The sequence below is a fragment of the Epinephelus lanceolatus genome, chromosome 17 (genome assembly GCF_041903045.1).
Source record: "Epinephelus lanceolatus isolate andai-2023 chromosome 17, ASM4190304v1, whole genome shotgun sequence".
Lineage (NCBI taxonomy): Eukaryota > Metazoa > Chordata > Actinopteri > Perciformes > Serranidae > Epinephelus > Epinephelus lanceolatus.
This window is the reverse complement of record NC_135750.1, coordinates 29,159,054-29,369,631: the sequence shown is the minus strand read 5'-3', so window position 1 is coordinate 29,369,631 and position 210,578 is coordinate 29,159,054. Positions and strand designations below refer to the sequence as shown.

Below are 210,578 nucleotides of genomic sequence, written 5' to 3'. Positions count from 1 at the left end.
GAAGTCAGCTTGCAGAGACTCGTTTAGAGTGGGTGATCTAGCTGAGTGAACATTTCATCACCTTTATTATTTTTTACTAAACTCTATTTGGTGCAGTAATGCAGCTGCAAGTAGGAGCTGTCATGAAAACTCTTAAGCTGGCTTACAAGTAGCAACATTTTGAATGAAAGAGACTAACATTACAATTAGTTAACCATTACTTATCAGGCTACCACAGTGCACTTGGCTTGTTATTATGTTGTATTCCTGTTTTAGCTGCTGCACTATTTTATGTCCTAGACTTTAATTAGACTTCTTCACTGTAACTGTTGTGTAGATGACAATAAAAGAGCAGATTCCCATGATCCTTTTCACAGCTTTTTGGTGAAAGAATGACTGTGTTTCAGCACCTGAATACCTAATGTAGAGTTTCTTGTATACATTAAAGGGATAGAGCACCCAAAAATGAAAATTCAGCCATTATCTACTCACCCATATGCCGATGGAGGCTCAGGTGAAGTTTTAGAGTCCTCACATCCCTTGCGGAGATCCCAGGGGAGAGGAGGTAGCAGCACAACTCCACCTAATGCAGGCTGACAGCGCCCCAGATTCAAACATCCAAAAACACATAATTGAAACCACAAGGACACTTGGATCACTACGGACGAGCAGTATGGAGATATTTTGTGGTTTCAACTATGTGTTTTTTGACGTTTTAATATGGGGCGCCGTAAGTCTCCATTAGGTGGAGCTGTGCTGCTACCCACTCTCCCCTTGGATCTCCACAAGTGTTGTGAGGACTCTAAAACTTCACCTGAGCCTCCCTCGGCATATGGGTGAGTAGATAATGGCTGAATTTTCATTTTTGGGTGCACTATCCCTTTAACAAGGAAAAGTTGGAAGAATGGTCCCTGCATGCAACTGCATTGACACAGAAAACTGGACTAAAAAGCATGTAAAATGTAATTTATCTAAGGTACAGTATGCAGGATTGTTGGTTACTGTTTGCAAACACGCTCACCAGCCAAAGTGAAAGTAAGCCGCTAACATTTTATGAAGTCCCGCCCTCAACTCACCAGGCAGAAAATCCAGGCAGAGTCTCTGCAGATACATACAGCACCACACAACTCTAGTTGGTCATAGGTAATGATTGAGAGGGATTACTTCTGTATGAGTCTTTACATTTTTGTTTTTTTGGGGGGAAAATCCTTAGTATCTCTTTAACCAACTCAACAAAGTTTAAATTATGGAGGAAAAACCGATGTAGTTCTCAAAGCTGTGTTGCTATCTACAGTATTATTATTAATCACAACACATTGGGTAAAAACACTGTGAACCTTTATTGACAGCAGCATGTATACTTTTGTATATATCTGTGATTACTGTGAACATTTGCTGAAGCAGATTAAAAAAAGAGGTCTAGGTGTGAGTGCCTAGCATTCATAAAAACAAAACATTACACTAAAAACAACGTATAAAAACAAGTTCATAAACAAAGGCCATTGCATTTGATTAGATAATGTAAAAAAAGAGGGAAACAGTTAAGATAATCCTTCATTTACCAGGCACTTAAATGAGTACTGGTGACCAGCAGTCACTCTTTTGACCTCCTTTGTACTTTGTGTTAGCGTATCCAGCTGCTTACCAGACTGAACGCACGTTGAGATGGACCGTGAGAATGAATACATCGCATCAGAGAAGTACCTTTCTATTATAAACATAGTTAAAAAAAGACAGGACCTTCATCATAAATAAACAGGCACCTGCATGTCCTACTACACAACATGATAGAGATAAAGAGGGATATTCTTTTAAGTGAAGTTAGTGCATGGCTTCTACATTATGTACACATTGCCTGGTGTGATGGTCCACTCTGCAGCATTGCACAAAACATCTGGACCCGAAGGGAAACTGTGATTGGACCTCTGAAGAAATGATGTCGCGGGTTGAACACAGTGATAGGCTGCATGCCTGCAACATGATAATGTGGTACAATGGGTGTTGTCACCCATAGCTCGTGACAAATAAGCACCTCAAAGTTAATACAAGAACAGAACACACTCATAAAAACGTACAAAGCCCACACTGGCACAATCTCATCTATTCAATATAATCCTTGGCGATAAACATGATCTTCTTTTTTTTTTTTTATGTTCCTGAAGTGTTATCATAACACGGATTACTTTTTCCACAAGTTTCCTCATGTTGCAAATCACAAGCGTAACAGAGGACGAACCTTCATGCAAACCCCATTCCACTTCTTCTTCGAAACGTAAGCTGTAGCGTGGGAACAGTTCAGTGGCACACACACTCTTTGGAGGATGGTGGTGTGTACCTGGTGGACAGAGTAGTGTCTCCTCTTAGATTAGGGTGGTGGCCTCAGGATGCAGCTGACTGGATTTTAAGTTCAAGCAGACCAGTTGAAACGATATCACTCAACACACTCCGAAGTGGCTGAAGCTTCAGTGCTCCGCTGACATTATATCCCACATTCCCTTCCCTTCAATATTCTTTCTGACTTGACGGAGCAGTGAACCTAAAATTCCGGGGGGGGGGTTTCTTCCTAAGCTTCAGACCAATCATCTCTATTGATCTGAGCCAGTGAGAGCACCGTAACGTACTACAGGGCAGTCAAAGGTCTGGGTGAGTGTGGGTGTGGAGGGGTAGAGGCACTGAGGTTGTGAGGCTCCGTGAAGCAAAGTGTCTCTGGGACAGAGCGGCCGCAGACGGGCAGGCAGGGTCACAGTGGAACCACAGACAGGAAGTTGACGGGAGGGTCATCCATGCTGCGGTTAAGGCAAACATAAACTCCTGGCACTGCTCACAAGAAGCCATTCACACAAACGTGAGTGCGTTTCCATTGATATAGCAAAGAAGTCTGATCCACACACACCCGCTGTTTGAAATGCATATACAAAAGTGTTTTTCTCCTCAACCCTCTTCCCTGAAATGTGTGAGACTAATAATCCAGCATTCCTGTCTTTATTTTTGGGGGAAGGGGGGTTGGTCAAAGTTCCCCTCTGATGTGGGGTTACGGTCGTCTCAGACTTTGCTGTCAGAGGGCAGCTCTCCCAGGGTGTGGACGATTTCAGTGAAAGAGGGGCGCTCTTTGAGGCTCAGTGCCCAGCAGCGGGTCATGAGCTTGTAGATTTTGGAGGGGCATCCGTCTGGAACGGGCAGCTTCAGCTTCCCTGTCTGCAGACCTGGAGGGGCGGAGGAGCAGCAGAGAGAGGGAGGTTAAACCAAATCGAAAACATGGACACAGGTTGCTGTTTTATTCAATCATTTAAAGGATGATTACATACCACCTGTCTAATCCACATTTACCTGACCGTTCAACCAAAAGTAATGTTGAACAGGGGCCTCTTTCTTCTTAAAAAGCTTGTCATCTTTTTTTGTGAGCTGAATCAGAACTTGGACTAAAAACAAGTAGCTAAAGCATCATACTGACCTTCCAGCACCTCATCATCACTGAGTTTGGTATATGGCATTTCCCCGTGACTGAACACTTCCCACATCAACACTCCAAAGGCCCACACGTCAGACTTGGTTGAGAAGTCGTCCTCAAACACAGACTCAGCTGGGAGCCAGCGCAGCGGGATCCATGCCTGCCTGTAGTGGTAGTACTCACTACAAACGTTTACATAAGGGGAATGAAAAGGAGAGGAAAACAGCTAAAATTAGCCGGGTGAATGGAGATGTCTAGGAATTTTAATCACGCCGTTTATTGCAGTTGATGATTTAAGTGGGTGATTATGGTTAAATCAAGCTCTGTTTCTAGCAGACCTGTTGTAGACGTCCTTGCTGAGGCTGAGCGCTGACACTTTCACACGCCTCTGACTGTTGATCAGGCAGTTTCGGGCAGCGAGGTCTTTGTGAACGAAGCGGTGATTGGAAAGATGCTCCATCCCATGAGCCACCTGGGTGCAGATGGAAACCTGAAAACACAGAACAAAAAACTGTCAAGGTAAAGTGACTGAGAATACATCAGAATGACAGCAGCAATTACCAAGGTTTTCCTTGGTTGTACCAGGAAAGAAAGCCTCCAGTCCGGCACAGAACTATGACATAAAACCATGACTTCCAATCTCTACACTTCAGCTTTTGTACAGATTAAACAAAGACATAATGTGTTAGTTAATGAGCTTCAGAGGTGTCGGTTGGACTTTCCAGGCCCAATACCCTCAAATTCAAGGACCCAACACAGCGTAGTTTGAGACATGAATCAAGGTTCAATACTGTTACAACACTGAGAATTTTTATAATGACAACTAGCAAGCTTTACAGAAGCTCACAGAAAACAATAAAAAGAGAGAGGCTCAAATATGTGAACTAGGGAGGCACACTTTAAGTATTTTCCATATTTACTTAAATTATATTATTAGAGTATGCGCAAAAAAAAATCTAATGTAAAAATCGGGTCTCAAATGAACATCCAACTGAAAATGCGACATGAGTTAGGGTTAGTCTACCTTTCAATGCTTCCCCCAGGTTGTAGAAATTAGCCTACATAACATGGAGCTGATGTAAAATGAATGTTATCTGCAGCCGCGCTGTTCTATTTTTGCTATATGGATCTGTGCAGATATTTATAGACAGCAGTTACATCACTGAGTCCCAGCCCAAAATGTAAACTTTAAATGTGTGTTTTTTTACAATGCACAAAAAGTGATCACTCTACACAATGAACAAATACTGACGTCCAAATCAAGCACTGATTTGTGAATACTTCTCAATTGTGCTGTGTTACAGTGATGGCAGACCATGAGGTCTCTTACCTTCTCCAAAACAGCACAGCATAACAATATATTGTGCAAGGTGAGTGATTGAGACCGGGAATTTCTACTATTGTACAAAATACATGAAATCAAGCACTTTCAGTTAGACCTATGTCTATTTATATGTTTTCTGTTTTTTTCTCTCAAATTCACAATCTTTCAAGGATTTTAAGGACCCTGGGGAACCTGCATGGTAGACAGTGTGCAGGATGCAACACTTACTTTGGTCTTGGTGCTGATAGGCTGAGATTTGACCTTGTCATCTTTGCTTTTGGAAATTCTCAGGAACTGCTTCAGGTCTCCCTGGTATCAAAAAAGCAAAAAAGATTATAGTATTATATCTGGTCAAATCATTTAAAATCATATGTGTTTGTCAGTGTGAGCTTCTTTCCCTGTGTGCTTACCAGGTCATAGTACTCTAGGATCGTGTAGTGGGGCTCTGCCTCCCTACACAGGCCCAACAAGCGGACAACATTGGGGTGGCTGAGCTTGGCGAACATTTCAGCCTCGCGGCGGAAGTCGAGCTGGAGCTGTTCGTCTCTGGTCTGCAGGCTTTTCACCAACACCACCGTCTCCTCCTCGCTCTCCTCGATACCCTTAGCTTTGCATAGCAGCACCTCACCAAACTCCCCTTTGCCTGAGTAAACATTCACACCACAGAGCAAATATCAGAGCACATGTTTGAAAATCAATGTCGCACATCTACAGCGTGGTACAGCTAAAGGATCAGGTGACCTTCTGTTAAATTAGAGTACAAGGAGAGTCATTCTCTGTCAGTACATGCAAAAGACAACTGTATAAATCAGCCTACCTAAAGTAGTGATGGTTTGTAGGTTTGCTCGAGGAAAGTGGAGCTTATCGTTGTTGACATGGCTGTGGCGTTTTTCTGTTGTTGCCATGGTACCCATGTTGGTGAGTGCCACCTCTTCCTGGATCTCAGTGGTAGTGTGGCCATTTTGTTGAACAGCCCCTCCTGTTGAAGACAACACACATCCAACAGGCTCAAAGGTCGCAGACATAATGTAAATCTCAATAGACATTAAAAAGCACTGCAAATGTGATGTGTGTCCACATAGAGTGAAATGTATTCAACATTGTCTTGTGAAAACAAAATGAGTTGCTCTGCTCAGCCAAATGCGGATGGTTAACAAAGACCACGTCGATAAACATCGATAGGTTTTTTTTTTCAGCTTTGAGCAGCTCCTCCATTTTCCTCTGTACAACAACGCACTCAGAAATTGAAGTTTCTTTGTGTGCGTATTCACAGTTTTGAGAATATTTAATCATGCCTCTTTTCCAGTGTTAACACGCTTACAGTCTGCCCAGAGCTAGTGTTTACTGTGGAACTAATGTCTCATCAAACAGTCTGATGATAAATGCAATACACAGGATGAACACAAGATGGCAGCAAATATCTTAAACCTTTCAACACCACTTTAAGGACCACAAGGTTGAGGGAATGTCAACCGCTCACATATCCTCCTGGCTGATTTTGCAACCACCAAACCACAACTTTATAGACATTCTCCTCCACCAAACATTCATACCGTTGAGACACTCCATCTCCGGCTCCTCTCCGTCCTGGCCTTTCTGCAGTCTTTTGGCGTTGCGTCTCTTTTTGCAGTAGAACATGAGTCCCAGCACGACGATGATGTAAGCCACGGCTGCTCCCACTGACAGACCGATGGTTTGGATCATCTTGTAGGGAGCCTTGTCCCCGTCTTCGTCGAAGGAATGCACTGGTTTGTCTGTTGGGCACAGGCGGAAATTATGGTCAACTAAAAATGCTCTGAAAAAGTCTTTAAACAACATCATCTGCTGTGTTACATTGTTCAGCAAATTTTGTTTTAGCATCATAAAGGGTATGCAAAGTTACATTTAACTGATAACAGATCGAATACAGTTATGATTTGCAAAGTTAATTCCATACAACAACTGTTAAAAAAGCTGTCACACAACTTACACAACTTGCCCTACACAAGGAAGCCCTTATCCGTTTCATAGATTAAGGGTACTTGCATTGAATTCTAACACACAGTCACTTCATTCAACAAGTATTTTTATGAGTTGTCCTGCTAACTCAGTTACCAGTCTGGCTTCCTAGGGCAGTGCTGTCACGCTGACCCTGACAAGCTACAGCAAACATCTAAAACCATGTCTCCTACTTTGAACTAATCCAGAATACCATCCTGTTGATTTGGGAGAAAATGAGTTGATATGGGACACTAATGCAAGTGTGTGACTGTAATTTTCAGCTTCAGTCAGCACACAAGGAGCCCCAGAGTGTGAGGCATTATTAGATCTACTGTCTGCCCAATCCCATCACCTCAGTGACAGGCATGGCGTCAGAGATGTGGCTGTGGTTATTAACCTGTCGAGATGGATGACAGGCAGCGGGTGAAGGTTTAATTAATGCCTTCATCCTTCACTTGTGATGGTGGCGCACGCCCCCATGTGTGCACCTTTATTCCTGGTAAAGGTAGCCGGTGTGTATGTATGTTTGTGTGTCCGTGTGTGTGTCCGTGTGTGTGTGTGTGTGTGTGTGTGTGTGTGAAACTCACCTACTACATACAGCTGAGCCACACGGTCTTTGATGCTGCAGCTGTTTCCTGCCACACATGTGTATCTGCCTGTGTCATCTGTAGTAACATCTGTAATCACCAAGGAGCCATTGGGCATCTTCTGGAACCTGAAGGAAAGAAAGGACAAAGAGATGAAGGGGAGGTCTAGAGGTCCACTACACCTACACAACAGCCTCAAGAATGTTGCCCTTATCTTATCCTAAATCCCTTTTAGTTTCGTCTGAGGTTCACTTGTACAAGTGTCTCAAGTTGAAGGCAGCATGCCCTCTTAACTGCACACACTTGTCATACAATGCCTGTTTGAATCTGTTCATGAGCAGGTGGCTGTGTGTTAGATTTGATCATTAGCATAATTAACACCCCTAAAAGTGCTGCAAAAAGGCCGCCTGTTCCACTCTGTGTGTAAGCTTCATTCACAAACTAGATTTACCACCTTGCGGTTGTAGGCCTCCACCAAGCAGTGAAGCTGCAGCTACACTTTGCATCAATGTCTGTCCAGACTCACATGTGCCCTGAGAGTTGACTATTTTAAATAAGGATGTTGGAGCAAAGAAGCAGCAAACTGTAAAACATGGATGCTTCATGCATATCTTCAAGCCGGCAGCACAGAAGACCTATACATTCAGCACAGTTTCAAGGTGGGCACGCAAGATTAGAGTCATCAATTCAGTATCCAACCATGTGTCTCCACTTCTGTTCCTGAGTTTAATAATAGCCAGAGATGATGATTATGATGTCACAGTGGAGTTGACCTTGGCTCTTTGGATATAAAATGACATCACTTCATCATTTTATTCTTTTCTATTTATTCCATTGTATTTGTGTGAAGGTTTTGTCATAATTAGCGTATGAATTCCAGAATTATGGCTAAATACATGTTTTGTGAGGTCACAGTGACCTTGACCACCAAATTCTCATCAGTTCATTGAGTCCAAGAATATAAGTGAATGTGGCATACTCCTTTAATCACTCTGATGTGCCACTCAGAACAAATCTGTTTGTGAGAGACTATCTTGAATGAGGGCCATTATATTCAGGTGTGTAACACTATATTAGCACATGCTAAATCTATATTGGACACACAGAAATTAAACTGCAGTCAGTCCAGTTTGGAAGCAGTAGAACTGTCTAAAGACTGATTAAAAGTCACACAGGTGTCTCATTTACCTTCTGTTCTTACTGATGTCCAGCGTCTTGTCTTTGACCATCCAGTGGATGTGAGGCTCAGGGTCGCCGGTGGCCTGACAGTGCAGGGTAGCCGTGTGACCTTGGTACACCGTTGTATTCTCTGGTTCCACCTTAAAGCGAATGTACACTACATGTGCACAAACAGGCATGGACAAACACACATGCTCATTAATACAACACTTAAACCACAACTGGGCCATAACATTTCCTTTGCAGACTGTGGTGACTGTGGTTAACATCTCAGTTACACACCAAGACTCAAATGCAATTCATTAGTGGGCAATAAAGAGGCCACCAAGTGCACAGTAAATGCTGCTGTGTTTGGCACTTGATGGGAATGATCAATGACTGAGACCACAAGTCCTTTGGATGTGGGACTGGTGACTAATATGGCAGCGTGGCCCTTTCTTTGGCAATTCACTGCTCTCAGAATGATGAGTGAGGTGGTTTACCAGCCACAATGAGGGTCACCAGGGCTCTGATCTCCCCCTGGAGGCTGTTGGAGGCGATGCAGGTGTAGTTGCCGGCATCGCTGCGGGTGACTTTGGTGAAGTGGAGCTGGCCGTTCCTCCGCTCCACCCGAGGCGGCAGCTCTCCTCCGTCTGCAGGGGGAGACAGAGAGACACACAGAGACCAGGGGGATTAGGAGGGCTGAGTCTGGGGCTGCGTGTGGAGCTCCAGTGGTTAAATTGACTCCATCGTGGCAAACGCAGATGAATGGGGGAAATGATCCGTGATGATGGACCTTCCTCACACTCTGTTTATTGCAGATTCTGCACGTTTCCACACATTCTTGTGGAGATGGCATTTGTCATCATCAGCATAAAAGGAATGAAGCGTACTGCCGCGTTTTTGATGAGATATTTCCTTTAAAAAAGTGTTGAACAGTCATTCCTCATCTGAACTAAAGGCACAATTCACCCCAAAATCAAAAGTACATTTCTTTTCTCTTAAAGTGCTATTTATCTATCTAGATTGTTTTGGTGTGAGCTGCTGAGTGTTGGAGATATCGGCTGTTGAAGTGTCTGCCTTTTCTCCAATATAATGGAACTAGATGGCACTAGGCTGTGGTGCTCAAAGCGCCAAAAATGTACATCTGAAAAGCTCAACAGCAATGTCTCTTTCCAGAAATCATGACACTGTTACTCAAGATAATCCACAAACCTTGTTGTGAGTAGTTTCATGTAATAACTATTTATCTTCTGACCCAAATACACCTCCTAACTGTATCACAGTTCATACAGAAGTGGGCATCCACTGCTAGCTCACCTAGCACCACTGAGCTAGCTGACTCTACAGGTCAGCCGAATGTCATACTTTCAAGAGCACAAGCCTTTTTGTCCATTAGTAGATGCACGCCTCCTTCTGCAGGGTGATAAAGTGTAATTTGGTAGAGAGAAAATAGTTCCTTCTTCAGCACTCTGCAACTCACACCTTAACAATATAGACTGATTAATAGCACTACTTGTAAGAACAAAAATGTATGATTGAGTTTGGGGTACACTGTCCCTTTATGCTATTGCAAGCTAAGGTTAAGCTAGCGCTGTGCACACCTGCTTTGGTCCAGCGGATGGTGGGGCTCTCTCTGCCTTTAGCTGAGCACTGGATGGTGATCTCGTTATCCAGCTCCAGACACTGCGATGGCTGGGGGGTCGGAGTAAACTTCAGCTTCTCTGAAACACAAGTCAAAACACCACACACACATTACACGTGCTGTAAACACGTCAAAGCCTCTCCTGTGCAACTCCCACTGCAGATGAAATGACACTAAGCTGACGCAAATCATGTTCAGACACATTCAGGGCGATGTGGCTACATGTGCACGCAGATCTGGGAAGTATAAAACCTGAGGTCTATCAGAGGATGAGATCATATAAACAGAGAGAATGGATAGACAAAACAGCATCATGTCAGGCCATCTATCATGGTAATCCTATAGCGGCAGAGCTACGCTGATAGGAATTCATCATGGAGATAATGTGTTAAAATGGAGGCTAGAATAAAGCTGCCATGTATGAGTCATATTTTACACCTCTGTGGGTGTCCTGCAGGACGCCCAGAGACACAACATAGACATGCTTATCCTATTTTAAGAAACACACACTTTCACACTCACACGCCCACAGGCATGACCATATTTGTTTCATATTTTCTCTCAACGCTGTATTACTCATTACACCCTGGATATGATTTCACTCATTACTCATTATCTTTCAGTCAGTCTGGGAAATAACTTTAAACACACACTGAGTATACACTCAAAGTATAATCTACTGTATATATTGAACCGTTCAGTATTGAACTGAGTGATTCTCTTGCAGCTTACCAAGCACAGTAACTCTAGCTTGCCCAGACAGCCGGCCGCCTACAGTCTTGGTTTCACAGCCGTACATCTGTCCGTCGTACACCTCCACATTGTTGATTCTGAGGGTGCCATTAGGGAACAGCTTAAAACGAGAGTCCTGTAGAAAAAAGGGAGGAAGATTTTTTAAGTTTTAATTTTCTTCTGCTGGGTGTAGACAGAATGCTTGTCAAAAAATGTGAGTGTGTGTGTTATTGTGTCTGATAACTGACCTCTGGTGTGATCATGATGTTGTTGCGGAGCCAGGTGACCTCAGGTTCAGGGTTGGCCTGAGCATGACAGTGAAGGTAACCTGGTTTACCCTCCTCTAGGAGGCTGTCCTGAGGCCTCATCACCCACACTGGGGCAGCTGTGGACGGACACACACACACACACACACACACACACACACACACACACAGAAAATGTTAGTATAAGCACAGACATTTTAGTACCTTAAAGGAATACACAAGGTGTAAATGAGCTTGGCCCATTGCTCAGTCTAACACCATTATTAATCCCTATGTATCTGGTGGATGGTCCCAGTGTTCCCAGCATGCGTCCGACGTTTAAGAACATGACTTACTGTCTGCACCCTACCCACTCTAACGCAGGCTTTCTGTTAAGTATTTTCTTAAATCAAGCCCAAGTCAGGGGTTATTTTTTTCTTTTTTAAAACTGTCTTGACATTATAAGACAGTTTTCACAACACAGAGGTTTTACTTTTTGTGACGGGTAAACTGAACTTTAAAATTAAATTAAAAAATCCTTTAAATTCCTCTTTAGATCACACCTCTGGTCATATTTTGCACATATATAAAGGTAGACTGTGCAGGGTAATTCCTCTCAGTCATCACTTATGACCCACTAGAAGTGTATGGCTGTGTATTTATCTACAGAGACTCTGCCCTCTGCCTGTATTTTCTTATCATCTTCTTATTTTCTGTGTTGGGGACATATTTGAGTGTGAACCCCCACAGTGCTCAGGTGAGGTCATGGTTTTGTAAAAAGGTAGTAACCAGGTGCCAGACTGTAAGCAGTAGGTATCCAAGAGACAAAGTGCCGGAAAAGTGCAAACATAGCAAGGCGAAACGCTGAATGTGAATGAATCTCGTGTTGGCTATTACTTTCATTTTTTTTGCGAGCATGTTTACAAACGGTAACCAACTATCCTGCATAGTATACCTTTAACAATAAATTCCGAAAGATAGATACATATTTTTTCATATTCTTCTATCAAAATCCAATTGTGTTTTCTTTCTGTAAAACAAAATATGACATGTGCTTACGTAAGCTCGAACCAACCAATTTCAATTTCAAATTCTACCTATCAGTCAACCTGCAACTTTTACTAGCACAGAGCATGGATTAAGGTAGCTAGCTAGCAAAATTTTGTTTCCCCAAAATATTGTGGTTACAGGTCCACTGGCTAGAATGTATTCACCTTGAGGAAAGTGGTATGAGTGACAGCTCTAGATTATGCACAAGGCATTTTACATTAGATTGCTTCAGCAGCTAACGTTACATGGAGCATGCGGTGGGCTTCGCCTCTCCCTCCCTCTTATAGATACCACTTAACAGTCGGTGTGCACTGTCGGGGCCTGTCCATGTCTACTACGACAGGCCCACTTTTCAACAACCAAATTAAATTCCTCCCAACGTTACATCCCACCTGCCTATCTTGTTTCATTCGAAAAACACCAACATAGTGAAGCTAGATACTCCCAAACTGCTGTTTCATCATCTTTCATATGTGAAGGTGGTGGTGAAGTGTCCCTTTAAAGCTGTCTGTATGACTCACTGGCCACGGTGAAGGTGACCTCCTGTGTCTTGCGTCCTGCCCTGTTCTGGGCCACACAGGTGTAGATGCCTGAGTCTCCCTCCTCTGTGGGACTGAAGACCAAATCCAGGCCGTCCTGGTACACTCTGCCCTCTGTGGGCACCCGCTGACCTTCTCTCTCCCACCACACCTCGGGCTCAGGTCTGCCGCGCGGTGGGCGACAGGCCACCCGCTGCAGGGTGTCCGCCGTGAAAACCTTCGACATCTTGGGCACCATGTCTTCTATCTCTGTGGTGAAAAGCAGAAGAGTGTGAGAGAATTTTCAGCATGAAGCAGCGATTAGAATGATGAAATTGATTTCCGTTTACTCAAGGCCCTTGATAATCATCAAGCTGTCTTCAAAGCCAGTGAAGCATTACTGATTTTGAATTTCATGAGCAGCCCTAAGCGCACTTAATTCCAATGCACAGCCCTGTTAGCAGATTTCCTGTCTTGTTAGGGAAAAGTCCTCTGATTTGTAGCGCAGGTCACAGTAATTAGAGAACAAAGCGCACAGTAGGTGAATTGAGTATATAGGTTGTATGGGAATTAGCCAGGGCCTGTGTGAGGTGGGTCATATCAAAACTGGCAGCTCCTATACAGAAAGTGGAATGTGATCTGTGCTACAAAGACTCACAAGACCTCCCACTACTGTGTGGTTTATTACTGTGTGTGTGTCCCAAATGGAAGTCATTAATACTTTATTGGCCGACAACAGTCTAAAAGCTGGTCAGTGGCTGCGACCTTCTACGAGTCTAAGATCTAAATCAATTAATGAGAACAGAAAACACACATTTCTCAGCAGATGAAAGGAAAGTGGAGCTGGGAGAAGGAAGGGAGGGCAGTGAAGTGAATAAGGTGGAGCTACGATGGAGTGACTGTTTAAACTTGTCCCTAAATACTGAATTCTACTGTGACACAATCCCTTATAATGCCTGCGAGGATTACAATCAGATTAAGTGAATTAAGGTATTTAAATGGAGCGTTGGTTCACTGGGTTAAAACTGCAGATACAGTCGTACCTCGCTAATCCAAAACCCTTGGGGAAAAGGGGGCTGCTTGAGAGGAATAAAGTGTTCAGGACTCTGAAACGCATAGAAATTCCAGCCCTAAGCTTATACAAAATATTTGACTTGCATGCACTTGCATTTCAAAATGCTGGCTGATTAGCAGAATGAGATGATACAACAGATTGTTCCTGCTTTAAGCTCAAGCAGCCATTTAAAACATTTTAAGGAGTTCTCCTTGGAGTCGTGGTTAGAAGGGAAAAGAGCAGGCGCTCTTATAAGCAATAAAACAGCTTTGATGTGTCTGGACTTGTGTATTACATTGTTTTTCCTGCATGTATGAGAACCCACCCTTTATGCTCAAAGTTTTATTTGTTACAGTTCTGATGTTTTTCTTTCATTTTAAAGTGGTTTAACACACCATTTGGAAGTCGTTTCTTCCCAGTAAATCTCTACTGATGTTGGATGAAAATCACAGGGGACTGTCTAATGACATTTCACAAGCTCATAATTACACTGCTTGTTAACCAGTTTGAGTCATACTGGTGTGTTATCTAATGTTACTTATGCTGCTCGCTCAGCCAGGTGCTGTTACACTTTGGAGAACACTTCTTGAGATAAACAAGCTTGGCAAACAGCTGGACTGTTGGAGGAAATAATATGGAGGGGAAGCAGGAAAATGCTCAATTGCTGCGCATGTAGTGGATACAGCTGGGCCGGATGTCAATAAGGGAATGTGATTATCATTGGAGAGATCTGGCTCTAAGTGAAAGAGCCAGAAGAAGAAGGAGGGAGGGGAGAGCAGAATGAGATAGAGGGAGGGATAAATATGTAACCCAAATGCTCCTCTCACTCTCAGATTACAGATCACAGGTGTTTATCCCTCATCACTCCAACAACTGCAAATTAATGTGTGCGTGTGTGTACCAGCTATGAGGAGAGACGCCTCCAGTGTGACATGGGACCCTCTGAGGCCACGGCCAACACACTTATAGGTCCCCGTGCTCCTGGGCTTGACCTGGGTGATCAGCAGAGTGCCGTTGGATAACAGGATCAGTCTGTAAAGAAACACATCAAACAGTTTACACTTCCAGCTTTTCTCATTCATACCATCTCACCATCACCGACCATTAGCGAAGTGTCACACATTATTTGCACATGAAAGCACATTAACAGCACCACATGTCACAGAAACGCTCTCTGCACATGTGCAACTCCCAACCCCAGATTTTGCTCAGATGGCCTCTGAAAATAATTTCTTAGCGTTTGTTTTGGCCTGCTGGGAGCACCAGATGGAAATGATCTGCCACACAGGACAATGTGAGTGCCAGAGTGCCACAGAAAAGGACTATTTTAGCACAGGCCTACTTTTTCTGTGCTTGGCGTGTCACCTGACGCTTTCTGAACTGCCCTGAATTACTAAACCTGAGCTATCTGCTGCCCAGAAAAGTAATGAGAGTTGTTCCGATACCGATTCCAGTATCAGAAATGCCTCCAATACTTCCTAAAATGCTGGATCGGGAATCGGCACATACACAGTTTATGCACCGATCTGATGCCACGAAATGTATTAATAAACTTTAAGGTAGTTTCACACCCAAATAAAACCTCAGTCAATTCAATACTGGTCGAAGTTCAGATATCAGAATCAGTGTCGGGAAGGAGAAAATGGTAACAGAACATCTGCTGCGTAGACTTTGTCCACACAGCACAAAGTCGAGTGTCCTACATAGAGGTAATTTTAAAAAAATCTCTTGTGCTTTTTAAAGAACAGAACTGATGGCTGCCCCAAGCCTCTGGCAGGATGAAGGGAGTCTCAGTGCCAGTGATGGACAGGATGAGAAGTAATTAAAGGCTGACCTTAAACCAGCTTCAGGGCTGACAGATAAGGAGCTGTACATCCCACACAGCACAGAAAAAAAACCTCAACAGACTGGACAACTCAACAGCTCATCACCGCTTTATGACAGAGACGTTATAAAGCTTGTGGAGAAAGTGAACATGTAAAGCACAGAGGAATAAGTAAACGTGCTGGTGGATACATTTAGGGTGCTGTGTAATTCCAGACAAGAGTTTTCCGAGATTCATCCAGGATCTGGCTCTGTGCTGGATTCCCTCAGGAGGAGGGGCGATATTTCTGTGTCATCTCTTCTCTTCTTCTCTGTTCAATAGCAGGAGGGAAAATGAGCTTTGGGAGCTTGTGTGTGTTTCTACCCGAGAGATGGGGAACAAGTCTGTGGAACATTACTTCACTCTCAGGAAACTCTAAAATAACCACAAAACTAAATGAACAAAGGCAGAGTTTTTTCAAGGCAATCATCTTTATAGTTACATGCGCAGAAAGAATTGGTTTCATATTTTTCCCTCCGGAGTTGGTTTGACCCATGGGGCAGAATTCTTTCTGTCTGCAAAAAAAACAGCCTTGAGCCTTATGCTGGTTTATTTTTTTTGGTTTCACACATATGAAAAGCAATCTACATCAAATATTCACACATAATCTGAAGGGGGGGGGGGTGTCTAAACAGCGCAGGTGCTAAACAGATCATATCTCCTGTAGAGAGCTGCATTCCTCTGGCGTTATATCAGCCCAGATCAATAAACACAAACACACAGAACACCAGGCAGCCTTGGAATACCTTCACCACAAAGAGGCCCGCTTTTTAATGAAACAGTCTCTGTGTGTGTTTTTACCCATCCGTCTGTGAGTCTGGTGCTGAGTCATCACTGCCTAGGTGACCAAACCCGCCTCTGACAAGCTCATTACACAAGCGACTAACTATTGATGTTGGAGTCCTTCTCTTCCCACGCTCACTGAACACAATAATCACTTGAAAATCGAAAAACCCGGTGCTTGCTCCCCGTGTGGAACAGCCTGCCTACAGTATGTCTATGTATGAGCATGAGGTGCTATGAACCCCGAGGGTAAACTCTGCACTTGGTATAGAAATTGGTTATTATCTAGTGCTTATGTGTTTACAGGGTACGTGCTGGTAAGCTGACTGTAACTTGAGGGGGTTTTCCGCTCAGTGCGTGAATGCCGGAGAGCTGCAGAGTCTTTAGTGGTGGGCTGGAGAGAAAGGCTGTGTTCAAGTGATGTATAGTAGACTGCAGACAAACTTTACAGAGCTCTGTTCCAGTAATAATATTCCTTAATGTGCAATTTATCTTGAGCGTGAGTTGAAACAGCACACAGAGAGCCCGACGCAAGGGTTCCACCTCATTGGGTTCAAAGGAATACCCGATTGCAGCTGAAGCTTATATAATGGTAAGTAAGGAGAATGAAGTGAGGGCAGGATGTGGAGGGAGCGGGTTGGGAGAGGGGGAGTATGAGATGTATGATGAGAAAGAAAATAGTGTTGCAGAGGGGAGGATTTAGCCCTCGACGCACCGAGACTTGTTTGCCAGCAGCTCGTTTTCATGGTACCACTCCAGCGTGGGGGCCGGCACGGCGGTGAACTGGCAGTGGAACGCCGCCTCCTCGTTCCTCAACACCACCTGGTCCTCAGGAGTGACCACCGGCCGGGGAAAACTCTTATCTGTTAGAGAGGAGGGAGACAAACATCTGCATGATTACATCTGCAGGCATCAGACCATCAAGTTTCATCTGCGTGGATGCTTGCGCATAGCACGGATCTATACTGGGCTTTATTAAAAGCTGCCAACAGCAGCGTGGGGCTGGTGAGCAAGCGGCCTTCAGGTGGCGGTGTGTGTGTGTCAACACCTCAGGGGCCCCCAGAGAGACTTAATGAGGTCAGCAAACAGACCCTGGAGCTTATCTGGACCATCATCTCCTCCTCCTTTTTACCTCCTGGATTGTAGAGTGACACACAGCAAATCATTTCTCTGTGAGATTATCTAAAGTCAGGCTGTTGCAAGAAATTGGGGTTAGAGGGGCTCAAGTGGGGTCGACTATGGAAATAAGATCGGTACCTGAATGAATACATTTGATGTATAATTTAAGGGTAAAATAATGAATGAGGCTGGTCATTTTGTATTTTAAACATTGGAGGTAGCAGGATTTTGCCCTCAATTTCAAATCACCCAAAAATGCTCCAGCATCTCCCTCCTATTCACATTCTTTTCACACTTTTTACTCTCCCAGCCGCCCTCTAACACTGCACTAGGCTGCTCTGACCTGCCAAAACCAGAGATTTGGTCCAGCACAATCTAGAGGAGGAGTAATTACCACACAGACTTTAGGACATTGTTATACTGCAAATACAAAGCTGAAGGGTGTTGAGCTCAATAAAGAAATGGGAACATAAAAATACCCTTAATCCAGGTTTACGTGTGTGAGCGTTTCAAATCTGAACAGATAATGGAGCTGTGGTGCCAGAAACAGTATTAGGATATGGCTACTGGTTGGTGTGAAGAAAAAGAAAAGCATTCACACCTGGCCCACCCAGGAAGTTAGTGGGAAGGCCTCATCTTAAAGAGCTGTGACCGTGCATTGAAAACCTGTCTAAATCTGTCAGCTTTTCCTTCAGGTGAAGCCCTATAGAAGAGCAGAGGGTGGCTACATGGTAACTGGAAACTCAACAATTATCCATTCTTCCTCCACACAGGTGCTAAGCTAGCGTGTCTGTGTGTGTTGCAGGTGGCTAATTAGAGTGGTGCGGGGCATCAGGTTTCTCGCACAGATGTGCTGCTGTATGTACTGTACTAACTCTGTGGTGTGCTAGGGGGATGAAACACAGGAGGGGCGCACACACAAACAGAGTAAACAACATACACTAAGTCATGTTGAGAGCAGAGAAACAAATCGTCTTCCTATACAACACCGTACACTAAAGTGTGTGTGAAAGCTACGAGTCAGATCAACAGAAAGACGCTGCTGCTGAGGGAGCTGATGTTATTATTCGCTCGGTGGATGTTTATGATGTTGTTTCTGTCTGCGTGGGTGGCGGAGGAGGAAGGTGCTAACACACTCTATGGTAATCACATTAGGAACTCCATCACTTTCTCTTCCTGCTCTCTCTCGATACTAATGGTCTGTATACCCCTCCTCCTCCTCCTCACCACCACACTTCCTGGCAGGTGTGGCAATATGGAAAAACTCACTCAAGTCATTTTTCAAAGCAAATATACTAATTACTGTTTTTAACATCTATAATGTGAAGGGATCTACTGCTTTTCTCTGATTTATATTTTTGCAAAATGCATATATTTCAGTTTAGGAGTGTTTGTTGGACGGAATAAAGACACTGAAGACATTACGCTGGGCTACTGGAAATTATAAGGGGCATTTTTCTCTATTAATTGCTAAATGAATCAATAATGAAAATAAAAATTATCTTAAAATGACTTGCAGCTCTACAAGCAATTCTACAGCCAAGTTTAATTTCTTATTTTTCTTCCCACCCCTCATTTTTAAGAGCCACTTTGCTCCTGGAAACACAGTTATAAGGGGTAGTGGTTAAAATCTTTCCCTATGAAATGGGACAATCCTTCAAGACCCTGATACATCATCAGTAGTCCTCCAGACCGTTAATGTAGGCAGACATAACTATGGCACTAATGGTATTATCACATTGATGTTTGGGAAACCCTACCCCTAGATGTGACAGCACAAAGGGCTAAAGGCTAAGTGGTAGATGAACTGGAATTGAGCCTACACGGGACAGAAAAGTGTTAAAAAGAGATCATTAATATGTTGCAGCAGCACAACACACTGTCATGTAACGGCGCACACACACACACACACCTATAATGTTCAGAGTAAAGTTGCTGTTGCTGCAAACGTGCCCGGCTGCATTCTTGGCACAGCAGTAGTACAGGCCATTGTCGTCCGGGCTGGCACTTGTGAAGGTGAGCGTCCTCTCCTTGTTGTTGATCTGGTGGCTCTTCTCTGTCAGCTTCACCCCGTCCTTGAACCACTGGCATGTCGGCCTGAGAGCGAGAGGAGGATTTAAGGAGAATTGGCGTGAGAGTGGTTTAAGAGAAGAAAAGACAACATTGAGGAAAAGATGTGGGATTGATGATGCCAAAAAAAAAAAGAAAAAAAAGAGAGACACAAAGGTGAGGAGGGAGAAAGAAGAAGAATAGGAAAAGAAGAACATAAGGGCATGAAAGAGGCCAGCGAGGACAGAAGAATATTTTTTCAGTACAGTCCTCAACATGATCCTTAACCCTGTGAGCTCTGAACTTGAGGTGACTCACCGTGGGTGTCCATCAATATGACAGCGCAACGTGACCGGCGCAGAGCTCTCAATCTCCCCTTCTGAGGCGGGCTCCTTCAAAGTCACACCACCACTTTCTAACCCTGCAGAAGAAGAAAAAAACAGAGGAGACAGTAAGCGGGAGGAGGGAGGGAGCACCAGAGGACAGGAGTAATAATGGAGGAGAAGGACAGGAGAAAAAATTGAGTTAAGTGGTCATCCTGTCATCTGTCCTCCTGGGACACACTGCAACTCTAATGGGAGCAGCAGGGACGAGGGCAGAGTCGTGCACATCTCTGTGACAGCGCAGTGACTCATTCATGGAGACAGTGAGGGAAGCTACCACATCACTGGGTCGGCTTACATCCGCATACCGTCGTCCTGCACTCACAAGAGCGAGCCGGGTCTTAACGGTGCTTTTTATGGACATTTAATGGACAGTTCATTGGCTCACTCTGTTAAAAGGGCTACAGAGCGGCCCATAAAAATCAGGCAGAAGGGAAATGAGCAACAAAGCAACAGTGAACATGCTTTCACTTTTTAGCACCCTGCCAACAGAATTTTGAAAATGCTCGACCAGTGCATCCAAATGCCACATCACAGTGACAATAGGGATCACTCACACAAGTAACATGACACCTGATCAATGGCGTGTTGAGTGACAGATGAAAAACAGAATAAATGAAGAAAACAGATGGCAAGGAAACCGATCCACAGTCGTCCCCTGAATGCATCATGGTGAAGGGAAAAATGACGGGAACATTGTGGTTTTACCATTAAGGGTTAGACTCAGTACACTGGGAAATATATATCAACTACATGCAGTACGTCCAGAAATCATCACAGCAACAAATCACTCCTAAGAGAAGGGCAACAATAATCATTTTTCAGTGTCCAAGGGAGACTAGTAAATATCTAATGATGTACTGAGGCACTTCAGCCCTCTTTCAATAAAAGTATATTGGTGGCTTGTCTAAGCCAAGCCTCTTTGGTGTAACCAGAAAAATACATGTTGTATTTCAGCGGATGGAGACAATTGCTTACTGAAAAAATGATGCTGAGCTAGATGCACACTGAAGTCTACTGGATGAATAAAGAAATATTTTGAGACATATTTCACTCCAGAAAGAGGATCTTTTCGCAAGACTGGGCTGTATATGCAGCAGAAAGACACAAATACTTTTGAAATTGGTGCCACATAACCAGGAAAACAGAGAAAAAGGGCTGTAGCATTTGCTCTTGCTCAATAGCTAGAAAACCTGCAACTACCACAATGCACTGCACTGCACTGGACAAATAAAGGCTCTTTGGCACAGGAAACAATATGGTAAATGGACTGTACTTGTATAGCTTGTTTCTAGTCTTCTGACCACTCAATGTGTCAAAGTGTCTTTATTCCTTCTTTATATACAGTGGTGGAAAAAAGTTTTCGGACACCCTTAAAATTTTACACAATCTCAAATATTATCATGAAATATTTGTGGAAAAATCTTTTTTGTGTTTCAAAAGGTGTGGCTGCATTGGACAGATACAAACAAATACAAATTATATTTTTTTGTTTATTGTTTACAAGAAAAACTAACAAAACTAAATTCTTGACAGTTTCAATATGTCAGTTCTCAACATTGTCGGTATCAAAGTCAACAAATAACAGAGAATGTGTTCAAAACTGAACAAAAAATAAATAAACCATCACATCATCAAATTAATATTTAGTAGTCCTGCCATTGGCACGCAGTAGAGCTCTAATCCTGGCTGGCATGTTCCCCACGAGCCTTTCACACTGTTGAGGGGTAATCTTGTCCCATTCTTCTTGAATTACTGCTTTTAATTCTTCTAAATTCTTTGGTTTATGCTTTGAAACAGACCTTTTGATAATCCACCACAGATTTTCAATGGGGCTCATGTCCGGGGATTGAGCTGGCCACTCTAAGACCTGGATACTGTGCTCCTGCAGCCAAGTTCTACTGGCCTTGGATGTGTGGCAAGGGGCATTATCTTGTTGAAACATCCAGTTTTTACCTCGACGGAACAGTGCACGCGCAGAAGGGAGCATGTGGGTTTCGAGAATGGTACAATACTTGGTAGAGTTCAATGTGCCATCACAGACAGTGAGATGACCAACACCAGCAGCACTCTTGCATCCCCAAACCATGATACTGCCTCCACCATGCTTGACAGTAGGTACTGTACATGCTGGAGATAATGCTTCGCCTGGCCTTCTGCGTACCCTCACATTAGTAGGAGGAAGATAAAGCTGGAAACTGGACTCATCTGACCACAAAATCTTCTTCCAATTCCTGGCTGTCCAGTTCTTGTGTGCCTGGGCTCAACGACGCCGGGCTAACCTCTGTCTCTCATTGATCAGGGGCTTCTTGATAGCCTTGTAGGACCTTAAGCCATGATCTAAAAGTCGGCCACGTACAGTGCGGGTGGAACACTGGACACCAGTTTGGTTTGACTACTGCTGTTGAAGCTCCTGTGATGTCATTCGGCGGTTTTGCCTGCACATGCGGATCAGGATGCGGTCATTTCTTGCTGAAGAAACCCTTGGACGCCCAGATCTTGGTTTGTCTTCCAAGCTGTTGGTTCATCTGTATTTCTGCAGAGTGTATCCAACTGCTGAAGGACTGCATCTGCACTTCCTGGCTATCTGGCGGCAGCTGTACCCTTCCTGGCTGAGAATCTTTATCTTCAGGCATGTTTCCTGCATTAGGTTCCTTGTTTTAGCCATTTTTGTGTCTGAAGAACTTTCAAATGTGCTGGCTTTATGTAGACACGAAGCTTGGCAACAAAAATTGTGTCTTTTAATAAAAAGAACGACCTTCATCACTGGTACCAAAATGACCCAATACTCAAAATTTCTTATGTATTTTTATGGAACCAATCAATTTTAAGTTTTAATGGCTTTTTTAGGATTTATTTAGTATTTTGGCTGTGACTGTACTAAAAGAAATTGCACTTGAAGACCTAAGAGTGATTCTTAATGCAATATTTCACAAATGCATGGGGTGTCCGAAAACTTTTTTCGACCACTGTATTATACATATTTTACACTACTGAGCCACATTCACACACTGATGGCTAAGGCTACCATACATGGTGCCACCTGCTACTCTGTAACTATTCACACACTCTCACACAGCGAAGGAACAGCCATCAGGAGCAATTTGGGGTTCAGTATCTTGCCTAAGTAAGAATAGTTCAACATTTGGACTGGAGGAGCTAAGGATCGAGTCCCCGTTCTTCCTGTTAGCGGATGACCTGCTCTACCTTCTGCCGCCAAAAAATATGGCGGCCGGCTTGTGACCAACGATCTCGGGATTACAGTGAAACAGTAGAATAAAACGTGTCTGAAAACATTTTAGGTGAGAAATGGGCAACGCAGTGACAGATTCTTGGTTCATATTTGATCAGCACTGCTTAGTTTAAGTTTGAGTTCAGTTTGGTCCGAATCATAGATCCATCTTCTTCTATACTCTTTGTGTCTGTAGTGGCAGGCACACAAAAATATGGAAATACAACCTATGGTTCGAGCAACAGCCTTAAAGCCAGCGAAAATGTGCTGGTTGATGCAAAATGCCTCATCTGGCAAATTTGAGCTGAGAGATGATGCAGGGAGGTCTGGGCGTTGGTCAGATAGAGGTAAGTTTAACATAATTCATTTACACATGCCCACACTATTATGATACAAAGCTGGTTAAAAATCAGCAAAGTATCCCTTTAAGTTATTTATAGAGTCTCCTTTGATTTGTCTGTCAGGCAGCGTCAGTGTACCCTGCTGGAATTCCCCTTCTCCTGCCGAGTGTGTTGACTATACAAATACTCAATGTTCACAGTGACTGAGAACCAGGGCTAATAGTTATTTATGTGATGATATATAAGCTGCGGTTGCATGACACGGAGCAACTGTACACCGAGCGTGGTTGCTGAGTGCGTACACAACATTCACTGAGAGAGCATGTTTGTTTGGGGTTGGCCCTGGTTTATGCATGAGTCCGTGAGGGGGGTTTGTGTGTATGTATGTTGTGTGTGTGTGTGTGTGTGTGTGTGTGTGTGTTAGTGTGAGACATTCCATCACGCTGAGCTCCATTCCTATGGCCCGTGGCTGAATACTGCGGCTGCATCTCTACTGCTGTTCGGATCATCTATGAAATATGCATGGCATGAGCCTCCACCTGAGACAGGGGCGGAGAGTGGGGGAAAGCACCGCTGTGAGGTCAGAGGGGGCGCTAGAGGAAAACCTGTCACCACGAATTAGACAGAACTTGGCTTTACTCTGCACCCCGGGGGATCATGGTAAACTGTCTCTACAGTAACACGGTCTGCTCATTAGCTTCTTTACACAGAGTGTGTGTTCACATCACACTACACTGGATCAAATGTGTGTGTTTATGTGTGTGTTAGAGAGGTGTTTGTATATGATGGTGAGAAGTAAAACACAGTTGATGATGCTGCGCCCCTGAGCATGAATTCACGCATGAAAATGTCTTTGTGCGTTCTGCAGAGGATGCTAATCAGTTGGGTGTCTCAGTCACGGCCGTTCCAGTCAAACGCTCCAGTAGCTTAGTGAGGACGAGGAGGAGGTGATGAAGGCCGTCCCAGCTCTGGGGACCTGGGGCCAGACGCTGAGGCAGACCTATTATTAATTCACTGGCAACATAACGGAGCCGACAAAACCAGAAGGGGAAAAACAGTGAGTCACCGAGGAGCAGGAAAATTATGACGGAACAAGTATCATCTGCAGCATGACTGACATCTGCAAATGAATCAAAGAATTTGTCTAAACCTGCCTGGAGTAACAGGTGGGTGTTTCCACTATCAGGCGGTGTCAAACTGTCAACCCCAGGAGACACAGCTGAATTTTAAAGTCATATTCTGTGCTATATTCACGAGAGCCCATGTGTGTTTTTCTGCCGTCTATTGCCAGTTGAAATAGAAAAATTCAACCTATAAATTTAACCTCGTGTCTGGTCTGTTTTTCTTGGGAAAACCAAGACACCTTTTTACATTTGTAAGAAACCTTTCACATTCCAGCAGTGTGAGCGTAAAATACAAGCGAGCAGAGCTGGGAAGGTAGCGTGAGCACGGGGAAAAACCATGGTGAAAAACTAATCACACAAGAGGACACACTGCCTGACCTTTCGACCTGACAACTATTGGAACAATGAGTGCTTATCAACACACACAGCCTTGTGACTGTCTTAAGTTTCTGCCACTTCGAGCCTATTTGGTTCTCCGGCTGGTTAAAACCAATTCTTGGTATTATTTCATTTCCAATTTGACCTGGATTTTGCGTCAGTCACACACTCTAACCCTTTACTCCGCTCACAGATCCATTCACGGTTCAGGTTTCTCCAGCTGTCCACTCGACAAACAGAAGGCGCTCTTTCATAACCTATTAGTGGCAAATACTTGCCTGTAATCCCTCTCAGAATGCATGACTAAGTGTTGGAGCAGGCCTGGCAGCTAACGGCATAATTAGGGGTGTATAATTATTATGTCGGAGGCAGAACAGGAAGTCCTATCAACGCTGGGACGATAACAGATGAATTGTGTGGATATTGTCAAGGCAGATGCTTGCACCATTCATTCCTCACTGTGCTGAAGGGCTGCCTGTTTGTCTGTCTCACTCAATGAGCTGATTTGTTGCCATGGAGAAGGGTTTCTGCAACAGAGAGCTAGGGTGGATTGTGTTATCCAGGGGAGTGTTGGGGGTATGATTTGACTGACAGCACCGTATGGGTATGGAAATCACTAAAACATGTGGCAGAGTGGCTTCATATTGTAAACTTTGTGCCCTGGCAGAGTCCTGGGAAAAGCGTGACAGACTCTGCTCGCTGTTTTAGACGAGGTGTCAGATTTTATCAGCTGTGGCTGACAGGGGTCAGCGGGCCAGCCTGCAACTACAACAACTCAGAGAGATGCTGCTGTGATAAGACAGGAAGAGGAGTAAGAAAGAAGGGAAAGAGACACTTGGACACTGGAGCAAAGTCGCTCTGCAGCAGGGATGCACCAATCAAACTTTTTCAGTCCCAGTACCGATACCTGAGCTTTTGAATCAGCCGATATCAAGTACTGATCTGATACCAGTGTTTAATTACGGCTCAACAGTGACGGCTGCTAGGTTCTCATCAGTAGCAACCATTTTTTAACATGCTGTATGCAAATAGGGACAGCAAACAGCAAAGCCTTCAGCCCGAAATAAAAAACAATTTGTTACTTAAACGATATCTAAATACTGCTGTTACAGTCAGAACCGGACAACACCACATGTGCATTTGTGTGTTTACTCTCATGCGCTAAGGCTAGTGTTTTAAGGACAATTGAGTGTGTGGTGAAATGTCTGATTAAGCTGTTAATATCACAAACAAATGTGTAAATTACTTCAACTGACAAAGAACCAGAAGAACCTGAACAAACTGATCCGAGCAGATATATAATATAAAGCTCAAACTACAAGAATGCTGTTGAGTTACTATAATAAAGCTTTTAAACATTCTTTTGTGTCACATTTTCATTATCAAGCTGACGTTTAACTTCATAGTATCTTAATTACTCAAAATATAAGGTGACTAAAAATGGCACCCATATTTTCAGTTTCGACAGACGACAACCAAAAGCTGATGCGTATGAATGATTATTTGTAAAATAAATTGTACACCAGCAACTACGTAAAAAAATCTTTAAATTAATAGGAATTACAATTCAAGGTTAAAGCTTTAATATGTAGCAACAAATTGGTAAAAAAAATGGTACATGAATTAAAATTCCCATATAAAACAATACACGCGCATGTGTAATCAGACGTAAACATACAACTGAATTGTACAGATGGGCCCCTTTGACACCAATACCCGATCCAGCTATCTGAGTCAGTATTGAGCCGATATCTGATATCAGTATGGGATCGGTGCATCCCTGCTCTGCGGAGGAGAAGCTGGCAGATGGACCCTAAGTCATTAAGAATGAGGAGCTGCATTTTGTCAGCCCAAAAAAAAGAACAGAAAATGTAATAATGACAGGATGTGAAAGAGTGGAGCTGCTCAGCGATCAGTTAAGGATGCTCTAAAATGCATCCGCTGAAGAAATGTAGGTTAAGGACACACGCTGTGTGATTAAATCGAGCTGGCGTGTGTGTGCATGTGTGTGCGTGTGTGTATTTGTGTGAAAGTGGCTCTGTGATTGGAGAGATTAAACAGGCAGTGTGTTTCCACTGTATGTTTCCCTTCATCCTACAACCTATGTCAGTGGTTTCCAAAATGCTGTCAGAGTGCATCTTGTTACCGAGAGTCAAGTGAAGCGTCGCCTCCAGGACCAACAGACATGCTGACAACAGCGATGACTGAGCCTGACGCCTCTGCTGGACGCGGTCTCGCCATGGAGACCCAGTGACCGGGCGGGACAAAAGGATGAAGGGGGGCTAAAACCTCTATTAGTGAAAACAGAGGGGGGATAATTACTCTGAGTAACTCTCAACTGGCAGGATTTGCCCACCCACCATTGAGAGCAAGATAAATTAACTCTCTCTGCAGAGGGCGGGAGGGGGGAGGGGAAAAAATCTACTCCGGTACAGTCTATGTACAGTACACATGGAATACCCCCCCCCCAACAACCCACATTTACTAGTACGCACGCAAACTAGCATACACATGAGTGAGCGCACATGCAGGGTTAATGCCAGAGGGGGTCTTTACTTTTAAGCTGTGTGCGGCTTTATCGCCCGTTAAATGTATGTTGGGGAAATATGAGAACATCTGTCATAACATGGTCTGATCCACACAAAGTGATCCAGAGATGGCCAGCCAACCTGTGCATTATGACAGAGAGACAAATGTGTTGATACACACCGCATACAAAAGTGATTAAGCTTGATTTATTACTGTATGCTGCCTTACCTTGTGTCTTTGATTCAAGCCTGTTCTGTGCTATAAATTACCTTGTTTCTCCTTTAACAGAGGACAGGAGTTCTTCTGTAGGTGGTTTCCTATCTTAAGTCATGCCTGAGGAGTCCACTCCTGTTGCTGTTTTCTTATCAAACTGATACAAAGCTATCGATCATACAACAAGCATAGCATATACTGCACTACAACCATTTATATCTGCCTCTGAGCTATGTGCTTCTTATATCTGCTTTATGTGCTGCGTGTCTGTGGTGCTGTCATATCTGAAAAGGGAGTAATGTGTTGCTGCAGTGTACCCAGCAGCATACCTCAGTAGTGGACTTGCTGAAAGCCTCTTCAGGCGTGAAATTTCAAAGGCTGTCTTGAAAGGCTACTTGATATGATGCCCTATAAACACTCTCAGAGGCAGATGGAGAATCCATGCAGGCAAACATGTACACTGATTAACACCGGCATAGAAGGAAATATCATGTGCAAACACATTTGTTAATATGCGTTTGATACACTGGTCAACTTACTGAAGAGCTTCAGAGGGCCAAATTTAAAACTTTCTAAGTCTGTTTTGAAGATTTATTTAGTTTAACCTGCTGCTATACTGATGTATTGTCACTTTATAAAGTTGGTATAGCAAACGTCTTATCAAAGAGTCGCTGATTTACACATCAAGCAGGTTTGGAGCAACATTAGCATTCACTCTTTAGCTGCTAATTAGTTAGTAGTCAGCTAGTACAGCTACAATCAGTTATAGTAGTTGTTATCTATTAAGTTAATCAGTGACAAACTTGATAATCGAATAATCCATTTGAGCATTTTTTTAAAGAAAACCTAGAATTACCGCCTCGTGGTTATATTCCTCCAAGAGCCAAATTAAAGGTAACATTCATGTCTGACAGACTCACATGCAACCATGACAGTTGACAAGGCTTCATAATGGATGTTCCTCTAAAACATTGATGCTTCACACTCAACTTGGCAGCACAGAAGATCTATACAATCATTTAGTGTATAAATTCTCAAGTTATGGCTAAAAAGTGTTATTAGGTCACAGTGATCTTTGACCACCAAATTCTAATTAGTTAATTGTTGAATCCAAGTGGATGTTTGTGCCACATGTGAGGAAATTCCCTCATGGTATTATTATTGTATTCACGGCTCAGACAGACAAACGATAAACATGCCAATCTCTCATTCTAGCTTCTTAAAGTAAATATTTTCTGGTTTCTTTTTTCTCCTTTATGACATTAAGATGAATGTCTTTGGGTTGTGGACAAAACGAGACATTTGAGGACGTCATCTTGAGCTTTGGGAAGTGTCGATGAACATTTTTCACCAATTTCTGAAGTTTTATAAACAGCTCATCAATTAACTGAGAAAATAACTGATAATTTATTAATCAGCAATGAAAATAATCATTAGTTTCAGCCACAGCAGCTAGTCACTTATTTTGTTTAACTGTTGCCGTTGGCTGGGCAGCAGGAGTTCACTGGGTTATTGGAGCTTTTTGCTGAAAACAGCTGACTGCTGCATTTGGAAATGCTGCCAATATGAGCGGGGAGAGTGAACCAAAAGAGTAAAGTTACTAGATGGAAAAACAAAAAAACAAAACCTATAAAGCTCTATACAGCTGAGGGGAACTGCAGAGTTGATGATCATCTATGGGTTCATCATCGGGATTCATCTTTCACATTTATCTCATCTTCAGACCACACTTATTTTCTTTTAAGGTCTATTTGTGTGAGAGCAATGCACATCTACACTCACATAAACGAGTGCATACATATCCAAGATTAAATGAGTTCAGCAAGAAGAAATTGGATTTTTTTAAAAATAAATACACTACCTTCCTTCCAATAAAACTATGCCTCTCTTTTCCAATGCGTGGGAATATAAATGATCTGGCAGATAGTACAGTTTATTCTGGTTCACGATGGCAGCTCTTAAGAACTGGTGCTTCATGTCTAACTTGTTTTTTTTCCCTTTTAATCTGTGGGAGTGTGTGAGCCGAGCTTTATTGACACACTACATCATGTTTAATTGCAACACATAAAAGCAGATCCCTTCAGATCAGACAAGGTTTGGAAAAGTGATGTGCTGCTTCGGTCTTTCTGGCTAAAACTTTAATCGCTCAAAGTCGGGGCTCAGTGTCGCCGCCCACAAATATCCACTGGTGGAGACACATCACAGAGCAGGGGTTAAACCTCTGCTCCCTCCCTCCGTCTGTCCCTCTAAGTCTGCCTCTCGGTTTGCTACTAGGAGGTCTGGACACTCATCTGTTCTTGTAATCAGCCTTTGAACGGGTAACATCACCGCAAAGAAAAAACCTCCTGGCTGAATGTAGCAAGAGAGGACAACATATTCCAGATGGAGCCATTTTTCACCCTGCTTTGCTTTTTGTTTTCTACTGCCATCACTACAAACTCTCTCTGTGTTTGTAAGACACAAAGGCTTTTCAGTAACAACTGGTACCTGAGGGCCTTAAACAATACACGAACAAGGTTGTTATTTATCCCAAACAGGCCTGTGCACAGTTCCCATGGCTTCCTCTGAAACCTAAGAGGGTCATTGAGGTTGGGTTATGGGGCTTAACAACTAAATTAAGATACCAGTAAGACTCCCGTTAATGGGACAAAACGTTTGGAGAGTAACTGAGGAGTGAAAAGCCTGACATGAGTAAAAAGCTGGTGCAAGACGGGCAGTGTTAATGTAAACCTAAATAATTATATAGCAAGAAAGTAAATTACACCTCTTGGTAATTTCCAGACAAAAGCCTTTTGAAAAAAGAGAGTGTTACACAACGGGGAAGAAAAAAAAAAGATACAAGCAACAAGAAACACATGCTTGGTGGCACACATATCCAGTTTCCTTTGGAGAGAGGGAGAGAGGAAGCCACAAAGAACAAGGCAACAAGGTGGAAACATTCCTTAAGCTCATACTACCTGTCATCTTACACTGTGACTTTTGTTTTGCTTTTTTGATCCAGAAACTGGATGCGCGCCCTCGTTGCCATTATGAAACCCTGTCAGCTGGCAATTTTCAATCAGGAGGGGTTTTTTTTTTAGAATGAGGGTGAGAACGGCTTGAAATGAAACACTCACACTTGATATTGAAGGAGGCATTGGTGGAGTGGAGCGCCTCTCCTGTGACCGTGTTCTCTGCGACGCACTCAAAGTTCCCTGCGTCCAACCGCCGATCCACAGCGGTGAACTTCAGGTTGCTGCCCTCCTGGAAGCGCCTGTCGCTGTTTACCAGGGGCTGGCCGTTGTGAAACCAGCGGTAAGTGATGTCGGCCGGATCGCTGACCTCGCAGCGTAGCATGGCGCTGCGGCCGTGCAAGGCATCCTGGGACTTGGGCTCCTTGGTGAACTGGATGGCAGCAGCCTGGATGGACAGGACTGGGAGAGAGGGAAAGTAAAAGACAGAGGATTAGAATGGGGCTGCTGTTAACGTTTTACTGCTTTTTCCGTTCATTAAGTGTGTGCCATGGCGACCACTTAGCCTTGCGGAGGAATGTGATGTTTAGACAATACTGCCTAGCTGTGAATTATTTTGTCGTAAAATTATCAGACCCAACGAGGAGAAAATACCTTTTCCCGTTAGTGAGGCTGTGACGTGAGTGGCTGATCTAATAGTCAAACACACACACACATTCACACACAAGTGCCTCGCAGTCATGTGCCATCAGCTCAAGGAGACACATCTCTCAAACAAGACACAATGTGTTGCAGACACATCCTCACGCACACTTAAATCTTTTCTTTCCCCTCGTGATGCTGTGTACAAGCTTTGTGTGAGAGGCGTGTTTTCTGCTCTATTTACCCACATGTCCGTGGAGAGAAATGACAAGAGTGTGACTCGGACGAAGGCTGGAAGAGGACTAGACATAGTCATTTTGATACACTAAAGCTGTAAGACATGAGATCACTGAGACACTGAGAAAGGAAAATGAAAACAGAAGAAAGCACAGTATGATTACAGAGATGCATCTCTGACTAATCTCAGTGTGTACTTCTGTCTCAGTTTGATCTCGGTTCCTCATAACATGATATTTACTCATTTCCCATTTTTCTTTTTCCCATTTTTCAATGTCAGTCATGGAGCAGCTGGAACTTGAACGAGCTTGTCTGACAACACTGCAGTAGTATCTGCTAACAGTTGTTATCAACGGCATCAGCTAACTGATTCATCTTCACATTCTACGATTTTAAATAGACTCTTGAAACAAGAAAGACACATGTTTTCTTTGCAAAGTTGCCAGTTTTAACACTTGCACTTCTACCTGAGGATCCTGGTGTCTACCTCCTGTTGAAGGACCAAAACAGGAAAACAACTTGTAGTTGTTGTTTTTTTTCAGTTTACTTTTGATTCTTTGGCAGCAAGCTGTGCTCATGATTGCTGCTAATTAGATAAAATCTTGGAAACAAGGAAGCAGTTGGATTGGCAGCTTCCAATTCAAACTCAACAGCTGCTTCACTCTGCCTTCTTGTTTGAACAGCTACCACAATGAACTACTCATCATCTGCAGCCGTCCACAGTGTGTCAAGGCAGGCCCTCATGTGCCCTGCTTTACACAATGTTATCATACCTGATGTCAGGGTTTGTTATCATAAGAAACGGTCCACCGCTAGAGTCGATTAAGTATACCTACACCTGTGCAACGGTGTGTGGGGCGGGGGAAGGGGGTTTCTTCGTACGTTCTCGCAGGCCTGAAGCCAAGTAAAAAGGGGATCTTTCAATAATGTTAAATCAAGGAGCCTGTTGAAGATGAGCCAAGGTAATTCCACCATCTTTGACCCTCCTCATCCCACCGCTCCCATCCTCCTCCTGCCTGTCCATCTCTTCATCAGGCTCACCTTTGTCTTTGTCTCAGCTGCAGGTGGCTGGAGCTGACAGACAGGTGGGCAAAAAGAGACTCAGAGAGGCAGAAAGGTTGGTGAAACACGTCAGACAGCTACAAAGGCTGTGGATGGGCCCAGTGAGACAAGGGCCAGTGATTTTGCCTTAAATGCCTTAAATTAAGGCAGTGGTCTGTTTGTCATTCAAAAAGGGAAACTGGAAAACCAACAAATGGATTCAAGATGCTAATTAGCACATTAACAACGCGACCAAACATTAAAAGAACAAATGACATTTACCGTGCACTAGCAAACAATAACACTATTACCAACTGTTTCTGGTAAACAGCTCAATGGCTTGAAAAATAAGTTTAAGTTAAGTTTTAAGTTTAAGTTTATTCACTTTATTAATCCCCCTGAGGGGAAATTCAATGTTACAAATTTATATCACATTTGTTTCTATCTCACTTCCTCCCGACTTTCTTTGCCATCCTCACTTGTACTTCTCTTCTTGTGCACTGAGCTGAACTGCCAATCAGAGTGGTCTCATTCACCGATGGGCTCTGCTGTCCTGTGACACTGATTCAACATGCCGAATTGACCAAAATACACCACAAAACCTGGGGCAATAGATGCTCATCGATGGCCCAACACTGACTGTCAGTAGACAGGTCCCTAAGTTTTACAGAGAGAAGAAAATAAAATGACTAAAGGATATCAAAGCTGGAGAACAAGTATCAAAAATGTACATACTATAAACTAAATACGACTCGTGTTACATGCCAAGTAAGTCAGTGGATCAAACTGAGCTATATGCATTACGGATTCACTCACTGTGCCAAAATAAAGAGAAATGTCTGGTGTGTTGTTGAGTGTTTTTGCACATGAAATTCTATAACTACATTTAAGAGACATCTGTTAACTAAACACCTCCCACACAGATAACACCATCACTATTTTTGTGTTCCAGCCAAAGAACACAGCTGAATGCCTCCTTACACGGCACAGCAGCAACTGCATGAAAGAGCAATCCTCAGGGAAGGACACGACGACGAGATGCACTGAAGACAACAATCATCGTTAACTGTTTTCCCACATTGGGACAAATCTGCAGACTTCTCCCTTCAAGGTCCAAACACAAACATGCTCAGTATGACAAGTCACTGCCTTTGTAAGGAGGCTAGTGTGAGCGGAGAAAAGGTTAGTGTACAAATCTGACTGCTGCCTTGCTGGCCATCATTTCACCTTTTCTTGAGAATGTCCTCTTGGACCTGCACTTTATAAACCTCTTTTCTGTGGATGCTCTTTTCACTTTGGGGTCTATTCATCTATGTGAGTACATTTTATTTGAAAAACAGTTTTGGTCACACTTTTTTCAACTTGGTAAAAAAAAGGGGTGGTGGTGAGAAAATGGCACTATACTGCAGTGTTATTATTTCTAGTCTATCTTACTTTTGTTTTTAATTTCACCAGGTCTGCCAGCTCGGTGGATCGATGGCTTCTTAGGGGAACTGAGTTGAGACAGTGTATTAGAGGCCACAGCCCAGTGGCTTTTCTTTCAGCCGCAAATACAATGAGGGAGAGAAATTTACAGGCTCCAGGAGAGCCACCTGCTGCCACATGATTGGCTTTTGCTTGACCGTATCAGGAAAAATGTCTCACTTGGGATGAAACCTCACCTCTTCACCTCAATTTGAGCCACCGTAAGCGAAATGCCAGCCATCTCATTTAATTTCCATACACAGATACGTAGATTTTATATCTCTATCTCTGTCTCAACATATGGTGATGGTCTTGAAAACTGGCGTTTGTACAGAACTGGTCAAAATGATTGATAATCTTCAACTTATTTATTGAGCAAAAATACCAAACATTCACTTGTTACAGCTTCTCAAATATAAGAATCTTCTGCTCTTCTGTTTTATATCATTGTAAAATAAATACATATTTGAGTTTTGACAGGTTGGTCAAACTAAATAAGCAACATAAATAGGTCACATTGGCCTCTTGAGGACTTCTGATTTAGTGATATGGACGTAATAGTTAGCCCTAGTTCATAAATCATTCTTCCATCATCTCAACTGAGCTCCTTTATGATTGCCTCACGTGATTTATTGCTCACAAAGGATTGTTAGATCTTCTCTTCTGTACAAGCAAGTGGTTTCTCACAATTCCCCCAAGAGCCTGAGAATTTCCTCCATCTGCATAAAACTGGGATAAAAAGGCAGCAGATGGGTTGGAAACACCAGCAGAGTCATCCCCAACATCCACCTCAAACAATCTATCAAGTAATGTTCACAGACAGCACGCCGCCTCCTTGCCAAGCTTACAGCTGGGGTGTGAGGTAGTGTGCCAACTTCCATCGCGCTGAGCCTCCTCTGTGTGCCTGAATGTTACAAGCTTTGGCGGAGCTGTGGCACGCAGTTGATGGTTTTATTTGAGATGCACATTGACATACAGCGCGAGTTTGTGTGTGTGTGTTTAGAGAGTGAACAACTTCCGGGAAAAGTCCCAGCAGAGACAGCACATACAGATAAAGTGTTATCACACCACAAGGTGACAGACAGGGTAGAGAGTGAGGCATACTCTATCACATCTGCGGAAGTCTGCCAAGTTTATCGTGCTGTTCAAACAGGGAAGGCACTGTCACCTACATCTCTCAAACACTCTGCCGCCCTTCCTCTCTAACACTGATATAAGTCAAGTATACAGACACGAAGGGCATACACACATAAAGCAGACATTCATAAACACAAAGCCACAGCTGCCACCTCTGATCACCTCCGCCACCATGACACAGGCACGCAGCAACACAAATAAAGTTGTGTCTGAATGACCAAATCAATACAGTTTATTTAGGTCATGCTTTTCACAAAGTCACACAAGGGCTGAAGGAGATGGAATATTTGGCTCTGCACAGAGTGACATTTCAAAGAGATAAGCCGGGCAGATGCTATCCAAACTCCCACTGAGGGCCCTTCAAAGTGAGAGTGGTTGAAAGGGAGAGTTACAAATGAAGAGGAAACAAACGGTGAGAGGAGGGACACAGGATGGGAATGTTCTCATGACAAAAGCTCTCCAAAGCTGAGGTATTAAAGGAGTGAATGTTAAAGGTATACTATGCAGAAACTGTCAGTTACTTTTTGTAAACACAACACTCAAACTTGGCCCCCCTCCTTACGCTGCTTGTACGTACACTGCAGACTACTGCAGAAACTTTTCATTTGTTGTAATGGAAAAGCCGCCACTTTGCCGCCACTGTCCAACAGAAAACAGGACAACTTGGTGTTTTATCCTCGTCCTCTCCTTGATTTAGCCTCACTATATATGAGGGCGAATTTATACCAGGATAGTCCAGGGGACTCATTCAATTGGGCGGGGAATGCCGAAAAATTTCACACCTTCATTTGGTTCGGTTCACTTTCACACTGGACTTTTTAGAGCGGACCAAAACACCTGGACAACGTCACACAGTTACAACAGCTGCACGTTTGGGGGCGGTATTGCCCAAAATGACCACTGACCAGGAAGAAAAAAAAGTATGAGGAAGAAAAAAAAACGGCTCATCGATTGGCCAGGACCGAAAATAGAAATCCATCCCCTTCAGCCAGCTTGGTCACCACAAAAACAATGGAGCAACACCAAATGTATGCAGTCTGGGGGTTTCTGTTTTTACTTTGGTGTTCAAACCTAATTGTTTTTTCACAAAAAGTTTGGTTTGGTCCGCACCGCAGTTCAAATGAGCATTCACACTACTCCAAACAAACCGAACTATTCCTGGGAGCGGACCAGGGTTCGTTTAAACCAGACCAAAAAGCGCCAGTGTGAATGCGTCCTGAATTTCCTTGCCCCGATGTCTCCAATTTTCAGACCTGGTTGCTACCTTTTTATAAAGTCCCAACCTCACATGCATGCTGTTATTGGCTGGGGGCTACACACCCAGTGCCCAAAGAATGCAGCTCAGGAACGTCCCAAACATAGCAAAAGAAGAAGGAAATATTGGCAGAGGGCAGAGTCTCTGCAGATAAATACATCGCCATACACTTCTAGTGGATCATGAGTGATGATAGAGAGGGATTGCTTCTGTATATACATCGTTTTTTTTTTAGGAAAATCCTGCACAGCATATCTTTAAACAGACAAATCCTGTCTACAACTGAACAAACAGCACAAATAAACACAGTGACATAGAATAAATCATTAAAGGTGCCCGGTGGAGACTTTGACTACTAGTAGTGCCATGGAGCAACGTTTTCATGAGTGGTTCCATTTTGTTTTGTTTGCACTTGGGCAAAAACACATTCCCACATCAGTTTCACCCTATTTTGTTGACCGATGGCTGGTGGCAGTAACATGCAAAGAAACACGGCAATGTACCATCAAAGTGAGCAAGCAAAGGTGGATGTGAAAAATGCAGGATTTTTTTTTTTTTATCATCAGCTTTGCAAATGTTTTATGAGGAAGGAAATACATTCAACGTGTATGTTAGACCTCAAGGATACACTTTGAGTTTAGGTGAGAAACACTCAATGTAAACATAACTTATGTTCATTCTCAACTTTAGCATTTAATATTAGAGCTTCAACCAGTTTATATTTCTATTACTGGTCCACTGGTAGATTATGTTTTGATAAATAGCTTCTGTAAGCCTATGAAATGTCAGACAGTATTTCAACTTTACTTTTTTTAGAGCTTAGGGAACGTCTTCTAATTGCTTGAGTTTATCAACACAATCCAAATCCAAAGATATTTAATCTACAATGAACTAAAACAGAGAAAAGCTGCATACCCTCACGTTTGAGAAGCTGGAATAAGTGTATAGCATTTTTGCATGAACAAAGACTTAATTGAGAATCTTGCAGAAAGCTTCAAAACAGGAAGGGAATATAAAGTCTTAATAAATCAAAACTTTGGGAGGCGCAAAGCACTCATTCTCCAGGGAGCCTCCATCTCTCCACAGATTCAGAAAAACAGAAAACAAAAAAGACTCTTGGCTTTGATACCAATCAATATGCACTTGCTGGGAAAATCTTGCAACGGATACGCTAATGCACCCGGATGAGCGCAGTCGCCATGAAATATTAATAGTCCTTCATTTTGAAAATAGTTAGAGTTTCCCTGGATTTCGATCAAGGTATCCAGAAAGAAGTTGGAAGAGAGAGAAAGTAGGTTAGAGACAGAGAAGGAAACTGCTGAAAGGGGTAAAATATCCGCACACGGGGATTCTCCTCTTCAGCTCGCTGCACTGCCGACCCCATTAAGCCTGGCTCGGCTGTCAGGGCTGTCAGGTGGAAGTCACCTTTAAGTCTGCTTGACAGACAGAGCCAACCATAATGGGCTCATCAGCAGACAACGCCTCCCCTCTCTCTTTCACAACTTCGTCAGCTGGCACAGGCAGTGGAGTGGAATCATGTTTCAAGAAAAAATATCAGCATATCAGCATATAGGGCAGAATGCAAGACGCACAATTGAGGTCAAAGAAAGAGTGTATGTGGGTTGAGTTAGATAGGGAGAGTGTGTGTGCATTATCTATGGACATTAACAATGGAATCAATATCCAGATAAGACAAGCTCTTTTGTGTTAACACAGACTACACACAGGCTTTAATTGTGTCGGTTATACCTGTCTATTAAAACTGAAAAGATACTTCTGAAAAATAGGTACTGAATTCTAAAAAATGTTCAAGATAAGAACTTTAACTCCTTCAGACAAACAGCTGCATCAAAGGGGATGTTATCTTATCAGTGAAGATCCTGTAATCAGGATCGTGCGTCTCCAGCAGGCCAGCCAGGGTGACGACATGCAGGAATGACACACAGGCCTGAGGCTGCGAGAGGTTAAAGGGGAAGACGCCCGCACACGCACAGACGCAAACAGCAGCACCCGCAAATACTTGGCACCAGGCACACCCATATCTCCCTCTGTGGGAGCTCAACAGACCCCTATGCGTGTGATATCACAGCCTCTCAGTGGACTGTGTTGGAGCGAGGCAGCTGCTCTGAAATGTTTTAGAGTGACAGGACAGCAGAACGAGGAGTCGAGGAGTCGCAGGGATGAGCGTCGCTGATGGAGCGTGAGACAGTGATTAGATGTTTATCTAGATGACGCCTCGGCCTCAGTGACAGACACTTCCCAGAATTACACTGCTGCAGACACCCATTAAAAATTGTCAAACAAACTAAAAAAAAAAAAAAAAACAGCACTATCCAATCTCCCACTCCTCTGCCATCGTTAATGAAGACACTTCAACCATCCCTGATCACTCTATTTTTTCATTACTCCCTCCTCTCCCCAGCCACAAAATCTACATAACCCAATTAAGGATAAGAGCAGCGAGACTCCTGATAACATCAGCCCTCTTTGCTCAAACTGCACACACTCAAACAAACAGAGCAACTTCAAAAGAGCACCAAAAAAGGGGAGATGGCACAGACACGATTAGAGCGCCTCTGATCGGATCAATTATTAACAACACCGAGACTTTACATGGGATCTGAAAGGGAGCTTCACATGATTTGGAAGCAGAGTGAAATATCTTATTTTGTTAATGGTAATCAGGAGGTCAGACACGGGCCAACAGAATGAGTACAGACTGGAAAAACATGTCATCAATTTTTCAACATGCAGTGGATGGGTAGAGGGGGACACTAATGCAAACTACTCTCTCTTTAAAAGCAGCTATTTTAGCAGCTGCCGCGCCGTCTGCCATGTTCAACCCTCCCAACACTGTAGGTAAGTCTACTGCCATCTGGTAAACAAAGTTTAGATTCAAAATCAGAGTGGATCCTCCTCTTCATGCTGTGGCTCTGCTAATGGGGTCATCTTTTATGTGTCTGTCAGCAGTGAGGAGAAATAAAACATACTGTAAATCACATTTTTATTTCCAGCAATTCCTTAAGATTCCTGCTGGCTAACTGGGATGCCAAGCTAACAAGATTAGCATTCCTACCAGGGTGAAGGAGTGAGCACGAGAGAGAGTCCTCACTGTCAGGAGAAGACAGTAAGACTCACAGTATGGAAAAATTGTATTAGTTTCTAATTAGTTTTAACCTGCTTAGATGTAGCCCTGGGTATAAAATCCAAATACCCTTTATATACCAATTGAAATCTGTTACCAGCATCAGTAATGAAAAATTATCAAGTAACAAAAGTTGGTATTAAATGTCTGGTCAGATCTTTGTCTTGTTTACTTATTCTGTGATCACATTATTCGTGATCTACAATCAAGAAACCTTTCCAACTACAGACAACATTTCATTGAGGAAAAGTCTTTATTTAAGACTGACGGCACATTTTTAACATATTCACTAATGCCTAGTTCGCATTACACGATTTTCACCCTGATTTTGACATCGCAGAGGATCTTGAGAGCCACCTTGGGTGGGAGGTGAGTTGGCAGATAGTCTGCTACAACGAGTCCTCATGTGTGAACAAGCCTACGAGCAAGTCGCCCCCTCGTCTACGACTGGGACTGGATAACTGGCATGCTAGAAAACTGGAGAAGTCTGACACTTCTGACAAAGAGCATCAGCCAATGAGAGGCGGGATACGTCCGACGTCAGCGCGCAGGAGGACGGAAGAAATGTGAGGAGGACAAGCCACAGGGTTGCCAGGTTCACTTATTAGCCGCAGCTTTGGGCTTGTTTTTTTTGTAAAGTCACTTACAAATATTGGTAGTTGGGCTGCGTTTTTTTGGGCTTGTTTCTAAAGTGGAGTTGCTTATTTGGGCTTGCTCTCTAAACACCACCTTTCTTTCTATATATCCGTTGCTTCTTTTGGGCTTGTTTCCATAGCCCTGGTTGCTTGTTTCTCTCCCAAGATCTGGCAACACTGACAGGCTGGCATGCAACAACAACAATGGCGGTGTCCACAGGATCACGGGGAGCGCGTAGTGTTTGGACCCAGGCCCTGGAGGCAGATCTGATTCAACACTGGGAAGAATATCCACGCCTTTACGATGTGTCGTCTCCAAGTTTGGTGACATCACCGATTCATCTGGGGCTCCGTCGGCGAGTGCTCAGTGGAGAAATCTTGTGGTGTGCACACACAGGTCGTTATGCAGTTGGCGAGACAGAAACACACATCCCCAGGTATGAACACTCAAAAGATTACTATAGTCTCCGCGATGCAAAATCAGGGTGAAAATCTGGTAATGTGAACTAGCCTTAAGAAGCACTGGTTTAATATCGGTACCTAAGCTTGTGCCCTATTGTTGAAAAAATAAAAAATAAAAAAAATTCTAAACAATACCAATCCCTACTTAGCAGTAACAGACATGTGGAAAGGTACCACATATAACAATACAATCACTGATTTGTAATAATGATAAAATCTTATAACTGAATTAGGGTTGGGTGATATAAAGAAAACCAAATATTAATTTTTTTTGGACCAAATAACTTGAAATCAATATTGCAGAGTTGACTGTTGGTGCTTTCACAGAATACTTTTTTGGTAAAAAAATAAATAAATAAATAAATCATTAGTAATGTGGACATAATGACTTAGTAGGAAAAGGCAAATAAAAGAACAGCTAGAACAGCATTTAAAACCAGGAAAGGAAACCAACGATATAACGATATTCAAAGTCTAAGACGACAGTCTCATATCACAATATCGATATAACATCATTATATTGCCAAGCTCCAAACTGATTATAAAAAATAGTCCTGATGAAAAGATTATACTAAAATTCTAGATACTGTTTAGAGACTCTCTGTGACCCATATTAGTTGTGAACAGCAGTAAAAAATTATTTCTATGTCTAGCGTATGGTATATTTCTTTTCCATGTATTCTAAGTCATTATTATTAACCAGTAGTAACTACATGGCAGCCAAACACATTTAAAGTCATAGAACAATCCATCACATCCTGATGAAGTCTGCAGTCTGCATGTCGAAGTGTCCTTGGGCAAGACACTGAACCCCAAAATGCTCTCCTGTGAGTGTGCGTGTGAATGTTTATCTAGTGAGCAGGTGGCAGCTTGCATGTTAGCCTCGGCCACCAGTGTATGAATGTGTGTGAATGGGTGAATGGTGCCTGTGTTGTAAAGTGCTTTGAGCGGTGGCTAAGACTAGAAAGGCACCATATAAATGCAGGTGGACGAGTGTCATGTTGGCATTTCCAAAGAGAGGCCGATAACCATCTGTCACAGCGTGCGCAAGTGTGTTTTAAAAAGCTGAAATAATACCGTGAAAGCTCTGTCCACAGTTGTGTTTGTGGATCAAGATGTCAGAGAGATAAATTGGAGTGGGAATGAGGGGCAAAAGGGAAGCACCGAAACCGACTAACAGAGATTTCAGGGCCTGTCAGCAAATTACCAGATGTGTATGTGTATGTGTGTGTGTGTGTGTGTGTGCCTTTTAAAAAGTGGCGTATTTTTTAAGACTGTGATATTATGTCAAATAAAAATTGAGTGTTTCAGAGAATATTGATGCAATACAGTGTTGAAGACATGTACCATGATCAAATATTTTGATTTTTTGGTATTAAAAGTGAAAAAACAAAGGTATATAAATAAACCTTTGGTGTATAAACAAAAGGGTGTTAACAGAAAAGTAGCAGCTAATCTCAGATTCTGATGTCAAACTGAATTGTTTCAGCTACAAGTGCATTTCATGCTTCAGTGACTTCGTGGTCAGTATTTTTAACAATGCTGTGTGTCAGAAATAGTTTGGCATCTCCGACAGGAATTACACAGGGAAATCACCGGTGCATGAAGCTGAAATGCTGCCCACACAAAGAGGTCAGGCTGCTTTATTTGACTTGACAGCACAGACGGTTAACAGGACAGAGTCAAACCAGGTACAATGTTTCTGTCAAACCATTAAAACATGAGTGACAGTTTGGTTCACCACAGACTGATCTCATTATTGACCTCTCTTAGCTTGTGTAGACTTGCATTTAACTAGTGACTTTGTCCTGGATTTACTTCATGCAGGGAAATAAAGGTGTTAGAGTGGAGACAGTTATTTAATGCCAAACTAGTAAAGGGCTGCAAACTGTTTTTATTTTTAATTAATCATTTACTGAGAGGTGATGCCTTTAAATTGCTTGTTTTGTTCAACCAACAGCCCCAACCCTCAAAATATTTAATTCACATTGATGCAAAAACACATCCTTACATTTGAAAGTTAGCTGACAAGCTTGATACCACTCTCATGTCTGTACAGTAAATAGGAAACTACAACCACTTAGCTTAGCATCTAAACTTAGGTTTATGCTTGCCGTAGTATCCTCAGCCCAAGGTTGACATGCCAAAAAATGACATCATTTTATCTTAAGTGTCAAATGCAACGGCTCCAAAAGTTGTCACAGTTGCTTGGTTGTGCACCTTTGACTTTTTGTAACTAGGTGCCTTCAGTTCAACAGTTCAACATGGACGTCTTCAACGGAAGATGGGCTGAGCTGGTTCATCTATGACTCATTAAAAGACCACAGGGCAAGGGCATAGGTCTCATATCAACATTTGTGGGAGATACATATATAACAGGGAGTTTGGGGGTCCTCTGCCAGAAAAAAATTGAGCATCCAACACTTAATTTCCTGCATTCTGGCGAATTGCTTTTGCACCAGTATGTCCCTTTTCTGCGTCAAAACAAAAGTCTACTTTCATGTTTTTATCAGGGATGGAAAAATGCAGGTTCTAAATATTGAGGGGAATGTGTCCCCTGCGTCCTGCCCTAAATCTACACCTATGCCACAGGGACATTCAAATGGCGTTGAACTCTTAGAAACAAGTTGCCCACCACACTGTGGAAAGGAGAGGCTTTTTGCCGCAGGGTGTGGGGGAACATGAGGGATCGCTGTAAAAGCTAAAAAAACCATCATGGTTGAGTGGCAACCAGGCGGGAGACAAAGCAGTATAGAATAATTTCACCTTGAATGTAAGCAAAAGCAATAATTACAGTACACAAATGCAATGTTTGGCCGCACATCGATGTTTACTCATGTTGCCAGGCAGCCTTCTTTTTCGGTTACATTGCTCCTGTAACACTTGTTGATGTCTTGCTTATCCACAGAATGTTTGGTTTGTTCACCCCCTTGCATTTTGGAGTATATTGCAACTAACAACACATCAAGAATAAACACCTCCGTGCTCGCTCGTAGCTCGTGCTCAATTTATAGTGTCTTGTGTGAGTAAAACCAAATGGTAACTTGGGGCAACAAAGTTAACTGGCATATTTACCAAAATGTTTTTCACCACACTTTTCCTTTGTACCATTTAATTACCTTAGATGTTGATGGTTAATTCATTTTGTGTTTAATAACTACTACTTTAAGAGCTAATCCAGTCTGTGAAATTTTACAACGTACAACGCAGGGTCTCTTCTCAGGGTTTCATGAATGAAATCAGAGCCTCATACAAGGCAACATTCAGGTGTAAACAAATAAGACAACCAGCACCAATGTGCTGTTACAGAGGCACCCCTACTCCATCAAGTTGAAATGGATCAAAGTAATACAAAAGAGTCCCTGCTGTCTCTTTTCATTACATCCACAACCCTGACCCCAGGTAGTATTTTCTTCTCTGTGTGGCATACATCAGCGGAGCACATCTTTCTGTTCATTCCACTGCTTCTAATTGAAAACCACGTTCAAAGCAGCAGAGGTAGACTGCCTTTTTTTACTTCTAACACTGGTATGCACACCCGCTACCTAATTCAATCGCTGCTATTATTGTACCAGGTAATTGCACTGTGGAGGGGTCTCGCTCTGCAAAGCATGTGCAACGCGAGGGCTGGGCTCATTATAACAAACCTCACTGAGATCACTATCAGTTTATGCCTGTTACTCTCCATCTTGCCCTTGACAGCAGGGAGCGAGCTCTGCACCCATTAGACAAAGACCCCCTCTCCTCGGCCTATTATCAGGCAGCACTGGCATGGCAACCAGCATGCAACCTCTCCAGGTGGACCATCTTTTTGCTTCGCTCACCCCTCAAACAGCATCAGCAGTCATCCACGACGTCTCAGTGGAATTTCTAGCACGATCCCCATTTTGACAGCTTTAAGAATTAGCCCCTTCATCAGAAACATGACACTGATTGCATCACGGCTGTGAGTTTCGAATCACGTAAATTCATTTTCCCTAGAAAACTGTTTGACATGGCATTTTGACAGAAGTATGTCACCTCTCCTACGCTGAAATAAAATGCCCCTTCATCCCTCCTAACGAGCCGCTGCTTGCCAGCGCACCTCTGCCTTTGACAAGAAAAAGTGCTCCATATGGTCTCCATGACAGGAAAAATAACAAAAACACTCATGTAACGTTGCAAGCAGGAGGAGGGGAACAGGCGTCAACCATAAATCTCTTAATAAGCGCACCAGGAGGCGGTCAACAGCATCAAAGTGTTGGCTAGGCCCCACCCAAACGCTCCTTCAAGTGTTCTTTAATAGGCCACCCATCCTAGGCCATTACCGCCTCATTACTAGTCATGCTCGGAGGACTGCAGTGGGCCTCAGGCCAGGAGTGAGGACTGGGACTAGTTTGGGCCCTGAAGAACACCCATAGGGATCTTCATTATATATCAGCAGGAAAAGATACATGATCATTGCTCATAGTTTAAGCAGGAAGAATAGGCTGAACCAAATAATTTGCATAGGGCAACTGATTTCATAAGGTTTAGATTGATTTTCTTAAGAGCTCTGCTAGTTCCATTTACAAGAATCGACTTCATGACAGATTTTGTACAATTATTAGGGCTACTACTGATAATTTTTACTGCAGATTAATCTGTTGAGTATTATCTCAATTAATTGATGAGTTGTTTGGTCTGTAATGTGTCACAAAATGGTGAAAAATGTCGATCAGTGTTTCCAAGATGACGTTCTAAATGTTTTGTTTTGTCCACAACCCAAAGATAATCAGTTTACTGTCATAGAGGAGTAAAGAAACCAGAAAATATTCACATTTAAGAAGCTAAAATCAAGAGAATTTTTACTTATTTTCCTTAAAAAAATTACTCAAACTGGCAATTTAAAAGTTGATAGCTAATCTATTATTCCTTGCAGCTCTAGCATTTAAAACAATTTTAGTTTTACTTCCATTACACCAGTTTGTAGAAGCCTTTGAATCAAAGGGTTGACTCTCTTCTTTTATCTCACTGCTGAGGTTATTTAACTTAAATGCTATGCATCAGCATAGCATCACAATGTCATGCTATCACATATTATCATATGATGTATCAATGGCAGTTTACGGAGCGTGATCTGGCTGCTTTACGATGGGCGAAGCTTCACTACGTGAAGAAACCTTTCAAAGAAGATGTGAGCCACATCTCTCATCACCCCTGCTGCTCTGTCCCTCCACACCAGGCTTCATAACTGTCATGCTGTATCTAAAATAGAGACATCTGAGCACGGCCAGCCCTCACCAATTTTCAACACCCACTCATAAAAGGCTGACTGTTGAAACACAGGCAGCCTAATGCATCTGTGTGTAATCCACGTACGTTGAGGATAGAACATGAGCCGACAAGGAGGGAGGAGAAGAAGGAGAGGAATAGAGGAAAGAAAGAGGTGCTGAGGGGACGTTACACATTTTGTCTGGAACGCCCAAACAATGACAATAAAAAAACCTTTGCCGTGTCCACAGATCTGATCTTGGCCATGAAAGGGACTATGGGTATTATAACCCATAGTGCACAGCAATCTGGAGCCACAACCGTCCCCTGCAGCTGTGCTCTTACGAGACAGAGAGAATATGGGAGCAATTATTAGATTAAGGCGGATTAGGCTTCACTCAGGTAAGGCAGGTTGGGTCGTTCCTGTCTCTTAGGCCCTGAAAAACTGGGCACTAATCCAGTAATGACACCACTTTTAGAGGGAAAACTGAACAGTGCAGCAGTGGAGCATCAAGGCCGTCATTTCTTATACGTTTTTTCTTTTTCCATATATACAACAAAGGCTCTACACACAGCCGACATGAAAGCCTAATGCAAACTGTTTACATAAGTAAGTGCTACAACTATCCTACAAAGGGCATGAGCAAAAATTAACAGAGGATTTAGTATCAAACTAAATATAAAGGAACAGTAATGTCAAACATCTGGGGTCACACGCCTTGATTTTTTTCCAGCATTATGAGCCAAAGATGGAAGATTAAGTCACAGTGGAACAGAGGAGCTCAGCAGTTTGCAGCCAGGCTAAACACATGAGTCTGATAGATGTTTCAGACTAAAGGGGCCGCTTTTAAAGAGGGAGTTCGAGAAATGGAGCTTCATGGTTAAATCTCACTCTGCAGGCCTGCAGACGCCGCCTCAACAGAGTAATATGACAGATATGAGATAAAGCAGAGGCAAGAAATGGGATGCTGTTTCCAAGTGTCTTGCCTTCTGAAATACGATCTGTGAGGACGAACGAGTTGGATGGATTAAACAGAAAGAGGGGGGAAATAGCTCCACTGCACCACCCAAAGCCAAAACATGCAGACTTAGGACGAAAGTGCAGCAATCATAGGACAATATGTCTCCAGAGTGACAAGAGCTGCTTTTCGCATCAGTGGAAGTAATAAATGATGGTTCCCTCACTGGCTCTGGCAGCAGATGGGCGCTGAGTCCTTGGCTGCCAGTGCTGGTCTCCTCTCTGCAGGCGGCTCTGGCTAATGCCTGCACCTCTGCTATGTCCAGACATGAGTGCCAACCAGGAATGTGGTGGCACTCTGCAATCCCCCCTGGCAAACTATCGAGCATGGAGGAGAGAGAGCCAAGATAAGAGGGAAGGAAGCAGAGAAGACTTTCAGAATAAAGGGTAGGAAAAAAATGAGAAGATGAGGGCCTGAGCGCTTGTTTCAGTTATACTGATGACAACTTATATTATACCCAAAGTCATTCAGACTTTTGGCTCCATAAAGGCTGTAAAAGAGAGACTACTGTGGTCATTATTTTACTGCTGTCTCACACCGAGGAGGACAATAGATTGTGTGGGAGATAAACCAATCCCCTTGAGCATTACAATTTCATTCCAGGGCGATCCAATGCCACGTTTCTGCTGCAACATTCAACTGCTAATATATCTAAGCAGGATAATTAAAAAAGAGGTTTAAATTAGATTCCTCTGCCAGGGCAGTATCGGTTTCATCATCTAATGAGACAGATTACGAAGACGAGAAGATGGAATATTTAATGACGGATGGATGGATGAACATACCCATTCGTAAGAGTCAGATTCTTTCAGTCACTCAATGGGGCTCCAGAGTACAATAAGAACTCCATTAAACCTCAGTTTCTCTCTGTTGTGCTGTCTCTCTCCATCACACCTTAACAGTCCATCTACCACCGGCGGAAAGTGTGTCTTTAAAAGCTTACTGAATCCCTCTGGCAGTGTTGTGCACATTCACACTTCTCAAGAGCTATCAAAATTAAGTAGTTTGTATTCATAGCTCACAATTTGAATTTTAAGCTTAGTTCACAGTCCCCAAAAAGAATTAGATTACGTTTATGTCATATGTTTTTTAAAATAAAATCCTGTGATCATCATTCACAAATAGATATTTCTGAGGACTGCCATAAAACTGTAGCGTTAATTGTAGTGAGAGTGAAGGATGGAAACTGATCCAATCAGTTCACTGTTCATCAAAAATATGGGCACATTCAATAAACGCGTGTTCTAAGCAACTGTGTAAAAGTATGTACTCCAACCAGAGGCCATTTGCCTGAGTGAAGTGGACAAAAGATACCAAAAATAAAAAAAACACACTCTTGACATCAAAGTTCATGAAAACAAAGCAAAAATGCAGTGTGCATCTACCTCCCTCATTTCATTCAGAAAAATTACTTTAAGACATGGGTGGCCTCCTGTCCTTGCTATATCTACCTCTCCCTCCCCTCCTCCCACACACAAACACACACACACACACACAGATGTTGATCCTGGCAGGAGGGAATCAAACAAGGCTGGCAACCAGGTTGTTTCCAGGACCAAGTCAGCTCTGTGGTGTAGGTTTCCTAGCAGAGCTTGGCTGGCTCTGCAGTGAGCTCAGTGTAGTCACCACAGTTTAATTAGCCGCAACCTTTCTGGACAGACGTCTACTGTAAGTGCAGCCAGTGGAGACTCTCCTGCTGTGAGAAAGGTCCCTGTGATTGAGGACCACAGAGGTGTGAGTGTATGTTTTTATCAATCTATTGACTCTGTAAACACCAGAGCAGAAAGTTTCAGCACACATGTAGCCTGGAAGTGAGAAAAGATGCTTTGTTTTCAACAGTGATCATTGAATATGTGATCATATGTGTGTGTGAACTTAACAAATTTGGTATGTCCAAAAGTAAAAGGAAACATGGAGATTTATCTTCCTTTTATATTTTTACCATATACAGTATTTTAAACAGGACTGAGCTACAATAGCAGTTTATCATGAGAGAGGCAATGCTAGTGCCGCAACAAACACACAGAAACCTACCCAAACCTCCCTAATTCAAAACACACAACCAGGTCATCACACCGGTGACAAAGAAAAGATCTAGCTAAGAGCAGACATGACACACAAGGAAGTAATTGTACACTTAATGAGAATGTGTGTCATCTAAATAAAATCTGACATCAAAAGCATCCCATTATGAGAGTCAGAGAGCTGGTGAGAGCATTGTTCTAACACGGTTCCTGATGTTTTTCATGCATGTGCACCCCAAATGATTAGAATTAGGTTGTATTATCTTTTAATTAAGGAAAGCACTCTGTGCCGTCATGTTTGCAAGCCAGCAGGTGGTCCGTTTGCACAGCCGTGAAGCGCAAGGAAAGGGGAGGGGGAGGTGGGGTAACCTACTTCTGTACTTAACTGTATTTTAGTTAACTACACCCTGTTAGAATCCGGTATGCTCTGTACACACAGTGAGTCCAGTTAAAGTCAAGATCCAGAGTGGACAGATTGCAGTTCACACCTGGCATCAGATCGGTTTAAAATGTGTCATGGACGACCATCTATTTGAGTTTATTTATTTTATTAGGTGATGTACTGACTTACAGAACCCACTTCAGGTGTGGAGTGCAAAACATTCTGCAAGTTTTTTGGCATTATATAATGTACTAAAGAGGTTTGTCATCCTATGCACACAGTTACATGTTACTTTTAGCACTTCAAATGTCCTTCAGGTGATCCGATTACAATATCCTGAATGTGTTTTGGGTGTATGACGGTTGGAACTAGACCTATCCATTTGTTACTGTATCATTTGAGATGTATTTTAGAGTTAACTTCACCTATAAAACTGCCCAGTATCTATGACAAAGTTCTTTAAGGGATTCTTTGCCTATTTTCAACCAGCTCTGTATCAAAACAATATCTGTAAATGAAATGTGGTAAACTTTCCTTCAATCTTACCAGCACCCAGATCTCGGTGTTCACTTCCCAGCTCAAAACATGTCACCAGGCAGATTTTCAAACTACAGATCCTACTCATTTTGCTATGCCCACCACCACGGACACAAAGAGTATAGAAGCGGATCAAGAGAGACTCACCCAACTCTGGTCAAGCAGTAAAACTAAGCAGTGCTTATCAAAAATAACCAAGATTCTTCTACTGTGTTGCCCATGTCTTGCCTAAAATGTTTTCAGAAACATATTTTGGCTTCCTGTTCAACTGTAACTCAAGACCGTTTGTCACGAGCTGGCCGCCATATTGTTTCCTGTGTCAAAATGGAAGCTTGCATCACGTCACCCATCAGCTAGAGAGTTTATTCGTCTGGTGCGGCACAGTGCATTCTGATAGGGTTTCGAACTCTTGAACAAAAACGAATGCCACAGCTCGTTTTTCTCTGTTTTCTCATCATATAGCACCAGTTTCAAAAGTATTTGCATCTTTGTCCTGCATAGACAGTCCAGTTTTATGAAAAAACATCTTTCCAGCAGTGAAATACTTCTTTAAGGACAAACACATGTGATTATGTATGAAAGCATACCTGCAAAGATATCCATCTTGGGAAGTCAATTTTCCTAGTTTTAAGTCGTAAAAGAATTTTCGAAAACGGGAAAAGATTATCCAATCAAAAATGTAAAACATAACATTTTATATGTTGTATAATATATATATGTATACATTCACTACATGAACTTATTTATACTGTAAGTGTTTGAGAAAAACATTAGGAGACATTTCTCTTTAGAACTGAAATGTACCACTTGTCTGTTTTTTATTTACATTTGCCATATCGTGTAGACATTGAAGCATAAGTGCCACTTTCAAATCTCATGGGATGACTTTGAGTGCCTTAGGGGGTGCATGACATTTGCAGTGCCTCTCATAATTTGAATAACAGAGAAATGGGCAGGATGTGGCAGACCCCCAGTGAGGCTCAGCATTTAGCTTTGAAAGCAGTGTTTGTATTAGCATAGAGAGAGAGCTGCATCTAGTTTACACCTCAGTGCTGGAGAAAGAAGGAGTGGGAGGGAAAAGAAGCAATTAGGAGGGAGGAAAAAAAAAATCACTCAAAAATGTCTCCTTTTTACTGCGAGAGATGTTGACTGAATATTTGATTTAGTTGTATAATCTTTTTTCCATTCAGTTGTAAATCATTAACCCTTGAGACCATCAGGTGCTGGCTGTAGCGCAGGGATACAAACTGATGAAGGATAAGTAGCTGATTCAAGTACTGAGCAGAGCACAGATGAATCACATTAAAGGATAACAATGAAGAATAATCTCTCAAACATCATCAAGCCATCAAGATAATAGCCTACCAGCCAAAAATAAAATGACTCTAACTGTCAAAATCAAAGTGATTTCTGGATTTGCTGAATGCCTTTGTTGTAAATCTTAATGTTACACAAGCTTTTTTTCAAGCACTGCCACGTACAGCCACCATTATTATGGATGATCATACAACTACTTACTGGCTGTGTTACTTGGCAACACGCGCCACTTGTCGTGTTTCCACCCACTCAGGTGGAGCTGAACACGGTCAAGGTGATTATGTTGTTTCTATGAACAATTCAACAGCTCAGCGCTCACCCTTCACACCTCCACGTTGAGAAAAGCGCTTTGTGTTCACACTGTGAGCACGAACAGAAATGAGGCAGCGCTGGCTGTATCAACTAAAGCCAGATGACTGGAGGCTCACCATCTCGAATGCACTGTAGATTAAGGGTCTCCGGACAGGAAATGAAATGTTTGGTCTCTCCTCGTAGTTGCTGTGTGGAGTGTTTGTCCAGGTACGGCACCTGTTGATAGGCATCTAGACACTAACATGGTGAGAGCAAGGATCTGAGATAGGACAGGACGACAGACTTCCGTAAGGATAAGTGTGACCGATAAACGTCAACACAAAGGGGTTTAAGACGGTGGGTACATGTGGGCACCGCACGACCTTCCTGCTCAAACAAGTTAAAGGCTCCAAGCTATCAGCAGCTTTCACCTTCATAGACCTAAAGAATTTTAAGTCTTACTTAAACAATAGGCAGGTCTCTGTCTGTCTGCTGCACTGGCAAAGGAATCCTTTAAAGGGATAGTTTGGATTTTCTTAAGGTACTTATCCATAGTCAGTGTGTTACCTACAGTAAATGGTGGTGGGCATGCTCCCAGTTTGGAGAAGCAGACAGGAGTACCACCATGGAAGATAAGCAATGTAATGCAGTGGATGGGGGCAACAGCAAAGTACATTGTACACCTGACAAAAATCAATATCAGTTTAAGTGTACACTGTATTTAAAATAAGTTCACTATTTAACCTAAGGGCTGGGCAGTATATCATTACTACATCAATATTGTGATGAGACTAAATGTTGTCTTAGATCTTGGATATTGTAATATAATAAGTGTTGTGTTTCTTGATTTTAAAGGCCGCATTATAATAAATGTGATGTAATTTTCTGAATTTACCAGACTGTTCTAACTGTTCTTTTATACCATTTCCCACCATATTTAGTGCTTGTATGCAGGTTTCTTAAGCGCAGTAGAACCCGTTAAGAAGACAATAACCTCTTTCCATATTGCCAGCAGACCAGAGCCTTGTACACAGTTCTGCAGCAGATGAGTGTTTTTTTGTTGTTTTTTTTCCTCGTGTGTGACCTGTGATGTCATGGACGAGCCATAAAACAGGTTAGTAAACAGTAGAAAGCAAAATCTATTTATTCAGCCTCTCTCTCTCTCTGTCTCTCAAACTCAGCGCAAACTAGATTTTTTACAATGTTCAATGCTTGGGCAGAGATGGACAGTATATTGTGGTGGCTCCTCACTGCAACACACTGACAGAAGGAGCTAAAATTGGTGCATCCACCAAGGTGTCATATTTCCATCACCTCTGATTGGAGCCGATCAGAGCTGGAGCCAATAAATACCCGTGACTACCGCAGAGTCATTTGTCTCGATTTGGACTTATCCAATTAAATACAAAAGCCAGGTGTTAGCAGGTTTAGTACATTTTTTTGTCAGTGGTAAAGGGGCATTATTTGCCCTGACCCACCTCGTGATTATAACGGCACATTACTGATGGTTATTTGTCAAAAATCTATTGTGTAAATATTTTGTGAAAGCACCAATAGCGACCCTTACAAAATTGTTGCAATATTGATATCGGCCATATCGGTTAGTTTGTTTGTGTTATTGTGTGACTTTGGCTTTTCAAAGGGTTAGTTTGGATTTAGCAAAATCACACATTAACATAAACTAATCGACGGAAGCAGCGGTAGACCAGCAGCTCCCATGCGCTGCAGGGTAAAATTACTGTTTTCGTCAACGGTGGCTTTGAAGAGAGTGTAGCTAACGGCTTCAGCTCCCTGTCGGAAAGGGCTGTAAGGCAGTGAAAATATTCTAAATATAGCTTACACTTGAACCAATATTGATTTTCTATCCCTTTAAGAACAATCATAATCATCTATGGAAAACCATCTTGATTCCTAATCCCATAACATTCTTTCCATTGCGCCTTCCCAGAAACTTAACCTTGATGGAGTGGGTCGATGTCTTTCTACTCATCAACCTCCAAGCAGGGAATTCACTTCAGAGCAAAACAGCAGCTGTTATCAATCTCTACATCTGTTCTACAAATGTCCATGTTGAATGTGTGTGTTGACATTGGATGAAATAATGGGACTGAGAAGAGAGAGAGAGAGAGAGAGAGAGAGAGAGAGAGAGAGAGAGAGAGAGAGAAAATGGAAATTGTGTCTGATGCATGTCAATATTTCTGTTTATTTGGCCTTAAGTATCCTGAGGATCAAATGGACAGTGTGTTCTCATGTGTCTGTTTCTGCTCGGGGCTCTGGTCTAATGAGGATGCCAGTGTATGGAGTTACAGACTGCGGCAAGACCAGCGGTGATCGTGACCAGCCAACTCAAACTCCCCCCCTCTACGCTCCAGGCTCAGTGGAGATTCACATTCACAGTGCCTTTTCAGAACAGTTACTGAGGAAAAGAAGCTTGGGTTTCTTCTTTAAGATGTTTGTATTTGCTGACTACTTGTAGTGTAGAAGGACGTTCAGAGGTGGTAATAACTGGGAGAAGTCCAAGCACAGAGTGATCAGTCCATTCACCCAAAACAATGGTTATAATTACGGGGAGTTTGTGCCCAACATGAAAACAACAACCTGAAAACATATCTTCAAAGCTAGACATGCCTTTAGATCAAACAAAACACTTCACTTCAACAGCATGTTTCTCTAAAATGAAATGAGAAATTTTAACACCAGCTAGAATTCAATACAAGACCAATTTTGCCTGTGACATGAACATGTAATTGAAAATATGGATGTAGAGAGCTTCCATTTTTACAGAGCAATCTGAGTGATGGGAAAAAAAACAGCTTACATTTGTGCACATGTAACCCTGTAATCATACACACAGTTATTTATAAAAGAAAAACATGGAAAAGTGTACCCATTCAAATATCAATCATGACTGATGTTTTCCTCTTAATATTGGAGTAAACAGTCCATGGTTAATGGACTGTAATGGTTTTTAATGCATTTACAGAGAGCAAAAGCAGCGTTAGACACAAAATAAAAGCTTTGAAATGGCTATCTTTAGTTTGTTTCCCACAATACTATTATAATCAGAGTTAGGCTGCGATAATAAATTAATATAACTTCACATAAGTATTACAGACTGCTTTTAAAGCCACTACAGAAGGATTTGTACTAGCCTTAATGTAGATATCTAATGGGCTTTTTTTAGAAGGTGTGGTCGCTTTGTTAAAGCAAGAATATACCATGATGCCTTGGATGCCCTTTAGTCTGTATGTATGACAGGACATTTAATGCACAGCTCACTCTCTCCCCTCTCATAATGGACAGATGCTTTCTCCTCACGAGTACAGGAAGTACTCCTCTTTATAGCACTTCCTGAGTTGTAGGGTGAGAGAGTTTGCTCTGGCAATCAGTCTCAAGAAATAGGAAACAGTAAATATTCATCCCAGATATATCATGTTGGAAGACTGTAGGTTTACTGGGACATTTTTGCATTTTCCCATATGGCAATAAACCAGGTTCTGATTCTGATTGCATGCATGTGTTTCTCCCAATTTTACATTTAACTCTTGAAAGTCTAAGTTTAGTCTGTCATGCGACGAGGGAATGAAAATTTGACATTTTGATGGTATATAAAACTCTTCGCAGTAAATAATTTAAGCATGCTATTTAAGATCTGTCCTTGAAGTAACAGATCCATAAACTTGACCAAACTATTGAAAAGAATTGAAACTCTAGACTTAACATTCAAAAAAATAAAAAACAAATCCATCATTTATGGAATGGGGGTTGTAAGTTGTTGAGTCTCCAGAAAACTCACACACTCACAGACGACATCATACTGGTTTCCTTTCCCCTTAAATGTAAACAGCATTGGGAACCAGTGAGGCCTGACTGGCACAATGGCCTCCCTCCAAGTGTACTGTCACTCACACTCTGGGGAAAGACACCTCACTGCAGGAGGTGGCGCGACCCCCTGAGACTTAACGAAATGACACCTTCACACACATACACACTCACGCAGAATCACAGACACACAATTATACGCTCTAAGGCTACTAATTGGCTTGCTTGGCTGTGTGTGAATACTAACTGGGAGCGGGGCAGCAGCTGTTGTTATAGGCAGTTCTCTCAAAGGTGAAGAGGGGAGGAAGCGAAGAGGAAGAGGAAGAGAGAGAGTGTGTGTGTGTGTGTGTGTGTGTGTGAGTGTGTGTGCCTGTTTGGAATAAAGAATCTGGTCTCACGCTGTGTCGTCCCCCATGCCGACAGCCAATTACCTGTGTGTGAAGCTGGAGCCCTCCCTGTCTTTCTGTCAGACCCTTTAAGCACGATTGGACAGTGCTGTTTCCTGTCTTGAGTTTTCCTGTCTGCCTGGGAGGCCACAGTGAAACTGCTATCCCATAATCGTTGCCATCCTTACCCACCCCACACAGGCCACATCAGTGCTCCAGTGGTGCCCTTTCAGATATTTTTATTCCCTTTACCCTTTTGTCGCTTTACAATTCTCTCCGCAGAGAGGAGACAGCTCTATATAGGAGTTTAGTGTTTCCCCTCATATAGGCTGAATTGGGCAACCCGCCCTCATACATTAATGGCCGCCTAAGTATATTTTGACCTATTTGTGGTGGAGGTTCTTAAAGACAGTCTGACGTCATGGAAGTAAAGAGGTGGTCTGTGAAAGGATATGCAGCCACTTTATGCATTACACAGGATTGCAAGCTGAAGTTCATCTGCCAGTTAACGCTTGACTTATCTTTACCACATCAAGGCTTACACCCGCTTACCAATTTATTAGCTACACTTACACTATATAATGCAATCTAACACTGTAATCCTGCAATAAGGTCTACCTTTGTAAAGCTTTGGATTTTTACATATACAGAGCTATTTGTGCTGCACTCACAGCTGGATTGGGCCAGGAGAGTTTATAGCTGATAAATCATATAATTTAGACTATTCACAGAAACAGAACTGTTTTATAAAAAAAAAAAAAAGAAAAAAAAAAGAAGTATTAATGAAATGTGGCTGTATGCCACCACGAGCCAGTCAAGTTGCATTTGTAGTTTAAATCCATGTCTCTCACATGTAGCCATGACAGTACACAATGTTTCAAATATGGATGTTGCTGCAAAGCGGCTACAAGTTCTACAAGGTAGATGCTTCAGACACATCTCCCCACGGCAGCACAGAAGATCAATAAAATCAGCACAGTTCCACAATGAACACCAAAGATTAGTGTCAGCAATATCTGACCAAATGTCTCCTTTCTGTTCCTGAGTTATGACATTGAATTATGGCCAGAAAATTGTTTTTGCAGAACATTATGGCATCACAGTGAAGTTGACGTTTGACCTGTTGAATATAAAATGTCATCACTTCATCATTACATCCAAAAGGACATTTGTTTGAAATTTTGTCATTAAGAGCGCAAGAATTCTTGAGTTGAAAACATGTTTTCTGAGGTCACAGTGACCTTTGACCACCAAAATCGAATCATTCTTGAGTCCTTGTGGACATTTGTGCCAAATTTGAGGAAATTCTCGAGGCATTCTTGAGATATCATGTTCACAAGAATGGGACAGACAGACGGATGTACAGACAGTCGAACAACCTGGAAACATAATGCCTCTGCCCACAGCTATTGCCAACACAGAGGCATAAAAACAATAACCAACATGTTTGAAATTAGACTAATATCATGCAGGACACCCTCCTACAAATCTTCTTACAAGAGGTGTTAATTATTGGATTCGCTTTCAACAACCTCACAGCAAAGACAGAGGTGTCACCTTTCAAAAACAACAGTAGTTCAAGTAACAGGAGAACAGAACATCACAGATTGGACTAAGATATAATAAAAAAGTATGTCTTCAGAAAGCCTCATATCAATCCAAGGACTCATTTACCCCCACTGCATTTAGACTGCTTAATTTGCACATGAAATGATGTTCCCTTTTGTGTTTGTAATTGCTTTGTTTTGCATTGACGAGTGACTTGTTATTGTGCTATCTTACCAGTTGACACTGTTTGTTATATCAACCCATCTGGTTCAGTCATTTGCAGCAGCAAACGTCAATTTGTTTCAGTGTTGTATTTATTGCTGTGCTGTTTTCTTGTGTATTCTTCCAGCTATAAAACAAATTTCCCTTCATCACAGTTTGTAGAAACTGAAGTTTGTAGTGAAGCTCCACAAAGGAAATTGCCTAAACTTGCATGTAACTAATCCAGTTTTAGTTAGTCTCTCACCGTTAAGTGATTGGTCTGTAAATAAACACAGGAGACAAGAGATTTCCTGTTTGAATCTAAAGTATAACACAAATTAAGACTAAACAGATGCATCTCAGTCGTACATTCAAAACCAAGTCAGCACTTCTCTTTCATAACATTAGGATCCTACTGATCGATAGTTTGCTTAAAAGGTTAAGCAGCCTGGTGATACTGGAGCCTTCTTACTGAGTCTTACTGAGTAGCAAAAAGCTGGCCACTTCCCATGACCTCAAAGCAAATGTGTTTGCAGAAACAAGGCAGTGGAAATGTATCTAGGCTTACCTTTGATGGAAATTGCCGCAGTCACGTCCAAGCAAACATAGAGAGAGATGGAAAGAAAACAAGAATGTTAGCCATGGGCTCAACATTAACACAGGCATAATGACACAAACAGGAGAGGGTTTCTTTCTGCCAGCATCACATCTCTTCTTTCTTTTTCTTTTTTTGAGCATGACCTTAAGGCAACATGAACTTTAAAAGGTGTTTCTTTAATGTACTTCTCACACAATGCATCACTATAGTGATAGTGAGATGCCTCCTGGCACATAAACCCCTGTGAATGTGAATGGAGAGCAGGGTGAGATGAATCAATCCAGGTGTAAACATAAATCAATCCATTCACCCTTCATATATTTCCCCAAAACTATACAGCCATGATGGATTTACGGTTCATCATCGCTGGCGGTATAAACCTGGCCAGCAACAGCAGGAGTGGTCTCATGGGCCAAAACAAAGGGCTTCTGGGTAATGCTTTCATCCAGGAAAGAGCGGTTTGGGTCAACACATCTTCCTCTCGCGCTTTCTCTCTGCCTCAAAGGAACGATCTATGAAGCGGAGCACCAACTGCATTTTCTAAAAGCCCCCATGAGCAGTGCAACATAAATCTATTTTTTCCCCTCACTGGCTCCCTGTCCCCATTTATCTTCCCACTGTTTTGGGCTCATCTTGGCGCAGCCTTATCACCACGGGAGGGGAGAGAGGAGAGACAGAAAAGCTAAATAACAGATACTGCATCAAAAAGGGGGAGAGAGGTGGATCTCCATTTTGCGGTGTCTTAAAGACCAGACCTTTGCCACCATGGGAGACCCCTCGCCCTCCTGTTCACCCCCTGAACCTTACTGACAAGCCCAGAACACATTGCTTTATTGCCTGTAAAATAGACACAGTGGCCTATTTATAAGAGGATTAAGTAAAGAAAGAAAGACAGCAGGAGGGTGCTCTGTCTCTGCCAGCTCTCCCAGCCTTTAGGGGGAGGACCTTGGAGGACAATACAGCGCATATATGTAGCCTGACGTGATCTGCGGCTCAATGCGGAACTCGTCCAAGGTGAATGCTTCCAGGACACCATGTAGTTAGGAGGTACATGTGTTTTCTCTATGACTGAGGCAAGTGGAAGTGCACAAAGTAACACAACTCCTGTGGCAGCTTCTTGGTACCGTGACATCATTTAGACACTGGGATGAGCTGCTTTCAGACAACATAACAAGTACATACCAAGGTTGGGCAACTGGATGAATATATCGGCTATTGGTGATTGGCGGCCAGCAATGTCAGTAAGTGACAGCAAGGACAAACGGTGTGTAACTCATGTACACACCCAAAATATATAAGGGCACCCACTCAGAGACAAATTGAGGAAGAGGCTATAAAGCATCTAATCAAACTAGTAGGGTTGCTTGATATGCAAAAAAAAAAATATATTGCAATTTTATTTTATTTTTTTACAATCATTTATAATTGTATCTTGTGACAAATTTACCTTAAAGTAGCTCTTGTGATTTGGATATTGGCCATTTTACAATTTTTAATAATATTTTGATAAACTGTGCAGCCCGACACGCCAGCACAACAAAATTTCGTGAAAAAAAAAAAAAAAATCAATAAATTTAAATGACATTGCAGTGGATTCAGTCATAGGGGTAAAAAGTAAACCTGCACAGTTTTTTATGGTCAACATCAACTTTAGTGAATTTTGGGGTGCCAAAACTAGTCCGTCAATATTATATTATTATGTCACCAAACCACAAATTTCGTAAAGATGCACTCTTGAATTTCGCTTGGCCACTTTCTGGTGTGACCGGACCTTAAGACTGAGCTGAAATGACACAACAAAGCCTCTGCGTGTTGCTTGAAAGACTGCAATACTATGTCGATACAGAGGACAAAAAAGCTACGTGAAACTCCAGTTAACAAAACAGAGTTAACTAGCATGAGTATAACCCACCTGAGTCCCACTGCCTCAAGTTCATCTTTGAACATCTTCAAAAGAAGGATGTCCAATAAATCTAAGACGGCTTTTAGGAGGTGTAAAGGAAACCCTCGGTGTTAAGCGTCATCAGTAACCGTCTTGCCCCCACCCGTGTATCAGTTGCACAAAGAGAAGCTCTGCCTCTCCTCACATCAATGGTGACCGCTGCCTCCAGACCTAGTGATTTAATGATTTTTCTCAGGCTTCAGAGGCTGGGCGAGCTTTCAGTAACAGATCCCTCCCTTGACTTTTAAATTGTCTGTTGCCACCAAAAAAACAGTGATACTTTACCGCAAATGCCAAACAATAATAGCTCGTGTTACATAGTAAAAACAGGAGTATCTGCATGTCTGATTTCAGCCCCCTGTCCCACCCCTCTCAGGCGTTCAGTAACAGTGTGGTCTATCTTTCCATCTGGCCTAAACCCAGAAGCCAGGCTATAGGCTAATACAGCCTCGGTCCAGTTCTCAGGTGTCAACCCTATTGAATTGAGGCTGGGAGGGACGGGGCACCATAGTGAGTAAACCCCCCCTTTCAAACTCTGAAACTCATCCAGGACCAGAGGGACAGCAGGGAGGAGAACAAGAACACAGGGCTTGGGATCATTCATTCCTTGTAGACTCAAGCACACAGGTTGTTTGTTTCCATTCTGCACTGGAGCAGGATGTATTGATCCGCAGCCCTGTGCAGCTCAAGGTCTTGTCTGGGGAAGGACCCAGACATGCCCTCGTAAAGAGCTGATGGGCTTACAAAAGAAGGGGATGTGAGCTGCATTATAAAGAGATGCAAGGAATTCTCCTTGGGTTATTGGAGACGCCCAAAGGTCATCAATCACCAAATAAACTAATCATATAATTAGATTCCACAAGAACAAATGAGATTTTTAATAACAAACCTATATATTGTTTGTAATAGGTCTATATTGTTAGGGAGGTGGTGGTTGGTTTGTAACAGAACGAAGGGTGAGTTGGGGCAATTTGAGAGCATCTATCTGTCCAGGCAGCATCTTCCAACAGGCGTTTCCAAGGCAACCATGGCAGGACAGTGATCCTCCCTGGAGAAGGGGACTCACCAGTGGTCAAAGGTCAATTAAGGGTAATTTATTTTTGCTGAGACGAGCGATGATCCTCCTATCTTCAAGCAGCCGTATCCCCCAGCATGCTTTTTTAAAGGGGAGTTAATATTCATTCACCAGTGACAAATCCCTTTGGCTGCTGTATTTTTTCTGCTTTACTGACTTGTTAAAAAAATGTTTCAGTGAGCATTTGTCACAGTTTCATCAGATATGTGCATAAAATAATTATGCTTTTCTCTGGTTTTCCCAAAAGCGGTCTTAAAAATGCTCTGGGGTTCAAACTCTTTCTGAAACCGCAGTGAATAAGGGCAGTTTTCTTTCGCTGTTTGCTCTCAATCTCCTCAAGGGCATCACTGCTTCTTTACCCTTTTTGTGACAACAGCACTGTAAGGACAATCTAACCTCGATCTAACCTCAATCTAACGTTTGGTGACCTGAATAAGCCCGCAGTCGAGACAATGCCCGGAGGCCTTTTCAGAAAAGAGAAATCTAAGGCAATATCAACTGTATGGATATTAAGTGTTCAACCGCCCAGCCCTGCCCCATTCAGACGTTCCTCTCCAAGGGTTAAAAGGCTATGGTGTCAGTGAGGGCCAACAGTAAGGCGTTTTGATGCCACATGAATGTTAAGGATGCTTTCCACAAAGCTGCAGCGCTAAATTGACCTAAACCCCCGGGACAAGCAGCCAATGGCAGAGCAGCTCAGTGGGTGACCTGTCCCTATGGCTTATTAAACGCCAGCACTCAACAGCACATCAAGAAGAATCACAACACGCACAAATATTTCGGTACAAACCCACAATGCAATCCACCGGCATCGGGAGATACTATACAGCTAATTCAGGCAAATGACATTTACTGAAGAGTTATTTAGATGCTATCGGTGGCTAGGGTCTTTGTGCTAAGGGGATTAGCGCCACCGTGCCCAGCGCTGAAAGGCGTCTTTGTGGCTGTAGTCTTTAGCGGGATGGGAGTGCGGCTCAGATGCCTGCGTGGAGGGTGTCAGTTATCAGGGATCCTGCCATGCCTTGCTAATCTCTGGCCCCGCAGAGTTCCTGAACCCCAGCCAGCGTGTCCTGCGCCAGCCTCTAGAGTTCCCTCAAAACAGGGGGACAATGATAGGTATTCACAGGGAGAGCCACTGGACTGTCAAGCTCCCCTCCTTGAGTGAGCAGCATAAGAGCAGGGGGGGAAGGCAGAGGGATCTAAAGCTCCACGGCTGCTTTTGCCACCACGAGCACTCAATAGAGACAAGCTTCAGGCATATATACTGGCACAGTGCACCCACACAGACATAAACCACTGTAAAGTAATAAACCCATGATGAATGTTTCACTATGAAGGTGTCTTTAAGTTATTTGCCTCCGGTGATCTGCTGCGTGACATTGTAAGGAAATTTTCGGTATTTCTTCCATTTCTGAGCCACAGAAAACAGGCGGTCGACTGTGTTTACTGTTTGTGCACAGACAGGGTGAGGAGGTGAGAGTACAGTGGACATGAGATGACTGCAAAACTGCATTAGCGGACTGAACACGAACAAGCTAACCTACTTTACATTAGGACTGGGGAGCTCTCAGTACATCGCAATTTGATTAGATTTCTGTTCAGGGTGCTATGATTCTATTACAAATCTATTTTTGATGCATCTTAATTTATGATTTCCAAAGCCTGTCTTTCTTCTTCTCACAATCCTACTGGTTTAATCTCATTAAACAAGACTTCAACTAGTAACTTACTTCACTATTAAATACTGTTTGTCCCAATTTTCATATCTGCTAACTGTATGGTGTGTACTATTAAATGGGGCTGCAACTAACAATTATTTTCATTATCAATTTATCAATTCAACTGCCAATTATTTTCTATATATCGATTGATCGTTTAGTCTATAAAATGTCACAAAACAGTGAAAAATGTCCATTCCAATTTCTAAAAGTCCAAGGTGATGTCTTAAAACGCCTTGTTTTGTTAGGCCAAAACCCAAAGACATTCAGTTTAATATGATAAAAACAGAGAAAAGCAGGAAATCTCCATAATTAAGAGGCTAAAAGCAGCATTTTGCTGCCATTTTTGCATGAAAAATTACTTTCACAATGACTCAATTATCAGAATAGTTGGCAATTATATTTCTGTCATCAACTAATTGACTAGTTAACTAACTATTGCAGTACTCTTCTTCAATAAAAAAGTTTAATTCATAAATCCCGAATAAGAACTGGTTACAGTGATGTTTAATTGTTCACACAACGCTTCAAAGAATTAGCTATTGTCTCCACCTCAACTTTACATACAGTGATTTGAGTTTCTAAAGAACTGTGCTTAAACTACTAAGAAAAAAAACTCTTGTTAGATGTAAAAAAAAATAAAAAATAAAAAAAATTCCACATTCAAACACAGTAACAGCTTAATCAGTTTTCTGCATACAGTATCTATCCAAAAGTAATGCAAAATTCCTGCAGGGTACACCGGTTAATGGAAAAATGGGTCACAGAAATACCGTGCCATATGTTCCCCAAAGATCAGCACTGTTTCACACTCCCCAACACTCGCGTGTGTTATCTCTGATGTTTTAATTAAATGTAGATGAGTGGGAGGAAGGGAAAGAAATGCAACACAGTTGAAATTCTCTTTCCAGACATCCTGGAGTTTTAAGAGTTTGGATGGTTGGAAGGGGGTGAAAAGGGTTCGTGTGGGTACAGAGGGAGGAGGATAGCAGAGGGAATGAGCGTGAGGGGAACGGTGGATTATTGTGGCCAAATGAAGAGATGATTCATTGAAATGTTGAATTAATTTGTGGCTGTCAGTTTCTCTTTCACAGTGTGGTGTTAAGAGTGTAGGGTGTCTGCCCCCACCATTCCCTGGATCCCACCTCTTCCTCCACATGCCTTGGCCCAGCACAGCTTGGCTCTCCTCAGCCCTGCATGGCCTCCTTTCCACTCCACTGGGAAGCAGACATGCAGAGGACTATCGTAAATGCTTGGCTGCAGAACTTCACAGACCAGTGTCCCATCTCCTCCTCCTCAGCTCTCCCATTGTTCCCTTAACCTGGTTTAAGTGTCTGGCATGATGTGTCGCGACCCCCCCAGTATCATCTCTATCCTGGTTCAGCACACATCATCTACTTCTTTCAAGGATGTAAAGAGCTGGGCAGATCGTGGTCCAAGGTTTGTTACAGTAAGCCAGATCCCTGCAGGCCTATATCCAATCGCCCCAACAGTTCTCTGGCTTTAAAAAGAGCAATAAGAAGTCAAGCAGAAGATCAAGCAGCTCACTGCAACAACTGGGCTATAAAGTAAGTTCAGGCTCTGTGCTAACTGCTCTGAGGAAGTGCTCTGAGGTAAAATACTGCAGAGCAAACACACAGAGTTGAAGGCTTAGACAGACTCAGATGTAATTTAACTGCAGAAGCACCAGGATCACACAGCTTATTGGTCTTGACAGCATTGAAGAAATGGAAGTCTCTTTCACAGTGTGAGCGTTGGAGACGCGACACGGTCAGGCAATCAGGGACAGCCTGTCTGCAGCGTCCCAACAACAACCCCCGACACACACACCTCCTTTTGGCACTGCAGCGGAATGCAGCCGCTAACAGCCCGGTCCCATCTCGGTGCTCACCGAGCAGCTAAGTACAATGTCTCTTTTCAAAGGAGACGCTCAGATGAAAGAAGCCAAGTTAATTGCCTTGGCAACAATAGAAACCTCCCTGTAAGGCCATCCCATTTCCCCTGGCAATTAGGGCTCACTTCCCTCACATAACAAGCCGTGGGGTCGACACTCGTATGAATGAAGACCAGATTCTACCTGTCAACTGTTAGTCATCTATAGAGCTTGTAGCACATGATTGGTTCCTGGTTGCTGCCACTACATACATGAAAGAAAATATCGATACACTTTAGTGTCACAATATTATGTTTTGCGATACGGTTTAGATTCTCAAAAACACTATCAATTTTTTATTTTCTTTGTTTATTGACCTGAAGAATCCTGCAAGCACTTTTATTTTGATTTTTTTTTTAACTGATAGAGGCAAATGTTAATTCAGTTGCTTACACTGCACAAAAGGTTGTGCTATAATGTAGGTTGTTACAGGGACTGTGAATACAACTGATTGCATGAATATATTGTAAACTTTCTTAGGCATATGATGGGGTGTTCTTTTAACTGTTTTACCAAAAACAAACCACTGAAGGTTGTTGAATGATAGTATTGAATAATCGCCTTGCCATACCATTTCTAATAGACAATCTCAAAAGTAAAAAAAGATGCTGCAGCCCAGTGAACTTAGTTTATAATTGCTAATTTGTTATCAGGAAAAGAACCAAAGTCCTGAAGGAGCTTGTACACGTGTAGAGATTATTTACAAAAACTTAATAACTAGGTTATAAAAATGTAAAAAAAAAAAAAAAGACATCAGAAATTGGTGCCATTGATTTTCAAATAGACGTCCCATTTTGTGATTTAACTTTTTTATGGCAGATTTTACACCAGTAACCGCTTATAATATCAGGCCTGTGAACTGTGACTTGAAAGCTTTAACAGTAGCACTGAGCAGGGAGGGACAGAAGAGAAGTTAACCGATAACTCCAGGGATGTCATTTATCTTATCCAGACAGCCTTGCAGCAAGAATGCAAAGTTTTCTATGAGACTGTAATAACTGTCTGACTGCAAAAGAGAGAGGTGGAACACTAAAATCACAAAACGTAGGAAAGTAAAGTTGTTTGAGGAAGGCTTATGGGGAGAAGTATAACAACAAAGATGTGGAATGTGGACGTGTTTGGCGTCTGATACCAGCAAATTTATCTGAGATTTCTGACACACGTCCAAATGACTCAGAGTGGTTGTAAACCAAGGGCATCATGTGCCTTTGCCCCTCTGTCTCACTGAGAACAACAAACCACTATGAACAATAATTATATGGGGAGAACGCTGGTTAACCAACTACAGTGGTGAGTTAGCAGCCGTGGAGGGTTTTTTTCGATGATTAAAGCTGAATAATCAGCTCTAATTACTTCCTGCTTTACACACCATCTCCTGCAGGTCATGCACACCAAGAATGAACAATGTTTTGCTTTTCCCAGGATTTAGGCTGAGGGGGGAAAGGGGGCAGGGGTGAAGGGGCTGAGGAAGACGACAAGGGGGGGCTGAATTGAGTTTTTTTAGCAGACTCTTCGAAACACAACCCTGGATGTAGGATCTGCTCACGGTCATAGTAAGAGCTTTTATTAAGGTGCAAGCATGGGTGTGTGAAATGTGCACGTACGCACACACACACACACAGGTGCACAGTGGGTTTGTTCGACAGATTAAACTAAGAAGGAATTGAGTGACAAAACCACCTATTATGGGCTCATTTGTATGTACATCACAGCCTCTCTTTGTATTGGAGTAAGATGTGTTGAGGCGCGCTCCTTTGCCCCTCAATGAGAGAGTGACAGCCCTGCAAAACTCAGCCCCCCCTTAAAAGCCCTTGAATGAGCTCTCCACACTGGTTCCGCTAAAATCCTGCTCTGCATTAGTATGGGTAACAGCTTGCTCTGAGTGGGAGTGGGCAACACACATGGCATGGACAAAACACCACGGAGAAAAAGGGATTGGCAAGCACTAATGAAATGGTTCAATTAAACAGCTGCACTCCAGAAACCGCCTTCATGTTTTCAACTAGACATAAAATCATTTGAATGAAATAAGCCAGTGGTTGTGATTACATAATCAGATCACATGTATTCATTAACAGCATGATCACTGAAGATTAGAGAGACAACACTGGGTGCAACAACACCTCTTGATGCTTCACTGGAGTATTTGGAGGATGCTGTGTCTAATATACAACAGACCGTGCTGCTATGTGAATAACGTGAATTAGTAGACTAATGTATGGCCGGCCTTTATCATCAGTCTATCCTGTCATAACAGTACCACTTTTTAGCCACACTGACGTCAGGACTCCAAGGATAGTAATGACAGTCATTGGGTCTGTTGACCTCATTGACAGACAGATACATCAACAAATGTTAAATGGACTGAATAAGATCTTTCCGGTTCATGGTGCCCAGAGGATGAATCCCAATGACCTTCAGTGCCTCCAGAATTTTGCAGGCTGTTTGAGGGCTATATTGCTATGACCTAAAATGCCTGATTTCATAATAACGTTTCGAAAAAATTGCAATGCACATTGCCGCATTTATAGCCGTTTTTTTTTTTTAATTAAACTGCAGCGGCAGTGATCGGCTGTTGCTGCAGTTCGGTGCAGTGCTGAAGGGCCATCTACGCGAGTCGCTCTGCTCCTGTCCTCTCTACCTGGTTAGCACAAGCTAATACATTGCAATGAGATTTTACACAAATTTGTGATAAAGCTGCAGTTGTTGGACAAAATTGCAAGTTCGCTCAGAATTTACAGGGATTGGCAGAATTTGCGTTAACTGTTATGATCACATCACAACATCCCAAAGGGACTAGACTTTGATAAATGCCTGACTGTTCCTCTAGCCCCACCACAAAGTTGAAATGCGTGGTTTTGAATTAAATGTCCCAACAACTATTGTATGGACTGCCATAAGATTTGGTACCAACATTAATTTTCCACTCCAGAAAATTTGTAATAACTTTGATGATCCAAATATTTATAAAATTTCCATCAGCCTCAGCTGTTATTTGTTTTCGGTATTCATTAGCAAATGTTGGCATGCTAACACTCCAAAACAAAGATGGTGAACATGGAAAAAAACTCATCATGTTAGCATTTTCACTGTGAACATATTAGCATACTGATGTTAGCATTTCAATTAAAGGAAGGAGTCGAACCCGGGCCCCTGCGGCAACAGCCTTGTACATGGGGCGCCTGCTCCACGAAGCCATCGACGCCCCGAACCAGCAGATTTTTGCCATTTTGTTGGATAAATGCCTTAATGATTAGACAATCATCCAATTGCTGTCTGAAGGTTGATTCACAATCAATAAACAATTCATTGACTGATGGTTTTAGCACTAATTTAATTAATAATGTCCCCATTCTTCTTCCTGACAGGAAGAAAGACCAAATTGTTTAAAGGTAGAAAATACTTTCACATACATGACAAAGCCCAATAATAACAGTCTGCAATATTTTCATCTATGGTATTTCATGATGCACCCATTCTGCCACATTTGTGTTAAGTCCTGCAAGACCTAATTCTGTTACTGCCCACAAGGTTTATCCACAACAACTCCAGGTGAGTCAAGGTCCACTGCACAGCTCGAGGACTCTTGCTGACTCCCTGTTGGTCTCACTGGCTGATCAAAGCCTTGACTGCGACTGATGGCTCAGACTGTGTATTCTTCTGACCTTGTGGCTAATATTAACAAGCCCAGGAAACCACACTCCCACCGGCAGGAATGCCTGACACACATTGACTGAATCTCCCACAGCTCTTCCAGATCCCACGGCTGTATCAGCCACAGGTTAAGTGTTTCATTCTGTCTGTGTTTATCTGAAATGCGGGGGGTAAACATTTAGAGTGCTCTTAACTATGATAAAAACCCAGCCGTGGTTTCGGAAAAGGCATTAAAAAGAAACTGATTCAATCCTGTGAGTCACACTTACCCTTGCCAAGCATTTTCAAAGAATGACTTGACAACACGTATTCGTCATGCATGTAGCGCATGCAGGGGTCACAGTGAAACCACACAAGAGCTATTCTATGCATGCATGTATGTGCATGTAGGGATCACTAAAGGCAGAGGAGTCCAGGCACTCTAACACGACGGTAATGAGCCTCCACAAACTCCCCACCCATGATCCACATCCATCAATGACACACAGCGTGCAGATTAGATGGGCTGCATCCATCACCTGACAACACATACTACTCCTACAGGCTTTCTTCCAGGGAAACAAGATCTGGAACAGTCCATTTCACTCCCCTGTGTGCATTATGTGTTTGTGAGTGTTTTTGTCAATTTGGAAGGAGGTTGTTTTAGTACGGAGTGCAGCTGTGGGCACAGCAGGGATAGTACCAGTGTGCCAGAGGGACAAACTAAAGTGAGGTCTGTGACCCGTGAAAAGTGACGCTGGGCATCCAAGCTCCTGCTGCTGGCAAATCCCCACTTTAAATTACCAGCTGGCATAACCAACCTCACCTACACACAGAGATAAACCCAAATACACACCTGAGGACATCGGAACAAGGTGCAGGAGGAGATGAAAGAGGGTCAGGCTAAACCCAGATCCCAGGACATGCAAGGTCAGTGTTTCCCTGGCAGCACAATTTATTTAAACAAGAATACAGAGAGACCCACAGCAGAGGGATCTTGTTATAAATGTTCACGTCAACATATCTCGCCTGCTAGTACTAATGGACTACTTGGGCTCCGAACATTAGGTCTTTAAAGGGAGGGGGTACAAGTACATTTCCGGACTGAAATATGAGGCTCTTATGCCCCTGGAATTTCCAGTTTCTCATAACATATAGCAACTGTTTGAAAGAAGAAAGGGAAATCTTTCTTGCTCTTTAATCTGTGTCATGTCTTTCAATAAGTCAAGCTTATTTCAACAGGGGACTTTTCATCACAGCATGGCTGCAGTGTTTCACAGACAACAAAGGACACAAAATTAGTCATAACTTCAAGTGAAAACCGCTCGTTTAAAGCTCAACAGCTGTTTTATCTGTGACAGTGACCAATTAAACTGAGCTTAACATGTGAGCTCGGAATAAGTATATCAAATCTAAATTCAAAATTCCCCACATTAAAGCTCAGAGTGCAGTTGGTTGCTGGAAATCACTGACCCTACCCACATAAAGAAACCCACCACAATAGGTGGCTTTCTGGAAATGTTATTAAAGTCAGCCATCAAACAGGGAGGTTTATGATATGAGCTACATGTGTATACAGAAAAAAAAGTAGTTTGTGATTCATTGTCTCTTGATAGTATCAAATGTCTGAGCACCGGACACCAGTCAGCTCTTTAGGTTGAAATATACTGATTGGTATAGCCTTGACCGTAGCTCTAATTAAATGGTAATCCCCTTTAACAGACAGCAACAGCTACTCAAATGTTTTTATCCCTCCATGTCACCCCGAGGCATCCCCCTGTAACTTAAAGCTCCATCTTCCCCTCCACCCCTCTGTTTCTGCCCTGTTGAAAGTCAGAGCGCCTGAGAAGCTGGCAGTGGCTGCAGAGAGGCGGCTCACATTTCAAGACAAAGCCCGATCCTCTGTCAGAAAGGAGACACTTTCCAAACCGGGCCTGCTATTTATCACCAGGAACCTGTTTTTCTGCCTGCTCCCTGTCTCACACCTCTGCCCTGAAAAGCTGCCCGGGCGAAGCTGCCTTTCGACAGGAAGAGACTGACAGATTGTCCGGGTTTGAGCTCGCCACAGCTTTACTGTTTCCGTGCACGATTGAACAATGAGTAGATGCCACCTAAATTACCTCTGCTCTGTCTGCTTTGCCCTGAGAATGATGCATTTTGTTGACCGTGTGGACAAAAAAAATCTATTACACTATGCGAAGGTATGCAAGGTGACGCGCACTCTGTTTGAGTTTCACACAAACAGAAAGAGAGGGGTAGAGCAGCCATTGATAGCCACTGCGTCAGCACAGTGTTAGTTTACTGAAGTTTGGATAAACTGTATTTTCTGAGGGGACTTTTGCCTCGTAGCACAAAGAATGTCAGAATTTACATCCTGAGAGTTATCAACACTGAACAGTCTAGCTTTTGTCTAAGTAAACAGACAATGTAGAGCAGCTGAGGCTGTTTAGAGAAAAGTGACAATTTGTCAGGATTTAAGGCCTTGTTAAATACACAACATGGCCACGGCTGGTTAAGATGGAGTTTCCTGTGTGAAATTACATGGTGGGGATAATCAGATAATGACCCTGTAAGGAGCAGATTTGCCTTGTTTAAAAGGTGAGGGGTCATCTTATACACAAGTCTCAGTGTTTCAGGACCTCGGGTTAAAACACACCTCTTTGATCATAAAGCTTCAACTCTGTCCGATGCATTTGACACCAAGGTCAGGCTTATGGCTACAGAGACTGTGGCTTACAACTGAGGGTCAGAGAGCCGTTTTCTAATATGCAGTAACAAAGAGCCACTGATCCCAGCAACTGAACTTCACTATTGAAAGTCTGTAGGCACACCCAGCTTCCCTGCACGGCTATGAATCCATGAAAATACCTTTCTGACAAGTCTGCCACTTACAGCTTAAATGAAGAAAAATATCAGAGCTCTGTAACTTAATACTCCGCTGTCTGCAGTAGCAAATATATTCTTTTACCATAGCCCACCTCTTCCCTGTAGCATATAAAGTGCAAACCTCTTGAAAAATCAAACTGCTTCACTCAACCAACAACTTACAAGCTAAGGCAAACATTAAATCTTAAGGGGGAAAAAAATCGACAGGCTGGTCGAAAAAAGGTATAAGTAGGGTTTTGTTTATTTTGCAGAGCGAGCCGTTATTTCATTTGGATTAGCATAGTTCTGTTGGAAGGCCGCCAAAAGAAACAGCACACTTAAGCTGTGTCTCCTCAAATACCTTCAGTCAAGCTATATTTCAGATTCATGCAGCCACCTGCTCATCGCTATGCATGTTAACCAAGTTAAAAAGAAAAGGCATTACCAACAATGCAACGTTTTTTAGAGGGCTGAGAAGTGGTGAACGGTCAAAGGTGCTCTTGTTGTCTCTCAAAGGGCGATAACAATATCAAAGGACTACTTCACCTCCGAATGACCATTTGCATATCAATTACTCACCCAGTGTTACACTGAATTTGTGAAGAAGATGTTTTTCTCACACACTGAACGAAGAATCCGAAACTGGAGAAAAAACAGATGAATTGAAGTCATGGGGGTCTGCATTTAAACAGCACAACTATATCAAAACAATCCATTTACAACCTCTTACACAACTCCTGCAGTTTAATCCACATCTCATTTATACAATCGGATGCTAAGTACGGTACTTCCCAAACAGACAGCCATGTCCAACAGGGGACTGGACTTAAAGTGAAGCTAATCTTTGTGACCTTCAAAGCCAAACTCCACTGACAAAAACAATCACTCTACCTGGTGCTGTTCCTTCGCTGCCTCCAGTTTGTGCTATTGTGTAACTTTGGTGTTTTAAAAGGTAAGTTCAGATTCACCACAGTCACACAATAACACAAACCAACTACCCATCGAGTTAGTGGTAGACCAGCAGCTCCCGTGTTCAGTGAGGTAAAATTACTGTTTCTGTCAATGGAGTCTGACTTTGACTGTTGTCTGTTTGGAAAGTATTAAGCATATGACTGGATAAATGAGACTTGGCTTGTGCGGCATAAATTGTGTGCGAGTTTGTGATGGTCTGACAACCTGTCAGAGTAAGCATGGAGCCCACACTGTAACTAACTGCGTGTCCTGAAGACATATTATTATTATATTCTTAGAAAAATGAAATAGTGATTCCAGAGAGAAGCAGACAGAGGGGTCTACAGTCTGTGTTTGAAGGATATATCCAGGATGTCAAACTGACTCAGCAGCAACAACAGGTTAAAAAGACAAAGAAAGTTAGAAGCTAAAGCCGAACTATAGGCTACAGTGTAAAAGTGAACCACCACATCACTGCTGATCGCCACAGAAGACAATTAAATAAACGGAAACTTTGCTGATACTGAACCAGCTATGTGGCATTGCAATGTGTGCAGATAAACGGTGGTTGGCTTCGCCCCCATGCTGCTGCCAGCACCTGGACCTCCGCCACCGGAAGGGCAGGGCACAATGCGATGACACACTGCTGGTTGAATATCAGCAAAGTTTCCCTGCTTCCTTTCACTGGTTCCTGTACACCAGGGTCAGTCTTTTTTTCACTGTTATAATCATTAAAACCAAAAGCAGCATGTGTATACATTCAGTAGGCTATATCTTCCGTAGCTAGCTAGCTAACACTAGACTTTTCAGGGTTTGATTTTGGAACAGGGAAGAAACATGTATCTTTTCCCAACCCCTCCAGGTAACGAGTATCATTAGCTGTGTTGTTGTCGGATCCTGGTCCAAGCTGGCCTGATGCTACGTTGTGATTAGCCAGTCTGCGCCCAGGGGCGGGACTTAGTGAAGGGTCAATTCAACGTAACATGGGGGGAATAACTGATATACAAATGTTCATTTGTATATCAATTAGGTGAAGAATTCCTTTAAAAAGCAGAATATCAAAGTCCCATAAGACAAAGATCACATTAAAATTATTGGCACAGAATTTTCTCCATGATTCACTCTATTTTTCCTACTGCATGCCCTCTGTAGGAATACTCTCATTGAACCAGGTAGAAAAGAACAGAGCCTCGAAAAAAACCCCCAGAGGATTCATTTACAAACGGGAAAAATCAATGAAAGCCTGGCATTAAATATCTTGGAGCTTCTTTGGAAACTGGTCTTCGTCATACAGTAATATTCCATCATAAAATGCTGAAAATGGGCCATTGTTTATGGCATGCACTGAGTAGTCTGGCAACACTACATTTAACAAGATCTAAAACAAAAAAAGCATTTTCACCAAATAAGAAGCATATGGTTTCACATTCAATTACAGCTATTTTCTCTCCGGCTCACATTTAACAAGAACCACTTGTTCTCGGCTGCACAACGAGGCATCATCTCACCACACGGCTCAGTGTAACCTCAGGAACTAGCCACCTAAAAGCAGCCCTCATTCATAAAAACAGACCTTAAAGGGACATCAGACGCACCACAGGATCCTGCACAGGGTTTTCCTTGCAGGCATATACACAAAAAAAGCCATGTTTAAGACCGAGTCGCTGAGTCGAGGGCAGTCGATCATCTCCAGCTCATAAAAACTGTAAAAATGGCAATATGTCACCACTTAATTTTTCTGTCAACAAACTATAAACAAGGCGTGTATGTGTCAGTTTACAGTTACTACAATAATCTAATTGAGAAATCTGAAAAACAGGATTAATCCCAGCATCTGAATTTAATCTCAAATCCATGTACTTCATACACATGAGGAAACACACAAGCCTCGGCCTAATACTCTGGAAAGCCAAAGTCGTATTAGCGGGACTCTGCACGCAATTTCTATATGAATTGGTGACTTATGTAGATTTTAGGCAGGCTTAGTAAAAACTGCAGGAAGTTACAGGAACATTTGTATTGTTTAAAGCTGAGTTGCTATAATACTTAGTGGTATCCATTTTAAATTACAACACAAGCAACTCATGAAGCCTTTTGTTAAAAAAAAAACCAAAATAATAAAAAAAAACAAATTAGTACTGCAATTTATGATCCTGTAACCACAAAGCACTAAAGTTTACGATTGTGTCAGAGGGAGTACGTCTGAAGCTTCCCCTCCTCACAGTTAAAGAATCTGCTGCCTGGAAGTTTGGATATAAAAGCCCGTCACCACCTCCACCCACCAGGTCGGATTTAACGGGATCAGATGCAGCATCAAAGCTGATGCATCATAGTTCAGAATGGTATTTAATAAATTAATCTGGGAGCACAGCAGGACAGGCCCTGGCTCTCTCACATCACCTGACCTGCAGAGAAAATCACATCAGGATCAAGATGGTAAGAGCCACGATGAATTCACCGGGGGCCTCACCTTACTGGACAACAGGGGCGACAGAGAGATGTCTTTGTCAGTCTCTCCCCGAGCACACACAATCACTAACACATGCATGTCATTAGGAAGGTTATTAACTCCTCCATGGTTTTAGCATTTTGCTCAAGGACAGTCCTGTACCAACTAAAGTGCTCCACTTGAGCAAAGCGAGTACATCAGTTCACAGCTGGAATGAGTTGCTGCATTGTATGTCCTCCGTAGGAAATCTGTACAAAGTCAGTTCAAGTACCTATTGTCAAAAAATGTAACCTTTAAGGAAGCCATCTGTGAAAAGGCTATCTGGACCCTTGGTGTGCCCCTGACCTTCAATCATTCATTGCACTTTAAAAGCTGACAGGGTTGCGCTTAAGAGCTCACACTTCCATCTGTAGTGGCTTAAAACCTGTGTCTCTTCCTCACTTGTAATCAGGTTAATGCTTGTTAAAGCCCATCTGCATTGAAACCTGAGCAGCTCGTTGGGATCCTCTCTGGACCTCTAACCTCTCCCCCTCTCGGTCTGATGTCCTCCAGCTGCCAAAATTACCCACACCCCGGCTGAAAATTAAAGTCTTTTTAAGGGCAGAACACCACTTTCAGATTTTTATGGACTAACCCACCAACAGCACACTGCCGTAAAAGTGACTTTGATAAACAATCTGTAGTCAAACCTTTCACTCCTCTTATTTCCAGCTGGGACATGAAAAGGAGGTCCGACGTTTTCTAGTTACCTTGGGGAAAAAACCTTCCTCTCCCAAGCTGAAACTCCTTGGATGTAAAAAGCAACACTCCTGCCTTCAAGTTAATGTGTGTGCCTTTATCTGCTTCCCAACTTTTCACAACATAATTAAGACATGAATCATGGGCTTTACGATGATGCCATCTTGGACATTTTATAGTTGTTCATAGAAAGCCAGATGTGGTCGCACAAAGCCCAAGTGCACCGGTTATTTCTCCTTCCTTCCATAAACATTTACGTAATATAGTCATATTTCCAAAGTAAACCGACCATTTACCAGAAATAAGGGACAAAGTAATGACTTGAGGAAATGCACAGGCTTGAGAGAACCCCAAACGGCAACCTCCAAAGTAACACGTTTCCAAAAAAATAACTTACCGGTACATGAGTGTGAGTTTGTGAATGTGAGTGTTTACTGAGGGAAACGGGAGTGCTGGGGCCAACAGCTCTGGGAGGCTCGGGACTTTAATACACTCCGCATATTCTGTGAACGTCTCTCACCATTTCCTTTCGCTGGGGGAACTCGCTCATGTTTAATGCCTTTTGAACAGCCACAGAGTTTTTAGAAAGAGTTACAGTGCCAGAAAAAAAAACAGAAGATCAAACAAAGAGGGAGTGGTGGAGGAAAAGCTGCAGGACATCCAACTCTTTCTCTTGTGAGAGATGAGAAACATTTGTGCGGGTGTCTATGAATAGCAGTGCTTGTTTAATTCATGACTAGCCTCTTTTCCGCCGAGGTGTCGTCAAATTCAAACCCCAGCTGGCTGGAAATCTGAAGACCTGCTTTTCTAATAGGTGGACCTGATGTAAGAAAAACTGCTGTTTTCATCAGGATACAGTGATGCTCTCCCTCTAAAAGATTTAAGGGAATCAAATCAAAGCGTGGCAGCTTTTCAAACTAGATTACTAAAGTGAAAAGGTGCAGTGCTTGAAGGTGGAGTAATCACTGTTAACGAGCTATGGATGACACATTGAAAACACTACAGCTACCACTTGACACATTTTCTTGCGTTTGACTTGTGCATGTGAGGAAGGCTGCAAGGAACATTTGATTGTCACCCACACATGCAGTTCGAACATGACATTTTTTGCAAGCAGACAGGAGGGTGTCTCTCCCCTTTGTACATCAGAGTGTGAAGCGCTTGCTGTTCCAGAGTCAGACAGTAGTTTTCTCCCGTCAAAGCATGCCACAGCCGTGTGAATGTTCAAAGAGTGTGAAGGGGGAGCAGAAAAGGAGAGTGAGGAAGCCAGAGCAAGGGAGGGAGAGGTGCACCCGAGGCTCGTGTGTCATCTGACCTCATTTTAAGATGGACCTGTGAGGTTGTAGGGAAGGCAGGGGTGTAGCTTTCACTGCAACCTTTTCTTTGCTTCCTACGAAATGACAGGACGGGAGGGTACGCACAAAGGCTGAGTAAGATGTCTGCCTGGAAACCATCCGCGGAGAGATGAAAGAGCCCTGGTGAAGTCATGGTGCAAAAACGCAACGGGCAGAAATACACAGCTCCGTCTCTGAATAATGGCAGAGAGTATTTTACCAAAAGACGGAGAAAGCACGAGAGACAGGAAAAGATTTACAATGCCATCTTCTTATCTGGTACAGACAGCACCACAGTGTGCATTTTCTCATGCAGCAATGAGCTCACTCAAAATTTTATCCCAGGATGAAGCATCACCAGTCAAGTGTAAGAATGAGACAAAGACATATGAATAAAAAAGTAAGTGTAGTAAAGCGTGTGCCTAATTCAAGAAACAAATGCAAAATGCATGGGTCTATGGTTGCACAGAGGGCTCACTGACCTACCTCGACACATACATAAAGCATCAGGTCTGCTTTGTTGTCTGGTTCCCTACAGAGTCCATGATGACACATACCAGGACAAATAAAGCACTCACTATAAACACACAGACAGATATGTACCCACAGGTGCACAAGCCACATGCCACACGAACACATGCACATACACAGAATAGCCTTTCCTGCATGGCGTCAGTCTGCGTTTACATATTTTTCAAATTCCAGAGGCAGTGAAAGCCCCTGTGTGTCCAGCAGCACGGGGGCCTCCATCTGCTCCACAGGAAGTTAACGGCCAAACAGCCGTGGACCATCTCCTGCCAAGGCTGTTGTCCAGACGCTCGGGGAGACCGCAGCCTTCGCCCTCCATCCTGACCACACACACACAGACCTCAGACCCCCGGCCACATGGTTCACAGTGAGGAAAGACAGGACCGTGGCCCCTCTGTCTGGGTCCTAACCTGGATGAGGACACAAAGCAGTGGCGAAAGCTGTGTCGTGGAATGGGGAGGATGCTGCGGAGATCCTCATCCTCTCTGACGCAACACCCAGAGGAAACAACCACAACACAGTATCTATTTCCTCTGGCACAGAGGGAGGGAGCTGGGGACCATTGTCAATTGTCAGACACAACACGGGCATTTCTATCGGTCATCACCTCGCCAGATAGGGACAGGAAACACTGTCCTGTGCTCCCCAATCAACAGGGCTGCGATAGCTGGCTGCACCTGCACAGAGCAGCCTATTGTAGTGGTGTGTATCAGTTTTGTATTATTCAGTGTGTTTGTCCTCTGTGGGGATCGACCAGTGTGGGGTTTGTGAGGGCAAAACATATGATATTGTTGACTGAGGCTGGTAATGGCTAATAGTGATAACAATGACTGGAGTTAACATTTCATGTCACCCACAGAAGACTGATAAACTACAGCAATACCTGCCAGGAATAAAAAGCATTTTGAAGATTATTTTTAGGCAGACTGGAAATAGAGAGAGAGGCGGCTATGACATTCAACAAAGGTCCTACAGCTGCTGTTTAACCATTCAACTACTCCAGTGCTCCAGGTTCACATTTTTGGTATGAATCTGTCACTGTGTGTGTCTTTAGTTTAGTTATAGTTAGCTACGGAAGCATATTGACTTGTGTAAAAATAAATATTTGCCCTGTTTTTCCTGAATTAACAAGATAAGATAATAATTTTTTTTCCCAGCAAAACTTTTCTGAGAATGCTGAAGTAATAATGTCTTTAATGCAGAGAAACACAGCAGATTTCTTTTTTTGAATAATCACATTATCAGCTTAGTCATTTTTAGGAGAAATATGCCAAACATTCCCTTCTTCCAGTTACTTTAATTTGAGAATTTGATGCTCTTTATCTTATGATGGTGAGCTACAGATGAGTTTTGGACTGTTGGTCAGCCAAAGCAAGAGATCTGATGACATCACCTTGAGCTATAGAATTATAATGGGCCAGATTGATCAATACTGAAAATAATCAATTGTTGCAGCACTGCTGGGCTTAATAAACCTATTATTGTAGCTCATTAAAATGTAAAATAAAGAAAAAAGTGGGTCACCTCCACTGTAAAACGCTCCTGTAAACCCTGTTATTTCATGCAGAGACTGGTACAAAGTCTTCTTAAAACTTGTTCACTCATAAAAATTTAGTAAGTGTGTAATTCAACAAGGTAGGCAGCATGCACAGACTATGGTAGTAGCTAGTATATAAACACTGTATTCAAGTGTAATCCAGCCTGTACAGTTACAGCGTCTTTGTACAAGGCCATTTTCATGTTAAAAAAACATACTAATAATACAGCGATCAAGTTTGCCCCTCAAGACTTTTATTCTTGGCAGAGCGGAAAATCCATTTAAAAACAGATTTTAGACCGTGCAGCACTAAAATTCTCCATGGAAACCCAAAACAAGCATTTTTATGCCTTAAATACCCAGAGTAGTTTTGATCAAGTACACTGTAAAACACACAATGAAATCTGTTTATAATAACATCAAGAGCAGCTCCATATATCACATCATTCTCCCCAATAATAGCTACAGTGGAGTGGAAGGATGGAGGGAATAATGCAAGACAAACAGGAAGCACCTTCCTGCAGCAGATGTTACAGGACTAACCTGTGACCTCTTGTTGCACTGGTGAAAACAACCAAACACACCAACAGGCAGATTTTCTCCTGGTGATACACCTCGCTATAAAACACTGAATCAGTTCTGGAGGCATTTTGGTCAGCAATGGGCACAGATCATGGGCCAGGAGCTTGATACTGAGTGAGGAAGCAGACTCCTGTGTGTCAGCGCAGACTTGAGAGAGAAAGACAATTTGTTTGGATATAAAAAACAACTTCCCCACAGCAGCTGCCTGACATAATCTAACACAACCATGGGCTTATTTCAGCCCCCTGCCCATCAGGAGAATCACTTCTTCAACACTAACCAGAGAGGTACAGTTTTACAAAATCTTCTCATGCAGCTCAGTTAGCCTGCCTCTGCTGTGCCATCCCTCTGTCAGAAATGATTAAAAAAAATACTGAAGTCTGGCTTAAACGCAGACTCAGAGGGAGGTTCAGACAGAGGACAGTAGAAAGGAGGACGGGGGTTTAAAGGGATTCAGTAGTTGGCATAGTTTGTGAAACTGGAACGAACGTAGTGAAAGGGAGCAGAGGAAGGTGAAACAGAGTGCGAGTACAGCAATGGCAGAGAACAAGATGAAGCTGGGGAGGCTGGTGAGGTTGTTTAACATAATTAAAACCACAGAAAATAACAACGCTGGCTGTGTAATGAGCTTCCCTCTCGGCTGTGGTAATTACTGTCTCCTAATACAGAACAATGCTGACCATAATGGGCTAATGCCGCTGGGTGAACTGGCTGTAGGAGAGGAGATGTATAATCGTCAAACATGGCTGGGTAACAGACCTCGGGTCAGCAGAGATTTCATTGGGTGATTACAGAGCCAATAAATAAATCTATGGAGCGACGAGCTTCACTGTTCGAGGCTGATTACAGGAAGATGTACAAGTCTGAAAAAGCGGCAGTAACAGAGGAAAGATCAATGATAGATCCACTTTTATACATTTCCACACTGTTACTGAGTACATGGTGTCATACATGCTGAACAAGTCACACATCTCAGCAGTACTGCAAAGTCTTTAATCTTGGTTTATGTGTCTAGAGGGCAAGAGCTGTGAATGATGAATGTATTACTCTCTGGGCCCAGAGGGTGCTTGTCTACTTAAAAAGTAGCTGTTGTAGATGTATGTGCAAGTTCTGGGCTCATTTTGTGGTTTTTCTTATTCCTCAGATCATACAGTCTCCGATATGATATCACAATAGGTTCATTTCCTCCCGTGCATTAAAAAACTGAGTGGAAACTCCAAAACTTTCTCTAAAATTTTGCAAAAACTTCTTACACATGGGGAGTGGTAGCAACGTTGGTGTCTGGATAAAAGGTAAATGTAAATTAGTACATAGAAACAGATTCAGCGAATACATGACAACACAGTCATGATATATCATCATTGCATCGGCCATTGTAAGCTCCCTGGAACTCATCTGGGTGGCTTTTAACACACTCATGTATGCACACAGGGCTGCTACTAGAACTCTTCAAGAGCAAAGAACTGTAATATTAGCTGTTCAAAACTCTCTATTTCAATAGCCCAGTGTGCTCTCCGTTATTATACATCTGTATATACAGTAAGTTTTATTTTTCAGTGGTATAACAGCACCTGACTGGAGAATCAGTGACACTGACTGCTTATCTCTCTGAACCAACTCCCAGTACTCACATGACAAAAGTGGACTGAAAAGTGCACAAATTTGCATTTTCTTCTGCCATTATTCTGAAAATGTGCTTAAAACTTGTACTACATTTGGATGGAAACCTGACTATCGATACGAGTCACTGTGACGTTGCGCTTTCAACAACAATCACTTCAGGTGGACAACTGGCATTTGATTTCAATTGCAGAAATATGTGAAACTGGCAAACTTGTTTATTTCTGTGGTCATTTTCAGCCATAACTGTAACATTTAGAAGACACAAAGTTAAACATGGTGATCCAACCTATCTGAATTTTCTGCTGTACTTAGTTCATACACCACGCTGCTTTCCTAATGTCACTGATCAACCATATTGGCACAGAAGCTAAGCAATGTATTGCTGTGAACGGGGGCCGCAGCTAACCTATCTAAAAGGACGTGCTTAAAAACATCATAATCAGTTTAAGTGTCCGCTATATTTGGAGTATTTTTTCTGCTTTACTTTAACAGCAACTCATCCATACTGCGCAGTAAAATTAATTTTGAGATAACCGCTTCAGTTCCCTGTTAGAAGTTGCTTGGCGGGAAGGTAAGGCAGATAAAATATTCTATATAGCATACAATTAAACTGATACAGATTTTTTTCAGAGGCTAAACAGAACAGCCTAAGGCAGCATTTGCTCAAAGCAATTTCATTTAATGTACATGACGCAAGGGTTTTCTACCCATAAGTTCACGTATATACACATGATTTGGTATAGTGAGATATTTCCAGCACAGCAAAAAAAAAAAAAAAAAAAAAAAACATGATTATTTTTTCCTAAATGAGAAAATAAAAATAACTATCTAATACAGTGTCATTTTGTACAATCTTTTGTGCAGTGTTTTCAGCTTGCACAGACATACTTAATCCAGACTGATCAAGATTCAGATTGCGGGAATAATCAGCCATCTTTGTTTGTTCATCACAGTTTCAGACACAAAGACATCTCCAATTGAGACATCACCCAAAATTACTCTAAAGCATGTTTTCTTCATTCCCATATTTCTTTCAGGGACAATTTCAAAAGAAACCCTTCCGAGAAATATTGTTGTTGTGGAGCATTCTCCTTTGTGCGAACAAACATGCTCCTCCAAAGCCTGGGAGAACACCAGCAGTAGTATGGCACTTGGTTCGCATCCAAAATGTATGAGCCCGGATTCAAAGGAAGCGGGAAGCTCTAAAACATTCACAGGCTCCAGCGCCAAGAGCTGATGAAGCCACCAGCTCCAGTCCTACATTGTGCTGGCTCCATCGTAAAGAGTAAAGCCAAGCTCCGCAGGTTTAGCCAGGTATGGGGACCGGGAGGTTAACACTGTGCAGGCTGCCATGGAGACAGATCTAGCCTTTGAGCTCGGCTGCAACCCAGAGCGGATAGACGAAACACAGCATAACGAGGAGCGCCGCCAAGCACAACAGAGAGCAAGTAAACTGGATGATAGAGTAAACTAGCGCTGATACAAACTACTGAAGGTAAATATATTCTCCCCAACCACAACTGGGCCCTGTGCAGGGGTCAGTTGTAGCCGGATGACCCTATTCATTAGAAGATCAAACACAGTCGAAGGCCCTTGCCATTAAACGCCAGTGGCCTTTTCAGCCTGTTTAAACCTGCTGGTGTGGCGGGGAGGAGCTCAGGGCTGATTGAGAGCTGCCTGATGTCACTCTGCCTGTGGCCCGTTGCTATGATGAGTTCATTCAGCCTCGGGACACAAAGAGTTAATGGCTGCTTGGATTATGCAATGGCATGCCAGACGCCTTTCTCCTCTCCTGCCCTCCCTTCTTCTCCCCCCTCCCCTTCAAACGGACTGAAGCCAAATTAGGCATTCCTGCACGTTTCGATCAGATGCATTTGAATGCGGCGGCGGCCCTACGCATGCTTTGGCACCGACGTGGGAACAAAACAGGGATTTCGCTTTGCTCTGGAGGCGAGCTTCCCCTCACCAGGGCCTCACACCTGCCCTGCGGGGGGAAAGTTGTTGTAAGGATTTACAACTGTCGGAGTGGGCGATATCTGCAGCATCAAACCGATAAAAACATCTGTATTCATCATTTTAAAAGTGAACATGAAACCATAGGTTATCACTAATAGCAGATAAGTGATCCTGCAACAGCAGATTAGACAGGGTTAAGGTTACAGACGGTGAGCAAATGTCAGCACCTTCATCTGATAAGAGAAAAATAATGCCATGTCACTGTAGGACCACTGCTACTAAACAAGGGGAAAGTGTTTTCTCACATTTGTCAGTCTCAATGTGGCTTCATGCCATTTCAGGCAATTTCATTTCACGACTAATCGTGGCAGAGCTTCTTACCACTTTATGCTGTTTGAGTTCTTTGAAGATATTCATTTCAAAAAGAAATGTTTTGGTTGAGATCATTTGTGTTTTGCAATGCTCAGTGAGTTTCAGGACTTAAGCTTTGGTAAATTACAAAGCTGTTCTAGCATACTATCCCACTGAAGCATGGCTGCAAGTAATTGGAAACACCACAGAGCAAATAAAAAAAACAAAAAACTCTGCAGAGCATAATACAACAGAGTCAGCAGCAGTGTTGGGACAGGGTGCAAGCTAACCACTCCTCCAGACCAGACAGGAGACAGAGCTATGCAGGCAGGCACCAAGTCAATAAACAACAGAGATCCCTCCAGACGAGACTGGCAACCACGAGGGGCAACGGACCAACTACGACAGGAAAGAGGGGAAAAAGAGACAGAGATCTACAGGGCCCGACTCCAATCACAACCACAGGGACCCTCGGCAGAGCCAGCAAGACCGCAAACACATGAGTCGATGCACATGCACTCTCTGTCGCACACACATACACACAGCAGCTCAAATACATGGGTCATTAGGTGCAGTGATCATCATTTAAAGCGAGGAGCTGGATCCTCGCAGCCCTTTGTTTATTTGGCTTTATTGATGACATGGGGCCAACAGGGGCCACAGAGGGCAGTGGTCATTATGAACTGCAGTTATTTTCCAGTCCGATCAAAGAACCATCGGGGAGATTCTGTCTTCCTGCACAAATCAGCAGGCATACGCTTCCTACACACATACCAAACATTTAATGTTGCAGCCTGGAAAATATAAGCCGACACAACATCTTATCATAACCATCTTTCTTTCATTAAATCTCTGCCGCGGGCTGGTGAGAGTGTTGTTTTTGGCAACCATTGATCCGTAACTTCAAAATGACTCCAATCAACACATTTTAGAGACACTGGGGAAAGAAATAAAAATAAAAAGTTTAAATAAAGATTTTTCTGTCCCTCCACTGATTTATTTTAGTCATTATAACTTTTTCTGCACTCCCCAACTAACTACTACTTTTTGACATCAAAGGAAAGATGTAAGTGAAGGCATCAAGGCAACATGTTTCTGCCAAATGGAACATCACTCCTCATGCTTGATTAAAATTTGAGGACACAGATGTACATACATTTATAACAGTGTTGCCTGTTTTCAATTTAGCCAGACATGTATCTTCACTAGAGGCTCACTGCTCCCTCTCCTTCTCAAGATCTTCAAAGCTGGCAGACCTGTATCATTTTTGGGGTCACGCATGGGCTGGAGGACAGAGAGCCAAGGAGACACAAGCGCATCAATTTAGAACTGACAAGGATCCCAAATCTGAGATATTGGGTAGCCATGATTGAAACCTCTGAAAGACTGCAAGAAGATCCTCCCCTGGGAGAAGAGCCCTCTGCAGTGGAGTGAGTGCAAACTGCACATACCAACCAACTGGGTGGAAAAGAGGACTCTCAAGTTCAAAAGACTTCACCTAAACATGAATAAACACGGCCTGATAAATGACCAGAAACTAGAGCCATGGGAGACCTTGAGAAATCCTCCCCCAGTCTCACAACTCATGCTACCAGTCAATCTCTCTGATGTGCACAAACAAACTGAGAAGCAGATCGTTTTATTTAACTCTATTCATCTTTTTTTTCCCGCTCCAAGCTTTGTTTTGTTGTCACGCTCGACTCTGAGCACAGCTAGCTTCATCTAACCTTGAAACAGCATTCACAAATTAAAATAATGGCCAACAGTTCAGCCTCATACACAGTGAAGGTCTATAGGGGGGTTTAAAACATAATGTTCAATCCTTCCACAAAGGGCTACATGCATGTCATGTTTCACAGTATTTCTACATACATAGGAAGACAAATTGATGCTACATCTTAGAATAGAAACCTATTCAATACAACACAACAAACCAGGGCTGAGCGATACTGTTAAAATTAATATTACCATGAATATTTTCCAGAATCAGCATCTGTTAAGATTAAAGCTAAACTGATAATCTTGCCAGTGTAGATGTATCAGTATCAACTAACATATCAGCCAATAAATAATGAGAAATTGGGAAACAGAAATGTGTAACAGTGTCACCTTTGCATAGTTTGATAATGAGAGAGCACTGAAATATGCTCAGTACACGTTGGTCACAATTCTTTAAAAAACTAAACTGGAATAAGCACTTTATGGTTGTATGTCTCGGCAAACTGGTCAAGTTGCAGTCACAGTTTACATGTCTGCAAGAATAATGATGCTTCAAACACATCTTCAACCCGGCAGCACGGAAGATCTATACAATCTGCACAGTTTCAAGGTGGACACCAAAGAGTAGTGTCAGTAATTCAGTCTTTGACCAAATGTTTCCCCTTCTGTTCCTGAGTTATCACGTTGAGTAATGGCCAGAAAAGTGTTTTAGCAAAACATTATGATGTCACAGTGAAGCTGACCCTTTGACTTTTTGGATATAAAGTCTCATCATGTCGTGATTTTGTCCTATTAGACATGCGTGTGAAATTTTGTCATAACTAGTGTATGAATTCTTGAGTTATGGCCAAACACATGTTTTGTGAGGTCACAGTGATCTTTGACTACCAAATTCTGATCAGCTGATTCTTGAGTGGAAGTTTTTGCCAAATTTGAGGAAATTCCCTAAAGGCATTCTTGAAATATTGCATTCACGAGAATGAGACTGACACAAGGTCACAGTGACCTTGACTTTGACCACCAAATTCTAATCAGTATATTCTTGAGTCTAAGTGTACGTTTGTGCCAAATTTGAAGAAATCTCCCCTAGATGTTCTTGACAATGGGATACACGGATGGACAGACAACCCAAAAACATCATGTCTCTGGCCACAGCTGATGCCAGCATGGAGGCATAAGAAAATGTAAAAAAATAAATCTTTTTAAATCCAGCAGTGATCAGTCTATAATTAAAATAAATGTTTTCAAACTGATACATAAATTAATCAAACTGATGTTCAAAGCAATGACTCTTCCTGTTAAATAGTACATGACTACACAATCCATTTTAAATTCAAAGTAACATTTGGTTTTTAACTGCAGCTTGCTCTGTAGCATTTATTCAGACAACAGAAACTTGTGAAAGGATAACATAAGATCATATCACGGCATGACTTCAGTTCAATAGCAGGAATTGTGTTATCATTCCAGCACTTATACCAACTATACCTCAAAAATACTACAGCCATGAATCACTGCCTTACTCTGCCGTAACAAAGCTGGGTAAAGACATGACATTTTTACAGGGCTGTAATGGATTGCATTAGATGTTGCAATGAAGTGCACAGATGTTCATATAATATTCAACCCCTGCAGCTCTTCAGTAAAATAACAAACAATACATCAGAATCAGTTGATGTGGTGGGGAAAAAACAGGACAACGGAGTTGCGTTTTAAGGAAAAAAAAAAAAAAACAATCTTCCTTAAAATGGTCTTATAATATGCTTAAACTGTAGGATTGTACAGTTACAGCGGTTTACTGCATCAACAGCTGTGCACACAGAAGACACCAATCTCATGCCATGCTCTGTAGTGTGATCCACTCAGACGTGTTCATTCCAACGGTACAATTTCATTTCTGCGATTGTTGTCCACCACAGGATTGTAAACCGCTGTGTGTGTGTGTGTGTGTGTGTGTGTGTGTGTGTGTGTGTGCCTAATAGTAAACAGACAAATTCCACTTGACACAATATATTCTTGTGTTCATCCTTTCATCCCCTCTGAATCTGAGTATTCAGAGAATCAGGACCAGCGTGCATCCAAACAGCCTCTGGGCACAGAAGGGTTAATAAGGGCCAAGCGTATGGATTTGAAAATAAAGCAGCGGCGGGTGGGCACGCCAACAAAATATAAAGGAAAAACCCCCCATGGTATCTGAACAGACAGTACAGATGCTGCAGATTAGCTTTATGGACCCTCTGATAAAGGCGGTGGAACCAACACTTAGTAAAACACTGGCTGATTCTTTAATACAGGAGAGCTTCTGCACAATACTTCCTGTATCTCTTACATTTCTGGGCAAAACACCATCCATTTGTTGAGCAAACAACAAATCCATTACACAAACCCAATAACACATACTGTGGTTTGCGACTCCTGCAGTTTGGTAACGGTGTCTTGCTGTACAGCAGGTTATGGAAGATACACAAAGTCAATAAAGTCTGGACTGAAATTTGATTGCACCCCTCTAAATTACCATGAGGTGAATACTATTTTTTGCAGAGGCATCCAAATTATTAATGCGCCAGGAGAGCTGAAAATGCAGATCTTCTCCAGCTCCACCATGAGGGAGCCAGATCAAAGAGGAGGGTCTGAGAAGAGACGAGTGTGTGAGGATGTTACTTAAACATTTCACATCTATCTCAGCTCCTTGGCAGTGAACCCAGTCACTTCTTCACATAGATACTCCAGGAATGTGATTGCCTTGATGAAGCAGCAGGGGGAAAGGGAATGAAAAACACACCGCGAGGCGAGGAGGAAGGTTGGAGGATGGGAGAGATGCTGCATTACCATTATGGACATTAACTCGATGAGTAGCTTTCATGTACTCAGAGATGCTGCAGGGGCAAGGCGCTGGTCAGCTACAAATAGAAACCAGATCAAGATAGAGAAAAGCAAATAGCATACCAGAGCGATTACTGTATACTATAAATAAAAAAATAAAAAAGATCTGGGTAAATATTTGACCACAGCACCCAGATCCTGCAGATCAGACAACCCTCTAGAAACATGGTGTGTTTGGTGTGGACGGCTTCATGTGGTAAGAAAAGCCACTCCGAAAACATTGTCTCGTTGGCCGCCATTTCTGGACTTTGCAGTGCTTCAACACATTCAGAAAGCCCCTTTAAAAATAGGACGTTTCTAAAGCAGGCTACAATGCGAGGCTGTCATGACAGTACCTGGCTTGGCTCTATTCATGAGTCGTATAAACACAAACCCATAGCAGCCTCCGTCTCCCCTGCTGCCGGCACACAGAGGACACATTCATCCCAAAGTGGGCACCATGAGGAGACTGAAGGGGGGCGACAGACACTTCAACTTAAAGGAATTTTTCAGCCACTCTGCCTATCAGGGCTGTGTTGAAGGCAAACACAATCTGTGCTCATCTACGTTTCAGTCTGCATGTGGAGATCAGATAAAACTGACTCAGTTTTGACATGATGAGCGCCAAGTTAATGAGTCTGATCTTTGGCAGGATAAGAGCATTCCTCGCACAGACTAGGAAGGATCTTTTCATGGCTTTCTCTCACTCTGCAGCAGAGGTTATGAACTTTAACAGGCTTTGACAACGTGGGGGGGCTTTTTGCGTCATGTTAATTTTTCCTTTTTCCAGCTCCTCTCTTTTGGGGTGACACTCAGGCAGAAGCACGGCAACTGCTCTCCACCCGTGCATATGAATGGCATCCATGAAAGCATGGCACGCTAGGGCTCAGAGACAGTTCAAACATGCAATATGAATATGATAATCAGAAATGGCGTATCCAATGTGTTGTGAGGGTGGAAGAATACTCCTGGGAATACATAATGACATGGCAAGGCTGCCTTCAGTGATACATGGAAACCTACTATCCTGCTCCAGAGCATCACATTTAATCACTGTGGAACTACAGTAATGTCTAAACAATTGTTGTGTATACATTTCACATTTCTAGTAAAACTTTACTAAATGCTATGGATTAAATAATCTGCTATTTTGGCTGCAGAAGCCTGAATTTATTTCCCCTCAATGGGGGAGGGGTGCTCCTTTTCTCCACTGACCCCCCCCCCCCCCCCCCCCCACTGAAAATGTAGTTTAAACTCTTCAAATTTTAACTTAAAACAAGAAGATTTTGTGGAGTAATAAATGAGAAAGACAGCTGTAACTGCGACTTTGCTTCTCTGTAACAATTCTGTTAGGTCTCTCACAGTTAAAGACAAAACTAACTTGAACCAGCAGCATTACATCCTTAAGAAAAAAGCGTGGAGGTCAATGTCGGAGTGCTCTACAGTGAGTGTTATTATCTTTTGTTTCACAGAATTAGTGTAAATCAATGGACATGTGTGTGTATTGTGTGTTAGAGGTGTACATTGTCTTGTTACCAACCTTGGAGGCAGATAATACCAACGGCGTACATGGTTTCCACTGGTGGTTTTCTCCTGTTAATCACCGCGGGGTTCCTCCTGCCGTCCCTCCGCCGGCTCTCGCTCCCTCCTGGTAGCTCCATAACCGTCCTGGTGCTCGGCGGCTCCCCGGTGCTGTTCTCCGGCGGCTACGAGAGAGCCGAAGGGCGAAAGGGGAGCGTCAGAGAGATCCGTGCGTCACCGTGTGCGTGCAGGTAAACTAACGCCGCTACCTGCGCAGGTCCCCGGGGAAGCCAGACGGCCTGCTCACCTGGTTGTTTTGGAAACTAGCAGGAACAAGGCAGAAACATGTGGGGAGCGACGCGTCGGGTTTACAGGCCAGCCACACAAACGACTTAACGAGTTGAGACTGAGGAGACCCGCCGAAAGTTTAAGGCGAAGTTTAAACTTCCAGGTAGCTCACGGGACAGAGGGTTGGTGTGAAATTAGGCCGCAGTGGTTCATTACAGACCGGTGTGTGTATAGCCGCCGTCCGCCTGCGTCCAGAGCCACCGACCGCCGGGCCAGTTCAGTCCTCAACGAGAGGGAGTTTCGCTCCACGGTGTTTCCAAGTTGGCTTCCTCCCACCAGCCTGTGTGATTCTTTACACCAGCGTCAAGAAGTCGGAAACAATGTACGAGGGTTCCGGTGAGGATTTTCAAAATAAATGTTAGTATTCGTGATCACATTTCTTTTAAAACTGTAGCCTGCTTTCTAAGGTGGAAAACGTTTATTTACTTATTAGGTTTTTGTGTATCTATTTATTTTTTTCGTTGTTCTATTTCAGTTTAGTTTAGTTAAATTTAGTTTGGCTCACTGTCTTTTCATGCAGTGTAAGACCATTTATATAGTCTATAGTTTATATTTACATTTTTATATATTTATATATATTTTTTTTTAAAAATGCGGCATAAACCTTTACCCTATATTAAACTTTCACATTTTACAATATGTAATATATATTTGAAATTATTCATACATTTTATTTTATGTTATTTTAATTTATTTTTAATATTTCTATTTCAGACTCAGAATCAGGAATAATTTATTGATCCCCGGGGTAAAATTGTGATTCGTTAGAATAATAAAGTATAAAAGTAAGAATAATGTAAAAATAATAATAATAATAATAATAATAATAATAATGTGCACTGTGCTTCTATTTTCACACTAGTATATAAACTATTTAAAAATATGAAATATGTGTAACATGTTGAGTTTGTAGTCTGTAAAAAATATTTTAAAAAAATATGTGCCTTATGTTACATTAATAGCCTATGTATTAAACTAGTATGTAAAGTTTAGAAATATAAAAATATATGCCTTATGCTACGTAATAGAAACAAGAATAAGAGCTATATGTGCTTCAGAATAAGAAATATATATAATATATTTTTTTATTGTAATTTATGTGTTTATTTATATATCATATTTTATTCTATAGGTCGTCATTCATGACTTTTATTTAAAAAATTAGTTAGTTAATCAGTACAGACATTTCTCAACAGTTTCAACTGCTCCGTAGTTGAGTATGCACAAAAAAAATTAAGATGTCCTTTTGTTTTGAAATGAAAACAAACATCCTGTCTCGTTGCGTATGTCTCTGGTAGTTTCACATGTATTCCCTCTTTCCCTACAGAGCAGCTTCCGGTGCCCGTACCCGGCTTGGGATAAGGAATACAACAGTGCGACCCCCTGGATCAACCCGATCACTGTTTCTTTGAACTGCACATATGCACAACACTTTCATGTCATGCAAATAATTTTTTTTTAAAGAACTAAGTCCAGTGTGCGTGTGATGAAATCATTTGGAGATTAATTTCATTTTGTTACTATGGTTTTTCTTAGCAAACTCAATTGTCAATTACTTTATCTATTTTATGCTATGGAAATCTATCAAAATTAGTTTAAGTAAATTTGTTTCTTTATAATTCTACATAGCGGTATATAACACCTCTATTATAGATGGCTCTACAGTTCCTTTATGTGTGTAGATTATGTATGCAGAGACTAACAATTTACAGCATAATGTTGTGTAACATCCCTGATTGTAATTAATACAGTACTGTTATTGGAAAGGCGTTTTTCAAGATGCTCTCATGGCTGTTAAACCAGCAGGCAAGCAGCTCCATCTGTACACTGAAGAGTCTGACAGGTAATAAATGTGAGTCCTGCCCATGCAAATACATCAGTCTCACCATGAGGGGACAGCCCCTGCTGGCACCACTGGTGGCACTGTGTGTGGGACTGGTGCCATGCTGCTGGTCCAGCTGGCACCTAGATGGCTGATAAAAACATGCAGTCAACCAAACTGGGGGATTACAGGGTCAAACCAGTGTTAGCGTGACAGGAAGGCAGGCCTGGAGGACACACAGTGGTAATGATGAAATTCAAAAATGTTTTTCACAGAAACCTTTCAAGAAAAGTTTCTGAGTGCACTAATGAACTCTACTCTGACTTGCTGTTTGCTTCCAAGTGAACTGGGAGAAGGAGCCCGTCAGCTCTCAGTAGAAGGAAATCATCCTGTGGTTGGTTAATTCAAAGCCCTCAGAAGTGATAAAGGGTTGAGTCTCCACATTAAAGCCCTGACATACTGAGAGATTACCAGTGAGCAGAGAAACCCCGGGCTGACTCCTACAAGGAGGAGGGAAACCTCTGGGAGACATATCGCATCTTGGCAAGGCATCAGGGTTCCCACACTTACTTAGACTCTGACGTTTGAGGTCTCGCATGGTGGAATTCACTGTGTAATATAGTGCAGGTTTACGGACAGGGCAAGACATAACATCAGTCATGACCTAGTCAAGTATTTTCAAGCCAAACTCATCAAATCAGCCACATACAATAAATAAATAACAAAAACCACAAATATGAATAGAAAATTGTTGGTTTTATTTCTGAATCAAGATCAGAAAGTGGTTCCAATTTGCTATCATATGACATATGGGATCGTTTAAAAATCAAATCCAAACAGATTCACATTCATTTCTTTCAACGACATTCAACTCTATCCCCGCTAGCTTACTGATGAATTCTACGATTCATGAACTCTTGATCAGATTCTATTTTATACATTTATTACAAATGATGAAAGGAAGAACACATTAAACACGGGGAAAAGGAAAATCAGAAAAATTAATTACAAGACATTCCAGTTCTTTTGAGCTTCACTAAAATGCAATCAAAGACAGAGGACACCCATCTGACACTTGTGCAAAAATCTATCATCATCACATATCTAGACACGTATCAAAAACTCTAATCACTGTAAACATTATATGATAATGTGCTCACAGTTGGCAGCTCAAACCTGCAGAGGTGGGCTGTCACATAGACACAGCCAGCCTGCGGGTGAGTCCTGCATGGCACCAGAGATCATTCAGGATGTCCAGGATTAATTAAGCAACCCAGTTCAGCCTCATCAATTTTTTATATACAATCGAAAAAGTTGAACATTTTCGTGGTTGTGTTTGTCAGCACTCTGAGACCATGAACGTCTCATGTGTTTGCTCTGCAATGGAAGAAAAACAAGTGCAGGAAAACACACTTGGATCTCAAAGCTATGGAGGTTAAAGCAGCAGCCATTTCAATTTCTAATAGTTTTCCAAGACTGTGTATGAACAAAAAGTTATACCTAACAGGTTACATGACTCGGCTCATGTCAGTAAGAAACATTTCACCCTGTTTGCCAAAGCTTTGACCAACACCTCACATTGCAGATAAATCTCAACAGGCAAAATCATTAAAATGAAAATAAAATGATTTTTGTTTTTTGTTTTTTAACAGTGTAATCATATCAACTTTACATCATGTCATTTCAAACCCAACAGACATATTTATATTTTTGGAGAAAACAGAAATCTACAAAGACTCTTTTTCTAGTGTGCACTAATAAACTGATGAATGGCAAAGGAAGACACAAAACATCTGAGGAGCACAAACAAATTAAAACCACATCAGGAGAAATACACCAAAACAGGCGGCATTATGGCAACAGATGATGTGAAAGTGCAGAGTCACAGTGATTTAAGAATAAGGGGGAGGACATGAGGTATGTTTCCTTGGCCACATTTAGGAGGCACTGAGGCGACACTGAAGTTAGGAACACGATTAGGGAAAATTACAGCAATGTGTCTCTGGAAGACCAAAAAAGCAACAAACTGGATTTAAAAACAAACTGGAAAAGACACACCAGTTATAACGTATATGTAGTGATGACCAGCAAAGTCTTTGGGTCAGATGCTGACAGGCAGAGGGAGGGTGTGTGGGAGGCTGTCTGGTAGTGTTGTTGGTGATGGGTATAGTTCAGAGAAGGAGCCGAAGGAAGGAGCCTCTTTGGGTCGGTGAGCAGATCAGCAGATAGACCGCCTGCTGCTCAGTTTCCAGTGTAGAGATCCACAGTGCTGGAGCTCAGGCCCCGGCTCTCCCTGAAGTTACTGCCTCCCCGAGTCTGATAAAGAAACAGAAGAGGAACAATATTAAAGTTAAAACATAACATTTCAAATAACACAGCCTAAATTTAACACAAGTTAAAGGACTTAGTACAAACAATTTCTCACCTGAAACGAGTCATCGCTGGTTTTGTTCAGGTAATTCAAGGAAGCAGCTCGCTTCATGCTGTTGAAGGAAAGGTGAGAAATATTCATTCACTATCTCAGAACAGGGCACAGGTATCATTCACGGAGCTGGGGAGTTTATGTCCAAACTTATATAAATGGACTTGCTCTTTCAACAAGATAATTTGCTCTAAATAACTGCTCTCATCTGAGAATTTCATCTGTTCTTACTTGGTGTTGCGAGGTTCAGGTGGGCCGTTGCCCTGCAGTTTCTTCACCAGCAGCTCGCTGCTGCGACGTAGAACGTCCCTGAGCTTCCCCAGAGAGCCGCTGCGCTGAAGGGCTCCGCTGCCGTCCTGCAGACACACACAATCATCAACCCATCCGTTCCTGCACTGGAGATGTGGGAGACACAAATCTGTGCACATCTTTTTCTTCTGTTGTGCTGGCCAGTTTCAGCAAAACCGCATGTAGCCTCACAAAAAAAGGGGTTTATATGTGAAATACATTATTTAAAGAGCAATTAATTAGGTGAATGTGTGCAATATTAATGAGAGCATGCAATGCTGGCATTATATGACCTTTCAATCTAATTGTCATTACTATTATTATTCTGTAACCATCAATGAGCCTTTGTAAAGTTACATCTGAAGAATCAACTGTAGTAATTTTAGTTTACACATCCATCGAGCATGGTCACTAGTGTAAAGGGCTGATTGTGGTCCAATGGTTGTGCTGTGTGTTATTTTTCATCTACAGTAACTAGAGCTTGAGTGATTATCAAAAAATAATTAGATACTATTCTGATGATCTAAGTCATTCATCATTTCTTTAAAACAAAAATGCAAATCATTGTTTCATGTCAGCTTCTTAAAGGAATGCATTACCCACAAAAAGATAATCCATATATCATTTAATCACCCTGTGTTACCTCGAACTGGTGAAGAAAACTATGGTTTTCTCACATGCCTTTGTGGTGAGCGAAGAATCCAAAAAATGGAGAAAATTCTTGATGACCTCTCGTGCAGTATAATCTATGTCTCCTGTATGCTCAGTATGTCCCAAACACACACATTTCTGTTAAAATATTGCGATTTAAAACACTTGTGCATAAACCGTCTCACACACAGGGGAGTGGCACACCTGGGTAAGCTAGTGCTTCTTAACTCTACTGATACATTTCACGAAGTAGAGCTACTCCTATGTGGAAGTGTTTTAGATGGTAAAGTTTTAGTGAAAATGCCTATGCTTGGGAAGTACTGAGCATACAATTACATAAATGAGACTTGGATTATGCTGCACAAGTCATGTGCAGGTTTGTGAACAGATGTTTTAACATAGTTTTGCTGTTGTTAAACATGGCCCCCATTTACTTTAATTCATCAAGAATTGTCTCTGTTTTTGGATTCTTCGTTCACTGTAGAGGTATGCAAGTAAAACAAAGTCCTCTTCCTGAATTCAGTGAAACATGGGGTGAGTAACTGATATACAAATGGTTAAATTGTGGGTAAAATATTCCTTTAATCTGGATTATTTACAGCCATTCTTGGGCTAGCATAGTGTGATGGACACCTGTCACTATATTCTGATTTTTTAGACCAAACGATTAATCAATTTATCTAAAAACCAACCAGCAGATTATCTAATTTTAAATTTAAATCAATTTGATTTGAAGAATAATCAACCGTTTTTAAAGTGTTTGATTCATCCATCCATCCATTCATTTTAATATTACTGCTTGTCATGTACAGGCTATCCTACAAAGTGTGCTTTTTAATTACTAACCAACAAGTGGACACAGTTTGTGTACCATCCTCATAACAAAATACTAGAGCAGTGATACTCAACTAGCAGCCCAGGACAGGGTACCATGTGCCCCCCTAACCATTGTCTAACTCACAATGAAACTAAATTGATTCAAAATCGGTTGTTGTTTTTTTCCACTTTATAGTAATATACAATATAAATAAGTTGCCAGGATGCAGAAAACATCAAAATTTGTTTCTCAATAAAGTTCCAGGGCAGGATCCCACTGACCCCAGACAGAGTCTCAGGCTAAGCCCCAAATGTCCTCAAATCCCAGAAACCTGCATTAACCTGACCTGAGCGAAGCTTCTGCGACTGGCCCCTGGGCGAAGCAAGTTGAGTATCCCTGTATTGGAGTGTTAAGTGTGCTCATTATAATGTAATACAGGCTTATCACCAGCAGGGGGAACTATGGGTAAATCAAATGATTTACATGAATATGCCAGACTAAATATTTCTGACCCACTGGGTGGCTCTGCAGTCGCCACCAGAGATGAAACCTCTAAGAATCTGTTTCTACTGATGTCACATTAAAACAGACGTCTCCATCTGATGCAGTGAAAAGACCAAACTTCACAAATGAAAAACTTTATTTGAGAATACCAACAAGTGTTGATGCAATAATCTTCACAATGCAGAATGGTAAATATAATGCAGTCCTACTTACTAAGATAGTGCTTATAGTCCTTACCATTTATGCTCTTCCACTTTAGGAAACTGAAGTCACACTATATATGTCAAGAATAGACAGTTCAATAAATAAGCATTCCACTAACACAACAATATTGTCATAATTATGTGATGTACATAGTCAATTCTTTTCTTCAGAGTTGCATTAGAAGTATAGGTGTACTCGTTGGAAGGAATGAAGAATCAAGGCAAGTAGCATACTGAAAAGCCGTATAGTGAATGCACTTGTCAAATCTATAAATACAGCCTACAATTACACTTTAAAGATGTTAAAGTCATTTTACATTCAGTTAGTTTACACATCTGAAATAACATGTCGATCTTGAGGAAACACTCGCACTGTACTTTCGGTGTCTAAAAACATGGATTCACCAGAGTGACAATGTTTACTTGCAAACAACTGTGTTAAGAAAAAAAGGCAACACACTCCATTAAGCTTTGTGTTCAAAATACAGTATCCATATCCAGAGTGGGCACTGTGACTGTACCACCAAAACATACACAAATACACACTAAAACTACTGTGAATCCAGACTTCTGTTCAATAATAACACTAGCTCTACTCCTGCACCAACAGATAAAGGCAATTCTGGGCGTTTATGTCCATGATTTTGAATCTACCATTTTTTAAGCAATCTCTCAGGTGGCCAGCGTCTGTGCTCGATGCTCCGGTTGGTCTCTGCCGTCACACACAGCATCAGCCAATGTTGCTAATTCCCTTTGTAAATGCAAGCTGCTGTGTACATATTGTACCAGCGTATAGAGCCTGTGTGAATCATCTATCAATCCAAGGACACTGAAGCCAGTAAGAGCAACTTGAAAGTAAATTACCATGACAACAACAGCTCGCTGTGATCTGACCAATTTGCTGTCAACTGATGTTGGCCCTTCTGGTCTTTCACAACAGGCAACTCTGCGGCACTGTTGACAAACTCACTGCCTAAATATTCAGCCACAAAATAATCAACGTTTTAAAAAAATGTAAACAAAATGATACAAAAATGAAATAAAACATATCTATAAAAACAAAAATGGCGATACTCCCTTCTCATTTTCCGCAACTAGGCAGCAGAAGTTAAAAAGAAATTACATATCTTGATTATCACGTGAAATTATACAGTACCATTAATTTCCAAACTGTTTAGGCATTCGATCTTGCTGTTGTTAAGGTAGTTTAAAACGGAAATCAAAACTTAATTTAAAATAAAAATACTATAATGGCTAAATACAGGCACCAGGTTGGAAGCTAGCTTTGACTTTCACTTGTAGAAACGCGCTGCGAGTGCAAACAGTATTCAGAGTGCGACCATTGCAGAGCAACTGTGAAAATGACTCATCTTGATATATATTAACTCTATAGTGATTGTAACGTTTTATCTGACTGTGGGTTGGAGTGATGTCTGGTGCCGAGGCTGCTGTCGAAGGCTAATCCTCAAAATCGTTCATCTTTTACCTTATAAATTACTTTTCAATCAAGGCCTATTACCACCAACGTGACAAAAAAAACATCCTGTAAGGTATTATCATGAGAAACTTTCTTAAAATAATGACTTAGTATCACAACATACTGAAAAAAAATCTCAAAAGAATGAGTAATGAGATACTAAGTCATTATTTTGAGTTACTGTTCATCATTTTGACAAAAGTCTCTCATTTTTAAAAGATACTATGTCATTATTCTGAGAGAGTTTCTTATTATTTTGAGATATTTAGTCATTATTTCCAGAAAAGGACAGGTAAGTCATTTTGATCAAGTGTCTCATTTTGAGATAGGTCATTATTCTGAGACACTATCTCATTATTTTAAAGGACTTTTCTAATTATTTTTGCAACACTAAGTCATTATTTTCAGAAACAATCTCATTAGAGTATCTTTCTCTTCATCACATCAGTGGAAATGGTCTTCCATACTTTCCTGCTCCTCTATCTTGCCAAAAAGATCTATGCACCTATGAAAAATTACAAATGGGTGTTGCAGAGAGGAAAAATGTGCGAGTGACTTCCTCACAGGGAAAAGATTTCACACACAGTGACTTTTTTTTTAAATTGTTAAGTGAGAGAAAGAGTCGAAGTAACGATTTCTGACATGGTGGACGACACGGGGTTAGTGAGAGGAAAGGATACAGAGAGTGAAAGGAAGAGAGGAAAGAAGAGAGCAGAGAGGAGAAGACCAAACGTCCCAGCAGTTGTCAGTTGAACAGGGTTGACAGAGGTGACAACTGGGAGGAAGGGGGGGCTTTCTGAGTCTCTGCCGCGGGGGGGGGGCACCAGGAATGGTAGAGGAGCTCTTGGTTTGTTGGGACAGAGAAGGCCAGAGGGAACGACAACACACATCCTTTTGCTATTGTGTTGGGGAAGAAGAGAAGGATGGAGGAATAATCTTGATGGCTTAGGCCTGATAAAAGAGAAAGAGAGAAACAGACAAAAACGGCACACATTGTAAGATTGAGAGCTTTGGGTTGGGCTTCCTACACTACACACCTACACGCTGGGAAATCTGAGCTTCATCCCTTTTCTCCACCTAACTGCTCTGCTACACAACTGTCTATCCTGCACCATGTTTACTGTATTAACTGCAGCTCAGGGTCTGGTTATAGTTTTCTGTAAACACCAGCTGAGGGATCCTACGCAAACAAAAATGGTGTGAAATATCAGCAGCACAGCAGTTGTGCTTCTCTCTGAAACATTACAGCTGTCTTAGGAGCTGCGCTACAACACGCAGGTCAGTGATGCAGTAGGTTGGTGGCTGCAGTCACCGTGACTCAGCTGTTTTTCTTTCCTCTCTGCGAACCAGTGAGCCTGAACTTGGCACACTGCGCCGAGTCAGTGACTGTGCACTGCAGACGTGGGACATCTGCAGGCATCAGCACTGAGAGGGGCATACTGATATAACCATTACACTGATAAGAGGGATGGACAATGTGAATCACATCTCTGTGTATAGCATTTTTAATTCAGAAATACTGCATAAAACTAAAACTCCCTAAAGCAGCATTTGTATCTGATGACTGATATCTCAATCCTTCCTCAGTACTAGCCTCGGCTTGCCCTGATTTCAATTACCTTAATGACTAATGACCTAATTACTTAGTCTACCTATTATGTCACTATTTACCAACCCCACCCAAGCGTATTGTGTGGAATGAGAGTTCAAGAGGGAGAGTACAATCCACTGAGTGAGAAAAGGAAATTTGATTGACAGGCTGATTGGTTGTCATGGCAAAAGTAATCAACAGGGAAGTAGGTTAGTGACACGTAGGGAAGGAAAGAGGATGAAATCTAGAGAACATGCAAACAAACAGGCAGCACATTGAAGCATCTAGCTGGGAGCAAAAAAGCAGTTGCAGACATACTTGTAAATGAAATCATGCATAGAGGCACACACATACGTACTACTAATTAACCTTAACACAACCACAAATTTGCTGTCATCTCTTCAGCGTTACCTCCTTATACCTCCGTGTGTTCACCACTAAGTAAATGAGCTCCTGTAATGAGGCACTTACATTAGTCCCATCTGAAAAATGTGATAAAGAAACAGCAGCTATTTGTTCAAATACAGGATACTGAAGTGGACTGTCAGTGTCAGCTGTATGCGTAAGTTAACCACTGCTATAGCTTCAGTGACATCTCAGACTCCCCGAGAGCAGAGTGAAGAAATGTCTGGGCAAAGCTAGCAGCTGAGTGATAGTTGTGACCTGCCTATCACATCATCTCTCAGCAAATATCTACACACACGCAGACAGGACTTCACAGGCCTGTATATAAAACAGAAGATAGCCAAGCTGTAGTTACGCATGACTGCAGCTTTGTAAATGAATGGATTGATGGAATTTGTTAAGCATATTTGAGTCAGAAGCTTAAATGTTTTGTGACAAATTAGCTTTCAGACACAGTCTTTGAAAGCATGAGAACTTCTTGAGCACATTTCCTATTTCGACTGTGCACATTTAATCTAATTAATTTAATACTGCTATGGTCGTGACATGGATAATAAAATGCTTGCACACACCCAGCATGGCTCTGCATACCGTCACATCTCAAACACAAACAGGTGCACGCTCGGGTGAATATGCATGCTGATGCAGTCGCTGGAGTGAATTTTAAAGCAGTGTGCTTTGTTATGCATATGAACATATGTGTAGAGAAGCATTCACATTCACACAACAGCCAGCAAACAAGACCCCACCTTTCTACTGTATGTTACTCAGAGAGAGCAGCAGACTTCAGGTTAAGACATTTATCAACCATGTGAAAACACAGTGAACACACATGGTCCATTAGTATGCATGTTAAGGGGTGAGCCCGGCAGGCTGGCGTTGCTACATGCATGTTTGTGCTGGGGTGGTGCGGTGAAGGGCGTGGCTGCACTTAAGTGAGGTGAGTGGCACAGGCTCAGACGAGGCATCTCTGCTGGCACAACCCTGCCCTCTGGCTTATGTATGGGATCCTTCCAGCTGGGACACGGCTCCAGCAGTGTCTAGTTGACTGCATGCACTGCCATAGCAAATAACAGGTTTTCAGCACCGACCTCTTTAATAACGACCAGAGGGGTGACTAGTCCAATGGGAAACACTGTGCAGGAAAATAAGAGCCCTGTGGCGAAATGACACTAACGATTGTTGAGACACAGCCAGAATGGACTTTATAATGAGGCCATAAACCAGCAGGATGAACCATTACATATCAACCTCCCAGTTTACTGCACGGAGGCATAAGCATCCAGGATATTGGGAACCCTGTCAATTGTGTTTAATAGTGGAAACATGACACATCCTAATAGGGACTCAGACAGGCTGTATCTCTGTGAGCCTCACAAAAGCAAATAAATATTTCATATGCTGCCAGGGTGCCACAGAATGAGCTTGTGCCTTTTTGTTACCGCTCCACTTGTGCAGAAGCGTTGCCAGCAAAACAACCACTTATTAAAATGAGACACGAGGACTTCATTGTCAAGCAATAGACAACAAAAACATGAACATCTAGTCCAAAGCAAACTCAGATGCTTTCATAAACAATGGGTCAGCATGCCAAGACACTCAATCAGCTTTACATTTTGCAAAAATAAAGATTTCAATGCCGACCTCATGGCAGGAACAAGGTGCATCTATAAGGAGTGGATGGACTGGTGCAGATACAGGTCACTGAGTGCAGCCAAATCAATAACTGGGAATGAGCAGCTGTTCCTCTGATTGCTTTTTTAAAGGGACAGTTTAAGCCTTAAATCAAAAATACATATTGTTCCCCTTATCTTTATTCCACTCCAGACTGTTTTGGTGTGAGCTGCAGAGTGTGTAGGAGATACTGGCTGTAGAGATGTCTGCCTTTTCTCCCATATAATAAAACTAGATGGAAATCTGCATGTGCTGCTCAAAGCACCAATTTTTTTTTTTTGAAAAACTCAACAGAAATGTCTCTTTCCAGAAATCATGAACCAGTTACTCAAGATACAGTTACAAGTTTCAGGAGGATCTGAAGGTCTGTAACTTGTAACTGTATCTTGAGTAACATTTAGGTACAGGAGCCAGGAGAGTCTGCTTCCAAGTCATTAACAAGTCATTTTCTTTCATTTTTAATTGTGTAAATTTGATGTTCTGTACCAGTCCACACTCTCTGCGACACTGCTAACACCACCTTGTCCTTCCAGTGAGGTCACCGGCCATGTTGACTCAACTATAGTGGATTTGTACTCACCCCATTCCACTCCACGCCCATACTCACTTCCTCGCCGGTCTCAGAGCCGCTCTCATACTTAACGCTGCTCAGGCTGTCCCTGCTCCTCCGCCTGTCACCGTCTGTATCCTTCAGGATCTCCACCACACGTGTCTGGTGGATGGGGTCAATGCCCTGATGGGAATAACACACAGGCACGACACACAAACAAACAAACACACACACCATTATTAGAGTTAGCTAAAGGGGTAGACATTAGCTCGATGATAAGGGTGAGAGTGTAGTTAAATGGAGGTATTAAAGGGGATTTTATGTTTTCTGTCTCGTTTAATGTATTTGTCATAGTGACATCACAGTGACAATGGAGCATTTTAAATGTCTGTGAGATGGGAGTGATGTTAGGGGAGAGAGGTGGAGGCTCTATGGGGTCTATCAGTTAGAGACAAACCACTTACTGTGTTGCTCTGGATCCATAGCATTGTAGAGAAAGGGAAAGAAATATCATGAGATTTGAGGGGACAAATTTAGGAATAAACAAAAACAGGAACTGGTAAGTTGTCTGCATGCAGAATCGGGACATTTGCAGTTGAAAGAAATGCTGCTGACCTGCTTGCGAGACCTCACGGCGCACTCTTCCAGGGTCTCGGCAGCCTCTAGCTTGCCCTGTCGGCGGTACAGGGCCCCCAGGTTCCTCAGGGTGGTGTTCACTGTAGGGCTGGATGTAGAGAGACCCACACCATTATTTACCCAAAGGTCATTTAAGGAACAATTTCACCCAAGCAAACTGGAATGTACTAGAGTGAAGGAAAATGCTTAAAAACCATAAAAGCCTAAGAAAACTACTTGAAAATTTTTGCAGATTTGGGGATATTCCTAAAAGATAAAGCTGAAAAAAAAAACAGAAAAATAAAAAGATTTTCTACATTTATTGACTACACACATTTATAAAAGAATGAAGGGATTAATCTCTGGCTTTGACCGCGTGCCTTTATTTATGATCCAGTTGTAAAAACACTCTTTTCATGCCCCGCCTCACCTGTTGACTTTGCAGGCCTTGTACCAGCCTCCGTACTCCCCGTATGGAGTGTTGTCTCTGTGCTTGCCCTGGAAGTAAATAAAGAAGAAGAGGAAGAAAAGAGCGTGAAGGGGTGTGGTGAGTTTGAACTGGATCATCAGCATTCTTCCTGTGTTTACATAAAACTATCACATGCCCACTGGGGTTTATATTGTGTGTGTGAAGGAAGGTGCCCTGAAAAAACGATTCTATTTCATTTTCCAGGAAGTACACAGACCTGTTTTACTGTGTCACAACCTTCCATTTGACATTCTCATTTACTTTGCAGTGCTTTAAGTATTTACTCTGGCTTTGATCAGAATGACATGAGGTTGATTACACAAAGCCCTCACCTTGCTCATCTCCTCTCTTTCCTCTGCATGCATCCAGATGGGCTTGTTTTCAGCTGCAGACAGACAGACAGGAGAGGTGGTCTACACACAGTTCAACAGGACTGGAAAACAACTTCACTGGTCGACCTCAGGATTTTTCACACAATCCACCATGAACTTTTCATGATGCAGGCTGAGCTTGTCATAATACTCTACTGACTGGGAAATCAGTAATTCAGTGCTACAGTTTGGTTATTATTCTGTCAAATATACCTGTAGGGAGACAATACTTTTCAGAAGCTGCTACTGAATCCTGAAATCTGGCATAGACATGCTCTGTTTAGACCTTTAAATATTATAAATATTATATGGCCCTGTGTTCACCAAAGCATTTTTATCCCAGCTGAATATGTCAGTTGCTCCTCAGGAAACGCCTAGCTAGGAGAGCTAGAAAGCGCTTTGGAGGTGCAGCGTTTTTTCAGCTGAGATGCTTTGGTTGTGTCTGGTTGCTATGATACGAAATATCTGTCAAAGTAAAAATGTCAGTGCAAGGTAAAGGACTTGCTCTGGATGAAGGGGAGGCTGAAGCATGGAGGAAGAGGATGAACCCCCCCAGTTTATGTGGGTTCATGAGAGGAAACATATCAATAGATACAATGTATTAGCATATTTCTCCTCCTTTGTTATTGTTGTTCAGCATTTGTACATGTAAGATTTAATAGTTGGTCTCTGTAGTATTCGTCCCTCCTTCACTGTGATTAAACAGCTAGGTTAAAAGTGACAGAGACTAGCATGGTTTTCCTAAAGTTGAACATTTTTCAATTCTCAGAGGTCAGAAAAAAAGGTCAGATGGGCACCGCTCAGCGCAGAATAGATGCTCAGTACCTCAGTTTGTAGCATAGCGTGAAAACACCATACTCTCATTGCAAAGATTTAAAAAGGAAAATAAATAAAAGGCTTTGGTGGACACAGCCTTTAACACTGGCTAAATGTGTAAGACAGCTGTTAATGATAAAGACTGACTCGAAAAAAAAAAAAATTCCCCTGAGTTTATTTAGTAATGCTGTAAGTACAGTACCTCCTCTTTGTTTTGAGTTTCATCATTTCACATACATTTCTGCAGGTTATTCCCCAAATAAATTAAGAAAGAAATAGTTCCACAGATCTCAAAACAGAAAACACTATAAACAAACCATGCTATCTAAAGTGACACACACCACTGTCAGATACTTGATACTAGAAACACTTAAACATTTACAAGTAACCATCATTGGAAAAGATACATTAAAGGTATACTATGCAGGAACTGCTGGTTACTGTTTGTAAACGCATAAAGCAATGTGAAAGCCAACCCTGACTTTGTCTGGTTGGTGTTAAACCTTGCTATATTTGTGTTTTTTCGGCCATGTGGCTGCAAATTTCCTAGCTTCCTCTTGGATCCCTGCTGCACCTCGCTGCTACCTCTTTTTAAAGTCCTACACTCAACTGTGAAAATAAGAAAATACAGGCAGATAAATACTGCCACACGCTTCCAGTCAGTCGTTAAGTGATGACTGAGAGGGATTACTTTTTTTAGGAAAATCCTGCATAGTGTACCTTTAAATATACATTTGAAAAACAAATATCGCACCTGTAAGTCAGAATTTAAAGATATTAACACCATTCACTTGTGTTAAAATATAAACCTTTTCTTTCATTCCCAGGGACACAAACTGTTGCTGCTGTGCTGTTTCCCTTAACCTTCAACTCTCCAACTCTCCAACAGGTTTAAAAAAATCTGAGCGCTATTGTCAAGTTAAGTGACACATAGAAAATAAACCTCTCAGAGAAAAAAAGCGTCAGCCTCATTGTGCCGAGTCCCTTTCATTCCTTTTTCAAAGCAGTCAATCTAATCCCTGGAGGAAAGCCCAACGAAATGCTGAACTGAAACTAAGAGAGAAGAAAATTGCAAAAGTTCATCTTTCAGACAAATGTGCTCTTTATTCTTTAGAGAGTCTTTGTGTCGTCTGAATGGTGAAGGATGGCACCCTGCTTAGAGTACCGTCCACTTTTTAACCCATCTGTCCATCACTCACTCAGCTCGCTGGTGTGAGACAAACAGTAGATGGATGATAAGACAACGGCAGAGGAAAGGTGATAACAACAAAGCAAATCTAGTCTGAGGGGAAGTTTGATGTGACCCGCCACCATTCTTGGGATAAATTTCTAGGCTGATCGAAAAAAAATCTCAACCACAGCAATAAAGAAATTACCTTTACACATGTACACCATAACATCTACTATGAGGCCTTACCATCAACAGATCCAAACTCTTTCTCATGAGCACGAGTCAGAATCTCTTTGTACAGAATCTCAGCCTCCTTGTATTTCCCCTGTTTAAGAAAGCAGGACGCCTGAAGAACAAAGAGAAGAGAAAGCACATTTTAGTGGTGGATCAAATGAGCCTATTGACTCACAATGTGCCCCCTGAGACAGCAGAAGCAGTAGGTCTGCATATTTCTCCTGTGCACTGCGACTCATGAAAAATGATGGAGTACCACAGAGACTCCCCTACTGTCTCCTTCTAGCCACTCCATCATCAGAGAGACAAGACAGGAAGTAGAAGAGGCAAGGCAGTATGCAAGGGACTAGGAGCTTGGTACCCTATTAGCAGAGGACTTTTATTTTGAATCTACTGAATACATTTCCAACATAAACATATGCAGAAAAGCAAAAATGTAACCATAGAAATTCACCAGAACGCAGAAAATTATTTGCCTAACACTCAAACAAACCCCTTGTTTCGTATGTGCCCCCATCCCAGTGTTGACATGCCCTTGAACACAGTTGTTCTACAAACACCTCTGAAGATGACGGTACTTGTGCTGACAGAGTGAAATAACGTTATGTTCAGCTTCCTTTCATAACTGTTATTTCAGAAAAGCATGTGTTGGATAAAAAATGCCCCTTTTGTAAAGCCAGGTGTGGTGTGAACCTGAAAAACATCAGGTGAATACAATAGAGTTTTGAAAGACATTTCAAGTGGAAGAACTGCAGGCTGAAAGCAGTTACAGTTTACATGCCCAACGCCCCCGCAGAGACACTCAGGCTGACAGAACAAATGAGAGATTCTGCTCACAATAAAACTACGCTCTGCCTGTGTTTACCTTGGTATGTTCATGGCTCAATAGGGACTGTAATTCTTGTCAAATAAAAAGTATAGTGTAGAGGTGAAAGGGTTTGAAGGAAGAGGGAAAAGAAGCTCAATAAAAGCTGATGCAGTGGTGTTCACTTGTCTCTCACCAGGTTGTTCTTGGTTTTGGCCACATTGGGATCATCTGGGCCGAGCCTGCTCTCATAGATCTCCAGGGCGCGGCAGTAGTAGTACTCCACCTCCTCATACTTGCCCTGGTTCTGGCAAAGCAGAGCCAGGTTGTTCAGCTGTTTGGCCACGTCTGGGTGGTCCTTCCCCAGGACCTGAGGGGAATCAAGAAGCAAATTTTTGAATTCAAATTTCAGTTTGTGTCTCTGCCTCAGTGCCTCTGGCTCTCTCCGTGAACTTCTCCCTTCTGTACCTCTCGCTGCTTTCACCAAGCAGCACGTCTGCCTGCTGCAAGCACTCAGGAGATCTAATAAAAGGCTGATCAATAGAGAGGGTACAGAACAGAGCTTTCAGGCAAAGAGACACTCATTGTGCCCTGCTGGGCTCTGTAGCTTTGTCATGTCTCCTTCTATCCTTGCCTCGCTCCCCAACGTCTGCCATCCAATTTCAGCTACGCTCTCAATTAAACTCCTGCGACACGGGAATGGCCCCCAGCGGAAACTTCACAGACAATTTAAGAAAATCATTTGCTCTTTTCCCTATTTATAGTCGCTGGTGTTACAGTGACTCCAGCTGACATTTTGGAAATATTATCACTGTTAATTACTTTATAACCATGAGCTAATTGTTCACCGGATTAGCCTTGAGATGAGGCCTCGATAGCAGAGCTGTAGACGGCTCTACCGGTGCAACCCAGGGATGTGGCCTACCTTTTCTCTGATCTCCAGTGCTCTCTTACACAGAGGCTCGGCCTCCTTGTACTTTCCCCTCTTTCCATACAGCACAGCCAGATTGTTCAGCGTTGCAGCAACCTGGACATAAAGAAAAGGAGAAAAACTTAATGAGGACATTTCCTTTCTCTGCTTTGCTGTCACAGTGGCAGTTTAGTTTCACAATATCAGAATGTTATTTACTGCAGTCCTAAAAATGTATTTTGTTCAATCAAGCAGTTTTTTCAAACACCTCAAAGTCACCTGGATTACACAGGGTGGCAGTAACCTGCCTTTGTGCTTCATTATTTCTGTGTCGAGGATCACATTGAGTGACAGGAGCAACAATTTGAGGCAAACTGCAAAGCCCACAGAGCTGCAGGGACTAGCACTGGGCTTTAATAGCTTCCTTTAGGCTTTATGAGGTGCCAAAGCTTAAATTGATTCATAAAGATCTGTTCACAATGGAAATGAAAAAGGTAGTATACTTTAATGATTTCCCATTGGTCGTTGTGTTCTAACTGCTAAGACTCAGTGGTCTGGTTCATGCTAGAAGCATGAGCAGACATTCAGCAGTTGTGATTGATTACTGTAAAGCCTCCAGGCACAGGTTCACAAATCTATACTTTAATAATGGTGAGAAAAAAATCCATACAGACTGACTGAGTGAACAGTGAATATAGCAGACGGTTATTGCCTCCCTGTTGATAGAGTCTTCGACCAATTACGAACCAACACCAGATGACTGAATCTGCTCTATCTAGCATGGATATGTCCAGATGAAGATATGTTTGCCATGACGATGGCGGAGTCTTACAGCGGGATGGTCTTTGCCCAGGGTTTTCTCACGGATGGACAGAGCATCATTGAGCAGATGGGCGGCCTCTTTGTATTTGTTCTGATCCCTGCACAAGTGAGAGGAAGAGACAGGACAACGTGATGAGACTGTTACATACTCTTTGACAGAATATGTGTGGAAAGGACGGCAACATGACACATGTGATACATGGGGAAATAACAAAAGAAACACTTCTGACCTATAGACCAAAGCCAGGATGTTGAGCATGGTGGCCACGTCGGGGTGGTCGTGTCCAGAAGTCTTCTCCAAATCCTCCAAAGCCTGCTTGCAGAGGGGGACGGCCACCTCGTACCTGCCCTGGGAGGCATACTGGATCACCAGGTTGTGCAGGGTCCTCAGGCGGGCTGGGATCTCATAGCCTCCCTGCTGGGCCGCAGCCACCGCTGCACTGTTGTGTTGGTGCTGCACTGTGGGGTGCAGAGGCCACACGCACAGGGCAAAGGTCAGCTTGGATGTCAAAGGGAGGAAACTCTGACCTGATTATAACACTAACTACATTTGCATGCAAACAATACTGTTGCTTCAGGGAATAACTGGATTACAGGAGTAATTCAATTAGTATTTAGTGGCATGACACAACATTATCTACCCTAGTGTCCTGGACTTAGATGCATTGTCATCTTAATTTACTCAGAGAGGGATGTGACACCAAATAGGGCCTATATGATCTTAGCATCTATCCTTATTTAAAGCAGGTGTACTTATTGCCAACCTTGCTATTGAAAATAGCCTTTTTTGGTGATAAAAATGTGCATCATGATGTAAATTGTTCTACTTATTGCATTTCTCATAAAGTACTAATTACTTGTTTTCATCCCATACTATAAAAAGTTTTGGATAAAGATGTATTACCAGCTCTTTAACGATGACTATAAAATTTTGGAAACAAGCTCCTCTGTCATAGCTATGTTATCATGGTCTAAAGTCCCATGGGTGAGTAAAGTCTTTGTGTCATGATGAATTGTTGAATACTGTTCTTACTTCCTTGGCCATGCTCTTCCTCATCATTGGGGAAAAGGTCGTCCAGGGAGTCCTTCGGTGTTTCTCGGTCCTTCTCCTCCTGCTGAGAGGACAAAAAACAAACCAGCCAATTAGATCCTCTAACAGACAGCAGGGATCACAGGCCAACATCTGGCACCACTGTAATGTAGTTATTATCTTATTAAACATTTAAACGGAGGAGTCTTTTAAGATAATATTACCTAATATTCAGATAAGATAACCCTAACCCATGTTCATTAAAACATTTTATTTAAGTCCAACAGAAACGTTTTTTTCTACAACAGCATACATATCTGCTCTGTCAGGCTCTCAACCTGTGTCCTCATTTGAGGAAAAAAAAATCAGAAACCATGACAGAGAAATAATATTTTATATATTTTGGTTTCAAAATAGCACACACTAGTTTTGCATAATTTGATGGAATACCATTAGATATCTGTCAGCGTAGATGGGTGTATTTTTTTCGATACAGCATATTAAACCTCGCACGAAGCAGTAATGTCAGCATTCTATCAAATGACTAAATGTGTAACGCAGAAACCTGTTAAAATCTGCAAAATGGAAAAGCTGCTTTCACAGCAAGAATAAGAATCCTTCAGGGTGCTGGCAGGATGGTTTCCTGCATCAACCAGTTAGTGGATACAGGCCATTACAGCCTGTTTTTGTGACTAAGAATAAGGTCAGTATGCAGCGATTCATCCTCACCATTATATCAATCAGGACCTGACCTGACTGGCTCATTCCTGGAAGACTATGCTGCTGTTTTTATCTCCTGTATCAGATATCATTGACAGTTTGCAGCCCTTTAGAGTTAAATCAATAATTTTGAGACAGATTTAAAATAAAAATTGCACAAGATTTGTATTTCCCGACTATTTCTGTCCCATTTTGCTTATGTTAATCTAACAAGTCATCTCCATTTCACTGCAAAGGCTCAATAATAAATGAAATGTGTGTCAAGTCAGTTTAACTCTTTCTGGTTAACTGTGTTAAAGAGGAAGATTACATTGTAAAGAATCCTGTTACAATGAGAACAATCTTACTACAACACATGTTGGAATTAAATAAATCCAAATGTGTCAAACAGAGCTCACAAAAATATATTACTGACCAAGTACTGATCTGAAGATGTGTTTGTAATTGTTTTCGGTACTTACAGTGGGTGAGACGTCTTCATCATATTTCTTGAGCTGATTCATGAACTCCAGGTGCTTCTTCTCCTCCTCCAGCTGGGCCACGCTCTGCTCACTCTTCTGCAGCTTCTGCTGGGTGTTGGCCAGCTCGTCCCGCAGCCACTGGTTTTCCTGGCAGAGCCTCCTCACCTGGGCACGCAGCTTCTGCTTCTCTGACTCCACTGCGTTCAGGTGGTTGGACAGGGCCATCATGACCTGGGATAGAGACAGCATTGAAGAGCAATGACATTTAACAGGGACAAATAGTTGTAGTGGCAAAGGAAAGAACAAACCGGGACTGATTCTGAATGAATCATGGTCACCACACGAGCTCAGTTTAGAATGAGGAAGCAGAAACACACAAAGTAGAAGAGAGTAATGCATATACATTTTGTACTACATTGTGAACCACGTTCTGTCTTTCTGCCCAGTATGATATTAAGAACTGTAACCTACTTTATTCTACACAGAATTAAATATTTTCTCATATCAAACTATATCTATTCATTAAGTAGGAAAATACATTTTGCCCTCCTCAAACCTCGACCACCCCGCCTCACCTGTGCTTCTCCCAGGCCCAGTTCAATCATCTCCACTGACTTGCGGAGCAGATTGGACTTCTCGTGCACCAGGTTTGCCTCCTCATCCTTCTTTAGGCACTTGATGGTCTCCAGGAGGCTGTGGAGGATGGAGTTGTGCTCATTCTTCAGGGCCTCCAGACCCTGGATCACCAGCTTTGTGTTAGAGATGATCTCCTCTTGAGAGAGCTTCTCGAGCTTCTCTTCCCGCGGATACACCATGGTGGACATCTTGTATGTAGCTCAGGGAAACCTGTAGATTGGAAAAAAAAGGGTAACCAGCTGTTACAACACGCTAACCCGCTGAACAGTGTGGGATAATTTAAAGAGCAGCAGCTGCCACGTTAAAAGATATTTTCATAACAGTCTTCCAAAGATGCAGCTGTGCTCCCTCAACGCTGGTATTCACAAACAGAACCTGAGGGCTTGGCTGAAATGCAACTGTCACAACATGTCTCGACTTTTCCTCCATTTAACTGAGAGCATCTTCAATTTCGAGTGATCTTCACACTCTAAACCATCTAAGACATTCTCAACTGGGGTGACATGACAGAAGTCACTCCATTCTCTGTTTAAAGATATCAGTGTCTGACAGTGTAGAGCCTCGTCCTTGATGCTGACAAGTCATTTATACACCGAGTTTGTAGCATGGTCCACGAGCAACACGTCAGCAATAAAAAGGGAAAATTAACTTGTGTTTTTATCAGTACAGGGGAGCTGAGGGATTCAAATTTCATGAGGGAGATAAGTCAGCGTTTCTTTAATAAGATATAGAAAGAAGGATTGTTAAATAAAACACATGAGCCATGTTCCAGCCAAGTCTTGTGAATTACTCAGCTGCAGGGGTTGAATGAATGGCCACATACAGAGCAAAGACATGCGTATAATGCTTGCTTTATGCATAGCCGAGGGCCACAGGGACATATTATTCTGGCAGACAGACTGTTGGGATTTGGCACCTATAATAAGCTCTGGTTGGGAGTAGGGCTGCAGCTTGCAGCGTAACAGAGGGCACACAGATGCTGCAGTGTGGGTGCCTTCTGGTGCCAGCACTTTATCCAAACAGAGTTCGAGCTGGCTGCACGACTGCCTGAAGAGTGAAGGAGAGGATGACATGACAAAAGCCTCAGTAATACAGCTTAGGAGTTGGTCGAGTCACAGAAATAGCACTCAGTGTCAATAATATTGTGTTGGGAAGAAATGTCAGCCCATTGGTGAGTGCATGGAACATGTGCCATTTTCCCCAAAACAGTCTGAACATAACCTATGACTCACTAAGCCACGTCACTGTTGGCTGCATCGTGCAAATGTCAGTGCGAAACAGTGGCCCTGCCCTTCCGAGCGGGGTCCTGGCAATGTTGAGCTAGTGCATTTTGTATTTTAGCAGCAGTGACGATAAGATGGTAAAGATGAGGGGGCTTGCCTTGCAGTGATAAACACCAGCTGAGAGCCATCTGCCAAGAGAAAAATATACTACACCATTAGAGAGCCACTCCCCGTTTTGCTACTTGCATTAACAGCAAATGTCTATCTAAGTAGAGCACTGAGAAAATAAAAAGACCAACAAAACTTCTAAACAACTGCAGTATATAGTCATTCGCTTTATAACGTGACAACAAAAGAGAAAATAACTGCTATGCCTTGTTGTCGAGACCTGAATTAATGTAGCTGCAAATGCTGTGACAAGATTTTTCTTTAATGTGAGCGATTAATTGCCGGGTTAAGACTTGAGACACCACAACATGATCTCAAATGGCTGCTGGGGCTGCAACCAACAATTATTTTCATTATATTTGATTAATCTGTTGATTATTTTCTCAATTGACTTGTTGTTTGTCTAAAAAATGGTCAGAAAATGGTTAAAAATGCCCACAGTGGCATCTTCAAATGTCTTGTTTTGTCTGACCAATGGTCCAATGATTCATTGCAGCTCTAATGGCTGCCCACCTTAATTTGTCTGCTTCAATGTCCAAGGACCTCTTCTTACATAAGCGTTTTCAGTGGTGTGGCTCAGCTTTACAGCGGACATTTGCACTGGCAGAAACATAGACAACACATCCAACTGGGTCTGTTGCTAGTATCCAGTAATTACGTCCCTCCTGTGATGTTATGCATGCCACATCATCATGTACTCACAGCTGGGCTCTTGTCAGGGGAGTGTTATTTATGATGCTAATATATTTCATGATCGACACTAGACAAGCGCACAGGGGCAGCTACTGAAGCCAACTAATGGCCAACTAGACGTCAGTCAGCCTGTGGAAATGAGCTTTAATCAGGACGGCATTGGAGGCAGTGTACCACCAGCTGCAGGCACTGGATGGGCACATGAGCAGCAGTGATCGATTATAAAGAGTCAGGTAACATCAGACGACGGAGTGTATGGGAGGATACAGAGAAGATGTCAGGTGAAAACCTCTCAAGTTGACATGATATTGTTTTTCCTTCATTCCAATGAAAAGCCTCACCATCCTTGGGTTCGTAAACCTGCTTACTTAAATCCATTAAAGACTTCAAAAAATGCAAATTTCTGTTACATTCCTGAAGCCTCGATGTGGCGAAGGCAAAAGTGAGGGGTAGAGTAAACCTGATGCAAAGCAGGTAGCATCTTGTTTAAGCTGTTAAAACGCAGTAGCAGTGCTGACTAATTCATTTTGAGCATATTAGATATGGTACCCTGAGGTAACGTTGAGCACCTCTCATTTGCAATTTAGAATTTTAGTGCACTTCGTATACGATCATCTCTTTACCTCCATTTTACAGGAAGAAACAGAAGAGCAGTAAAAAGTTAATTCACAGAGACAGCTTGCCTCTTCTGCGAAGAGCAGTGACATGATCTATTAGCATCTTTCATCCCACATTAAATGGAAAAGAGTGGGGGTCTCTGAAAAAACATAATAATAAAAATCAAATATTAACATGCACTATTTCTAAACCACCTCAAGAGAGTTCAGATCATCAAACATATTCCTACGTGAACGTCTAGAAAAAGTGTGACCTTGTATTTGCTGCTAGCTTAAAACGCCCAGTGTGTAGGATTTAGGGGGGTTTATTGACGTTTTCTTCAGTGTATAATTACCTGAAAATAAGAAGTGTTGTGTTTCTGTTTCCTTAAAATGAGTCATTTATATCTACATAAGGAGTGGGTCCTCGTCTACACAGATTGCCATGTTGCACCGCCATATTTCTACAGCAGCCCAGAAAGGACATACCAAACACTGGCTCTAGATAGGGACATTCATGTTTTCGTGTTGGCCACCATAGTTAGCAGCCCCTCCATGACAAGAGCAGAGATAATACTGATTTTTTAAACGTGAAACTGCTTTACTCACCGTTTTTACCCGTTTAAATCACCTAGTCTGTTTGTTTTGGAGAAGGAGGGAGATCTGTGGATAATTTAGCAACCGATAAAAACCTCCTTGACAATGAACACCGAAGAAATTCTAAGTTTCAGCTGGTTGCAATCTGCAACCCTCACCAGTAGATGCTGCTAAGTCCCTCTAAATCTTACACAGTGCTCCTTTATAATCTTTCAACATTTAAAAAAAAAAACATAGCTTAGGCCAAGCATCCAGATCTGACAAGCACATACTCAGATGTAACACTGTATGTAAAACCATACTACGGAGGTTGTGTAGTGGTCATGGTGTGCACGTTTAGTACACTAAAAACAAAATGATCACAGGGCTTACAGTCAGTGGTTGCATGCGTGCAGAACAGTAAAATGTGCTAACAGTAGTCAACAGGCAAGCAGTAACATGCTTTGGGAGATCTTACATGAAGGAAAAATAGACCACAGCACAGACAACTATTGCACGTCTGTCTGTCCTGGAAGAGGGATCCCTCCTCAGTTGCTCTTCTTGAGGTTTCTACCATTTTTTCCCCCGTTAAAGGGTTTTTTTGGGGAGTTTTTCCTTATCTACTGTGAGGGTCCAAAGGACAGAGGGATGTTGTATGCTGTAAAGCCCTGTGAGGCAAATTGTGATTTGTGATATTGGGCTTTATAAATAAAATTAATTGATTGATTGATTGATTGATTGACAACTTAAAGCCATTCTGCTCCAACAAAAAACTGACTTGCTACTTTGCATAAAAGTCGATTAAATGCCACAAACAAATCAAGCTGTACTCTTATTTGCATGGCCAAAGAGACGACTGTCTTGTATGAAGCTCTGAGTTAAGCAGCACTTAGAGTCACATGCTATATGAGCTTTATGCTACAGAAAGGGGTGGGCTCTATGTAAAGTGAAGGAGATTATAAAACCCTATCTTTGCATGAAGATACGTCAGACAAATGAGGCCCATAGTGTATTTCTCCCTGACAAGAACTGGTGCCAGAGCTCTTACCTGCTCCGAACAAGATAGGAAATGATCTATTTGAAATATCAAGCATATTCACAGATCAAACAACTTATCAGCCCGAACACTTACTCTAAGTCTCAGCAGTTTAACACCTTTGTGGATGAAAGGCCTGACTAGCTCAGTGTACACAGTAGCTAACAAAGAGACAAAGTGCTTTCATGTCAGGCAGGGGAAAAACAAGCAGCTTTGCCTTGATAAAACACACAAACACCTGTATCAAGGACTTCTGCCTTCCTCTGACAGCTGAAGTTAATATTTTCCAAGTCTTTAAAGAGGCGAGATAAAGTCCAACAGGCCTGCTGTTTTTCTTGACAAAGATTGCCCTTGAGTGAGCCTAATCTTTAACATTTACTCTTTCGTGTTTCATACAAATCATGTGCACATAAAACAAATGACAGCATCAAAGGTAATACAGCAGACTCACTAAATGACATGACAAACTGTGCATCAGCAACATGCACTCACTGTGTAGCATACATGTTACATGTTACTCTACACAGCAGCACACTTGATTTGGGCTTTTATCCAAATGCCCTCATGATTGGGTACGATCATGATCGAGTATTAGTCAAGCTTCAGTGGCAGCGAGTTAGGTAGCTATTAAAAGGAAATGTTCCCTTCGTAAAGGAAGCAAAAAGTAAACACGGGCACACGGGGAAACCATTTTCAACAAATCCCTCAGCTCAGAGATACCTGACCTACCATTTTAACACAGATAAGACATTAACAGATGTTTCTGCCTCTTATTGATACTTTGAAACAGATGGATTATTTTGTGAAATGTAGCTTTACAATCAGGTTGCAATCTAAAACCATTTTGAGTGGCATGTTTATACGACATATAGTACCATAGGGAAACAACTTATTCTAAGCAAAGAGGTCATGGCTCTTCTTCATGAGGTAAAACGATGGTAAACTGACAAAATATGGAAAAAGGGGCAAACTACACTCTCACTGGATCATTATATCCATTACAAAATCCACTAAATGCCTGTTAAAAGCTCGAGCCATCTATCACTCATGTCAGCAATGTTTTCAGCCGCTGGACCAGAAAACTAACCTCGGTTTCAGTGGCAGATCAGAGCCTCATACTTTGGCACGGTGAAAAGCTGATGAAATAATGACTCCTCCTCCGGCAATAGCGCTACACCCTGGCAAAGTGCATCATAAAATTGCTGTGCTAATCCAAAGTGATCCTCCTTAGAATGAAAAAAGAAAACCTTCGGAGTGAGGCGGAGGCGAATGGAAATGAGAAAGGAATGAGAGTGGCGAGTGCCGATGGTGGGGAGAGGAGGATGAGAGCTGCTCGCTGCGGGATGATGATGACCTTCCCACTGCTCCGTCAGAGCAACCAACATCAGCTCAGGGCGCACATCAAGAGACGGCCCCGCCCACAGCAGGAGGAGAGGAGAGCAGAGGAGCAGGTCGGATGGGGGAGGGAGCCATCCTGATCTAGACTCTGTTCCTCTTCTCATCAGACACAAAGGAATAGGACTAATGAGACACAATGGGATGGATTCAATGACACTATTTACGGGCACAAAAAGAGTGTCACATGCCACCAAGGCTGAGGGCACAAAATGTGCTGCAAGGTCAAAAGCCTAATGTCCTGTTTTGTCTGACCACCTACTGGTATAATACCTCATATGTGAAAATATTACACTGATTTATAGCTCACAGACCTATACTCTCACCACAGCTCAAGCAAGAAATGTCTGGTGAGCCAATTTCACTCATTATCCCAAATCCAACCATTTACCTTGTGCAACTCAGCAGATGGTCGTAAAGTGATAGAAACCATTCACAGCTCAGCAAACATTTACAACATGACAGAGGAGCACAAAGCTCATATACATTATACCTCAAGAAATATGTATCCATGCAGACTGACAATTTCTTCAGTGATGTTCCTGGGCTCAATATTATAGCCGTTATTTGAGAACTATCCAGTTTCTGATTACAACATTAAACTGGATTTTCCTGATTCAAGCACAAGTCAGTTGTTGCAATAGATCACCTGAGGTCCAGGGGCCTTAAGGGATAAATCAATCCAAAGAAGCATTAATGTATTCCCACATTTCAACATGAGCTAGAATGCAGAGGGCCTACACTAAAGCAATATATTTTCTATTTACATTATTTAGGATGGTCAATTTGTAAACCAAGAATACAAAAGAATCTTCTGTGTGGCCAAAAAAATCTCAAAAGTCAGAATGTGACATTGTTTTGATGAGGTGGATCCCAAGGGACTGAATTTTATGGGAAAGTTAGATGAGTCAACCTTGCAGGTGGACCAAAGGTCACTTTATATTGCAGCAATTGTAGCACATCTAGCCCAGAAGCCAATACAAATGCCTGAGAGGAGAGAACGGTGTTATGAAAGACGGTTATATGTTTACAGAAACAACATTGTGGACTCTCTATTGACTATTTTATATCCCTCTGAGCAGTTGGAAACCTGGGCAATCTCTCGGTCGTGTTTGCTCACCCAGCTCCACTCTTCATTAGTCTCCATCTCCAGAGAGGCCTCAGGCCTTACATTATCACAGCTCCCTCTGGAAAACACCATCATCGCTCAGACCCTCATTTCTCCTGATCTCACCCTATCATCATCACTGCACTCCAGTCATTCAAGTCAACTGTGCTTTTGCTTACGGATCTCCAAGGATAGGATGAACTGACTTACCCTAATTGTGTGTAAGTGTAATTGCACACACAATTGTACAGACCTTAGGGCAGGGGAAAACTCTTGAAGCTGCCATTTTCATCTTTAAAATTGTGTGAGGTTGGTTCTAAGCAAACCAAAAGTTTAAATATTGGTCATACAACCTTCATGAAAGTCATTAATAAGCAAGCACAAAACGTAGCTCAAGCTATGGAAACAGACCCTCTAAGAGAGGGTGTGGTGCTTGTTGGTAGTATAATGGTAAAATACCAGCATAGGAAATGGAAAAGGGCAGACTGCAGTGCGTGCATCAACAAGCCAGTGGCCGATCTCTGTGACATCTCCCTAGAGAGGCATTTCCTGTCTACTTGATGAAGTTTGACACCACCTGATCGCTTTATCTTCCTCTGTTTCCTGCACAAACAGCAATCCAACAACACTGTGTGCATCACTACCAGACACAAAGGAGATCCAGTCACCAAGGAGGGTGTGGCAGGGCCTGGGACAACCAGGAGGGAAGTGCCACTGACACTGTCCATAGTCATCCATCACACCAATGGGACCAGCTGCTAGAGGGCTGTTTCCCCACTAATGGCTGTATGAAAAATCTCTGCCTGAATTTTGCAACTGATGCAGGAGGAGATACCAGGCAGAGCATCTGTCTAACCAAGGGAGTAGAATGTAGGAAAATGTGACACATGTGCTTTTAACACTGCACTACACTGTCCTACAATGAAGTAACGTTAGTAGCGTTGAAACACAATGCTAGACATTTGATTTAATATCATGGTAGCTAAGTTACGTGTTAATGACTCTGCACAACCTCAACATGTTTGTAACACACACAGAGTCTTTTAAACATTGCAAATTACTCCAGAGCACACAACAACAGATGATACAGTCTTATTGTTGTACTGAGCGCCGCTCTTCATTAGGATCACTATTTCATTTTGTTATGACTTTCGCAGTTCGCAACGAGGCTATGATTTTCTACCTCCATCTCGAGGGTCTATATTAACAATAAAAGCCAACTTGTCCGTTCCTTCCTTAACTAAATATGTTAATATATTTTCTGGACGACTACATATTAATTCAGCGAACAGTGAAGCTTGCTTTTTCATCTGTTTAACATAACGTTAGCGTCCCGGCTAGTGACTAGCTTCGGCTAACCAGCTAGCATCACCACTCCCTTTAGTTGTTACGAGTTCACCTCGTTCAAACCGCCGCGCTGAAAATTTTTATTCTCTGTATATTAAATCAATACAACTTAAACACACGGTCACATACAGGGTTCACACAATTCTAATATTAGTTAGTGAAAATACAGCTTTCACTTACCGAGAGCTAGGACTGACGGCTAGCTCAGCCCCTTTAAATCCAAAATGTCTCCAGCACAGCAAGATTCTCCCAGAAGCCTCTGCGGCTGAATTTAATTATAGTGACGTCATGTTTTGTTTGCCACACTTTGCCAGTCTGTCTGTCTGTCTGTCTGTCTATCTATCTATCTAATATTATTGGTGTCTCAAATAATAAATATTTTTATTTAGCAAATATATGTAAATGTTACTGTGGCCATGACAGAAGATGAATGCAGGGGATCAGAGCAGTAACAGTATTCATACATCAACTTATGAAATGTTATGTAGGTGACAAATTTTAAAAAGCAGGTATATGACTGGAAAATTTAGATTTAGGAGCATGAGGTTTTTTGTTTTTTTTAAAGTAATGAGATAGAATTAAATAGATATTATAGTACTGATATGCTTTGGTAGAGGAGTGAGTAAAAAAGCCAAACAATACAATTTCACAAAAAAGGAAAATTCTCAATCAGTATACTGGGAAATAAAAGACAGCTTGCCAATAAATAAAATAAAATTAAATTAAATTAAATTAAATGTAATTAAATGTAATTAAATGTAATAAAGTAAAATAAATTAAAAAAATACATTAATGGGGACAAAATAGATGGCACAAATCTTCTGGAATCAACTGGCAAAATGAGCAGTCCACATAGACCTATTTATATCTTTGTAGAAATACCTTGGTGGGATAAAAACGATGAATCGCGTTAAAAGTCACTTCCTTAATCTTATTCGTCATAAGATATTTAAAAGGTGGGCACCAGATTTTCTTCCAGACCGCGTCTGAAGTGAGGCTTTTCCACTAGGTAACAACATTTAGAGGAGAGACTATTTCTTTTTTAAATAAAGCACATATAGCACAGTTATTATCGCTTTTTTTTAGAGAAACATCTCCGACCAACAACAAGATCCACAGGTAGTAAAGTCAATTCAGATACTCAATACTCAATTCACATTTAAGAAGCAATACAACATTAGAGGGGACTGCATCAGAAAAACAGAAGATGACTAATTCTAACATTTAAAGACAGACTATTACACTATAATAGCCTATAAATTCCACCACATAAAGAAAACCAAAGAGCACATAGTGACATCTGGTGGTTAACTTGTGAACACTAAAAAATTATAGTAATTCTACCAGTTCAATATAATTCCAGTGCTCCAAATATTTATACAAACACTTAATCCTTCCCCAAGGAAAATGATATGACAAATCTTGCTTTCTCCTTTCACAGCTAAAAACAATGAAAAAATAAAAATGTTGCTAGTGTTTCATTATTATTTATATGACACATAATGACAGAAAATGATCTATTTTCATTATAAGTATAAAGTAAGCAAGTAAACTAACTGTGATAATGAACTTAGACAATTATTACGGACTAGAAGCTGTTTCTATTTAGTTTATTTACAAACTACAAAGAGGGCTTGCAGTGTATTCTTGTCTTGTGACATGTTTATTAATAGTCATCGCGCCATATTATCCACAGCACCACACACTTGCACGTAATACCAAGCCGTATTCTTTGTTTCTAGACTTTATGTTTACACATAATGACAGTATTAAGTTTTGAAAGTGTGAATCAACATTTTTGTTGTTTATGAATCTGTAAAAAGCGAACATCTGAGCAATGAGATGACAAACTGCTTTAATTCATGCGCCTCGCGAAAAGTGAAAGTGTTGAAATTAGATTACTGAGAGACAATAAATAGTGTTTATGGCAAAGCATCCACAGTTACATTAATATGTAAGAGGGTAATTCTGCCACCTAGAGGCGGAATTGAAACCAGCTGTTAGAGAATAAAGAAGCCGATATATCTAGCTAATATTACTGTGCTGTGTGTGCTATGAAAGTCTGACATAAATACCTTGTATGCCAGGAAAAATAACATATTATAAATGGTCAACTTTAACCTGTAAAGTGTGGTTTTCAGTAAATATGAAAATACAGCAGCGCCCGAATTATACGTCATCAGTGCGCGACACGGCGTGCGGGACTGTGAAGGACGCCGACGGGAAGCTTGTGATGAAATAAGTCAAATATAAAGGTTGGTGTAATATTACTGTCACTCTGGGTTATATCACAAATTAGACAAGAGACAAACGGACTATTCGGCTTAGTTTACTCAAAATATAAAGTAAAGGAAGATGTATTTTTGAGCCTGTTTAGTCTCACTTGGTTCAAGCGAAAGTAGCGTTAGCTCACGTTTACTTGCCATTTGGTAAGGTTACTGCATAGTTAGGGTGATAGTACAGGCATATTTGAGACAGAAATACATCTGAAACGCAGCAGGTAATGATATATTGTCGGTTTTTATTCATTTTAATCCTTTAGTTATAGTTAGACATGAGACTAAGCGGGATTAAAAGCAGAAGTATGTAGACTGTATTGGATACAGTCGAGCTAATGTTGTACACCAGGTAGTGGGAAAGACAGATTAACTGCAGCCACATAACTACCGGCTGTCAAACTGTCTCCTCTTCTCTCCAGCTCTGTCAGGAGGAAGCTGTTATGATGGCGGTGTCGTGTCTAACTCGAGCCCTACGCTCCCTGACTCTTTCCCAGCCTGCCCTGCTCTCCTCTCAGGTAAACATCCACTGCCTTATATGCACACTGGAGATCTGAATCATCACAACATCTCAGCTACTAAACAGTCTGCAATGCTTGTTGTGTTGACAGACGGTTGTTCAGGCCAAGCTGGGAGCTCAGGTGCCCAGTGCAGTGGGACAGTGGAGAGGCTTCCTCACCACAGCCTCTCTGGAGCAGAACAAGAGATACTGGAAGCAGAGGGAGAAGTACACCATCAGGGCTATAGGGATGAGGAAGACAGGAGGCAGAGATCACACAGGTAAACACTGTTGTCAACAGTAGAATAATATAATGAACAACTGTGAGTTTACAAGCAATTCTGGGGGAGTATGGGGTCTAAGTTGGCTCAACTGTACACCCGGACTCGGAGTTGTATAACGGCTTATGTGGCCCCAGAGGAAGCTTTGCATTCTGGGTATTTGTGGGCAGTTTTAAAATCTGGCACAGTCAGTGTTACTCCAGTCCAGGTTCAATTTGACCAGTGGATCTCAACCTTTTTTTGTTATCTCAACAGTAATAGTAATAATGATGATAATAATAATAATAATGATGATGATGATGATGATAATTACAAAATCTATTTATACAGCACCTTTCATAGAAGAAATGCAGTACAAAGTGGATTACAATAGGGGCAGTATAAGCACTGAGTGCTTGACATGAAAATACAATGAACAAAATAGAACTGATTCATAAAATCATGGAGTTGTAAAACTGTAAATCATCAAATCAAGTATGATTTTAAAGAGTTGCAGCTGCGTGAAGCTTAAATAGAAAGTATAAGCGTAAAAAGGAAGAGTTTCAGACCTGTATCAGGAAGTCAGAGCTGGTTAAAGGCTTAAGTGAACAGATACATTTTTAGCTTTATAAATATTTAGTGAGCTCCTTCTCTGATATCTATAGGTAGTGTATTCCATAGCTTTGGGGCGTAACTGACAAAGGCTGCATCCCCGATTTTCTTCCAGCTATTACTGGAAACCTCCAGTAAACCAGCAGCAGATGATCGCAGTGTTCTTGGAGGCAAATAGTTAACAAGGGAGTTAGCATTGTAGCTCGGTCCCAGATCGTGTATGGCTTTGTATATAAGGAAGAAGAGCTTAAAATCAATTATAAATGTAACAGGAAGTCAGTGTAGAGCAGCTGAGACTGGCCTGATATGCGCTCTCCTCTTGGTTCTGGTTAATAGCTGAGCTGCAGAGTTTTGAATGAGCTGAAGTCTCTCAGTGGTGTGTTTTTTGGGAGGCCTGTAAAAAGTGCGTTACAGTAGTCGAGGCGGTTTGAAATAAAGGCATGAATCGATTTCTCTGCATTTTTTTTATTTAGAAATGGCTGTACCTTGGCTATGTGTCTGAGGTGGATAAATTATGTTTCTGTCGCCTTGTTAAAGCGGGACTTGGAGCTTAGATCTGAACCAAGGATCACACCAAGACTTGTGACCTCAGATTTAATCCAGGGAGTTAAATTACCCAGATTATTAAACAGCATTTCTCTTTTTACTTTAGGGCCGACAAGCAGGACCCCGCTTTGATATAATTAAAACCAGAATTTTGTAGTTGTCAACTGGAGATGTTCCCAGTGACAAATTTCCCACAGTTTCAAAATTTGACAAGTCAACGAGTCTAAAAGTAAGAAAACACTCAGTCAAAATTGAGCACAATTTAATCCATAAGGTTAAACATTGTCTGAAAAAAAATTGCGTATATTATAAGAACCATTAGAAATCGTTAATGAAGTGCTGAACAAACAAATTGTATTTTAAATACTGCTGAAATGTGTGGCATGGTTCATTATGCATATTGCACATTATCCTACAAAACATGACAACTCAATTAACAAAATAACATTTATTTTCTTTTGTCTTTAACGTCCTAACTCATCTCCATTCAAACACACACAAATACAGACACACACACACACTCTCAGTTTAAGTGACTAGTAGTTCTGGTGCTGATTAGCAAGGGTAGCAACATTTAATTGACCAGTTGACCAAATGCACACGTCCCTATTATGACTCGTACTCACGCAGGACTCACTTCAGTACTGAATTAAATAGTGAAAATAAACTCTTCCCCATTTTTCTGGAGCCCCCCTGGAACTCCCTCAAGGACATCTGGTTGAGAATAACTGGATAAGACGATGTAAAACAGCCTTTGCTGTAAACCTGTACAACCTTGTGTACAATTATTTAATAGAATAAAATGTTCATAAAACTTAAACAGGTTTGAAATGGAGCTAAAAAAGCAATTTGAATTTGTTTTGTGTCAGACAAAAGCAATTCAATTTTTTCCTTGAGCCATAAGACACATTGATGGACATTTTTTTGTAACCATTTCTGACATTTTATAGACAAAGTTATTAATTAATCAGCTGACTAAATAATAGGCAGAATAATTAATAATGAATCATCATGAGTAATCACCCGTTGCAGGCCTGGTTTCAAATATTAAATCGAGCACCTGTTAAATCGTTTTATGAGAATCACCTAATAATAATTTCCCCTCAGGCCTCTACTTAAGTTGTCAATCAGAAGTCAAGTTCAGCCTCGGGTTGAGCTGCTGACAGCATTTAGTGATGTATTTGCTTTTATAACAGCTGTGCTACGTGTTCTGACTAGAGCCCAGTGCAACGAGTTGCTCATCTTTGTCTCTGCCGTACAGGAAAGATACGGACACACGGTATTGGTGGCGGCCACAAACAGAAATACCGGTGGGTAGACTTTCAGCGGCTGCGCTACGAAGAAAACAAAGAGTCCCAGCCATTTGATGAGAAGGTGGTTGAAGTGCGGTACGACCCATGCAGGTGAGATCAGCTTCCAACACACAGGAGTTTGATTAACATGTGTATTTAAAGTCATGATAATCATCATAATCTGTTTGACACAGGTCTGCTGACATCGCTCTGGTAGCTGGAGGCAACCGGAAAAGATGGATCATTGCTACAGAGAACATGCAGACCGGAGACGTCATTAAAACATCTGCAGTTATTGGACGCATGGCAGGTGTGAGAGTCACCCTGGATTTTCATCCAGAGCTTCCAAACAGTAATCTGTACCGAACACAAATCAAACTGCGTCCTTTTGTTGTACTTTGCAGTCTCAGCCAATGAGGGTGACGCCTACCCGCTGGGAGCACTTCCTGTGGGGACACTGGTGAACAACCTGGAGACACAACCAGGGAAGGGAGCCCAGTACATTCGTGCTGCAGGTAATAGATTACTTGCATGTCATTTTAGGCATTTTAGATTCTTGCTTTTGATGTTGACTGATCAAATATTTTTCAACTAACTAGTCTTTAAAAATGTCATAAAATAGTGATGTCATAATTTCAAGGTCCACTTAAATTCTTATCTGCTCTGTTATTGTGCATCCTTGTTACACTTTCACGATTGTTCATTTCATGTAATGTTGCCTGAAAGCCTCAGGCATTTGGAACAAGGTAATGGCTGCTGTAAAATTTGTCGACTCATAACACCTAAACCAAATATTGTGGTTCATTTTGTTTTCAGGCACAAGTGGCATTTTGCTCCGTAAAGTCAACGGAACAGCAATTGTCCAGCTTCCATCGAAGCAGCAGGTTCAGGTGAGGTTTATCTGGATAGAGATTTTACCTGCAGTGATAAAACATTCTGCTTTAAACTCACTGTTGTCATCTGGACACACAGGTATTGGAGACCTGCATGGTAACAGTTGGACGCGTGTCCAACATCGACCACAATAAACGCATCATTGGCAAAGCTGGTCGCAACCGCTGGCTTGGCAGGCGCCCTTCGAGCGGCTTGTGGCAGAGAAAGGGAGGCTGGGCAGGACGCAAGATCAAACCGCTGCCTCCAATGAAGGTGTACGTCAACCTGCCCTCAGTCTCGTCTTGATAACACATGGGACATGTTCAGGACTGGAGAATATTGTAATGTTATTGTGGTTGGAGCTATAATATGAATAAAGACAAACTGTTTGTACAGAAGATTAAAAATTTTATTAAACACAACTGCTTGTGAGAGCATGGAAAGAAACAAAACAATATAAAAATCCAAAACATATTTACATCTATAGTAAAACATGCAGAGTAATCCATATTTTTTTTAGTGGTAAATTTAAAAATACTGTCATGTCATTTAAAATAGGGTTTGTGCAAAGACACTGGGCGGCATTTCAAGTAACAGGAGCAATGAGATGGCATGTTGTAATTGCAGTTTGACCATTAATGAAAAACTAACACTGGTGTTAGGAGTTAATTTTTTTGCTGTGCTAAAATTGTGTTGACAAAGTGAGCATGCCTGCTCATTGATCCAGTCTTGTAAAACACCCCCATGCTACCTCTAGATTTAGGGCAAAAAAAAAAAAAAAAAAAAAGTTGAGGTCAAATACATCGAAATACACTTGTCATTATGCCCGTTCAGTATGTAAAAGGCGAAATCTCATGACAAATTCCCTCAAACAACTCTGCCTTGGCTAACACTTCACAGCCCGAGTTTACACATCCATGAGGGCCAATTGGTCTCCCAACAAAAAGAAGATAGTGAACCCTTCAAGAAGCAGGAGACAGGAGACTGTATAGTCACAGGCAGACACGTACGGTGGGAGCTGCAAAGTAAGCTTCTCAACATCAAGTGGCAAAACAAAGTAACAGACAGCCATGACGGTTTATCAGACCTCACAGGGCGCTTCAACATAAACATCCCTGCGGAAACATCCTGCCTTCTCTTGACTATAGGTAGTGGTTTACATTTCAAATATAACACCTCTTAACACTTCACCTCAAAAACAAAGGGTGTCCCAATTTGACCTAAAATATGTATAAAACCCACATGAAAGTGCATTACAAAGTGAGGGAAATGTATGAGAAGTTACATACCTAATAGTGTTTGCATTGTACAAGTCAACTTCATAGTTATGAGTTCTGGAAATATATTTGGCATTTATGTCAAGAAATAAAGGTAAGCTATTTGTGCTTTTTAATTTTCCGTGGGAGGGCAGGGATTTGCGATTCACAATAATAACATTTTGTTTATTATATTTATATACATTACTAAAAAAGCCAGCCAATCAAAGCTTGTAAATCTTCACTTTATAAAAAGCAACGACTATCTCATACAGAAGGCCCTTTGTCCAAAGGTTTCCTATTGCAAAAGTTTCACGTAACACTATTCAGGGAGTACCATCGAACATATAGCACACCTACACAGACACACACAGGCAGTGACTTGGACATCTGGCAAGACTCCATACACTTTTCATCATGTTTTAAAAGTAATTCAATACTTGCAATGCGCTCGACACGACTGTCAAAGCATGTTTCAAGTCCAGCTCATTAGTAATTTTCCCACCACAGGCCAACACAGTACTGCATGACCAGTCTGATTAGGTTAGGCATTACTTGCACGTCCAGCCACGGTGACACAATTATAAAGGACACAATGGTAATTGCTTGGTTAGGATGTGCACACGTCTTGTAAATGCTTACTGGGATTATATTTGGCCAAATGTGGAGCACTAACTGGTAAATTTATCAAAGCTAACATCTCAGTAATCTAAATACTGATCTCCACAGGGACCACAGATACATCAAGTGTACGATTTTAGTTCTCAGTTTAACATACTATGAAGTTTGGCCAAGCCAAGAGCTCTGGTGGTTACACTGTAAAACAAACTTGACTTTGGCACATCACTGCACATCTGGAGAAACCCAGTATCTGCTAAGTTACTGCAGGTCTGTGAGACGCGCTCTCAGGTAAGCCAGTACATCAAGCTGAACACGGGGGAGGCTGGGAAACTGAAAAACAATTCAGGACCTTGAAACGATACGACAGTTCATACAGTCACACCTAAATTTGGCATTCAGCTGTTGATAGTTGAAATATGTTTTGTGGTGCCACGTTACCCTGCTTCTAGGTAGATGTTACCGTACACTCTGAATGTACTCTAACATCCATGCAAAATCTTCAGCACTTTTCATAATGAACTGATTAATGAACGTGTTACAAATGCTCCATAGCTACATTCCTTATAGCTACCTTCAGAAATACCTTGCTTTAGATGTTGTTTTATTTGCTTTAGGTACACAGTGTGCTTCAAAGCAACGAGGCAAAACAGAACGTTTCTGTTTCTTCCTATAAAAATTTACCTTTTTTGAGAAAGTAAAGGGACGAGTAAGAAAACTGAGCACTGAGTTAGAAGAGAAGGATTCCATCTAGATTCACAGCAATATTCCAACTTTCAACAACAAACACAAACGATCTCACACACGCCACTGCACATCACCATCACACTCCTCCATTGTCTATAGAGTAACAATAAATGTAGGATTTCACAGAAATAATAAAATGTTAACAAAAACAAAGTGCAAACACAGCTGCCATTATCGAAATGTGGCAAATTGTCAAAAACCTCAAAATACCTCCGAGGCGGTAGCACAAATCTTACAAAATAGTACTTGTTCTTTTTGTAGTGTGTAAAAAACAACAACAACACCCAACAACATCAAAAACATCCAACTGACGACATGAAATCTGTGTGTTGAACACGTGGTTGTGAGTCAGTAAGATTTCCACAGGAAAACTATTACTGCCGGGGGCCCGTCTGCTTTTTCCTCTAATTCTCTGGAGCCTCTCGGTGAGACAAGTGCAGCGGAGAGTCTGGTGGTGGCGGAGTGGGTGGTGGCCAAGGTCACACGGGCTTAGTGTAACCAAAGATTCCCACCGGGAAGTGCTTGACATGTGTTGGCCACTGGGCAGCGAGCTGGAAAAACTTCACATCATTCCACTCCACTCCATCAATAGTGACTAAGGACAAAAAAGGACGATCGTTAAATCCACAAATAAATTAATTATAACACATTAAATATCTCTTAACGGGTGCTGCAGACAATCTGCACGGACAGCTGTTACAGAGATAATTCTTTGTTTACTCGACTGACATTATTTAATACATCAAATTATCCGGACACCAGGTGGCAGTACAGCCTCAGCCTTACCTCTCAGCATGGTGTGCTGGTGCTTGGCTGTGCAGATCAACCTGCTGATGCCATCAATCACTTGGCTCTTAGAGTCCAGCTCTTTCTCCTTGGGCTTCTTGCTGAGAAAAATCACTGGAGACAGAAACAAGGAGGCATAAAAACACTTTCCTCACACTTTTTTTTTTTGTTGTTGTTAAAGGGAAAGTCCACCAATTTTACACATCAAAGTGTATTTACAGGTCTTGAAGAGTGCTACTGCATATGTGGGAGAAAGTTAAAGGCTTTTGTGGGCCCAGAGGGAGCTTTGCATTATGGGTATTGAGGGCACCAGGTTTTGGAATAAAAAAGATGATATATCTGGTTCTGCTGCAATGATTTTCATCCTTTTTTTGAATAATCTCTCCATTGTGAGTCCAACAATGTCACAGAAGTGCAGTGTTAAATCTGGGGAATATTCTTTCAACCTCTCTCTGGCAGTTTTGCAGTCTAGTCTGCTGTGTGTGTTTCTTATGCTGGGATAGATGACGTTCTGGTGATGAGTGATAGCAGCTGTCTTAAAAACTGACAAATGTAACTATGCCTTCAATATTGCTCTAAATAAAAAAATATAAAGGTATGCATTATTAATTGGTAGGTCGGGTCTAGGTCACAGTCAAACTCAAAGCCCCTCCTGTATAGGAAGCGACCACTGACCATGCTTCATAAGGCAACTAGGTAACTAGATTTCGTTTGCCTCCAGGGCCGAGGTTGATGTGAACCAGCTTCCCTTTACCCAGCAGTTTGGAAGCAAGCCATGGGGACTTTATTTATTCATGGACAAACTGAAACCTTCACTGTACATTTACTACGACTTGACAACTTTACTGCTAATTTCCTCTCTGCTCTGATCACCAACATCTGTCTGCTCTGAGCACACACACCATCACTCTCTCTCTGTTGAACCAAGGCTACGCACTCAGCTCTGCAGGGTGAGAGCGAGAAAAGACGACGAAAGTCTCTGTGCGTGTTCATTTTGCTGTCACATCTTGTGAAAACAAATACTTATGGTGAAAGTTCTGTCACTAAATGATGCTGTTATGTATCCTTGCGCATTTTTAATGTATACAGTGTATACCCAAGACTACACTACTGCACTCCTGTATAGAATATATTATATTGTGGCTATCAGGTATGATGTTTGTCATGTGCTTTGATTCCAAAGCTTACCTTTCTTGTTCTTCTCCTTGGTGACCACAGTCATGGCCATGCTGGGTGGAGGGGTGAGCTCCCCTCCACAAGGCAGGCGGCTGACTTGCAGTGAACGGAAATTACTCTTCAGGGTGTTCTTCAGTCCCACGTCTCTCTTCTCTCCCTCCTTCTTCTTCTCTGGGCCTTGCCACGTCCAGTAGTCCACCTGGAGCCCCATCACCTCGCTGCCCGAACATGGAGAGCTGCAGGGGAAAACAGGCAAAGTCAGAAACACTACAGAAACCTCTTTTTGTGTACATCACTTGTTCAGCACAACTAGTAGTGAGAAAGAAAAAAGTATCTGTTGTCGTACCCAGCTCCAGAGAGGGCAGTGGACACGGAGGGAGACTGTGGGGGAGTGCCCCCGATTTCCTTCCCATACGGACCAGCCGATGGGGGCGTTGGGGAGGACAAGATGCTCGTGTTGACCCCCATTGCGTCATCTGAGTCCACTGCAAATTAAGGGTGAAAGTAGTCTCATACACAAAGTTTCAAAGTAAATTAAACATTATTAAATGAAGTAAATAAATAAAATAATATTGGGATTTCTGGGTCATTTTCCTCTTTCCTGATCTGAATCTGTATCCAGTGAGTGACATCTCTTCAGTTACATTTCTGTCTCAGCACATAAAATCAAGAGTAAAATGTTGAACACACCAACCTGACAAAACACTATGACAGACCGACAAAAGCCATCCTTACCTGAAGTTGACAAACTTTGCTCCACAATTCCAACTTTCACAACCTGCAGGAATAAAAAGAGTGAAAGGTTCAGTGTGAAACTAAATTAAACATCAAAGGAAGCAACAATTCTGTCTGCCACGTTTGCAAAGGCAAAAAGAAAATAAGAATCTTACCCCAATAAATGGCACAAATTTCTGACAGGAGTCCTCATCAGGGCTGTAAACAGAGAGTAAAGAGAATGTGAGTTTGGCCAGAAGTGGCTTTTTTAACACTTCAACACTCCAGAGGTGCACATGAACACTCAATGGTCCTGGAGGGAAGATGGCTGTGGCATGACCTGCACCATGTCCCATCGCAGCAGAAATGGCACATGACTGACTGGTGTGAAATGGGGTCATCTTGGGATCATGTTATAATGAGATGAATGGGAGGATCGCTCCTTACAACCAAAAGAAGACGGGGTCTTTCTTATCAGCCAGTACTAGGAGCTATTTTTATGTATGGGACTAAAGTTTGGGCCTGGCCCGTATTAACCGTGTGGCTTCTTTTCACTTCTACTAAGAAGTGTTGAGCATATCACTGGTTCAACAACACACAACAAAGATAGGAAAAAAACAGTACAGCAGTCATTGTCACTTAAAGGTTAATACACACATAGGTTACCCCGATTCAAAAATGCAACCCGATATCTTTCTGCAACCTGCTCTAACATGCAGCTAAACTAGCTGGTCATTCTCTCCCAGTCTTTCATGAGCCTGCAAAATAGACTGCACCCAAAGCAAACAGCAAGATGATGAGGAACACTGCCGGATCCTGTTTCAGCTCAGATTCTGGACTATGATTCCCCCATGGGGCTGCATGATATGCAGAAAATATGCCATATGTGAAATCGTTGTTGAATACTACAATAACTATATTACTTGTGATACATAAACAGATATTAAAGATCAGCTACTGAGTTCTTGACTCAGACTGTACCTGTACTTTTGACACATCATCTCTCCTGTATCCAAAATACTGCCAGATGGCTGACGTGCTATTTTTTTAGGCATCAGTTCCTTTCTGGTGTTCACACTTTATTCTGCACTCATCTTGTCACACTTTCCCGCTTCAACCATGCAGAGTAAAACAGCAGCACTAGTCCAATAAACCTCATTTGCCTGCCTATAGATTCCAGTGACCAATCAAATGATGCCTAACAGCAAGGGCAAGGCATGTATCAGACAAAATAATAATAATAATAATAATAATAAAGTAATATCATAGTTTATATCACAAGGTATACTGTGCAATCCCCAGCAATTTTAGAGCTATATTATTTCCATAAACTGTGTAGAAGAAGAGGAAGGAGCCTCCAGATCTGAAAAGTGAAGTCAATGCCTATATGCCTTAAACCTTGGGCAGCTCACTTCTAGTGGCCAGCAGGGGGCGACGCCACTAGTCGCAAAAAGAAGTCTGATTGTACACAAGTCCATGGTCTCTATCACTAGTTTCACATCTTCTTCAACACAGCACAATGTCCATTTGTAAATTATGGCACCATTTAGAGTAAATCAGGCAATAAAGCAGGTTATGCTTTAGGGCGTGGCAACCTTGTGATTGACAAATAGCTAAAGTAGCTACCACAGCAGCCTGTTGATCCACACAGAGAAAAACGACTGCAACACCCAAAATGCCAAACTCAAATCTTCAAAACGATAGTCGACAAACCATTTGGTGACAACACTGTGGCTACGTCCATTTCTTTTATGGAGTCTATGATTATATTTCAGTGATGTTACACATTTCAAGGTAAAGATTCTGCAAAGCAACACTACCACTTGAACAAAGCACACAAGCACTGAACTGCAGCAGCCACATGATTTAATAACTCTGGCTGCATCATTAAAATGAAGAAATCTTAATAAGTAAAGACTTAAGTAGTGCATAAATCAGTGATGGGATATATCTGCATTGCTGTCCATTCAAAAGCAATCAACAGTCCAAACAGGAAGTGAACACATATCTCACAAAATAACATTTATAAGGAGACAAACGATAACTTAAACTTTACTGCTGATCCTTTGTAAATGTAGGTATTACTTTGTTCTATTAATATATGCATACATGCAGAAATATCTTTCAGAGTTAGTTGTATTCATGCAGTTTAGAAAGAGTGGGAAATATCAGATTCACATTACAGGCGTTATTGTTTTGTCTTTTGACATGTAGCCACTCCTGTGGGTAGATTAATACACGTCCTGAGACTTGGGCAGCTCACTCTCAAGTCAACATAAAATCTGTAACAAACTTTGCCTGTGGGTCACTCTAAAGGACTTCTATTCATTAACAAAGCTTTAATATTGCTGGATGTGTGAGTCAGAAAATCATTTCCACTGTGTAAATATTTAGGGTTGTTTTAAAGGTTGTTAGGCAAATCTCCACGGCAACAACACAGAGGACAGAGTAAGAATCAAAAAAGGTCACACCAAACCAAAGACACAAGTCAGGACAGAGTGCAAAGTGAAGTTACAGTGAGTATCGAGTGTGAAAAGGGAAATGTTAAGACACAGCAAGGAGCTCAAGCCAAATGGAGGAGAGAGAATCAGGAGGTTCAAAACAAAACAAAAATAGTTGAATTAGATACCTGATATAAAAATCAAAATACAAACTTCTTTTCCTTGAATGCAAATCAAAAGGGAAAGGGGGAAGAAGGAATGCAACAGCGTTAAAACTGTGTTGTATTTGGTACCTTCTGACCAATAGGAAGCCGTTCTTACAAAGAGGGGAAGGGTTTGGTCAAACCTCAGAGAGACAACCAACAAATGCACACAGAAATGCAACTGACTGACTGGGTAGACGTTGGACTTTTGTAGATGCAGAGACTTGTGCTGATCTGACAACTGAACCCGTACGTTATAATCAGTCCTAACCTTTTATCAAACAGTGTTACTGTTGAAATGGACCTGTGTATCCTGGACTCATTTATGTCAGAATAAACAGATGTGACTCTACAGTGACAGTTCACTAAGGATCATTATCATCACACATCAAAGCAACTTGTGGGTGTGTGTTTAATGTATGTGCCTGCTTGCATGCATATGCATTTTAACATCTTCCTCATGCAGTAACTGATGATCATCTGAAGCTATATTTGTTCTAAGGCTCACTTTAATTGAGAAAACAGACATTCTGAACATTAGTATCAGCCGTCCAGGTTAGACATCATGCTTACAAGCACAGAAATGCACAAGAACATACATGCATACACACATAAACATATGTAGTGCATGAGTGTACTCAAACTTAAATCATCAAAGCTACTTTACCTCTTCTGTTTGTAGGTGAGCATTGCTTCTGAGATGGGGAACTGGTGGGACACGTTGGCACCGACCAGATACTGAACCACTCGTCCTGCTACATCAATGTTGTCTGCGGGGAGACAGATTGTTAACAACACGCCTCTCCTCTTTCATGTCTGACTAACAAGCTGCAAGACAATTGATGCAAATGCTAATTTTCACATACAGCAGATCGCTGGAAGACTGTGCATTAATCATTTTCATTCCACTGAATTAAGGAGGTGGATGGCAGGGAGGGGCTGCTGAGTGTAAAATGTCATTAAAATGTGGGTGAAGTCAGCCATACGACACACAAGATGAATTGTGTGTCAAGCAGGAGGCCTGTGGGCTCAGCATACATTTTTGCCAGCTTGAAATGTGGATACACAGGCTGATTTTTAATGTCAACTTATGTTGACCTATTGCCCCTCTGCAGTTTAAACTAATCTCCTTGTGAAAGAAAGCACTCACAGCAATTCTTATCCAAACTTTTGTGTTGTGATAGCAGCTTATGTCAAGGATAAAAGAGTGAAGGGAAAAGAAGAGGACCCAGCACTTTTGTTTTATCATCTCATATGTTTTGCTTGGAGCTCCTTTAGAGGTGAATTTAACATGGTGTGTGGGACTGTTGCACCTATGGGATGTAAATTAAGTGAATTATTAGGTGGGGATAGGTGAGGATTATCGGGCTTGTCTGGGCAGGACAAGTGAGACCTACGGAAAGGGGGTGGGAATACAAGCTTAAACATGGATGTGTGTGCCAGCAAACAATTACAAGAGTTTCAAACTGCAACTCTGATAGTCTTTGGAGTAAATATCTGAGTGAGAGTTCTGACAGCCTGGTGGTCTTCTTAAGCAGCAATAGACAGTTTACAGGGAGGAGGAGCAGTGCTATAATCTAGAGCCATTCGTTACACTGCAGCAGGCTGTGGCTGTCTTTTGCAATTGGAGGAAATCTCTTCTTCCTATCCATCAGCCCCTGACCCATGCTCTGACCCCATTTCTTTCCCTTTCAAGTTGGCTGAACATTAGACACGCAGCCTTGCTTTGTAGCCACACACCACAGCTATGCATCCTAACCTGAGGCGGGCCGTTCCGTCCTGCAGAACAGCTCCCTCCACGCAGTGTCCATAAAGATGCTGTTGAACCTGCTGTCAAATGAGGCCACATACTTTGCCAGAGGATGAGAACCTGTGAGGGAGTGCAGAGGAAAGCTTTAAGTAAAAGAAAATGCAAAACATATGTAGCATTTTATGCTAATATTTGCGAATGATTTACCTATGGGGATGACCAGGAAGCGTATGTAACTGAGCCAGTCAGGTGTCTTGTTGGCCAGCTGCTCCACAAAGAACCTCAGGATGGTGCTGAGGTAACTCTGGTCGCCTGCCACTGCCACCTTCATCGTCGGTGGTGTCTGAGCATTGCAGTTACAGCTGCGGGGGTTTCAGATAGAGAGGAGGAATAAGTAATTAAGAGAAAGAGATGTGGGTCAGAGGGGGCGTGTGAGAGAATGCATGACTGTCTGAAGATTTATATCTCAACAGGGTTTTTCCTGCTTTAAAACCGGTCTTTCTTTTTTATGACAGCCAGATTATGTCATGTTATAATTTATAATAACAGGCACTTGCAAGTTTCTGCAAGTCTTCCTGAAGTCAAACCAAATATGGCAGCAGCTTTTAGATCCTAATCCTACACTGACAAACAGAAAAGCAATTTTATCTTTAAAAAATAGCCAAAACCCCCTGAAACTCAAGTCAGCTCAGTTAAACTGGGTTTACTGGTTGCTCACTGCAAACACGTAAAATGAAAAATTACATTTCGGCTTATAAATGATTTGTCTTATAAGTAATAATGTATGTAAAACATTTAAGTTGTTTTAAAGGAATACTTCACTGCCTAAGGACTTATGGACTTTGTAGCTAAAAGCTTAAGGATTTGAGATATGAAAGTTTTATGAAGTAAGATACTGTCTACAGTATGCGTAGGTTTTAAAATGTCCATTTTCTCTCAGTGACATCATTTGAGGAAAAACCCTGCAGCAAGTTAAAGCAGCGGCAGCACAGAGCGAGCATGTTAACATCAGAGACGTGCATGGCTCCACATGACATGGCCCCAGCTGGAGTAAACAGGTTGACTGAGGAGCAGGTGTGTTAAGAGTGAAAAAGTTGCAGTTCGGCCGGATTACAGAGAAAACGGGTTTAACAGAAGCAGAGAAGCAGACTGCGACAGCCTCAGTCTCCCACTGACATGACATCCTGAGGAGACGGCAGGCAAGCAGATGGATCCAAGAATAAGAGAGAGAAGAAGGCTGAACTTCAGCTTTTCATGAGAAAACAGGCACATTCACAGACAGAGAGCTCTTCAGCAGCCTGAGCCATAGCGTCCTGGAATTCTATGGCACCGAGCCACCGCAAACATACATAGTTTGGCGAGGAGTATTCAGTAACAACAGGCAGTAAGATCACACTTTGTGGTGACCCGTGTCATTCAACCAATGCGTGTGTATGCATGTATGTATGTGACTCACAATCTCTGGATGCGTGTGACGATGGTGTTGAAGGCAGCCTGAACATCGGCGGCAGAGCAGGTGGACACAATGGGCTGGCCCTGTTCATGGAGCAACTCGGATACATACTGCACAAGAACACACATGAGAGGGACATGATGGGTTAATGGATATACAAGAGGCAGGGCTGATCGGGTCGGAAAGAGAGCAGGAAAAACATGCTACTGGGGTATAACAATAATTCTATGGTGAGAGGGTGCTCCAACTGATTGGCCACCGATCCTTATCTGCCCATATTCATTCTTAACAGTGGTCTCTATGAAGGCTGATCAGAGGAACCAACTGGACGACGCCAAACACACAAGACAGTTTTTATTGGTGCGCCTAAAAAATAAAAAATATAAGTGACACAGGACTAAGGGTGCTTTCAGACCTAGAGTTGTCTTGCTTTGGTCCGAATCAGGGACTAATTTTGTTACAAAGTTTTATAATCACAGAGAATTGGTTCGTGTTCTCACAGCAGCATTTACAAGCGGACCAGATAAAATGCGTTCATGGGGAAAGCTGCTCCTGATTGGTCGGAATTTCCATGCGGGAAAAATCCAGGAAGTAAACAAAACGCTGAAGAAGACTACACTTGCAAGATAAATGTGACACTTCCTATTGTCGCAATGGAGGGACAACTACGCTGGTTGATTTAAGCGCTGGTCATCGTGGACTATACTGCTTGCATTGTTTATTTAAGGCAAACCATACAGTTTGAAAACGAGGCACGGCTCCAACAAAAAAAAAATGTTTTGATACATTGGATGTGCTGAATGTGCATATTAGGGCCGTACAGGAGGAGGTGCACATTAATAATCCTCCAGGACTGTAACATGCTCTGCGGTTGGTTCAGATCAAGGCCACAAACTAACTGCACCAGAGTTTGTTTGTAACCAGACTGAGACCACCTCTTCAAGAAGATCTTTGTCTTGTTGTTTTTGTTGTGTGATTGCTGTGTTCACACCTGCCCAAATGAGCTGCACTTAGGGGGCAAACAAACTTGAGTTTGATTGAGCCAAACCAAACAGAGCAGGTGTGAAAGCACCCTAAGACTAAATTAAAAAATAGTTGACAAATTACTAGTTGCCTTGGTATGATTTATTCTTCTAACCTTGGTGTGTTTTGCACATTTAGCTTTTATTCCAATTTCCATTTAGTAGTAGTTTATTTTATTCCACAGGAAAGCTTTATCTGTTAAGCTCTAAGCTGCTCCCAGTAATCATGGTGGGCTGCTCTGGTTTAAGTTGAGCCTCTAAGTAAGAGAGTGGAATATGTTGCACATGTCGGCTGCCAGTAAAAAAAAAAACAGTTTTCTCGTCTCTTAGTTTTTTTTACTTAATGTACAAGGTTGTTAATAATAGCCAAATAAATAAAAAGTGTTACACAATAAATAGAAGGCTTCACACAGACCCTCTGATCGGCTCCAAAAATCCTGTCGGAGCACCCTTACTTTTTTATTATCTCTCTTTGCAATGTGAGGAAATGCTTGCAGCAGGCCCCGTCCTGCCTGGCCCAAGTGCGTCTACCATATATGAAGAGATGAAGGTAAGGGAGTTCATGATTTTAGTGTTATGTATGGAAAATGCACACCTGTCCTTGCCACTCCATGGTGTTGATGAGGATGATGCTCTCTGGCAGGCGTTCGTCAGAAATGAGGATCTGGTTCAGCTGGTCATAGACAGACTTTCTGGGAACCTTTGAGACAAAGGAGACGCAGAGCGTCTGAGCACATTGCCTAAGAACATTATGTAAAGAACACATCTTGATGTTACATCTGCAGTGTATTTACCTGTGCTATGAGTCGTGAGTCAGGGGAGCACTCGCTCTCCATGCTGCTGGTCCTGTCGCTCTGGGCCTTAGAGTTCTGTCTGTCTTTCATGGAGGTGCTCCGAGGACGCCTCTGCAGCCTGTTCTCCATTTTACTGAGGAAGAGATGAAACACAAGGAGCTCTAAGTGCATGACAGACAGGGCTCAGGAGGTAACACATTTCATAACATCTGTTGGGGAAACACCCATTTCAAATCTCGTTAAAAAAACATACAAATCTAGAGTAACTTGTGTGCTTACATGATGACATAACATTATCTTGTGTGCATGTTTCCAGATGTATGTACCTGGGAGACATGTGGTTTTGGGACTCCGTCTTGCAGAGCTTGCCAACAGTACTGGTCATCCGTTCAGTGTTGACATCCCAGCTGCTCACCTCTCCCGGCCCCAGCCCGCTGTCGTCAGCCTCTGGCTCCTGGACCAAAAAGAAGGGAGGGGAGCAAAGATGAGCCAAAAGGGCTGTCAGAGGACAATGCTGATGTTTATCATACAACACAGGCACTGTCATGTCCCATCTGCTACTGCATCAGTGTCTCTCTCAAGTTCTGGTACATTCTCTGTCCTTTTTTGTGTGTGGTGCATCTGCAGCATTTTAAGAGCAGGAGTTGAAAGAGTTTAGGGCGGGTGGGGAGGTAGGGAGGTGCTCGCCTGGTGAATAATTGAGCTGAGCTGCTAAGGTTGGAGATAATGATGCGAGCCCACCATGACAGATGAGATAAAAAAAAAAATAAAATTAAAAACAAAAAAAGTCGTGGTCTCTTAGCAGGTGGCTGGGGAAACATTGTGCCTGCAGTTTAGATATTCGGTTTGAACTGGGTTAGTGGAGCAGTGTGATGAGCCGGCAGCCTGGCGCTCAGAGGGGGAGTCGGGGTTAACTGAAGGTTAGAGTGACCCGACAGCACAGAGAGACAACAACAAACACAAACACCCCTCTTTCGATCCTCATCAGTCAGGATTTATCCAGCATGGGGCCGCCTTGTCTGCTCCACTGATCCATAATGGATGACTGTGCTGTTTGGTCTGCCTGCCCTTGCATACGCCCTCCCTCTTTGCTTTTTCTTGGAAAACAACTAAGACCCATGGGAAGAAAGGGCACTCAAGTGGAGAGGGTAGGGGAAAATCGGAAAAAGACATGCTGCTCAAGGGACATTTAGCTATAAACAAACAAACAAAAAAGTAAAAATACTGCTGTTGCAAACACATACCCCGACGGTTGTGTCTGTGATGCTGTCGTCTTGATACCGGGCCCCTTGCACTTTACATCTGTCCACGGTCAGAAAGTCACCACTCTGCAGGGTAAACACACAAGCACACACATTGGATCAGTTTAATCACAGAGGTCACTCCTCTGGTGAATATAAATGACAAAATGTCACAGCTCCTTATGGGACCGCTATGCTCCATCTGCTGAGGTCAAGATTGACCACTCTCAGGATGTGACCAATTTCACAGTGGTAGCTCCACACAGTCGAGCTCGGAGACGGTGGCAGCGCTGGCGAGTATAAATATCTCTCAAAGCTTCTATACGTTTCAGTACAGCCGCCTACTAACACCTAAACCCCCAGAAGAATAACTGACGCTCTTGTGTGCTCTGCTCCAGTTTGCTTGACTAAAAGTGTTTAAGTGCATCTAGTAAAATCTAGTTTAATTTATTGCAATATTAGATCAAAGACTTTCCATTTTGCCTGCAAGACGCGTTTATGAATTTCGACTGGAGACATTTATTGAGCAAAATGGAGGGCTATAGCAGTTTGAAATGCTCCAGGCTGTTTTATTACAGGCTAAAATGGATTCCCAGATATTTATAAACAGCGTTCCCTCTCTAACCATCAGACTCAACATGTCTCTCTCTCTCTCTCTCCGTTTCTCTGTCCTTGTTGTTTCCAATGGGCCATAAATCTGTGAGTAGGAGTTCAGGGATTGTTCCATCCAATCTTCTCTCTGAGCATATTTGTGTGTGTGTGTGTGTGTGTGTGTGTGTGTGTGTGTGTGTGTGTTGATGGTGGTGGAGAGGTCATTCTGTGTCAGTCCCTATAAATACTAGAGGGCTGTAGAGGTGAAGAGGGTAAGGACTGCAGGCCCCCACATCCTCATTTGCAGGGGTGGAAGCTGGTGGGCTGCATGCTCAGAATATCTTGCCTGTAGTATCATGGTCCTTGGGAATCCCTCAACCACAATAAGCACAGAGGATTGCCAGACATTTTAACACTGCCCAGGGGCAATTCCTTTACATAACACTGTTTACCAAGAGAGCCTCTCCAGTGGTCGAGAGGAAGAACTTTACGGGTAAACAGCGGGGCCCAAAGGCATCTGACAGGTTAGTAAGAGTGCCTGGTGACCAACTTACAGGACATGACAGCTCTCTCTGCTGGCTTTTTTGGCTGTGTATGCTCCCAATTTCCGTCTGGGAACTGGAGTGAGACATCCCTTCAAAAAATGGCCTGAAAACACAAACAAAGATTTGAATTAGAGGAAACTAACATCCCAGGAAAAATGCTTTCCTTAGCCTCTTTTTCTAAGCAGCTCCAACTTGAGTAAGAGTAAAAAACTATATCCTTAAATAAACTACAAGTTGTAAGTAACTTCATTAGATGCAATGTATTACATTCACACAGGCCCTCAACAGGTTATAACAAATGAGTGCACGTCATTAAAGTGCCCTATCCAAAACCAGACAAATGATAAAATACGTGTGGTTAAGCACTGTTTAATCTCTTCCATCACAACAAGGAAAAACTTTGCATCACTAGCAGAGCAGAGCAGTGAGCTGCTTCTGAAATACTCTGCAGCATGTCTATTGGAATTGCAAGCATTGTCAGGAGTGGCAGCTCTGGTGGGCTGGTCACAGCCGGAACGCGGTGCAGCTGCGCCCGGAGGAATTCACTGAATCCTTTAAAGGAGAGGCTTGGACTGGACGCAGTCTGCATTGTGCGTGTGACAGTGTGCAAAACATAAACTCTGTTCCGTCTGCAGAGCTGTGATTGGCTAAGAAGCTATTGCACAATTGCTGTCATGTGTGGCTAAATATATCAGTAAAAGTAGCAAGAAGTGTGTCGCAAAATGTAATGGAGTAGAAGTATGTATCTTTTATAGCAAATGTACTTGAGTACGTGTAAAAAGTATTCTACAAAACAACTACTCTTAGAAGAACAATTTATTAAAAAATATGACTCAGAGTTCATGTAATGCATTACCACCCACCACTGGAAATCACACTTTAACAATATAGGCTATGAATAGAAATATTTCAATATCTAAGAATATTGGGCGACTTATGAAACGATGGTCTTATAGGAAAGAGTACAGACATACTTGAGTTTGGGCTTGGGCGTGCTCAGAACGCTCTCATTGTCCTCCATCTCCGGCCCACTGTCACTCTGGTTGTACACCTCCAGACTGTCGTAGAGTAAGTCCAGATCCTCCTCCACCTCCTGGGTCTGATCGACCGGGTCAGAGTCCAGGACCTGTACGCACAGGGTAGACACATCATCAACACATCAGTACACTGTAATCAAGGATTAGTAATTATGGCCATAGATTAAATAAGTGTAAGGAGTGACTGGAGCTGTGCATTAGCTAATCACTTTCACAGCTGGCCTAATGGTGCTTAAAGAATGAAGGAGAACACTGACGGCTATAAAATGAGAAAATCTATGCTATAAATACGTCCCTGCCTTGGTCCTAAGCAGGGCAATTAAAAGGTAAGTGAGTGCTGGAGGAGAGCTGAGGTGCTGAGCCTTGATCTGCCAGCTGCACAGCGGGGATGTATATCATAGGAACTGCACACAAGGCAGGCTTGTGGACTAATCAGGTGATTAATGCCACTCCATAAGTGCAGAAGCTGGCAGGGAGCAGATAAACACAGTCTGTCCCTTCTCCTCCTCCTGGCTATGTATTTATAGAGCTGTAGCCTTGCACACTGCCCAGCCACAAGGAAGGGATTAGAGACAGGGGACGTGATAAAAGATCATTGGGCCACCTGGAGCTTCCAGAACCATCCAGAAAAGCACAGGTCAGAGACTCTTGTAAGCATCACTAAATTAAATACACCCATTTTTTTTAAGTTACATAAAGGGGGGAGTAAAAAGGCAGAGCAAATCCCTGAAACCCTACATGGTTAAAAACAGAACCTAATCTCTTATACATCTTTCTTGATGTAATCTATGGACATTGGCGTCAGAAAAAAAGAGGAAAAAGGAGAAACAAGACAATGACTATCTCAGTTACTCCAATAGATTTCACAGTTCAATGGGAAATATTATCATTATAATGGCCTAACACAGATTATGTACTAATGGACATCTAGGGGTTGTTGCACACAAATGGTCGACTTCCTGCTGATGACCTGATTACAAGCTATTATGTAGAATCCGCAGACACATTTATACGAAAAGGACTTGGGAGAAGAAAAAACACAAACCTAACCACGACGAGCATACGAATGCACATTTATCAAGTGGTAGAGAATAGGGTCGTTAATGGATTCTGCATACGGATAGCTGCTAATGGAAATGTATGAATCATGCATCCATGAGCACAGCGGTAATGCGGCCTATAGCTCCCATAATGATGCTTGTACCTCTGTTGCAGCAGTCATTTCTTTACAGGCGATTCTCCTCCAGTTATGAGCACATTAACTGCAGCTATATGCTGTTTAGACAGTCAATACTGGCATTATTTTCTCCTGCCCTGATGGCAATTTAATAACTGATATGTTTCACAGCTGCCTTACTAAAAGCTTCATAACAGAAGGACTGAGAGACTCCAAGCAGGTGCACCGAGAAGGATGCTGTACCCCTCTAAAATGCACCACATCATTTGCTTTGACATTGACCATCCTCTCCTGGGTGTCAGTCAAAACAAATGCAATTATTCTTTTCACACTCACCTCATCTGTTACCTTGAACCTCTTCAGCAAGGCCACAAACTTCTGCTTGAAGTTGGGTTGCTGTAACAGAAAAAAAAACACGCAATTATGAGAAAAAGACGCCCCTGAGAAAGGACTAACTGCCATTAAATACGCATGACAGCTGGGCTCGGGCTTATCAGTTCTCCCAGTAACTTTTCACTGGATTACTCATTCACAGCCACTCTATGTAAAGACCATTATAATCAGTCCAGTGAACCCACAGTGTTCGTTTACATGTTCATCCGCATCGTCCTAATGGCTTGGACAAATGGAACACAGTGTGTGCTTTCCCTTAAAACGCTTGTACAACAACAAACACAAGTCTTAAGTTATTGTCATAGTAAATGATTGGCAAGCATAAAACTCTGCTGGCGGAAAAGAAGGCGACCAACCCTAGTCATGGAGGTGGTTCGGATCATTTTCCTCCGGGGTTTCTTGGGCTTCCTGACCTCGTCGTCTTCATCGTAAAGATCCTGAAATACAGAGAAGGTGGGTGAAATATCTGAAATGTAAACATAATTGTGCCACTACATTTCTATCTCTGTACATTTAAAGTTAAATGTAGAAGATTCATTATTATACTAACCAAAAACTCTAACATTACTAGCACAGTCAGTATGAAAGCAATACAACTACATCTTGTTAAGCTATATGAGATGTTATTCATTTAAGTGCATTTAATGTCCCTGAATACTGCAGATTTGTTTATATCTAAGCGTTTACTGGCACTGACCTGGCCATGAACAGCGTCATCGCTGGCTTCCTGCTCTGACGAGTAGCTGTCATCATCCTCCTCAGAATAGTTATCCATGTCTGGGGAACGGTCTGAGGTAACACACAGAGAAAAACATCAAAATACAGGGAGGAATGTCTAGAATTACATTAGGCAGTGTTACATCTGCACAGACTCAAATTCAAAGGCATGTTTTTAAAACTTGGGCTGAGAAAAATGGAGTTTATATGGTGAATAAATTAATTCTAAAGTCACTGCCTTATTATTGCTAAAACTCTGCAGAAAATGTCTTTGGGAGTAAAATATGGCTATAGGAAGCAATTTGCTGAATTAGAAACAAGCTTCCTAAAGTCAATATGAAATGTTCTTATACTGCTGATGGAGGGCAAGAAGTGTTCAAGGGACAGTTTGGATCTTTTGAGGTGGGCTTGTGTGAGCTCCTTTCCCATAGTCAGTGTATTACCTACAGCAGATGCTAGTCAACATACTCCAAGTTTGGAGGAGGAGGCAGGAGTAACGACATGGGAGCTAAGCAATGTACAGCTGTGGGCGGGGCGGCAAAACATGGGCGCCATGTTTAGAGTATTTGCATTGCTTTACCTTGCTGTCAGACAGCCATTTCTGGCAAGGAAATTAAGCTGTTACAGTGCTCTCTTCAAAGCCAGACTCCATTGAGAAAACAGTAATTTAATATCGCTAAATACAGGAGCTGCTGGTCTACCACAGCCTCAGTCAATTAGTTTGTTTGTCTTATTGTGTGACTCTGGTGTTTTAAAGGGTTAGTTCGGATTCACCAAAGTCTCAAAATACCACAAACAAATAAATTGATCATGGCAGCATCTCCCATATTCTGCAAGGTAAAAATGACTGTTTGTCAACGGAGTATATGCTACAGAGGATAGAGGGGAAACTGAGGTTGTGAACAGCTTCCCCACCAGGTAAAGCCATGAAAATACTGTAAATACGGCATACACATAAACTGTTCTAGATTTTTTTAGGTGGCCCAAATAAACCCTGTGCAGTTCATTGCCTAGCCTCTGTACCAGCAGCCCTGCCTCTTCTCCAAACTGGGGGCATGCTAACAGTCATCTGCTCTTGCTGATACATAAATGTGGATAAGTACCTCATACAACCCCCTTAAAAAATCCAAACAATTCCTTCAATCATACAAAGCAGAATGATTCTCTCATAGTGTAAATGATGCTTTTAGTATATTGCATAGTTTTCCACAAATATCAGTTGGAGCCCAAAGACAATTTTCCTCCTCGAGTGAATGAAGTTTCTTAATTTCCTGCCCTATTCTACATAGTTCATCAGTAATGAATTGCTTCGGCTGCTTGGCAAGAATAATGAACAGCATCTATGGTAATGCAAAAACATTTTCTGCGCACATAATTAAATGCTAAATTTGCTTGCTGAAATGTAATGAAAGTCTTATTATATGCAAATTAGATTGTAGAGCTCTTTTTGCGATCCGTGTCTCACATTCTGATTAAGTTTTAATAACATTTCAGTGGTGGAAGTTTTACTATTGTTTAATGTCAGATTTTATTGGTTTGAACAGCCACATTCCTAAAGAAGCAGATTTTACTGTGTGTCTGACAGCTGAGGACAAATCAGGTGATGGAGGATCTTTTTTTTCCCTTAACGGCCAATTCTGACTTCCTTCTGCCCGTGAAACATCCTGTTCTATGCTCTTGGATGGGATGGATGTTATTAAGAATCACTGCAGAGGAGAAAGGCGAAAGATAAACATCTTTGCTTCCCTCACAGTGACACTAGTATAATACTTGGTGCATGAGCTCATCTGTTATGTTTGAGTGGCCTCCTTAATAACATCCAGAACACGGGGATCAGCATAGCAGGATGAAGGCGTGGAGTCCGAGCAGGGCCCAGTATTTCTCCCCCGTCCAGAATTAGAACGGTGTAAGATAATAGCCCCTAAATCTGTTCAACTCTCAAATCAACATTACAACCATAGCTGAAGAGAATAACATATCCTTGGCCATAGGTTGGGGTGGGATTAATACAGTTTATTCTGTCCTCGGCTGGGAAATAGGAGCCAGGTGGAAGGAGGGAAGAGAGGCCTGGGCAGGGAGGGCTGGCTCCAGGGTGAAGGCTGAAATTACAGACAGGATTTGGCCAGGCAGCATTGGTACAGGCCTGTCTAACAGATCCACGTAAGGGGACGGGAGGTGGCTGTGCCCACCTGAGGTTTTGGTCTTACGGCCAGCCTGGCCGCTACCGTCCTCATGGTCGATGGGCTGGCTGGACAGAGAGTACACGCTGATCTCCGCCACACGTACTGGCGCCTCCTTCACATTGCTATGGAGACCAAGAATCAGTCCTCCGTCTGTCGGGTGTTGCATCACCTGGACATGGGGAGATTAACAGTGATTTTAAGAATCCATTCAAATACAAAATGGGCCCTAATCCAATTTACAGGAGACACTTTAGTTTCATTTTTTCCTCTGCTGACGTGTTCCTGATAATATTATCTTGAATAAACACCAGACTTCATCTGTCTAAACATCCAAGTCCTCTTAAGCTGAGATGCCTTCAAGTCTTGTACAATTCCTGAGCCTATCAATCACTCTGTAAGATCATGTCGAGGCAGCATGGAACAAATATTTCTCCAACAGACAGACAGGATGGAAGGATTTTATCTCTCTCTGTGCTGAGCCAATACTGATACAGCGGAGATTGAGATGGCTTCTGTTACACAGCTTTATGCTCACAGAGATTTATAGACTGATTACAAGATGACAGCTATGCTATCTCTAAGTAAATCTTCATTAGCACAATGCTGCTCTTCCATTCTGTGTGTCTAAATGAGCCAAGGCAATTTGCTCATATCATCCAGTCAAACAGTACGACACAGTTTGCATAAACTGTTTTGAATCAGATGAGAGGGGATGAGCTTTCATTCTAAGCTCTATCTGGGGGGTACTTTCAATATTTCGCATGATGAATAGCTGCACAGGGAGTTGACTCATTTTGCTCAAACACTGGCAGGGGTGCACTCGAATGCTGCATCATGCAAAGTCCAATAAGTGACTTCCTCCCACATAATGCCCCAATAGATTCAGAATGAGGGCACGGGAGAGTTTACTCTACAGCAGATGACAACATAATTACCCAACAGGATCCAATAATGGCCAATCTAGCTTTATTCATAGAAGTCTGTGGGTTGTTTCACTGCTGCGAGCACCAAAACAGCACAGCAGCTGAGTGGTATTTTAAAATGCAATAAAGCATTAGTCTTGTTTTCAGATGTCAGTCAATTCCTGTCCTGGGGCTAGTGGTGGAAAGTCACTTTGGCTGAGCATGAATGGGTGCATCAGCTGCTGTAATTACAACTGGTGAAATGCTACCTGTTTCTCTCCGATCCAAATAAGTGTGACGCTCGATATCTATGTCTAAATCCAGTCTTGACCTGGATTTCTCTCACACAGAAACACCAAACTAATTATGTCCTGAACAAGGCATTTTAATTGATCTGTATCTGCTGTATAAAGCCCAATTCCCAACCCTTTGTTCACTTCAATCCATAGCTGCTCTCAGAAACACCCCACTGTGTTAAAACTTGAAAACGCATTGGTTCTGCACAGTCTTGCAATTGAATGACCCACACAGAGGCACAATTAACAGCAGCAAGCCAATGTCAAACAGTGTTTTTCAATGTGATACCCACTAGGGGTGGGTGATATGGCCCTAAAATAAAATGAATAATAATAATACTAGAATAATAATTTTGTGATAACAATATTGTTGACAATATGACAAATTGATTAAAAAAATCTATTATTAATATAAGAACATAGAATTGCAACAAAGTAAGTGATATAAAACTGAACTAAATTGTCTCTCGTTTCTTTACTTGGTAAACAACAATAACAGAAACTCAGTGTGAGATTCAGATTCTGTACACAACAAAATAAAACCTACCACAAATTGCATGCACACACTTGACCTCAATGCCAAATTTCTGCCTCCTAGGGAAAAATTTTGGCTGCTCAAGGGTGGGAACATTTCTGCAGACCTACCAACTGATCGACCGACCGATTAACCAACAAACTAACTAACAGAGCGAGCTCTAGAGCTGCTGGATGCAGCTAAAAGTGGCGTCTTCGTGGTGCAGTGTCCACACATTCAGTGTGACGTAACTGCAAAGTCCCCACTGCATGTCCAGCTGAGGACTGAACATGCAGCACTCAACATTAAATGACTCTGGTCAGGACAAAGAAACTTAATCATACATCTCTATATCTAACAGCCATCCACAAGTGGCATTATATCAGCGCCTAGTCCATTATTTCTACATAGCATGACTGAATGCACTGTTTCCAGAAAAGTGCATATGAAGCCAGCTCCAGATGGTCCATAATCTCGCACAGCAGTATGTGTGATGACCATGACTCATCTGAAATGATGTGTAACGCAGGAGGCCCTCTCTCTGGCAAACCAAGACATGGTACACAGACACTAATAGCTGTGTCAATCACTGTCGGAGATGAGCCGAATGCAATCACAAAGCTCAGAGCAAAATGATGTTTCTCAAGAGAAATTAAACGGCTGACAGTGAAACATGAAATGCAGTGATTGAAAGTAATGCCCCAGCTGAGGCATGACACAGTACCTCAGCCATATTGATGACTCCCACAGCCAAAGTTTTGTAGCCCAGAATGGTTCGATTCTTGTAGCGTTTTCTCCTCTGCAGCATGATCTGCAGTCTGTTGGCATCCCTCTTCAGGAAATGGGGGTACTGAAAATAACAAACATAAAGTCAGACAAACAATGCAGACCGCATTACATATTTATCCGCCTTAAGATGGAAACCCACATGCAGACTTATTTCAACACATTGCTTCTGTTACTCTATAAGAAAACTAATCTTCAGCTTCTATTTCTTGCAAATCAACGTTTTTTTCAACCCTACAATTGACATAATAAAACAAGACTGCATATATTCTGTTTATTTTCAGAGTGCTAACTCATGCTATCACTGTCCATCAGTGCCTTAAGAAGCCGTGACACGCACTTCTTTCTCAACTTTTTGGGTTTGAATAAGATCTCTGATGCTATTTATTTCCAAAGTCTTTTCTCTGTGACTGACTTGGTGGATTTCATGGCATCAACTGGCGCCTGCTTATCTGTGCCACAGATTACTGCCACCAAATGTAACACAGACTGTGGCCAGACCATATTATCAATGCCATCAGACAGTTCCAGTGTTTCACCTGCTACCCACAATCCTTTGGGCGATCTTAAACTGCCAGGCAAGATTTTAATTCTCCATCATCCTGGCCTGTGAACTTATCCAGGCATGGACAACCTGCTTCTCAATTTCAGAAGATGTATCTGTAGTCAGAATGCTGTCTGCACTCAGTACTGTCAACTGATGATGTAGAGATACCACACACACACTCGGTTCAAGTTCATGTAAAAATACAGCCAGTCTCACTGGACTCAGATGCCAGCAGTGAACCAACATGGTGGGTGTTAGATTCTGCATTTTCACTGACTCAACTATTAAAAAACCTTTCTGTGGTCTGTCTGCTGGACTGTGTCTGAACTGTCGATGAACCTTCATCACTTCAGAACTATATTTATTTCTGAGACTTTTGAGTATTTCATCCTCACATTTGCTCTTTTTTATCCGTCTGGTCTGTTTCCTCAGGAGTCATATTGTCTCTGGCTGCCAGAACCTTATCTTTACATTTATTTTTCTCACCTTCTCAGTCTATAATATTCACACAATTATAACTTGTGAGATCCGGTTTCACAAGTCGGTTGACACTCACTGCTGCAATATCCATGTCGGATACTGCCCACACTTACTAGGCTTTAGTGATCAGCACAGTGATTTCAGCCGGGCATTTTTGCTTCAGATTTTGCCCTTTTTGGTAAAATGTGCAACTTTTCCATGTAGAAACTTAATGTCCATTTTCAATTACTTGTTCACTTGTCCTTGCTAAGCTCACCTCTGTAATTGTCTGGCTATTCCAGCCCGCAAAAAGTCAGCATGCATGCAGTGTTTATTAATTCAAATCTGAAACATTCTGTCATTCTGTGTCAGTGACTTTGGTAATGATTCATCTCTCTATGAAGTAAGGTTGCACTTGGAAAACCGCCAAATGTAACAACAGAAAAAGCAGCACTTCCTATGAGCTAACATCTCCTCTGGCTGCAAAATAACATAAAAAAAATGTGTCACAGGCTAATATCAAATAAGAGAGCCTGATTTAATTTACACAAAATACTGTAAACACACATGTACAAATACACGAGGATATTTTGAGCTTAACACTGTTGCTCGGGGTTAGGAAGGGGCATGAGAGCCCATAAAAGCCATAACACAATCCTCCCTCTCCAATAACTGCTGTATCAGTGTGAGAATTCACAGCATAATGTCAAAGTGCTTGCCTGTAGTGAGAATGTGAGCTCCAGATCTGTCTCCATCAGTCCACTGGGTGGGAGGACGTACTCATTTGATCTCAGAAGACGCTTCGAGCCCTGGAAGACAAAGTAAAGCAAAGTTTCACTGTGAGAACATTTATAAATGCTACATAGAAAACTTATGCATCAGGGGCTACATTTGGAATAAAAAATGCCCAAAACTCCCTCATCATATGTTGTTTCTTAAGTCAGTATCTATCAGACAACAGCGACTGAGTGTGCAAGTCGTATTTTAGGTGCAGTCTACATCACATTCGCACATTTATGCAGATTCACACCTTGAGGCAACCCAGTACAAACAGTCCTCTACTCCTTCACTGCTTTCTAGAGAACAGTGCTACTAGAACAATTGAAATCTGGGTCAGAATCCCTGCTCAGGGACGAATCAAGAGGTCTTCCTGACTGAAATAAGGCCCGAAAAAGCAACAACCTTATCACAAGCCTGCTTCAGCTTCAAACCCTAAGGCTACATCCGCATACATTTTTGTTTTAAATGCATGACTATGGCCAGTTTACGCCTAGCTTCCACACTACTCTGCAGTTTTGGAACCACTAAAACAGAGACCTTTGAAAATGCTGCTGACCCTGTTGTAGTTTAGAAACTCCAGGGTTGTGTGTTAGCCTGGGACTCAACAACTTTCAATCTGTTTAACGCTGCCTTGTGCTCGTGTTGCTTTCAGTAACAGTTCCACCTCATCGTCTGTCCAAGCATAAAAATCTCTGGCCATACAATCTGCTTCCTATTTACACTGGCGCGTGTATGCCCAGTGTATGTAAATGGTCATGTGATTTGCATTTTCAGGGCTGTTAATATCCACAGAGATTATTTGTGAAAAGGTGATGAAACACTGGTGTTTGCACAGATTGTCTTTGCTTTAAAACTGTTATAAAATGAAACTTATTCGTGTGGATGTGTACGATACCGCTCCCCTCAGCATCTTAGAAAAAAACTGACTAGGATTCTTAACAGTGCCTTGGGATGAGGGATGTTTAGGCAAGGGGAACTACATGACCTGAAAAAAGTTTCTATATTAGATAGGTTTATATAGTTTCTTTTATGGTGCCACTAATTGAAACCAAATTTAGTTTCATTATCTAATGCTGGCTATTCTGGGTGAGACAGACTCATCATGTAAAGCTAATTCTGGGATCTGGCACAAAATTTGTTGTGGCCAAACAGCACAGGGATTTAAATGCCACAGGTTGTGGAAATCTCTTCCAAATGTAAGGACACAGACACACACAGCATCCTCACAGGACCTGTCTCAGCCCTTAGTGTGTTTCTCTTACGAGGCTTGGATTAAAGTCTATCATGTTCCTCGTCAAGATACGGTTTAATTCTTCATCCGAGCTTCTTTTTCTACCTCTTCTAATCTCGAAATGAGGAGTCGGAGTGCGAACGTGAGAACAGGAACAGCTTGTCATGTCTCGGGTTCATAATGTAATATCAAGCTGCGAGTGCAGAAGACAGGCATCTGTTGTGTAATATATTTGGCAATATCTCAACTGCTGTAAAAATTTTATAAGTTGTCACAGCTTAGTTCAGGTGTCTGCTAAACCTGCCAACAGAATTAAGTAAGACTTGGTGAGCAGCACGGAGCAGTAAGGATATCCTGTAGCTGGCTTAATACCCCAGAAACTCCTTACAAGTCCAATGCAGTGGATAGGACATTGGATCCTAATGTCATCAGAGCTGTTAAATCATGTAACAGATACCAAATGAAATGGTTGGGTGTGTGCTGAGAAATCATCCCAGGATAGCAGAGGGGCTTAGCTCTATTCACAAATGCAGTGGTGCCTCTGTAGTTTCAACATATGCTTGAAATAAATTATCTTAAACATGGTATTTAGATGACAATGCATGTTTAATAAAAGCACAATAAAGCAGAGCAACGCTTATAATTACAGTTGTTTCACTCCAATAATTGTTTTTCCAGGCATAGTCTTTTTCAGTGAAGTCTCACACCTACCAACTCAGAGTGCGAAGATGACACAGAGGGCAGGTCAAGGAAAATCCACAGGAAGTCACAATCAGAAAAACAAGGCCAACAAACGTCCAAAGGCTCTCACCGTGTGTGAGCCACAGAAGGCAAGAGGATTACGAGGGTCTGTCACAGCCAACAGAGATGGCATACAGCACAGTACATATCCACACTTCGAGTAATCAACTCCCTCTAATCAAACAGTGCTAACAGCTGAATTGAAGGAAACCAAACAGAAGATTGTGTATGGCTTGATATGTCTAGCAACACAGGACAGACACCACACGTACCCATTTTCTTCTCCACTGAAAATGAAAGCTTTTTGACGACGAAGCAGGTGTTAAGGCGATCCCTGACTTTCAGTTTTATCTTTGGCAAACAGCCTCTGAATATTGGACTGAATAGGACAGAGGGATGTCGTATGCTGTAAAGCCCTGTGAGGCAAATTGTGATTTGTGATATTGGGCTTTATAAATAAAATTGATTGATTGATTGATTGATTGAATATGTTCCAGGGGGCCCAGTAGCCCACTGGCACTGTTGTCCCATAGAGAAAGAGCCTGTTTACACCCATGCTTTTTGGGTCATCTGATCACAAGCGGACAGCTCTAAATCTGTCTGTTCACACCTGACATTAGAATACATGTCCACATTCATGTCCAGTGACCACTTTTGATTGGATCTCACTTCGACCGCTCTATATGCAAATAAACATGTAGCCCTTATCATTTCATTTACCATCACAGGAGACTTCTGCTGCAGGAGTGTGAACTTCATGCGGGGGATTAGGGTTGGGTACCGTTCATAACTGAACCGATACGGTACCGGTATCTGGAATTCGGTACCGGTACCAAACAGTACCTTATTTCGGTACTTCTTAACCCTATGGGCCCTAGGCCTTTTTGGGGTATTTTTACTGCCTTTACTTTTAAGCTCATATCACATTCACTATAAAGGCTACATACACATGCTATATCTTGTTTTGTTTTTCAGGACAATCTGGGCTAACCAGATTTGCCATCATTTCATGTCCTTCTATGTGCCTGTATTTTATATTAATTTTTATATCAATGAAAAAAACAAATTTGTGTGCCTAAATTCTTACATTTTTACATGTATCTCACCATAGCAAGTTGGAAGTTGACATATTCTGCCATATACGAAGAGGGGAGACTCTCTTGAATCTGGCAATATAAGAACCATGATGCTGGGACATTCTGTCACTTCACAGTTGTCCAAAACATGTGGTTTGTGCCAGGCGGACATGATTGCCAGTATTTTTTCATTATTGCAAGAAATTCCATTGACTCATTCACAAGTCAAAAATGTGTTTCATCTGAAAGAAACATGCAATATTTACATCTAAGATCATAGAAAAATAGTCAACCAAGTGCAATGATGTCCTCCAAGATAATATTTGTTTTTCAGTTTCAGTTATATATTGGGGGGACATTTTGGGCATTGGTGGGGGGGCACGTGTCCCCCTCAATGTATATGGTGACTACGGCCCTGTCAGCATGCATTAGGCTGCAGTTGTCTGGGTGCGCAAAGGTGAAGTGCGCTTGTCTTGTCATACAAAGTTTGATGGAACTGGACAATATGGAGATATTTGCATACTACAAGTGTGGATAGACAGGGAGAAACACACGCAAGCTTAAGATGTGGTAAGATACGATATTCCTCACTATATGAAGTGACTGATAACAAATTCTGTATAATGGATTGTAAAGAAATTTGTCAGGTTTTTATTTTGTAGACAATTGATCTGAATTTAGAGCGTGATGGGATGACAGCACAATGATGTGTGTGGTCCTGCACTTTCATGTGATATGCGTGGCATTTCTGTGCGAGCCTGCGTTCTCGAGTAATCCATCCAACAGTAATGTGTGTGCAAAGCTGTATGAAAGCTCTGTTATACATCATTTTATTGAAACTTGATCAATTTTTTCGCTGTGAAAACAATGGATTGCACTATGCGTTGTTCGGGCCCATAGTCTAAACTTCTCAGTTTCAACATTTTATTGAGAACATTTAGGAACAGTGCTGCATGTTAACTTTTGTCTGCACATTTTTTTTGTCACCAATGTTGCTGAGTCTGAGGAGCGAGTCATGTGCTCTCGCTCCGCCTCCACCTCCACCTCAGGTACCGAAATTTGGTACTGATTCATTTTAAGTGAATCGGTACCAAGTACAAAAAGTACCGAGTTTCGGTACCTAACCCTACGGGGGATAGTTGATGGGAGTCCAAAAATCCATCCGCACACAGAAAGTGACAGCTTCACACGGCTTACATTACTTAATGGTTATTACTGTATTTAATGTTAGAGTCAACAGTGTGGGTTTGTTGGGACCACCTGCTGCGGTGTTAGCTTGTGCTGACCTGGCAGACCCTGAATATTCAGCACTGTGTCTAACCTGTGTAACAGCAGCAAGAGAAAGTTTGCCTATCCAGCAGAGAGTTGGATAATCAAGGATGTCAGCTAAGAAGGAAATGTAGACAAGTACATATTAGTGTACACACTGCTGAAACAATGTGACCGCATTTGGCCAGACCATCTCCAAATGTGGTCTGAGCAATCAGATCCCAAGACACATCAGGACGTACTGGGGCCTTTCGCACCTGTTTCGAGTCCAATTTTGATCTGTTCCCGCAGACAGTAAAGGGTGTTCTAGCAGACAACACAAAACACTGTGTTCTAGAGCACCTCACAAAACAAAGAATATTAAAAAAAACATGTAATGATTGTCAGTAGTTTCAAGTGCATGAAATGAAATCAAAGCTTTGAAGAACTAAAGGGTGCATGGGAATAGAGGATATTTAGTTTTGCTGACACTTGCAAAGCATTCAGTTGTAATAAGCATTTTTCTGTGCAGCCTAATGGCTCAATATGTTCCACAGAGAGACATGCCAACAGTACCTTGACAGTAGCCACAGCCCTTGTTTTGTATATAAAGAAAAAAAGAAGGTAAATCTCTGTCGGGATTCTGACCTTGTCACTAACTTGGGCTCCACAAAGAGGCCTTGTATGCACTCTTTTCTCATGCTCAGTGGCTGGTACAATGAATCAAGGCATTAACAATACAGAGCCTTGGCAAGGAAAGCTTGTACTGAATGTCCTTTGCCCCCCTCTCTCCCACCCTCTCTCCCCTTCTACAAGCTTCTCCACTGTCTTTCTGGGGCCAGATGGGGGAATGTTACAGCCCCTCAACTCAACTGAGCTCCACAAGCCTGTGGGAAAAGTTCAAATTTACACTTCTTCTCAAGGTTACTTTTTTGGATATGTTAAATTTTCTAAACTGACTCTTCTGCTTGCAGCAAAGACAGGGACTGATTTAGTGTCAGGACAAGAGCTCAATGTGCAATTGCAATAAAGAGGTGCTAAAGGCATTTTGAGGCCTTTGCTTTCACCCAACACATACCTACACACACACAAGCCGCACACATAATTGGATCATATCTTAGTGAACTGCAAATGGATGTGCTTTGGACAGAGTTCTGCACTCAAATGAGGATTGCACGCCTTTTCTATCATAATCCAGCTGACATCAATGTCTGGCTACAACTTCAGCAGGCAACTGCACACAGAAAAGACAGAATGCTAACTGCATAATCACGCAGTGCATGTGCAGGGGCACACCACACTGCAACCCAATGTGCAAAAAAAAGAAGCAGAGGTTTGTCTGAGGAGGCCTCAGCTACTTGAAGTCACCCAGCGGTCTCCAGGGTGAGAGACAGAAGACTATCTCCAAGGGAACACAAAGCCTCCTGCTGACTAAACTGCAATCTCATCATCCCTGCTGCTGTGGCTTTGGGAGCCCATCCAAATGGTTAGTCATTACAGGGGCTGTGTGTGTGCATGCGGGCCACTTAACCTGATGAGCCCCGGAGAGAGAAAAGAGATGGCCACTGTATGCTGAACAGAGAACCGATGACATGTGGTAATGAGGCTTTGTCATTCACTGTCTGAAAACAAAACCCTCTTATGTCTCTGTCATCTTCCCCAACTGTCTCTTTATCCACTCGGCGTCTGTGTTCTCCCTAACCAAACCTGCTGGAAATTGCATTTAATGCTCCAGTTCCGGAGCTGCAGTGAACAGAGCTTTGCTTGCTGTCCTCCGGGCGGCTCAACAGAAATGGAGAGATTTCACGCTCTGGAGACAACGCAGCTCATGGATAAAGCCACACTTGGTTGGTTGCTTTCTCCTTCAGGATGACAGTAAAGGGGGTATGATTTGTTTCTCTTTAAATAGAATCACCCAGTGCTGCTGAAAATTTCAATTAAATTTCAAAATGAGGGGGACAATATTGAGAGCGGGAAAGAAAAATGGTCAATTACTGAGGCATGAAAGCAGAGAGCGGTAACTATAGAGACAATGAAGTTGATATAACAGTGTTTGAAGTTGTGAACTGAGTAACAGCTATATTAAGTTTGAAAACTTAATTTCATCACAGACATGTAGAGACTGCCCCGTGTTAGGGTGATAGGGTGCAAGGGAAACAGTAGTAGCTACAAACTAAATGCAATCCTCTTACCTCTCCAGCTTTCTTGTTCATTTAAGGTAATTAGCTTGTTCAATAAATGTAACTAAATACATTTAAATATGTAAATGAGTTAATCTGGTGTTAATGTTCTCTCTGGTACAATCAGATTTAACTACCCCCTTATTTATGTGGTATAAGGAGCATTAAAATTGATAAATTCAATTGATTTCAATGCCAGGAAACAGGCAAAACCTGCTATTTTCCCCAAATTACAGGTTTCATGGTACTATATATTCTGTGGTAAGGTAAGGTATCAAAAGTCTAATTTTGGTCTTCAGTGTGCTCAAATATGTAGTTGCTGTGTTTTGGCTTTGTATCACAGTATGTTGATAATTGCTCTTGCCGATGTTCTTTGACATTTGTCCAACACTCATGCATATCATAAACTACTGCTGGTAGAAACATTTCCTTGTGTGGATGAATAAACATGCTGGGTACACAGTGTCAGACATGACACAGGTGGCACATTCCTAGTTAGACGTAGGCACAAGTCCTGGATTTGTGCAGCAGAAAAGGAGGGGCTGAAGCATCTGCAAAATACAGCACTGGGTAGAGGCTCCATATCACATTCTCTCTGATCTGTGGGTTATAAAAAACGCTTTTGCTTTGACTGCTTTTAATGTACCTTCCAAACTTTCAGGTACAAGTGACAGACAAAGATGGCTCCCTCCTCTCTTCTTGCTTTTAGGTGAGTCTTCCCAAATTCCCAAATTCTCTTGTGTGTGTGGACTTTCTGGCCGACTGCAGTCGAGAAAATTTGAATGACTTTTCCTTTTGAGAATTATTTCCACATGGCCACCTCAGGGCAGTGTGTCTGTGTACGCTTAAGGTGCACTCACTGGTCTTAGTTCTCCCACAGAAGCAGTGGACCATCATCTTTACAACCGCTACCAGGCTTACCGCTGAGTGTGTGTTTTCAAACTGTGAGGCCTGTCTGCAGACTAAAGACAGAGCTCCAACACTCTGTCGCTAGAGATGAGTCTACAGCTACGTTCACACTGCAGGCAACAGTGGTCAAGATCTGATACATTAGGTCCTGAATGAATGAATGTCACTCTAGATTGACATTGTCTCTATTGCACTGGCAGGAGTAAGGCCGTACTTGACACAGAATTATGCCAGTCGAATCATATTAGGCTGTTCAATACAAATATCCAACTATTCCTTCCTTTTTCTCCATACAGAGTTTGAGCGTTTGAACAGGGTTCAACGGGACGTTCAGGGTGACACTGACATTCACGTAGTATAGTAAACAAGCTAACAGCACTAACGAGGGATCGGAAATGTGCAACAGTTTTTGCCGACACCAGATATCAAACAAATGCCAGAGACTGTGTCGTATTAAATTGCTGTGGGCTGTAAACTCATCACTTCTCAGCAGAAGGCAGAAGATAACATTATGTCAGAGCCTTACAATGCAAAGCCTCTCCTCCTCTGGGTAGCTGCCTCAGTCTATCATGCTGCCTGTTTCAAAGAGAGGCGTGATAGTGAAGAGCACTCACTCTGCAGCAAAATCTGGGAACCAAAATGTCCACAAACTGCCTGATGATTCCATACTCTGATTCTCAGCGGGCAGCCACAGGTGGGAATCACACAGTGAATATAAACATGGAAGACAGCTGTGATGGACAGGTGTAGTTTAAAGTAGCCCTTCACATCCTGAAATTTCTGATGAAATCTGTTTCAGTGAAGCCATTAGCATCACAGCCCCACCACTTCTGGCTCCGTCTCTGCATCTACTCACACTTCCATACAGAAGTAGCAGCCATTGCTCCACAAAAAGACACCTCATCCTTGCCTGTGTTATCGTCTGCTCATTAATTCAATGTCTCCCACTGCACATCAACTTGTGAATTAAAACATAAACGCTGACTTCAGTGGCCTCCATGTCGATTTCAGAAAGTCAGAATGCTGTGTGTGATGGCTATGCTATTGCTATTGTTATTCTGGGCATGCTTGCAGTGTGAGCGTAGCCTTAGATTAACACCACGGGTGTTAGTTTCCATGATTATGATGCAATTAATTTTAAAACAATAATAGTAATGTGGTGTAATATCAATTACACAGCACTGATACATCAAGAGGAAACACCAAAATTGGTTTACAGCTGCTGTTTTGCTTTATCAAAAAACAACCATTATTTGTGCCTTATTTCATGTAATATTGTGTTTCTTTTTCCTACTTCGTCTTCCAAAGTACACACACACACACACACACACACACACACACACAGCACTGATGGGGTTGGGACATTCACAAGTTAAAACAACCTCTCCGACTCTCTGCCAACAATCTGTCAGTCAAACGAAACATTATTCCAAGCAGGAGATACGCTATCCCGCCTTTCCAAAAAGCTCCCTCTGTGTTCTAATAATACTTTGAATTCCATACAAAGGATGGGGTAATCGCTGAACGGGAACATGTTGCTCCAGTGACGGCAAGGAGAAAACACAACTAACGTCAACTCATGTCATCTCCGCAGCTATCATCCTGCTACTCCGCTCTCTACAAGGATTAAGTTGTGACTCTAATGCAGCAAGCAAACAACATGTAAGCTTGTTTAGTAGGCAGCAAAGCTACAATACTGTAAAATTAACTGTAGTGTCCACACACACACACACACACACACACACACACACACACACACACACACCAGAGCAGATGGTTACACATTAGCCCTTTTTTGCTGAGAGACTGCACTACAGGGCCGCTACAAAGTTCCTTCTTCATGCATTTTTCCACAGAAGAACCAAACAACAGCGGCATCGTGTGTGCCAGCGTCGCGGATGCAACAGAGGCATGATGGGTGTGACATGTAACACAACAGCATCAGCCTCTAGTGTGACATATAACATGCGTGTCGGCAGTGCTTTATCAACAATAACAATGGTGTAACATGACAATGACAATCATTTAACGTCTCTGTTATATGGTGGTTGATCTTGTCCTTTGCTTGGAGGGTAAGGAGCTCCCAGACCTCATTGTTTCCCCAAGTTGTGGACATTTTAGGCTGCTGTTCTTCTTCTTTGAATTAACCACTAGCTGCCCCTGGTTGGTGGTAGGACCTATAATGTCAGTATTAAAATATTTCACAATGTGATATTTTGTAAAATTTGGATTTAAAATCATATGCAATGTGACCACCACCACACAAAATGTTGCAAGATAAATTCAGAATAACAACCTTGGGACTCTACAACACATGTACAATCTGCACCTGCACACCCGTAGTCACAAAAATGCATTACCAATCAATGTAAGATGTACAATCCGTCTTAAGGTGCTAATCCTCCTGCTTAGAGTGGTAATGCCAACCTGTCATTTAAAGCACCTGAGTGGATGTGACTCACCAGAGCTTCCTGTGCAGCTCAGGAGCTTTTTATCAATCGGTAGGATTAGTAGCATGTCTTATCATCGTCTAGGCTTTGTGATTACTTTCAACACAGCACAGTCACGGCAAAGAACTGTGAGACTCCGGAACATGACACAGTGCAATCAAACGTTTTGCAATTGAGCCTGTTCCTCACATCGCACATGAGAGATTAACCCACCCACCTGTATTTTGACAGCTATTGACAGGGAGTTCAGCTCTTTATCCAGTTCTTTGAGGACCACCAGCTTTTTCAGTGTGAGGCTGCAGAGCCTGTGGGGGACAGAAAGAACAAGGCAGGGGATAGAACAGATTAGTGGCATGGCTAACACAATGTGAGCACACCTTCATAACATACTGTAGCATCTGGGGATTAAAAGCATAGCCGACAAAGCAGCTCTCACTACAGTTTATTTCTCCCAGTGTCTTCATTCTTGATTTGGTCCGCAGGTTATGATTAGAGTGACAGGCAGCAGTCAGGAATCATCAACGGCTGCCAAGCGAGTGAACAACGAGACTCGGTAATCAAACCCTATTCTGTTCAGCTTTGTGTCCCTCATCATCAAGGAAAAATCTATGACTTCTTGTGGCGGGATGGTGCACCAAAGTGCTACTAAATTAGGATTCATGTTGTCAGCTTTATGGGCGAATTCTTAATGGGAGGTGACATGGCACAGATGCTTTGACAAGCTGTGGTGCAGTAAAATGTCTTCAGTCAGCCTTCTTTCAACATGATGCTACATATTAACATTAACACAGAGACTGATGTGACTCACTGCCATCTGTTCATTACGAAATAAAACAATTAAGAAACACATACCTACATATGCCTCCAAAGAAGTTAGAGATATTTTTGACTGCCACACCAGGTATTATTTATACCAGAAGCTATCACACTGGAGTGACTGGGTGACAAACGAAGACGACACAAGTACAGTTTTATATACTGTATTTAACTTAAAAAAAAAAAAAAGATCACATCGGGGTCAGAGGGTCCCTGTGGACACCTCTCAGGTCCGGCCTATCTTGTAGAGCACAGAGGCAGATAAACAACTGAGCAATACAAGAAGGCTTAAACCAGACATAAGCTCAATTCCACGCCTCTTTCACGGATCCATAGCAATTTGTGACCTTTAAACCCCCCCCCCCCCAAAAAACATTGCCTCTACAGCAAGACACTCCACAAAACGTCAACAACTCCCGAGCCAAGTTTGCTAAACTTCCTCCTGACCCACTTTTCCCTACTGCATCAAGTTGTAATCAGTCTGAGCCAGAGTCAAACGGGAGGAGGAAAGACAAAGCAAACAAATAGCTGTCCAGTCACCCACTTTCCTTGAAAGCTACTCTGCAACACTCACTGACTCCATTCAGGCACTCCCTGCTAGGGATGTATGATTCACAAAGACTTGTCACATTCAAAAATAAAGCTAACTGTAATGTCAGAGACGACCACAATGGGCTGGTCTGTTTACAAATGAATATTCTGGGATTTACATGAATTTGTCAAGTCTTAAAAAAAATGTTAAAAGTTGATCATGAACAATGTAATTCAAATAGGAAACAAGAGTTTAAAAACTGAGATTTAAAAGTGCGTCATAATTACTTTGTAGTCATGTTCACAGTGAAATGTTTCTTGTGTTACAAATCAGTCATTTATTTGAGTTTTATGTCTCTTTCTACAAGATACAAAGTAAGGTTGGGCAACATGACGCTACTTCTGTGCGATGGTAGAAATAAGGGCTGGGCAATATATCAATATATATATATATATAGATATCATCTTGGATTTCCGATATGGTAAAACCAATAAGTGTTACCGAGCTACATTGCTAACTCCCTTGTTAACTATTTGCCTCCAAGAACAATGTGATCATCTGCTGCGGGTTTACTCTAGGTCCTGAGCAACAGCTGGAAGAAGATCGGGGATGCAGCCTTTGTCATTTATGCCTCAAAGCTCTAGAACACACTACCTAAAAAAACGAAAACGAATGTGTTTGCTTTAGCCTTTAACTAGCTCTGACTTCCTGATACAGGTCTGAAACTCGGTTTCTTTTTACGCTTTTACTCTATTTTTAATGCTTCATGCTGCTGCAACTCTTTAAAAGTCTTACTTGATTTTATGGTTTATACCCAGCAAGCAACAGTCATGATTTAAACGTATTGGCTATATTTAGCTCCGATTTAGTCTAGCTACATGTAACTAACTGTATAATTGATGACGTCTACATTTTGGCTATGGTTAGACGTTTACCAAATTTTCACTGATGGCCCAAATTCAGCCGTGATTTAGCCTAGACGTCAGGTCTTCATGTAGACGACTATTAGACATTTTTTAAACCAAAAAATGCTTGCTGGGTAGTTTTACAACTATGGTTTTATGAATCAGTTAATCCATGTTTTAAACTGTTTTAAATGTCCTTTCATATTGAATTGCCTTTCCTGTTTTATGTCCATTATGTCTATTTTCATGTGAAGCACTCACTCTTATTGATGATTATTGATCAATAATGTCATTATGCAAATATTTTGTAAAAGCATCACCAACAGTCAACCTACAATATCTTTGCAATATTGATATCAAGGTGGTCAAAAATAATGTGATATTCAATTTTCTCCATATTGACCAGCCCTGGTAAAAATGTGCCAAACTGTTTCTACAGCAGGAGCTATGCTGGCACGATCTTGTGAATCAGCTGTTTTTTTAATGAACATTTCAAATAAAAGAAGAAAATAACCAAATGTGTTGTTGTAGTATGCTTATTTTACAGTTACTGTATTGTGATATGTATTGTTACAGTGATATGAAATGATATGTACAATGATGATGATGACAGGAATATGGCCGTATCGCCCACTCCTAATACGATCTTATTATGTTTTTGTTTATTTTAGCTTCCATTTTTTCATCAATAATATGAAGGGAAGAGAAGAGATGAAGAGTCACAGTTTTTGTTAGCTAACATAAATGTCATGAGCCGTCAGCGTCTTCCATTTGTCACTACAAAAAAGGGGCAATTAACCGCATAGAGGGAAAAGGAAGGAAGCTAGCCAAAGGTCACCAGATCCTGAGAGGTGTTTATCCAAGCAGCCAACATAATGTATCTTTAATGATAACAATATAAAATTTTCAATAACAGGAACTCAGTGTTCCTGTGTTGAATCTCCCTTTAGTCCGTGATGACATAATCCAGCGTCATTTTACTGGAATCATTTGAGAGAAAATTGTGACTCCACATGGATGGCGCAAACTAAATTACCTAGTGTGCATTAAAATAACAAATGCAACTCTATTTGAGGCTAGAGTAATTAAATGTTAAACCTTGTAGGTAGCACATGGATCCAGCGTGCCTTATGGTGAGGATGAGTCACCAGTCAGCCACCGCTTTCTGTTGGGGGGTTGGGACAGAAAGCAGGCTGATGGTTTAACAACATCTCTATCCCGCCACAGCTCTCTCTGCCTCTCTCTCAGTAGACTGGGATTCACATGTAATTAAAAAGGCTGCAGGCACTGAAGGGGTCACCTAGGGAACCAGGGATTTTTTATTATTAGACAGAGGTGTTATCTCCACTCTTGCCTGCCACTGTGTTGTGTTGCAAGTGAAACTCGTGGCCATCTGTTCTGGCGTGGTGCCAGTCTGTCCCTGTGCTCCTGCCCAGTGCCAGTCCACTTTGCCACCCAATCAGTGACTGCAGAGACAGACCAGGTGTCACACAAGAGCACTAATCATCGTGCTAAAATAACTGAAAGAGGCATACGCTGGGTCAAGGATAATTAAGCTAGTTTTAGAAAGGATTGTTGATATGGACACGCTGCGTGTCTGTGATTACAGGAATACGAGGGGGGGTTGTTATTTGTGTTCTCCCCTACACTCAACAGACACTGGCACACACTCAAGATCAAAACAGGGGCTTGCAGAGGCCACTCGAAAGATGCATTAATCCTCCATTTTGGCATGTCGTTCCCACATTCCCAGAGAGAACCTGGGGTGGGATCACAGCACGCCTCTCTGTGCCAAACAGGACCAAAACACAGCGGTGTTATCAATCCATAGAGAAGACAGAGTGGGCGGAGAATCCATACAGCAGTCTAGAGTTCAATATTTCTGCGGAACAGGCGGTGGAAAGCAAAGATAAGTGAAACATTTTCTGTCTGTTTCCCAGTTGATAAGAGCCCATGGGGGAAAACCCTCTTACAGTGACGGTACTCGCGCTGGTTAAGCCAACACATCGCCTGCCAAGCTGCTCTGATTGGGTCATCGTTGTTATGGACTGCATTTATTGATCGTCACATTGCATGCTGGTATTCTGGTTATGAACTCTATTGCTGGTTTTGATCATATTCAGGACAAGTGGTGGAAATAATGAAGTACATTTACCAAAGTACTGCACTGAAATACAATTTTCCCTCATTTTACTTAACAGTATTCCCATTTATGCACCTTCATACTTTAACTCCACTAAATTTCAGAGGGAAACATTGTACTTTTAATCCTCTCCATTGATGTGATAGATGTATATTACCTAACAAAATAGGATCCCCCCCATCATCAATGATGAGAAGTTTGATATCTTGCGGTGTGTGCATGCCTCATAACACATTGCCTACCCTACTGACCTCACTAAACTAGCTCCACTTTGATCAGTAAAATGCTGTGAGGCATCAGTATTTATAATGTAATATATATAAATAATAAACCAGTAACAGGGGACATTTTACAGTAAAACCACTATTTTTACTATAAATATTTGGCTTATAATTCTGAAAATGTATTACTTCTACCCAGCTCGCTTTTATTATTTAACATGGTGTTGGGATGCATAGTTAAAGATCAAATTGTTTCACAGGTGGAGGCCAAACCAACCCTGAGGCAACGCAGGACCCGAATCAAGTCCTACTGCAGGCTAATTAAAGTAAACGTGCAAATCATGTTTGCGATGACATTTTCCATTACTGACATGGACATATAAAACAACTGGGTGTTGTATCATGTCAAAATGAGCAGTTATTGACTACTCTGATGGACGCTGCCCAGTAGGTGCCTGAGCACTCTACAGCTAATAGGTTTAGCCTATATGGCATCACTCAAAGCAGCGCGAGTAGTGCTGCTCCATCTGAGCCCATTAGTGTGTCCAAGTCACTCGCTGTACCGTCATTAACTGTTGACCTTTTCGGCCTCTAAAGTAAAGTGAAGCCATTCGATTACAAGGCCATTTCCCTCTTTCAGATTGACATAAGTAAATCAAAAGTATGAGGGTGGCAACTGCTTCCATTTGTGAGAAGTGAGAGGGAAAGAGACTGAGACAAGGAATCTCATCTGTAGAGAGACTGGAAATCTGTACTGAAAGCTCTGTAACAAGAACAGCTCCTCAATCATAGCTACTGTATTCCACATAGCAAACAGCCATGACAACATAATTCCATCACTACCTTATTATGGGCTAACCTAGGCACTATATACAAGCAGCTTAATAAATCAACAAACAAAACACAGGCACTCTGGTATAAATTAACAGAAATGGACACAAGCCATCATCAGGCCGATAATGGCTTTGTAATGGAAACGCATCCATTTCTGTTAATTTTGCCCACATTAAATAAGTTCTATTATCTGAAAGTGCTGGTGTTTTTGCTTGTTTTTGGATCCTCACCACAACCGTACACCTCTATATACTGTTCAAGTTTTTTTTGGAGTTGTGCATGCTGCTATTTTTCATAACAATACATTAACAAACATCAAATAACAAAATAAAAAGAAAATCACCAGGACTTTTAGTTATCACTCCATACTAGACAGGATCTTATAATGCCACATCAGTTAAGCTATGCAGCAATGAATACTACTTTAACCCTTGGACACATCATAATTATTAGATGTTATCAGATGGTAAAAGGAACCGAGAGCTTCTGCTGAAGTCACTGGCGGGGTGTCTGAGGCTACGCTCAAATCCTTTCACTTTTATCTGTCCTGGACAAACAAAACAACTTATCAGGCAGTCCACTCAAACAGCTGTGGTCAAATATTTGGCTTTAGATAAGAGGCCTGTGATTGCGGCTTATATGGCATGCACGGTGCATCATTTTGTCTCGGCTGCTTCATCCATTTTCTCTACAGCAATAACAAGACTTTAGAAGTAAGAGTGACAAACATTTAAAGCTTTCAAGTACATCGATTGAAACAACAGTGACAAAAGAGAGGCCTAAAAAGAATGTATGACACACAGGTGCAACTGCACCTACATAGCATATATACATTTTACAACTAAATTGGGAGACTGTCATGTTGCCATGTCTCCATGAAGATTCTCTTCCTCACAGTGCAGACCGAATATCTTGGCCCACCTGTATTGAAGCGATAATGGAGCATCAGAGGAAACCAAATCAATTATGGGAGGTGGATTAAAGGTGCACAGCAGGGTGGATGTCAGGGAGCAGCTCAGACACACACACACACACACGGCACAGCGAATAATCCTTTTTGTTAGCCTCTTTCTGACCTTTCCCTCCCCTGAGTCAGGCTGGCTTTCTTCAACACACACATGGGGCCTCGCACAGGTTTCTCTGGAGTCAGGTCTCAAAGACAACTTCTGGCCCGACACCAAGCTTTGGCCATTCGCTGCTTTGAGTTTGGCTCTTTGGTAAAATGATATGTCTGTCTGGAGACTGCCTATGTGACAGCACACATAGTTTATATAATACTGACATTAAAAGGTATTTAGAAAATGTAAACTCCAAATGTGAAATCCACTCCCCAGATACAAGGCATCACATTTAAGAAGATGTGACTGGAAGCATATAGGGTAATAATTTAGGATGAAGGCGAGATCATTGAGACCACAGAGGTTCCCCTCTGTTGATTCCTTTGACACTGTTTAAAAAGTCAGAACACAAAAAATACAATTCACATCCATATCTTATAAAAAGGAAATCTTTAAGAGCTATAAATATTTATGTTTGCTCAATGATAGTTCCCTGTGGAGTTCATACAGCTACAGTTCAGCTGACAACTATACTTAAGGGACGAATTCTTTCAAAAAATACTTCATCCATTACATGGATATCACAGCATCACTCAGGAGTGTTTCTTGTCTGGACCGGTGTCAACAAACAACACAGATCCCGTCTGCATCAACATCCTTCAAAGCCATTAGTCCAAGATATGCTGGCGTGTAGGAGTACATGTGGCTCCTATCTCTATGCTATTTCTGGACCACTTCAATGACAGCAACATTTCAAATAACTTGTGATTGAAACACCCTTAAGTTTAAGGGCCTACAAAGAGACAGCAGCTACAGTGGTTAAAGCCTTATGGTGAGATATGAGATATATAAGTGAGGGGCATGTTTTACCAGTGCTTATGGTCTCATTTGTATCAGCTGGGGAGACTAAAGTGCAGTAGTGGTGTTCTTAACATCTTCACATTTATAGGGTCATGAAAAAGTTTATCATGCAAATACGGACATGGTGCTTATACACTGTGAATGAATATGCATGGCACAGGAGAGAGGCCATCAAACCCTTTGAATTGAATGATATGCTGCCTGAACAAAAACACACTTTTGTAATTCTTTTCCCCCGGTCAGCATTCTCGTTGATGTTTTGCCAGTTCCATGCCCTCGGATCACTGCACACCAATTGTCAGCGGCACAAAGCAGGGGGGAAGTGAAGGATGGAGGATGAGTGATGTAACAGAGGGCTGAATGAAAAAGACACTGTCTATGTTTGGTATGTGCTGGGGGGCTTCCAAGCTGGAGAAAAGAAGAGACTTCGAGTCATGCTTTTAGTGCTTTCAGTGTGCTATTTCTCGTATTCTCTGCTTGAGATGTGAATGCGGTCACATTCTTTTAATAAAGCATGCTTGAACATAATGCTCGGCATGAAATTCTTAAGGAAGCTGCACATGGTGCTGGCTTGTATGTGGGAGAGTGACGGAAAAAGCATTTCTCTCCAGTCAATGCCTTTGCGGAGGAAAGCCACTTTGTTCTTTCATAACACTAGTATTTTTTCATGTACAGTTGCATAATTTAGTCCAAATAAAGGGTACGCTGGTCTAAAAGCTACTTCTGAATATTTTATTCTCCTACAAGAAAAACGGGGGCAAATCTATTCACAGCGAGGCCTATGGAACTCGGAGATTTGCTCAGGCAGCAATACACATAAGTTCCTGTTTTTTATTTTTGATATTTTATTCATAGCCTTTCAATCATGTTGAAAACAAACAGAAGAGGAGCAAAACAAAGCCCTACATTCTCAAATCCATGCCCACACCACCCACATAAATAAATTCATCCTCTTTACATTTTTGGTTTCAAATTCACCATTTTTAGACAAAGACGGAAAAGGACTAGAGATTGCAAAACACTGCAACTAGAGAGGAAACAGAGAAGTAATAAGGATAATAACTGTATGTAATTTAAAAGCAGCAAAATTATTTTTTAAATCCTATCAACATTATGAGCAATGAGGAGGAATCCAAAACACTGAATGGATCGGTTTTTAACAACTTCACACAGTAGGATGTGCCATAAGAGCTTAGCCTGCACTTAGGCTTGCATGCAAAAGCTATTTTAGCCCCCAAATATCTGGTTATGTGTGCCAGATGGCCATATGCTGGTTGGGCTTTAATTCCCTGAATGAAATCTTCCCAAGCTCACAGTGAACCAGGAGGAAGAGGCTGTGACCAGGGTTCACAAAGAGAACAAGAGGAAGCTATTAATTTGGCAGCGTGTGTTTCGTCTATGAGTGATTCACAACCATACGGTCACAATGACAAAAGCACTCAGAATTAAAGCAGCTAAATAAGACTGAAATCTAGAAAGGAAGCTCCGTATGACAGCTTGCAAGGTACCAAAGCTGGTTGTGAAGCCACAGCCTCAGACTTGAGCGGGGAATCGTGTCTGACTTTTTGATGCCAACACATTGCTGAATGTCAGAGGGCATCTTTGAGACAGAAATTACAATTATATCCTTTAATCTTCTACCATTACAACAATCAAAATTTCACATCTGACGTTAATTCTAATAATGCAAAACAACAGATGGTGTGTGCTCATTAATCACAGCACAATACAAAATATTTTGTAATGAGATGGCAGCTTAAAGCCTGACCAGAAGTCATGTGATTAAACTAAACAGGGACCTTACAATGTTATGTAGACATAGGCTTATAAATGTTTTGAGCAGCAAACACTAAACCCATGTAGGCTTAAAAGATGGCTATAAATAGTGTCAGAATATGGATCATGCAGAATAAAGCCTTACTTATCCTGAGCATTAGTTACTATGGATTCTGATATTGTTTTTAACTGTGGTCGAAATATATCTAAGATTTAATGAAACATCTCAAACTTGTTTTGTAGCATAATCCACAGGGTGGGAGGTATTTCTAATTGGAAATTCTTGCATGCACTAAAAAAGCCTCCGCTCTCCATCTGTATGCTCACTGTGTTCCAACAGCTATATTTTAGCCAAGCTATGGCTAAATGCACAACTTCCCTTTCAAAGCTCATGCATCAATCCTGCATATCTTTGGATTGTCGGAGAAAACTGGAGCACCTGAGAAAACCCACACAGGTACAGGAAGAACAAGCAAACTACACACAGATTCAACCCCACCATACTCTTTACAATTTAAGTACTGTAAAAGTGTTTACTTGGAAAAGGTAGTCCAAAGATTAATCCATAGTAGAAGCCCTATCATGAACCCCCACGAGAGCAAAGGCACTAAACTGTAAACAAATAAAAAAAGTACAAAAGGTGAAATCATCTTTATAGGACTTTGAAGAGATGGTAATATTTATTGAGTACTGGTAAGACAGGCCTGGCAGGAATACTTTCATTTGGATCTTGTAATTAAGATGCAACCACACAACATCCCTCAAGCCATTTTCTGATATCCTTCATTCAACATGTAGTTTTTTGTCAAGTCATTGCTAGGATGGATTAAAGCTCTGTCGGGCCAGCTGGTGCCGACACATGGAGCTGCAATGGAGCGATTTGGTGCAACAGGAACACAGGACAGGTGTCATCACTCAGGTATGAAACCACCCTAGGGACGTGTTATGAAGAGGAAAAAAGATCAGGGAGCAGATAAACCGGTTGTTTCCCAGAATGCGGGAGAAGAGGACGTAATAGCTGCCCTCATATCTGTCATAATACTCTGTAATATGGTCTTTGTGAACTCCGTGGTCATGAGGCTCCCCAGAGCTGTGGCAGAATCTGACTGTTGTTGGGATTACCAGCACATTTTATGTAATGCTACACAGAGCCGGTGCATTAGAGCTCAGTGCCAGATTTGATTTCCGTTTGGTGATTTAAGCTAGTGCTTTCCCTCAAACGCCCATTTAAAAAAACATTCATGTCTGTGAAGTGTGAATCAGAGCTTTGACCAGTATGCTCTTGTTGTGTGGGTGGTTTGGTAGAAGACTGTTCTCTGATAATGATGGGTGTGCTGGCAAGTTGTGTATTTTTCCTATTGAGAAATATGGGGCAGGAGGAAAAAAGCCTGTTTGAGGGAAGGCAAAAAAAAAACTTGCTGTTCAGTGACACCGGAAAGCGCAAGAATGGGGTGAACCTGTCCCCATGTTTCATCATCAAGTCAAGCACATGCTGGGAAAAAGAGCGTCTCCTGGTTCTACTGGCGCCAAGCCAAATTAACAGACAAAGTAGCCTTAAACAAAGAGTACACATGAACCCGCTGAGGCTCACCAGCCTACTTTTTGCTTCTTTTACAACTATTTAGTCTCTCTGATACCAATTACAACCCAGTGCTGCACCCATACATCAGTGATCTCACAATCATTTCCAGGAACTCACAGCTGTCATCCTTTGTTGCAGTTTTTGCAGCGCTATACAGCTCTTTTGTTCAGCCCTGACCACAAACTGATGAGGTCAGCAGGCCCATGTTTGTAGTGGTCATGCAAGACAAGATGAGACCAGATATGGCATGTTTACAGACACAATCAGAGCCTGAGTAAGACAGCTTGACCAGATCAGCTTCAGTGCATCATAGCAGAGGTAATGTGACAGAAGATATCATAAGATATCTCGTATGATATCTGTATTACTACTGTAACCTACAGTATATCCTCTCACTAAGGTCTTCAAGTTCATGCCTGCTACATCCAGTGACTTCATAATGAGTCTACAGTAACCCAACCAGCAGATACAGGTGAATCCTGTGAGGGTCACAGCCTCTGACAAGGTTATGACTGAGCTTTAAAATCCTGTTAAGGTGGATGGTCTGCCTGGCAGGAATGTTCCTTCGCCCAGAGTCTACTGGTAGGATCAAAAGCTCAAGAGCAAAGCCTTGTTTAAAACAATCTCTCTGTCTAGCCTACTGACCGGGAACATACAAACACTTTTAAAGCAGACAGGAAGTGTTGAAAAAGCATGTTTATACAGGACACATGACTTTTTTATTTATGGGGTTGTAAAGTTGAGACACACTCTTAAAATGAAGGCAGTTTCCTGTCAATTTAAAAATTACAGAACAGTTATTTTGTGCCCAGAGATGGATGATAATAACAACGATTTTACTCAACACTGACAAGAATACCCGTGATTACCATTTCAGCCATTATGGTGCAGCACTACTTACTAGGAAGTATCTGGAATTGCAAAACAGCATGAATAAACTGTGCAGAGTTTGTCAGGGTCCAGTATTTATAGCTTGCTTATGTGAGCATTTTCTAAAATCACTGAAGCGGATTCATCTTTAAAAAGCTCTGATGAATGGGCTGGATTGAGCGGGAATGAAAATGCAACTAAAAGGATGTTGAGGAGGAAAGCTGTCCAGACCTCTGTATTGACCACTGGGAGCTTTTACACATCAGAATCACATCTTGGCTGAAACGATTAAAACATACTTACTGATGGAAATCTAAGAGACGGCAAAGACTGTACATAACCCCATTCCCCCTGTTAGAGGGTTTTAAACTGAGCAAAGCTGGGTGCTGACATTTCATCCAAAGGATCAATTTAATTTCACTATACATATTTCATGCTGCCATATGGTGCCTCTGATTAGCATGACAGGATTAAGTCTGCCCTTTACCTCCTGCAACTACCACGATCATATCTGTCTCTCTCCTCTCATCATTGATCAGAGATCTTCACAAAATAAATCTGACAAACCTCAGCCTCATCTGCCTGTAACAAAAACAGCGGTCAAGCATCTGTATTTAGTTCTGTGGCAGGTGCCGGAAACCTTTACTATTGAAAGAGATATTTTTGGTTTTAAAAAAAAGCCACAAAACATATTTGAACCTTATAATGAAGGCAACACAACTCACTAAAGCCCCGTTTCCACCGAGCAGTACGGTACAGTTAAGTTCAGTTCAGTACACATTTATTCCGTTTCCACTGCAAAAAGTTGTGGATGGTACCAATGGAACCGTTCCCAACCGGTACCATTTTTGGTCCCCCCTCTGTTGGGGTACCTAGCACACAGATGTAGTACTGAAAGGTGGAGCTGTGAACACTGCAGTCTGTTGATTCGTCAAAACGGAGAATCGTCACTTTTGCTCGACAAAGGACTCAGTGCACAAAGTGGAACCTGGCCATAAGGATACTTTCATGCCTGCCTTGTTTGCATGGTTCAATCGAACTCAAGTTTGGGGCCTTTTTTGGTGCAAGTGTGAACACATTAATGGCACTCAGGTGCAAACCACAACAACCGGATCCAGACCTTCTTGAAGAGGTGGGCTAAGTCCAGTTACAAATGAACTCTGGTGCGGTTTGTTGGTGTGTTCCGACCTCGATCCGTACCAACTGCAGTCGCATTATGCATTGTTTGGGTTAAACAAGCATGAGCATGTTACAGTCCTGGAGGGAATAAAATTTTATTTGCTGTAAAGGTTACACATTCTTACTATTAGAGAATGGAAGAATCGCTTTACAGCTAAGAAACAATGATAACTGAACATTACAGAGTTAAAAAAACATTGATTTCCATTTCATTTTTTGTCAAAGCCACAGGGAGCCACTGGGGAGTGGCTTAAGAGCTGCATGTGACACTGGAGCTGCAGGTTGCCTACCCCTGGTCTGCACATGATATGGGAGTATAAGGGATCAAGATTTGAAAATATAGCTAGAGGAAGCAATATGCATTGTCTGTGTTAATGCTGCTACACAGGCCTTCCGCAACTGTACTCTGACTCAAAACTATTTTCTGCAATGTAGAAAACACTTCCAGAAAGAGTAATGATGGCCCTATGTGAACAGGGAATTGTGCAATCATTAATTGTACAATCGTCAGCATCAGCAAATATGATTCCGCTTTTTTCTTCAAGCGATAAAAAAAATACTAAAACTTCCCACAAGCAGGGAAACATAATAAATAAGCAATGCACTGCCACATGCGTCTATAGCCGTAATATCCACCAATCCTGCTGATAAAACAACTGGTGCATGTAATTACACTGTTTGGGTGCTATTACTTGAGATGAACAATGGCAGCCCAAAAATGCTTTCTGACTGCTCCTCCCAGTCCATTCCCCCTGGCTTAATATGTCCAAATGACTAATGTGCTGAATGTATCCGAGCTCCAGTTTCTCCAAAGTTTCAATATACAGACCTTGCTTTTCCCTGTATCCATGCAGTAGTAAATCTAACATCAGTGACGCCAAGGTGAATAAAAATGGAAAGGTGAGGCTAATTAGGCCAGAGCACTGACAAAGCTTACAGTATGATGGCGGATAACAGACACACTACAAAGAGCTGCCGTAGATTTGGACAGCTTTCATCTGAACAGAAACACCAAGACCAGAATCAACAGAGACATGATTCCTTAATCAAGACAGACAGAGACTAAGATAATTTCTGAGGAAGTACAGACTGACACAGAAGAGAAAATGTGGATCTTTTAGAAAAAGACAGCCTTTTCTTTTGCCCCACTCTGAATAGGTAATATCCCATAGCCAACCAGAGTGAGTCAAGCAGCATTATAATCTGAGTCCCCTTTATAAATATAAAGCAGTAAAGTTAACTCCAGTCTTTCCCAAAACTTTAGAGACTAGATTTCAGAATAAGCATTAAGGGTCCTGTATACTCCAACTGCTTGTTGGATGGTCGAATAGCTTAATCCTATATTTAAACAATATTGAGAGTTACCCTGTTCTATAGTGGCCGGCCTCTCAACCCCCCTTCAAGTGTAGCCATTCAGTAAAACTATGTACACTTTCTGGCGTGGCAAGACAGCATAACGTGAGAACTAGTTCCGATAAAGTATCGCCCTAAAGCCTAGCCCCAGACCAAAGTGTCTTTCCAGGGGACATACCTATTAAACTTCTACTGCACCTAATTTCTGTCCATGAAACTATAAAAAACCCTTGGGAATTTCAGAACAGAAGATGTGAAGAGCAGCACATTTGCAGTATGGGCTAATTGAGCAAAGGGACATAAACAGAAAGAGGACTCCAGACAGTTCAGACTTCTTAATCTGTGATTAGACAAGTGGGCAGGGCACCCAGCTCAGTGCTGTTTGAGAGTTGACACTCCAGGGACTGTTATGTCCTCAACCACACAGCAAAGTGTTGATTATTTTCTCAGGATACAGTGGAAACCACTTGTAGTGATCATGTCCGTCCAAGTCAAACTGATCACTACAGAGGGATGATTATTATAACTGGGCATCATGGGGGTCATTACGTGACCGAGCATTATCAATCCACTTCAAGAGGGTGCTTTGCCCATGCGCAATCGTTTTCTATCTCCATCACTAGCAGCCACAAGCTTGGAGGATGCTATGTTTTTCATTTAGCAGAACTGACTCTTTTTCCTGTCACGGTTGCACCAGCCTCAGGTAGCCAGCTGGAAGCAGACAGGTTACTGTGAGTCAAGTAGCCTATTGTGGGAGTACAGTGTAAGAAAATAAAATTATCGTTTTAAATTGTTTGTCCGTTTTTTTGTTATGTATACAAAGACCTAAGACTAACACTGTAAACAGACTTCTTAATTATTAAAAACAAATTATTTAAACAGCATTTGTATGAGAATGAGTCTGTTGCAAGCTTTTTGATCCATATTGATTACTGTAGTTATGACTGTCACTATCAGAGGTTTCCCCCGTATTATTTTGCCAAAACACCTATTGGGTTCATGAGCACAGTGATGGATTAAAAGAAAAAAAAGGTTCATGAGTAGGACTGGCATTGCAACAGTTATGAGATTTTGTCACTGAAAACCTTTGAGTCAGTGGGATACACATAACTTCACATAGCTTTTTCACATTTCATTCTAAATAATTTAGTAACCCACCCCCACCTGTGTTTGTTTACAAGAGCAGACCCTGCTAGAAAGTAGCACAGGAGCTCTCACTGCCATTATGATAATCTTTCATGTTTTCAAATAGTCTGTCGTGCTCTCGTTCATCCACGCCACCGTGTTTTGAATCCGAAATAATGGTCTCTGTGTTGCTGCTGGCACATACAGCTCAGGAAATGCCTGAATGGGAGAGGTGGGAAATAAGTAGAGCAAGAACAAGAGAAATGAGTTGAGAGACATTGTCCCCAGAGTGATTATTTTGACAGGATCCTCCCTGTGTCAGAGGACAGTTTCCTTGCCTCATTTGTTGGATCAGGAAGTTGGATCTCTTCACTAGCAGAGACCCCGGTATCCACCCACACATTAATCTGGCCTTTCTCCCATTCTGAGGTCCAGGCAGGGGGAAACAAACCTTTCTTCCCTTTGTGAGGAATTCAACATGAGCATTCAGCACATTCACCACTCACTGTGAAGCTCTGAGCCAGTTCAGCAAAACTTTTCAACGGGGTGGGCGATCCGCAGCACCAACTCTGCCCCCCCCTCTCAGAGAGCAGGTTGTTGGTCAACAACAGAATACAAAAGGGGGCCGAGGGCAGAGCACAGCGGCCTGGCTTCGGCTGCACCAGCAGCCCTCTAGTCGCAAGGAATGTGAAATGTTTCCCAAGGAAATTCCTCCTCCTCCAGGAAGGCAGGGAAGGAAACCAAGAGAATTTTGACACATTTCAGGCAGTGGGAGTGAGCATGAAAAAGAGGGGAGTGAAGGTGCTGATTGGTTGACTGTTAGCAAAGTGTGTGAACAGCATGGTGGAGCGTGAAGCTGAGTTAGGACTGATTTCACTCAAGGATACCATTACGCAAAGGGGAACTACAACAACAGGTTAATATTTCCAAAACCTATTAATGTATTTGAAGAAGGACCAAAAATTTGAATTCTCAACAATGGCTGTGGTAGGGGACAAAGTACCATTAGAAAGCAATGACATTACAGCTTTAGATTCCATGACCAATATAATTACTTGCAACTTCTACTTGAAGCAACCTATCACGAGCCGTGTTATATCTTTAGGTGATAGGTGATAATATCTACAATGGGGGCATTTTCATTTATCTCTAATATAGGTATGTTCCTAAGCTCCACTCCCTGAAACCAAACGCTTTTATTGCAGTGTGGCTCTAGGACATGAATACAATGTCAGTTAACTGTATGGGTAATTCTTCAATGTATGACCTGTTTAGTTCATCAGTAACATTTAGACCAGATCATTTTTTAATCAGCATGTTCCAACTATGAAATGGCAACTGGATTATTATTGAATAGCCACAAAACCAATCAACATAAAAATATGCAATTCAGCATTAGAAACTCTCATCAAGTAAAAAAGGAACAGTATAATCAACTGTGACAAGGTCTTGGAGAGCAGCCAGGGAGCCGTTTGAGCAGCCGCTTGACTTTGACATCACAGTGAAAGTGACATTCATGTGCCTACATGTTCTGAGTCAGATTTCTATAGGGATGCACCTTATTATCAGCCAAAAATCTGTATTGGCTGATACTGACTGCTATCAGCCTATGGACAAATCACATGACACTCACTGGTGGCATTGGCAGATGTTTTTCTGTTGTGTCACATCAATTTTGTGCAGGCTAAAAAGCAGGAATCAAGACTAACAGCGTCCTGTTGTCCCGAAGACGATAGAAAAAGTGTTTCAGATGAACAGAGATCTTCCCCAGGATGCCTTTGGGTCGAAAGCAGCACGCAGTAAACTCACTATCGATGCGTCAGCAGAAGCACTCTACTTTTCCCATGATGATGCTACAGTATGAACAACAAATCTATGTTCAAATCTGCAGGAGAGCTAGTTAATGTTAGCTGTTAGCAGTTGGTGGTTGGAGCTAACAGCTAATGGAGGTTTCGCTGAGTGACATGACGTGTGCAAGCTCTTTTTGGTAAAAATGAGTACTGAGTGAAGGTAAATTATAACATTATCATGATGTGTTCAAATGTAATCTTGCAAAATTTTGTTATGGGTGAGAAACTTGAATTAAAGGGAGATTTTGGTTTATTTCTACCCGTCTCCTATCGTCCTAAATTTGTTTCAAGTGACTAGTGACATAGACATAATAGTTAGCATGTTAGCCGTTAGCCTAGATATAGCCAGGGCGCATAGTAGCGTCAGACCTGTTAAAACGTAAGAGAACGGGCATACCTTCAAGTGCAAAGTTAGTCCACTATACAAGCTTTTTTTCAACAAAGACCGCCTCATATCGTTAGGATAAATGTCAAAGAACATATAGAAAATGACATGTAAACGTGTTGTCTTACCTTACCGGTGTGCTGCCATGTTTGTTTACCCCTTTAGCTCTGCTTTCCAAAGCGCGGCCAAAATATATCTCGCCAGCTCTAGATAAAGCCCAGCTGGATACTAACGCTACTCCAGGTGGAGGTGTCTCGTCCTTGGTCACATCCAGACCTTGAAAATAAGGCTGCAACCGGTCCCATTCCTTGCAACAGAGGCACTCCTCTTCTGTGGGCACTGGGGCATACCATTCACAGGTACACCACCAATCTCCAGAGCTACGCAGCCTTGCAGCAGCCATTCCTCCTCTCTCGTCCTCTACCTGTTGTGCCTCTCTCTCTCTCCTCCTCCGTTCTTCAATTTCACGAAGTTCTTCGTCAGTGTATTCTGCAAATCAAATTCCTCCTCCACAAAGTCAAAGTCTGGCAAAAAGTCAGCCATTATTCTATAAATCTTTCATAAAATAAATGAATGAACTTTTCAGGCTACTGTCCGGTTCTGCCTTCCAGCTGTTGCTGCTTGTTCAGGCACGCTATGAGATCACTGCTTGTTCTCGCGATATTTCGGCCGCGCTTTGGAAAGCAGAGCTAGATGGTAAACAAACATGGCAGCACACCAGTAAGGTAAGACAACATGTTTACATGTCGTTTTCTATATGTTCTTTGACATTTATCCTAACGATATGAGGCGGTCTTTGTGGAAAAAAGGCTTGTTTAGTGGACTAACTTTGCACTTGAAGGTATGCTCGTTCACTTACATTTTAACAGGTCTGACGCTACTATGCGCCCCGGCTGTATCTAGGCTAACGGCTAACATGCTAACTATTATTTTTATGTCACTAGTCACTTGAAACAAATTTAGGACGATAGGAGACGGGTTGAAATAAACCGAAATTTCCCTTTAATAAAGTTGTTTAAAGGAGAAATTTGTTGGTGTTTTTACAGCAATATAAAACTGATATTAGAGAGGGAATTCTGATATATACAGTATAAATGCTTTTTTTAAATACATATATTTTTTTTACGTCATAAATGTGTATGATTGAATTTGAGGTCATTCAAAGAGTGTAATGATTTAATGATTTTTATAAAACTCAGTTATTTTTTTGTTTTTATGCATTTTTATGCAGATTTCTTTAATTCCCTGTAACAAATGGGGACTAAATAACAACAACAAAAAACAAACAGACAAAACATTGATGTCCGCCCAGAAATTCACAACTGGTTCACCTCTAGATGTCGATACCGACGGTGTGGCCAAACCAAGATTGTAAACAAGATGCAGATCAACATGAACTGCTGTGTCACATTTTGAAGGGCACTGGAGAAGGCTTGTTTATGATTGCAAAAGGAAGCAGAGGATTAAGCAGACAGTGTCTGTGTGCAGCGTCAGATTACTGGCTCTTCTTTTCCTGTTATGAAATCAGATTACTGCAGCTCCCCTGCTAGGAGAAACAATATCCAAGCCTTGAGATGGGGGGGGGGGTTAGCGAGGAGGTGAAAGGGGACAGTAAGCTCATCTTATTCGACTGACAAGCCTTCCTTTATTTGTATCCTGATTTAATGGTTTCATCTTAGGTTTAAAAATGAACATACAGAGAATTAGACATTAAAGCAAAAAGATTAAGGCCAGGGATGATACTGGAGATTGCACGCTAACTATTCAACCTTCCGGATATAATAAATGGATGTGTGCATTGCAGCATAAGGTATATGTAAGACTTAGGGCTGATGGATTTATATTCACTGACCTAGAACAAAGAAGCTAAAATAATGTTGCTTCAGTGCAGGCCTTAGTTTGTTTTTGTTTGTCTTATTTATTTGCTGACACACACACAGCACACATCAATTTGATGCAATATACAGAAGTGGGGCAGAAGAAACAAACATCTGACCAGAGCCTGTAGTGTACACTCAATTACTATCCAGATAAGGCTGTGCCACTCACGATAGAATAAGGTCATCTTGGGACTCACATGAATCAAACGGACAGAGAGAAGGATGCTCTGCTCACCCGAGATAAACGTCAGAGGAAAAGAGGAAAGATGTTGTTGATTTTGTAGCTTGTGGGAAAACCTTTGAGATAAATGTCCCTCTCTGAACCCAGATAGTTAAACTTGAAAGACGGACACACATTTGAAGTAAAAATACCACGGACTGAAAATGTCGTGCAAAAATGTCTCCAGAGCTTGAAAGCATTTTCAATTCAGTTTATTTTGAAAGCCTGTAAATTGGTTACCATAACAACTTCCCTTGCATGTTGGAAATAATGAAGCCTGGCGAGCTTGTGTGGCAAACATGACAAAACTGCTTGGCTGCTTCCATCACGTTAGTGATGAGAGTAAAGGTCACAAGTTTTGACACCAAGTTGTAAAAGATCATCTTTGCATGCTGCTCCACATTCTTTATTGTTAGTAGATAAACATAGCGCCATCTTGACCTCTGCATTAATGTCATTCCTGCAAATACCACATCGCTCCCTCAACAAATGCCTGCCTGGCCATAGACATACGCAGGCTACTTGGGTTCCCGTGCAAGCTGTTAAACCCCTAGTACATACTGTATTCCTGTGCATTTTATTACTTAGCCGTCTTTGGTTACTCAGCAACATTACCAAAGTCAGCTGTTTGTTAAGAGGGAAAAGGTGGGATGAACTCTCTCTGCTCCAAGCACACCCTCCAGTCATTTTGTGTTGCTTTTGAAGATGTTTAACGCATGAAAAAAAACTCATCTTATAAGAAAAAAGCTACAACACTAACACCACATGGTATAAAAAACACTGGAGGGTAGCACACTGGCAGGCATGGCAGTGCTGGAATAAAAACAATGCTTGTCCAACTGTTCCAACGGGCCTGTCAAGGATGGAGCTGCCACAACACTTGTCTGGCGGGTAAAAAAAAACAGTCAGATACTGTATCACACACAGGAGTAAAACTGTATGTGCCAGCTTATGGTAGCATTTAGATATAACAAGCAACCAATGATAACAAGTGCAAGAGTAAAAAGCGCCTTGTGCACATAGCAGATTTAACAAACATTTTTATGAATCTAGCTTGATCCTGTGTAATACTCGACAAGTAGATAAAAGAAAGGCAAAGAAAATAGTCAGAAAATGTCCTAGCTTTTTTAAAAGTCCTTGTGGTCCTGTGCCATAGATGTGTGAACAGCAAAACTGTAAGGAACTGTAATCCCATGCTGAGAGGGCCTATAAGAGCTGAACATATTTTCCACTGTGAATAAAATATTTTCCCCTAAGCATGGCTTTCAGTAGGGCCTCACAGCTTAGGAGGATCGATTTTTAAAATGTGGCGTCATATTAACAACAGCTGTGTGTGATGTTTTAGAGTACCACAATAAAAAAAAGTCAAATGGTAATGTTAACAGCCCTATGCCCTCATTTGAAACTGTGCCACTTAGTTGGACACCCACATTTGCTAAAGGCTAGCGGAGGAGCAAACAGCTGCACACAAAATGGCCCAGCCCCTGAAAGCATGCCAAGGCAGAATCCCCAAAACAGGCCTTGGGTTGGGCTCCATGGAAGACCTTTCACACCAGTCTAGGATAAGTGGTCTAAAAACAACGACGGCCGCAATGGGCTCGGCAAATTACTTTGAAGAATGCTGTGAGCACTGCAACACCAATTCACCATGCAAAACAAAACCTGCAACCACACTTTTTTGCCTAAATAAACAAACTGTGTCGTTTACAGTATCTCTTCTACTCATTTACATACTCACAATTTACCCCAGTCATCAACAAAGACTTGTGTGAGGCAGCTACTGCAGTCTTGTGCAGAACAATGACGGGTGACTTTACTCTATGCCTCATTAATAATCCATTGTCATCCTCATCCTTATTCATCTTTAATACAGCACCTTGTATGTCATCCACTATAGAAAGACAGCACACAGTGTAGAGGCAGAAACATGGGAAATCAATGTGTTATGTATGGCATGCTCTATAAATGCACCAATATGTCTCCTGCTTTCTCTGCTAGCCAGTAGTCTTAAAATTTTATGGATACAGTTATCAAAAGCATGCTCGCCTGTATGCCTGTACAGTGCATCAGTTTTATCTATTTATGCCCAGGAAAGGAGATCTAAAAGCGTAGGCATTTCATCACAGACACAGATCGATGATCTCACAGTTTCTGTTGTGAAAGATGTGATATTAAGGTCACAAAATCTAATTGTCTCTTCAAGCGCTGGAATGATATTTTCAGAAAAGGAACCATAATAAAAAGGGTTGTGAGCTGTTGATTTACAGAGCAACGCTGTCACTTCAAACACTCACACTAGTTGGCTTCAAATACGCTGAGTTGCCACAGATAAAACAGACTAATATTCAAACAGAGACTTGAAAGATCGCCATCACTATAAATCACCCATGTTTTCTGCATGCTATAGCTCCACTGACACTTGCATATTCATGCAGACACTAAAGTGGCAGCAGGCAAACACACACATGCACATCGACTGTGGAGGAAACCCTCCCCTTGCAAAGCCCACTTCTCTTCCAATGAGTGGAACAGATCTAGGTCAAAGCTGATTAATGTGCCCACAGCTCCCGAGAGGTTTCTGGTCAGGTGGCAGCAGCAGTGCCTGCTCACTGACAATGAATACTGATGCAGAGTATCACAGAATATTACTGCTATACTCGGATTTAAACGGTGCCATCGAAATAACATCAAGACAATGGCTGCGAGTATATTTGCATACACAAAAGCGACAACCAAAACAGTTTGCTCTCTCCTTGTGCCAGCTGCTGTGTCAACACTATGAAGTGCTGGTGTTTGTGTTGTGGCTGTGTGGACCGGTTAGCCAACGCTGAGCTACACAGGAGTATCTGAACATAAACATAAAACACAGCACGAACACATGAACATGAAATCAATGTGGATTTCAAATGGCCAGCCAGCTGTTGGAACTGCCCATTTGCTCGGACAGCTGACACACGGTGCTCGTAGCTACAGGATGAAAAGGATGACTGCTAGTTATGAGGCGATGAGGCATTCATGTCACTGTATTTATAGACAGTTATGGTGCTATAAGGTGGCATGCATTCCGTAAATCAGTTCAAGCACAGGCCTGCATGGACAAAGGGAAATGTAATATCTACAAAGCTTTACCAACGTAGCCACAGAGCAGAAGATAAGCAACACCAACAGCTCCAACCGATAGTTAGCTCAACTTTTGTTAACGCTAGCTAGTTATCATAACGGTCGGAGTAAAAATTCAGTACAACTGTAAAGAAAACAATTACAAACATGGGGAGTAGGTCTTAAATATTTTTGTACCTAAAATAATGTAGCTTTGCACGTTATAGCCGACTGCTTCGTTGCTGAAAAAATAGCATTTTGAGTTAAATGTTTTCAGCACGAAACATAAAAGGAACTCGAACACCAGCGCTAGTTGCTAGTTAGCTTTAGCATTAGCCACCTTGCTAGTTAGCTTGCTAGTAAACCAACCCAGCAGTGTTTTGGAAATGTGTGGCAGCTCGCCTCTCTCGCCTAACGCTACAGTCAGCGAGGGCGTTGTTTGTCCACTGTTAGCCTGATGTTTATTAAGCCGTTTAGTGATTTGTAAACATTGTGGTTTGCGGTATTTAACGCTAACACAACACATTGTTATCGTTACCTCGGCACGCAGCTTGGGGATGATCGGTCTATCTCCCAGGTCGCAAAGAGGTTCATGGGTACAGGCATGCTGCCGGAGCCCGAGCCCAGGGACACAGCCCCGGCTAACGCTCCGGTCGGGAGGGTTGTCGGTGCTGGTCCACCGCCGCCGCCGCTGCTCGGGTTCAGGAAAGCGGCCCGGACGCCTCCTCTCTCTACAGCCGCCGCCATCATCACCTCCACTGCCTGGGGAGCAGCTCTAGCTAAGTGTCGGACGAACGCGGGAGCCGCTGAAGTCTGTGCTGCCTGCTCCTGCTCCTCCAGACTCCCAGCTCCTCTACACTGACTGGAGATGCTGATAGGCGGGGCGGGGCATGTCACTACTGATAGGGGGCAGCACGTCCCTGCGTCTGGGGTGGGACATCTTTACTATCAAACGGGCCTCAACATTATGCTTCATTCACACATGGCATTTAAAGATTGAGCATACACATAAGAAAATGTTGCGTTGCCATGACAAACAGTACAAGAAATAATCATCCAGGTGATAATAGCCTTGCTCATCTCCACTCCCCCATCATCTCTGCTGGTTAACTCTGGGAAATGTTAATAAAGAAGAATGGGCATAAACATAATAAAATCAGACTTGATTACACAGGCATGCAATGTAGACCTGAAATAACATCTGGAGAGGACTATACTCTTCTAAAAGACAGAATAAATGTGTGTGCAGCTCAGTATATTAACTCAAACATGCCTTATTTCAAACAAGAAGTTCTCATACTTGGTGTTTCTACATTAAAATGAAGGGATTTCAAATTGTAACCACATGCACAAGCCTATATAATTGATTGGGTTCTTCATTGCTCATGAATGCAGCATTTAGTTTCAAATGAATGCAGGTGGACACACTCACTGCTGGCCAGTGTGAGCTACTGTGGAGAGGTGAATCTGGATAACAACAACAACAACAACAACAACAATAATTATTATTAGTATTTCCAGCTGAAATCAAACTGATTACAGCTAAATACACTCATTAAGGGGTATTAGTGTAAGTCTATTGGTGTATTGTCATATGTGTACATTAGTATATGTATTGTGGTGTGTGTATAGCGACATGTCTATTGTAGTAGATGTATTGTGAGATATTTTGTGATGTATATATTGTGGTATTTGTGATGTAGTATGTGTACCGTAGTGTGTAGATAGTGGTTTATGTATTATATTGTGCTTTCCATGTTTATAGTGTATTGTGGGTGTATGATGTTTTAAACTGTATATTTTTAATAACATTTTATATCTACATGTAAAAGCCCAACTAGGAACAAGAGTTGTAAATTTAATAACTTTAATAACTAAAAAAAAGGCTTCATGTAAAAGTAAGTTTTGAGGATTTAAAAAAAGGTACCGAATACAGCCTATAAGTTCCTCAGCCAGAGAGTTCCACAGCTTCACAGTATACTGTCGTACAAATGGTCTTCAGACTGGTTATGGACAAACAGATGAAGCTTTTTTGTTATGAAAATGAAAAGGTGGTACAAGAGCTATACACAAAAACTATGTAATGGCAGTTCCTAAAGAAATATATATAACCTGTTTGTCTAAAAATTGTTTCACAACAAGCTTTCATGTGTGCAGTATGTGCAATACCTGCTTTGGTTATTCATGATCTGTCATCAGTCTCTGATGACGTGATGACACCTGGTATTTTACTCAGTCATTGTTCTCGTAATGCAAGTGTGGTGAAATTCATTGACTGTTACTGTGTGACTAAGGAGTCAAATAAAGCTGACTTGACTTGACATGCCCAGTGGGGTTCGGTAATGTGTGTGTATGCATGTTTAAACTGACTGAGGGAATTATACAAATACTAATTTGTCAAATGTTACAGGGTTTTGCACAATCAGTACTCTGATGTAATAACCACACATCATTCTTCTGTCAAACCAGTGCTGTTGACACGTTCCCCTTTGCTTTGTGGACTTCTTCCAACCGCTTGTTTGGACTTTGAATAGAGCATTATACCATATGCTAATAAGCTCAGCACTTTGTCTGTTACAGTCTCACGGGATATATTGTTGCCACTGAAAACATGCTGTGAGTGTAAGCAATCTAATCTTTAATCATTGCCAGCCAACTCTGTGCACCCGACAGTGTTTAATCTTCCAGACTGCAAAAGTGGCAACATCCCCCAGGGTTGTTAGTAATGATGATGGCAATCGTGATACAACTTATGAACGTGTCATTCCTTGGCTCACTATTCTTCAGTCTAACAATACACTTGAACAATTTTTGGTTCATGAAGAATTTATCAGTATATTTATGGAAAGGCAAGGTAAGGCATTTCTTATATATACAACACTTATGTGGAGAAGAAAACCTAGTGTGCTTTGAATTAAATTGAAAGGGGAGAAAGAAAGCTATATTTCATTTAGTACATTTTTTATGAATGAAAGATGTTAAAATGGGGAAATCACTGACCTGTCTTGTTATACCAAGGTGTCTGGAGATGAAAACTAAACTTCTTTCATCATAAATCTGCAGTGAATGTTTGCTTTCTATTGGTATTTTTCATTTTATAATGTTCTGCCCTCTGACAAAATGCCACCACCTCAAAATTACCATGATGGACAAAATGATTAATGAATGAATTTGTGGATTGCATCACCACCTAGTGCTGCAAAACAGCACTACAACAAAATGTAGGACACTAACTTGCACCTTGTGATCTATCCAATAGATGGCAGACTGTCTGCATTTATGGTCAGATTTCTTCTCCTCCCCTGTCTCTCTTTTCTTCTCACTCTTGCTGGCTCTACCCTCCTGATTAAAGCTCCTCCTCCTCCTCCTGTAAGTGTGAGTGGGTGGGCACATAATTGTGACACTGTGATACTGCTGATGTTTCCACAACAGTCTGACGTTTCATAAGCCCACCTTTCACCTTTATTAAATTGTGGAGAAGAGACTAAAATACCCAAGCATCAGTTTGTCAGGTAACATCTGCTTAGTGGCATGTGTCCTCCCACTAAGTCAAAGAAATTGCTTGCATCCTAATTTCAAGTGAAGAAAGGTCTGGAGCGAAGAGGAGGCTGCTGGTGTTGATGCTTTTGGAAAGGTTGCAGAGCATTTCCTGTTATTAAAGCCAACTGACAGTCAGAGGAGAGCAAACATAGCAATGCATGTCTTTGACGTAAGCGTATAGGGAACAGACAATACTAATTACCCACATCATCCGTTAGGTAACGGCGTCTTATTCTTTCTCAGATATGTGAGTGAAAGCAATAGATCTTTCACAAAGCCCGAGCAGTGACAAGCGAATGCGGTCTCCAAGCAGATCTTTATTTTTAGGCGTGAGCTTTTGTTTTAGGCTTGTGCCACCTCCACACCATCAAAGTCAGACATTTTTAATGAGCAGGCCTTTGTCTACAAGCTAAAAACAACCCCTTTTCTGAATCACTGCACAGAGCTTATAGATTACAGTCACGCATGTTCTTGTATAGATTCAGAACTTCAAGGGCGTCAGGTCTTTGTGACATTAAAACTTAGCAAAGTGAGCGTGATCAAAAGTAGCACCAGTGGAGGGAAGGGTCTGCTTTGTAACTCCCTCCAAGGGGAGTGCCACTAGATATTTCTGTTGCTGAATAGGGGTGTAAATCACAAGTTTCATCACAATATGATAGCGTTCTTTGGACAATGATAAAATACTTGCTGGTTTCCCCAAAGTCTGCTGCAACATGATTTCGATTCATTTCAAGTCAGACGCCTGCGATCAATGAGATGTCTTCAGTGTCTTTTTCTTGGATGCTTGACATAGTCTGTCAAGCACTTGGCTGCTAGCACCATAGATATATAATGAGACCATACACCATTCCTGGACGCCATTCATTCCTATGAAAGTTGGAGCATGAAGCCAGAAACAATGACCAGCACAGCTACCGTACCATCGGGCCCATAGACTAGGCGCACTACATCTGCCGGCTGAGCTGGGAATAAAATGATTCAATCTTGCTGTTCTTCTAGACTTTCCAAATGTTATTGGACCAAATGGATCAAATCCTGATAGTGAAACAAAGTGGTTGTGATGCTCAAATAACACATCAACTGATTTACAGACATCTCTTTTACAATGTTAGTCCATAGGAAAAAGTCTTTTTGGGTCCGATGGCATCACGTGACGGACTTGGAAGTTTTAATTCAATTGTTTGGCCACTACGCCTGGTGTACTAGCTGGAGGCCTAGCTAGCACTGTTGCTATGTTTAGAAAGAAAGTGTGCTTGGATGGAAATGGTGATACAGATGATATAGGTGATACAGAATTTCAAAATAAAGGCATATCTCCAAGGTTCCAGTGTGTAGGATGTAGGGGGATATATTGGCAGGAATACAATAATACACTAATATAGACATCAATAACTATGTTTTCATCAGTGTCTTAGAATGAGTTCCTTATATCTAAATATGGAGCAGATCCTCTTATACAGAGTCCACCATGTTGTTTCTACAGAGGCCCAGGATGGACAGACCAAACACTGGCTCTAGATAGGGCCATTCCAGTGTTTGTGTTTTCTCGTCGGCCACCGTAGTTTTCCTAAATGCTTGGCACGTGGTTTGTTTCAATCTGCAACCTCACAACTAGAAGCCACTGAATCATACACACTAGACCTTCAAAGATCACAGTATGTATCAATGTTTTCACTTTGCATTGTGATATTATTTATATCTATACTTTGATCCAATAGTGTATTTTTATACCCCTATCGCAGAATTGAGGAATAATAGAGAATATCTTAAGAGTCTGCTGTGTCTATTGAGATTTTCCTGCAGTATGGCTTTCATGAATCAAATCTGATACTGCGGTGATTGTTCTAGAAGAGACAATATTAGTATAGTCAGTCAGTTTACAGTAAAAATACAGTTGGCCCCTATGTGCAGCAAAAGTTGGACCATATTGACACATTAATGAGAAATGTTCAGGGCCACTTTAGAGACTCAGAAGAAATTATGTGCAGCCATATGCTGACCCCCAAGGAGCGTAGCGCTGTTGTGCTGCACATGAATATGCGTGGGAGTTGTATGATACCTGCAGCAGTGTTGAGTGTTTATCTGAATCGGTGCCTCTGGAGGCAGAGTCAACACCTGCCTTCCTATTTCACACTGTGTGATGATGAAGACATTAACTGGACAAGATTAAATGAGACAGACGAAGACAATTCATTCTTCCTCTTGAACTGCATCCATGCATATTTCAACAAGGCTTTGTTGGTTTTGACTTTAAACCAAAAGCGTATCAACATGCACCTCTTGGTTTCACTGAGGTCTGCTGTCTCTGTCAGCTCTCACTGAAGTGGTTGGTGTTCACAAAGAGATGCTGATGGAGCGGTGTCTTAAGCTGCGGTGAATGTAAAGGGTTAACTTTCCGGTCTATCAAAGCCAACCCATTTAACGTGAGTTTAAAAGGGTTCTCATTCATCAGGGAAACTGTGCACAGCGTTACTGTTATGTTTCTCATTTCACACACATATTACAGCCGGCTCCAGTCTCGGCTCAGAGTGATTGGTCTCCAGTGAGCAGTCAGACACAATTTAAAGGTCCTGTGTATTTGTAATCTGCTGGAAAGATTGCCACGTGCTGCTGATACAGTAGGGCAGATCAATCCAAGGCACATCTCCTTCTCCTTCATAAGCTCTCTGTACACCTCTCACTACTAATAACACTTCAAAACACTAACGGCTGCAGATAAGCTGCTGATCTAATTAAGGTTTAGCAAGCCTAGCAAATTAAGGATATTATGTCTCATGGATTATATTCTTCTTCATGGCACAATCAATGTATAATTTCCTGCGTTTTCATTCATCTCAGGTATCATCGTTATTTCTTTGCGTGGTTTGGATTGTCATACTGATTAAATACTGGTGATATAAATGACAGCATCATGCTGTAGGGGAGGTGAAATTAAAACCCACTGAACATGTCACAAAAGAGGTGCTCCGAGTGACCATCCAAGATCATTCCAGTTCAACAATACTGTAAAATCCTGTTTGAACGTATTGTTAACGTTGCCTTTAGAGAGAGGAAGGAAAAAAACTTCCATAGAAGTTGACAGGACCACATCATTCTGCATCTATATAACTAACCTTGACCAGTCAATGTAGTTCAGCAGCACAGTACAATGTAGATCCCAGGCTGCAGTGCTTAAAGTTTTGATGGCTCAGTGCCAATTTAGTGAGCCAGCATATGATTGAGGGTCACACAGGAAAAGTGCAGTTATGAGCTGCCCACCAAAATCTCTAACTGCATCTAGCAGTACTAATCCTTGCAGCACTCATGAGGTGCTACTAGTTGTCATTCAACCAGTAAGTTGGGATCCCTAACTACCATGAAACGTCAATTAAAACCTACTCCGAATTAAACACACAGTCCTGTTTACTAGCCCAGTGTGTTGACACATTTTGACAAATAAATGCCTGTCTCAAATAGAAGCCTGGTCTGTTTGCCAAGCAGTTCATTTTCATAGAATTACTTTGGATGTATAAAACCGGATTATTGGCTATCCACTTGAGGTAACGTTAGTTAGCTGCTTAGATTGTGCATATAAATAGAAATGTTTAAACTTTTGCTGTCATTAATTCATAATATGTGTCCATTCTTTGATTACCCGGTAAGTTATTTATTTTCCTTTAGTCCGAAGGGGTCCACCACTCAAGAGAATCAAAAGTATTTTTCATAGAAACTATTCCAAGTTATGAGTATTGTTTTAACAGGATAGAGTGGTGTCGTGTCGGTATGCTGGGTGCCGTAAAACAAGTGTCATAACATAACACACAATATGTTATTCAAGGCCTAATTTTTTTTACAAGTAATACTCATGCAGGTTTAAATAAACAGTTTGATCATATTTTGTATCTTTGCTGAGCGACAGTTTTGTATGAAAGGATTTAAGGGCCTGTCCCATTAAGTGTTAAATTTTCTAGCGGAGGAAAACACTGTTTCATGTGTCTCCCCCAGTGGGGACACACCCTTGCCTAACTAGCTTGATAGGGGGGCACAGTTTGATACTGTAGCTGAGTAGTGTATTAAACATAAACTATTGAAAGTTTAAGTACTGAAATGGATTGAAATATAATGCATAAATGTTTCTGAGGGCTGCCATTGGCCCTGTGATCTGCACTTAGAGCAACAATGATCTAAGTTCAGTTTAAGCAGCCGAGTATGTGCTTATTGCTTACAGCACTTAAATATTACTTTGAAAACCATCAGTCTGACTTTATGTGATTTGAATTCTTCTCTTTCGAAATGTACAAAAGGTTATTTGAAGGTGGTGTTCACAATTACAGACAGACAATTCTAAAAGAAGTACTTCACTGCTGGAAAGTTGATCTTTCCATAAAACTAGTCTGTCTATGCAGTAGAAAGATGCAAACACTTACAAAATTGGTGCGACATGACGAGAGAAAACAGAGAAAAAGGCTGTGGCAAAGCTACAGCTACCAGAATGCACTGCACGGCACTGGACCAATAAACGATGATGGCTGTGTGGTAATAAACAATATCAAATTACAGTTCAAGGGTGAGCTAAAATATGTTTCTGAAAGGATTTTAAAAATATAGACAACACAGTAACAGAATCTTGGTTCATATTTAAACAGCACTGCTTAATTTTAATGTTTGATCTCAGTATTTTCAGCCTCAATTTAACTTACAAAACAGGAAACAGTATGGTGTCCGCTTCTTTTTCATTTATTCTCTTATTACAGCCAAACAGTACACTAAAATATGTCTTTGAAGACATTTTTAGGCAAGAAATAGGCAACACAGAAACAAAATCTTAGTTTATAATTAAGAGTTTAAGAGAGGGAGGAGCAGGTCTCTCTCTCAATCTGCATTTATGGTGTCTGTGGTGGCAGACATACAAAAATGCAGATGTACAATCTGTAGTTTGAGCAACGGCCCTAGAGCCAGCTGGAATATGAGCGCTAGTAAAAATGGGGGGAAGTAGGGTTGTCGGTGACTTAGTGGATAGAGCAGGTGCCCCATAAGGCTGTTGCTGCAGCAGCCCAGGTTCAACTCCAGCCTTTCATGCTTAGCTTTCCTATTGATTAAAGGCAAAATATGCCCCACAAAATATCTTAAAAAAATATATATATGGGGGGAAGTTTACCACAGTTCATTTACACATACTACCCACATTGTCATGACACAGAGCTGGTTGAAAATGGGCAAAGTATCTCTTTAAGTGCAAAGATTTACGTTGTTTCTTTCTTCATCATGTGACAGAACAGAACACAACCTATTATGACTGACTGACTGTTCTTTGTAGCTTGAATGCTCAAGTAAGAATTTGATTTTGAATTTTGGTGCCTGAATTTCATCATCTAATTTCGCAGTAAGGTATTCAGTCGCTCCTGGCCTTTCTTTGCCTCCATACAACAGTAATTACTTTAATAACAACAGTTTGAATTGTATTTCTTGACTCTAAACAAAGATGTAAATGGATACCCAGTGGCACAACTGGTATACATGGACAGTGTGGGTGTCTTTATGAGACATGTATATATATATATATATATATATATATATATATATATATATATATAATGTAAGATCCTTTGTCCAGATACACATTATCTTCCCCCACAAGAGAACATACACCATCTAATTTACAAAACAGGCCTATATGATGTCACAAAAAAACAAATATGCATTTTAATTGCAGTTGTGTCTAAGATGAGACGCAGAGGGAAAGGGATGTGAAAATCCAATTTGGAGGTAAAGGCTGAAAGAGAGATGCTTCAACACAAGCGCTTTATCGTGTTACAATGAAAGCATGGCAAGAATGCATCTGTGTATAGAGGCCTCTGAGAACTTAGTAAATTTTATGTGTATTTGCACATGAATGACACTGACATCCCTGCTCAATCTAGCCAACATGCCGCCTGTTTATGAAAACTCTCCTTATGCAGAGAGCATTAACATAAAATCAGCCCTCTATTTTCTTTTCCCAGACATCTACAGATTTGTGCTAATAGCGGTATACTGAAGGAACGCAGATAGTGGAGAACAGTGGGAGAGGATAAAAGAAGAACGACAGCCGAGGGAAATGAAAAAGTGATGGAACGAGTTGATGAAATCCTATTAGAAAATACAGTATGCAAATCAGCGGAGACATCATGTGCCAGCTTCGGATCTCATCTTGATCTCACAGTACATGAACTCTGCATAAAGGACGTTCATAATTCTCATCCATTCAGTGGTACCAGTGCGGCTCCACTGATCTCTGAAGAGTGTACGAGCACATTCCCTAGACACTCATTGTGTTTCCACTCTGGACAATGCAGCCGAGAAAGACAAGAGAGACCGGAGCTATGAAATCCATTTGCATGAATGTCAGCAACAGAGAACAGAGACAAGTGGGCAAAGACAAAAGCCGTGCAGGAGGCCTAAAGACCTACAGCATCTCCTGTGACCAGGTCTCACTGCACAGCCAGATAGCTTTACAAAAGGCTGGACAAGAGCCAACATTAGGGGAAATGTTCTGCTGCCATTAAAAATTCCCATTTAAGTATAGGCAGGAAATGCACCTGCCAGCTTGCTCTCTATCCTCCCCTCTCCTTCATGTGTTCAGATGGGAACCTTTGTTGAAAGGAATCATTTTGCATTTAGATTTCCCAGAGTAAAAAGACACGCAGGGGGGAAACTCCCCTGCTTGGCGACATGTTTCTCACAGAGAAATCTCTTCCTAATGAGCCCTTTTAAGCTTAGCTGATTATTTTCTGCTTTGGAGTTGTAGCCGGATCGCGAGTACATGTTTTCTCCACTATTAACCCAGATATCCAAAATGGCAGCCCCGGGGTACATTTGATTGCTCTTCCCCAATCCTTTGAACTCCACTGCAATCAGACAACCCAAACTTCAGCTAGTTCTTGCCATGAAATTGAAAAGGTATCTGTCTATCACAGCATTCCCTGAAGTCGCCTAACGAGAAACAAGCCTTTGTCCTGAAATGCCATCTTTGAACTTAGATGCCATCGGATACTATGCCTGAAACAATATCTGCAGCTCCCTCTGTCTGATATGCACATAATGCAGCCATGTTGGTGCTAAGAGTGCAGCCTGTGTGTCTTTATCATGCCCATCGAAGCATAGGCTACAATACAAAACATGAGCTGTCCAGGCTAATCCAAAATCCTATTTATTTTTCTGTCCAGTTGAAATATTTCCAGTGATGGCAGACATCATTATTCTGGGACAACCACTTTCTCACATAGATAGAATATTTGTTTTTCCTCACAGGTTTTTCATTGTTGCTTTCACTGTCATCATCTCAACAGCAATTACTTAAAATATGAGTTACAAATGATTTCAGTGCCACTACTGAAAGGAGCAATCACTTGATAACCTGTCAGAGAGAAGTAAAAATGCTATTCAGTTAAAAAAAGTATAACTTAGCAGCTCATTTCAAAAAGCAACAGGTAGCTCTGTGAAGAGGATCTTCTTTTTAGGCAGCACCACAACTTGACATTTCCATCAGGCCTGAAATCATTTGACATTTTCTGGCTTTGGAGAAATATGCACTGTAATTGTTGCAGTCCTGTCTGCTAGAAAGTATGTTTATACACTAATCTGAAACAGCAAATATGTTTTGAGGGAACTTTGATGCTGAGCGAATTGTGTTTTCTATTAACATAATGACTAATGTTGTGAATTAACGAATCTGACAAGTCGAAAAAATGTTGATACTGAATATATCAGCAAAATGCTCACAATGTATTTGAGTAGTTTTCCACCAAAATAGGCAGCCTCGCAATACAGTAGCCACTCATAGTGACTACAGTATAATTTTTTTCAAATTGGGTTTTTAATTAACATTTAACTGACATCACGTTTTTCCATGAAACTCAACCAAAATGCATTTGTTGCCTGGACCTAAGACAAGAGTCTTTCACTGTTATGTTTTTTATAAAAATGTACTTAAAGTAACAATCTTTCCCCAACCTTAAAGGAATATTTCACCCGCAAAATGTCCCTTTGTATATTAATTATACTGTCATACCCTGTTACCTTGAATCTGTGAAGAAAAATTTGTTTTTCTTGCGTGCCTCCATGGAAAACGTTAACATATTGATTCATGGACTGATGGGGACCATGTGTAACAACAGCAAACTAGATCAAAATGAACTCTCACACAATTCGTGCAAGTCTCATTTATGCAGCCGTATGCTCGTTACGCCCCAAATACATCAATTTTTGCTAAAACCTAACTATTTGAATTGTTTCTATGCTCTTTGCAAAGCCAGACTCCAATACTAAAGTTTTTCTTGGCAAAAATGTGGCTGGATAAATGAGACTTGGATTAGTCTGCATGAAGTGCAAGAAAGTTTGGTAATGGATGTTCTGATTTGTTTGCTGTTGTTAAACGTGGACCCCAACCAGTCAATAAATTGATTTGCTCACCATTTTCAATTGAGGCATGCAAGAAAAACAATCACAAATTCAAGGTAACTCGGCCTGACTAACTGATACACAAATGGTTATCTTGTGGGTGAGTGTTCCTTTAACCAATGTGCTTTTGTTGCCTAAACCTATGAATGGAGTCTGGACACAAATGTAGGGTTCTGGTGTCAAGGTCCCGCACACAGTACGCCCACTATCCTCCATTGCAAAGCCTACGTGGTACATAAATGTAATGTTTCCTTACCTAAAAGAAACACTGTCTCTGAACATAACCCAGGCAGCGATTATGTTGCCACAACAACATTATTAAGAAAGCAGTTAAGTAACATTCAAAGGAATTTCTAGGAGATAGGGTTAATTTTTTCATGTGTGCAACAAGGTATCATTTGGTCAGAAGCTACTACAGGGGTGATACAACTCTCATCCAGACCTGCAGAGAGTTGGGTTGAATCCCTGGTCGTCACACCTTTGCCTTGATCTTGTTTCAAAGAGTTTGTATGTGGGAAGCAGGTGAGGGATCACATCCTGATCGCTCCGAGATTGATGCTGCTTTAACTACTACAACACAATATCAATGACTCACTAAAACCCAAACTGAAAACCTGCGTGACTGCACCATGAAATTCCAAACAAATTTGCTTTGATGTGTGAACGGTGTACTTGCTTCAGGCCCTTCAGCTCATCTGTCCATACTTATTGAACTGTGGTGAAAGGATGGATGGGCACTTTGAGGAAATATCATAGCTGTGATAAAGTCTGACAGGATGTTGCTGTTTTTCTAATACCACCCACACTGTACTGTAGATATGATGCATGTATCCAAGCTGACAGTTATGAAGTGAGTGTACCACTGCAGCAGAGCCAGCAGAAGATGCAGGAGCTTGTTGCCAGATAAGATGGTCATTATGTGGCTCACTCTTGATTTAAGCTGCCCTTCAGCAGACACCGATTGCCGAGACATGACACGTGCAGCGCATCCTGAATGTAAACAGGCCACACTTTGAGCTCACCTTTGTCCATAACTTGTCAAAGGTGTCACAGATGTCCACGAGAAGAGCAGTGGCTCTGCTCATGGACACTTCACAGCAGCACGGGGGAAACTGACATTTCTGAATGTAACCGACAGAGCAGAACAGGAACAGGGAAAGGATCGCTTTGCAAACGCTGCCCTCAGGGGTCAAAACAGAAAAAAACAACACTGACTTTATCTTGTCGGTGAGCTTTAAATGGCAGGAGCTTTTTTCCTGATCCCTGTCAGAACTATACGCTGTCAGAGTGAGGCTGTGCTGCGGTGTGTGACCTGTATACCATCAACATTAGATTCAGAGAAAATAAAAGCGTCACATATTTAACCAAGACTTATGTTGGGGGCTGCTGCCAAATAAAGCAATAAAGCTTGACATACACTGTAAATATATATTGTAGCTGTCAAAGTATATACAGTAAAACTGACCATACAACCAGGCCATTGCTCTTACTTGGCAAAGCACAATATATGTCTCTAAAGTGCCTCCAAAATGTGTTACTGTGTCCCAACTGATGGCCAGTAAACACATTTGTCTAGATTTATTTTCCTTTCACAGAAGTTACCACTTTCTAGCATTTCTTGAAGCTTATAGGATCCATATATCTCTTGGTACATTAAAATCACCATACGCTTTTAATCCTTGGGCCAATTAATGTACTAAATCAGTTCATATGTGTGACATTAGAATATGTGAGGTGTGAGCAGGAGATGACAGGAAGTTCAGTCAGCATATCCTCTTACAAATATGCAGTATTTGCCAAATGTTTATAGTAATTTAATAGGTGTTATTGGACAGCAGGCACCTTTACATTGTCCTAACAAGAACCTCAATTTTTATTGTGTCCACATGGCAGGAACTAGAAATGATTGTGGTTCTTAGAATCCAGTTTGAGGGTTTTTTTTAGCTGCTATTTCCGAGTAGGTACTTTGCTAGCACAAGGGAAGCCTGAGTGACATAAGGGTACGATGACGGGTCAAACACAAGTTAATGGAGCACTGACAACCGCCATTTTTAAAAACAGTTTAGCTGAACAACAGGCAACACAAAGCACAGCTTGTATGGGAAAAAAGAAAGAAAACACAGACCAACAGTGAAGTCCAGGCTTTGATGAGCATAAATGCGATGGCGGAAATACAATGCAATTTTTATTTGTCAAATCTAAGAGCTATATGCAGTGGCATTCCAGCTGACCAGGTGGACAACTTAAAGGTCCAGCGTGTAGGATTTAGGGGCATGTACTGGCAGAAATGGTATAAAATATTCATAGATATGTTTTCATTAGTGTATAATCAACAAAAAAACTAAGAATCATTGTGTTTTCCTTTCCTTAGAATGAGCCGTTTATATCTAGATACAGAGTGGATCCTCCTCCATAGAGTTTGCCATGTTGTTCTACAGTAGCCCTCAACGGACTATCAACCCTGGGCCTCATTTACTGATATGTGTGTAGAAACGTTCTTACTCTACACATAAAATAAGTGTGCACACAAACTCAGCTTGAGTATGTTAGTGCAATCAGCATACTGCCACACCCCATTTCTCTATACAAGGAAATCCGTTTGCCTAAAATGTATCATGGAGAAAGCAGTGAAGTTGTTTCTGCACAAATATTAAGGCAAAGACACACCGGGCTGTCAGTGAGCTTCTGTGAATGTGAAGGCAGTCGGAAATGGTTGATAAGTTGTTCATCACTCTCTTCAAACATTTTCAAACACGTCAGTCTCTGATGTGCTCTTTCCTGAACACAATGACTGCAACATTTTCCTCCAGTCTGCACGTCAAAGTATCCTTGGGCAAGATACTGAACCCCATATTGCTCCCGATGGCTGTTCAATCGGTGTGTGAGTGTGAGTGAGTGGTTACTGAGTAGCAGGTGGCACCATGTATGGTAGCCTTGGCCAGCGGAGTGTGAATTTGTGTGTGAATGGGTGATGTGACATGAAGTGTAAAAAGCTCTTTAAGTCGTCAGAAGACTAGAAAAGTGCTACACAAGTGCAGTCCATTTACCATATGCCATTGTATCACCTGCTTGGAGGTAAATCTGGATCTTTTATATAGCCTGCATGCCCATTAATAGGCTAACAATTAATTAGAACATATGCACCATTTCTATAAAATAAAAACTGGGACACTACGTTTTCATTACATAATTATGTAATTAATAACTGATCAGGATGAAAGGGTGTCAGTTTCTCAGCTACTTAATACATTTGAGCAATGCATTTGTAAATTAATGGTTTAAAGGTCCAGTGTGTAGGATTTGGGGTGGTATAGAGAAAGAAATGAAATCTACTATAATAAGTATGTTTTCTTAAGTGTATAATGACCTGAACATAAGAATCATTGTGTTCTCCTTACCTGAGAATGAGCCATTTATATCTGCATAGGGAGCAGGTGTTTGTTTATGGAGACTGCCATGTTGCGCCGCCATTTCTATTGTAGCCCAGAACTCAGGAACCAAACAATAGCTCCAGATATGGCCTTCGTGTTCCCGTGTTTTTGTGTCAGCCACCATAGTAAGAAGCCCAACTGCAATTAGCAGCCCTGGTGCAACACTGATTTGTGACTTGAAAGTGCTTCATTCAGTATTTCTAGTAGTTTAAATCACCTGGTCCGCTTGTTTTGAAGAAGAGACCTTTGTATATAATTGGGCATCAGGTAAAAAGGTCCTGAACATCTGGATCTGATCTGTTACCGAAAAAAAAAAAAAAGGTGACCATACATTAGCATGTTTGGGACTTGCTGCCTTCAGCGATGTGCCAAAGTGCATCGGAAATACATGAATTTGTATAGTGAAACTGGGTTATTTGGTGTTTTTACCATTTCAAATCACAGGTTCTGTTTGTTTCTGAGAGGAAGAGACCTCTGCGGATAATTTGGCTGCTGGTAGAAACTTCCTCATTGTCTGGATCAGAAAAAGGTAAGCACTCATGCTGGGTATCACTATGGAGAATATGACAGACAGGGGAAGAATTAATACTGATCTTGACGAAAAAAAAAACATGTCTTTTTCCTGTACTCTTTTAATGTATGGATGTTGCATCTTTATACTTCCCTGGAAATCCAGAGTTCTCGCGAGAGCACAATTAGAATTTGCTCAGCGAGTCACTCTGGCAATCAGTAATGATGCTCATTACCTATGCCCATGAAACTGAGCTGCACCAATCACATTGGTGTATCTGATATAGGCGGGCCAGAGGCGAGCTAAACAGATGACAACAGCGCTACGACAAAGTCCGGAATCAGTCATTAAACACTACAAGCGCTCGAATCTTTCCTTTGCAAGAAGGACGTTTTCGCTGTTTTGCCAACCGGATACGGCAAGAGTCTAATCTACCAGTTAGCTCTGCTGGTAGCTAAGCGTATACGTCACCCCGTGTATTCTTCTGATTGGTCGTAGTGTTATCCAATTGCATGCAGTGATATTTACAAATGCATGCTTGGTGCCGCCCCTCAAATTGGGCCATTTTCATTACTCATGGCCAGACCCTAAATCTTTCTAGATTTGGGTCTGGATTTCCAAGCTACCTTTATACAAGGGGTGCTATGGGAAATGATATCACTTGTGTAGTTGTATTTACTATTGTTGAATATGATCACGAGAAAACCTAATAAAGAGTTAATTATGTAAATATTAATGTAAACATCTCCTTCTATTGTGTTTTATGTTCTGTGTTTTGTGTAGTGTCTTTGTGCTACACTGTATGTTGAATAAATAGTAAGTTAAAAAAAGAAAAAGGTAAGCATGTATTAACTTTTGAGAGAAAAGTGGTGAGCCCACAATAGCATGTTGTGTGCTCACAGAGATGGCGAATGGAGATGCACTGATTTGTAACATGAAACTACATAACAATGGACACTGAAGAAAATCTGGTCAGGAGACGTTTATAGCTGGTTGCCATCTGCAATTCACCACTAGATGCCACCAAATCCCCCTAAATCTCACACACTTTACCTTTAAATATTGTCTATTGAAGATTTTTTTTAATATTTAAGGTTTTAATATGTTATGGATTTAGTTAAAATGTGTGTGTTTACATTTTCTGAGACAGCCGGGTCTTTCTCATTTGCATGGTCAGAGGCACCTGACCATGCGTTGTCACCTCACAGCAAGAGGGTTCCTGGTTCGAACCCGGGATTGGGGGATTCGAGCCCAGGGAAGGGGAGCCCTTCTGCATGCGTCAGCGTGGGTTTTCTCTGGGTGCTCTGGCTTCCTCCTACAGTCCAAAGATATGTAGGCTGGGGATAGGTTAATTGGCGACTCTAAATTGTCCATAGGTGTGAATGTGAGCGTGAATGGTTGTCTGTCTCTATTTGTCAGCCCTGTGATAGTCTGGCGACCTGTCCACGGTGTACCCTGCCTCTCGCCCAATGTTAGCTCAGATAGGCTCCAGCCCCCCCACCACACCTAACAGGATAAGCGGTCACAAAAAATTAAAAAATGAATGGTCAGAGGCAGTTTTAAACCTGTTTGCAGAGTGGGAACAAATTCAGGTAAGAAAATATTGCTGAATCCCACATTTTACTGTACATTCATGCCCGGACATGTCCACTTTTCACATCCCGTCCGGGGCGTCCGGGGGGTTTTTATAAACTGATGATAATGTCCGGTTTTCCGTGTGTTTGTGTGTGTGTGTGTGTTAGAGTGCGGCACGGGCAGCATATTTCTGTCCGAACCCGAACCGAGCTCGACATTATTTAATGACCAAAGCACTGAGTTTGTGTCACACAGTGGTTACAGGCTATTTAACAGGCCGGGCGTGTGCCGTGGGTGCTCAGCTGCGGAGAGGGAGACCTCTGTGTTTGAGGCGGGAGCGGGAGGCACGAGGTCCGACGCTTCTAGCGAGAGGAGAGGGAGAAATAAAACAAAATAAGATAAAATAGGAAAAACCTGTCTCCCTCTTTTATTTTATTTTCAGCGTTTAATCAAGGCGGAGGCGGGCGCCTGGAGGTCTGAGACTTCCAGTGAGGAGAGAGGTAGAAACAAACAGCCAATGTCTGTCTGTGTGTGTTATGTTCAGGTGTTGTCACGTAAATAACAGTGCCCAAGCAATAAACAGGACAGACAATAGGATTTTATTTATTTTTACACTACATTTTCACAGAAAGCTGACCGAATCCGACCCGAGCCCGAATACAATTTATAGCTACATTTCTGACCAAACCCGGCCCGACCCGTCGGGTACCGTCGGTCTTGGATCGCCACACTCTAGTGTGTGTATGTGTCTCCTATTGGGGCCTATCTGAATTTCTGGCTTTGAGAGATATTATTTTGTACTATAACTGAATTTTCTAGCCATACATATAAATGTTAAATATATTAAAATTACAAGGCATCTTTGAGTAAACTGCCAGTATCATTTAAGTAGGCTATGTCATGGCCGGCCGAGTGTCCTCTTTTTGGAAATCAAAATATGGTCTCCCTAGTTTAAGCACAGATTTGTGCATATACACTGTTTGTGAATCAGGCCCACTGGCTCTCCTTTTTTGTTTTAGCCTTTTCATGTTTTTGCATCAGCAACTGTAGTTCTCCTACATGCTTGGCACATAAGAGAAGTTTCAGTTCTGCAACCTCTCTGCTACATGCCACTTAATCCTACACACTAGACCTTTAAATACAACAAGATGCACACACAATGTATCTGGGAGGTGGGCGGGTCAATAGATGAATCTGGCCCTGCTCTTCAGGCACATACACCATGTACAGTATCATCATTTACTTTTTGGGATTATAGGTATTGTGATAATAAAGTCTTGATCAGATACAGTGTAGCTGACTATGTATAGCATAGTTTTAGTGTGCTTTGTGTAAACCTTCATATGCAGTAGCTCACCAGATTGTGAGGCACAGCTGACTATCACAGAAAACTGAAAGGTAAGTAACCAAGAAGACAAATCGAAGCACTCCCTCTGTTAGAAAACACAACTTAGGTAGCTTAGGTAGGTAGTGGGATTTTTGACCCAGATATGTGAACAGAATACATGAAGCTGCAGGCTGTGTCAAAGCCTACATTTATTAAATCCCATTCTGTTAATTCTACATAGCTGAACTCTTACTCTTCATCAGTACAATGTTACAAAGTTGTGCATTTATACGTGGAGACACCCACTCAATCCATCATATGGTACAATGAAGCTGCAAGGTTGCTGCCTCTCCAGCTGGAGGTTGGATTCTGTTCCCATCAAGGGCAACAATCATGTTCTTGATTTATTTTCTGCAGACATGGTTAACTCTGACAAACAAAAGCTTGCAATATGGAACCAAACTTTTTTTCGATGTTCACCTTCAAGAGGGTTTTTTCCTTTTCGTTTGTACTTTGTTGCTGCCAGTATTTTTCTGTGTTTACTTACAGTGCTGCTTAACATGTTTTTTTTTCAGCCGCAGTGAAGGCAATGTATAAATAAAGTGTAGAGGCACATGAAGAGTTGTGATCTGTGAAAGAAAGAAAATATTCTCGGGGTATTTTAGTGTCTGACAAAATACTGAATGGACTTTTCAAATTATTTTCTTTCATTGTTTGATTCTGGAAGGAGAGAGAAATGACAGAGAATAGATTTATTTCAAAACACCACATCAAATAGGTTCTTTTACCCCATCAAACTGCTGGAAGGGAACAGCCGCAACGTTACGGTGGAATTTCAATTTCAAGATCAGTTGCAAGATGGTTGCAGTAATTGCATATGACATTAGGTCATTATATCTAATGGCGTGCATTATATGGAAAAATAGAAACGTGAATACTGAAAGCCAATTTGGAATACAGTCTTGGCTCACCGGTAGATTCAGGTCATTTCAAGCCTGCATGGGAAACAGCTGTGCATGGTTACACAAAACGAGCCTTGTTAATTTTCCGAAGTTTCCAGAAGATTAAGAGTTTGTTTATATGTGGCTATGCGAATGATTACTAGGATGGCTCTCACTGCCTGGGCCAAGGGATTAGAAAAGCATAAGAAACTGAAATGTAAAATGGTCTGTTATCTCATGCCAGCACGGAGTGTGGGGACCAGATGTTATCTTTATGTGGGTAATGGGTTATCACATCTTGGGGCACAGATTACAGATTTATTGTCCTTCTCTCCCTCTCTTAGATATTATTGAAGTTTCATTATCTTGTCCACACACTGTCACCTCAATGACTCAGCTCTTTCCTCTCAGCCCGATGCATAGTCACAAAGCAGCTTAGTCCCCGTCACCTCATTTACCCTCTCACACCAATCTTAATAGCTCCTTATCGCCATAAACATATCACTGAATTCCAGCAATGACTTTCCGGTTATTAACTTTCATACTGCAGTGCTAAAGCTGATGGGAAGATGGGGAATTTATTTGGCCATAGTTTGAGGATTAGAAATGGTTAATGGTTGTTTGGCTTCAGCTACTTAGGAGGAGAGTCTGAATAGCTTGACAGATTATCAAACAATATTATGGCAACTGAGTCAGATGTCAAAATGTAACAAAGAATCTGCAAAGACAATTAATCATGAGGCAGGATTTGGCCTGGTTCATTTCGCTAGTATCAACCCAAATGAGCAGTTAACCACACTGACACATCAGACAAGGAAATAAAAAGAGGCTGAGCATTATATTGACAAATGTATGACTTTTTATGCCTATTCATAACCATTATCACCTTAAGGTATCCACTTATTTAATCAAAATGAACTTCATCACAACCCTAATTACTAAGTTAACTATAAGTCGGTGTTGACTTCTTTGCCTGGCCTTAGGCAACTCTAGCCACAAAGATAACACCAGGGGAATAAACCGGGATTAAAATATATTCTGCGGGCCCATATGAGCTGTCACATTATTATGCACAAATGAAAGTGGGATCATGTCAAAGGAGTGGAGAGCCTGGTATTTCTAGTTACTTAATCATCCCACAGCAGAGTCCAAAAGCATGCAGCTTTCTGAAAAAGTCAGTCCTATATAGGGTGGACATTAAGTCCTGGATATCCCTGATAACATGTTTAAACTGTAAATTAAGTCTAGCAGCTCTGGGAGGCTTTACTGTGCTTGAGCTAAATTTTAACATCAGCATGCTAACAGGCTCACAATGCTTACGTTAACATGCTAATGTTTACCATGTTCAGAAACCAAGTTTAGCAGGTTAGCATGCTTACATTTGCTATTAAGCACTAAACACAAAGTACAGCTGAGGCTGATGAGAATGTAAGTAGCTTTGAAGGCATTTGGTCAAAACCCAAAGTGTAGTTTTAACAGCATGTCATCAATCAGTGGAAGTCAGCCATTATTGAGATAGTGAATTTAAACAACACAACCAAACTTTGCAGCTGTTTCTGATTATTATTTCTCAAAATGGTCAATCATTGCAGTGTGTTTGGCTGTACTAATCAGTCAGACCAGTGAAAGCATTTGGGGTACTACAGACTGCCAAACATTTTTCTAAATTAGGGAGAAGAGTGCAAAAATTGTCTGAGGACAGATGATGTTTGTGGTTGGCCACAAACCAGGATATTCAGGGCAAGAATCGTTACAGTATTTGAATTGGCGCTGTTCATTTCTTGTCAGGTAGGTGAAATATTAATAACAGCAATTCTTAACTGTTTTTATAGTGTAATGAAGCTCTCGTTAAAGTTCAATCAGGAAGACAATACTTTTCATGCTTGGGCTGTAACTTTCTTCCTTGCCCTGTTATTTACTCCTCACACACATGCTCATGCTCTATCTCTGGCTGTCAGTGTTTGGGGCTGTTGACTGAGTCATCAGCTGTTCTATAGCTGATCTACAATCAACCAATAGCACAGTGACACACCCTTTCCTAAATATGGTTCTTTTTCTGCCCACAGTGCTTTCATGCTGCTGCCGTCTGTACCCTCCACCTCCCCGTTACCACTTTGTCTTCTCGGATGCAACCTCATTTCGCCTCATCAGTCATCAATCAAGTCATCAGCCACCACCACCTCCACCAGCGCCAACTTTTCAAAAAACCGTGGAGTGAGATTCAGCGGGCCCGACAGCAATTTTGTCGTTAAGGCCTACACATAGTTTGTTAACTGATTTGGTAGATGCAATCCTGATCCCTTGCATCCTAACGTATTTTTGGGGCACCTGCTGGAGATGGATAGGGCCTAAAACCTTACATACAAATACCATACAGAGAGAGACAATGGTGGTATAGTGGGGGTCTGGGGGTCCTCCCCCAGAAAATTTTGGATGTGGCAGATGTGATTTCCTGCATTCTGGTGGGTTTAGGGGTAGCATTCTGGAGATGGGCAATACCTACATTCGTTCAAAGCCACCCTGACTTGCAGGGCCTTCACAAGTGAACCTGCATTCAGCTCAGAGTGACTGAACTAATTAAAACCAGAAACTAGGACTTGCCTATGTGGCATATAGCCTTTATAGACACAAGACCTATTTTGGATTTAAAGCAAAATTCACTGTTGAAATGGTTGAATATATTTTGATTAAGATCTAACTAATAAATTATTTTGGGAATAATAATATATTTTGTGTATTATTGTAGTCTAAAGAGCATTTCATGGTAAATTTTTAGACTATGCAAGTCTAAGAGTGCCTAGCCCTAGGACATTTCGCTTTCATTTTTGACATTTACAAAGCTCTCCAAATGCCTTTACATGCTCTCACAACATATATAAAAAACTGAATGTAAAGTTTAAGGACTAACTACTTCACAACACACATGCCAACATACCTGGAGGTGAGAAATGCAAGACTTGGAATACTTCTTCTTCCTCTTCTTACTAGAAGGAGGGCATCATTCGTCATTGTAGGAGTAGTAGTCTAGTTATGTAAGGTGGCGCCACCTACCATACGGGAGTGGAATGACTACCAGCACTTTTTTTCCAGTGAGAAATTGGAGGTGTGGCGTGAGACCGTGTGAAATCAACCAATGGTGTGACTCTCACGGCGAATGTGTGAGAGTTGGCAGCTATGAGTGTCTAGACTCCATGGGGGTGTCAGATGTCCTACGATCACAAATAATTTCCCTCTGGTGTCTAAGCATCAAAGACTTTGTTAAAATCATATCAGCACAATCATCTGTTAATCTGTACACTTACATCTTTAATTAAATTTCATCTTTATTCCATTCTTTTGTCTCTCCTGATTGAAATAGTATGCAAGCATCTGACATCACGCTGCTGTTTCTTGGCTGAATATCTAATTCTTATCTCATTTGATAACCTACTACAGTAATACAATATTTCAGGCTTCCGTGAAATTTTCCTGAAATGTAGCTTTCAAAGCATTCCATATTAAAAGATGTATTGTGTTAAAAACGAGGTGGTTCACTTTGTCAGGTTGGGAAATAAAGGGCAGAAATGTCATTCCGAGATGAAGGAGCCAGCCTGGGAGCTTCACCACCTGTTAACCTTAGTTGGCAGGAAAAGGCACAATATTTTGAGTCATTCTCTTTAAGTTTAACAGCTTTCACACATTTATCTGAACTATTCTGTGGTTTAGATGTTTTTAAAATAGGCTTAAATTGAACATTCAGCATGCAATCCATTCTGTTACTTACATCCCAGTATCTCTATGATGGCAGCGTATCCAGGTTACTGACCAAACCATGATGTATAGGTGCAAACACTGTAGTTGACAATACCAAATGCTTTCTTGATAATGGCACTAAATGAAAAGTTATGGGATCACTACAGTCAACTAGCCTACACTAAACTAACTAAAAAATCTGGGGAAAATGTCATGTGCTGACCCAATAAAGATGCGAAAAAGAAAATCGGGGGATCATCAGAGTCAGTAGGATTCATCTTCTGGGGACCGTGAATGTCTGTTTGCAATTTTATGCCAATTTGAAAATATTAAAAAGAAGATATTTCAGCAGTGTTTTAGTGTCTGACAAAGATTTCTGTCATTTTTATCTCCTTCCAGAATCAAACAATGATACCTAAAAGAAAATCATTTGAAAAGTCCATTCAGTATTTTGTCAGACATTAAAATACCACAAAAATATTTTCTCTTAATACATTGCCATCCCTTGAGTCTTCCCTTGAAACTGCAGGAAGCCAATGAGTGGATGGGGGAAAAGCCATTAAAGCCAATGGTTTGTCACTGCATGCTTGATTTGTATTTGGTGCTGTTAGCTGTGTCACTTCTGTCGATACAATGGATGCAGATAAAGATGTCAGAGGTTCTGTAGACAGAAACTGTTCTTTCGTTACAACCAAATATGGCAAGAGTCTTGCTGATATTAGGATTTTATGTAACATTGTACTGCCTGTAGAAGCCATACATCACACTTAGTGATTTAACATGTTACCTTCTTTTCAAAAATAGTCACAAATACAATTGAAGGATTTTACCCAGAAAAAAGTTTCTGGAAACATTGAGTTTATAGGGAAAAAAAGAACTAGTCTTCTATTGGGGACCCCTGTTGAGGTGTGTGAATAACATCTAATACACAGCATGTCCTGTCTATAAGATCTGACAAATGCACCATCACCTATTGATCCTCATACTGCACACACCCATCTTACCCATCCTGCTGCCCAGCACTCCATGCAGAAGAGCCCTCTTGTCATTTATTATTGAGGGGAAAGCCTCAACCCTAACACCTGCAGAACAGCCGCTGACTGCTTTAACTCCTTGAACTCTGTGAAGTTGAGGCCAAATGTCTGATGCAGAGTCGACATTTGCATTTATTTGATCTGAAAATTCTGTCATTAGTTTCTTGAGGGGTTGAAAGGTTCTGGTGACAGTGAGCTCAAGAGTGCTTCAAGTTAGTTCTCACAGTGAGAAATCCTTGTAGTAGGAATTTTAAATAGACAGCTTATAAATGTACATTTGTTTTACCAGGTGTTCATGTTTTATACCTGTTAAGAGTGTGCATAGGTCAATTCAAGGTAGGAATCATCATTAAAAAATGGTGATTACAAAACAGATTCTAAAGTCAAGGCTGGATTACCAACCAGGAAAGTCAGCCAACTACCACAGGGCCCCAGACCCTCAGGGGCTCCAAGGCTTCATCTACATATGGCAATTTGTTGGTATTTTGAAATTTGTTGTCATGAGGGCCCTTTTTGTAGAAAGAACCTTGAGTTAAAGTCTTTGTGCTCTCTTAATGCATATTAAAGAGGGTTAAAGGGACTCCACCAAATTTACTCATGAAGACTGGTTTACTCGTTAAAAAGAGGGTAACACTTTACAATAAGGTACACATAAAAGAGTAGTTACTATGTAACTAATGAGGAATGAATGGGTAACTAACTATTAGTTAATGTTCAGTTCTCGAGTAACTACCCATCAAATGTCATAGAGTGTCTAATCAGTGGTGAATGATTCGTGAAATGAGAGCAGGAACAAATTAGGAACGTCCTGAAGGGGTACTTGTTAATCCTTATATGGCAGGCTTTATACATACATATTTTTTATTTGCCTTCTTCTTCTGCTTCCTTCAGCTTGTGCAACGAAAGAGCCCAATAAGAGTCAGCTCCTCCACATCTGAGGCCATAGTTCTCTGCTGGAAACCACTGGATTGCACCCTCTGGGTTGGGAGAGTTACTGCCTCAAGCAAGGGAGTTCAACTATCTCGGGGTCTTGTTCACAGGTGAGGATAGAATAGAGTGTGAAATGGATCGGCGGTTTGGTGCGGCGTCTACAGTGATGCAGGCACTGTGCTGGACCGTTGTGGTGAAGAGGGAGCTGAGCAAGAAGGCGAAGCTTTCAATTTACTGGTCCGTCTATGTTCCAACCCTCACCTATGGTCATGAACTCTGGGTAGTGACAGAAATAACGAGATACCCGATACAAGTGGCCGAAATTGGTTTCTTCCATGGGGTGGTTGGGCTCAGCCTTAGAGAAGGGGTGAGGAGCTCGGACATCCGGAGAACGCTCAGGGTTGAGCTGCTGCTCCTTTGTGTAGAAGTGGTTCGGGCGTCTGATCAGGACGCCTCCTGTGCCTCCCATTAGGGGTGTTCTGGGCATGTCCCACTGGTAGGAGGCCCTGGGGCATACCAGGACACGCTGGAGGAATTACATACATGGCAAGAGAGTACAAGCTACTCCTGAGCCTCTCAACACCAGTCTGGTGCACCAAGCACCTCCTCTCAACCACAGTAGGAAGAAAAGGGCAATTGTAATCCTAAGAAGATCCACACCACAGACTGAAGACAATGGTAAGATTTAAATAACTGATACTGCAATACATTTTCTTCAAAAATAAATCAAACAAATAAATACAAAACACAATGACAGGCCTTTAAGGTTAATATGTTTCCAGAGTTCCATGACTTCACTCTTGCTCAAAAGTTAAGTTCCTGTAATGTTCAGTTCACCCTACCACACACTGTAGAAGGTGGGGAATCCAGGTGTTGTGGGTAGCTCGCCAACAGGCTATTAAAGGTAGGGTAAGGGCAATGGCAAGGCATATTTCGTTACTTATGCTAATGCTAAGTTAGTGATTAGCTAACGTTAGCTATGAAGTAATTCATTAAAGGTAGAGAGATAGAGGTGAGAATAAGGGTAATGGGAAGGGTTACTTATAAAGTGAATCACGCTTTCATGTAGGCTATTATGAATGAATGGATTATTGCTACATTTGGTCTCATTTATTCACTACAGTGTAGCATTGTAGCAGGGTTCAGAAAGCCGTTATATTGGTAGGTTTGTTTACTACTAATGGTTGGCATGGTTAGCCTTTTACCAAGGTAAAAGGCTAACATAAGGCTATAAACGAATTACACTATGGTCATATAACTTAACATCATCACCATAACAGGGCTGTAAAGCCATGTTCAGTGTGGCTTGGCGTGATGACGTTCTGTAGTCTCATTTACTTGTTAGCAACCACCTTTTTAAGATCTATAAAAGCTTCAGAGTTCACGAGTGAGGTATTAAGTGAGGTATTTTATGTCATAGAATAACACGTGAAATTCTCTGCAGCTTGTGTTAATCACAGACTTTATTTCAGGTATCCAACTAAAATCCCATTCAAAAACCCACTGACTTTGAGAAGAGGGAACCATGAGTGGTAAAATGCAAACTCATTTCCAGGTGTTAGGATTCATTCCTGGGGCACTCTGATGTTAATATATCATGGAATTTGTCATGGTGATGTTTGTTTTGGTGTTTGGTTTTGTGTTTGGGGTTGTTCTGTGTTTCCTTTTCCCCCTCCCTCTTTCTGTTTTTTCCCCCTAGCAGTGTGTGGGCAGCTGAGGGTGTGGCTGGCTGAGCAGGGCCTTCACAATGAGGTACACCTGGTGCTCATCAGTAATCACTCCTGCCATTAAAGCCTG

General features: G+C 41.8%; 4 protein-coding genes across 11 annotated transcripts; 1 reads left to right on the top strand and 3 right to left on the bottom strand.

Moving 5' to 3' along the window:
• Nucleotides 1–1,300: 1,300 nt before the first annotated feature.
• Nucleotides 1,301–90,024, bottom strand: ptk7b (protein tyrosine kinase 7b). Its single transcript, XM_033613758.2, has 20 exons — nucleotides 89,398–90,024; nucleotides 30,852–31,148; nucleotides 19,854–19,956; nucleotides 19,399–19,583; nucleotides 17,083–17,230; nucleotides 14,622–14,752; nucleotides 12,670–12,936; nucleotides 11,102–11,238; nucleotides 10,854–10,989; nucleotides 10,081–10,200; nucleotides 8,980–9,129; nucleotides 8,507–8,654; nucleotides 7,319–7,446; nucleotides 6,305–6,505; nucleotides 5,569–5,730; nucleotides 5,162–5,394; nucleotides 4,980–5,060; nucleotides 3,766–3,917; nucleotides 3,431–3,609; nucleotides 1,301–3,182 (listed from the first exon to the last, which is right to left on the bottom strand). The coding sequence occupies exons 1-20, from the start codon at nucleotides 89,516–89,518 to the stop codon at nucleotides 3,022–3,024; spliced, it is 3,240 nt and encodes a 1,079-aa protein (XP_033469649.1). The 5' UTR covers nucleotides 89,519–90,024; the 3' UTR covers nucleotides 1,301–3,021.
• A 2,261-nt stretch (nucleotides 90,025–92,285) lies between these two features.
• klc1b (kinesin light chain 1b) lies at nucleotides 92,286–119,592 on the bottom strand. 7 transcript variants are annotated; one of them, XM_033612418.2, is made up of 16 exons: nucleotides 119,513–119,592; nucleotides 111,130–111,400; nucleotides 110,555–110,785; nucleotides 109,377–109,458; nucleotides 108,574–108,802; nucleotides 108,354–108,441; nucleotides 107,537–107,638; nucleotides 106,808–106,981; nucleotides 105,819–105,918; nucleotides 103,547–103,599; nucleotides 103,176–103,243; nucleotides 102,746–102,854; nucleotides 102,161–102,313; nucleotides 94,202–94,326; nucleotides 93,974–94,031; nucleotides 92,286–93,864 (listed from the first exon to the last, which is right to left on the bottom strand). In XM_033612418.2, the coding sequence occupies exons 2-16, from the start codon at nucleotides 111,376–111,378 to the stop codon at nucleotides 93,790–93,792; spliced, it is 1,896 nt and encodes a 631-aa protein (XP_033468309.1). In that variant the 5' UTR covers nucleotides 111,379–111,400; nucleotides 119,513–119,592; the 3' UTR covers nucleotides 92,286–93,789. The 7 variants fall into 7 exon arrangements, with proteins under 7 accessions (XP_033468309.1, XP_078016854.1, XP_078016853.1 ...); XM_078160728.1 differs by having other exon boundaries at nucleotides 109,377–109,455; XM_078160727.1 differs by lacking the exon at nucleotides 119,513–119,592 and adding an exon at nucleotides 116,570–116,844.
• A 1,862-nt stretch (nucleotides 119,593–121,454) lies between these two features.
• On the top strand, nucleotides 121,455–126,112 carry mrpl2 (mitochondrial ribosomal protein L2). The gene is made up of 8 exons (XM_033612988.2): nucleotides 121,455–121,587; nucleotides 122,031–122,126; nucleotides 122,220–122,388; nucleotides 124,787–124,928; nucleotides 125,012–125,127; nucleotides 125,222–125,332; nucleotides 125,634–125,707; nucleotides 125,790–126,112. Exons 2-8 carry the CDS (start codon nucleotides 122,052–122,054, stop codon nucleotides 125,994–125,996), a joined length of 894 nt encoding a protein of 297 aa, XP_033468879.2. The 5' UTR covers nucleotides 121,455–121,587; nucleotides 122,031–122,051; the 3' UTR covers nucleotides 125,997–126,112.
• Nucleotides 126,078–184,192, bottom strand: LOC117248187 (phosphofurin acidic cluster sorting protein 2). Of its 2 annotated transcripts, XM_078160725.1 has the most exons (25): nucleotides 183,881–184,192; nucleotides 160,871–160,958; nucleotides 150,758–150,847; nucleotides 148,971–149,096; nucleotides 146,546–146,703; nucleotides 144,332–144,428; nucleotides 143,991–144,071; nucleotides 143,578–143,637; nucleotides 142,002–142,153; nucleotides 141,037–141,130; nucleotides 139,895–139,978; nucleotides 138,977–139,104; nucleotides 138,651–138,783; nucleotides 138,452–138,556; nucleotides 136,838–136,944; nucleotides 135,589–135,743; nucleotides 135,391–135,501; nucleotides 134,299–134,401; nucleotides 133,617–133,649; nucleotides 131,164–131,206; nucleotides 131,009–131,051; nucleotides 130,620–130,758; nucleotides 130,286–130,509; nucleotides 129,098–129,211; nucleotides 127,563–128,906 (listed from the first exon to the last, which is right to left on the bottom strand). In XM_078160725.1, exons 1-25 carry the CDS (start codon nucleotides 184,090–184,092, stop codon nucleotides 128,791–128,793), a joined length of 2,796 nt encoding a protein of 931 aa, XP_078016851.1. In that variant the 5' UTR covers nucleotides 184,093–184,192; the 3' UTR covers nucleotides 127,563–128,790. The 2 variants fall into 2 exon arrangements, with proteins under 2 accessions (XP_078016852.1, XP_078016851.1); XM_078160726.1 differs by lacking the exon at nucleotides 133,617–133,649 and having other exon boundaries at nucleotides 126,078–128,906.
• Between the last annotated feature and the right edge of the window lie 26,386 nt (nucleotides 184,193–210,578).

What these genes read in the sequence shown, in the direction of transcription:
- ptk7b (XM_033613758.2), bottom strand. Translation starts at nt 89,518, where the DNA reads ATGGAGCTACCAGGAGGGAGCGAGAGCCGGCGGAGGGACGGCAGGAGG. An exon ending in GGAGATGGAGTGTCTCAACG is followed by an intron (nt 5,731 to 6,304) that starts GTATGAATGTTT and finishes TGTCTTCAACAG; the next exon opens with GAGGGGCTGTTCAACAAAAT. An exon ending in AGCAAGGACGTCTACAACAG is followed by an intron (nt 3,610 to 3,765) that starts GTCTGCTAGAAA and finishes AAACGTTTGTAG; the next exon opens with TGAGTACTACCACTACAGGC.
- mrpl2 (XM_033612988.2), top strand. Translation starts at nt 122,052, where the DNA reads ATGATGGCGGTGTCGTGTCTAACTCGAGCCCTACGCTCCCTGACTCTT. An exon ending in CTGCCCTGCTCTCCTCTCAG is followed by an intron (nt 122,127 to 122,219) that starts GTAAACATCCAC and finishes TTGTGTTGACAG; the next exon opens with ACGGTTGTTCAGGCCAAGCT. An exon ending in CCAGTACATTCGTGCTGCAG is followed by an intron (nt 125,333 to 125,633) that starts GTAATAGATTAC and finishes TTTTGTTTTCAG; the next exon opens with GCACAAGTGGCATTTTGCTC.
- klc1b (XM_033612418.2), bottom strand. Translation starts at nt 111,378, where the DNA reads ATGTCCACCATGGTGTATCCGCGGGAAGAGAAGCTCGAGAAGCTCTCT. An exon ending in CACTGGAGATCAGAGAAAAG is followed by an intron (nt 106,982 to 107,536) that starts GTAGGCCACATC and finishes GATTCCCCTCAG; the next exon opens with GTCCTGGGGAAGGACCACCC. An exon ending in CCTGAACCTCGCAACACCAA is followed by an intron (nt 94,032 to 94,201) that starts GTAAGAACAGAT and finishes TTCCTTCAACAG; the next exon opens with CATGAAGCGAGCTGCTTCCT.
- LOC117248187 (XM_078160725.1), bottom strand. Translation starts at nt 184,092, where the DNA reads ATGATGGCGGCGGCTGTAGAGAGAGGAGGCGTCCGGGCCGCTTTCCTG. An exon ending in GCTGGCCGTAAGACCAAAAC is followed by an intron (nt 144,429 to 146,545) that starts CTCAGGTGGGCA and finishes TCTGTGTGTTAC; the next exon opens with CTCAGACCGTTCCCCAGACA. An exon ending in AGAGAGAGCTGTCATGTCCT is followed by an intron (nt 139,979 to 141,036) that starts GTAAGTTGGTCA and finishes TTTACCCTGCAG; the next exon opens with AGTGGTGACTTTCTGACCGT.